The 288358-nt window shown below is 45.0% G+C and overlaps 1 protein-coding gene across 1 annotated transcript; it reads left to right on the top strand.

The window, feature by feature from the left end:
- The first annotated feature begins 67026 nt into the window (after window positions 1-67026).
- Window positions 67027-240700, top strand: ADAMTSL2 (ADAMTS like 2). The gene is made up of 18 exons (XM_086919989.1): window positions 67027-67142; window positions 83491-83633; window positions 86149-86224; window positions 93394-93496; window positions 98229-98374; window positions 98494-98617; window positions 106695-106775; window positions 107905-108080; window positions 112160-112490; window positions 119636-120014; window positions 140328-140431; window positions 148171-148297; window positions 151631-151844; window positions 165721-165876; window positions 174071-174241; window positions 175551-175727; window positions 233153-233297; window positions 239455-240700. Exons 1-18 carry the CDS (start codon window positions 67029-67031, stop codon window positions 239571-239573), a joined length of 2886 nt encoding a protein of 961 aa, XP_086776115.1. The 5' UTR covers window positions 67027-67028; the 3' UTR covers window positions 239574-240700.
- Window positions 240701-288358: the final 47658 nt, after the last annotated feature.

Here is a 288358-nt window from a genome sequence, read left to right as displayed (position 1 = left end):
GAAAGCCTTCTTTCAATTATTGTTAGTTCATTTGCCACCAATGAGTTTGCTCTAATAAGAAAATTGTCCGAAGTACCTGCCACCATAGAAGAGGATGCCATGGCTTTACTTCTGGATTCCCTTGTTGCCATAATCCCTGGTCCTAGTAGAATCTCCAGCTAGGGCTATGATGATCTTGAACGTTGTCCAAGGGCATACAACTAAGGACCAAGAGAGGTGTCCCGGTTTCGTCTTGCTCAGTCTGGAACTGAGCTAGAACGGGCCTGCCCTTGGCCCGGGCTTCGCCCGGCGCCCACCCGCGCGCGTCCCGCGTCCCGAGCCCCGTGTCCCGAGTCGCGGGAAAGTGATATCAGTTTTAACCTTCCTGGCAGGGGACGTGAACACCGGGGGAAGAGGACCCAGCTGTGAGGAAGTGTAGCCTGCTGGTCCTCGCAGTCCCCCGGTGATACTATAGCAGGCAGCAGTCACCCAAACGGCACCCGTGGAGCGGGGGCCGAGAATCCCAGGCAAAATTCTGGCAAAGAGTCCTCCAAAAGTCACTAAACACCTTCAATCAGGTCCGTGGCGAACAGCCAAAGTAGAACGATGTGAGCGGCACATCAAACATCCTACCAAACCCCGTCCTCTAGGGAGACCTTTGAGGGGGGATACTGTTAGGATTTGAGCTACGTCTTTGTCGTTTCCTGTCTCTTTAGGGGCATGCATAATCCGGACTTCTCGCACGTGCACTGTTTAATGCGCATTTCAGGCAGCAGAAAAAGGGCAGTCTTACCTTAGTAAGACGCTTGGTTTTATTTCCCGGTTCTTGTACCCTGAAACGCTTTGCCTTTGGTTCCGGTTCCTTCCTGTCTCTGTGAGCTTTGCCTGGATCTTCCCCATCGTTGGATTCCTCTTGGATTGCAGTCAACTCGCCTGCAGGCGTAGCAGAGTCTTCGCTTACTTTTTTCGTCTTTTCAATCCACTCTGAACCCCTTCCCTTCCTTGTGGATTCCGTTTTTGTCTTCAAGTGGACATTCAGGTACGCGGCTGCATTCCTGATTTATGTGGAGGCTGTTACTTCCTGGAATATTTTGTATGCTGTCCTCATCGTTGTTTGGACCTTTCCTTATGCTGGGGTGTTTTTCTATGGTACTAAGGATTCCAGTATTGTTTAGTTAGTTAGCTGGGTTATTTTTTATCTGTGTCCTCAAGCCTCTTTCTCTGTGTTTTTTTTTTTATACTATCAACGTATTTTTTCCCCTTCTTTGCCTACGAGCACCAGTACTTGGCTTCACTTGTATCGTTTTGAAAACGCAATTTTGTTGGAGCCTGCTAACCTTCAGGAGTGCCAAATTTTGGTAAGGAGAAATACTTTTATGCGCTTTGCAGCTTTGGTTTATGCATGGTCAGGGGCTTTCTAAGTGGGATGGGTTTTTCACATTTCTCTCTTGTTTGTTTCTATACAGGGATTGAAAGCTTCTTCCCAGTGGTAGCAGTCCTCCAAGAAGAGGGATGTGCGCTGGGCTATTCTTGGAGTTGTTTTTCCGTTATACCACCCTTTCCCTTTGTTTCTGGTGGCTATTCACTGTATGTACATAGGTGGTAGCCGCCAGGGCAGAAATAGGGGATTGGGCTTATCTTCACTCCTGCAGTGTGGGTCGGCATCTGGTGGTATCAGGACACTCACTGTACCACTGGATTCAAGCTATCCTGGCTGATGAGGGGTAAAACCCCGAAACCAGTCCAAGGATGCTTGTTTCTGGTCCAGGGAAGACCTGGCTTGGCAGTTCGGGCTAGACTGTTCCCATGAGGCACAGGGTCAAGACTGATTTGCATATGGCCAGGTCTAAACTGGGGTGGTATGGTGAGCACTAGAATGATGGATTTAACCCAGATCTCTTGACTGGGGGTGAATGTTTTGATTTGTTCTGCATTCGGTCCATCAATTGTGTGTCTTTTGCTTTCTTGCCCTAAGTGCACCGGGTATGCCCATACGTGGGCCTCGGGCTCACTGTGCCACTGGATTCGAGGTATTCTGGCTGATGAGAGGTGAAACCACTAAACCGGTCATAGGATGCTTGTTTCCGGTCCAGGGAGGACCTGGCTTGACAGTTTGGGCTGGACTGTTCCCATGAGGCCCAGGGTCAAGATTGAGTTGAATATGGCCAGGTCTAAACTGTGGTGGCATGGTGAGCCAAAGAATGATGGATTTAACCCAGATATCTTGACTGGGGATGAATGTTTTGATTTGTTCTGCATTCCATTGATCAATTGTGTGTCTTTTGCCTTGTTTTGATTCCACCTCATACCTCTTTCTTCCACCACCTTACACTGCCTGTCCCGTTATCTTGGCATTTCAGGGTCATTCCAATTTCCTCCCTCTGCCACTGATCTTTTACCTCTCTCTTCCTTGTTCTTTCTCTCTGCTCTAGCTTTGTTTCTCTTGCTGTGGTTCTGATGATGAACAATAAGTGCAGGTAAATGAGTGTGGGGTGTCCACCACCTGCGCATGATAAGTACTGGATTGAGCTGGGGAGGCAGGTTAACAATTTTGGGTGGTGAAACATCTTGACTCCCTCCACTCTCACTGGTTGTACGCCCTGCTTTATCTCAGGGCACGCCAAGTTGCACATGGGCTTGTGGCGGTCTTTTTGCTTGATCTAGGCAGACTGTGTTCCCTGTGGCTTTATTTGCTTTCCATTGAAGTTATCTAGCAAGAGGAAAGGGAGTGGAGGAAGGACAAATTTAGCAGAAATGACCTATGAGTGACGGAGCCGGGGTTTCTCTTCCTTCTCCTGCAGGGCTGGTTCGATTTTGACAGAAAGGGGCTCCAAATATGGGCTTCTCTTCGACAGAGTGATCCCTATCTAAGACCACATAGTTGCACTTTAACGAGTGAGGTTTTCTTACAGTGGAATTTGTTTTCTTTTTCTGCACACTAAGCAAAGTACTTGGTACCCTGTCCGTGCTTCCAGCGGTTCAGAGTGCAGTTTTTCCTGGGATAAACCGCAGTCTTAACTTTTAAGAAAAGACAACTAGAAGCCTGCCACAGTGTGATATCCTTATAAACGAGACAACACATGCCAAGATGCAAAAGGTAATGACACAATTCTGAAGGCAAAAGCGAACACTTCTGGAAAATCTTTGTAACAAAAGTGCCCTCCAAAATGTAAATCGTTTGTTCCTGGTTAGCCGTTCAACTTTATACCTCCGGGTGTGCGGTTGCGCGATCGTCCCACGAACACCCTGGCCTGAAACAGCAGAGTATTTTTGCACTTTTACAGTGCTCACAGCAAATGTCGGTCTCTTTGCGCTTTGGGAGAACCACCACAAAAAAAAAACCACAATTTGGAAACGGAACCAAATAGACATCTGGTAAAACTTTTAAATGTAACCATGCATTGATGTACAGTACTCGCGACATGTAATAAAATGCAAAAATAAAAGACAGGCAGAGGAGGAAAACTGACAAAGAGGAGCACAATCGCACTTGCTCATAAAAACGGGAGCACGGCTGCCAATTTCATGCGGTGCGGTATGTTCTTGCTCTTTTTGAAACGATAAATGGAGCGTCTTTATGGGAGGGTGACTCTCAATGCATCGCTCGCCCGGGAGGACGTGCGCGCTGCAGTCTGTCCGCCCCGCCCCTGCTCCTGCATGGGAGGTGGAGGGGCCAAGGGGCGCGCGCGCTGGACATTCCCCGCCGTCTGCCTGACAGCTATAAAGCGGACTCGGGGGTAAGGCACCGGCAGCCGCAGCAGCTCCCGCGCTCAGCAAGTGCCTGGGGGTTTAGGCTGAGAGAGGCTGTGAGGCTCCGGTGCAGGCAGCCAGCGCACCCTCTAGTGCACTATAACATACATTGGGTCCCCAAGAATATCCTCCCGAGGGCGCTACATCCCGAGGGCACCACAGCGTCCCCAAAGGGTACCTGCCCATCGCATACCAGGGGGACGACACAGCTTTCTGAGCGACAAACCCCTTAGTTTACCGCAGCGCCCTGGGATTTACCACAGCAACTCAAGCCTCACGTGCCGGCTGCACAACAGCATTTCTTTAGTGTGCCACCGCATTCCTGGAAGGTACAACAGCACAGGCCTTGGTTGCACGCGCTTCACGCTGAGTACACCACTGCTGTCCACGTGCAGCATTATTTTAGCCAACAGCAGCACCTAGCAATATTACCACAGCGCTCCCTGACTATAGCGCACCTGGCCGCGTGCACACCACTTCACTGCACTGTCATTCAGCGCCCAAGGTCCACCGCGAGTCACCTGAAATACACCCTCTGCCTTAGAGAACAGCCGCCGCCTCAGCATCTCTCTGCCAGAGCCTCCCCACAATCCTTCTCCCGCCGGACTCGGGACAGACCACTGTCACTTCCAGGTAAGCTCCAGTCGTCTACTACATGGTTTACAGAGTGGAGGGGTGATTGGTTCCCGTGAAGAGGCAAATCTCCAGCTAAATGTTTATAATGGTTCACGCTGATTGGTCCGAGAGGGCAGGGAGAAGCCTTGTGTACCTACGCTCAGGTGCGTGTCTGCGATGATCCCCCCCTGCAGATGGCCGCCTCTGTGCGCCTTTCCATTCGTGTTTATCGGAGATATGTCTGGATTTGAACCATTATGAGGTATACAGGGGTCGGTGACTGCAGATAGATATTCTTGTTCTTCACTGCTTTAAAAAGTGATGGTAGGATGGTTTATTATTATTTTTTGTTCATAGGGGCGCGTGCCCTGAAAGCAGGGAAATGTTGGCGAGTACCGGTTCATTGCAATGCAGAGAAAAGTGCGCTGTGCATTCAAAGTGGTGCCCGTTGGTTGAACTCCTAATTAAAGCGCTCTGTGCCTGGAGCAGGGGTGTCTCTACATTGAAATAATACGAGGAGGATGCTGTGTTTAACGATGGATGTTTATACATTGGCATGCTGACAATAGGGTTCTGTGTTTTGAAAGGGATGTCTGGACATTGAAAAAATAAGTGTTCTGTGTCTGGAGAGGAGTGTCTGACTCTGTACAATGAAGTAACGAGAGGAGGGTTCTGTGTCTGGGTGAGCTGTACCTGCACACTGACATAACGAGAGGAGGGTTCTGTGTCTGGGTGAGGTGTACCTGCACACTGACATAAGGAGAGGTGGGTTCTGTGTCTGAAGAGGTGTACCTGCGCACTGACATAACTAGAGGAGGGTTCTGTGTCTGGTGAAGTGTACCTGCGCACTGACATAACGAGAGGAGGGTTCTACGTCTGGTGAGGTGTACCTGCGCACTGACATAACGAGAGGAGGGTTCTGTGTCTGGTGAGGTGTACCTGCACAATGACATGACGAGAGGAGGGTTCTGTGTCTGGGTGAGGTGTACCTGCACACTGACATAACGAGAGGAGGGTTCTGTGTCTGGAGAAGAGAGTCTGACTCCGTACAATGAAGTAACAAGGGGAGGGTTCTGTGTCTGGAGATGTGTACCTGCAAAATGACATAACAAGAGGATGGTTCTGTGTCTGGAGAAGAGAGTCTGACTCCGTACAATGAAGTAACGAGGGGAGGGTTCTGTGTCTGGAGATGTGTACCTGCACAATGACATAACGAGAGGAGGGTTCTGTGTCTGGTGAGGTGTACCTGCACCTTGACATGAGGAGAGGAGGGTTCTGTTCCTGAAGAGGTGTATCTGCGCACTGACATAACGAGAGGAGGGTTCTGCGTCTGGGTGAGGTGTACCTGCACACTGACATAAGGAGAGGTGGGTTCTGTGTCTGAAGAGGTGTACCTGCGCACTGACATAACTAGAGGAGGGTTCTGTGTCTGGTGAAGTGTACCTGCGCACTGACATAAAGAGAGGAGGGTTCTACGTCTGGTGAGGTGTACCTGCGCACTGACATAACGAGAGGAGGGTTCTGTGTCTGGTGAGGTGTACCTGCACAATGACATAACGAGAGGAGGGTTCTGTGTCTGGGTGAGATGTTTACCTGCACACTGACATAACGAGAGGAGGGTTCTGTGTCTGGAGAAGAGAGTCTGACTCCGTACAATGAAGTAACGAGGGGAGGGTTCTGTGTCTGGAGATGTGTACCTGCACAATGACATAACGAGAGGAGGGTTCTGTGTCTGGTGAGGTGTACCTGCACACTGACATAAGGAGAGGAGGGTTCTGTGTCTGAAAAGGTGTACCTGCGCACTGACATAACGAGAGGAGGGTTCTGCGTCTGGGTGAGGTGTACCTGCACACTGACATAAGGAGAGGAGGGTTCTGTGTCTGGGTGAGGTGTACCTGCACACTGACATAACGAGAGGAGGGTTCTACGTCTGGTGAGGTGTACCTGCACACTGACATAACGAGAGGAGGGTTCTGTGTCTGGTGAGGTGTACCTGCGCACTGACATAACGAGAGGAGGGTTCTACGTCTGGTGAGGTGTACCTGCGCACTGACATAACGAGAGGAGGGTTCTGTGTCCGGTGAGGTTTACCTGCACAATGACATAACGAGAGGAGGGTTCTGTGTCTGGGTGAGGTGTACCTGCACACTGACATAACGAGAGGAGGGTTCTGTGTCTGGAGAAGAGAGTCTGACTCCGTACAATGAAGTAACGAGAGGAGGGTTCTGTGTCTGGTGAGGTGTACCTGCACAATGACATAATGAGAGGAGGGTTCTGTGTCTGGTGAGGTGTACCTGCACACTGACATAAGGAGTGGAGGGTTCTGTGTCTGAAGAGGTGTACCCGCGCACTGACATAACGAGAGGAGGATTCTGTGTCTGAGTGAGGTGTACCTGCACACTGACATAAGGAGAGGAGGGTTCTGTGTCTGGGTGAGGTGTACCTGCACACTTACATAAGGAGAGGAGGGTTCTGTGTCTGAAGAGGTGTACCTGCACAATGACATGACGAGAGGAGGGTTCTGTGTCTGGGTGAGGTGTACCTGCACACTGACATAACGAGAGGAGGGTTCTGTGTCTGGAGAAGAGAGTCTGACTCTGCACACTGACATAACGAGAGGAGGGTTCTGTGTCTGGTGAGGTGTACCTGCAAAATGACATAACAAGAGGAGGGTTCTGTGTCTGGTGAGGTGTGCCTGCACACTGACATAACGAGAGGAGGGTTTTGTGTCTGGTGAGGTGTACCTGCACACTTACATAAGGAGAGGAGGGTTCTGTGTCTGAAGAGGTGTACCTGCGCACTGACATAACAAGAGGAGGGTTCTGTGTCTGGTGAGGTGTACCTGCACAATGACATGACGAGAGGAGGGTTCTGTGTCTGGGTGAGGTGTACCTGCACACTGACATAACGAGAGGAGGGTTCTGTGTCTGGAGAAGAGAGTCTGACTCTGTACACTGACATAACGAGAGGAGGGTTCTGTGTCTGGTGAGGTGTACCTGCACACTGACATAAGGTGAGGAGGGTTCTGTGTCCGGTGTGGTGTACCTGCACACTGACATAACGAGAGGAGGATTCAGTGTCTGGAGAGGTGTATCTGCACACTGACATAACGAGAGGAGGGTTCTGTGTCCGGTGTGGTGTACCTGCACACTGACATAACGAGAGGAGGATTCAGTGTCTGGAGAGGTGTATCTGCACACAGACATAACAAGAGGAGGGTTCTGTGCCTGAAGAGGTGTACCTGCGCACTGACATAACGAGAGGAGGGTTCTGTGTCCGGTGTGGTGTACCTGCAAACTGACATAACGAGAGGAGGATTCAGTGTCTGGAGAGGTGTATCTGCACACAGACATAACAAGAGGAGGGTTCTGTGCCTGAAGAGGTGTACCTGCGCACTGACATAACGAGAGGAGGGTTCTGTGTCGGGAGAGGTGTACCTCCCCACTGACATAACAAGAGGAGGGTACTCTGTCTGGGGAGGTGTATCTGCACACTGACATAACGAGAGGAGGGTTCTGTGTCGGGAGATGTGTCTGCAGACTGACATTACGAGAGGAGGGTTCTGTGTCTGGAGAAGTGTACCTGCACACTGACAAAATAAGAGGAGGGCTCTGTGTCTGGAGAGGTGTACCTGCACCCTGACATAAGGAGAGGAGGGTTCTGTATCTGAAGAGGTGTACCTGCACACTGACATAACGAGTGGAGGGTTCTGTGTCTGGAGAGGTGTACCTGCACACAGACCTAACGAGGGGAGGGTTCTGTGTCTGGAGATGTGTACCTGCACACTGACATAACGAGAAGAGGGTTCTGTGTCTGGAGAGGTATACCTGCACACTGATATAATGAGAGGAGGGTTCAGTGTCTGGAGAGGTGTACCTGCAAACTGACATAACGAGAGGAGGGTTCTGTGTCTGAGGAGATGTACCTGCACACTGGCATAACGAGAGGAGGGCTCTGTGTCTGGAGATGTGTGCCAGCACACTGACATAACGAGAGGAGGGTTCTGTGTTTTGAGATGTGTCTGTAGACTGACATAACAAGAGGAGGGATCTGTGTCTGGAGAGGTGTACCTGCACACTGACATAACAAGAGGAGGGTTCAGTGTCTGGAAAGGTGTACCTGCACACTGACATAAGGAGAGGAGGGTTCTGTGTCTGGGGAGGTGTACCTGCACATTGTCGTAACGAGAGGAGGGTTCTGTGTCTGGAGAGGTGTACCTGCACACTGACATAACGAGAGTTGGATTCTGTGTCTAAAGAGGTGTACCTGCACACTGAGATAACGAGAGGAGGGTTCTGTGTCTCGAGAGGTTTACCTGCACACTGACATAACGAGAGGAGGGTTCCGTGTCTGGAGAGGTGTACCTGCACACTGACATAACAAGAGGAGGGTTCTGTGTCTGGAGAGGTGTGCCAGCACACTGACTTAACGAGAGGAGGGTTCTGTGTCTAGGGAGGTGTACCTGCACACTGACATAACGAGAATAGGGTTTTGTGTCTGGAGAGGTGTACCTGCACATCGACATAACGAGAGCAGGGTTCTGTGTCTGGTGAGGTGTACCTGCACACTGACATAACAAGAGGAGGGTTCTGTGTTTGGGGAGGTGTACTTGCACACTGACATAATGAGAGGAGGGTTCCGTGTCTGGAGAGGTGTACCTGCACATTAACATAACGAGAGGAGGGTTCTGTGTCTGGTGAGGTGTACCTGAACACTGACATAACGAGAGGAGGGTTCTGTGTCTGGGGAGGTGTACTTGCACACTGACATAATGAGAGGAGGGTTCTGTTTCCGGAGATGTGTCTGTAGACTGACATAATGAGAGGAGGGTTCCGTGTCTGGAGAGGTGTACCTACACACTGACATAACGAGAGGAGGGTTCTGTGTCTGGAGAGGTGCACCTGCACACTGATGTAACGAGAGGAGGATTCTGTGTCTGGAGATGTGTCTGTAGACTGACATAACGAGAGGAAGCTTCTGTGTCTGGAGAGGTGTACAAGCACACTGACATTACGAGAGGAGGGTTCTGTGTCTGGAGAGGTGTATCTGCACACTGACATAACGAGAGTAGGGTACTGTGTCTGGAGATGTGTCTGTAGACTGACATAACAAGAGGAGGCTACTGTGTCTGGAGAGGTGTACCTGCACACTGACATAACGAGAGGAGGGTTCTGTGTCTGGAGATGTGTCTGTAGACTGACATAACGAGAGGAGGCTACTGTGTCTAGAGAGGTGTACCTGCACACTGACATAACGAGTGGAGGGTTCTGTGTCTGGAGAGGTGTGCCAGCACACTGACATAACAAGAGGAGGGTTCTGTGTCTTGAGATGTGTCTGTACACTGACATAACAAGAGGAGGGTTTTGTGTCAGGAGAGGGGTGTCTGTAGACTGACATAACGAGAGGAGGGTTCTGTGTCTGGAATGGGGTGTCCTACATCAAACTAATGATAAGAATGTTTTGTGTCTTGATGGGGGGTGTCTTTACATTGAAATATTAATAGGGTCCTGTATCTTGAGAGGGGAGCCTGTGCACTGAAATTATGACAGGACTGTTCTGTATTTGCATAGGAGATTCCTTTCATTGACTCTCTGGGAGACTGGCTCTGTGTGTAATGGAGGATCACAATTGATTTCAAATCTTTAAAGCATGTTATGATGAAGTGGGCTATCTGCGAACAGCGACCCTCTCTTTACCATGCTTTATAGAGTGTGACAAGGATGGTTTGTGTTGGAAGAGTGGTGTGTGCCTCATTGAAAAACAGTGACAGGGTTTCTTGTCTGGAGAGAGGTACCCAGTGATTGACATGCTAGGACAGGGGTTCTTGTCTGTAGAGGGGTACCCACTCATTGAAATGCTGTGACAGGGTTTCTTGTCTGGGGAGGGGTATCCTCTCCTTGAAATCGTGGGAGGAGCGTTCTTGTCTAGAGAGGGGCACCCACTCATTGAAAAGCTAGGACAGGGGTTCTTGTCTAAAGAGGAGTTCCCACTCCTTCAAATGCTAGGACAGAGGTTCTTGTCTAGAGCGGGGTACCCACTCATTAAAATGCTGTAACATGGGCTCTTGTCTGGAGAGGAGTACCAACTCATTGAAATGCTGGGACAGGATTTCTTGTCTACAGAGAGGTAACCAGTCATTGAAATGTTGGGAAAGGGGTTCTTGTCTAGAGGGGGGTACCACTCATTGAAATACTAGGTCAGGGATTTGTGTTTGGAGAGGAGTACCTAATTTTTTAAATGATGGGGCATGCCTTCTTGTTTTGAGAGGAATTCCCATTCATTGAAATGCTATGAAAGTGGTTCTTGTCTGGCAAGAGGTACCCACTCATTAAAATGCTGGGACACAGGTTCTTGTCTAGAGAGGGGTACCCACTCATTGGAATGCTGGAACAGGGGTTCTTGCCTGGTGAGGGGTACCCACTCATTGAAATGCTGGGACAGGGGTTCTTGTCTTGCAAGGGGTGCACACTCATTGAAATGCTAGGGTAGAGGTTCTTGTCAAGTGAGGTGTCCCTACTCAGTGAAATGCTGGGAGGAGTGTTCTGTGTCTGGAGAGAGGTACCCACTAATTGATATGATGGGATAGGGGTTCTAGTCTGGAGAGGGGTACTCATCCATATGAACTGCCGGAACAGGGATTCTTGTCTAGAGAAGTGTACCCACACATTGAATTTCTGGGACAGGGTTTCTTGTCTAGAGAGGGGTACCCACACATTGAAGTGCTGGGCGGAGGATTCTTGTCTAGAGAGCGGTTCCGCCTTCTTGTATGGAGAGGGGTACCCATTATTGAAATGCTATGACGGATTTTTGTTTAAAGTGGGGTTCCCACTCATTGAAAGGCTAGGACAGGGGTTCTTTTCAAAAGAGGGGTACCCACTCATTGAAATACTGGGACAGGAGTTTTTGTCTGGAGAGGGGTAACCACTCCTTCAAATGCTAGGACAGGGGTTCCTGTCCGGAGAGGGGTATCCACTCCTTAAAAGGCTAGGGTAGGGGTTCCTGTCTAGAGAGGGGTACCCTCTCATTGAAATGCTGGGACAGGGTTCTTGTCTAGAGAGGGCTACCCACTCGTTGAAATACTGGGAGGAGTGTGCTTGTCTAGAGAGGGCTACCCACTCATTGAAATGCTGGGACAGGGGTTTCTTTCTGGCGAGTGCTACCCACTCATTGAAATGCTGGGTCCAAGGTTCTTGTCTGGAGAGGAGTACCCACTCATTGAAATGCTAGGGCAGGGGTTTTTGTCTAGGGAGGGGTCCCTAGTCAGTGAAATGCTGGGAGGAGTGTTCTGTGTCTGGAGAGAGATACCCACTAATTTTAAGTGATGGGATAGGGGTTCCAGTCTGGAGAGGGGTACCCACTCACCAAAATGCTGGGACAGGGTTTCTAGTCTGCAGATGGGTCCCCACTGACTGAAATGCTGTGAGGATGGTTCTTGTATGGAGAGGGGTACTCACTCACTTGAACTGATGGGACAGGAATTCTTGTCTGGAGAGGGGTACCCACACATTGAAGTGCTGCTGAAGTGATTCTTGTTCTAGAGTGGGGTACCCACTCAGTGAAATGATGGGCGGAGGATTCTTGTCTGGAGAGCGGTTCTGTTAAAAATTGTGTTATTAGTTTTGTGTCCAGAAAATTGAATAGTTCCCCAATTGTCCTCAGTGGGAGCCAAACACTCTATTATAGTGCTTGACTCTCACAGGGCAGTGAGGCAGAGCTGTCTAAGGCATGCTAAAGGGCAGTGGTGTGGGTTAGGAATCACCAATCATTGGCATGCCGTAAAAACACTCATTAATTGATTGCCCAGTCTGTGCTTCTTCTTTTGAAAAAGGAAACACGACATTTATAACACACACTACTCAATACTATGCAACAATTTACAAATGTACACAAGCTGATGGAAATAATTTTGGATGGCTCTGCATAATCATTCTTGTCTCCCCAAAGGGAGATTTAGGCCTACAAATGACATGTCAGGAACATCCACTTTTATATAGCTGCAAAACGTGAGCATAATGTTGGGTGAGAGCACTTACAACTGGCATTCAAGCATGCAAACTATGATCAGGAGTGGCTGTCAGCTTCATTAGTTCAAGTAAACAGGTGCAAGTAAAGTGTATAGGCATGTTTGGCATGGAATACCCAATTTAACCACAGCCCCTAATGGACATCACCTTCATAATTACATCACTATGCAATTATAGCAGCATAGACTTTTAGAGCATTCAGCAAAAAATACTAAACTTCAAATATAGCACCTAATGGACCTCCTAGTTGTAAATACACATAAGTGCAGTTATAATTTTTCACCCCTAGAGGCTGTTTACCCAACACAGGACCTCACATTGAACAGAACTGATCACAAAATCTGTAATCATAGGTGCTGATTCACATAACTAATCTGAGACAAAATCCTAAACTTACTAATTCTGGTATTCACAGAAGGCACTTACAATTTTTGGTAATCACAGAAATCACCTACGACTCCTAACTTTACGTCTGCAGTTGGGCTGGAATCTGTGCACCTGGACCGTACTCTCTGGCTAGGGCCGCACTCTCCTGCTCGGACTAGATCAAGTGTAATCAATGGGCTGGAATGCAATTTTTACCAAAAGGACCATTAGGAATGTGTGCTAAATGGTAGAAGAAAGTAATCAAAAATAGTTTGGGCAGGGAAAGGGGTATGGCCAGACCCTACATCATAACCCAGAAAAGTTTGCTCCTTGCATCATGGTACATTCAGTGCACAATTTGGGCTCCTCTCAGTGTTGACTGCGGTGTCAACACTACAGTCAACACTAAGGGGAGCGTCCCCATAGTGTTGACTGTGGTGTTGACACTACAGTCAACATTGAGGAGAGAGCAAATTGTACCATGATACAAAGGAGCAAACTTTTCTGGGTTATGATGTAGTGTCTGGCCATACCCTTTTCCCTGCCTAAACTATTTTTCATGACCTCCTCTACCATTTATCACACATTCCTAATGTTCCTTTTTGTAAAAATTGCATTTCAGCCCATTGATTACACTTTATCCATCCCGAGATGGAGATTACGGCTCGAACCAGAGAGTACGGCCCTAGCGGGAGAGTATGGCCCAGGTGCAGAAATTCCGGCCCGACTGCAGACGCAAAGTTAGGAGTCATAAGTGATTTCTGTGAATACCAAAAATCATAATTGCCTTCTGTGAATACCAGAAGTAGTAAGTTTTGGATTTTGTCTCAGATTAGTTCTGTGAATGGGCCTCATAGTCTTTGCAATTACCTGTAAAGGTTGGAACACCCCTAGAGAGCACTGTAATCAACCAATATAATAGACAAAACATTGCAATGTAATCATACCTTTAACGCTTAGAGAACAGAATTACATGACCATTGCTTTGCATGTTTTTCAGGCTATTCTATCTTACAAAAATTTTAGCATACTCAAGGCCCTTACAAAAAAATTACTTCCACTTGAAGAACAAAAGCTCCAGCCATGGGAAAGCTTAAAGAAAATGCATAGAACAGTGGAAAAGGTGATGATTTTGAGGTCCCCCCAAACCTATGGTGAGGACCAAGAAGATGACCTGCAGAGCAAGAGCACAACGAGCTGAATGAGTTGGTGGTGGTCCCATCATCCTAGGATCACCCCAGGCTGAGATATGGGCCAAAATGCATTTTAAAAGGAATACCCCGCAAAGCACTATGGGGCGGGTTTCCAAAGTGCAGTAAATATTAGAATAGCAGCTCTCCCGCTGTCAAGGGGAGAGCTACCTGAGGTTTACCTTTGTAAAATGCGGCCTCGTGATGTGTTGCCTTGCTTTCCTTGCAGGGGGTACCCAGTCTCACTCGAGATGGATATCCTATCATTGCAATGCTGGGTGGAAGGTTCTCTATCTGGGGAGGGGACATGCTCATTGAAATGCTGGGAGGTGAGTTGTATGTCTGGATAGTGATAGTCCTCCATTGAAATGCTGGGGGTATAGTTCTGTGTCTGGAGAGGGGTACCCACTCATTGAAACACTGGGAGGGGTGCCCATTCATTGAAATGTAGGGAGGAGAGTTTTGTGTTAGTTGAAGACTACTAACCACTTACTGAAATGCTATGTTGAGGTTCCCGTGTGTGGAGAGGGGTGCCTGCTCATTGAAATGATATGATGTGAGTTCTGAGCCTGTAGAGGGATACCCATTTGTTGAAATGCTGGGAGGAGAGGTTTGTGTCTGGAGTGGGATAGCCATTCATGGAAATGCTGAGAGGAGGGCTAGGTGTCTGAAGAGGGGTGCCCCCTCATTGAAATGTTGGGAGGAGGGTCCAGTCGTTTGGAGATGGATACCCTATCATTGATGGGTGGAAGGTTCTGTATCTGGTGAGGGGACATGCTCATTGAACTGCTGGGAGGTGAGGTCTATGTCTGGATAGTGATAGTCATTCATTGAAATGCTGGGAGGCGAGTTCTATGCCTGGAGAGGGGACATGATCATTGAAATGCTGGGAGGTGAGTTCTGTGTCTGGATAGTAATAGTCATTCATTGAAATGCTGGGAGGAGAGCTCTATGTCTGAATTGTGATAGTCATTCATTGAAATGCTGGGAGGAGAGTTCTGTGTCTGGATAGTAATAGTCATTCATTAAAAATGCTGGGAGGAGAGTTCTATGTCTGAAGAGAGGACATGATCATTGAAATGGTGGGAGGTGAGTTATATGTCTGGATAGTGATAGTCATTCATTGAAATGCTGGGAGGAGAGTTATATGTCTGGAAAGTGATAGTCATTCATTGAAATGCTGGGAGGAGAGTTATATGTCTGGATAGTGATAGTCATTCATTGAAATGCTGGGAGGAGAGTTCTATGTCTGGAGAGGGGACATGATCATTGAAATGCTGGGAGGTGAGTTATATGTCTGGATAGTGATAGTCATTCATTGAAATTCTGGGAGGAGAGTTCTATGTCTGTAGAAGGGACATGATCATTGAAATGCTGGGAGGTGAGTTCTATGTCTGGATAGTGATAGTCATTCATTGAAATGCTGGGAGGAGAGTTCTATGTCTGGAGAGGGCACATGATCATTGAAATGCTGGGAGGTGAGTTCTGTGTCTAGATAGTAATAGTCATTCATTGAAATGCTGGGAGGAGAGTTAGGTGTCTGGATAGTAATAGTCATTCATTGAAATGCTGGGAGGAGAGTTCTATGTCTGGAGAGGGGACATGATCATTGAAATGCTGGGAGGTGAGTTATATGTCTGGCTAGTGATAGTCATTCATTGAAATGCTGGGAAGAGAGTTCTGTGTCTGGATAGTAATAGTTATTCATTGAAATACTGGGAGGAGAGTTCTATGTCTGGAAAGGGGACATGCTCATTGAAATACTGGGAGGTGAGTTATATGTCTGAATTGTGATAGTCATTCATTGAAATGCTGGGCAGAGAGATCTATGTCTGGAGAGGGGAACGCTTATTGAAATACTGGGAGGTGAGTTATATGTCTGGAAAGTGATAGTCATTCATTGAAATGCTGGGAGGAGAGTTCTATGTCTGGAGAGGGGACATGATCATTGAAATGCTGGGAGGTGAGTTCTATGTCTGGATAGTGATAGTCATTCATTGAAATGCTCAGAGGAGAGTTCTATGTCTAAAGAAGGGACATGATCATTGAAATGCTGGGAGGTGAGTTATATGTCTGGATAGTGATAGTCATTCATTGAAATTCTGGGAGGAGAGTTCTATGTCTGGAGAAGGGACATGATCATTGAAATGCTGGGAGGTGAGTTCTATGTCTGGATAGTGATAGCCATTCATTGAAATGCTGGGAGGAGAGTTCTGTGTCTGGATAGTAATAGTCATTCATTAAAAATGCTGGGAGGAGAGTTCTATGTCTGGAGAGCGGACATGATCATTGAAATGCTGGGAGGTGAGTTCTGTGTCTAGATAGTAATAGTCATTCATTGAAATGCTGGGAGGAGAGTTAGGTGTCTGGATAGTAATAGTCATTCATTGAAATGGTGGGAGGAGAGTTCTATGTCTGGAGAGGGGACATGCTCATTGAAATGCTGGGAGGTGGGTTATATGTCTGGATAGTGATAGTCATTCATTGAAATGCTGGGAAGAGAGTTCTGTGTCTGGATAATAATAGTTATTCATTGAAATGCCGGGAGGAGAGTTCTATGTCTGGAGAGGGGATATGATCATTGAAATGCTGGTAGGTGAGTTCTCTGTCTGGATAGTAATAGTCATTCATTGAAATCCTGGGAGGAGAGTTCTATGTTGGAGAGGGGACATGATCATTGAAATGCTGGGAGGTGAGTTATATGTCTGCATAGTGATAGTCATTCATTGAAATGCTGGGAGGAGAGTTCTATGTCTGGAGAGGGGACATGATCATTGAAATGCTGGGAGGTGAGTTGTATGTCTCGATAGTGATAGTCCTTCATTGAAATGCTAGGAGTATAGTTCTGTGTCTGGAGAGGGGTACCCACTCATTTAAACACTGGGAGGGGTGCCCATTCATTGAAATGTAGGGAGGAGAGTTTTGTGTTAGTTGAAGACTACTAACCATTTACTGAAATGCTGGGTTGAAGTTCTGTGTCTGGATAGTAATAGTCATTCATTAAAAATGCTGGGAGGAGAGTTCTATGTCTGAAGAGAGGATATGATCATTGAAATGGTGGGAGGTGAGTTATATGTCTGGATAGTGATAGTCATTCATTGAAATGCTGGGAGGAGAGTTCTGTGTCTGGATAGTAATAGTCATTCATTAAAAATGCTGGGAGGAGAGTTCTATGTCTGGATAGGGGACATGATCATTGAAATGCTGGGAGGTGAGTTCTGTGTCTAGATAGTAATAGTCATTCATTGAAATGCTGGGAGGAGAGTTCTGTGTCTGGATAGTGATAGTCATTCATTGAAATGCTGGGAGGAGAGTTCTATGTCAGGATAGTAATAGTCATTCATTGAAATGCTGGGAGGAGAGTTCTATGTCTGGAAAGGGGACATGCTCATTGAAATGCTGGGAGGTGAGTTATATGTCTGAATTGTGATAGTCATTCATTGAAATGCTGGGCAGAGAGATCTATGTCTGGAGAGGAGAACGCTTATTGAAATACTGGGAGGTGAGTTATATGTCTGGAAAGTGATAGTCATTCATTGAAATGCTGGGAGGAGAGTTCTTTGTCTGGAGATGGGACATGCTCATTGAAATGCTGGGAGGTGACTTATATGTCTGGATAGTGATAGTCATTCATTGAAATGCTGGGCAGAGAGATCTATGTCTGAAGAGGGGAACGCTTATTGAAATACTGGGAGGTGAGTTATATGTCGGGATAGTAATAGTCATTCATTGAAATGCTGGGAGGAGAGTTCTATGTCTGGAAAGGGGACATGCTCATTGAAATGCTGGGAGGTGAGTTATATGTCTGAATTGTGATAGTCATTCATTGAAATGCTGGGCAGAGAGATCTATGTCTGGAGAGGGGAACGCTTATTGAAATACTGGGAGGTGAGTTATATGTCTGGAAAGTGATAGTCATTCGTTGAAATGCTGGGAGGAGAGTTCTATGCCTGGAGGGGGGACATGATCATTGAAATGCTGGGAGGTGAGTTATATGTCTGGATAGTGCTAGTCATTCATTGAAATGCTGGGCAGAGAGATCTATGTCTGAAGAGGGGAACGCTTATTGAAATACTGGGAGGTGAGTTATATGTCTGGAAAGTGATAGTCATTCATTGAAATGCTGGGAGGAGAGTTCTATGTCTGGAGAGGGGACATGATCATTGAAATGCTGGGAGGTGAGTTATATGTCTGGATAGTGATAGTCAGTCATTGAAATGCTCAGAGGAGAGTTCTATGTCTAAAGAAGGGACATGATCATTGAAATGCTGGGAGGTGAGTTATATGTCTGGATAGTGATAGTCATTCATTGAAATGCTGGGAGGAGAGTTCTATGTCTGGAGAGGGGACATGATCATTGAAATGCTGGGAGGTGAGTTCTGTGTCTAGATAGTAATAGTCATTCATTGAAATGCTGGGAGGAGAGTTAGGTGTCTGGATAGTAATAGTCATTCATTGAAATGCTGGGAGGAGAGTTCTATGTCTGGAGAGGGGATATGATCATTGAAATGCTGGGAGGTGACTTCTATGTCTGAATTGTGATAGTCATTCATTGGAATGCTGGGGGGAGACTTCTATGTCATGATAGTAATAGTCATTCATTGAAATGCTGGGAGGAGAGTTCTATGTCTGGAAAGGGGACATGCTCATTGAAATGCTGGTAGGTGAGTTAAATGTCTGAATTGTGATAGTCATTCATTGAAATGCTGGGCAGAGAGATCTATGTCTGGAGAGGGGAACGCTTATTGAAATACTGGGAGGTGAGTTATATGTCTGGAAAGTGATAGTCATTCATTGAAATGCTGGGAGGAGAGTTCTATGTCTGGAGAGGGGACATGATCATTGAAATGCTGGGAGGTGACTTATATGTCTGGATAGTGATAGTCATTCATTGAAATGCTCAGACGAGAGTTCTATGTCTAAAGAAGGGACTTGATCATTGAAATGCTGGGAGGTGAGTCATATGTCTGGATAGTGATAGTCATTCATTGAAATTCTGGGAGGAGAGTCCTATGTCTGGAGAAGGGACATGATCATTGAAATGCTGGGAGGTGAGTTCAATGTCTGGATAGCGATAGTCATTTATTGAAATGCTGGGAGGAGAGTTCTATGTCTGCAGAGGGGACATGATCATTGAAATGCTGGGAGGTGAGTTCTGTGTCTAGATAGTAATAGTCATTCATTGAAATGCTGGGAGGAGAGTTAGGTGTCTGGATAGTAATAGTCATTCATTGAAATGCTGGGAGGAGAGTTCTATGTCTGGAGAGGGGATATGATCATTGAAATGCTGGAAGGTGAGTTCTATGTCTGAATTGTGATAGTCATTCATTGGAATGCTGGGAGGAGACTTCTATGTCAGGATAGTAATAGTCATTCATTGAAATGCTGGGAGGAGAGTTCTATGTCTGGAAAGGGGACATGCTCATTGAAATGCTGGGAGGTGAGTTATATGTCTGAATTGTGATAGTCATTCATTGAAATGCTGGGCAGAGAGATCTATGTCTGGAGAGGGGAACGCTTATTGAAATACTGGGAGGTGAGTTATATGTCTGGAAAGTGATAGTCATTCATTGAAATGCTGGGAGGAGAGTTCTATGTCTGGAGAGGGGACATGATCATTGAAATGCTGGGAGGTGACTTATATGTCTGGATAGTGATAGTCATTCATTGAAATGCTCAGACGAGAGTTCTATGTCTAAAGAAGGGACATGATCATTGAAATGCTGGGAGCTGAGTTCTATGTCTGGATAGTGATAGTCATTCATTGAAATGCTGGGAGGAGAGTTCTATGTCTGGAGAGGGGACATGATCATTGAAATGCTGGGAGGTGAGTTCTGTGTCTAGATAGTTATAGTCATTCATTGAAATGCTGGGAGGAGAGTTAGGTGTCTGGATAGTAATAGTCATTCGTTGAAATGCTGGGAGGAGAGTTCTATGCCTGGAGAGGGGACATGATCATTGAAATTCTGGGAGGTGAGTTATATGTCTGGACAGTGATATTCATTCATTGAAATGCTGGGAAGAGAGTTCTGTGTCTGGATAGTAATAGTTATTCATTGAAATGCTGGGAGGAGAGTTCTATGTCTGGAAAGGGGACATGCTCATTGAAATGCTGGGAGGTGAGTTATATGTCTGAATTGTGATAGTCATTCATTGAAATGCTGGGCAGAGAGATCTATGTCTGGAGAGGGGAACGCTTATTGAAATACTGGGAGGTGAGTTATATGTCTGGAAAGTGATAGTCATTCATTGAAATGCAGGGAGAAGAGTTCAATGTCTGGAAAGGGGACATGATCATTGAAATGCTGGGAGGTGAGTTATATTTCTGGATAGTGATAGTCAGTCATTGAAATGCTCAGAGGAGAGTTCTATGTCTAAAGAAGGGACATGATCATTAAAATGCTGGGAGGTGAGTTATATGTCTGGATAGTGATAGTCATTCATTGAAATGCTGGGAGGAGAGTTCTATGTCTGGATAGCGATAATCATTCATTGAAATGCTGGGAGGGGAGTTCTATGTCTGGAGAGGGGACATGATCATTGAAATGCTGGGAGGTGAGTTCTGTGTCTAGATAGTAATAGTCATTCATTGAAATTCTGGGAGGAGAGTTATGTGTCTGGATAGTAATAGTCATTCATTGAAATGCTGGGAGGAGAGTTCTATGTCTGGAGAGGGGACATGATCATTGAAATGATGGGAGGTGAGTTATATGTCTGGATAGTGATAGTCATTCATTGAAATGCTGGGAAGAGAGTTCTGTGTCTGGATAGTAATAGTTATTCATTGAAATGCTGGGAGGAGAGTTCTATGTCTGGAGAGGGGATATGATCATTGAAATGCTGGGAGGTGAGCTATATGTCTGGATAGTGATAGTCATTCATTGAAATGCTGGGGGGAGATGTCTATGTCTGTAGAGGGATAGTCATTCATTGAAATGCTGAGGGGAGAGTTCTGTGTTTGGTGAGGGGTACCCACTCGTGAAATGATGGAATGAGGGCCCAGTGTCGGCAACAAGATACCCCATCATTGAAATGCTAGGAAGCAAGCGTTATGTCTATAGATGAGTACCCAGTAGGGCTGGACATACCTCTTGTAATTCTATGTATTGTAATCACAGAGAATTACGTAAGAATTCCTTTAGATTATGCTGAATCACGTGAGAAGAATAATTCTGCAAGGTCTTAGAGCAAAAATGCCTCTTTTCATCCAAAATAGAAACAAGGATGCATTTTGCATTAAGAAAGTGCACTAAATGCAACAGAACATGATTAGTGAGCATGAGCAGCCACTTGAGCTCACTAAATGTGCTCTTGGGGTAGCTATTCCCCACTTAATTACTACGGGCATTTTGTGCGCTATTGCCTTATAGCAAAATGCACCCTTGTGTTCAAAATGGATGTGCAAATGTATTTTGGGCTAAGAAACAGCTCTAAATGCAGCAGAACATGAATACTTCACCAAGAGTCTTTCTCCCTATCTTCCTGCCCGTCCTCTGCTGATGCACTGCTTGTGGTAGTACCCAAAATGAGACATAAGAGATGGGGAGGCTCTTCTTTCTCTGCGCTGGCTGCCACAGGATGGAATTCTCTTCCCTTGCACCTTCATGCTCCCAAGGACGCATGCTCTTTTGAGCGCAGCTTAAAGACCTGGGGCTAAATGTAGGTAATTTACAATACCGGTTCGAAAATACAGAATTTTACTGATTCGGTATTTTCGAATCGGTAATTGCAATGTAGATACAAATTCGGTAACAAAGACCGAATCGGTAAGATTCGCTCCGATTCGGTATTTGCCATTGATTCCTATGGGCCTGGAGGCCCATAGGAATGAATGTCAATTACCGAATCGGTAATTACCGATTCGGTAAAATTGTGAATTAGTTAAGGGTGGCAGGGTGTCACTTTGACACCCTGTTACACCCCTGATTAGTGTTGGTGTGCACATGTGGCATACACACATCCCCTAAGGGAATGTATGTCTGTCACATGGCACAGGTGTAAATGCACATTTAAGCATATACATAGAAATTGGAGAAGTGTGGCTCACTGGTTAGAGCGGCAGACTCTGAAGCAGAGATCAGGCCCGGGACCAGGGTTCAAATCCCGACGCGGCAGGGTCTTGGGCTCAATGTCCGATAATAATCATGGGTACCATGCTGCAACTCTGGGCAATAGCTTGCTTAATCTCCACAACGGCCCCTACAACACTTGGATGCCTAGCTTCACCTTGGGGTTGTCCAGGAGGGGAGCCAGGAAGGGTTCCACAGCGTTATACAGCGCCGGGACGCCCCGTTGGGGTAGCTGTGCGCTTTACAAAATACACTACAATTCCTTATTTACCACCAACTAATAGTTGGTGGTAAATAACGAATTCTTAAAGGCCTGAAGCACTCTTTTAAATGCTTTCTACATCTTATTTACTGATTCGGTAAATGTTGATTCCGTAAATACCGAATCAACATTTACCGATTCGGAATTTACCGAATCGGTAAATAAGCCTCCTACATAGGGAAAGGCTTTTACCGGTCGGTAACGGCCGATTTCGGCCGTTACCGACCGGTAAAAACCTACCTATATCTGGCCCTAGGTTATTTAATGGTGCCTTCTAACTCTCTTATTATGTAGGGTTCAGTGGTTACAGTACATTGAGCACCGGGACACTCTCAGTGCAGCTGTGACCTTCATAAGTGCTAATTTATTGATTGAAATGCTGTGTCAAGGATTCTGTTCCGCAAGAGGGATGCCCGCTCTTTGAAATGCTTGAATGAGAGTTCTGTGTTTGGAGAGGGGTACCCACTCATTGAAATGCTGGGAGGAGGATCCTGTGTCCGGAGAGGGGTTCACACTCATTGACATTCTTGGATGGCTACACACTCATTGAAATACTGTGAAGAAGGTACTGTGTCCGAAGATGCGTACCTGTTAATGAAATGTTGAGAAGAGTGTCCTGTGTCTAGAAGTGCCTGTTCGCCGTTGGGCTGGTTCTGTTTAGAACAGTCTGTCCGTTCATTTAACTTCTGGGAAGAGTGCTCTGTCTTTACAGAGAAGAGCCTGTTTATTTAAATGATGGGATGTGCGTTCTGTGTCTGAAAATGGAGGCCTGTTCATATAAATGCTTTACAAAATTACTGTTGCTCCCCTTTGCTGGGGGGATATCAGCATATGAAATCTAAAATATCCTTTGGATTTCTATCCCCCCCAAGGATGTAGCATTTATTAGCTCAGTGGTGCTAAGGTGGCACCTTAGCTCATTCATTTCTTGACGTTTTAGTTTTTATTTTAAAGCCACTAATAACCTATTAGTCAACTCTAACACCCATTCTGGTTACGTTTTTTCTTGGATAAAATTATGCAATCATGAAGTTTCAAGAAATTTGACATGTCTGCAAGTGTGTGAATGTGTTATCCGTGCATCGGCTGGCATCTGCATTGTGCGTGCATGAAGTGGCGTGTGTACATCGGGTGTCATGTAGTGTTTGATTCCACTATGTATTCAGGCATATATAATATTCTGAGTATCAAGAGTGTGTCCGACCTATGATTATGCACGTCAGGGGTGTGTGTCTGCCAAGAGTGTGCTAGGTCAGGAGTATAGAGGATGGAGGCAGGAATGAGGCATCAGTATTGCACAGACTGTGCAGAATATGTGACTGCATTGAGTAGAGTGTGTGTATCCCTCAGGTGTGTTGTGTGTCTATATCATTCTCAGAGTTTATGCAATAAAGAGTATTTGTGTTTTATGAGTATGTGTGTCATAAGAAATGAGTGCCTTTTAAGTGTGTTTACAAAGTTATGTATCGCATGCAGTGATTGTGTTTGGTATGTAATGCAATTACAGTGTGTGTATCCAGGGTTGGACAGTGTGTCTCTTAGTCATATGTGTCGATATGTGTATAGTATGTAGTGAGTTTGCCATGAAGTGTGTATATCAGAAGTGTCAGTGTGTATTGCATGTAATGTGTGGGTATGTCCTGTGGATTTTGTGTGCCAGGTGTTAGAATTCCCAGGATCCCTGGCTGGCTGAGGTAGGTACTGCAGGCCAAACAGGGCCCGCGAGCCCCAACATTAGGGAGAAGACAGGTTGCCTCAAGAGATAGCCCCTGCTCCACCCCCTTGGTAGCTTGGCACGAGCAGCCAGGCTTATCTTCAAGGCCAATGTGTAAAGTATTTGCAATTACGCTCAGCAATCCAATGATAACACCGCAAATAGACTCCACACAAGTTTCATAGAAAAACAAGTATATGTTTATAAAAAGATATACAATGCGACCACACAATACTAAACCAACATATGCGTTGGGGTAATGCCCCCCCCTACCTATTATTATTGAGCTAAACTAAAGAATCCTACGTAATCCTAATGTCATAATATGCAGTTCGTTATGCAAGATTCAGGTACTTCACAACTTAAGAATTATGCAGATTGTAACATGGCTATCTGGCGATTTGTGCTGTCAAAGTAATGCAATGTGTAAAGCAACAATGTGGTAGACTGCTATGCCATTGTAATGCAATGCGTACGGTCCCCTTTCAGGTACACTGTTAGGAAAAAGCAATGCAACGTCTAATACAGTTATCAGACAGTTCGTTATGCAAAACTAATGCAATGTGGACCACATATATCCAGCAGTTCGGTATGCAACACTAATGCAATGTGTAATACGACAATCTGGCAGAAAGTGATGCAGGATTAAGACAGAGCGTAACATATCTATCAGGCATTTCGTTATGCAAACCTAGTGCAATGCATAACACACCTATCAGGCAGTTCGTTAGGCAAACTAATGCAATGGGCAATACGATAAAACAGGCAGTCCATTGTGCAGAAATAGAGCAATGCGTTATACAATCATCAGATACTCCATGTATGCAGAAGTAATGCAATATGTAAGTTATTCCTGCACCATTCACAGTGCCTCCGGCGGTCTCTCCGCCACTCTTGCTGGCTTGCGGTTAGTCTCCGGCCACAGTTCCATCCCCCCCACACTGGTAAGATATAACACATTAAATGCAGCTTCACACTTAGGTCCCAGTGCTGCCACTCCCTTGGCACACAGGTCTCAATCCAAGGCAAAGCAGAGGCTTGCATTGCAGGACATAGAGAGAAGCCGAGAGAGTCTCCTTCCGAGCACGCCCCCGCCCCACGTGTTGACACACGTTACCTGGAGGGCGTGAACCCACTCTCCTCTCCTCGTCCAGCAACGTAGGCCTCCAATGCAATTTCTCTGAATTTTCGGGCAATGGGAAGATCCCAGGCTGCATACTACACCAGCACTCAGAGTCAATGAGACTCACTGGAACTCCGGGCGTACAATAACCAGACAACTCCCCCCGCGGGTCTCAGGTTGCACACGGGACATGCACAGTGTCGCTAAGACACACTTGATCTTCAGGTGCCCACGATCACAGAGCACAACTTGCGCAGATCTGAGCCGGTGGAAACACACTTTATCTTCCAAGGCCCCGATCACAGGGCACCTCCAGTAAGGGTCTCAGGCCGCAACCAGCACACGCACACAGCGTCGCTGAGACACATTTTCTCTTCTGGTGTACACGATCACAGGCCAATCCGCACGAAAGTCTCAGGCTGCCTCCAAGCAAACGCACACTGCATCACTGAGACTTACTTGGCTCCCCGGTACACACGTTCACAGGACGATCCTCTCGAAGGACTCAGGGAAGACAGAGGCACGCACACCGCATCTATGAGTCTCGTTTAGAACTCCAGGTGCCCAAGATCACAGGGCACAACTTGGACACAGTCTAGACAGAGCACAAGCACCCACGGCATATCTGAGAGTCTTCTCTGGAAACTTTTGTGTTCCTGTGTTTCCAAACAGGGAGCCAGCTCACCCCGGGCCCTTGGGGATAGTTGCTTCAGGACACAGCACACAGCAGAGACCTTCAAGCAGGGGGACACAGCACACAGCGAAGTCACTACAGCCTTTCCTTAGTTGAAACAGCAAACTGCAGGCCAACGCCAGATCACACAGCAAGAGCAGTCCTATACGTCAGTTTCTTCAGTTGCTTCTTCCTTGGCAAAGGTTCCTCTTGTTCCACGAAGTAGCTTCAGTCTTGTTCAAACTTGAGCAAGCCATTCTACAAAGTATAGGGGCTTCAGCTAGCATAGTTATACCCCTCAATGGCTTTGAAGTCTTTGTGTTACAGAGGGCACTGACCCTTGCTGAAACCAGTTCTGGGTGCCTCCCTACCAGTGACACCTTCTTCCTTTGATTAGTGGGGGTCAGGATTCTCAATCACTCAGCAGGAGATGGGACATTGTTTTATAGCACCAGCCCAGTCCCCTTCACCTCTAGGTCTACTCCTCCCCCTACGCACTCCAGATGCAGGTCAGCCTGAGATGTCTCAGCTCCTCCCCTGGGTCAAGACATTCCCCAGATCCTATCACTATCAAATCCAGCCAGTCAATCCACAACCAGGTAGAGACACACAGAAATGTTTAAAGCACAAACACCCACCCACTTCTGAAAGAGTGGCTTACAAACAAATAATGTAAACACTATCTTTATAAAAGGATGTGTTATTGTAGGGTGAGTTCTGGCATACTAAACTTTACCCTTCCATCTCAAGCCTTTGGGAAGATAAGCTGGAAAACATATTACACAGCCTTTCCAGCCTATTCTAATGAGCAAGATGGCCTTTCAGCAATGAAAACGATATGGAGATTGTTTCACTGCCAGGACATGGTACACACCTTAGTACATGTCCCACCTTTCACATGCACTGCACTCCTTCCTGTAGGTACCCTAGACCTACCATAGGGGAGCCTGATGGGTATGGAAAGGGAAGGGCAGGCGCTTACCAGAACACCTTAGCAGTTTAGGAAACTGCACGCAGGTCCTGCAATGGCAGGCCTGAGCTCCCTCCTCATGGCTACTTGAGTGGGTGACAAAATAAGTGCTGCAGGGTAGCATTTGAGTTACTAGCCCTGGCACACATAGTGCACTTCACTAGGGACTTTACTAGTAAAGCAACCATACCAATAATGGAAAGCCCATCTCCATTGCACTCTACACAGGGAGCACATGCAGTTTGACACTATTTAGCAGTGGCAAAGTGTCAAAAGCATCTACGTTGGCACCACATGTCAGAAAAAAGGTCTAGGGGAAGAGCAAAAAGTTTAGGGAACTTTAGCCAAAAAGGGCCAAGTCCTACAAGAGGCATATGTTTTTGAAATATGTTTTATCTGAATGTTAAGTATAGGTTCTGTTCTGTTCACAAACTCAGTCTAAGTTCACAATTTTTGCAAGTGTTCCCAATTTTCACAAGTGTTTTCACTTCACTACTATTTGTGTACTGTCAACGTAGTTCACAAACCTCTGGCATATGCAATAGTCCCTTACTTTTTGCTATATATATATATATATATATATATATATATATATATATATATATATATATATATATATATATATATATATATATATATATATATATATATATATATATATATATATATATATATATATATATATATAGTTCACATAACACATTTTCACCAAATCAATAAAAGGCACCAATAGACCAGAGTGCCATAAAAATTTGCTTGAACATCTATTCAGCGGTTTGCGACCGTGCCTCTGAGGAAGTTGTAAAACGAAACGCGTCAGGCTGGGTCGTATGCCGCAAACCAAACTGAGGACAAGCTGCCTGTGTGCCAATAAAGCTTTTAAAGGGGAAAAAGCTAACCGTGTTCGTGTGCTGCTTGAAATGGACACCCCTAGGAGCTTTGATGTTAACGCGGCTGTCCAGTCGCGGAGCTGGCACCACCCCAGGACTGCAGGGGGCCACGGAGTCTGTATCATCGACTTCAAAGTGGAGCACGGCTACTGGATTTAACAGTGCACCTTTCCTTGGGGCTCGTTGTGAGCGAACATGGGCAACCAACATGAAGTAGCATGAACGGACCACATATCCCAGAACTCTTCATGCACAGTCTCAAACTGAGCAGCTGCATATCAGCGTGCAATTGGATTTAATCAGGAGGTGTGGCCCGCAAGGCTTCTTGCGACCGTGCCTCTGAGGAAGTTGTAAAACGAAACGCGTCAGGCTGGGTTGTATGCCGCAAACCAAACTGAGGACAAGCTGCCTGTGTGCCAATAAAGCTTTTAAAGGGGAAAAAGCTAACCGTGTTCGTGTGCTGCTTGAAATGGACACCCCTAGGAGCTTTGATGTTAACGCGGCTGTCCAGTCGCGGAGCTGGCACCACCCCAGGACTGCAGGGGGCCACGGAGTCTGTATCATCGACTTCAAAGTGGAGCACGGCTACTGGATTTAACAGTGCACCTTTCCTTGGGGCTCGTTGTGAGCGAACATGGGCAACCAACATGAAGAAGCATGAACGGACCACATATCCCAGAACTCTTCATGCACAGTCTCAAACTGAGCAGCTGCATATCAGCGTGCAATTGGATTTAATCAGGAGGTGTGGCCCGCACGGCTTCTTGCGACCGTGCCTCTGAGGAAGTTGTAAAACGAAACGCGTTAGGCTGGGTCGTATGCCGCAAACCAAACTGAGGACAAGCTGCCTGTGTGCCAATAAAGCTTTTAAAGGGGAAAAAGCTAACCGTGTTCGTGTGCTGCTTGAAATGGACACCCCTAGGAGCTTTGATGTTAACGCGGCTGTCCAGTCGCGGAGCTGGCACCACCCCAGGACTGCAGGGGGCCACGGAGTCTGTATCATCGACTTCAAAGTGGAGCACGGCTACTGGATTTAACAGTGCACCTTTCCTTGGGGCTCGTTGTGAGCGAACATGGGCAACCAACATGAAGAAGCATGAACGGACCACATATCCCAGAACTCTTCATGCACAGTCTCAAACTGAGCAGCTGCATATCAGCGTGCAATTGGATTTAATCAGGAGGTGTGGCCCGCACGGCTTCTTGCGACCGTGCCTCTGAGGAAGTTGTAAAACGAAACGCGTCAGGCTGGGTCGTATGCCGCAAACCAAACTGAGGACAAGCTGCCTGTGTGCCAATAAAGCTTTTAAAGGGGAAAAAGCTAACCGTGTTCGTGTGCTGCTTGAAATGGACACCCCTAGGAGCTTTGATGTTAACGCGGCTGTCCAGTCGCGGAGCTGGCACCACCCCAGGACTGCAGGGGGCCACGGAGTCTGTATCATCGACTTCAAAGTGGAGCACGGCTACTGGATTTAACAGTGCACCTTTCCTTGGGGCTCGTTGTGAGCGAACATGGGCAACCAACATGAAGAAGCATGAACGGACCACATATCCCAGAACTCTTCATGCACAGTCTCAAACTGAGCAGCTGCATATCAGCGTGCAATTGGATTTAATCAGGAGGTGTGGCCCGCACGGCTTCTTGCGACCGTGCCTCTGAGGAAGTTGTAAAACGAAACGCGTCAGGCTGGGTCGTATGCCGCAAACCAAACTGAGGACAAGCTGCCTGTGTGCCAATAAAGCTTTTAAAGGGGAAAAAGCTAACCGTGTTCGTGTGCTGCTTGAAATGGACACCCCTAGGAGCTTTGATATATATATATATATATATATATATTTATATATATATATATATATATATATATATATATATATATATATATATATATATATATATAAAGTTCACATAACACATTTTCACCAAATCAATAAAAGGCACCAATAGACCAGAGTGCCATAAAAATTTGCTTGAACATCTATTCAGCGGTTTTGCAGGTACACAGGGAGAAAAATGATGGCAAATTCTATTTTACTGATATTAGACCTGTTCGGTGGGGCGAAATGCCGCACACACACACCACTAGGCCACAACCTTGAGATTGTTAGCCCATCCTACTATGGCTCTGAACATTGAACCAAGTGCACTCTTTCTGCATTTGACTGTTGGGCTAGTAAGAGCACTGAAGTGTACAAAAAAAGTGATGGATGGAATGCTTGAATAATCTTAATCACTGTGTTGTGTTCTGGTTCAGTGAGGACCTGGCATAGCTGGTTCGGGCTGTATTGTTCTTAAAGGAGTGGTTTCAAGACTGATTCACATATGGCTAGGTGCAAACTGAGATAGCACAGTGTGCATAACAATGATAGACTTGGATGTGGCCCGAGTAATTGCCAGTGGCTCAGATTAATTTAAGCATTCCATCCAATTTATTTTATATATCTGTGTGACACCCTAAGTGCAACAGATATGCTCAGGCTTGATTGCATACTGTGCTACTGGAACTGAGCTATACCCGACTCATGAGTGGGGACGGGTATGCTCAGATGTGGGTCCTGTGCATTACCTTGCCACTGGAACCAACGTATACCCAACTGATGATCCTGAATAAGGGTGAAGCCAGTCTTGAGTTGCATGTGTTCTGTTTAAGGGAGTAACTGGCCTGGGATTTTGACTGGACTATTCCTATTTGAGCAGGAACAAGACTGATTTGTATATAGCTGTGTCCAAACTGAGGTGGCATGGCATGGAAAATAATGAGCCTGAGTAATAGCAAGTGTCTGAGGTTAATTCAAGTATGCCACCCATCACTTGTTTGAATACTTCAGTGCAACACCATAGTCGGGATGGCTATGGCCAGATGTGGGTTCGGTGCATACTGTGCCACTGGAACCAAACTATACCTGACAGGTCTAGGGTTGCTTGTGTTCAAGTTCAATGAGGACATGGCCTGGCAGTTTGGGCTGGGCTGTTCCTATTGTAGCAGGGTCAGGACTGATTTGCATATGGGTAGGTTCAAACTGAGTTGGCATGGTGTGCAAAATAGCGATAGATTGGAATGCTGCCATAGTAATTACCTGTGGCTGAGATTAATTCAAGCATTACATTCATCACCTTTTGCTTACTTTAAGAGGTAGCAAGCGCTCAAAGTCTTCTCAGGGGGGTAGCATGGAGGGTAAGAGACTCAGAACCTAAACAGTCAGACACCATAGTTTACTATCCAGCCGAGTGCTGGGCATTCAGTGAAAATAAAGTTACTTTAGTATCACTGTAAAATGGAGTACAAAAGTTAGATAGGGACTATATCTACAAAGTTAATGATATGACCAATGTGTTTTACTCAAGTACAAGCTGTCACCACACATGCAATTTGTAGGTCACTTTGAACAGTTCTTAAGTCCAGAGAGTACACAAGGGCATGGGCAACTCATAAGGCAGGATTATCTGTGTGCCATCCTGATGCAGTCCTTCAGACTTCTGAGGTTGCACCTGCTCAGGAGATACACATCCTGGCTGATTAGATGGTTTGGTTTTTGGACTCTCATTGACGTCAACTTCTTTAGCATCTCTTTACACTTTTCTCACTTGGGTTGCTGAGGGCTTTGGCAATGTAGGATGGTTTGACTGGTGGTTGTTTTCAGCAGCTGCAGCCTCTGGGCCTGGGGCAGGTCTTCTGATTCAGCAGCGAATGCGGCTCTTTGGGATGGCCAGTCACACTGAAGCAGTGTATTTCGGACTTGCTGCACGGGTGCCTGACAGCACATTCTTGCTTGGTTTAAAGTTTATTTACCAGATTCCGCAAGACTGGACTACCTTCTTAACTCAGATCAGAACTGGTGTTGCTTCTATTTGTCGTCACCTTCTTCTTGGTGCACAGCCTTTGTCCATTCTGGTCCCAGCAGGTAGTGATCCGGAGGACAACTCCATGTAGGTGCACTTAAAACCGGAGCAGAGTGAAGTGCTAAGTCTCTAAACCTAACTGACATCCGCCTTACTGAAGTAGCAGTCAGGGAAAGACAAAAGGTCAGGCCCTGCCTAGAAATTTCCTCACCTTTTATCTATATGTATAAATGTCCATATGTATGTATATCTATCTATATATATATACTAGCAGCCCGTCCCGACGTTGCCCCGGTATGAATTGTTGCCGGCCAGTAGTATATTGTTTGTACGATTTCGCTTTGATAGCATTTCTTATCTGTGACAGGCCTGTGAACTGCTCCGATTCACAGTGCTCTGCTGATGCACTTAAGAGTGCGCGTTCAGTAGTGTGTGAACTCGAGTTTCCCTACTGTATTTTTTCTTGCAATATTATATTGCGCATACTCGACTACATGGCATGAGCACAATTTACATTACAGAAGAACACATTCATTTGTGGTAGGCACGGGGAGACAAAGCGATTTGCCTGGAATCACAGGATGTTGAGCTGATGCCGAGATTCGAAAGTAGCTCCCCAGCTCTAAAGTTCGCAATTCTAGAACTTGTGGCGGGAGGTGTGTCTAAAAGTGTATGTCGGTGCTGGCCATCTATGAGAGAGACCTGTGCATTTTTCAAATCGGTGGTGAAAAAAAATTAGTATGTTGCTGGAGATGTGGGCCGCCGTGCCACCAATGTACTTACCGGGGAGGATAAACACCCATTATTCTGCAACTTTCTTTCCGCATACCATCCCTCCGCATACTTTCATAACTAATGTATCATGACTCGGCAATGCCATTATAACGCATGGCATTACATTTTATATGCTTTTCCCACACATACATTTACAACGAAATTCGTTGTAAATGCATGAATGGTAAAAGCACATTTTTTGTTTAATGTTTGGATAAGGTAAGTATGAGTTATGGGGTATATGTTTTGGGGTACTGAGGTATATGTTTTGGGGTGTTTGGGTATTTTAAGGGTTCAGATATAGTTTTGGGTTATGGGGTACAGGGGTAGTTTTAGGGTTTAGAGATAGGTATGGGTTTTGGGGTACAGGGGTATTTTTAGGGTTCAGGGCTAGGTTTGGGATTTGAAGTATAGGGGTATTTTTACGGTTCAGGGGTAGGTTTGGGTTTTGGGGTACAGGGGTATTTTAAGGGTTCTGGGCTAGGTTTGAATTTTGGGGTACAGGGGTATTTTAGGGTTCAGGGGTAGGTTTGGGTTTTGGGGTACAGGGTTATTTTTATGGTACAGGGCTAGGTTTGGGTTTTGGGGCACAGGGGTATTTTTAGGGTTCAGGGGTAGGTTTGGGTTTTGGGGTACAGGGGTATTTTAAGGGTTCAGGGCTAGGTTTGGGTTTTGTGTTACAGGGGTATTTTAGGGTTCAGGGGTAGGTTTAGGTTTTGGAGAAAGGGGTATTTTTTGGGTTCAGGGCTAGGTTTGGGTTTTGGGGTACAGGGGTATTTTTAGGGTTCAGGGGTAGGTTTGGGTTTTGAGGTACAGGGGTATTTATAGGGTTCAGGGCTAGGTTTGGGTTTTGGGGTACAGGGGTATTTTTAGGGTTTAGGGATAGGTTTGGGTTTTGGGGTACAGGGTATATTTATGGGTTAAGATGGGTTAGTGTTTAAGGGTGTTGGGGTATTTTAAGGAGTAAGAGTGGCTTATGATTATGGGGTGTAGGGGTATTTAAAGGGACTAAGGGAGCAGGGTGGACACCCGGAGCTGAAATGTACAGAACCTGGCCTGGGGAAAAAAACAATGAAATATTGGGCACAACGCTCGCTTTTTTTTCTGTAATCCTGCACCCCGCACACGCCCACGCCCCCAGCACATGCCCACAGCACCCGCTATGAGACATGGCATGAAGGGCGGAACGTACCTCACGCCCCAAGCATTTGTCACGCCCCCAGCACACGCCCACAGCACAACGCAGACACGCCAACAAGGGACTACTGTGCTGGCACGGTTCTTTTACCTTTTAAATGTATATGGTGGGCATCTGCATAGCCTATGTCCTTCTGCTGCAACTGCCCTTTCCAATGCTGTATTGAGTGCTGTGATTGGTGCTGTGGTTCCTGAGATTACCTGCCTCAAAGGTATGAGCTCTCTCTTTATTATATTAGTATATATATATATATATATATATATATATATATATATATATATATATATATATATATTACCTACTGGCGATAGCCAGTAGGTATATATAGTTAGGACCTAGCTACCATAGGAAATCCGCAACATTCTATTGGGAATAACTTTGGCGCCGGTTGAGGAATTTGCGTCTAATTTTCCAAAATTTTGGCCAGCTCTGCTCCGCTCCTTCCCTGAAAGTTTTGGGGGGATTCGTGAAGTGGGGGCTGAGAAAAAAGGGGGGTCCCAAAACGTGTTTTCCCCATGCAATTTTCCACAGGACGTTCTGACACGGCTACAGCCCGAACCGCTAAACGGAATTACACCAAACTTTGCAAAATTGTAGGGACCGGTAAGCAGATGTGCCTTTGCTATATTTGGCGAAAATTGCTCCTGTGTTTTTTTTTAAAATTAACTTCAAAAACACATATATATCTGTATGAGCTTACGGGTCCGCGCACCGTACGAGTACGGTACGCGTACCGTACGCGTACGTACACGTACCCTTACGTGCGTGAGCGTGATCCTGATTGGCTGGTAGTCGACTGTCAACATTCCAAACTGTCCAAACCAGGAAGAGTTGGCCACCATCTTGTTTCTCAGGAAAACTGAGGCACAAGAGAGCCCAAAACAAGAGTGGAAAACAGGAAAAGGGGGTAGGGTAGAGACCCCCCAACCCCCTAGCCCTTCTCAGGGGGTCCCAGAAGGACCCCAAGGGCAAAAAAATAAAAATAAAAAATAAAAAAATTGCAGGGTACGCGCACGGTACGCGTAGGTGCGCGTACCATGCGCGCATACGTACGCGTACCGTGCGCGTACCCTGCGATTTTATAAAAAAATATACATATATATATTTGCCCATGGGGGTCCTTCTGTCCTTCTGGGACAAAGTGAGAAGGGCTAGGGGGTCAGGGGGTCTCTACCCTGCCCTCTTTTCGCATTTTCCACTCTTGTTTTGTGCTCTCTTGTGCCTCAGTTCTACTGAGAAACAAGATGGCTGCTCAGGTGGTACCAGAAGGATATTAACATATAAAAACGTTATTCGCTAATAGAATTAGCATTTACAAAACCTTTGAAATTTTCTGAAAAAAAATATAGGTTTCCCGCCTGATATAGTTAGGAATTAGCATTTAAAAAACCTTGCAAATTCACTGAAAAACCCATAGGTTTCAGGCCTTATATAGCTAGGAATTAGCATTTAAAAAACCTTGCAAATTCACTTAAAAAAACCATACGTTTCAGGCCTTATATAGTTAGGAATTAGCATTTAAAAAACCCTGCAAATTCACTTAAAAAACCATAGGTTTCAGGCCTTATATAGTTAGGAATTAGCATTTAAAAAACCTTTGAAATTCACTGAAAAAACTATAGGTTTCAGGCCTTATATAGTTTGGAATTAGCTTTAAAAAAACCTTTGAAATTCAATGAAGAAAAGTTTTAGGGGTGTTATAGTTAGCTGGACATTTCACTCATACAAAACCATTGAAATTGCTCCTATATAGTTAGTTGTTCTAACTATATTTCGTGCACCCGCAATCCACTGCTGATGATGTCACATATTAGATCATTCATGACATGGTCAGTGACATTACTGATGACATCTCAAATGACATCAATGATGACATCACTGATGACATCATCCACGTGACAATCACATACACCTTTTCATACACTAGTAAAATCTTTCATCACTCTTTGGAAAATGCAGAGTATCATATTTGAATCCATTGACACAGCAATACAAGTATCTAAAAACCCACTCATTGATTCCTGGATGTATACACACATCTAATCTCTTACCTGTAGATTCACTCATACATGCTGTCAATGATCAATAGAACACTATAAAAAATACTTATACACCTATATCGACATTACACACCAAAACACAACCTATTCACATATGAAGTTATGCTACGCACTTATGCAAATAATGGATCATACTTACATACTTACTTAGCTACACACTTATGCAAACACCACTTCATCTATTTATTTCGATAGTAAGTCAAATTTAGTGTAGAATAAAATCATTATTACAAGTATACAGTTATCCATACAGTCACACACCCAATCATTGAGTCTTATGTATACTTATTTATATTCAACAATTGACACATACACTGCCTTTTATTTTTCTATTTTATCTACTGAATCAACTATTCACACGTCTTTGGGCAGTCACACACCCTCCACCGAACCACACACACATTCACTCTCCCATACAAATGCTCAGTTAACTAATCAATAACTAATGTAGACTTTGTCATAGCTAGTAACCAACTGGAGAACCAGTTTACACAACAACTGACAAAGTGATACAGATGTTCACACAGTTTAGTCACTATCCACTATATTTAGTGAGACACTATAAATTGTTAAAATCCTCCATCCAAATATTTATTTTTATATATCCACTCATACTTCAATGCAAATTGCTATATATATAATGCATATTTAAATAACGAAGCAAACCACATTCACTGGATGATGTCATCAGTGATGTCATCATTGATGTCATTTGAGATGTCATCAGTGATGTCACTGACCATGTCATGAATGATGTAATATGTGACATCATCAGCAGTGGATTGCGGGTGCGCGAAATATAGTTAGTACAACTAACTATATAGGAGCAATTTCAATGTTTTTTTAAATGCTAATTCCTAACTATATAAGTCCTGAAACCTATGGTTTTTTCATTGAATTTCAAATGTTTTTTAAATGCTAACTCCTAACTATATATGACCTGAAACCTATGGTTTTTTAAGTGAATTTGCTATATATATATATATATATATATATATATATATATATATATTACTGAGGCGTTATTCTCTGTAGTTTAGGTTTACACCTCAGTCTATAAAAATTCAGATTTTGGGATTCTCAATAACTATGGCTACCTTTGACATATATACACTGTGCAACCTGGCTCTAAGTATGACTTTACAGGGGATTATATACATTAAAGGACCAGCCAAACTTTTGGAGAGGTGCACCACTCGATATTGTGATCGATGGTGGTCAATGAATCAATAAGTCATATGGTTTTGAGGTCTTGAGAGACGACTCTGACCACAGAAGCAGTCGGCTTATCTTCACATCACTCCCAGATACAGCGCACACCGACCCTTAACAAGGTGGCCAATGCAGCTCGGATTACTACTTCCTCCCCCATTCCCTCACCTGGAAACTTATATTCATGCCCTGAAGAAGTTTATTTTCATGAACGAAACACATTGGTTGGCAATTTTGTGAAAATAAAAGATCCCTCAAGACCTTGAAACCATATGACTTATTGATTCATTGACCACTATCGGTCACAATATCTAGTGGTGCACCACTCCAAAAGTCTGGCTTCTTCATTTGTCTGCGCAGCAGTTGGCACCCAACAACGGCAAGTGCTGGAGTAGCTTGTGCACACTCAACCCTGTGACCACTGTGCCTTTGTCAAGGCCTGGTCACCCCTCCTGCCAGCCGCCACTCCTGCTGCCTGCCAGCTCCTGCTTCAGCGACCCAGCCGCTGCTGGGCCGCCCGGATCACCCCTCCCGCCTCCCGCGACCTCCTTCAGCTACAGAGCGACCCAGCCGCCGCTGGGCCGCCCGGATCACCCCGCCTGCCCCCGGGCCGAGGCCGCCGCCCAGAAGCTCCCGCCGCTGACTCCCTGCTGCCCGCCCACCTCCATCCCATTCACCGGCCCCGCCACCCAGCTGACCCGCCCTCCCAGGCTCCTCACTTAAGGGGCCAGTAGGGGTAGAGCCAGGAGTGACCACTGTGCCTTTGTCAAGGCCTGGTCACCCCTCCTGCCAGCCGCCACTCCTGCTGCCTGCCAGCTCCTGCTTCAGCGACCCAGCCGCCGCTGGGCCGCCCGGATCACCCCTCCCGCCTCCCGCGACCTCCTTCAGCTACAGAGCGACCCAGCCGCCGCTGGGCCACCCGGATCACCCCGCCTGCCGCCTCGCCTGCCCCGGGCCGAGGCCGCCGCCCAGAAGCTCCCGCCGCTGACTCCTTGCCGCCCCGCCCACCTCCATCCCATTCGCCGGCCCCGCCATCCAGCTGACCCGCCCTCCCAGGCTCCTCACTTATGACGCCCCCAGAGCGACCGCGCAGCGGACGTGCGCAGCGGGAGCACCGAATGAGCGCCGAAGGTGCGCCAAAGGTAAGCCCGTCTGCGCCCGTCCGCGCCTGGACCGCGCCCAGGGCCAGGACCCCTGGTCCCCGCAGACCCCAGCCCGCCCGCCGGACGTACGACACCGCCACCCTCAACGCACTCAACACCGGCCGAATCCCGGGATGCTACCGAGCCACCCCGAGACGCACCCACGGACCCTTCAGCTGCCATGCCTGCAAGTTCTCCTGCATCCGGACCTGCCTCGCACCAGCACCCGCCAAGCCGAACACCAGCAGCAACCACCTCAAGTGCATCCTGCTCAACACCCGCTCCGTCCACAGACACGCCATCGAGCTCTGGAACCTCCTCGACACCACAGCTCCTGACGTTGCCTTCCTCACGGAAACCTGGATGAACGACTCCTCAGCGCCCGACATCGCCATCGCCATCCCAGAGGGCTACAAGATCACCCGGAGGGACCGCACCACCAACCAGATGGGAGGAGGCATCGCCATCATCCACAGGGACACCATCCACATCACGACCAACACCGACGACACCCTGACTACCGCCGAACACCTACATTTCCAGATCCGCACCGACCCGAAGACCACCCTCAGAGGCACCCTGATCTACCGACCCCCGGGACCACGCACACAATTCAGCGAGAACATCGCCGACTTCGTCAGCCCGCATGCCCTCACCTCCGCTGACTACATCCTCCTGGGGGATATCAACTTCCACCTGGAGAACAACAACGACCGCAACACCATCACCCTGCTCGACAACCTCGCCAACCTCGGACTCAAGCAGCTGGTGTCCACCGGCACCCACCTCGCCGGACACACACTCGACGCCGTCTTCTCATCCAGCAAAGACATCGACTTCAGCCACGCCACTGGATTACACTGGACGGACCACAGCTGCGTCCACTTCACCTTCAGAAGAACGACTATCCACCACCACCAGCAACAGGTTGCTCGAAGAAGCTGGAACAAGATCACAGCCGACCAGCTCGCCGCTTCCCTGAGCCAGCACCCTCCCGCCAGCTCAGCGAACCCCAGCCAGGCCGCCGACAACCTCAAGAAGTGGATCAGCAACTGCGCGGACGAACTCGCCCCACTGAGGTCCCCGCCCAGCAGACCCGGCAGCAAGAAGGCCCCATGGTTCACCGACGAACTCAAGAGCTCCAAGAAGAACTGCCGAGCCCTCGAGAAAGCCTGGAGAAGGGAGCCAACACCGGACAACATGACCACCCTCAAGCTTGCCACCCGGAAGCACCACCAACTGATCCGCGCCACCAAGAAAACTGCATTTAAAGACCGGCTGGACAACAACGCACACAACTGCAAGGAACTCTTCAACATCGTGAAAGAGCTCTCCAACCCCAACGCCGAAAACAACGACATCACCCCATAGCAAGACCTCTGCAACTCCCTCGCCTCCTACTTCCACAACAAGATCGCGGACATACACAACAGCTTCAGCCCTCAACCGACGCACGCCACGACTGAACCACCGCCCCCCACCACCAACCTCCACGCCTGGACTCCGATCAGCACCGAAGACACCGTCCGCATGATGAACTCCATCCACTCCAGATCTCCGACCGACCCCTGCCCTCACCACGTCTTCAACAAGGCCGACGCTGTCATCGCACCCCACCTGCGGGACATCATCAACACCTCCTTCGACACTGCCACCTTCCCGGAGAGCTGGAAGCACGCCGAACTCAGCGCCCTACTAAAGAAACCAACAGCGGACCCCACCAAACTCAAGAATTACCGCCCCATCTCGCTCCTCCCGTTTCCAGCTGGCCGCCTTCCTCGAGACGAATGGATCCCTCAACCCTTCACAGTCTGGCTTCCGAGCCAACCACAGCACCGAGACCGCCCTCATTGCTGCCACCGATGACATCCGAGCCCTGATGGAAAACGGAGAAACAGCGGCCCTCATCCTTCTAGACCTCTCCGCGGCATTCGACACTGTCTGCCACCGCACCCTAGTGCAGCGCCTCAGCAACGTCGGAATCCAGGAGAAGGCACTGGAATGGATCATCTCCTTCCTCGACGGAAGAACACAGAGAGTCCGTCTACCACCGTACAAGTCAGAGGCCACCGAAGTCATCTGCGGCGTCCCTCAAGGATCCTCGCTGAGCCCCACCCTCTTCAACGTCTACATGAGCCCCCTCGCGGCCATCGCATGCCAACACAACCTCAACATCATCTCCTACGCTGACGACACCCAGCTGATCCTTTCCCTGACCAACGACCCCACCGCCGCCAGAGCCAACCTTCACGAAGGGATGAAAGACGTAGCCGAGTGGATGACGACCAGCCGCCTGAAACTGAACTCAGACAAGACAGAAGTCCTCATCCTGGGCGCCTCGCCCTCCGCCTGGGACGACTCCTGGTGGCCCCCCGCCCTGGGCACCGCACCCAAACCGACAGACCACGCACGCAACCTGGGCTTCATCCTGGACTCCTCCCTCTCCATAACCAGACAAGTCAACGCTGTCTCCTCGTCATGCTTCAACATCCTGCGCATGCTACGGAAGATCTTTCGGTGGATCCCCACCGAGACCAGGAAGACGGTCACCCAGGCCCTCGTCACCAGCCGACTGGACTACGGCAACGCCCTCTACGCCGGAACCACCGCCAAGCTCCAGAAGAGACTCCAGCGGATCCAGAACACCTCAGCCAGACTCATCCTCGACATCCCACGACACAGCCACATCTCCGGACATCTGAGAGACTTGCATTGGCTCCCCGTCAACAAAAGAATCACCTTCCGCCTCCTCACCCACGCACACAAAGCCCTACACGATCAAGGCCCGAGCTACCTCAACAACCGCATCAACTTCTACGCTCCCAAACGCCATCTACGATCAGCCAGTCACGCCCTCGCCGCCGTCCCCCGCATCCGACGAACGACAACAGGAGGAAGGTCCTTCTCCTACCTGGCCGCCAAGACCTGGAACTCCCTCCCGTCCGACCTGCGCCTGACCCAAGACCACCTCTCCTTCAGAAAGAAGCTCAAGACCTGGCTGTTCGAGCAGTAGCAGCACCCCCCCCCCCCCCACCCCCCAAGCGCCTTGAGACCCTCCGGGTTAAGTAGTGCGCTCTATAAATGCCTTTGATTGATTGATTGATTGAACCAGACGAAGAATAATAACACACAAACAAGGGAACTACACAGGGTAGTGCGGTCATTGTGTCCGCCGTTGTTTGGAACTGTATCTCACATTAAAGGACCAATCGGGCCACTGTCATCACCATCATAATTTACAGGTAGTGAAAACAACCAGTAAGTACTAGCAATATGGTACACTTGTGTATCAACAAAGAAGACTAGCTATATATGACTTTATGGGTTAGACTCTGACTAGTTTTGTCAGATGGCACCTTATAGGTGTGTTCATGAAGCCCTCACCCACCAACCTAGTTGGTGGCATGCTTCATCATCTGGCCCACCCAGTAACACCTAATGTGTCCCGGGTGTGCTACAACGCCTGATTACAGCGGAGCTGGTATATTACTGAGAGTGCAGTGTAGGCGTTTTGTGAAGTGACAGTTAAAACGGCTTGGCGGAGGTCCCAGTACCCGAGGGTAAATTAAACTTTAATAACTGGGCCACCGTAAGCGGTTAAAGTAAGGCAAGAGGATGTTTGGTGGTGAGTTACGACCTCCTACTTCCATTATTGGTCGACATGTTTCAGCCAATGCCTTAGGATTAATCTGGCTTTCCTCAGGACCTATTAAAAGACTGCTGGTGCAAGTTAAAAAAGGTGGATAAGTGTAATACAGACTATGTGTTACACTCGCTAAGGTGTTTTTCTAGGTGTGAGAGGGGGATTCCTTTCTCATGCATATGCTGTGAATTAGCAGCCAATGCTTCCTGGATTGAAGCGACAAGGGGTTGACCAGCCTTTCTGATCAGAGCCTGCCGTGTACCTGTGGCATCGTTTTCACTCACCGGAGAGTGAAGACGATGCCACATATACAGCTACCCAGCAGGCAGCAGGTAGTCCCTGGCAGCCGTACCTCCTGGCGTCCGGCAGTCCTCTGGCAGCACTTCAGCTTCAGTCCATCGTGAGCACAAAAAGCACTACCTACATGGGGTCACAGCCCCAATATTTATACTAGTCAGTGTCTTTGTTCTACCCTGGCACAGGTTCTGGACCTAGTCCACACCATTTCTGGGGGGCACTTAACAAGTGCACAACAGCCCCCATTGTTAGTGTAGGCTCTGGCCCCAGACACACAACAAGGGTGCGGTGCCAGCATTGTGGAAGGCAGACACAGTCCTATTCAGGGTCAGGTGCTGCTCCTTCCACTACTCTAAATGCAGATCGGCCTATTCAGCCTAGCGCTGACTCATCCATCCCCCCTGGAGCTACTGCACCTCCTTAGCCCCTTGTCACTTCAGAGCAAGACATGCAATACACATCAGGCAGGCACAAAGACACATAGCACACAGAAATGCCCACTTCTAAAAGTGGCCTTTCTAAAATAGTGTCAATATATCTCTGCACACCATTATGCAGCATTTATTACCACTATTCCAAACATACCAAACTTGATCACACTACTCCTCAGAGATCGGGAATTACCACTGCAACACTTATCCGGGAATCCTCAAAGCATTCCTATCAGAGGGCAGCCTCAGAGTAGTGAGAAACCAAAATGGCTGTTTGTCACTACCAGGACATGCCACACAGTTAAGGCACATGTCCTACCTTTTACCTACAGCGCACCCTGCCCATAGGGCTAGCTAGGGCCTAACTTAGGGGTGACTGATATGTAGTAAAAGGGGAGTCACAGACGTGGCGCCCACTTTATGTGACACGTCACAGCAGCAGTAAACTGCACGTGCAGGCCCTGCAATGGCAGAGGCCTGAGACAGGTTTAAAAGGCTACTTTTGTGGGTTGCGGGTGGTACAAGCAGTGATGCAAGCCCACCAGTAGCATTTAATTTACTGACCCTGGGTATATGAGATACCAGTTTACAGGGGACTGATAGGCAAATTAAATACGCCAAACAGGTGTAGACCAATCTTACCATGTTTACCATAGAGAACACATGCACTTTACACTGGACAGCAGTGATAAAGGGCCAGATGTATCAAGGCTTTTGCAACTAGCAAAGGCCGAAATTCGCAGAATTTCGGCCTTTGCGACTCGCAAACGGCCGATTTGTAATTTTTGATAAGTATCAAAAAATCGCAATTTCAGGAGTCGCAATTTTTTGCGATTCCTTATTTTGCCATTGCATTTAAGGAATCACAAATATTGCGATTCCTTAAATGATATGTATGACACATTTTTGGTTTGCGAATTTGTGTTAAGAAATCGCAATTTACCACCAACTTGTAGTTGGTGGTAATTTGCGATTTCTTTTGAAAATGCTCTAATTGGCATTTGTTAGGGTGGCATGTGACACTCATACATGCCCATAGGGCATGTATGTGTGCCACATGCACACACATGTAGATTTGAGGGGTGCAGCAGGGTGTCTTTGAGACACCCCTGCACCCTTGAAATAATTCTCAAATTGCGATTAGCAAATTGCGAATTCGCCTCCTGGCCCATAGGAATGCATTGAAAATTATTCTTTATTTGCGAATTCGCAAAATGCGAATTCGCAAATAAAGAATAATAAGGAATTGCAAAAACGTTGTGATTTTGTACATTCATACCGTTTTGCGAATTCTAAACAGCGATTCGCAAAAAATCACTATTTAGGATTTGCAAAACGGTATCTTGATACATCTGCCCCTTTGCCCAGAGTCCATAAACCACCAACACCAGGTCAGAAAAAATATCAGGAGGAAGGCAAAAAGTTCAGGGATGACCCTGCAAAAAGGGTCAAGTCCATCAACCACACATATTACAACACTCATGGCATGTTCAATGACTGCCCTATGTTTTTATGTGCCAACTTGTCTGCCCCAACTGTGGACTCTCCTCACTCATAAAATTAATATCAGGTAAATTAAAGTCGGAGCTTGTAAATACCAAAAAATAGTAAACCTACATAAAAGTGTATGATTAATTTTGTGAATTAGGCCCCATTGTTTAGCTGAAAATAGTATTCTGAGCATGGGGAACTCAACATTCACCTGCACATACACATTTTCGTTTTACTGTTTATTTTATGTGAACCTTATCTTTGTTTTTCATATTGGATTTTAGTTTTAGTGTTTATATTTCCTGTCTGTAGCAAAATGTTTGGCTTGGCAGTATTTTCAGCAAGAAGCAATGCAGAATGGAAGAATGCCTACAAAGTGAAAATCAAACCCAGATTTCAGAGGTTTATTTGTGGTTGCATTATCCTTCATCACAGCAAAGTGCACTGTTATTGAATTATATTCATATACATACTATGGAATAAACCTTTTCATGACGATTTCGCATAACAAAGTAGATTGTCGTAAAGTTAATGTCTCTCACATGGTATTCACTTTAGAATTTAAGTAAATGCCACAGGAAGGAGCCCGTTCTATGCACATAGATGCACATTGAGTGACTGACAACTTTGCAAAATATTTTTAAAAAATTGCTAACTTTGTAACATGCATGTCTCATGAGGGTTAATAAATGAGTGACGCTTCAAGTGTCCCTTGAGGACAGCGGGGTACCTTTATTGCTGCTGAGAGGCCACTAAGAGTTATTCTGTGGACTAGCAGCAAGAGAAGTCAAGTCAAGTCAAGTCAGAGAATTTATATAGCGCACTACATACCCAGAGGGTCTCAAGGCGCTTAGAAAGGGGGGGAGGATTACTTGTCAAATATCCACGTTTTAAGTTGCTTTCTGAATGCTAGGTGGTTCTGGGTAAGGCGAAGGTAAGCGGGGAGTGAGTTCCATGTTTTAGCAGCCAGGTATGAGAAGGATAAGCTGGGTTGGCACTTCTTGGTAGCTGTTCCTTAAGTCCTTTCAGACCCCCATCTCTCTAATGTATGAGTCTCACCAGCACTGCCCCTGAGCACTATTAGCATTTCCAACCCCTTTGAGTCACTACAGCAGTACAGGGCCGGACTGACCATTCATCTTATTGGCCATTTCATCTGGAATCCACAGCCATCAAAGGCTGGTTTCTGGCTGCCTTAATAGGATTATATGAACACAGGGTAGACAATTGATCCTGGGAGGCAGCATCAGTATGGGAGAGTCCCAGTATGATGCCATGGGGGATCAGTGCAGAAGAATGGTCATGTCAAGGGCTAGTTTAAGGGATAAAACTAGAGAACAAGTTGGCAGTTCATGCAATGAAAAATAGGGAATGCATGTGTTGTCATGCATATTCCTGTCAATATTGCCTCCCTTATAAAAGATTTAGACATCACAGGAAAGACTAATACTCCATCCTGGATTTATATCTTCCAGTGGTGTACTCTGGACAATCCAGCATGATGATAGGAAGGGTAGTTAATATGCCCAGCCATGCTTGTTCCTTCAGAATCATGGTGTTGGCTGAAGACCACGTTTGACATCCTCTTCCCTCTCATTGAATCTACTTCCCACACTGGTGGATCCATTGATTCGGAAACATCCCCCTGGCTGAACGCTACTGTAGATTCAGCAATGCGGACCACCCCGCGAGGAATGCCAGCTTGGCACTAGGTGTGCAGTATCCAGCAACAAGCCAATGTCGATATGTGGAATACAAACAGGAGTCACAAACAATATGTGATTAGTAGAGGTGTGTGAGTGTCACGTACTATGCTTTAAAATTATGCAAAATTCAAAACAGTTATTTCACGCAATATTTAAGCATGAAAAAAGGCCCTTTACCAACGTTTGAAGTGAGGAGGCATTTTGCACTAAGGCTAGTGCAAAAACATAATTGCCACAAACAACAGCTGCTCATGCTTTTGTTGTTCGCATTGTTGCTGCGCTCTCCTGTAATTTTACTGTCACCGTGATCAGTGGCATAATAACACTACCTGGCGTAATGGAATAATTTTGTGAATTTGTGCAACAAGTGTAATGCGAAGATCCTGAAATTATGTGAGCAACGCCGGTTTACTTTGAATTTCTCTGTGGCTACTGGTGATTTCTTTGCATGCTTGTGATAGTGTGCCACCCTCATGAAGCTCCATGTTTATCAGAATGCTTTTGAATGAAACAGAGAAAAGTAAGGGAGCATGGACCGATAAAACATCTTCCCATGATCTTTCACTATATGGATAGTCTTCTTTGTGAATCAAAAATTGAAGACAAACTCTAACATTGTAAGAGGCAAAAACACTTTGAACTTTATGTTCTGGTTATCCTTATGTTTTGATTGAGGGAGGTTCAGTTGGAAGTGGAGGATAAGGATCTGGACTAAATGGTTTTGGTTGTAATGAATAAAAACAGAATACATCTTCCAAGTGCAGGCCATCTTCAGTCGAAAGGCTACAGCATTAATCGGACTGATTCATCTAACCTTCCACAGCCGATGGGTATTCTGGGTACAGCTGTGATACTTTGAGGTGCAAAATTACCCTAGATGCAACATCATCATTAGAGTGGAAACAACATAGGGGCCTCATTTATGAAAAGTGACGCATCACTGCGTGAAAACAGCGATGCGTCACTTTTCATTACGCCCTCCTTGCGACGTGCTGGATGCTTCATATTTACAGAATGACGCATCATGTCACAAGGAGGTACAGATACGTCAGTATTTCTGATGTATCTGTAGGCGCAAAAATGACGCATTGCTGGAGTGTGTCACAAAAGTGACGCAACCCCAGCAATGTGTCCTTTCACATGGGGCAAGACCGGGGAACATCCTTTACAACGCTGATGTTACCCAGCAGTGCTGTTACGACGTGTCTTTTACAACGCAAGTCGTTACTACGACTTGCGCTGGATGGCACTGTGTGATAAGGAATCTTGTAATTTTATATTCCAACACCTTCCCTACTGTTACGGGGACTGGTGTTGGAATATAAAATGATAAGATTCCAAAATCCGCACCCTCTAACGCGTTGTAACGACTTGCGTTGTAAAATCTGCGATGTAAAGTACCGCGTTGAAAACAACTGCGTTGTACAGACATACATCCGGCAAGCCCATGTGAAAGGGCCTGTGTCAGTCTTACCTCTGCTGTGAGGCAGGCGTAAGATATTGACGCAATGGCATCCTAGAAGTGACGCAGTGAAATCTCATAAATTTCACTGCGTCACTTCTACGAGGCTTAATTGCATGGGAACGCCCCCCTGCATACATTATACCTGACGCAGGTATAATGTAGCGCAGGGGTTTACAAAGTGACGCATCTGATCAGATGCGTCCCTTTGTAAATAGAACACATCAGGGGGCATGTTTTACTCTGCGTCACGAAAAGTGAAGCAACAGCAGCGCAAAACTGACGCATGGCCTCATAAATAAGGCCCATATGAGTACAAATTACACTTATGGGCAAAATAGCCCTTGGTACAAAGTAAGTTGCATCGTGGTATTGCATTTAGCAGCAAAATAAGGGCACCAAGTGGCAAATGGAAGAAGGCGGCAGCTACATAGTTCACCCCCCAACTCACACCGCTCCCTGTGACTCAGGTCACCAAGGTCGCAGGGTGCTTGGCACAATCACTTCCAGAGCTTGGCATACAGTGAGGGGGGGTGATATTTACGGTACTCCTTCGTTGGCCTCTCACAGCCAGGCTGAAGGGGAAAGAGGGAAAATTGGCCCACACCATGACATATTATTGTGGAAGAAAACTAACAATCATCAAATTCTCCGATCATGACACTCTCACATAAGGTAAAGGCAGAAGAGCATTTACAGTTGTGGGCGCCAAACCACTGCTGCATGATGTGCAGGGCCAACACGTCGGCCAGCGAAACTCGGGGCCCCAAGTAAAGCAGCAAGGTCCCCAATCACCTGCCTGCTGTACAGTCCAAAGGTCTCAGCAGGTTCCAAGCCCAGATTGACCTGCCACAGAGCTGCCCGAAAGCTGCGCAGCCCCATGGTGGCCCCCCTTCCGGCCAGTACTGTCCTTGAACATGCAATGGAGCTGCTCCTGCGGCAGTGTCTCAGCAGCTGGGGCTAGTCTGGCTCCTCTCTGCTCTCGCCGGGCCAAGCCAGGTGGTGGCTTCTCCTCAGGGCCCACAGGCTGGCTTCCCTTATCATCTGGCGCCTGCATGGGCAGAGAAAACAACATGTCTCTTAGCTACAATGCATTGGGCTGTTCAAGCCTCGTTTCGAGTCCATATCAAGGAGCAAGAAGCTGAGCTGCACTTTCTCTTTGAGACTGAAAATGAGGCTTGAACCGCACAATGGGCTCCAGCTAGGAAAGCTGCATGCATGAGTCGGTGAAGGCTCCTGCAGACAGTCTTCGGTGGGCGAGTGGAGCAACTCTGTCCGCTCGCAGAACTCTGTGGAATTTCAGAGTTTTCTGCAACTCCACAGAATTCCGTGTAGTGCAACTCCTCAAGCTCCCCCACCACAAAGGCAGCAGTCAGAAACAAACAGATCCCACCTCTGGGTGCCCTGGCTGGGGTTGCAGAGACAAATAAGCACTCGTGGTGAATTCTGATGGAGCCTAGCCACCAAGGCGAGCAAAAGGAAGGCATGATCGGTAACCAGATTTCTGGGCTCGGAGCAACTAAATGGCCGGGCTGAAGGGGCAGTTTGGAATTGCACACACAGGCTGAAATGACAGATCTAATACTTGTTTAAAACGCTGCTTAAGTGAGTGGCACAATCAGTGCGGCAGGCCTACTAGTAGCATTTAATTAACAGGCTCTGGGTATACATAGTATCACTTTACCTAGGACTTACAAGTAAATGAAAAGGGTCAATTGGGTGTAAGCCAATTTTACCATACTTAATGGAGAGACCACAAGCACTTTAGCACTGGTTAGCAGCCATAAAGTGCACAGAGTCCCAAAAGCCGACAAAAACGGGTTGGAAAAACAGGAGAGTGAAGGCAAAACATTTGAGGAGAAGGCTTCATAAAGGGCCTAGGCCAACAACTACCTACATAGCTATGATCAGAACTGTATTTAACGAAAAAGCATTGCTGGATTCAAATCAAGATAAATGAAAGGTGCCTGTACAGCATAAAAAGATCAACCATGGTTTAGACTAGAGGAAAAGACATGGACATGATTGTCACAATATGTGTGTATAACAGTATAAACTTATTTTTATACTGTGCTTGCTAGCAATAGTTTCGCACTGATGTAGATAACAAATATTGGGGCATATTAACAAGAACAGTGTTAAAATGATCTCCGCTTTAGTGGCAGGAAACCGCAGCTAAAGCGGCGATAATGGGCTTGATAATATGCCCTTGTAAATTCCCATAGAAGCCCATGTTCTGGTGTTAACATGGGCTTCTATGGGAATTCACATGGGTATATTATCAAGCCCATTATCACCGCTTTAGCGACAGTTTCCTACTGCTAAAGCGGGGATAATTTTAACGCCATTCTTGATAATATGCCCCACTGTTTTTCACCAGTTTGCGTAGTGCCAATTCCTAAACCTCTGATGAATCAAAGCCAACATAGCTCTGTGGGGATTCGAGCTCTACAAGTCAGACACAGACGTTGTTAACTCTGTAAATTACATTGTTGGATAAAATCATATGAAAAATGTTACAAGGGTGGGCTGTTTGTCTTTGGTACAGTATTTCTTTTACATGTTTATATATATTTTTCTATCCTGCACATTGTGTAAATAGATGTATGTAGGTGGAAGTTGCACTCAGTTAGTCAAATTAATCTGGTCGGACGTTTTGTGTGCTATGCTGTATTAATGCCTGCTAAGCACTGTGTATACCAATGAAAGTGTCCTATCCCCAAGTTTGGCAGCTAGGACTACAGCATGCATCAACTTAAAAGAATTTTTGAAAACAATTAACACAATATTTGATTAATTTTCATCAGCACATTTAATATGTTACTTCTTATTCACATATTTCTCTTTTTGATATTCTTGAACATAAATCAATGATACATTTTGTTAAACAACAATTCTACCAGTGGTTACCATTCCTGAGCACCCAATGCATTTCGGGACTCAAAGGGTCCCTTCGTCAGGGGTACCTGTGTCATAAAAAAGAACAAGGAAACAATTTTATGCGATGCCATTTTGAGCCTATTTACAGTTCAATGAAAAATTAAAAAATAGCTTCATCACTTAAACACTCAATCAGTTTCATAAGCTGCGTTATTCATTTATAGGTTGAATCATTACACAACATTAGATCTTTTTTGACAACTCCATGTGCATATCTATGTCTATATGTTCACTGTTTAAAATGCCTGTGCTACTTCTGAAACAAGCCTCAAACAAAACTCTCATGACTCTAAGATGTCAAAAAATACCAGGTCCGCGAACGTCAGTAAACATGCTTGGAAGCTTATAGAATGGACAACTGTACTATTATACATTCACAATTCGCTTACCTGAATTGTGAAAAAATATAAATCCCTGTGAATAAAGAATGTCAGTGATCAATACTTCAGTAGTGAAGATTGTGAGATAGATGTAAAATGCTAGATTCAAAATCTCACCTGGTATCAGCGTGTTCGTCGCGATAAATAATTAGTTGTGAAATCTATAGAAAGAGCCAAAATGCATCCCAGTTTTAGCATGGCGTGTAAACTCATATAAAACATGAGGAGATGAAAAGGGTATAACATCTCACCTGCATTAGCAGGGCCAACACGTAAGGTAAGCGAATTGTGAATGTATAATATTGTGTTAATTGTTTTCAAAAATTCTTTTAAGTTGATGCATGCTGTAGTCCTAGCTGCCAAACTTGGAGTTAGGTCACTTTCATTGTGTAAATAGGGAAATCACCAAAAGGTCTGTTATTAACTGCACGTGCACCATGCATTACATAAGGAGTATAATATGTGTGATTGGTCTCAAAGTGAACAAACATTTGCAAAGCCAATTGCTCTGGCTGCCAGCCTCTTGGCTTTGTCAATGCTTGTTTTGTTTATTCCAACAAAAATAATATATATATAAAAATGATATGTAAAATATATTTATTTATGTGTTTGTGTGTTTGTGTGTGTGTGTGTGTGTGTGCGCGTGCATGTCTGTGTGTGTGCATGTGCTATATGTTGTGGTCTCAAGAAGCATCCTTTGCCATAGTAGCCCCTAGCACTAAAGAGAACTACTTTGTTGCAGATGTGCTCTTTCAGAATGCCATCACTCCCAGTGCAGTTTGCCAACGGCTGAAGTGGGCTGTGCCAGTGCTTTAAATGAACCTGCACGGTAAGTGGAGAAGTGTGGCTCAGGGGTTAGAGGCGGCAGACCCGGAAGCTGAGATCGGCCCTGGACCAGGGTTCAATTCCCCGCCTCGGCGGGTCTTGGGCTCAAAAAATTCCACGGACTCTATAATTCTCGCTCCGGTGCCTTCTCAACTCACGGGTTCACACTCTGCGACTCCGGGCAATAGCTTGCTTAATCTCCACAATGGCCCCTCACGGCGGGATGCCTGGCTTTCACCTTGTGGATACCCTGCCGGGGTTATCTCACAGGGGAATACCAGGACGGGTTCCCTAAGCAAGCGCCGGGAAACCCTTTGTGGGTAGCTGTGCGCTATATAATCTCAAATACATTTACATTTAAGGTATTGAGCACCTGACCCCTATATTTTGAGACGGAAAGTACCGACACTTCTTAGCAGAGGTCTGACACTTTTAATTGGAGAGTACTGGCACTTTTCAGAAGCAAGTACATACTCTGGTGTAGGGTACCTGCACTTCTATTTTCCAGTACAAGCGCTGCTAATTGCCCTACAGTGTATTTGGCAGAAGAGCAATGTGAATGACGCAGTAACAGACCAATGGATGAGGAGGCCTGGGTGAAACCCCAATAAATATATTGGGCCTGATTCACAGAACTAACTTAAGACAAAATCTTAAACTTACCACCATTTTGGTATTCACAGAAGGCACTTACTCATTTCGGTATTCACAGAAGTTAGGACTCTTAACTTTAGGACTCCTAAATGCCTTCTGTGAATACCGAAAGTCTTAAAGTTAGGATTTTTATCAGTTTAGGAGTACTAAAGTTAGGAGTCCTTACTTCTGTCAATACCAAAATGAGTAACTGCCTTTTGTGAATATCAAAATGGCAGTAAGTTTAGGATTTTTTTTAAGTTAGTTCTGTGAATTGTGCCCATTATAAATATAATTTTAGTAAAATCAATAAATCTTGGCTATCTCAAGACCTAAAAGTCTGCCTGACTTCAGATCTCAGCTCTGCATTAACACTCCTGATGAAGTTTGTGAAGCCCTTTTCTAGCTTTGTGCTCTGAACATTTCGCATTGTAGCTGGTGAAATGTGTTGGGACCGGGGCCACGTTGTTACCTCATTTGTAACGGCGCTCGGAACAATGCAACCATATAAAGCAGTGCACCAAGTATGATAGATGTGCTTTGTCACTTATGGCTGGCGAAGTGTCATTTCCCTCTGGCACGCCAAGGACACAGTGCGGAACAGTTTCCATCACTCATGTCTTATGAGTTGCTGCTCGGTTCTTGGCTTGTGAGACGCCTGGAGGTGCCAGCACTGCTGCTTGGCACTACACCAGAAGCGTATGGAAGCTTGGATGAAAACCGAGCATCGGAAACCCAAAAGACACCTGTCCCCCGGCGCAGACATCCGAAAGCTGCGCGCTTCGGTGCATGACAGCGCCCGCGCGTCTGCTCTGCGTCTAACCTTAAATGTGCAGCTGTGAGGGTATACACACTTCGGACGGTGGAGCACAATTCGAGGGGCGGGGGAGAGGGATGGGGGGGGGGGGGGGGTAGAGGTGATTGATGGCGTATGGAGAAGCAACTTGTCTCGACCACTAAAGATGACATTTTGCAAACTAGCCACTTCTGATATGCTTCCATGTTCGAATAAAAAAAAAGTTACTGTGTGCCAGGGGTGAATTACACTCCTGAGACTTTTAAAGAGAGACCTGTCAATCTACATTTATCTTCGAAGTGCTCCCTCGCACTGTATTTTGCCTTAGGTCCAGTTCTCAGTGCCTTCTTGGACTGTTTGTGTACCTAAGTGCCCACCTAGAATGTCTGGCCTGGATGTGTAACCCTCTCCTCTCCTGAACTGTGTTTGCGTCCAGGACAGGAGGGACTGTGTGGTCTGAGTATCAATCTAAGAGCCCTTCTGGGCTGTCTGTGCGTCTAACGACCTAGACTGTGTGGTCCATATATGATCTGCTCACAAGGATGGCAAAGTCTGGGTGTGCACCTATATCCTCTCCAGGACTGCACATGTGTCTATGTGCTCACATGGTTGGTGGGGCCGGGGCCTGGGCCTGCGTGCGGGTGTGTCCAGTGCTTAATTTGAGCTGGTGCTTTCCCATGCTCAGCACCGGCACCTAATCCTCAGCACCGGTGCTTATAGCACCAATTAAGGACACACTCATTTAGAAGGCAGGCAATTTTCCCCATAATCGCAGGATTTGAGCCACGCCGAGAATCAAACCAGGTTCCCCGGCTCCAAAATCGGCAGTTCTTGCCCTTAGTCCTCTCCAGAATAATAAGTGCCGTGGCTCTAGTGAGGAGGCAGTTTGCACCAGCACATTTCTCCTGTTACCGCTGCCTCCTGAGGATAGCCCCGGCACTTTCTATTTTACAAATTAACCACTGGGTGTGTCACTACTGTGCTCATTTGGAGTATATGGTCTGGTTGTGTATCTAAGCACTCAGCTTCACTTTCCAGCTTAATTCTTTTTCATCAGAAATAAACAGACACAAATAGAGCTTTGCCCCACTTTGCATTATTTTGCTTCAAAAGGGCATCCCATGGGCAATACATGAACATCCCCGCACTACCACCCATGGTTTTTGATTGAAAGCCCTATCTACTAACAATGGCAGACAGGGCTTTATTCCATATAATAATGCCTCCTCGAGGCAGGTGCTAACACAGAGATTTTTTTTATATTTCTCTTATCTCTTCACACTGTATGCATGCTGCACTGTATTAAACACCTACAATGTGGGAAAAGTTTAAAAGTATGTCTATACTTAGCAGCCTGGATGGGTACCCGGCTAGTTTAAAACCTATTCTAGCCCCTTTGCCGCGGCCGCGATTTCGCAGCAGTGCGGCACTTCCGCAAAATGGGCTGGGCCGCGTCGGCCGACGGCAGCACTAGCGAGGTAGTGCTCCTGTCGGCCAACAGCCGACGGCAGCACGCAAGGGGTTAGACATCACTGTAAATGTGTGTGGGTGTGCCTGGGTGTGGTGTTAGGCAGCCTGGTAGAATGCCAGCACTCAGGAGCAGAGCAAAAGCTCCAAATCCCATTAGATATGGCACTGCCTCGCTCTCTTTCTAGCACAAAACAGCACAGCAACATTTAGTAAATCTTCGCTTTGATGATGTGTGAGTGGATGAAAAAAATGGAGATGTGAGATGCTGGCTGGAAAGTCCAGGAACACTGTGGGCCTGATTCATAAAGGTAAAGTTACAGTTTGTGTAACTTGACATTCTTTGGGGCATTCACAAAAGTAAATTATAACACTAAATTTATGAGTGCTGACCGCAGCCAGGGAAGAGAACTCCGCACATAAACATTTAGGATAAGCCAATCTTTTTATGTGCTGAGTTTTCTGCCACCTCAACTGAAGAGCATCCGCATTCAGACACGTACTATTAAAATGCGGTTTTGTGGATAATGAAAAAGTGTAAATGTACACAAATGTATAAGCTTAACTTTGTGAATCAGTCCCAGTGTGTTTGATATGAGTTCTCAAAGGCTCTTCTCCGCACTACCTGAACTGCTCCTACATAGAGCCAGGGACAGACAATGCAAGCTGCAGTCTTTTTGTCATACTCTTGCAACACCAGATTGGGAAAAAGCTCTCTTTATCAGTGGTGAGCTATCCACAATCTGATGGGTTACTGTAACTTTTGCTCAGGTATGCTACCAGTCCACACACATATATTCGGGGAATCCGAATGCATGATGAATTGAGAGTGAATAATGCTAATTTTAAAGTAGGAGATGCTTACCATGTTTATTTACAAAAATAAATAACATAAAATCTGAATTGGAAAAACAGATGCTTAAATATATGTTGGAGAGTTAACATCCTATGCTGTTTCACAATGCGTCAGTCCAGCTTTGCTCTATTGTATTGTAGCATTTTATTATGCTTTTAAACCCCATAATGAGGCCTCAGACTGTTTGATCATTGGGCGCCATCACTACTCAGTTTGGTGTGTATGGCTGGTAAGTTGTGTGGTTTGTATGGTAAATATTGTGTTGTCCTGAATGAGGTTACCAGGTTTGCTCCAATCATGTTGCGTATAAAGCACGCAATTTGCCTAAACCACACGGAGGACCAGCAGGCTCTTTGCTTTACAGCTGCTGCCTCTTCCCTCGGCACTCCCGCCCCCCGCCTGGACAATAGAAAAACTCATCGTGGCCCCCACTCCGCAGGAGCCGCTCACGGTGTGCTGCAGCTCCGGGAAGAACGACGTGGGTTTCCTGCGCTTTGATAGCTGCTGCCTCTTCCCTCGGCGCTCCCGCCCCCCCGCCTGCAGTGATTTAATCGCGATCCATATCCCGCGACGCGGGACGCGCGCAGGACATAGCCCGGGGCGAAGCCCGGGCAAAGGGCGGGCCCTCTACGGCCCTCAAAGGCCGGATAAGGACGGGACGGGCCACCCCCTTTGGCTGCCACACGGAAGGGATATTAGTACGAAGGCCCAGACCCCCTTTTAGCGATTAGCCTTCATATTAGTGGACTTTCTAGTACATCGCTGCTCCATATCCCCCTAACACCATGACCTCCAAGGGGGAACATCTAACCAGCGTAGCAGGTACTGGGCAAACGTTCTCCCTGTTAGATGATTTAAACCTGCTTTGCAATACCAACTATGTCACACTAGAAACTCCCCCTCCGCCAACAAGCGCTAGTATACTACCAGCCAAGGCTTGTCACTCTGTGTGGGCTGTGTTGTGGAGAAAAGGATTTGAATTGCACCAGGCACCGAGGGACTGCGAGGACCAGCAGGCTCTTTGCTTCACAGCTGCTGCCTCTTCCCTCGGCGCTCCCGCCCCCCCGCCTGCAGTGATTTAATCGCGATCCATATCCCGCGACGCGGGACGCGCGCAGGACATAGCCCGGGGCGAAGCCCGGGCAAAGGGCGGGCCCTCTACGGCCCTCAAAGGCCGGATAAGGACGGGACGGGCCACCCCCTTTGGCTGCCACACGGAAGGGATATTAGTACGAAGGCCCAGACCCCCTTTTAGCGATTAGCCTTCATATTAGTGGACTTTCTAGTACATCGCTGCTCCATATCCCCCTAACACCATGACCTCCAAGGGGGAACATCTAACCAGCGTAGCAGGTACTGGGCAAACGTTCTCCCTGTTAGATGATTTAAACCTGCTTTGCAATACCAACTATGTCACACTAGAAACTCCCCCTCCGCCAACAAGCGCTAGTATACTACCAGCCAAGGCTACACTTTTAGACCCCCCACCTTATTTAACAATACCTGCAGCCCAAATAATCAAATAATTGAACCCCCTCAGGTCGCATCTACCAAAAGGAAATATAATGGTGCCAACCAAGGAGGAAGCGACCCCAAAACCCAAAAACTGTGCTCAAGCCCATCCACTGCTAATTCCTCAATGATTTAATCAGAGGTCATAACACCTCCTCCCCACTTGAAAATACTACCCCTTATCGAACAACTGCTTAGCTCCATGATAGCTCCGCTGATAGAAAAAATTAACATGTTAGGGATCAGGCTCTCTGGATTAGAGAAAGCCATCAAGTCAAACCCGCTAATCGTCAAACGCGGTGACATATCCAATCGCCCCAAGTCACCTCTTACCCGCCAAGGCTCTAAACCACTTGTGCAGGATAAAAGGTCTCAAAAACAACTTGCTGGCCTCAGTGCACCAGGGCAAAAAATAGCTAAACCCCCCGCTAAAGTCTTCACTTCCCAGCTAACCGCACCCAGTGTAGGTTACAACAAAGTTAATTCTATCCATTTACCACCGGAAGCGGCCCCATACGTGTGCATCCTTGCAGGTGTACCTGCTCTCCCCCCGGGAAAAACTGAGAGGCAACACGATCTACTTAATAAAACCAAATTCTGGCTGTCAAAAAATAGGCCACTGCCTCGTAATTTATCCGGAGCAATAAGGAGTGTCAGAAGGGTGGGCTGGTTGGGCTCCCTTCCCAAAGATATTGCCGGGGACCTGGTACTTGTGAGATTTAGAGACAGTAATATTGTCCCTTACCTAAAAACTTGGCCACCTCAAGTAAGAGATGGCCCAATATCCATATGGGACTTACATGATTTTTATCCCAAAAACTTCTGTTCTCCTACTCTTCACAAACCATACCCCATTTGGCAGGACTCACAAAATGCATTATGATTTCCTTTCTTTTTTGAACTCCTATTAACTTTGATATTGTCTCAACCCTGGAGTGGAAATGAATTCTTATGATTGGGACCACACCTAAATGTATCAGTTTTTTTTTTTTAAGTGTTTTTATAATTCGCACTGTAAATTGTATGTTTTATGAACTTTTATGGTTTTGTATCACTAAAAACCGAATAAAGTATTTGAACTGAACTGAAGCCTAAACCACACTTACTTGAACGAAAAAACGTTTTTAGGTTAGAAAAATATTTATTACATTCCAACCCGGCATGCTTATTCAATGCCAATTATTTTTAACTTGGGAGATATATTTTAACATCGATAGGCAGAAAGGAAACGGACTGTACATTCAAATATTTACATCACTGTACAATTGGTTTGATACACATAGAAACAAACAATGTCAAAAAAATATGTAAACATTAAACATCCTACAAAGAAATTAAAACATTACAAAACACCAATATCACAAACATATAGAGTTAATGAATGAAAAAAATCGAAAGAATGGGGAATATAGTCAACTGATTGACTCAAAATTGATAATGTCTTGACTGGCTAATCCTAGTGTTGTTTGTTAATAATGCTCTATTCCACCAAAGCTGCCGACGCATTTCGGGACCAGGACAAGCGTCCCTGGGCTCTCATCAGGGCTTTTATTCTTTGTGTCAGGCTCTTTTTATAGGACGGAGACGGCTTATGGGACTTGTTGTCAGAGTCCGGAAAACCGAGGGGATCCATCGTTTTCTGTGGGCGGGCAATTTAATCTTGTGTGTGCCGCCAACCGGCAAGGTGGCTTGTGAAATATGACCATCCGTGTTATCTCGAGGTCTCTCTTGGAGTGAGACCTCGAGGAACACAGTTGCTGAGAAAGCGCTTTTGGAGAAGGACCGCGAGTGCTGGGAACACATTGATTTCAAGAATAATGAAGTATTTACAAGGAAATAACATGGATGGTCATATTTCACAAGCCACCTTGCCGGTTGGCGGCACACACAAGATTAAATTGCCCGCCCGCGGGGGCAATCCGCCCGACATCGTAATGGGCCCCCTGGTGTCAAGAACAAGTGCACTGCTGTCACTTCCTGGAAGTTTAGATCTTGCTGAATGGGGCTGGTGTTCTAGTGTTTTATTTCCTCTAAACCAAGGGTGACCAGATTTTGAAACATAGAAGTAGGACTAAAAGCTAACAATCATCGAGGTTTAGATAGATTTATAGATAAACAATTAGCTGGAGTGCCTTTTGAACACCATTCTCTCACTCTTGTTCTTTTGACCTCTTGGTTCACAAGGATACATTTACATAACAGCTGTAGCAGGGCCTCTGCCCTGCGCCCCCCTGCCCTCCTCCACCACCCACTTTGTCTCCCCTCTCCTGGGCACATTCAGATGACCTCCTTCTGTGCTACCCAAAAGAACAAGGGCTGGCAAAGCCAATAGGTCTCACCTACGAAACTAGAGCAATTGCCTTCGTCAATATTTTTCCTTATGTTGTTCAGCAACGTGGCTGCCATGCAGCATGGTTGAAAGTAAACAAAATTAAAAAATCACTATAACACAGCCAGTACTGGCTGATTCATATTGCCTTTTTGACGCTGGTGGGAGGGCAGGGAGGGAGGCAACATGTGGTACGATGGAGGGATCAATATAAACACAGGGTGTGGGGGAAAAACACTATGATGTGGCTAGGTGGGTCCACTTCATAGTGCTTTTTATTGGCAGGCGGGGCAAGTAGTGACAGACAATAAAAAGAGAGATGTGGGTGCTAGTAACACAGACAAAGGAGGGCAAGTGGGGCAAGCAACATGCGGGATATGGACCACTACAGGTAAGTAACGAAAAAAAAAAATAATAATTTTGTTGCCCGTGCACCCTCGTCAAATGTGATGCTGAGCGGGCAACAAAATTCGTTATATATTTTTTTCTTCGGTTCTTACCTGTAATGGTCCGTATCCCGCATTTTACAATCCCCCATCCTGACCCTCCCCCGCCTGACGTCACCGCATGGTATAACGCCCTGCACGGGCCGTGCCTGCCTTCAAAGGTTGGATTTGTGGCACTTTTATTTTTTTTAAATGCTTCATAGATAACAGGTGTGGGACACTGAGTAAAGTACTGCATGGCTCCAGGGTTATCCATTGTAAATATAGAGATAGTGTGGCTCCCTGTTTAACGTGGGCAGGGGCGAAATTTTATTTTTGTAAATTCACACTAAGCTTTTTACAGGAAATTCCCAAAATGATGCCACATATTCTCATAATTATGCGCCATTCGTGGTTAAAAAAAATCCAGTTAACTTGCATTTAACAAAATGCGAGTGTCTGTTGTTTGCGGTGCTTTTTACCTTTTTTGCCATTTGTTATAATGGGGTAACCCAGTAACCCTCAGAATATTGAAGCTAAACAAAAACAGTGGTTCTGTCGGGAAAAAGACAACAATTCCTATGTTTGACTCTACTTAATACGTATTATGCAAAAACATCAAATGGAGGGTACACAAAGACACACAACACTGAATTTAGTTCCAAAGGTAATTCTTTAGTATATACCTTGTCTGTATTAATCAATAGATAACTGGCTGTCCGAAACAAAGAAATACATAAACTCTGAAATACTTAGGGGTCAATTAGGATGGCGGACGGATCGCCACGCCATGCAGGCGGTGGCGATCCGTCCGCAATCCTAGCGTGTCCGCCACCTATTTTCCCCCTGCCATATTACAATGGCGGGGGGACCGTGGCGTAGGGGAAGTCCGTCATATGGTGGCGGTGTCTATCAGACACCGCCAGCCAAATTAGGATGGCCAAAAGCAGATGCCTTTCCGTGGCGGCATAAAAAGCATACGGACTTTGCTTTGCGGAGCCCATTGCGGGCCCCCAGGGTGAAGGGGGGTGGGGGTGCACATGGGGGGTACCTATGGTACCCCCCTGCATTTGTGCATGCAAATGCAAAGCATGCATTTTTAACTTTGCGGCGGGTGCTGCTTCAAGCAGCACCCGCCGCAATGTTAATGATACTGGATGTGACCGCCAGTGTGGCGGTCACATCCTAATCGCTATGGAAGGAACGCCGCTGCCCCTGCGGACGGTCCCTTCACCCCTTAGTGACTGGTCGTGAGTGGTGACAAGAGTGCTAAACAAATGTGAAATAAGTGACATATATTCATACATATAGACAAAACATTACCAATTACCTTTGGAACTAAATTCAGTGTTGTGTGTCTTTGTGTACCTTCCATTTGATGTTTTTGCATTATAGGTATTAAATACAGTCAAACAAAGGAATTGTTGTCTTTTTCCCGACAGAACCACTGTTTTTGTTTAGCTTTTACCTTTTTTGAGCAAAATGCGTTCTCACATACAAAATTGAAAGAAGGATGTATTTATTGAACTACATTTTGCCTAATTATGTGAAAGCAAATATCTTGAATTTTGCAAACCCTAGCCTTACACTCCATCGTCCTAGGAACGGCCTTGCTGTACAGTCTCGAGCTCCTTGTTTGCTTTGGTGCTGAAGAGTTGTTCCTTCGGCCGGGGAGATTACAGGTTTTTAGGGTGGAGAAGCAGGAAGGATGTGGCAGCTTTTCCACTGAGATTAGGGTGGGGCTTAGCTAGGCATCTAGAGGAAGTATTGCAGAGTTTGGAAGACTGGAGACAGCAGCCTTTGTCTTCGCAGCCTGTGAAACTGGAGAAAGCAAATATTATTAGGGGTCTGTGTGAGGTTTGGAGGGAGTGCTGTTTTTGCAGAGGTGATTGATGGCTGATCCTGTCAAGAATCTGCATGTGAGACTGGAATATACAATGGAATCCTAGTTCTTATATGAAGTAGGTCAACTCAAGGTGCCCTGGCCATGTTATTTTTTCAGTACAGGTCGCTCAGGGCTGGGCACTGTGTTCTGATCTCTTCACAGCTTCTAGATGCAGGTTGGACTTCTTTTAAGTTTCCTCTTATCGTCTGTCTTTTGAACACACAAAACAGTCTTTCCTCTTCTACTTTTGAAAACACAAAACATTCTTTCCTAATCTACTTCTCACACATGTAAACCCAGAAGTTCTTTATATACAGGCTTCCGATAGGTGGGGTTAGTAAGTAATACAAAATCATTCAGTAGGAAAGCCAGGTGCTAAATACCTGGTCCAACTGATGAACTGTTCTGCTTTTCATTTATTTTTCTTCTAATGAGGATGAACTGTTCTTCATAAATAGGCTCAACCTCATGCTTTTATAGGCGAGCACAGATTCAGATTCACTCCTAATACGAGTGTGTCTGTCTTCCCAAAGGGTTGCATGCATGTTGTTATTGTGCTGCTCTTAGCATCTGTGGGATCTTTTTTATTCCTGATTAGGTGGAACATTCTTGACAGTCTGGATGCTGAATATTGCAACCGTATGAGTTAATGGTGGGAGTTGGTATAGCGCCTTCCAGTGGTGGTTGGCAATTTTTGAAAGTGGTTGTAATACTTGTCAGAAGTTCACACCATTTTTTTCAAAATTTGCCTTGACAGTGCCCCATGTGTTGCGGAGTACCTTTATTGTGACAATGCCAGCATTTTGTTCTACAATATTCCAGTACTATAATTTTGACATTGACATAGCCATTGGCCATGGGTGGCCCATAAGTAAAAATTACCACCAGTATTTCAGAACCAGCATTTTATCGTTGTTTGCTTCCCTCCTCCCACCCCTCACCCTCAAAATGCCATGACTTTCTTCTCTGGGGCAAAGGAGTACCTCCAGTATGTCAGCACCAAGAATTTGCCACACCTGTTGACTTATTTCAAGTACTGCTTCCAGTATTTTAAGGTCTGCATTTCTCCTTGTGTGCCCTCCTGATGCCAAGAATTACCTCCAAAGTCACAGCGCCAGAATTTTGCCACAAGTGCCTCTATGCCAAGAACTTCCTGCAGTTTGCAAGCACCAGCTTTTTTCCTTTCGGGTCCCATGCCTGGCATTACTCCAAGTGAGTCTGTGCCTGCATTGTACCATGGGTGACCTTCTTTATGGCAAGAACAATCTCTAATATGCAAGCTGAAGCATGTTTCCTTCAGTGCATCTATAAACCCAGAATTATATTGAGTATTCCATGGTCAGTGGCAGACTCACAATAATAAAGAAACTCTTACTCCATTGCTTTCTCATTCTCAGTCATATTCACTACATCTCACTGTCTTCCACTTCACTCACTCTGACTTACATTCTTTCACTTACTTATTCTCACTCATATTATTTAACCCTCACAGTTACTCACACATGAATGTGCTCTTACTCACTAGTTCTCACTCTCACTTATTGATGCGCTTGCACACACATACATCCTTTCCGCCTCGCTAAACGTGGGCCCTGGAAAACTGCATCTGCTGCACCATTGATAATGAAACCCCTGAATCTCTTCCAGATGCACTTAGAATCTCCCACACTCACTACTTTTAATGCAGCCACACTCCTTCACTTACTTCCTGGCACTCGCAATTATGTATACACTCTCTCAAACTCAGATTATCACTCAATTTCACTCTCATTGATGCACTCAAACACATTCATGCACACTCTCACTCAGTCATTCGCAAACATATGCACAAACACATAAACACACACATGCACAGAGAAACAACTTTTTTTTACTTACCTTGCTGGCAACTTTGAGGCTCCAGGCCAACAGCACAGCTGGAATCTGGTGCTGAACATTGGAATCGGATAGAGCTAGATCGAGCAGCAGGGACATGTTTGAAAAGGGGAAGATCCACCCCATTCTCTCTCACAGCTTCTTGATAGGACTGGAAGTACAGCTCTATCAGAAGCTGGGATAGTGCGGAGGGCCGGGAAACAACCTTTACAACGCAAAGTTTACAACGCACTACCAGCACAACAAAACTTTTACAACGCAACATCCATTACAACACATGCCATTACAACGCAACCATTACAACGCATGCCACTACAACACATACCACTACAACGCATGTCATTACAACGCAGTCATTACAACGCATACCATTACAACGCATACCATCACAACACATAGTGCCCTTACACTATCCAACACTTACCCTACTGTTGCACCCCCCTGGAGTTAGAAAATTAAATTTTACCCCTACACTAACCAATACTTACCATACACGCAATGTAATGGTATGCGTTGTAATGGAATGCGTTGTAATGGATGTTGCGTTGTAAAATAATTGTTGTAATGGCATGCGTTGTAAAAGTATGCGTTATAACGTCATACATCCGCGGGGGCCTTGCGCCTGCTGCACTGTGTGGCTTTTCATTGGCCTCAGGGGTGCACTGATGTCTTCCCCGACAGCCACATTTTAGCAGATATACTGTGCTGCATGATAAATGTGCAGTATGTCAACTGGATAAAATGTTTTGTGTTTGTGTAAGGAGATCCTCACCAATTTGTATATGGGGCAGAGATCCTCAGCTTGAGTAATTTTTTAGATTGTGACAAGGTGGAAGGACTGTGTTTGTAAAACGTGTTATCATTATCGAAATATGCCATGGCCCAGATATCCGAATGGAAACCAACTTTGTATATTGGTCCTCAGCAGTTTAAGAACGTACCCTGAGGTTTTGAAATACACTGTTATTATTAGAATAAGCTAAAATTGACAATGTATGTAAAGATGAAATCATTAAAAAGGAACTCCACCACAGGGCATAGGCGCTAAGAAATCAGCTTTTGGATATGGCAATTTAATTAAAGGTAAATAATTTATAAAGTACCGTGCCAATAGCCTTTCAAAGAAAGAAATAATAGAGTTAGGTATGGTCGTCTCGAGAGAAAAAGTGTTACGTTATTTGCGTTTAAAGACTTAAAACTCAATTTTGCACGAATCATGGTAAAATAAGACTTCTTTATTATATTTATACTTTCTCTCAAACCAGCAAATGTGCAACACAATACTAATATTCAGAATTGGGCTACATCCCCATTTTGCACATCCCTAAGGTATGGATCTGTTTAAGAACCTCAATGGGGGTGTGGCTGCACTTTGCAAAAGCAATGCTCTAAAGTTCATATTGAATTATAGACTTTATAGTGCTTCTATTATTTAGCTCTGCAACACACATTTTTAATACCAATTTTTGTTTTTTAAATATAATGTAATATCTACATTGCTAGCTGTGACATTTTTATTTTCAGTGCAGTGTGTGGATGTTACTTGTGCACCTTCTAAATTTGGCAATGGCTTTAAATGATTTAAAATTTAGAAAGGGTATATATTGAAATGTGTTTAATGATCTGTCTGTGTTTTTTGTTTAAGAGACAAAGGTTTTAAATAGTCAACGCTTTTACTATACAATAAATGCAGCCCACCTTATTAAGGTGGGCTGCTGAAGCTGGACAATGCAGTGTCCTTCTTTCCTGTCAATCACTCTCAAGGTGTGTGTAAAGGGCCATTAGTTTTGTTTTTCAAAAACAAACTCCCACTTTGTGAATTTGTTTTTCAAATACAAAAAAATGGTAACAGTTCAGTGGATGGCAGTCAAAACTGTCGGCTGCCAGCCACTTACCTTTATGTGCCTTGAAAGAAACGGCAGAGACAGTGTTGTTGTTCAAGGTACAGAGATGACTGCTGGACCAGTGGGCATCTCTAAATTTGGCGAATGATAGTTCATCATGATGGAGGAGGTCATGTCCTCTGCCAGCCTGGCAAAGGGAGTCAGGTCCTTCAAACTTAAAATCAGGCCCATAATACTTACATGGGTGTGAGCCACCAAACAGCAGAGTGACTGTTCTTGACTCTACTGTCAACAGAGAAAAAAACTAATCATTTAACAAAATCCAGGCACCAACTAAACAATCAATAGAACCTTTCTTGACTTTTAATAAAGACCTGATGGACATTATTATAGTTAGTTCAGGAGGTATACCGTCAGACTGCTTGGAAACACCATCTGACACTGTAGACCCCAGAGTATCTGTGCTCACCCTAGCCCACGGAGTCTGGCAATTCAGAATTCTTTCTCAGGGACCAAGCCAAGTTCCTTTAACCCTTTTCCTCACACAAGTTTTTAAAAAATACCCATCCATGATCCTTATTGCACCAAATTGACTAAAAACTGGGTATACCAGCCTAATTGACCTGAACATGCCCATCCCAAAAGTTTCCATTTAGTGAGAGCCATGAGTCTTAACAATGAAGTCAGGTTGTAAAATAAAATATTCAGACCGAGTGTTTCAAGTTGTGGAAGCTGATAGACAGAGATTGAGTCAACATAGACTGCCAGAAGTACCGGATATTTTTTGGGAAGTAATGACGGCGGTCCACAAAATGTGTGTACTCCAGCACATGGAGGTACTTTGCAGGTTGGTGTGCTTTGTGGGATCCACAACCATTGGATCAGCCTACAAGTCTTTCAGTTTCCTCCTTTCTGGCCTCAATAAAGACATAGTTAAGGTCTACCTGGCAGCTTTGTCTGTATTCCTGTGTACCCATGAGTCAATCTCCTTTTTTCCAGTTGTTCCTTATTAAGCTTTTTTAGGTGGCTGCAGAATACATTCGAACAAATAACTTTTCAGCTGTCCATTTGGGATTTACATTTGGTGGTAAAGTTCTCCTGTATGCTCTTCTTTCTTGTTCTCTCATTCTTGTGGCAATTACCTCTGACAGAATAGTAGTGAATTGTAAAGTGCTGTCTTCAAAATAGCCTTGCACCCTGTTGTTGCCTTACAAAGTGATGTTGGGAGTGCAATACAAGTTTTTTCCTAAGATGATTTCTGAGTTTCATAGCTCTGATAAAGTATTAGTGCTCGATTTCTGTCTCCTTCCTCATGTCCTAAAAATATTGGAAATGTTGCACAGGCTAGACTTTGGAGGAACGCACAGATTGTATGTGGAGTGGTCCAAGTAATGCAGGGTGGACAAACAACTATTTAACAAGTCTTCGGTCCTAAAGAAAGGGAAAGCTGTGCTAAAACTCAGTCTTTCTAGATGGTCAGCTCTGTGCATTAAATCCAGTTATATATTGACAAAGATGGAGCCACCTGCACGTGGTAATGCTCATTCAGAGAGGTGAAAAGCAGCCACATCTGGGCTTTTTAGATTAGTCCCAATTTTAGATGACTTGGGTGTTAATTTATATTTTCCTAAACATTACTGCTTTGAATGTGAGAATGGATGTACTCTTTAAAAGAACACACATTAAAGAATTGTTGGTTTAAAACATGTTTATGATCCTTAGCCCCACCTCTTGCACCGCTGCTGCTTTGTGAGTATGAGGGGGTTCTGGGTAGATATTTTAATTTGAAGAAAAAGTAACTTAATTTTGGTAACATTCTTTCTGGTGGGTATTTGAACTTGTCACATATTCCTCATCACTCATGTTCACCCCATCTTCTGAAGTGGTTAACACTGTTGGTAATATTTTTTCTATTTGCATCACTTTGATTCTTTTTGTCCTGGCATTTGTGTTGTGTAAAACGGATGGAACCAATAGCACCAGTTTGTGTGCCATCTACAAAGAGTTGTGGCACATTTCCAGTAATTGTGCACAGTGACTAAAGTTGCTTTGGGTGCACTTGGTATCTATGGATGGTACCAATGCAAATATGTTGGAGCCATTCTGATGTCTAGGGAAATTTTTAACACGAGGAACAAGTGTACATCAACTAACATTGCAAAAAGAAAGTACATTTTCCTTTGTCACAAGACATTATGTTAATCGGTGTTTCTGATGTTGGAAATGAAATCAAATTAAATGGTGATTTGTGACCATAAGTTGATTGCGAGAGATAATTAAAGTTATTACTAGACTATCGGTGTGTCAAGCATGTCTGATGTACTTTGAGTTGAATGAGTACAAATGTAAAATGTTATTCATTTTGTCTTCATTTTGTCTTCTAGAATGGTGCTAGTACAAAATAGCAGGAGCTATATGTTTTTGGGTGAAAATTCACACCTGATGAGGTTGTTCACTGTTGCGGTCTTCGTAGGAAATCTCATGCCTATCATTTCACAGGTGAGTGGAAGATGAGAATGTGATCATCTTTGTCTGTGATCGATGTTATTAGGGACTACTACCTTTCACCACTATAGCTCTTTCTTGTGTGTTTGTTTGAGTGAGTCGTAACTCAGAAGATTTTTTTGGCGTTCTTCTAAGAACAAAACTGATTTTTTTCTCCTCTTTGTTTTCTAAGTTAAACCAGTTGCAAGCAGTGCATTAAGCTAGCAAAGATGTGTTCAGGTTGTAATTTGGTATTTTGTAAAACGTACACTAAAGCCAGCAAAAATGAAGTCAGGAAAACAGGAGGCAAAAAGTCAGATGTAACCTCTCTAAGGATGCCAGGTCTAACAAGCGGATTCACTCATCAACTGGTTTCACCAACGGAATTTAAGGAGATGCCATCTGCCAAAAGTGTCTCTAGGGTATTTTGCAATTTGATAGAGGAATTCCGTGAGGTTTTCCCAAATAAGCTAGGGTGCTTTAAAGATAATCTTCATCTGATAACACTCAAATACAATGTACAACCCAAGGTGTCTAAGGTGAGGAACATTCCTTTACTAGTGAGGAACAGTTCGAGAAAGGAATTGGACAAGCTAATTGATAATGGCATAATGCAGGAGGTGGAGGCTTTGGAGTGGTTGGCCCCAGTATTAATGGCCCAGAAGACCAATTGTGATGCCAGGCTTTGTGTGGACCTCAAAGAACTCAACAAAGCAGTGGTGGTTGATCACTATTCGCTGCCAAACATCAATGAAAGTTTGTTTTCTCTTAATGGTGACAAACACTTCTCCTCACTCGACCTTACACCATCAGATAAAGTTGCATCCCTCATCACAGGAATTGACTACCTTTATTATGGCATTTGGAATCTTAAAATTTTGAGGATACCCTTTGGGCTGATATCGGCCACCTCAGTGTTTAATAGGGCTATGGAGATGATCTTTAAGGTGATTGAAGGTGTGAAGGTCTACCAGGATGATATGTTGGTATTTAGGGCTCACCTTGATGAACACAATGGTAGACAACAGGAGGTACTGGCAAAATTAAATGATAGATGACAGACATTAAACTCAGAAAAATATAGGTTTAGTGTAAGTGAAATTGAATATTTAGGTCACTTGGCAACCACATCTGGTATCAGACCTAAAACTGAATTGGTGGAATCCATTGTACATCTCAGAATAAAGAGGAGCTAGTAACATCTCTTGGCATGGCTGAGTTTTATAATAAGTTTGTGCCACAGTTTGCAGAAAAAACAGAACATATGAGAAACTTCATGATGAAAGGCAGGGAGTTTTTTTAGTGTCGGTTGTGCAAGAGGGAATTTGAAAGTGTGATATCATGCTTAGGTACGGCTCTGAATTTAGGAAGTTATGAGCGCAAGGATGAATGATGCCAGTTCAAAAGGAATGGGAGCTGTCCTTATGCAATGACCAAATGGGCAGGACAGGACCATATTGTTTGTATCAAGAGGGTTGAGAGGATCAGAGCTCAACTACTCAAGGATAGAGAAAGAGGCTTTGCGAGTCTTCTGGGAGGTAAGAAAGTTAAAGACATGTGTCTTGGGGCACACGTTTGAGAATAAGACAGATCACAATTCTCTCAGAGAAGTATTCTCGTAGAAGAACATGGAATTTGTGTCCCATAGGACTCACACCTGTGTGGTTGCCCTCCAAGAATTAGAATTTGACATATCATATGTACGTGGTGCCAACAATCATTGGCAGACTACTTTTCAAGGATGTGTGACAGCAAGGATGAGGTTCCAGAGGAGGGACATTTATTTGGTAGAGAGGAGTGTGAAGAGGAAGTGAATGTTTGTTTAATTACTGATGAGATTATACTGGAAGAAGAGTGGAGGAAAGAATTAATGGAGGACATGGTGTTGTAGAAGATCATTAGGATGATTTCTAGTGGCTGGTGTGGTAAGAATGAGTGTGAAGAAGATCTCAAAGGATATTGGCAAGTGAAGCATGATTTGGTTGTTGTTAAAGGTTTGTTGATGAGAGGAAGTAAACTGGTACCCTAACAATTTGAGGAAGAAATTGGTGGATAATGAGCAAGCCAGTCATATGGGGCTATCCAAATTTAAAGATAAGGAGAGAGAGGGGTATTGGTGTTTGGCGATGGACTTGATGATCAAGAGAGAGGTGAGGAAATGCATAGAGTGTGTGCGCAGTAATAGGGTGTTAAAGTGCAGGACACAACCCATGGTTCTAAGAGAATAGGGCTCTGGCCTGTGAGTGGATATTGCGTATGACATTCTTGGTCCCGTCAAGATGAAAATGTGTGCTAGGTATGTCTTGATGTGCATTGACATATACTCACGTTGGCTTGAAATCTAGATTGTGATCTCTGTGAGGTCTAAGGTGCTGATACATTTTCTGGAAGAGTTATTTGAAAGGGAGCCCTTTCCTTCTACGCTCCTTACAGATAATGGAGTGCAAGTGACTTAGGGTATGGTGGAGGAGTTCTGAGGGCAAGAGGTATAAAGCACAAAAAAGCAGCACTGTACCACCCAGAAAGCAATGGTGTTATGGAAAGGTTTATACTTTTGTCTGGAAGAAATATTCACTGTGGTGCTTTTTCTTTGAGGTATTTCTGTGTTCTGGTTTCTCTTTAGTCATATACATCTAGTGGACTTCATCAGGGCATTGCTATGGTCAAGTATCAATATGGGGGCTGGTGTTCTGAAGAAGGAGAATGTGGCATAGCACTTCACGTAGCTGACCAAATACCACAAAGTCCCACTTACTTTCCAATTGTAAATTTGAGTGTGGCCTTATATCTTAGAGCCTTATTTCTGAGTTACTCTCATTTTAGCCACAAGTGGAGAATTACCAGCCATCTGAAAAGCTGTTTTTGTCCTGGAAAACTATGATATTGCAGGATAATGTAATGTTTTTATATGGTCACAGTATAAAGTCAGGGTTTGAAAAGCACCTTTTAAAGGACCTTTGTTTCTAAATTTGAACAGAATCTTTGAACTACTCTGCAAGTGCAACTGTGGTACTGCTGCATCTTTCTCTATTCAGATTGATGTTGTCATTCATATAATATGATGCTTTCAAATCACACACCCACGCTGAATAGATTTTGATTTTGATGTTGAGGGTCATGGAATCAATAACCACTATAAACTGGAGTACAGTACATGATTGTACCCTTTAATGCTTGAGGTTCTCAGGCTGATTGCCTTGACTTGGCTTTATATGCCAATCTCTATGACATCAGTGCTAAGATTGGTCTTTCATCACCATTCTGTATGTTTTCATGAAAACATGCTTTTATACAGTTAGTGTTTCTATTGCTAATTTAGCCACATTCCCATGATAGCTGGAACTAGCCTTTAAAACTATTCCTCTAATCACAGTTAATGCCCTCAATCAAAAAGTTTCTCAATGAGTGCATGTCTACCGAAGCAGAAGTGGAATACGCTCCTTCTCTTACATCACAGCAAAAACCTGGAACAGCCTCCCCACGCACCTTCAGACCATCAATCAATCAATCAATCAATCAATCAATCAATCAGGGGCTTATAAAGCACGCTACTTACCTGTGAGGGTCTCTAGGCGCTGGGGGCAGGGGAAGTTCCAGATCAGTCGAAGAGCCAGGTCTTGAGGTCCTTCCTGAATGTGTACAGAGTCAGGCAGCATCTGATGTTCACAGAGAGCTTGTTCCAGGTCTTAGCTGTGATGTATGAGAAAGCTCCCTTGCCTGTTCTGTTTCTGTGGATGTGAGGGTCCTCAGCCAGGGCGAGGTCGGCGAAACGGAGGTTCCTCTTGGAAGGATACTCTCTTGTTGAGGTATTTGGGTCCAATGGGATGTGCAGGCATGGGTGAGGAGTTTGAAGGTGACCCTCTTCTCGGCAGGGAGCCAGTGGAGGTCTCGTATGTGTTGGGTCATGTGTTTGTGGCGTGGTGTCCGGAGGATGAGTCTGGCAGCGGCGTTCTGGATGGCTTGGAGTCTGTGTAGTAGAGTTCTGTTGATGGCGGCTTATAGGGCATTGCCGTAGTCCAGTCTGCTGGTTATGAGTGCGTGGGTGACGGTCTTTCTGCAGTCAGGGGGATCCACTTGAAGGTCTTGTGGAGGATGCGCAGGCAGTTGAAAGTGGTGGAGTCAACTGCACTGATCTGGCGGTTCATGGAGAGGGAGGAGTCGAGGATGATGCCAAGGTTACGTGTGTGGTGTGTAGGAGTGGGTGCATTTCCAAGGGTGGAGGGCCACCAGGTGTCGTCCCAGGTGGAGGTGTGGGGTCCGAGGATGAGGAGTCTTCACTGAGTTGAGCTTCAAGCAGCTGTCCTTCATCCAGGCTGCCACATTCTTCATTCCTTCTTGGAAGCAGAGTCTGGTGTCTTCGGGATTCTTCATAAGTGAGAGGATGAGCTGGGTGTCATCGGCATACAACACAATGCTGGGTCCCTGCTGTCTAACGATGGTGGCGAGGGGGACCATGTAGATGTTTAAGAGCGTGGGGCTGAGCAATGATCCTTCGGGTACTCGGCAGTTGATGTTGGTGGGTTCGGATAGGAAGGGAGTCTGATCCTCTGGGTTCTGCCAGAGAGAAAGGATTGGATCCAGTCGAGGGCGGCCTCTTGTATCCCTGCATCGTGAAGTCTGGCTGTGAGCGTGCAGTGAAAGACAGTGCTGAAGGCTGCGGAGTGGTCTAGAAGGATGAGAGCCGCGGTGTGTCCCTGTCGAGTAGCATGCGGATGTCGTTAGTGGCGGCAGGAGAGTGGTCTCTGTGCTGTGGTTGCTGCGGAATCCAGACTGGGAGGCATCCAAGATGGAGTTCTCTTCTATGAAGGTGGTCAGCTGGGCGTTCACGAGTCTCTCTATGACTTTGGCTGCGAAGGGGAGGAGAGAGATGGGTTGGTAGTTTTTCAGGTCATTAGGGTCGGCCGATGGCTTCTTGAGGAGGGGCTAAACCTCCGCCCGCTTCCAGTCATCTGGGAAGATGCCGGACATAAAGGAGGCATTGCTGGTCAGTCCTACTTCGGGTGCGATGGCGGCGAGGGTCCTGTTGAAAATGTGTGGTGGGCAGGGGTCTGTTGGGGCTCCTGAGTAGGTTTTCTTCATGGTGGTGGTGATGTGTTCAACTGTGCCGGGCTTCCAGGTCTTGATGGTTGGCTTGCTGCCGGTATCGGTGGGTGTTGTCCATCATTGGTTCGTTGAAGTTGTCGTAGAGGGCCTTGATCTTCAGATGGAAGTATGCACTGAGCTTGTCGCAGAGTTCCTGGGAAGGTGGGATGCCTGTGGCTTCGCTGGGGGGTTTAGTGAACTTTTGTATGACGTTGAACAGGTCTTTGGCATTGTTCGCGTTAGTCTGGACTTTGTTTCTTATGAAGGTTCGCTTGGTGTCTCTTATGCGCTGGTGGTATTCCTTCTGGGTGCTCTTGTGGTTGTTCCATGCTTCTGTGGTTTTCTGTTTTTGCCAGGTTTTCTCTAGGCGTCTGCAGGAGCGTCTGGCTTTTTGTAGTTCAGTGGTGAACCAGGCGGCCTTCAGAGGGTGTTGCTTGGCGGGGCTGCAGAGGGGTGCAAGCTTGTCGGCGCAGCAGGAGATCCAGCGGTGAAATTCCGTGGCTGTGTAATTGGTGTCGGTCGTGGCGCTGGGTGGGTCTTGGAGGAGGGTGGTGTTGAGGAGTTCCTCTGTGACCTTGCTCCAGTTCCTTTGTGGTGGTTGCGGTGCGGGCTTCGGTGCGGCGGTAGTGTTGAAGGTGAAATGGATGCAATGGTGGGTTGTCCAGAGGGGCTGAGTGGTGTGTCTGAAGCTGATGTTTGTTCCTCCCGCGAAGATAGGGTCACGGGTGTGTCAAGCTTTGGGAGTGGGCGTGTTGACCAGCTGCTTCAGCCAGAGTGTCGAGGTTATCAAGGAGAGTGATAGAGTCGGGGTCATTGTAGTTGTCGAGGTGGAAGTTCAGGTCCCCGAGTAGGATATAGTCCGTGGAGGTGATTGCTTGGGGTGTGGACCATCACCTCACTTTCGAATGGCCCACAAGACCTGGCTGTTTGAATAAGCCTCCACGACCTGCAAGCGCCTCGATACCCTATCGGGTGATTAGTCGCTCTTTATAAATCCTGATTGATTGATTGTGGGCCTAATGTTCCAGTCTTGAGCTTCCGGTAATCAACCTGGTGCATTCGCTGAAGTTTGCTCTTGAGTCACACCAGTTTAATACATTGGATTCATTTCTATAAAATAATAATTTGTAATACGCTGGAGTCACTAAACAATAGAAGGTCTTTTCAAATTTATAGCTTCATGAATCTGAGATGTGAGTCTATTACTGGAATGATAAAAAGGACTGGCCTACTTGAGTTATTTTCTCAGGCATGCACTTTTCTTCCATAACTCTGCAATGATCTTTTGTTTTTATTATTTACTTCACATGAAAACCATTTTCCATGCACTTCTGTGTACTTTTACACGATTTTTCCACAAGACCACTTTGGTCTGACTCATTTAGGTGTAAGTTTAGAAGTGAGGTAAGTGTGAGGGGAGGACATTTCTAATATTTTTAAACCCCACAGCTACGACTTTATTGATGTTCACCTTATTTGCAAGGCTGTTTACCTGCCATTCCCCGAGAATGCCTATGACCACTCACCTGGGAGTCACTTACAGCTTTCAAAAGCATATGTTGGTAATGGAATTTCTTTGCATGGGACGTGCTTGACGAAGGTAATAACCCTGATTAGAGGAGCGCCGAAGAAGGGCTCCCTCGCTTTATTTTATTGTGTTCTGCCTTTTAAAGCCACCTTAAAAAGCAATCTTTTATCTTGTATGCACTAAAGTGTAATTTGCACTTTACTCACCGGTTCCACGGTCCCCGGTCCACCGCCAAGTCTTTTGTTTGTGTGGAGGGACTCGGGAAGAGGTTTCGGGCCCCGAAAGCAATTTACTACTTCCGGGCCCAGCCGCCAGCCGGACGCCCCTACTGGGCGTGCCCCTGTCTCAGCGGTTACTTAATCGGAACCTTGCAAGCTGCGCAGCGGACGCGCTTGACAAAGGTATTCACCCTGATTAGAGGAGCGCCGAAGAAGGGCTCCCTCGCTTTATTTTATTGTATTCTGCCTTTTAAAGCCACCTCAAAAAGCGATCTTGTATGCACTAAAGTGTCATTTGCACTTTACTCACCGGTTCCACGGTCCCCGGTCCACCGGCAAGTCTCTGGTTTGTGTGGAGGGACTCGGGAAGAGATTTCGGACCCTGGAAGTGACTTACTACTTCCGGGCCCGGCCGCCAGCCGGACGCCCCTACTGGGCGTGCCCCTGCCTCAGTGCTTACTTAACCGGAGCCTTGCAAGCTGCGCAGCGGACGCGCTTGATGAAGGTATTCACCCTGATTAGAGGAGCGCCGAAGAAGGGCTCCCTCGCTTTATTTTATTGTGTTCTGCCTTTTAAAGCCACCTTAAAAAGCGATCTTTTATCTTGTATGCACTACACTGTAATTTGCACTTTAATCACCGGTTTCACGGTCCCCGGTCCACCGCCAAGTCTTTGGTTTGTGTGGAGGGACTCGGGAAGAGATTTCGGGCCCCGGAAGTGATTTACCACTTCCGGGCCCAGCCGCCAGCCGGACGCCCCAATCAGACCTTCCCTCTGGCCCGGCCACCTACTATAAGTCAGATGCCCTACAAGTCGCGCAGCGGACGTGCGCAGCGGGCGCGTCACTGGCGCACCGAAGGCACGCCAAAGGCAAGCCTGTCTGCTCCCGTCCACGCCAGACAGGGCCCAGGGCCCAGCAATTCCCTTTCCTCATCCCCTAATCCCCTGGTGTATTCAAGGGAATATCTCCTCCAACTTAGACCGATCCCCCAAAACGCCTGTGCGCACTCCATCTCTATGGGAAATTATCCTAGCCACTGTCGTAACTGCAAGTACACGCTCCTGAGGCATGGCCTTGACCAAGCTACACATTCTCCGCTTAACATGGCCCTGCTCAATTGCCGGTCATTACCCAAACATGCCCTCGAAATCCACATGCTCCTCTTAGACTACAAGCTTGAGGTGCTGTTCCTAACGGAAACCTGGATCTCACCAGACTCTAACCCGGATATTGTCCAAGCCCTCCCCACTGGTTACCTGATCCAGCACCTTGACAGACCCTCAGGGAAGGGGGGAGGAATAGCAATAATTCACAAGGATCATCTGACGTGTCGCCTCATCGACAGCCCGATCCTAGACTGTGAAAACTCTGCCTTCCTTATCCAAGTCTCCCGCACAATGTCGTCAGGGCCGTAACACAATGCCCCGCAGCCCCCGCATTGCGGCTGGGCCCGCAAGGGCCACTGGCTCCGGGGGCCCCGCAGGGGCCCCTCACGTAACACATGCTTCTTGCGCTGCGCACAGTAGGGCTGTGACAAAATGGTGCGCGCAGCGTGGGCCGGCCGGGCCCCTGCTGCGAGTTTGAAATGGTGGCGGCGCGTGGCGGCGGGGGCCCGGCCGATGCCCCTGCGAGTCTCAGTCTGTCTTTCATCTTTTATGGTGCGGGCGCGGGCCGGCCTGGGGCCCTGGCCCGGCTGCCGGGGGCCCGGGGCCCTGGCCGTCAGTAATGAGTGACTAGTGTGAGGCAGCAGTTCGAAACTTCGAATTTTCAAATTAAATGTATTGTTATTGTGGAATTGTGCACGGGGCCGCGGGCGGGCCGAGTCACTACTCTCTGACTTCTAGTTCGAAATGGTTGGTGCGGGGCAGGCGGGCCGGGGGCCCCGCGCTGGGGACTCCGCCCCGACCGACTTGAGTCAAGTCAAGTCCGAATTTCAAATTCCAAAATGGGGTGCGGGGGCCCCGGCCGGGGCCCGGACGTCTGTCTGATGCAGGGCAGGCAGGGCCAAGGTGGTGGCAGTGTGGCACGGCACCCCGGGCACTCTCTCTCTGATGCAAATAAAATTTATAAATGGTCAGGTGCCGAATTGATCGATGAATCAGGCGGCTGGACAGATAGACTGTGGGTGCGCGCACACACTTGTTTACTCCCAGTCGGTCCTGTCCAATCCTCCTGACTTCAATCACTGACATTTATAGAGCGCACTACATACCCGTAGGGTCTCAAGGCGCTGGGGGTGGGGGGGTGCCGCTACTGCTCGAACAGCCAGGTCTTCAGCTTCTTCCTGAAGGAGAGGTGGTCTTGGGTCAGGCGCAGGTCGGTCGGGAGGGAGTTCCAGGTCTTGGCGGCCAGGTAGGAGAAGGACCTTCCTCCTGTAGTCGCTCTTCGGATGCGGGGGACGGCGGCGAGGGCGTGGTTGGCTGATCGGAGGTGGCGTTTGGGAGCGTAGAAGTTGATTCGGCTGTTGAGGTAGCTTGGGCCTTGGTCGTGTAGGGCTTTGTGTGCGTGGGTGAGAATGCGGAAGGTGATTCTTTTGTTGACGGGGAGCCAGTGAAGGTCTCTCAGATGTCCGGAGATGTGGCTGGTTCGTGGGATGTCGAGGATGAGTCTGGCTGAGGCATTCTGGATCCGCTGGAGTCTCTTCTGGAGCTTGGCGGTGGTACCGGCGTAGAGGGCGTTGCCGTAGTCCAGTCGGCTAGTGACGAGGGCCTGGGTGACGGTCTTCCTGGTCCCGGTGGGGATCCACCAGAAGATCTTTCGTAGCATGCGTAGGATGTTGAAGCACACCGAGGAGACGTTGTTGACTTGCCTGGTCATGGAGAGGGAGGAGTCCAGGATGAAGCCCAGGTTGCGTGCATGGTCTGTCGGTTTGGGTGCGGTGCCCAGGGCGGGAGGCCACCAGGAGTCGTCCCAGGCGGAGGGTGAAGAGCCCAGGATGAGGACCTCCGTCTTGTCCGAGTTCAGTTTCAGGCGGCTGGTCGTCATCCACTCGGCTACCTCTTTCATCCCTTCGTGCAGGTTGGCTCTGGCAGCGGCGGGGTCGTTGGTCAGGGAGAGGATCAGCTGGGTGTCGTCGGCATAGGAGATTATGCTGAGGTTGTGTTGGCGTGCGATGGCCGCGAGGGGGCTCATGTAGACGTTGAAGAGGGTGGGGCTCAGTGAGGATCCTTGGGGGACGCCGCAGATGACTTCGGTGGCCTCTGACTTGTACGGTGGTAGGCGGACTCTCTGTGTTCTTCCGTCGAGGAAGGAGATGATCCATTCCAGCGCCTTGTCCTGGATTCCGACGTTGCTGAGGCGCTGTACTAGGGTGCGGTGGCAGACAGTGTCGAATGCCGCGGAGAGGTCTAGGAGGATGAGGGCCACTGTTTCTCTGTTGTCCATCAGGGCTCGGATGTCATCGGTGGCGGCGATGAGGGCGGTCTCGGTGCTGTGATTGGCTCGGAAGCCGGACTGTGAGAGGTCGAGGGATCCATTCGTCTCGAGGAAGGCGGCCATCTGCTTGTTGACGGTCTTCTCGATGACTTTGGCTGGAAACGGGAGGAGCGAGATGGGGCGGTAATTCTTGAGTTCGGTGGGGTCCGCTGTGGGTTTCTTGAGTAGAGCGCTGAGTTTGGCGTGCTTCCAGCTCTCAGGGAAGGTGGCGGTGTCGAAGGATGTGTTGATGATGTCTCGCAGGTGGGGTGCGATGACAGCGTCGGCCTTGTTGAAGACGTGGTGAGGGCAGGGGTCGGTCGGTGATCCGGAGTGGATGGAGTTCATTGTGCGGATGGTGTCTTCGGTGCTGATCGGGGTCCAGGCGTGGAGGGTGGTGGTGGGTGGTGGTTGTTCGGTCTTGGTGTGCGTTGGTTGGTTGTTGAAGCTGTTGTGTATGTCCGCGATCTTGTTGTGGAAGTATGAAGCGAGGGAGTTGCAAAGGTCTTGCGATGGGGTGATGTCGTTGTTTCCTGCGCTGGGGTTGGATAGCTCTTTCACGATGTTGAAGAGTTCCTTGCAGTTGTGTGCGTTGTTGTCCAGCCGGTCCTTGAATGCAGTTTTCTTGGCGGCGCGGATCAGCTGGTGGTGCTTCCGGGTGGCCAGCTTGAAGGTGGTCCTGTTGTCCGGTGTGGGTTCCCTTCTCCAGACTTTCTCGAGGGCTCGGCAGTTCTTCTTGGAGCTCTTGAGTTGGTCAGTGAACCACGGGGCTTTCTTGCTGCCGGGTCTGCTGGGCGGGGTCCTCAGCGGGGCGAGCTCGTCCGCGCAGATGCTGATCCACTTCGTGAGGTTGTCGGCGGCCTGGCTGGGGTTCGCTGAGCTGGTAGGAGGGTGCTGGCTCAGGGAGGTGGCGAGCTGGTCTGCTGTGATCTTGTTCCAGCTTCTGCGGGCGGCCTGTTGCTGGTGGTGGTGGGTCGTCGTTCTCTTGAAGGTGAAGTGGACGCAGCTGTGGTCCGTCCATTGAAGCTCTGTGGCGTGGCTGAAGTCGATGTCTGTGCTGGAAGAGAAGACTGCGTCGAGTGTGTGTCCGGCGAGGTGGGTGGGGGTGGACACCAGCTGCTTGAGTCCAAGATTGGCGAGGTTGTCGAGCAGGGTGCTGGTGTTGCGGTCGTTGTTGTTCTCCAGGTGGAAGTTGAGGTCCCCCAGGAGGATGTAGTCAGACAGACTTTAATTCTTACACTTTCAATTCCGCCGCGTATGCGCGTCGGGTGCGGGGGGTGGCTGGGGCAGGACTGGCTGGCTGGTGAGGTGACCAATGATGCCCCGCCCTCATTACATTTGTCGGCACTCGGCACACAGCAGCACATGCGCAATCGCCCGCGGTGCAAACACAAGGTGTGGCATCAGGGGCCAGGGGCGCGCATAGCCCGCCCACCCCAAGGAGCCAGGCCAAGCAGCCGCCCATAGTCAAGACAACTTAAAAGAGAAGAGATCGATTCGATTTAGAAGAAGACAAAAGCCAGCCAGGCCAGGCCCGCCCCGCCGGCAGACAAACTGTCCGAAGTAAGTTTGTCACTGACCCTGCCGTCACCGTCCTGACAGTGACACTGACCTGCGGGGCCTTATAATCCTGATTTAAATTGCCCGGCCCGGCCCCCGGCCCCTGCCCTGCCCTGTCCTGTGTCCTGCCTGGCAGCTGGCTAGCCTTGCGCTCTGGCCTGGGTGTGGCGCATGCCATCAGGATGGTGTGTAGTAGAGCTCCGAGTCCGGACTGGTAGAAGTACTTTGAATGGGCAATTAATTCAATGGCATAGGTGGCGAACGGGGCGTATATATGGGCGTCTGTGAGGCAGGTGTGCGTGGTAGCGGCCCATAAGAGAGGAGAACGTTTGTTACTCGATTCGTGAGGTAAAATGTGGAGGGGAGCAGCAGTAGTTGGATTGGAAGGCAGGGGGTGGATGATGGGTGTGTGAACAGTGAACTCTGGAAGGTATCATTATCATTCCAAAGGACCAGGGGTTGGTATTGTAATAGACTGGGGGGAGGGGGATGGTTAGTGGCACTGGGGTGGTGTTGGATGTCTGTGCGGGTAGGGAGGTTGTATGAGGTGGGAACGCTTGCAATTTGAGGTCGGAGGACGTGACGTGTACCCCTGAAGACGTGTAAGTTCGGGTGTCCCGTGTCCGTGAAGTACAGCCAGTAAGTGTTCATGCCATGTGGGACCAGAGATTTAACCGGCAGTAGATGACGATGTGATGATGTCATGGGGGCAGAATTGGAGGAGGAGGAAGGGAATGGTGCAGTCGTGCTGCCACTGCCAGGTGCCTCCTCTGTCTCACTCTGATGGCCCGGGCTGCGGGCACTCTGGTCTGCAAAGTGCAATTATAAATGGTTGGTGCCCCGGGGCCGCCCCTGAGCCTGAGGCCTGACTCCTGAGCAGTTTATTTTTTTCAGTCGACTCGAAAGTCTCGAATCGATGATCGATGATGAAATGGCGGCAGGACAGGGAGAGTGGATGATGCATGCGCGCGGGCGCGGCGCGCACACACAGTCACAGTCACACTTGCTGTTTACTCCCTCCAGACTCAAGTCCCGACTTCCACTTTCAATTCTGCCGAGCCGACTGCCGCGTATGCCTCGGCCTCGGGGGCAGGGGCACTGGGGCAGGGAAGGGCCCAGGGGGTAATGTGGGACTGGGTGCAGTGGAGCAGCAGTAGCACAACTGGTATATGGGTGTCTGTGAGGTGGTAGGGGTAACCGTAGCATGCATCCTGCCAGGTGCCGCCCAATGCCCACCCCGCGCACATAGGGCCTCCAGAAATACTCTCTCCCTGTGCCCTATAATATTGTGCCATTATTTAAAAAGGACATTACATTGTCGCTTATCGATATGTCAAAAAGTGAAGTGACAATGTTTACAGACTGAATAGGCTGCATAATGTGTATGAGGTGGGACTGGGAGTTGGTGGTGGTGGGAGGTGGAGGGGGTTTTAAATAATTCCATGATGAAAAAGACGCATTTGGTAACGACGAAGACTGAAGTAAACAGGACCCGCCCACTCCTTTAAACTAAAGAGCAGAATTCTTCCTAACTCCTGTGGTAAACCATCGACGCTGTGGGGTTTCACTGGACGTCAGATTTCTGCGTGGTGGGGCAAAGTGGTACATGGGCTTTGCAGGGGGGCCCCCTCAAGTTTCGTTACGCCACTGAATATCGTTATCGGGGATTCTCATTTACCGCCCCCCAGGCACCTCCGGGCAATTTTGTAGTTCCTTACTGGAATCCTCCCTTGCCCTAGCGAGTTCCTCCCCTAACTACACTATCCTAGGAGATCTAAACCTCCGTTTTGATAACGCTGACGACAAGGCGGCCGCCGAGTTGGCACTTGATCTCGCCGCCTGCCAACTCAACCTTCTCAATACTCAACCCACCCACGTTAAAGGCCACCTCCTGGATCCGGTCTTTTCGAACCTCGCCAACCTCAAATTACAGAATCCTATTCCCCTCCCATGGACAGACCACACCTTAATCCTCTTTAGCTGGCAGACCCCGGTCTCCCACCACCCTAAACCCCCTCTTAGTACCCTCAAACGCCGCTGGTCGAAACTAGTCACCAAGGATTGGAAACAACTCCTGGAACTCTCCCTTCCCCCCATGACCCCACTTCTCAGGGCGCAGACACAAAGTTCTCGGCCTGGATCATGGACTCCCTGGATAGCATTCTTCCTAATATTCCTGCCCACACCTGAAGTGGAAAGCCGAAATTCCCCTGGCTCAACAAAGAACTCCGCCGCCTAAAAAAATGCTGCAAAAAAAAGGAAAGAGCATGGCGGAAAGATTTTTCCCGCAAAAAAAGAAAGATTACAGCCAATAAATCCTTATCTACAAAAAGGCCCTTAAAGCCTCTCAGGCGACCTTCTTTGTGGAAAAAATCAGAGCTTCCCCCAGCTCTTCTAGGGAAACGTTCCGCATAATAAACAAACTCCTTAAAATTCCAGACCATCCTCCCCCCGAGGACCCACCGGTACTCGCTGAAACCAGCTTGCAACATTCTTCAACGACAAAATTCAGAATATCCTTAAAAGTCTTCCCCCGGCCAACTCATCTAGCCACTCTGAACCGTCCCGTAGTACCCAGCGACAGAATGAACCCAGGTTAAACTCTTTTTCCTTTATCTCCGAGGAGACCCTCCTTCCAATCCTCCTCTCTATAAAAAGCGGCTCCCCATTTGACCCAGCACCACCCGATATCCTCAAGCTGGTTGCCTCGACTATACTCCCCCCCCTTGGCTACACTCATCAACACCTCCCTGCTACAGGGCACCGTCCCCCCAGCTGGAAAAGTCCGATCGCTAAAGCCCTTCTTAAAAAACCTCCCCAGGATGCCTCCGAGCTGAGCAACTTCCGGCCCATTTCTCTCCTGCCCGTAGTCAGCAAGATAGCTGAAAAATTCGTAAAACAGCAGCTCTCAGCCTTCCTGGGGTCCAGCTGACTCCTTCACACCTCCCATACGGGCTTCCACCCTGGCCAGGGCACGGAAACAGCTATGATCTCAGTAATGGAAGAGACTAGAAGGATCCTAGATTCAGGAGGATCAGTGGCAGTGATCCTCCTGGATCTAAGTGCAGCCTTTGACAAGGTGAATCATACCATTCTGACTCACCGACTCAAGGCCCTGGGGATCTCTGGGTCGGCTCTCGCCAAGCTCAAATCCTTCCTCCACGATAGATCCTATCAAGTCCTTGAGGGAACGTCCAGATCTCAAGCAACTCCCGTACATTGTGGGGTCCCTCAGGGCTCCTTCCTGAGCCCCACTCTTTTTAATGTTTACTTGTCATCCCTGGCGGAGCTAGTCACCCCCCACGGAGTGAGGCTAGTAACCTATGCGGATGACACCCAGCTTGTCATCTCTCTCAGCCAGTCTTACCGCCCCCCACCCTGATAACCACCTCTCCTGCCTCCAAGACATCTCCCACTGGATGGATGGCTCCCGTCTCAAACTTAACAGTGAAAAAAACGAAATCCTGGTTCTAGGCAATCAGTCCCTCTTCACAGCGGAGTCCCTGTGGCCCCCCTGTATGGGAATTGCCCCGCCCCGAAACAGAACATTAGGAGCCTGGGCATGTGGCTTGACCAGGACCTGTTGTTCAACACTCAAGCCAGGAAAACTGCAGGGTCCTGTTACAGCATCCTCCGCACCAGCCGCAAGATCATCCCCCTCCTTCCCCATGATGCTAGGAAACTCCTAATCCAGAGTCTCCTACTTTCCAGACTGGACTACGGGAATTCTCTGTATTTGGGAGCTCCTAAGAAAGACATTGCAAAACTGCAATTGGTGCAAAACTCTGCTGCCAGACTCTCAACCGGCATTAACAGTAGGTGCTCTGCAAAACCGGCCCTTAGAGCACTCCACTGGCTGCCTATCCAAGAAAGAGTCCACTTCAAAACCCTCTGCACCGCCCATAAAATCCTTCATGACAATGGCCCCCACATCCTAAAAAATGTCATCATCCCGCACAAAGCCTCAAGGAACCTCAGATCTGCCCACCTCCATCGTGCACACATCCCCAAGATCAGAAGAGCTTGCACAGGAGGCCGTCTCTGCTCTTATAATGCTTCTAAGTTATGGAATGCCCTCCCCCTGGCTCTGCGTGCCGAACCCAACCATCTGACCTTCCGCAGGCTTCTAAAAACGTGGCTATTCCCATTACCCCCTTCCCCCCTTCGTCTGCTCATCCTCTAGCGCTGGGATGCTCACGGGCAGCCATGCGCTCTATAAATCCCTCTTTCATTTCATTTCATTTCCTTATCATAAGAAATATATAGCGAGTATGCAGTTATGATTTAGGATTTGATGTGTGCAAAGATGTACATTTTTCACATGTAAGCATGATATGCATTCAGAAAATAGTTTGTAGATCATGTCCATGTTGTCCTAAATGACATGTTGTCATCATCTGGTATCCTAATGTAAAAGAAAATGTTAGGGGCAGACTATGTTTGAAGCAAAAGCATTGTCAGAATCATGAGATAGCCATGTGCTCACCTGGCCCGACAGAGAATTGACTGAACATGTTCTGACCACAACTAACACACATTTTTCTTGACTGTGATTAACAGGATATTACTCAAACGTCAAACAGTCTGGAAGAAGGTTCTGATGTAACGGCGTACTGGTGGGGCGAATGGACCAAGTGGACAGCCTGCACAAGGACATGTGGTGGAGGAGTCAAGTCACAAGAGAGACACTGTCTCAGGCAAAGGTACTGTCCCTGAGTGCGCCAGGCTCGCTCCTTGTGCTGCACGCAGAGCATGTCAGGCTGAACTGATGTGCATCCTTTGTCTGTGCACCTCAACCTGATTTATTCTGTGCTCTCATAGATATTTCACACACGATGCACCTTGGGAAGCAGGAATCTGGTTCACAAATAATCTGGATATTTAAGAAATTTACGAACTGTTCTACTGTGATTTAGGCAGATTTAGGCAAATCATGGAAGTTAGAAAATTCCCCATGCTTGTGCCTGTTAAATTATTGCAACATATGAAGTTTTATGAATATGCTTGAGCTAAAACAGGTAATGTACACAAGTAGAGAAACGGCTGGTTTTCTTTTATTCCTTCATAGGGAATAATCTTCCTCTACACTTTTAAAAAAAACATATTAGGCTGTTTGGATGTCCTTCACACCCAATTTACATAAAGGAGATTTTTCCTCCCACTAACTTTAGGCCCATAAATAGGTTTGAAAACTATTACGAAGGTTTGTGAAGGTCACAGCTTTTTTGGGTGATCACGGTCTTTCTATTTGCTGCTGCCACCTCTGCCCTGGAAACACCCATGTCTCTTCAATAATCTTAACTTTTCACTGTGGAAAACTGCTGTACCATCATATTCCCAGTTCTAAATGTCATATGATGCAAATAAGTACCATGGAATTTGCACTTGTGAATTACATTTTCTGGACATTTCCTGACCGGTCATCCTCTAACACACTAAGATATAGCTGTCAATGTATGTCTTTCTCCATCTTGAAGAGGTTTTGCCTCAAACCATGTACTTTTAATAATGTTTAACATTTATTTTGGTATTGTTACTATTGGGGATACTCTCGAAGCTGTATTTTCTTTGCGATTGTGGTTGTAATTGTAATCCTTCCTGTAATCGAAATCCAAGACCATTCGTGCGTTGATACTTTTTTCTTCAATTTCAATTAATGTGCTATAAATGCTACCAGTTATATTTCGTTTCTGGTGCATGAGACATAATTCCTGTCTTGAGGGGGTTCTTATTGCTTCAATCATTCCATGCGTTCAGGGCAGTATCAATGACCAGGATTCCCCATTTGAACATTGATATCTTCTAAATGTCATTTGTCTGGTCCTTTGTTTTTTGTGTTATCCTTGTGCATCTAGAGTGTTGTCATAGTAAAAAAAATCAGTATCTGGTCCTTGGGCTGCTGGATTCTTCATAGGCACTCAGAGGTCCATGGTTGATAGAATCTTAATCTGGTCCCTGGGCTCTTGGATGCTGCATTTGCACACAGAGGACCTTTGTGATAAGGATTCAGCATCTGGTTCCAAGGCTCTTGGGCTCTGCATGGACACGCAGAATGGCTTCATGATAAAGGTGCAGGAGGTGGACCCGAAGCTCTTGAAGTCTGTAGCTGCACATAGAGTAGCATCATGGTAAATATTCAATGTCTCAGGCTCACAGACTGAATTTATATTAAGAATTCTTCAACCTTTTGTTAGCAATTACACTTCAAAAGCATACAGAAACCCTTCCTAGAGAAAACAATTAATCTAACCCCTTGGCCATTGAACTTTGCATAGGTATACACAATCCTCAATGTAAAATAGTTGGCAGATGGCCTTTGGGCTCATATACTGTAAATGCGCGGCAAGATATAGAATTTGTGTGTGACTCTGACTGGATACAGGAAACCTACAATTGTGCACAGCCAATTGCTTGAATGTAATGATTGGCTTACCATCTGTTTACTAGGCATTCACTTTTTTCAAGGGCAAACAAAGTTTATTAAAAATAAGGCAGGTGGGTTTTGACTTGGCATTTGGTCTCCTGACCCCTAAACTCTGTTAACACGTACTGAATAGTGCGAATCGTAAGCATTTTCACTGTGGTTCTTCAAACTTACATTACTTCTGCCTGTGTCGCCCTTACTGTGCAGTATAACTAGCAACCAACAGTTTCTTTACAAAGGAAATCAGTGGTCACTCTATTGCTGCATAAACCACCTATGCAAGATTTCTGGGTAGCCAGTATTGTCGGCACCATGGGAATTGTGCATAGTTTCATATTTGACATTCTTGATTGTCTCTGGAAGATGATCATTGCAGGTGGTTTGTACTGATACATGTCATGCTGTCTCTGATCCTAATTGCTGAACATGGAAATGTCTGATGTTCATGGGGAAAGGGTATTTTACAGGTCATATATACAGGCGATGTACGATTGCCCCTAGACTAAGACTATTGAACACTGCATGTGTAGACTGCATGTGTAGATTGCAGGGCGAGATGTTTTCCGCTCTTTGTCAAGCGCGAGCTTCTAAACTATACCCTTCATACTCTGGATTGCGCAACTACTAAGACCTTCCAACCTGTTCTGAAAAATCAATGCATCAATAGTACATATAACTGGGTGTGGCTTGCCCTTTCGCTTGTAGTTTTAATCTTAGAACATCCCCTGATCTCTTGTCGTCATGTGCACCTTAACAGCCAGCTTTTAAAGGTAACCTCTATGTTATCTTTTCAGAAGGAAATCCATAAGCGGCCTTGATAATAAAACCTGCTCTGGGACCTCAAAAAGATATCAACTCTGCAAAGTACAGGTAAGAAACAGCTTTTTGTTGTTAACCATATTCTTTGAAGGAGATGTGTGTCCTTACTTTAGCAAGACTGACAAGTAGTCTGGTGCTACACAGGTTTGAAAGAAGATGTTATCATACTGTGTGAGGCTCAAAGCATCCTTGGCCACAGTACCAATACTATGACCCCAAACGTGCCATCAGTGCATAAATTGTTTACAAACATCTTTAAAGCTGTTCTGCTGTGGTTGAAACTCATGTTGGTTGGGTGCGCCTGTGTTTATTTTGCTTTGTCATTGATTACTGTGCGAAATATACAATTCTTCTAAGTTGCAGAGACACATACCCGTGGTATCATGTATTTATTATTATGCATTATTATGTGTACTCGAACTGAAGGTGTTCTGTTGTCCCCTCAGACTAGTTCATATGCACTCACTGAAATCATGTTTGGGGTACAGTTCAACACAAATATATTAACAACCTATTGCCTCAGAAGAAACATGTTAAGTCCAACCTGTGTAGTAATATTAGGAAACAGGCAGACATTACTATGACTCTTAGGGGAGGGTAGGAGGTGCTAATGAAACAGCGCCATCTTGTATGGCACTGCCATGACCTGCTGGAGAATTATTTAGTGGATAATCTATATGGTGTATTTTTCTGTCCACAAAGTAGGGTAATTCAAGGAGACTGCAATACCTCTCGTTCCCTTTCACTTCTTCACACTTTGTGGGGTGGAGTGGCATCGTATGGATAAAGAGTTGAGGTTGCATTTATCTCTGAAACCTGGTGAGATTTTGCAAAATGCACATGTACTGATAGGAGACAATAACATTTCCAAGGTACACCCCCAACCTAACAGGACAATTATAAGCAATCAATGAGTTTGATCAGTATTGTATCCAGCTTTATGAAATACAAATAATATTTAAAAACGAAATGTAGTTATTGTTAAACAATGTTCTACACATATTAATGAAACCAGTGATTATTCAGTCACGTTAGAGTAAAAATCACGTGCTCCCTGAAGCAATAGATGAAACATTTGCTCACGTTTTTCAGTTACATGAATGAAGCTTGCATTGCTGCCCCGCATGCTATGCTGCAAATGTTCTATGCGTCTTATGCTTCTCTGCTGATCTCTGTGCTGATCCAGTTTTGTGTGAGGGAAGCTTACACTTTAGTTGTCAATAGCGTTGTTATTCTGTATGTTTTGCTGTAGGTTGAGAACAATTTCTACCCATGCAAAAGAGATTGCCAATGTTTGGGTTTCTTTGCAGTCACTCCAAATACATCGTACTTTTCAAAGTCATTTAAAGCTTTTCTAGATAACAAAAGCTCCCTTCTACAGAATAATTCATTGATTACGCTGTATGTATTTGATAAGCCCGAACAATAAGGTGAGACTCATTGACAAGGCCTACCGTAGCACTCAAATTAATGTTTGATTGTCTGACAAAGTGTTGCATGCCATAATATTGACATCAAAAATATTGTAATACTTGAGCAGACAGAAGAACTTTAGCCTGGATGAGAGAAACATCAAATAATAAAAATGATTTTAGTTGGAATTTATTTTTATTTTATTTCACTAAGTAAAATAAATGTACCATATCATCTAAGCTTATGAAAATAAAATTCCTATTTGTCTAAAAAAACTGTTTATTTCCATCAAAGAAAGATTTATCACCATCAAGCCAGACAAGGACAGCTAGTACAAAATAACAAAATTTGAAAGATTATTCAACCAAAAGAAAAACCTACCAGAAGGTTCATAAGTAATTTATATACTTAAAAAACGTTAAATGAAACATAACATCGCCTTAAAATGGAAATTGTTACGATTACGAAGTTTTTCGTTAAAATAGATCACATTGAGTTTTGCAAATGTCAAGTGAACCGACCTCATAAAAAGAAAAGCCACTATTGACAACAATAGGTTATACATACTCAAAAGAGAACACTGGAAAAATACATTAGAAAAGTGCTCAGTAATATTTTCCATTTCAAATCTTTATTTCGGTCCCAAGACCATAAAAGATGTACACATAATATTACATCAATAAAATCATATTACAAACATATTTTAAAATCAATTCAGATTTCTAAAAAACAGTAGTAATTACTGGAAAGGGACTCTATTACCATTATTCCCTGGCCGCCTTTAGCAGCCTTGTATGTGTGAACCACATTGCAGTTAAAAATTTTGAAATTGCAAAGACAGTTGTCGGGGATAAATCAGTTTTTAAGACTCTGTATGCCAGTTGGAGCTGCCTGAAACCCAGATTTTTAAGCAGGGGGACAAGCCAATGCTTTCTACTGTTCCGATATGCTCTACACAAGAACACAACATGCACATCATTCTCCTGTGAATTATCACATGCGGGACATGCCGATGTATTGGGTTGTCTTGTCCAACCTTTTGTAAAGGACCTCCAAGGTAAAGTCCCATACCTCCACTGCAAGAACAATTTTCTTGTTAGAGGGGGCATGATGTCATTCAGGACGCATTCCATGTTAAAAGTGTCTTAATTTGGATGAAATGAGAAGTTAGTGATCCCGCTTGGACGTTCGCAAGTACTCGCGCCAGCATGAAATCGTAATAAGTTTTTGAGAGCAGTTTCCTTGAAACGCTAGTGCTGGCTCTTTCCGGGTCTGTCCATAGTCCTGGCATTCCGAGGGACTCACACATGGTCTTTATGTATCTTAGCCAGGGTTTATTACTGGATTTTGGGGTTAGTAGCAAGTCCTGGAGCTCTGCTCTATAGATTGTCAGATCTTGGCTACTCCACAGGCGGCGCCAAAAGGTCAGTGGTTTGAGGTCGAGTTCCTCTGTTATTGGCCTCACGCCCAAGTCCAGTCTTAAAGGGAGCAGTGATGTGCTTTCAGGGAGGATTGCTAACTGCCTGAGGAACTTGTTTTCGGCAGTTAAAAGGCTTTGAGAAGGTATATGGCCCCAGAGCTCTCCTCCATAGACAACTGCTCCGCGGTCCTGCGCTTTGTAGATTTGTATTGCAGGACCGAGCGGGCGGTAAGATGATTTACTAGCTATTCTTAGAATGCCACCCACCCTCTGGGTTAATTTCATAGTGGATTTAGCTTGGTGCGCCCCCAAGTCATGTTTTGATTCAGGGTTATCCCCAGGTACTCAAACGTCTTCACCCTTTCCAGGCTTACATCTCCTAGCCCAGGATTAGGTCTATTGGTCGGCATTGGGTTTAAAATCATGAATTTTGTTTTCTGGGGGTTAACTTCAAGTCCCCTCACCCCACAGAATTCCAGGAACCCATCTATCACCCGCTGGATGCCCATAGGGGACTTGGACAGCAGCAGGGTGTCATCCACAAACATTATTGCAGGGACCCCGCTGCCGCACACTTTCGGGGCATCAATGTTAGGAATCCTAGCCAGCTGCTCTATTACCCCGTTCACAAAGAGGCAAAACAGGGTCGGTGCAAGCACACAGTCCTGCCTCACACCTCTGCGAACGGGGAACCTTTTGGTTAATGTACCACTTTTTCCGCACCTGACTTGTGCAAAGTTGTTTTGATGTAGTTTGATGAGGAAAGCCAATATGTCTTTTGGGATGCCCATGTCGTGCATGACCTTCCATAGCATGGATCTAGGCACCAGATCGAAGGCGGCACGGAGATCCACGAATACCGTGTACAGGGTGCCGCCCTCGATCAGCGCTGTCTTCCAATATATGAGATTTAGCCTGAGTATTTGGTCAATCGTTGAGACCCCCCTCCTGAATCCCGCCTGGTATGGGCTCAGCGTGTTGGTTTCTTCTAGCCAGTTCTGAAGCCTATCTAGCATTAGCCTCCCAAAGAGCTTCTGAGATACGTCAATCAAGCTGATTGGACGGTAATTGGCCGGCAGCAGGGGTGATCCCTTTTTGAATATAGGGACCACCTCTGCTCCCAGCCAAGTATCCGGAACCCCCATTCCTCCAAGGACCGCATTGAATATTAACGTCAGGTATGGGGCTCATATCCCCGGCTCCTGTTTATAGAGGTCTCCGGGTATCACTAAGTAAAATAAATGTACCATATCATCTAAGCTTATAAAAAAAAAAATCCTATTTGTCTAAAAAAGCTGTTTATTTCCATCAAAGAAAGATTTATCACCATCAAGCCAGACAAGGACAGCTAGTACAAAATAACAAAATTTGAAAGATTATTCAACCAAAAGAAAAACCAACCAGAAGGTTCATAAGTAATTTATATACTTAAAAAACGTTAAATGAAACATAACATCGCCTTAAAATGGAAATTGTTACGATTACGAAGTTTTTCGTTAAAATAGATCACTTTGAGTTTTGCAAATGTCAAGTGAACCGACCTCATAAAAAGAAAAGCCACTATTGACAACAATAGGTTATACATACTCAAAAGAGAACACTGGAAAAATACATTAGAAAAATGCTCTAACATTTTAGTCCATGTTATGGCCGAGATTCTAATGTGAACGAGTCAATTAAAATATGAGGGGCTGTAATCATCTATTTTCACTGGCTGATATTAAATCAGAGCTATTGCGTGTGACTTAAAGGCTGTGCCTTCCACCACCGGTGTAACAATAGCTCCTGCAGCTGCCTTGGATCGGGTAGGCGTCCAAGCTCCAGGAGGCCCCTTGTGGCATTGTGCATGGGCCCCTGGCCCGAGAACTCCTGACTGGGCTGGAGTATGCCCCCCAGCCCCTCCATGTAATTTTCAGGGGACCCCCTCAAGTTTTATTACAAGCCACATCAGGTTAAATGCTAGTCAGTCCACTAATATTCGGAAAGTGGATACATTGTGGCATGGAATGTCAGATGGCACGGCCCGTGCCGGGCGTTATACTAGGTCGGTGACGTCAGGCAGGGGAGGGTCAGGGTGGGGTGATGTAAAATCCAGGATATGGACCATTAGAGGTAAGTACCGAAAAAAATAGATAAAACGAATTTCATTGCCCACGCTGCATCGCCAAATGTGATGCAACGTGGGCAACGAAATTAGTTATTTTTTTTCTTTTTCAGTACGTACCTCTAATGGTCCATATCCGGCATTTTACAACCCACCACCCTGTCCCTCCCCTGCCTGACGTCACCGCCCCAGTATAACGCCCGGCACGGGCCGTGCCTAGATGTACCACTCTAACTCCAGCCTCATAACATTTGGGAAGGCGCATATATTTGAGGGGTGCAATTTGATATTTAAGTTCAATTCCGGAAACATTAAAGAAGTTATATGAATTGAGGATGGACTGAAGAGGAGGCATATTTACTATTCAATTCTAATACCAACAACATTAGTGGAAGTGCATACATTGGGACAGTGAGGAGTGGCGTGTCTGATTTACAATACTAATCTCCTGTCCCACAAATATTTGGCAAGAAAGTGCATTAATTTGGGGCAGGGGATAGGTGGGATGTGAAATCCAGTCTCACATTGGGAAAAGTGCAAACCCTTGGGGGAGGGTGAATGGCGTCAGATTTACTATTCTAACTCCAGACCCACAAACATTATGGAAAGTGCCTAATCTGGAGCACTGAGATGTAATATTCTAACTTCAATCCAACAAACATTGGGAACATGGAATCATGGAGTGGGGCACTAATGAAACTCCACTTTTAACAAATATTTGTGGAAAATACATATATCGGAGAGGTTTAAATAAATACCCCCAAAATGCTTGATTTCAATAAAATACCCAAATACTGACAAGCAACCTATCTAGCAATTTCTTACTGCCTTTCCTTCCAGTAGGCTCGCGCCGGGTCACTCCCCTGATTAGCTGTGCGCGCTAAAAATCCCATGACTATAAACATAAATTGTTTGTGCTGAGATGCAGAGTCACATGCTCAGTTCAGAGCCACCTGGTTGGTTTAAGCCCTCTATGCTCAGGGCTTTCATTATCCCAGATATACACTGGTTTGCCGGTTCCTGTCCAGATGCCCGGATATAAATTCTTATATTCATATGCTTAGGTATAGCCCGTACCCAGGTCAGGAGGACGGCTAATTGAGCTGGGCGGTGACTGTGGCAAAGGATGAAGAGTGTATTGTGGACTAAGGGCCTGTTTAAGTGATTATAAGTAAAGACAACACCCAGCATCGTTACTGCTGTCCTGCCCCTCGCTCCAGCAGGGTAGTTGAGAGAAAATCAGCAAAACTGTGCCAAAATGACAGTAGGTCTTAACACACTCTCCCCCATCACTTCATTAGAGCCAATGGCACTAGGGAAAGACTGAGCTGAGGATGCCTGCCCTGCCCGCCGCAAAGCTCTCACGTGTCAGTGGCATGATTCCTTGGTGGTCTTTTCCTCAATCCTTCTTGGCCTGGTGACATGGCTGAAGAAGGGAAAGTGTCCTCAATTCTACTACCAGTTTAGCAATTCCCTCCCGTTTGCTTTTTTGCTTTCGAGTGTGGGAGAGAAAATTGAGAGAATCAGCAGGGATTTTAGATCCCCAATTTCCTCTAATGGGCATTTTTTTATTCTACCGCCCTCCTGATTAGGCCTGGGTTTAAAACTACGCTACGCTTGCGTAGTTAATGTAGTTTGCGCAACTACGCGCTACACGAATTGCACGTAGCCCAGTGCAAAAACGCATAGCGTAGCGTAGTTGACATTTTTTGCTCGCTCGCCGTCCTCAACGTCTACTTGCCGATCGCGAGCGAGCAAAATGACATCCCGGCAAGATTTTTTCCTCATTCGCTATCAGCAACATTAGGTTGCTGATCGCGAGCGTAGAAAATAAACCTCCCAACGAGATTCTCAGAGCGGGAGGTCAGGTTTCTCATTGAGAGTGGTCGTGTATGCTCACGACTGCTCGCGATGAGAAACTACCAGTCCGCGTAGAAAAAGTAAAAATCTACACGAGCGGCAGAAAACAACCGCTTGCACTGAGCAAGATGCAGTTTGCAATGATTGCATAGTGCAGACAAGCATCCGGCACTGTGCAATCATTACGAACAGCATTTCCCTACCGCACTACGCAGTTCGCGTAGTGATACTCGTAGCTCGCGTAGTGCAAAGTGCACTTCGCGTAGCTACGTGTAGCTCTACTACGCAAACTACGCCCAGGGTTACTCCTGATACAGCAGCCATTTCTGAGCCAATGTGAGTAGTTAATACTATGCAAGGAAGCATTACAGGCTGTTATTGAGCATCAAAGAACTCATTGAGTGTTGTTTTTTTCTCCTCTAGGAATGCCCAGCTAATGGGTGGAGTTTTCGAGAGGAACAGTGTTCATCATTTAATTCCCATGTGTACAACAGAAAAACATATCAGTGGAAACCTTTGTATCCTGGTAAGCAGGCACTGCCTTACTTTGGTGACGTCACTGTGCGGTTCCTTTTTCAATGAATCAGAAATGAATTAAATCAGAGACCTTTAAATGTTCATTCGATGGAATCTTCTGATTGCTTCTGTTGTGTGTGTTTAATTTACCTATAGCTTTGTAACAATCCTAGGTATTTGATTGCTGACCGAACCCTCCATTAATATTTTCTTTTGTGAGAAAGCTAATTACGTGAATCTTTATTTTGTACTAGACTACAGTCTGCGACCTCGTGTACTTATGTTGTGTTCAAACTAGTTAATAAGAGAGGCAATCTGGTAATATCAGGGCGAGTCCCACTAATAACAGGGCGAGTCCGGCTGATTAACATGTAAGCCCATTTAATGGAAGAATCGGTTCTGTTGAACTGGTTGCAGGATCTGTCCACAACGCAACATGGTAAATCCAGCGTATTAACAGTTCTGTCCAGTAAACAGCAGAGTCTGTCCATCTAATTGCAGGGTTTCCCCAGTTAACTGCAGGAACTGTCCAGAACACAAACGGTCTGTCCAACTAATAGCAGGGTCGGCCAGGCTCCTAGTACCTGGGTCTGTCCAGCTAAATTAAGGATTTGTCTAAAGTGCAACATGGTCAGTCCAGAGTACAACAGAGCAAGTCCAGAATACAACTGGGCCAGTCCAGCTAATTGCATGGTGAGTCAAGCTAGTGGTAAAGTCTGACCAGAAAATAACAGGACCAGTCCAGAAAATACCTTGATATGTCCAACTTATAGCGAAGCGTGTCCAGAAAATGACAGTGTCAATCTAGCTAATAGCATGTTCTGTCCAGATAATTTCAGGATCTGTCCAGGACACAACAGGGTCAGTCTAGACACAACATGGTCAGTTTAGGACACAACAGGTTCAGTCCAGCTAATTGGAGGATAGGCCTACCTAAGACCAGAACAGATACTGGGTCTGTCCAACAAATAGCAAGGTTTGTCCAGACAACAACTGTGTCAGTCCAGCCAATAAAAATCTTTGTCTTTCTAACTCACCTACAAGGGTGTTTTGCTTTTGCAAAACCATTCTGTTGTTTGATAAGCCTCCTGCATTTCCGTTAAAAAAATTGTTACTTTTTTGCAAGTTTGTCAACAGGCTGGTCTTTGAATGTATTTTTCTCAACGCAGTTTGTTTGTCTATAAAGTTTCTTATTGATGACGTGACAAACTGCTTCAGTTAAATTCCCTTAGACAGGGATATCCGACTTCACTAAGCATCTCAAGCAGGGGGCATGGAAAAAACATTTGTCCAATCAGTGTGAATCAGCCTCACCAAAAACAAAATGCAGTCACTGACCGTGGTTGAATGGCGATGGTTGAATGTTTTGCTTGTAGGGGATGACGAATTGCAAAGCACTGGACCCTTCTGGTGCTTACTTGATTATTTTAAGCAACTCAGAAGAGCGCATTAAGGGGCACATTATGATGGAGGATTTTCCGCATCCTTCGGGCCGGTGGAAGCCACCGCCGGCCCGGTGGATGCGGAAAATCCTCTGCGGACCCACCAAAGACCCACCGCCAAATTAGGATGGCTGGTGGGTCCTGGTTTAGGTCCGCTGCTTTTCCGCCGCGGTTGGCTTACAACTGCGGCGGAAAAGGCCTAATATGGTGGCGGTGTCTCTCAGACACCGCCAGCCATATTAGGATGTCTGAATTTCAATGTCTTTACACGGCGGCATGTCCGCCGTGCAAAGGCATACGGATTCTTGTTTGGGGGCCTGTTGCGGGCCCCCAGGGGTGGAGGGGGTTGGGGGGATGCTGAAGGTGGGTACCTATGGTACCCCCTGCATTTGCGTGCACAGAGCGGCAGGCACCGCGCGGTGCCTGCCGCTTTGTGCATGCAAATGCACAGCTTTCATTTTTAACATTGCGGCGGGTGCTGCTTGAAGCAGCACCCGCCACAATGTTAAAAATAGAGGATGTGACCACCAGGGTGGCGGTCACATCCTAAATGCATAGGAGGGAACTCTGCAGGCCATGCGGAGGTTCCCTCCTCCTCTATGGTCAAGTCCGTCCGCGATCATAATGACCCCCTTAGTCTGGAGTGATTAGAAATCCAACGTTCTGGAGCGTCCAGTGCCTGTCACACGGGATGTAACATTGTATATTTGGAGAGTGAAGTAGGTATTCACTCTGCTGTTAATAAGGCTCTGTGATGTGTCATTTAAAGATGCTGGGATAGAGATGCCTTATGCTGGGTGTATAATATTTAGTTATAGGATTCTAGATTAAACGTTTGCAGGGCTGATGGTGGGTGGGGAGGGGGGTCTGTATTGTGAAGGAATAGAAATTCCACTTGCTGGTTTTAAGGGCCTTTGATACAATATTGAATATTTCAGGGGTAGAGACCATCCTTCGGGGATAGGGACAACAATGTTAAAGGAAATGGCAGTCATTGTACAAATATGGCTGAATAGAGGTTTGTCTTCCTAGTTGTGAAGATGCTGTATTTGAGGGTGGAAGGATACGAAGAGTGAAGGGTAGGGGCGAACTAAATTAGAACCAGTACTCCCTTTACATCAGCTTTTATCACACAGCCATCAGCACACTGTCCTCCATTATATATGAGAAAAACGTGCAGCTCCTTTTCTTATCACTTTACACTCTGAGATTGCCTCTATAATATTTGATGCTTGTATATTGTTTTACTTGCTCTTTTCCTTTTACTTCTCTACGCTGAGCCGTTGATCACTCAGTCGTCTCCCTACTAAAGCTGGGTGGTTAACTCTGCTCCGCCAACGAAGTTTGCAGAGTTTTAGAACTCGCCACGCCGTTTCGAGTGCAAAGTTTTCCAGAACTCCGCAATCACAGCAGAGTGGAGTTTACCAGTGCTGCTGGGAGACTTACCTTCCTCCCAAATCGGTGTCCTGCTCCTGCTGTTGGCTCCACTTGGCTTCCTCTGCTCCGGTTCAATTGAACCAAAGGGCCGGGGGTTTTGCGGGAGTCGGGGCTGTGGGAGGCCGGTGGTTTAGCGGGAGTGGAGGGTAGGGGTTTAGCAGGGGGGGGGAGGGTGCGGGGAGCATAGGGGAGGGGCAATGAGTGATCCAGCCAGGCCACAGAACTCTACAGAATTTCACAGAGTTTTCTAGTAACTTTGTGAAATTCCGTGGAGTACCACTACGCAAGCTCCTCCTGTAGAATAAAAAGCCTTTTTAGGGGTTCACTGGTGCACCTGGTCCTTAAACCAACAGAGAAGAGATTGGCACGGAAGCTGGAATATCAAAATAACAATTTTATTAACCTTACATGAGGGAGACTGCGTCAATATGGTACCCCCAGGCCACTGTAGGAGGCAGTCCAAGGAGTACAGAAATCATGGGCCTTTTATGGTCAGTTTATTGCTGAGTTAGCATGAAGACTCAAAAAGAGGCTGCAAGAGTATACACAGAAATAGCTTTTACACATATAAGGACTAACAGAAAATACTTTATCAACAAAGTAGGAGGAGTAACAGAGTTGCTGAAATCAGTTAAAATAGCCTGACAGTTACTCTAAGAGCAGGTGCATTCTACCAGCTAGGCCTTTCTGAGCATGTGCAGTGCCCTGGCTCAGTACTGAAGGAGTTAACTGTAACAGATGACACAAGCAGAATGCAAGGTCAGGCAATAGTGAAGAGCGAGAAAGCACATGGCGAGCACATGGCTAACTAAAATGGCTGCCAAAAGCAAAATGGCTTCAGCTGATGCTAACAGCCATTTCAGCTAGTTTCCACACTCCCAGGGTTACTCCCTACCATTAGCAATTCTGAAATCCTTTCTGTGGCATCTATTGATTTATCTTACATGTTGTTGTTCATTTCTGGCTTGAGGCACTTCCAGGTCTGGCACCCAATTCTGTTATTCAAGATGCAGTATAATGTACAGAAGAGACTCAGACCCTTTTTCACATACTGTTTGATTGTCCTCCAGTCTGCCAATTCTGGTTAAAAGTATATTTCAAACTCACTGATATTTGTTCAGTTTCACTTCTCTTCGATAAACTTCACCTCTTCCTGGGCGTTTCCTCTCTAATATGGAACACTTCTGTTATGATGGAAAAACGAGTTGATAATAGTAATTCCATTGCATAATAGAATGTCTAGTTGGATCTATCATCATCATCACAGATGAGAATGTGCCAATGTTAACTCCACAAAACAATTAATCAAACGAGATTTGCTATAGTTGCCTTCTTCTACCTTTCTGTCTAGAGGACAGAATAACCTGCCTGATGTACATGGATTGTTTGACCCTCCATAATCATTTTAGTTCTGCTTCTATTGATCATCACAAAGATACATTTATAACCCCTGTCTTCCTCTCCTTTAGAATAGGCCATTCTTTCCTCTCTCTCTTTCTCTCTTCCCCTCGTATTTCTTTTTCCAATAGCAAAAAATATAAAATTATATGTTCTATAAGTTTATAGTTCTTTAGAGAATTAATTTTCATAACCTTTATTATTAATACATATTGATTAGGCTATTTTTATTCACACCCACAAACGTTTTCTAGGTTGCAATTTTATTTATTAATCGATGTGGATCACTATTCTCTGTCTTTTCCTTATATTGTATCTGTAATTATTTAATAAAGTATTTTCAAACAAAAAAAAAGATGAAGTATTATTGTCTAATCTGAGCATTAAATTCTGAAGCATGTATGGCCCTTTTCAGTGGAATGATACCAAGAATAACAAAGCATTGTTCTGCCCTTTTTTTACTAGATGATTATGTGCATATCTCCAGCAAGCCTTGTGACCTCCACTGCACCACTGTAGATGGCCAGCGACAGCTGATGGTTCCAGCCCGCGATGGGACATCTTGCAAGTACAGCGACTTCCGCGGCATTTGCGTGTCTGGAAAATGTGAGGTTGTTGAAACACTACACTACAAACTTTAACAGTAGCGTCTCAAACATTTCAGATTATGTATCACTTGTCGGTATACCAACAATGTGTATTTTCCATCTCTTTATTTTCCTCTCATCAGCCAATTGGATGTGACGGCATTCTATTCTCCACCCATACACTAGATAAGTGTGGTGTTTGCCAGGGTGATGGCAGTAGCTGTATTCACGTGACAGGCAACTACAGGAAAGGGGCTTCACATCTTGGTAAGAAGTTTAAATTACTGGCTTTAAGGAAACATGTTTAGTGTTGCCACTGGTGATCAAACGATTCCTTCCGTGTTAGTGTCATTTCAGAATTTTCCCTTCATTTACCTGAAATTGGCTTTTCAAAAATTACTTGTACTGGTGGTTTCATATAAGCACACAAAGACACAGGGTTGTTATAGTTAGGAAATAGAATTTAAAAAAGCTTAGAAATTCAGTGAAAAAAACAAAGGTTACAGGGACATTAGAGTTAGGCTAAGATTTCCCTCATACAAAACCAGTGAAATTCATCAGTTATAGTTACCTGAGCTAACTATAACTTAAGTCCCTCAAAGCACTGCTTACAACCTCATATATTACATCGCTCATGACATGGTCAGTGACATTACTGAGGACATCACTAATGACATCATCAAATGAGTATCTGTTTTTAAGAGTTTTTGGGTGTTAAACACGTATATTAACGAACTTCAAAAGTTAAATTAGTATACTAGGTGCACTACTACCGAGTGACACTACTTATAACCTATATTACGTGAGTGGCTGAGTGATTGTATATATCCTTGTGTGTATGGGTGTGTGAGTACCTTTATGGGTGTATAAGTGGGGGTGTGAGTAGCTGTGGGGGTGAGTGAGATGCTATGCGAGTGCCTGTATTGGTGAGTGAGTGGGAGTGTCAGTGGCTGTATGGGTGAGTGAGTGGTGGTGTGAGTGGCACTATAGATGGGTAACTGGGTGTGTAGTGACTGTATGGGTGAGTGAGTGGGTGTCTGAATGGCTGTATGAGTGAGTGGCTGGGTGTGTAAGTGGCTGTATGGGTGAGTGATTTGCTGTTTGAGTGGGTGTTTGGTAAAGTGAGTTGGTGTGTTAGTGGCTGTATCGGAGAGTGAGTGTCTGTGTGAATGGCTAAATGGGTGAGTATGTGGGTGTGTGTGAGTGCTTGTATGGATGTGTGTGTGGGTGTGTGAGTGCTTGTATGGGTGAGTAAATGGGTATGTGAGTTGTATGGGTGTGTGAGTGGGCATACAAGAGGTTGTGTGAGATGTGAGTGAGTGTGTGAGTGGTTTTGTGGATGATGTAACCTGTGACATCATTGAGATGTCATCAGTGATGCCACTGACCATGTCATAAGGTATGTAATATGTAAGGTCATAAGCAGTGCTGTACAACGGGAAATGTCTTTAACACCATCGCTGCTAATGGTTTCCCCTCCTGTGCTGACTGATGTGTAAATCCCATTGTTCATGACGAGCTCAGCTCGTCATCAGCACAGCTCAACCGTGCCTCATGACGAGCTGAGGTCGTCATGAGCATCGGAGGGGTTAAATAACTCCACAAATACTGAACTGACTACACCAAATCACATAAAGGCACTTCCCTGAACCAACATCTACATTTCTGCCAAAGTTTGATGTAATTCCTTTCAGCAGTTTGGGCTGTAGTCTTGTCCAAAGTTCCTATGGATATTAACATGGGAAAAATGTGTTTTGGACCCCCTCCTTTTTCTCAGCATCCACTTGAGGAATCACCCTGAAACTTTCAAGACAGCAGCTGAATTGATTGGCAAACTAGTTTTAATGAGGATTCATCAAATAGTGCCAATGTTATTGGCAAAACAAAAAACTATTTTGCTATGGAAACTACATCCTAACTATAACCACCTACATATATATATATATATATATAACCTACTGGCGGTCTCCAGTAGGTAGTTATAGTTAGGCTCTACTTTCCATAGGAAATCCGCAACATTCTATTGGGAATAACTTTGGCGCCGGTGGACGAATCTTCGCGAATTTCTCACAGTTCGTGGCCCGCTACGCTCCGCTCCTTCCCTGAAAATGTGGGGGGAATTCGTCAAGCGGGGGCCGAGATAAAAGGGGGATCCCAAAACGTGTTTTCTCCATGTTAATTTCCATAGGGCGGTCAAACTCACTTTTAGCCCGAACGGCTGAATGGATTTCCACCAAACTTGGCAAAATTGTAGGGACTGGTACCCCGATGTGCCTTTGCTATGTCTGATGATATATGCTCCAGTGGCTTTTACGAAAATTAACTTTGAAAAAATATACATTGGGCTACATTGGGCTATATATATGTTAGAGCCCAAATGTAGCCCAATGTAGCCCAATGTAGCCTAAAGATGGCCACCAGAGACAAAAAAAAACAAATGTAGCCCAAATATCAGCCAGATGTAGCCCAACTATAGCCCAATGACAGAATGTCCCAGAGTGTTCTAAAGAACAACTAGAGCGCTAACATTCTTACTTATGACAAAAGTATGACACACCTGAAGTCATCTTGATTGGAATAAAGTGGTAACACTTAAAACATTTAATTTGCAAAGGAACAAAATGAGGGGGTTCATTTTGCCAAAGAAATTATGATTAGTGCTGAAGAAAGAAAAATTAGGGCACATTTTGAGTGACTTCTCAAATCCTCTTATATTTCATTAAAAAAATTCTGATATGCAGTCTCCCAAGATGGCCACCAGAGACAAAAGAGCCCAAATGTAGCCCAAATATCAGCCAGATGTAGCCCAACTATAGCCCAATGACAGAATGTCCCAGAGTGTTCTAAAGAACAACTAGAGCGCTAACAGTCTTACTTATGACAAAAGTATGTCACACCTGAAGTCATCTTGATTGGAATAAAGTGGTAACACTTAATACATTTAATTTGAAAAGGAACAAAATGAGGGTTTAATTTTGCCATAGAAATTTTATATATATATATATTTACAGCAGGTTTCCCCGGTCCCGGGGATGGGTGGAGTGCGACTCCACCCATCCCCGGGACCGGGGAAACCTGCTGTAATTGTTAGCGGTTGGCTCAACCACAGGAGCAACGCGACCAAGGGAAAGTAGCGCCTAGCGAAGAGGAAGGGAGCCAAGCGGTGGACATATATATATATATATATATATATATATATATATATATATATATATAAGCTCCTGAATCTCCCTCCCGTCTCGGAAAGAGGATAAAAGCACTCCAGGTTTGGCAACAGGTTTTATTTAACACACAGCAACGCAGATGACAGACGCGTTTCGGACAATAGTCCTTCTTCAGTGTCATTTATATATATATATTCACTGAAAAAACCATAGGTTTCCCACCAGTTATAGTTAGGAATTAGCATTTAAAAAACCTATTAAATTCACTGAAAAAACAATAGGTTTCACACCAGTTATAGTTAGGTGGAAATTGTACTCGCATAAAACCATTGAAATTCCCACGTTATAGTTAGTTGGACTCACTATAACTTGCGCGTGCAATGCACTGCTGATGACGTCACATATTACATCACTCATGACATGGTCAGTGACATCACTCATGACATCACTGACTGTTACAAGTGAGAAACTTAGATATTTCCCTGCTATGCCCTGACCCTGGTATTTCAAATGTTGTTCTCTTTTTGCTTCTCTCACAACACAGCAAAAGGCAATCAAAATGATGCATAATGTAAATAATTTCGGAAATGGGAAATGTAAAGCGCCCGAAATTAATGTTTGAAAACAAAATTGTATTTCATTCACAGTGCCTTTGAATGTGACTCTTGAATGTTAAAGTAAAAAGTAATATACTATGTAATACTGTCTCTCACGGGGCTGAACATCAGTCCTCTTTCTATGTACATGCAAAAATGTGACGAAGAGCTTTTAAACTTGCTTCCTTCCGTGTCAATGGTAGACACTGACGAAGGAAAACCGAAACGCGTTTGTCTGCTGAGTGGTTCTGATTAAAATCATATTGAACACTTCCCCCGCGAGTGCTGGATTTTCTTTCTGCCAATTACGAGAGAAACTCGGAGCTGCAATTTGTTTACGTGGAGCGCCACCACGAGAGGCACCCGTCTGCGAGTGACCCGGATACTGGTGCAACGGAGCTGGAATATATATATATATATATATATATATATATATATATATATATATATATATATATATATATATATATAGATAGATAGATAGATAGATAGATAGATAGATAGATATAAATATATCAGCCATTCATTTAAGAGGAAACTAACTTCCTTGTATTTGACACAAATATATGAAGATGTCTGTTTATAAGGGTTTCAGGTTAGGTGTAAGTTAAACGTAAAATAACCACTTGATATCCTGAAAAACATAGTGCTTGCTTCTAACAATTTATTGCAAGCAGACCATCTCAGAATACTAGATTCCAGTAACTAGGAGAGCATATCACATTATTAGATTCTAGACACTAGAAAGCAATTACCTCAAACAGCCTATTCCAAGATTTGGGCTCCCAAATTTAGGTTTCCTTATGGGCATCCTGGTTGGTACTAACAATTATGTCAGGCCTTCAAGGGCCCCCTAACCAATAAGAAGGGTCCCCTTTCAGCCAAAGGCCAATGAATATCCCTGAGATATGGGAGAATCAGGGCCCCCTCTTCACATTCGCCTGGGACCCCCATTATTATGATTTACGCCACTGGAATATGCTACAGTGGGGAGAATGAATAGGCGCATAGGGACGTTGTCGAGTTGGGAGAAAGGGCAATGTTAAATGGGTCAATGTTATTAGTAGGTTGGGGTTGAAGACATTCTGGGGAATGGGGCTCTGGTTAGGGACTGGCCACACGCCTCTCAACCTCTCATAGCTCTAGATGTAATGCTGGCTAAACGTTGGCTTTATTGTGTATTATTTTCTGTGTCATGCTACATTATAAACACTACAGACTGCTTGAGTAAGCCTGAGCTCCTTGACTCCTCTACCTCGAAGGAGTTAAGTGTCCACAGAAAGATTCTGGATTATGTGTATGCCCAATCTTTAGGGGTGACATATGTATAAAAAGGGATGGGTAAAGGCCTGGCAATCTGTTTAACTTGCCAGATCGACATGGATGTGTAAACTACACATACAGGCTCTGCAGTGTTAGGCCTGAAACATATTTAGAGTGCTACTTAAGTGGGTGGATATTTAGAGTGCTACTTAAGTGGGTGGCACCAGCAGTGCTTTATCCCACTAGTAGCATTTCATTTACAGTCCCTGGGCACATGTAGTGCACTTTACTAGGGACTTCTAGGTAAATTAAACATCCCAAATATAACCATGTTTTAGGGAGCGAGCACATGCACTTTAGCACCGGTTCGCAGTGGGAAAGTGCCCAGAGTCCTAAAGCCAACAAAACAAGGCCTGAAAAAGAGGTGTAGGAAGGCAAAACATTTTAGGGTGACCCTTCACAGAGGGACATTTTCCAACAGTCAAGCAGACACAGTACTTCTATTTTCTTCACCTCTTCTAAGAACCTAAAAAAGTCTACATAACTGGCCTGCCTTGCTATTCTTAATGGAAGAAAGCCTTCTCTGTCAGGCTCAACATCCGCAGCCTGGCTGTCAAAATTGTATAATACCATCTTTATGTCTTCTCCATTGAATGAAATTATGTGGTGTTGTGTATGATTTTATAGAACTATTAAAATTGCAAATCATATCTACAAGATGGGTGAACAGTATTCTTTTAATATCGTTCAAGTAACTCTAAGGTAATACTGTGAAAACGTATTGCAGATAAACCTAGATAGCCTGCAATGCACTCAAAAAATCAACCACTGCATGGTTGTCTGTGTTTCATTGTCCCCAAAAATCGGTCAACTAACTCTACATCATGTCACATGTCAATGTAATGCAGTATTCCTCAGAATAAGATAGAATGCAGTTTTTAAGAAAGCTTAAGAATCTGGCCCTAACCACAAACAGCACATATAGTTTCCAAGGTGATATATTAAATATAAATATAACAAACAACATACATTATTAATGTGTTGGTAATGAAACAAGAGCTGTAGTTTACAAGAATACAGCTTCTGAAATTGTGCAAAAGTTTATATTCCAGGACTACTTCAAAAGCAGATGAAGTACATGGAATACAAGCATCAATAGGGCTTGGGGGGGGGGGGGGGGGGGAACGGACGGCCAGCCAACGGGAGACATGCCTCCCCTGGGGAGTTTTGGGCCAGTGTTGCAGCCAGAGCCCAATTTGGCTTGTTTGGGCTACACATAGGCTGGTATTGGGCTGGTTTTGGGCTTGTTTCGGCTACATGTGGGCTGGTATTGGGCTGGTGTTGGGCTGGGGGGATATTTAACCAGCCATTTTGTGACACGACAGCCGGTTGGGGACCAGGCAGGGAAAGTTAATTTTGTCCCGCCCTCCCGCCCCGATTTTCACTGTCTTCTCCCTGGGAGGTGGGAGTGGTCTGTTTAGCCTTTTGGGTATAGGACTATGGGCAATTTTTTCGTTTGGATTGGGTGGTTTGTTGGGTACAGGTGCATCGGGTGGGGAAACATGTACATTTGGTTGTCGCTTGAAACAGGTGCTGGTGTTGTTTTTGATTTATTGTTTCTGGTGGGCGTTTTTCCTGGGTAATAGTTGGTAGATCTGTTTACAGTTACAGTTTCTTGGTTGGAAAATGTCACTTTGGGAGCATGCGGGAAGGGGGAGTAGCATAGGAAGGTTAGGTAGATAGTTATGTTAGGAAATGATGAGAAGTTACAACTTTATCAGGGCAACAAGGAGGACAGATTTGACAGTTTAGAAACGGGGAAAACTTTAGGGGAGGGGGTGGGGGTAAGTCAGGAGGAAAATATTTAGTGAGATTTAGTTTTGTACGGCTCAGGCCAAGTAAAATGATTGTAAGATGCACCTGTCTTCAATAAAGCGGCCTTTTTCACACCTAACAAGCTGTGTTGGTGGTCTGTGCTTTCCCCCCCTTTTTGGCCCAACAGTGGGCATTAGAAAACTGCTTTCAGGGAAACAGCTAGGGAGCTATCTGGAAGGATGGTCATTGCTGATAAGCAGTGGTTACTGCAAAGCATATGCCTTTTCACTTAGACAAGGTCATTGTTGAACTTACTTAGCAAGGGCTGTCTTTTGAGTTCTAAACAGACTTTTCGAAGACCAAGGTCATGAGATTATCGCTGTAATACCCTGCAGAAGGCTACAATAATTGAATAGCGAGTTGATCTTGGTATATTATTTCAGTCACTGTTGCCTAGGTTCGATTACTGATGACCAAGTGGGTATGTGTAGTTTCTTAAACCTATAAAACAGTCTTCTAGCATTTCTCAGATTAGATTTAACTGTCTCGTAGTTTAATGTAATGCTTGATTCTATACATGTTTGAGGATAGAGAGGAAAGTTGTACAGTTAGCTTTATCAATGGCTTTTCAGTTCAATATGACATGTAAGGCGATTTGCTACATCACTGTCATTAATATGAGGCTTACTCCATAATTGTTGTTGTTACTGAAAACAACTAAGATGACTGCTGTTGTTCAGCAGAGCAAACGACTCTGCTCTTGGCATCAACAATCTTTTGTAAAAGACCCTACTACGATAGCATGTCAAAGGATACCTCATTCTATCCAAACCATTGTGTTGCCTTTACCATATATTTTGTTACTTCTCAAACAATGTTTGTAACTACTAGTTGAACTTCTTGACTTTCCTCGTTTGTGATATCTCTCTGGCTTCCTGTTCACGAGTCTATCACATGACCCCCTTTTCTCTTCTCGTCACCATTTTCCCAGTTTCACCTTTTTATCCTTGGTATATAGACCTTGTTTTGAGCCTTCTCTTCAATGCTATTGCAGCTTTTGAATTTCTAAACTTTGTTACCTTCACCCTTCCACCCCTCTTGTTACTGTTGTTAATCATTTCAAGTTTGGTTGATGGTATTGTAATAAGCGCACGCACATTCCCACTCACAGATATCTTTGTCTCTCGTCTTTCATATGCAGTATTAAATTTCTACTTTGTATCTTCAAATATCGTCATTCTTCATCCACATCGATGACATTTGATTTCTTTCACTTCTTCTACTATAACTTTATTGTATTGTGACTTCGGATGACTACAATTTTTATTTTTTTAACATGATCCTACAATTTTGTACTGTGACCAGGCGTGGCTTCTCTGTAAATGATTGAGTAAAAGCCTTGAACAAAATTAACTTAGTACATAAGTAAACCATTATTGAAGGCAAGCGTGTTTTACTCTATATTCATATTTTGTTTTCATTTTATTAATATATAGTTTTTCTTAGGCTATTCTCTGGTCACACACATTCCTGCTGGAGCAAGAGGTATCCAGATAGTCGAAAGGAAAAAATCGGCAGATGTGTTGGGTACGTGCATCCTTTATAACAGCTACAAATCATGATCTTAGATGATTTTGTAAGAGCATGTCAGTCTGAAGCCATTTCCTTGAATTAAGTAAATGGTGATAACCTTAAGACTCCTGAGTCCTTGTGAAGTCCACGTTATAGGACCAACAGTGGCGGGGGCGCGTGAGTATGGGGGTAAGTGGAGGGAACACTGAAGCCAAAGTTGTCTGCTCTGGGCAGATTTCCTCCCGCATAAAATGTTGCAGTGTTGACTGACACAGTTCTAGAGGGGCACCCCTACACCAGAGCTTGTTGGCCATTTCTGCATCACTGCCTGTGGGGAGTACAGTGCATAACTGCACTACCTCAGGGGGCTTCCACATGTGAATCCTTTATATCGTTTCTCTACCTCTGTTAAAGTCCATATTTTGGGAATAGAAATAAAAGGTTAGCCATATTATCTAGAAGTTGCCCATTATCAGCCTTGGTTGGCAGGTTGATCCTCACAAGATTTAATGCACATGACCTCAGTCAACATTTTTAAATACATGCTGGCTGAAACATTATGTACACTGCATGCCTCTCAAAAGGGTCTGCCTATAATGCCAAAATGTGACCCCTAGACATCAAAAAGCAAATACTGAGGAGCTGATTCAAAGATGGTCTCTGCACTCATCACGGTACTCCGTAGTTGTGGGGGAGTCTTCGCACTCAGGGCTGATTCTTTGGAATACGAATTCTCATTGCAAAGAATCCGCCCTAAGATCGAGACTTCCCCGTAAGTGTGGCCCTTAGTGAATCAGACCCTGAGTTTTGCTCAAATCAAACTTTTTATATTAAAACCCTATGCCCTTACCAAGTGTGTTTCTAATGTTTATTGAATTCTAGGAAAGCTGAATTTTTTTCTCTGAATGTTTTAACACGTTGTTTTTGCTTACCCTTAATAAACAAATGGCTGATGAAAATGACTGACAATAGAAATACATGCAGATTCACTTAAATATTCTGAACAAAAAACACCTGTGAGCTGTTTGTGATGAAGGAAATAGTGTTACATTTTTAAGCTAGTACACACAATTCAAGAGAGAGGGTAGTCTGTTGAGAAAAGACTTTGAATTGTATTAATTCACCTTTTTACTTCTATCTGAAGCGGTTGCAGATGAGTCTGGCTACTTCTTTTTCAATGGGAATTACAAGGTAGACAGCCCGAAGAACTTTAATCTGGCAGGCACAGTGTTCAAGTACCGGAGGCCGATGGACGTGTATGAGACGGGTATTGAATACATTGTCGCCCAAGGACCTACAAACCAGGGACTAAACATAATGGTATGTTTTGTGCAGGGAATTTCTCTTCTGATGGGACAAGGCAAGATTATATTTTAAAAGATTGCTTCCCCTTAACGTGGTTAATTACTGAGATCTGTCAGTGTTTTGGATAAAGAAACATTCCATGCTTGTAAAATTACCAGTTTCATGTCTGCAGCTTGATTATGAAGAAAGGGTAATTTTAAAATAAATTGGCCTTTTTGTCAAAGTTGTAACTAAAGGGTAGGCTACCTGAAGCCATGTCCCCTTTGGAGCTACTTCCTGTGAGTTATGTGTTTATAAATATAACAGGATGCCATACTCAGCCAGCAACACACTGTATATCCAAGGATGACCTTCATTGTATGGTTTACAGGAGTGCATCCTATAATCAATACAATCTGAGCAATGAGTAAGCTTCAGAAGGAAGTATAGCCTTTTCTTTAGGTGTGTTGCCTGTAACACATACTGTCATGTCTTTATTTGTGCTACCTGTGACCCATAATGCCTATGTTGTAATACATTATATTTGGGGCTTTAAGCTTTGTGTCTACAGAAGTTCTATGTTTGAGTGTCCATTCCATACATTTTGAGGAGTGATCTTAGTGATTCTCCACGCTCTGTGCTTTTAGGTAAGTAATATAGGAACATCCTTGCTCTGTATTTTTATCTGTGCTATGTGTGTGCCCCCAGGGCCCTGCATCTGTAGGTGTAGTGCTGGGGCTATTTAATGCCATGTGCATCTTAGTATACCTGCTGTGACTCTTGGTACTTGACTATTAATACGTCATCTCTTTAGTTGTAGTATTGGTATGCCTTTAACCCTGGGCTAAGTACTTCGCTACGCCCATGGAGTGGGCGTAGTGTTGCCTACTTCGCCCTTTGCAAAGTAGGCGTTGCCCGCCACCCGCCTCCCTCCCGCCCTCCCTAAATACTTTAAATTACCTTTTAAAAATGAATAAAAACCAATTACCTTGCCCGCTGCGTCCCCGGGGCTCCCTCTTGTAATCGTGCCGCCGCCTCGGATACTAATGCGCATGCGCGGCCGGCCGCACATGCGCATTTCTTGCAAGAAATGCGCATGCGCGGGCGGCCGCGCATGCGCATTAGTATCGAAGACGGCGGCGCGATTACGAGAGAGAGCCCTGGGGGACGCAGCGTACAAGGTAAGTGGTTTTTATTCATTTTTAAAAGGTAATTTAACTATTTAGGGAGGGCGGGAGGGAGGCAGGGGTGGCGCGTAGTGGGGCTTTGCAAAGTGCATAGGTGGGCGTAGTTTCTCGCCCACTTCACGTAGCTTCGCGTAGCCCCACTACGCCTACTACGCCCACCGTTATCTGCCTTTCATCTTTCAGTTTACTTCACATGTCCCCCAATCCCTGTGTGTTTGGATATGCCTTTTATTGGTCCTTGCTGTGCGTTATTTTTTTTATGTATTCTGCCTGTAATACCCACACCATCAAGTATGCTGCTAGTTTCCTTCTGTGTGCTACCTTTCACTCTTGAAGCTCCCTTTCTTAACGTGTGTTGTTCATAGGTTTCAGTGCTGTTTCTGGTACTATGTGCTGTGCATGGTACTCAGCATCCTGTGTCACAAAGGGCCAGATGTATGAAATACGTATTTTGCATTTCCTAAATGGAGACTCCTTAGAAATCGCTTTTTAGGTCAAATGCAAAATGATATGTATAAAAATAAAGATTCTTTTGTAGCGATTCCTACAGTGTAGGAATCTCAACTAGGAACTCGCTATTTAGGAAATACCAAACCATTCGTTCCTATGGACTTAAAAGCCCAAAGGTACGAATGGTTTTGATTTCCTAATTTATGATCTTCTAACAGGAAATTGCAAATTAGGAAATGCTAAAGCAAGGGTGACGTTCAACCTTAAAAAAATTCGTTAACATTTCAAGAACGCACTTTAAAAAAACACGTTTTGGAGTGCTTTTTTAAATTGCACATGGTTACCATTGAATTTGAGTCGAAGGTAATAGCATTTATTAAATGCCCAATTTGCATTTAGGAAATGCTTTGTATATGTACATAGGAAATCCCTACTTGAAATTTCCTATTTGGGTGTCACAAAATGTCATTTCTACGAGGTACAAATCACATTATGCAATTCCCAAATTACCTTCTTACATGCCTAAAGGCTATTTAGCATTTCTTAACGGGACGAAATAGCGTTTCATCCCACTAAGAAATGCTAAATGGCTTCATACATGTGGCCCTATGTGTGCTATGTTTGACCATACATGCATTGCCCCTTATGATGTGCTATCTGTGACTACTAATTATTTGTGTAATTACTTATTTTGCCCCTTAATGCCTTTGTCTGGTTTACCTGACAATCCTCGCCTGATGATCCTTTCTAAAAGATCACTTGCCCACCATTGATCATCCATTGTAACAGTCATCATTACCTCCTTGAATTATGGTGTGGTGTAAGATGTGATTACAGCTTTAATTAAAAAACCGGGGCTGAATTCAAGCAACCTCAAATGCTATCAGACAATACCTGCCATTGCTAAAATTATGGAAAAACACCTATCTTGGTGGCTTGCTGAACGTCTGGAGATTTATTATCTACTTGATGAAGATGTGACAAAGTTGCACTCTGTCCACAGTACAGAATCCATGCTAGCATCGGTTGTAGATGAGTTCTGCACTTTTCAAGATGCGGAGCAGGAGATGAGCCTACCTCTGATGGGCGAGTTGCAGCATTCAATATGATCAACCATATCATCCTTATTGATTGTCTTAGAATCATTGGACTAGAAGACCATATCCTTCACAGGTTTTTGTCTTTTGTGTGGTACTGGTTTAAATGGTATATCTCCCCTGATTCTGCGCTGCACGCATGGTTGTACCATGTGAAATCTCTCAAGAATATACCCTGTCTCCCATTCCTTATTTGAACATCAACCATATTGCAGTCTCATCCACACTTTTGAAGTTAACACCTTATTCTTTACTGATGATAAACACAGCTGTTGCCTAAATATATTCAGAATGCTGCCAAATCAATTGGATGGCTAAAAGAGTGTTCACTAGGCAATCAGTAGTAGATGTCTACACACTGAGAAATCAATTAATCCAGTCATTGGAGGGGATCCCTCGAGGTATCTCTCCTGCTGGAATGTACTACAGAATATAATAGGAATATCATGGTATCACTATATCATGGGCAGACTATGAAGGGACAAAGGTAAGTGTATATAGAGGAAGTTCAGATTTACTATTCTTAACTCCACATCTATGCATCTTGAAGATATATATGACACCTATACATAGTTACGCATAGAAAATCCCTACTTACCTTCTGATATTTTGGTCTCAATATCATATGTTGTGCCATGAATATTCCTACCTCAATATTGTGGGGGCATACCCTCCTGCTGGACACTTGACCTGTGACTTATCCATCTCAGCTGCTTCCAAAGCTTGTACCCACAGTCAAGAACCTTGGTGTATTGTTTGATCAAGAGCTGTCATGCCTTCCTCAAATCCAGAAAGTCTGCTCAACAGGATGCACCCAACTGAAAACAGTGAGGCAGGTGCAGCACATGGAATACAAGCACCAACAGTGGGCATTAGAAAACAGTTTTTGTGCTAAAAGCTAGGGAGTCCTCATTGGTTATTGACAAGAATGTGCCTGTTTGCTTATATAAAGTCAATGTTGAACATACTTAGCAAGGACTGCATCTAAGGTTCAAAATGGACTGTATCATTACATAGAGCCAAACCCATGAAATCATTGATTATACCCTACAGGATGCTAATAATAATTGAATTGTCAACTTGGTAGCTTCTTCAAGATGAAATTAAACTAGAATTGCTTCAGTGCCTGGCTATTGGATGTGGTATATGTCACCCATCAGCTATTGAAACACTGTGCGCTTTGTGACTGCAGTCCTTAATGTTGTGTGTCTTCAGACGTTTTGTATGTCTTGCAATATCATGTGTCTAAAGGCATGTTGTACGTGATCAGTGTATCGCGTATTACCCATAATATCCTATATCTCAAAATGATACCTTAGACTGTCCATGCTTCCTGTTAGATGGTAATTCATGCAAGACCTTTAAACTTATATTGTTTTAGGTGTGGAATCAAAATGGAAGGAACCCTTCTATCACCTTTGAATACACACTTCTCAGGAGGACACACTCTAAGCTCATACAGCCTGTCTATTACACATTCCCTGACAGCGAGGAGAGCACAGAGTTTGAAGGAAGAATGCTGGAGCCTGCGTTACATAACACCAGCTTCCACAGAAAGCTTCCCAAGGGTCAGATAGATCTGCAGAACCAGGTGTTTGGAGGACAGGAGACAAAGGGAGATCTTAAGCTGAAAAATGGCCCAGAAACCAATGAGGTGTATGAGGGGCCTGATGGATTGGATTGTGAAAGACCAAAGAGCAAACCTATTGAAGGTAACCTAACATACACTTGTTATGATTCCTTTCTGTGTTTTAAGCAACTTGTTTCATGTAAAGTTTTGAGCTTCTGTCTTGCTTCTCTTCAACACAGATGTATCTAATGTGCATGTTCCACACCTCACCTCACGTCTTTATCAATTAGTTGCATAAGATGTGTAAGAAGGAAGGAATTTTTAATAATGAACCTGCTACAGAAAGATGTTTCAGTACATCTGAAACAAGGGAAGACTGAGTGGAAAATTCATTGAACAAACTAGTATCTACCTTTATTTCGTCGATTTCATGGACTTATTTTATTGAGTTTTATAGGCCACATCATAGCACTTCACAGACACTACAAAGAGCTAGGACAATTAGCCTGGTGTATGATAAAAGTACAAAGTAACAAAGGTTGTTAGAATGTAACCAGGCACTGGGTGTACAGCCTCTCTCCTGTAATGCTTTTTCGCTGTTGCTGTTATATTGTTTTGTGGCCGCATTGTTGCAGAACATCAGATCCCTTGAAGTACATTTTGATGGGAGAGTGGCATGTAATTTGTTGTACTAGAAACATTGTGGGCTGTGAATGAAGTGTTTGCTGAGTCTAATGAGCATGGATTAGCTAAATTTAAGGATGGAGTTGAGTGAATAGGAGGTAGAGATAAGGGAGTTTATGGTTAAATATACCATTATTATGCGTGGTTGGTATAGTGTAGATTTATAGAATGGCCTACATGAGAAGGGTTTTGATCTTGTGCATGATGACATTAGGGGGACTTCCTATAGTTTTACAGTGATTTTGTTGCTCTTCTTCAGCAAAGTGAAGTGAGAGATGCATTTACACGTGCTCCTACTGTTATGATCTGCTGTTGCCTTTCCCCTTGCCTATGTATCTCTTCTCTACTGCTCAGCCAGAATGAGTGTTGGTGTGTTTGGAGATGTCTGGAATGTTGGATGATTGATGATGTCGTGGAATGATGGGTGCCTGGTGAGGTTGTGGGTGTCAGTTGGAGTGTGCAGGCTGAGCAGGACAGAGGCTGCTCCTCGTGGGGCATCACATGGACTTAACATCTTCCTGTAACTTTCTGATGCTGTCTACTTATGGATAAATCTACAATATATATCTACACATCATTTGGCTATTGAAGATTACTTTTTTACAACACCTACCCAGCAGCTCTTATCAGCAGTAGAATGCCAGCCAGCAGACTTCAGCCTTCAGTGGTTTTCATCTGGAGGTGACTAGTTTCTGTTCTCGGTCTAATGTACTTCCAGAGTATGTAGCCTTAGGGATCCATGGTCTGTCTCTTGAAAGATTGTTGCTGAATCGGATGCACAGCCCTGGAATGGATGTAGCAAGGAGCCAACATTCACAATGATTCAAGTTCCTTGTTTCAATTGCCAACTTGAAGGATGAAAAGGGTTTTGAACTTGATCCTTTACACTCTAAGAGCTAGTGAAAAGTTTTTCATTCTGTTTTCAGGTGCTCTTGTTTTGAACTTTTAGACACAGTTTGGCAGCCTAATATTGTAGCATTTGTGATTTACCTGTGAGATTTTGAGCGCTATCCGAAAACTATTTTACAGTAGTCCAACCACACCATCACTAACACCCACATTGACATGAAAAACATTGATGGTTTGTAAAAGGATTTTCCTGAGAAGTAATTGATGTGGATTGTATATAAAATTGCTTATTGGTTGAGTTGTATTTTGATCATCCATCCATGTACTGTGTTCATGCAGGTGAACTACTATGTTTGTTTTACTGCAGTCATTGTTGGCTTCAGAGAATAAATGTTGCAGGCAGGGGTGGTGCTATGATTTGTGATACCCTGTGCACATTTACAAGCCCTGAACTTCTAGGATTTGCCATCCTTTACTGATGAGATAGGTGAGAAAACAATGAAACACACACTGTCATGGAGGGGTAAAGAAATCAGAGAAAATATTCAAAATAAAGCAGAGAGGGGTGGTGAAGCAATGGAGGAAGTGTGGCAACAGAGAGCCACACACTGAAAAGAGGGAAACATGTAACACAAAACAAGCATTCAAGGGAGAGATGGAAAACACATATATTCCAATGGAATATCAAAGGTAAAGAAAAATAGATTCCTGATTAAAAGTGGAAAGATGCAAATCATCCTATCAGAAACACTGTAAAGCCATTGTGTTTCAGGGGAGGGAAAAACACATAAAGAGGAAGGAAAACCATTGAATAACAAGCTAGGAAGTGGTTTCGCAAGAAAGCAAAACAATAAGAAATCGGCTGACCCTAAGCTTGCTCTACTTAGCGGCATTGAATATAATAGGTATTTTGACAAGAGACAGATAAAGCTGTCTGTAGGTGAGACCTGAAAAAGCCTTCTTTGGTAGCACAACATAAACTATGACAGATCTAAAGATAAAAGACAAGGGTAAGAATAGACAAGGGAATAGGACACGACCATGTAATCAGTTGGCTTTTAACAAAGAGCATGTGTCTATTATAACTGATCCTCTTTGCAAGAAATCATAAAGTATTTGAGTGGGGTTTCAGCAAATCAACGTGTGACAAAGAAATGCAAAATAAACGATATATAGCATTCCTGAGGTCAAAATCAGCTGTAGTCTCTACTGAGTGTTGGAATTCACACTTCACACATTCCCTCACAGTTGCCTGACTCATTATATGTCAGGTTTTTTTGTGAGCACTGCTTTCTACCTTTGGTTACCTGGGGTGAGAGAGAGGAGTGAGGATTGGGCTGGAATGCTTCAGAGACCTCTGTATCAATGCCCCATCAAGAAGTGGCTCCAAGCATTATATGTCCTATTTGACCTAACACATCAAACAGAATTTCAGTTAGATGTATGGATTGGTTAGACCTGGCATCCTTGGCGTGGTTTCCCCTGTCCTTTATGACTCTGCCTCCTGTATTTTTGCTGTGTGCTGGGATTTGTATTTGCTGGTCCAGATGCTTTGCGCACTTTGCCACTGCTGATCAGTGCCAAAGTGCAAGTGCTCCCTATGTAAATTGTGTTTATGGATTGGTGTTTACAGGATTGGTTTACTTGATTTACTAGTAAGACCCTAGTACACTGTACTGTGTGTGCCCTGGGCCTGTAACTCAAATGCTGCTAGTAGGCCTGCAGCACTGATTGTGCCACCCACACAAGTAGCCTTTCAAAGGGTCCTCTCAGACTTGTCACTGCAGTGTCTGCATGGAGATTTTACTACCATATCGACCTCAATCAATCAATCAGGCATTTGTAAAGTGCAAACTACTCACCCCTAAGGGTCTTAAGGCGCTGGGGGCCGTCGGAGAGATTAAGTGAGCTATTGCCCAGAGTCACATGATGCTGAGCTGAGCTGACCCGCATGGGATTGAACCGTGAGCCCCACGCTCCGGAGGCAGCCAACCCTGGCCGATGTGCCATACCTCTCCCTGGCAAGTGCACCCACTTGCTAGGTCCTAACCTTCCCTTTTTTCACGTAAGCCACCCCTAAGGTAGGCCCAAAGTAACCCATGGGCAGGGTGCAGTGTATGTCAAACGTAGCCCATGTACTGAATGTGTGACATGTCCTGAGAGTGAAATACAGTGTATTTCGTTTTTCGTTATTGAAAGGCTATCTGTCCCATAGGATAGCATGTGAGATACATTGTGACATCTTAAAAGTATAACGTCCCATGGGGACAAGATAAAAAGATGGAGTTTAGGTTCCCTGAACTCAGAATTGAATAACACATCTTTTAGTGAAGATGGTTTTTAAATTGTGGGTTTGAAAATGGCACTTTTAGAAAGTAGGCATTTTCTTGCTTAACTATACTATGTGCCTCTGCTGAGTTGCATATTGACTGTTTGGTTTTGGAGTGACAGGGCCTGGGGATGTGCATTCACTGTAGACAGCCACTAAGGGGGGGGGGGGTTGAGGTGTGTCCTGCCTCTCCTGGATGACTCAGAGCTGGGCTGAATTGACAGGACTACATTAGGAGTAGTGGTAGGAGAGTGTCTTGTACCTGAATGGGCCATGTCTCCTGTCCAAAATACTGCCTTCACCTCCTACCCAAAAGCTGAACCAGAGAGGACAGAACTGGTTTGGACTGAGCTAAAAGACTCTCTGCCACAAGAGAACACATAAAAATATGGTATAAATATTGGGGCCCAGACCCCAGGACTTTAGAACTCACTTGGATCAAGGAACCTGCCAAGAAGAACAGCTGGGGAAGCTGGGAGGAGAGACTACCCCTTTGTTGTGTGCTTTGCTGTGTTGGCCTGCTGTAGCGGCTTCTGTCTTGGGCAGTAAAAGGACTGGACTATACTTTCTGTAACTTTTTCTACTGAGTATTGCCAAGGGATTGAAGTAGAGCTTGCCCCCTCTTCAAGAAGTCTCAGGAACAGCGAAGACTTCACCTTCCATGCATTCCAGTTTCCACAGAGGGTAACCGCAGTCCAACGTTTTCATCGACACTACTGCTGACTCTGTGATCTGAAGACACCTCCGAGGGCACTGCTGCACTTCGTACCGCAACCCTGGTCTCACTGATGACGCCGACCGTCACCAATGAAGCTCTGCTTGCACTGTGACCTGTGGGCACAGCACCCCACACCACCTCAGTTCATTCTGCTGCACTGGTCTCCGCGACGCCGCTGCTGTAAGCTGACATCGCAGCCACTGCCTGCACTATGGTTTGGGGGCATTGCTCATAAGTCACATGATGCACCGCCCTGTCCCTGCTGCAGTTTGGGCCCGCGGACGCCAGCTCTTATCGATCGGCACCGCCACCTGCACCATGACCTGTCAGTACTCAGAACTGCCAATTAGTGGCTGGAATACCACATCATGAAAACATATTTCATTTAGTGATTCTTTTTGCTGTTCATCTTCAGTTTGCAAATGAATAGTTTAGTTATATTCAGCCATTGTTTTTGCTATTGTGAAGTTTATCAGCCGACGAATGTAATATATATTCAGAATCTGACCTTGTGATACCATCAATTGGGGTCCTCACGTAGCTGCAGGTGAACTCATGAAAAGAGTGTTAGGCAAGGGGAACTTTTTTTTTTCATTTCCATATTCTACTAGTGCTATGCTAGGGTTGCGGGAAATTAGCATTTTTTTAATACATATAAGTAGCCCCTAGGGTAGGCCCTGGACAGGCCAGATGGCAGAGTGCATTGTTTAAAAATTAGAATATGTGCTTTTAAGTTTTACATGGCCTTATAGTGAAAAAATCTTACATTTGTTTTTCACTACTCCAAGGCCTACCTCTCCCATAGTATAACATTGGAGTTACTGTATTACATTTTATAAGGGTAAATTCCAAATGGGAACAGGTATCCAGTACGTGGTGGTGTCTCTGGAATCGGAATTTAAAATCCTAACTGATGGTGAAGTCAGATTTCAAATTATAATTTTGAAAATGCCACTTTTAAGGAAGGCTTTTTCTTACCTTAACCATTTTGTGCCTGCAGCCTGTCTCTGGGTCACATTCCCGGTTGTAGCTGACAGTTGGTCTTTGTGTATTTCCTCCTAGACAGCCACTCACAATGGGGAGCTTAGGTGTGGCTGGGTGGTCCATCACTGGCAGAATGGGAGGGAGGAGCTGGGCTCAACCCCACTTACACTTGAATTGGCTGTGTCCTTTCTCCACACAAGCTTTTCCCAACTTTAAAGGAACACCTGTGTAAAAATACTAGACCTCAGACATCAACTCTTCAGTACACTTCTGGACCTGTGGATTTCTGCCAGGAAGAAGGACTGCTGTGCTGCTGAAATGACTACCACTCTGCGCAACTGCTACTTTGAAGAAATTGCTGCCTGCAACTTCATTTTGTACCTAGGTCTCCCAGAGGGGCTAGTCTGCTGGCCTCTTGATCTGAGCTTCAGGGACATAAATGACACCCCAACATCCTGCACCAGGCCTAGGACCCAGCTGCAGTGAGTTTCTGACCAGAGTGGTGCCCCTCAGGTCCTGTACCCTTAGTGAGGCTCAGTAAGCTGAAATCAAGCTTTTGGGCTCTTCGTTATCGCAAAGGCCTGTTTGCACTGAGACCTCATCGCTTGCACCACAATTCTATGCAAAGCACTGCTATCCCGACTCTTCACACTCCAGCATCAAGCACCCACAAGGGACCACAAACGAGAAGCACCAGCCTGCCTGTCGATGATGCTTGGTTTGCTCTTTGCGATATTCCGACAGCCTCCCGTGATGCTGTCATTGCTCCTCTCAGCACACTCCGATGCGAATGGAATTCTTGGCGCTGTCTTGAGAGGGTAAAACTTTAGCAGGACTAATCCTACCTGCGCTTCCTCATGGTTAGCCTGAAAGTGTGACTCTGACCCGGTCCAGCGCAACCAGATATCCCAAGTTGGTGCTTTGTACTTTTTGGCGCTATTTTGAATAAATTCTTTAAAAATTCATATCCTCGGTTCTACTGACTAATTTTTTCGCTTTGGTCTAACTAGGAGTGGGATCCCTTTTGTGTAGCATTTTCACTGTTTTACCGTTTGAAGTGCTGCACGAATTCTTTACACATTGCCTCGAAATTAAGCCTGACTGCTCTGTGCCAAGCTGCCAGAGGGTTGAGCACAGGTTATTTTAGGGTTTGCTTGTGCCTCACCCTGACAAGGATTGTGGTTGCTGCTTGAGAAGGACTCAAACACCAGTCAACCAGTACACCAATTTTACACAGTGTCTCTTGGTGAGACATTTTCCACTTACACCAGTTTCCCGCAAGCAAGAAGCACACAAAAGATCAGGTTATGCGGAATGCAAAAAATTTCGCATATTTTGCATAGCAAAAATATTTGGTTTATGCAAGATTATACCAATTCAACAAAAAAATTGTGCAGGTCTAGTTAATACCCTCAGCTTTTACCTCTTTTTTCATGCATGATTTGGTAGGCAAAAGTTAAACTTCAGACCTGTTAATCTTTGTTCTCATCGAGTATATTTTAAAAAATAGGATCTCCGGACTGCTTCACATTTTCTAGGAAAGACCAACATCTCTGAAGTGTTCTACATTTCTTATAGGTTAGTTGTGGTCACGATGACTGTTTTTAATACTTGATTTTGCATACTGAGAACATACTGTTGTTTATCTGTGTGTTGTAGAATGTACGTATTTATTTACTAAGCATTGACTTTATTTTCTCGTACTTGTTCTGTGTATTCATAGATACTAATGCCACCATTACCACTCACGGGATTGATGGAGAGACTCAAAATCCAGGCTCCCTGTTCTCCTCCAAAACCTATCTTTCAAAGAATGCCATTACAAACGAACTCACGGACACAGATCCTGACTCCAATGAACTCTTCGTCAACTTGACGGTCAATAGCATCTTCTCTCCAGGGGAACCACTCAACTCCGTTGAGCCACATCTTGACAGCCTCTATGTGGACTATGAGGAGAGTGATGGTGTTCAGGCATCCAACCTCAGCCGCACATTCCTAGAGCTAAATCTTGACAAGACCAATGCTTCTGCGGAGACGCAGGTGTTAAATGGCACAATTTCACTACCGATCCCCCCGACAAACCGGACACATAAAGCAAGGTATGGTGTCTTCTTTGCTTCTGCAATTCATATTGCTTTTTAAAAAAATACTGCATACATCTCTAATCATGTACGTTGTAGGAACATGAAGGTGAGTTTTATGGTTTTGTCCTAGTTTCCAGCTAACCGCAAGGTCACCCCCTTCCATGTTACGTAAATGAGATAGATCCAAATAAATTTGCTAAGAAAATAGAAGATGTCAAAAATGTAAATGTGGATACAAGTCATTTCTAATCTGTAGAAAATCATTCTCCTTTGTTGTTATGGGCATATATAGACTGAATCACTGTATTTTACTCACCTTCCATATAAAGGGAGTGATGCATTTGTTTACTAATTATGAATAATCCCTCCACTATCCTTCTGATTTCAAATAACTGACTAACATATCCACCACTCAAATTACTTTCATATTTCACTATACTAATCCACCCCTATTCCTTTATGTGTACCAGAGTAGCACGCTACTTGCTGAAAAATCGATTTGACACCTCGCCTGGGGTAGTAAGCACTATATAAATGCAATTATAATACAATACAATACAATACAATACAATACAGTAAAAAACTGTCCAACTGAGGTGATCTAAGGACATCTCAGATCCCCATGGCTATTACCTGTACCACTATAGATAGAGTGACACATACGTTTATTAGGATTCACGTTTTATGTTTTACAAAAACAACATTTCTTTCTGGGATTTGTTTTTCATTCACACTACCCCATTATAAATCCAACAAATTCTTCTCAATAAACCTTTTGGACACAACTTTTAAAGCCCGTCCCCAACTAGGCATGTCTTCAAAGTGCCTTCCGAAAATAGTTAAAATCATGACAGTTGGCAGAACTATTTGTTGACTAACTTCAATATACAGTTATCAATCACTCACTGGAAATTGATAATGATTTTTAGACTTAAGGTAAATGACAGTGGAAGTTATCCTTAGAAGGAATCGAAAATCAAGGTGAAATATATCTTACAAAGGATGCATTAATAAAATACTACTCGCTGAATGTATACATTTAATTGGCATTAGATTCTTAGATAATATTGGGTGGGCAAAAGTTAACTAAAGTCACAGGCATATATATTAATTCAACATGAGGCTAACCCCGGGAGATACTTAGCTTTACTTTACCTTGATCACAAAAGAAAGAAACCCCTGGACTCTAGATTTTGAAAAGTATAATATAGATGCGAAGAAATAGAGTTTGAAAGTCGAAATTCAGCTGCAATGTTCTCTCTTTTATCTATTCAAATACTGTGTTACAATGCGACAGAAAAGCTAGAAGCCTCATACAGTGGAAGGCATTCAAACTCTACATTGTTTTTTATTTCACCAGAGACATGGTGCCAGACTATTGTGACTCATGGACTGTCTAAAAACATGTGCTGTCCTAGATATCAAATACAGAGTGAATAACAGGAAATCTATACCAAATTAAATAATATATTTGTAAATATTTTTAAGGCCACAATATTTACATTAGTCAATATGTTTAATATCGATATTCCGTACCAGACCATGTGTATTCATATCAGGTCAGTGCAAGAAGGAGGCAGGGGTTATTTACTATACCTTGGCCTAAATGCTGGACTTTCAGTGCCGCCCCATGTTTTTGGATCACATGGGGGTTTCAAAGGAGTTTGGTTGGTTCCAAATCTTCATTTTCATGGCAAGAAGGATTCTTTTCTGGCATTAGTTCTTTGCACGTAATATCAAAATATCACAACATTTCAGATTTCCAGAGTATGCTGAGCTGGAACATAATGGAGGATGGGAGGGGTTCTTAGTGTTTCGCCATTTTGAAAGTACAATTTCTGCATTTGAAGGGAAAGCCTTTGACGCCTTTGTGGGTGCATGATACAGTTTCTAATTCATTCTGCAGATCCTGAATCTCATCTGTCTCTTGCTCATTTCACACTCGTTCACACTGATTTTCAACTTTCTTATCATCACTCCTCATATGACCGTGCCTATCTCACCCTTGCTGTCCGGAAGCTGTACTTTCCTATGGACTAGATCCTCAGAGAGATGTTCATATGCTATTTCCCCAGATTCCATGACACAGCTTTCCCCTTTTGCAGCTCATCACAAGACATTTTCCATGTAAATTTTGACATACTGAGGGGTTGCTTTTTTCGGTAGTAGTTCATCCTATGATCCTTCACAGTGATTAGTTCACATTGGAACCTTTACCATATCAGCCTTCAAATCTATGTGATCTCCTGCTCTGGACCATCATTACTAATCTGTATGGCAACCCTTCGAAACTGAAGCTCATCTTTTTCTTTCACTAGCCATTCTCTTGTCATTCTTCATCCAGAGGCCTTCCTTCTCCTGCGGTACTTGACTTTAAGATGTCTTTCATAGCATCCTTCAGATGCAAAAGTACTTCTTTTTCCCGCATTAGTTCATCCTAAGACCTTTTCTGTGTCATCCTTAGCATCCTGCCGATCTGCCTTCTCACGCAGTGCTTATCATGTTACTTAACTAATTCACCCTTCAAATCTCATACTGGTTCATCATAATACCTTTTCCATGACATTGTTCATATCCTGAAATTCTTTTTTCTTACCCTTGACCTTTCACATATCATCTTTCAGGTACTGAGGAATAGCCTTCCCCAACACTTGGTCATTTTTACACTTGCTCAATTTATCAGTCACATTCTGTGGCTCTACTTTCTCCTGCATTAGTTCAAATTTGGATATTCCTTGCCATCCTTCAGATATGCGAGCACTTCTTTCTCCTGCTCTAGTTCCTTCCAATACATTTTCCATGTTGCCTTTCAGATAATGAAGCTCTTCTTTTGGGAATGATTTCATTTTACGATCTTTTCACTTTACCCACAAGATCCTGAGTGTTCTTCTTTTACCTGCATGTGTTCACCGTAGGACGGTTTGCATTTTCCATGAAACCCAGCAGATGGCTTCTCAAGCCGTAGATCATTTTAAAATATTGTCTATGTCGACCTTGAGATCCAAATGCTCTTCTTTCGCCTGTCTTTTTAGTTTTAGAACCCTTTCCATGTCGTCTCCAGATCCTCCAGTTCAGTCATCTTATCTTGAGATGTCTTTTTTCCATAAATCACCTAAAAGTTCTTCTGACTACATTTTCTAGATCCTGGGTTCAATCTTCAGCCAAAGCTTGTGTAAACCAATTTTGGCTGTCGTACTTCAGGCTAGGTTACGGGTCATCCTTCGCTCTAATCTTGGTGTTACGTTCCCTTCCACTAACCAGGAGCAATTCTCTATAAATATTTGCTGCCAACTTGGGGCACCTTAATATAAATGCATGCCTATGTAAAGACCTTTACAAAGAAAGGGTTTATCAAGGGAGTGGGGTAAAACTGTCAGGTATCAACTTTAAGAATTCTCTCCAACATATGCCGGAAAGTATGCATCTTAAACCAACTCACTTGTTTCAAGGAACTTTTTGTCCCATTAAATTTAGGATGTAATTTTGACATGTGGATATCAGTCTCATTGTCTACTTAGCTCACCAAGCAAGTTAAATACAGCAGGTCTTTCGAGGCATTGCTCGTGGTGAGTTTAACTTCATATTGTCATATCTATGCGTAGTGGCACTGTGGACTAACTAAGCCTCCACTCCTGGGATGTATAATTGGGTGCATGATCAACATCTTGATTTCTGGCAGTTGCATATATCCAATAATTCTTCCAAAATCAAAACAGAAACGTGTACCTGTGGACGGAGTATCTCTACCCACCCTCTACCTGCTACCCGCGCTAGAGACCCCTTGAGCCACAGGGGCTCTCTATAAAGGAGCCTGCTATGTTTGCATTACCTATTCTCTCTGAAGCAATGATGATCTAACACCTACACATGCCTTGTAGCAAGTTGATGATGTTTATGTCATTATCAGACTCAACCTATCGTAAATATTCATGGCATACATGTCCATCACCGCCGAGCCCCATAGGGCATTTCTTTAACAGGAACCCCTGGGTCCTACTGATTTTCTGATTTAGAGCAAACTCAACATGAAAAATATATATTTGTATGTAGGTACAAACATGTCAATTAGATTTTCTGATTCCTTCCCCATGATGCAGAAGCAAAATGCCCCCCAGCAGTCACATTTCATCTCCTTGTCCTTCCCCATCTAAGGTCTGAAATAGACTTTCTGCTGAAAGGATGGAGTGGCTCCTAACAGTCATGGCTGCGAGGAAATCACGGCTGCTTTTTTTTTAGAAACTCGGGGCCAAATCCTTCTTTGAATGTAACAAAGGAAGCAATCTGGCTTGGCCACGTTGGAGCCCAGGTGTTCTGGCGAGCACTAAGTCCCAGAACTGGCCGGGTGCTGTCCGGATTAGCCCCCACTACAAAGACACTCACACAAAAGCAGGCAGTCAAAACAACCGTGGATTCCAGAACAATCCTGTCTGCCAAAAGAATTAGTGTTTTTTTTATTACGGCCATTCTCTTCGTTGTATAACTGTGTCAGAGCTCAGTTGCGCATGGGTGCACCCTGCCTTGTAGATTGCAGAAGTCGACCGTAGCTTGCATCAAACCTACCGCATCAAACTCGGAAAAAAGAAAAGCTAAACCAACCTCAAATAAGATTGCTTGTTTTATAGAAGTGAGGCGTCATCCCATTAAATGGGCTGCAAAATCAAAGCACAGAAAACTATAATGCACACTGATACTCTTAGGCAATACACCCTGGTTATAAATTGGGCACTGCGGTATTCCCAGGTGGGACACTGCTTTGCCCATAACCAGCCACTGTTCATTCCTGTATTTTCTGCCTGTTCCTGGATGTTGAAACGCCGGAACCGATTATAGTGGCTGGAAAATCCGGCCAGTACCATCACAGGAGGCTCAGGAAGCAAAGGCCGTCTGGCCTCAAGGCTGATTGCAACAGTCACTGGGAGGCTTCAAGGGAGAGAGAAACGGTAGCGAAAGGAAACTGAAGGGGAGGTTGAGAGAACGTGATAGAGAGGGAGCGAGAGAGAGAGGAGAGAGAATGAATGGATGGAAAGAGAGTGAGAGCTCGAGAAGACGAAGGAAGCAGTGCCGGTTTGAGCTTTTTAGGGCTGCTATTGGTTTCCCTACCCCTCCCTTACCCAGCCCCCTTTCATGGAACCAGAGTAGCATGAAATGCTCCCCCTGCCAGCCCCCAGCATCTGATGTGACCTGAACCCCTCCCCACTCCTGCCTCACCAGTCCCACCTTGCACCAGCCTTCCAGCTCCATTTACCATTTTCTCTAAGCAGGTTGTAAACGGAAGCCCTCCTATAGCGGTCGGAATATGAAACTCCACCCAGGTGGCGAGTCACCTCCCCACCCTTCAAATTTTCCAACTGCATCCCTCTTAATCTCTGAGATGCACCAGTGACCACGAGCTTGGTGCCTTAAAAGGTTGCAGTTTATTATAACATAACATTTATACATATTGCCAATTTAACCCCTTAAGTGCTTCCGTCGGCCAACGGCCGTCGCGACCACTACCTCCATAGTGCTGCGCGCGTCCGTTGGCCAATGCGGCCCTGCCCACTCATTAAGACCGCCGCACCGTGGCGAAATTTGCGCAGCGGCTAATGCTAATGCATACCTTTCTGTTGACACTTATATTGTCTTTGCAATTATAGTCCTTTTAGTCCATTCTTGTTTATGGTCTGTCTTCAGGCAGGCCAATCTCTGGGAAGGGGCCCAATCACCTGGGCCATTGTTTCCACAGTGTTAGGCTTTAGCTTGCTACCGATTTGGTAGGTGTCTGTCAGGATCAGCCCGGGCTGCAAGTGCCGTCCCGCTCACCCCGACCCCCTTCTTGGCCCCTCCCTCTTCTTCCAGGTCCCTGCCGTGTGGCATCCCAAGGACCCTGTGTGAGCACTTCATCTATTCAGCCTGGTTCTGAGTTCTCACATCTCGCTCCTTCGGGTACCCCTGCCATGAGGCATCCCAAGGGCCCGATGGGAGCATCACATCTACTCTGTCTGTGACTGATTGCCCCCACTGGCATCCTCAATGCCCCTGCCGTGAGGCATCCCAAGGACCCTGTGTGAGCACTTCATCTATTCAGCCTGGTGCTGAGTTCTGACATTTCGATCCTTCGGGTACCTCTGCCATGAGGCATCCCAAGGGCCCAGCAGCAGCATCACATCCACTTTGTCTGTGGCTAATTACCACCACTGGCTCCCTCAGTGCCCTTGCCGTGAGGCATCCCAAGGACACTGTGTGAGCCTTCCATCTGCCTCTAGCAATGTATCTCCCTTTTCTATCATTTTAGGGTTTCCTCCGCCTCACCTCTATCCCTGCGGCTGTGATGCCCGCCTTTCATCTGGAGTGGGTGGGTGGGATTCTCATTTCTTTTCTTCAGCGAGGGGGGAGTGTGTACATAGGTTGGTCTTTTGCCCCTTCTTAAAGCCCCTCGCGGCCTACTATCGCGCCCCCTGATTGGGGGACGTCTACCGCCCTGGGGCGACCAATCCTTTCGCAAGCTCTTGCATGGGGAGGGCTTCCCGCCCCCCAGGCGGAGTTTGTCCCGGGCCTTCATTGGGTCTGGCTTTGCCTTCCCAGACCCGAGCTTCAACCCCGTTAGTTTTTATATTGGCTTTTTAGTTATATTGTTTTTTAATCATTAAATGCTTAAAGTGTTTCACTGTAGATATATAATGCTACTATTGTACACTCTGTGCCTCATACATCTACCACTTATGACTGTCACAAGTAATGTACGTATAAAAACAAAAATGCAATAAAAAGATTCTATCAAAAAAATCTAATGCAGATCTGGACTTGCTAAAGGGCCAGCATGTTAATCCTCATTCTGGGGATAATTACTCATGATAGTCAGAAAAAAAAGCACTGGAAACTTTGTTTGCGATCATACGGTATCCCCGCTTGCAAATCCAGCCTCTTATAACCTGGGTGTCACAAACAAAGCAGCAACACTTGACAAACTGGTGATAGGGGTCTCTGCTGCCCTAAGTGTCGAAATACGTTCTTATCTTTACTTACTATGCTAGTCATGATCATGGCTTAGTGTCATCCATTACAGCTTGAAGGGGAAATGTGGAAGAGTAACTACTAAATTAAAAACAAAATTCAGCAAACAATGAAGTCATAGTGTTTGGGTCAAATGCTAACTTTTGGAGTCCAAATTGGTGGCCAGAGCGGATGGGCAAGGTGCCTACCCACGTGGCTAAGGTGAAAAACCTGGGGGTACTGATCGATGATCAACTTACCTTTCGTCCCCAAGTCAATGCGTTGTCTTCCTCTATTGCTTTTTTGCTCAAATCCATCCGTAAGATACTACTGTTTATTCCAGGTAGTGACAGAAAAACAGTGGTCACAACGCTGGTCATGGCGCGGCTGGACTACTGCAATAGTCTATTTCTTAGTGCCCAACAGGGGGTACTTAACAAACTGCAGGTACTGCAAAATGCGGCAGCCAGGCTCATTCTGGGGATTCCAAAATGTGCCCCTGTGTCCCAGGAGCTGGCTAAACTCCATTGGCTCCCAGTGCGAAAGAGGATTCTATTCAAAGCATTATGCCTAGTCTTGAAGACCTTACAAGGCATGGGGCCATCCTTCTTTCGGCAGTACTTTCATTGGTATTGTCCGACTAGAAATCTCAGATCAGCAGATTTGGGGTTGATTGTAATGCCTCATACTAGAAGGAGCGCTGGGGAGGCTGAAGCTTTGTGTTGGGTGCAACCAAAGCCTGGAATGCCTTGCCTCTTGCCCTCAGAAAAATGACTGACCTTATGGCCTTTAGAAGAGCATTGAAGACCTGGTTGTTTACCAACTAATTCCCGACCTGTCCCTTCCTCAGGAGTGACACTTAGCGCCAGGACACCTACGGGTAACAGAGCGCTGTACAAATGTCAAAAATAAAAAATAAATAAATATATACTAGTTGACGGCTTTGATGGGTGCTAGTCTTACCTAGCCCTAGAATACAACCATATTACCACATACACGCAAACACACACCCCTAATATTATGAGGACCGGCCATTGACTGTAATGAAGTATGTAAATACTATTCTAACTCCATGAGCACTTTGAGAGTAGGGAAGTTATAAAGGGGACTGAGGCAAATCAAACTGCGCTTTTTGTTTTTTGATACATTCACCTGAAAGTACCTAAACACACTACTGGACCTGGTGCTCACACCGCACCGGTCCTCACAAAGACAATGTTTATCAGGCTCTGACAAGGTTAACCCACTATGTGAGGTACGAGTTGGTCTCTTCAGTGTGGGTATACATGTGCACACACACGCACACACACAAACACACAAACACACTCCCTCTTTCTCTCTCCCTCTCTCTCCTCTATATCTCTTTCTCCTTCTCTCTCCTCTCTCCGAGATAGGTTGACACAGTTCCTGTCCAAAAAATGAATGTTTGTTTCTGGTCTGTAGACAGATGTTTGCATGCGTCAGAAAACCTGGAGAGATGGGGTGTTTTTCTTTGGCACACCACTCTTTTAAGAAGAAGCTCTGCATTGAAATGTCTTCATATCTTTCTGTGACTAAGCGAGAAACACACTGTTATGGTTTTTTTCTGTTGGTGTTATGATTTACAGAGCTTCTGCTGCCTAGAAATCCCACCAGCTGTCCACCTCGCTCTGCTAGGCCTGTGGCAGCTGGTTAACAGGACCTACGTGTATCTGACATTTTAAAGGGACAGTGTTCTTCGATGACAAAACTACCTTCTACTCCTCACCGGAGACCCGAGAGCATCTTCAGTATGATGTTTACAAAGTGGGGCGTGAGAGGGAATATCATACTTAATTAAGCAAATTCCTCTCACAGAAAAACAGATAAATAATTGAAATGCTAAAACTCAGTATAAGTATAGAAAACAGATGGGGCAGAGGTGTTTGAATCTGTGCTTATTTCAGATGAACCCTGCATGACCATAGCGTCTTTTAACAAGGCGACATTGTCCCTTTAAAATAGTAACCTTTTCAAATGTGTTACAGATTGCAAGACTGTTTGTAATTATGTAAAGGTGCAGTATACTCAGATTCTGTTGTATGTTACATGTCTGTATGATGGCACATGAAGCAGACAGCATTTATCCTGGTAGTAGTATTGTCTCGACAGTCTCAGTTAAGAACAGTGATACTGGATAGGTTATCTGTAATATTGCCATAAATGCAAGGTGCTTCATATAGTAATTACTTTAAAATAACCTTTAGTGAGTATCTGTAATAAGGCATGCTTGTAGAGCTTCTCCTTGGGCACCAAAGACGTTTATACTATCTTGTCCTAGAACACCATTTAAGTCGCATGCACGGAATTGGCACATCACCCTAGTCCAATTTGACGAGTCTGTCCTAAAATAATAGAAATAGAACAGTCCGGCATACTATCCTATCCAAGAACATCTGCCAAATCCATAGTACTTTCCTGTCCAAGAACACGAGCCAAGTCCAGTGTGCTGTCTACAGTCCTAGTACATATCAGTTAACGTGTATTATTTTGTCCTTTTCTTGAGTGCTATCCAAGCCTCGTGTAATGTAATGTAATTGAATGTGTTAGCCAAGTCCACTGTGCAGTGCATCCTGTTAATTTTCCTGAAACACAATCTACTGTGTTATCCTATGATGCTTCAGCACTAAAACCTGGAGAATATTCTTGTTTCATATTCTAGAATGTGTAGGTCAGCCTCAGCTTGATGTGGTCCTAGAGCATTTTCATCAGGTTCAAGTGCAATATGCTTTCCCTGTCTACAACAAGTTAGCCAATCACAGTTTACTGTCTCTCTTAGAACCTATTACCTAAGCCCAGTTTAATTCCGTGACCACAAACCTGCGAGGCAAGAGTACTATCCATTTGAGAACACGTTAGTCAATCCAATATACTTCCAGTCAGAGAGCATACAACTCCAGCCAAGATCATTGTTCTGCTTTGCAATATGTTAGCCAAGCTGCTTTGGAGGCCATCAGTTCCTAGAACATATTAATCAAAACCAATAAATGATCCTCCTCAAGAAAGTCTTACTCAAGATCATTGTCCTCTCCTTTACCGGTGTGTTGGACAAGCCCAGTCTGTTGCCATGTTCTAGGATATGGTAGGGACGTACACTATATTGAAATACTTTGAGAAGTTTAGTAAAGGCCAGTGCATTCCCTGTTATCGAACAAGTGAGTAAAGCAAAAATCATTTCCCTTTCAGGAACATGTTATCTAAGTATTGTTGAGGGATATTTCTCTCTTGAAATACTATGAAAAGAAATTATGTCGCTGGTGATGTCCTCAATCGCTTTGACTGCAGTGACACCTTACGCAGAGGATACTAAATGGAGGACACCAATGTACAACAAAATAATGACTATCTGTCTTCAGTGGGGATAATCAACGACAATAAGGGATGAAGTGTTGTTGTATACCCAAGAATGGATGCAGACCATTCCAGTCCATCCAATGTCATCTTCAACTGACTAATCACCCAAGTATACCCGCAGAATCAATTGCATCTGTCAGACATTTAGGGATTGTCTGAATTTCATAGCTTCTTTCAATGCCAAATAAGCAAAATGATTAAGGAAATAGTCTCTATTTTTAGATAACCATGAAGGCATTTGCTTACTACAGCTTTGGCACTGTCCAGAATCCATAGTAGCAACATCCATTATATGTTCTTCCCTATGACATTTTTTAGGGAAGCACACTTGCTACAAATCTGAGCCTGTAAGTTTTCTGTACAAGCTCAAATTCAGTGTCCAATTGTGTATCAGCTGCCATAGAAAGTCAAAGTCTGTTTCATATCCTTACTGGAGGAGGAGCTCTGTTTACCTACAAACAGAATTTCAAGAAGTATTTCCACCAGTGTCATCATCACTGTATTTAGTTACCATCTATTTTGTAGTGTTTCCAACCAATGGCAGTGTTCACTGACCCCCTATAACCAATTATTAAGCTAAAACGAATGATATGAAATTAAGGCAAATGTGGATCACAATGCAAATGCTACCACAAGCAGAGAAAATTAGAGGTGCCATGAATGTGACAGAAACCACAACACTTTCTGAATTGCCAGTTGTAAGGTATCATAGAACTACAAAGCAGAATTCAAAAAGCCAAGACATCATGGTTAGATACGTTCTGAGAAATAGAAGCATTCTGATTTTATGAATATTGAGCAGTGATTTGCACTTCTTTGAAAAATCAGTCTATCCTACAAGCTTTCTCAGTGACGTTCATGCATTCTTTGGTACGCTGTAATAGCTGCCACAAATTGAATTTGGATGTCATTAGGTGTCTCTGCAGAGGATGGATGTTCAGCGCTTAAAGTGGCTAAAACATTCTATCATTCTGAGCTAGCTGGTGGTTCTTCCCACAAGGAGCTCTGCATTTATAGACCTTTCATATTTTAGCTGCTCTCATCAAGTGATTCCAGTGATACAATTACTGGAGCATCCTAATGTCTTAAACCCCTGTGCTCACTGTGGCTGTTACCTTCTCTCACAATTTGAGGTCAAAAGCAAAACCAGTTCTAAGCTCATGTGCCTCTGATACAGAATATTTATGACGTAGCCCTCAATTGTTCCCTCTCATATACTTAGGCTGGACTATGACCACGAATCAAGACCTTAGTCTAGTTAGAGTTCAACTTGAACTAGACTTGACCATTTAAATTGGTGACTGTAGATACCAATAAGACAGCCACAATTAAATCCAGTTAAAGCATTTCAAAATGCATCCGACGGATCATGGATTCAAAATGCTAACTTTAACTTCTCTCTATCGTTGATCCACTTCATGTCTGAATGAAGAGATACTGGGGTTAAGTCCACCGTGGAAAAATCTTCATTTGGAACAATTCCTAGATGTGCAACTGAGACTACAGTGGCTCTAAGTAGCAGTATAATCAGGAAATCGGTATTGAATTTCTTTTCATCGTTCGTTCGTTCGATAACTTTATTTCGGCCACAGCGGACCATAAAAAGTTCATAGCAAATGTATACATTACAGATTAAAATAATAAATAGAAGCATCTTATGCAATACAAAAAATCGGCAGTATGTAAAAATACTACAGTACTATGCAAAATTGTAAAACATGATTAAACATAGAATTCATTATCAAACGTTCAAGTTAGATTTAAAACCGAGAAAGTCGTACTATACATTGGCTACATTAATCAATTTCCTAAGCCTGTGCCACATTGCATTCAAGAATCGCGAGACAGAAAAAACAATAGAGTGATGCGTATCATACTTTAGCACTCTGAGTGCTTGTGCACAATGGCGAAAACCTAAATTTCTGCAGATATCTAGCACCCAGTGTTTACGCGCAACCTGATACGCTGGACAGAAAAAGAAAACATGAGTTTTGTTTTCCAGGTGGAATTCACAAACAGGGCACTCCTTACTCTTGTTACTGTCCCATTTACTGGTAAACACTCTAAGTGGAAGGGTACCTAGTCTAAATTGCATATTCATTTTTCTCGCTGATACAGGGTATATCAAGTCTAAGAACTCTTCCTTTTTATGGTCAATTTTAACTTGAAGGATCTCAGTGATCAATCTCCCCCCCTCACAGCTCGCGTGTAGGGATGGTAATTTGGGTTTCTTGTAGTGACGGACCAAATCAGCTTTGGTTAGGTCCTGGCAAGCTACGTCCGGAGATTCACAGAGCTCAGATAGACCTATCCCACAGCTAGTTGACTTTATATGGTTCAGCCACCGGATATTCTTACTTTTCAGAGCATCCCAGATTTCCCTGAATTCGTTTTTATAGCAAACGAGTTCCGGGCTGGACCACAATCTTTTCCAATATGTTAGGGGGCGTAATGTCTTAACTTCCTCAATAGGGAGTAGCCCTAGATCCATGCGTAGGGGAACGAGCGGGGTGCTCAAAGGGAGCCCCAATATGTTCCTCAGGAAAGCGTGTTCTATCTTAACTAGGTTAGGGGATTTTTGGTAGCCCCAGAGTTTGGACCCATATAGTGCAGCTGATCTAGCCTGGACATTGTAGATCTCGATGCCTGGGGCCGCAGGCTTTAACTCAGTCTCTCTATGCAACTTCTGGATCCCCCCAACCACTTTAGTTAGCTTTAGTGCAGCTTTGGCCAGTTGCGGGTCCCATTCCAGGTGTTCTCCCAGAGTAATACCAAGGTATTCAAAGGTCCTAACTCTCTCCAATGGGGATCCATCCAGCCATGGGTTCGGGCGTGTCTGCCTCAAGGGGTTAAAGATCATAAACTTGGTTTTGTCTAGATTTATCTCCAGACCCCTGGCTGCACCGAAACCTGCAAAACCATCCAGAGTACGTTGGATGGCCGTTGATGTCTTGGACAACAACAAGGTGTTGTCCGCGAACATCAAAGCGGGCACCCGGCCAGTAACGAACCTTGGGGCATCTATATCTATGGCTCCAAGAAGGTGGTCGACCAGTCCATTTATATAGAGGCAAAACAAAGTGGGGGCCAGGACACATCCCTGGCGCACCCCTTGGTTTACCGGGAAGCGAGCTGACAATTTGCCATACTTCCCACACCTTACTTGGGAATAGGTGCCTGTATGGAGCCTCATTAAAACATTGAAAAGGTAGCAAGGTACACCGAGTCCATGTAAAACCCTCCACACTTTGTCCCTGGGTACCAAATCAAATGCTGACCGCAGGTCAACAAAGATCATGTAGAGGCTGCCACCCTCCACAATCACAGTTCTCCAATATAAGACCTGAAGTCTAAATATCTGGTCAACAGTTGATGTACCCTGCCTGAATCGAACCTGGAAAGGAGATAAAATCTCGTGTTCCTCCATCCAGCTCTGTATTCTATCTAGAATGATCCATCCCATCAATTTTTGGGTGATGTCTATCAGACTGATAGGCCTGTAATTGGACGGTTTTAGGGGGCAGCCTTTTTTGTATATAGGAACTATTTCGGCGCCACGCCATGTATCCGGAGAATCCATACCATTTAATATAGCATTATGAAGTACACATAAATAAGGGGCCCATATTTTCAGTTCAGACCAAAATAAGTCCACCGGTAACTTGTCCAAACCAGAAGCCTTATTAGGAGCTAGTTTCAGAATAGCTGCTTCCACCTCCCTTAGTGTAATCTCCCAGGCCCCCAGTCGATGCTCGTGGGGGTGGCATGGGAGAGAGGTTTCGAGGCCATCGTTACTCGATGAAGCATACAAGGCCCTGAAGTGGAGTTCCCAGGCGGATGCAGCTATATTGTGTTCATTTGCCGAGTTACCAGCCCTACTCCCGCAACTGACAATTGTCCAAAAGGATTTAGAATCCTTGGATGTTAAAGCAGATCTAAGATCTTCCCAATTATCTGCCTCCCACTCTTCCCTTTCCTTCTAGTTGACCTGCCTATACAAACGCCGGTAGTACTTGATCTTAATTTTGTATTGTGATTTGACCGCTAGGATCAATTCCTTTTTAGCTTTCCTACAACTGGCATTATACCAGGGATGGACTGGGGCTGGTTTTGCCTTCGATCTTCCCTTCGGGTAGAACACATCAGATAATTTCTGGATGAGCCCGTGATGGATAATCAAGGGCTCATCACCTGATCCTGGATGCAGAACGGCGTCCTCCACCCCGGCCATGTCACTCAGGCACGGCAAAGCCCTTTGATATAGATCGGCTAGTTTCTTCAGTTCGCCTAGTATCTGTGGCCAGTTAACTCTCTCCCTATTATTAGTTGATAGGAGCAGAGAATCCATTGGAGTTGGGTCATAGTCAGGGTTAAGCAGACCCAGACTCCCTGGTTTCAGCGTCATGACCAGGGGGTTATGGTCACTGTCCTTCCTAGGATAAATCCGGAAGTCCAGAACATGCCCCAGGTTCTAGGTTCCACCAGAATATAGTTGAGGATAGAATTTTGGCCTACTCTATTAAATGTCATTCGGCCCGGTCGATCTGAATTTGTCCTCCTGTTGCAAGCTCTAAGAGAGGACAAAAGGGTAAAGGAGTTAATTTGTAGCATCAAGGGGGACCAAGCTCTAACTACCGGAATCTGAGGTTCCGGAATATACCAGTATAAATCCTCGTCATCTGGGCCATCTAGAGTTACATCTGTGAGTCTCTCAAACTGGCAAATAAAATCGCCTCCTGCTAATAATGTAACTGCTGGGTCTAGGGTTAGGACAATCTGTCTTAGTTGGTCAATAGTTACCGACTCCTTCCCGCTCTGGGTTGGTCGAGAACAAATATTAATTAGGGCAGCTTGTCTCTTATCTGGAAGTGTAAGGAGGACACACTGCACATCTAATGAGTCAGTGGGGATCTGTACTGCCTGGGCCCCCAGGTGTGTACCTACTCAAATGCTAAGTCCCCCGGAGGGTCTGACCCTATCCTTCGTGGTTGCCAGTATACTGAAGGTAGAAAACTCCCTCCTATGTACATCCCCCAGCTACAGGTCTCCTGAAATAGGCAGACATCACTTCTCTCCACAAAAGCTCCCCGATCAGGACACATCAGTTTATTTTTAATCCCGGCCACATTCCAGGAGAGAATATTAATAGAGTCCTTGGGGGGCACCCCCACCCCATTTTCAGGTCTCCCTGGATTTGGACATTCCCCCAGAGCAAGGAAAGGTTCAGTGTTATTCCCACTAGATATTTGTCCTATCTCCTCTATCTCACCATCGTAGGTTCCACCCACAGCCACTGGGGCAACTGTGCGACTGGCATCAATCTGGGTTGTTGGATAGAGAATTTCGGACGCTGCCCCACCCCGTGTTTGCCAATCCCACTCCCCCAGCCTGCACGCCCTGTGTCCTTCCAAAGCATCCCTTCCCTCTGCGGACTAGATACGTTGGTGGGACACACACAAATATCAGGGTGTGCCCAGTCAGCGAGTGGGCCCTCCGTGGAAACAGAGGAGAGTTTGGATGGGCAGGTGATTGGCCGTCAGTCTATCTGGTCTAGGACTCTGTTGCTCAGTGGAAACAGATAACTTCAGGGGGATTATTGTGATTTCCCATTCAGGGAACTTGAGTGGCCTGCATCCTAGATCCCAATGTAACCCAGCCATCCCAAGGCTGTAGCCCTCTGGCCCCAACAGAAGTAGAATAGAAATAGGTCAGAGGAAGTGATTGGATTTGCTTTCCCGGGTGGTCTGGAGCCCTGTTAGAAATGTGGTCCACCACACTGCTATTCCTAAAATTAATAACTACGCAATCTCCCATTATACTTTTCGGCCTTGTTCCTACCCAATCTACGCGCCGCGCAAAAAGAATTTCGCTAGAGATGTGCAACGGTAATGGCCTGTTCGTATTGAGCCAATGGATACATTTGTTTTTCAAATCACCATAGTCCTCCCTTTTCCCCCATTCCAACACCGGAACCCCAACAAGAACTATTACGTACGGGCGGACTCAGGGGGGAGATCTAAACGTTTTAGTTCTGTAGCTCGGTAATCACTAGTATTACTCCTATTTAGTGGAACTTGGGAATTTGGTGCCACTCTACCCCCCTCACACCCATTGATTCTATTCCTCTCTGGAGTACTGCTTGCAATGCCCTCACTAGGCTGGGCCACAAGCCCCAGTACCGGGGTACTTTGGGAAGTCGTGCCGAATACATTATTCATTCGGGATGGCACAGGAAAGTTACAAGGAACATTGTCACACCCTTGTGGCCTCCCTATAGTTTCATTGGCAGCAATAGATTGAGGAACAACCCCCTCCCCTGAAGCAACTGGATATAGTTGTTCTAGGCATGTCAGTCTGCTCTCAATAGCATTGAGTCTATCATATAAAGGATGACAAGTCTTGGTAAAAATACTTTCCATTTTTGCCCAGAACTCTTTTCCTTGTTCTGTAGGGCATGCAACATTAATATCTGGAGAAGACATAGGCACTTGCTCGATCAGCTGGTCAATGTCTGTGCTCCCGCTAGCTGTTGGCGTTTGTCCATCCCCCCATTGTTACATTTCTGTATTTTAGCCTTCCTCTTGTTTATGGTGGGGCCCCCAAGCTTCCTTTTGCAGGCTGCTACCACAGCTTCAACGCCCGTCTTTGTGCTGGTAGCGGATAGGGTATGAAGTTTGCAGGGCTGGCCCGGGGGACCTAGCTTTTGGGCTGGGGGACCTACGGTAGTGGGTACAACGTCCACGCTGGCAGCAAAACCAGGGGTCTAGGTTCAATTTGCACCCGATGACAACCCCCACTGCCGACCCCCCTAACAGAAGTATCAACGGATTCTTGACGTATGGGCGATGGTACCTGCGCAAGGCAGCCCAAAGATGACCGTTTATCAAAATTAGGGTCCAGAGACAGCCTTCTTTCAATAATATCTATTTGGTGGGCCAGCATAGTTGATGCCCTGGTAAGAAATTGATCCAAGGTTCCAACAAACGACCCCCTGGATTCGACTTTCTCCCCTTTCCCACATTTGCAGACTTTAATTTCAACTATATCTTCTCGAAACAGATAGAATATGGGTAACTCAGCAATAGTCATTCAACAGGAACATTCATGGAGTCTTTGAACTGACCTGGCTTGTTTGGTGAATGCAAACTAAAGGGGGTGGCCCCATCCCGTCCTCAATCGGCCTCAAACGGGCTAAAACGGGCCCGCCCTTGGCCCAGGCTTCGCCCGGCGCACGCCCGCACGCGTCCCGCGAAGCGGGGGCCGCGAGCCGTGATGTAGCGGTGGTTGTGGGCGTGGTCGTGCTCAGGTGCGCAAGATTCACGGCCTTCTGATCTCCCCTCCTGGCACAGAGACAAGCTGCAGTGGAAAGACGGCTACGAGCGGCTCCCGCAAAGCGGGGGCCGTGAGCCAAGATGAAGCGGTGGTTGTGGGTGTGGTCGCGCTCAGGTGCACGAGATTCCCGGCCTTCTGATCTCCCCTCCTGGCACAGAGACAAGCTGCAGTGGAAAGACGGCTATGAGCGAATTTCTTTTCATCAATTACCAGTAGGAACAACCCCACAAAATAGGAGCCAAATGTAACAGATTACACCATGTACTGTGATGCTAAAGCATCCTTGGGTCTGTCAATCTTCCATGGATTTTAAGATACTTAAATCAGGAAAACTGGTATAATTTAGTCCTGTTGGCTATCCTGGAATAAAGCCAGGCTAACAATAAGCCTTGTTAATTTGTAAGGTTGTTGCTTTTGATACAGTTCCTACTACAAAGAATAATGGAATAAAGGCCCACTGAATCTCGCCCAGTATCTTGCAAACAGACACTCGATGGAGAGGGTGGAACTGTCAATGTCCACTTAGTGTAGCTCATTATATATTTTGAAATGGACATCTAGAGAGATAACAGTCAATGGTGCAGGAATATGGACTTCCAAAGATTTGTAGAACTTTGTTGGTTGCATGAGGTTCTTTGATGTCCAAATTACTGATTAATGGAATGAGGCTTGGACACCTACTCTGAAACCTGCAGCATCTACAGGCTCTCCACAAGGGTAATGTTCTACCAGTGTCACCTACTAATAGCCTCTGGTTTAAAATAGGCTAACAGTATCTGTTTGTTCAGACAGTTTGAGGTATGGACCCGGATTTAGTCCAGAATGCCACTAAGTTTAGTGTTCTTTACGGTCCTCATTTTAGGACTACGGAAAAAAACGTTGTATTTTTTCACATATAGCATGAGCCATAGCATGAACCTGCTTCTTTCTGCCAAACAGTAGCCCTCTGGGGGAAGGGCCTCGTATTCATCATTCGGACGACACTTATGTATATCCGCTATAGCAAAGACTACATTATCCTACACACCGAACCTCTTCTTATCCAGACTAATGAAGCTGCAGAATGTTTAAAAAAGATATAGAGCTGGCCTTTAATAAAATATCCTAAATGTTCACAATTAAATCATTTAAAAATACAGAAAGCAAAGCAGCAAACAGACATGAGGTGCTGGTTCTTCATTGAAGATAAATGGTCTAGTAAAGTAGGCTACTTTTTCATATTTTCGCCTGGCATCATCAACCACAGGTGCTTTATAAGAGCAGATGTATGTCCCATGGCAGATGTGTGAAGAGGAAACTTAATTACAATGAATCCATGTCATACTTTGACTAGTGGTACTCTTATCCCATAACTTCAACCTACTATTACCTCAGCTCACTATCCCTGTCCATTACTTCAACCCATCACTTTGACCCATTATCTTCAACCTCCACCATAGCAATACTCTTAAGCTGACCCTATTACTTCTAGAATAATATTAGTGTGACAAATGCTTCGTTGTGAAACTTGTTATTGTACTATTAATAAACATTACATTAAATTGGGAACCCTAACACTACTAAATGTCAAATGCTTAATTCTATTAATATTCATTCAATTCAATTGACTGAAATTGGGAATCCTAAACATAGTATCTGGTAACTATTTGAATATACTAATATTAATTACATTATGTTACATTAAAAATGTATGGACTCCTAACCCTGTCACTAACCTTAACCACTTTTAAGTTCTTAATTATAGTTATACGGATTAAATAAAATTAAACACAAATATATATTTATATTAACATTAATTGCATTCAAATAATTTAAATTGAAGGGATTTGGTAACTCTAACCCCAAATTAATATAAATAGCAAGTTAATGCAGTCGCTTTAATTAATATTTAATGAACTTTTGAATTTTATAAGGGATGCACACCCTTGCATAAAACCCTGACTCTCGATTTCTTTAAATGTTCTGTTTTAAATGTACATTTCACATCAGGTGGCCTGATTTATTTGTTTAAATTTTAAATGACTGTTTCTCTTACCTTAATACTGGAAGTCCAGATGCAAAGACCAAAGTAATTGCATGTCTAGGTATCAACAGTGGAAGTAACTGTACAGGTCATACCACTGTGGTTGAGGTAATAGGAAGTAGTATTAATGAGTTAAAAGTAACACGGTGCAACGTCGCAATAGCTGAACATTTCACCATGCAGGCAGTTTCCCATGGAATGCATTCCTCAAGACACTTTAGTGTGTAATGGAAGATTTTCTGTGCAGGGTGGCGTGGGACAGTAGTGCAACACAACTAATCTAGTAAATAAAAAGTTGGACTAGTAGATAATGAGGAACGAGATACTGCACCTTTCAAACTTGCTGTTTAGATCACATATTTGAGCAGAAAGTGCAAACTTTTGTAATATTCTGAAATGTTTCTTTATTTTGGGTATTTTTATCCCATTCTCTCTATTTCTAGGCAGTGGAAGCTCTGCTTCTAACCATGCTGGGGATTCTACTTGGGGATCAGGACAGGTATGTTTAAAAATAAATAAATAACACATGAAACAAAAATTAAAGTAAAACAAATCTGTTTCTATGTATTGTTTGAATAAATGGAAGTGGGTCAGCTCCATCGATAACGCTCGTGTTCACTTCTTGGCAGAAACCGACTGAAGCTGTTGAGGAAAGGTCAAGGGGTCAGTGCTGCCGATATGTATAGATGGAAGCTGTCCTCACATGAGCCCTGCAGTTCCACCTGCACAGCAGGTCAGTTCATAAATCCGGAATGTTTCCCTATTGCAAAGGGCCCTTGATGGTTGTTACAAGGGGTAGCCCCTCCTCCTTTAAATAAAATAAAAATAATAATGAAGGTACTGATTCCACACAGCTCTGCTTCAACGATTTCCAGAGGCCTAGTAAAGTGACATTTTGCTGCGTTGGTGGTTCACCGACCAAACAACAGGTATCTATAAGTTGCAGTCTGATACTTCCCCCCCTGTGGTGGGACACTATGGTAGCTGCCTACCCTACCCATGCCACCACCACAAGAGTCATTTTCTTATTTTTCTGTCCTGCAAAAGATGAGATAATTATGTTTTGATTTTCCGGAAAAGCTGGAATCATAACCTGATGTATGTTGCCATTGTTTCAATATCTGCAACAAATTTCTCCTCTCCCCATCAAACTTCCACACAAAACTTGGGGAAGAGGGAGAAACAAATAACTAAGCTCACCCCCTTTTACCTGCGGGTGGTCATGCTTGAAAGAAGCATCTTAGTTATTGCAAGCATGCAGAAGATGCCATTTTCAAGTTCGCCGGAAACATCAACCACACTTATCTCGCTTTGGAAGGGCTAAAATCTAAACAAGGGTTCGTTATAGCTCTGCATGTTTGCAAAACAATTGTTCTAAAAAAGGTGAGACTGACCTTGTTAAAGACCCAATGTAAAATTAATTTCCTTTCTCAGCATAAGTTTTGTCATGCACAAGTGCATTTTTCTTCTCCCAAATGTAGCTGCTGGCTTGTTTCTCTAAGGCGTGCCATGGAGCAGGCATTGCAGACATCATTCATGCAGTTTACTTTATTGATGTTGAGACTCTGGTCTATTCATGCTCCACACTCTCCTTTCAGATTTTCTGAAAAGTATTAATCCTTTCACTTCTGTGTAATTTTTCACTCGTCTGTCAAGGAGCTTTTCTCAAAACTTCGTTTTTAGGTTGTTTAAACACATGTACCTCTTTGGTCACTTTGTGCACTTATACAAACTATACGTTGTTGTTGACAAATTAAGGGCTATGTATTGCCACAAACAATTTGTCAATATCTTCTTGCAGTCTGAAGATATAATAAAAATGTGGCGATTATTTTAATTTTTTGTTAACAAATTTGCTCAATATTTTGTTGCATTTCTCAAATGAAAAAAATAACATTTGCAGTACCACATTAGTGTGAGTTTTGCCAGATAATGCAGTCTGCACAGTTAATTATGTAACATTAGTGCAGGTCACTAAACTGTTGCGGATTCACTGTTTATGGTGCACTGTTCGTTTTATAGGACTGTTCCTGCAAGCACACCAAAGTACAATGAGGGATTCCTCTTGTGTTTGGGCAAAGTAATTTATTTTATTCTTCATTAATCCAACTGATCAAGCCTTTGCTTCAATCAATCTGATCTAGTCAACACTGATTAGTCAGGCATCGTTTTGCCTTTACCTCCACAGGTCTAGAACATATGTACAATCATACTGTAAGGAGTGGTCCTCTGGGCAAATAGGTATTTATTCTAATACATTAGTGCATCACCCGAATGAGAGGTACAACAATAACAACCAGTGTCTTCAAAGTAGTGACTTAATATCAAAGTTTGTGAGCGCACATCCTCAAAGTAGAGATATTCCTGGAAGTATAGTGTAAAAAAAATGCATATGTTTTCGTTTACATTGAGAACATACCATTATTTTTAAAGATGCATTAAAACCATGGTGCATATCAAGGAGCTCAGCACTGAAGCTTGGTATTTAGAGATGGTCACAGATTTCATGCAGGTAGTACTCTGAAAGTGTTGAGTAAACAGCCAGTTCCGTTAAGTTTATATGTAAGTAGGAACACACCTTATATTCTTTTAAGAAGTAAGAGGTCGTTCAAGTCATTTATAATCAGTATATTCTATGTTCAATATGAAGTTACTGCATTATAAGCATAGGGAGTAAAAATAGTCACGCATTAGTAGTGAGGAATATAGTCGAGAGTTTCAACTTTAGTATAAGCAGGTGTCGTGCAAAGTACACATTCTAACAAGGTGGATGTTATAATCTATAAGGAGGGGTAAGAAGTCTTATTTTATATATTAACTGTATATCTTAAATTAACAATAGAGTTTAAGTATCCCAGCCTGGTGTTGTTATATAGGCGTTTGATGAAATATATATCAATTATGCCAAAGGCTGGTTCCTTCAAAATACAAGGTGAATAAGTGTACAAAGAGGATTTTGCATACTATGTTCAATTCTTGGTCTACACTTTTATTACAAGCATAACTAAGCCCTTATTGTAGTAACATGCTTACATCTCTTTATCCATGCATGAACTAGTCAAGTACTGTATTCATGTCTGATAATTCGGCCTAAAACACCAACATAGTACAAGTTGGCGCTTGTCAATCTATATCAGGAAATATGATACATAAATCACACACCAGTATACTTTTCTTATTAATAATAATGTTTCTTCGGAAACAATTGTGTGGTAGAAGTGGAGATAAGGTATAGTCAGAAAGTAACTTACCCCATTTAAAAGTCTTGTTACAAGAGTAAGACTGCTGAGAAGACCCTGGACCTGGGATTCACAATGGCAAAAGGATGCCAGGTGGAAGGAGAATCCACTACATGACCTCCAAGTATGGACTAAGGACTTTGACTCCAGCTGACTTCCAGAACTAGGATCTCTCCAGAGCTTGCCCTCTTATGCCCTCTGAGGACCAGTTAGGGAAAGAGGACTTGCTGTAGTGTGCCTGAATGGTTCCACTGTTACTTCTATAGACTGACCCTGGACTCCACTGCCACCTAGGCACCTTCAAAACACCAGAAGTCTGTAGGGCCTGGGGAGTGCAGCAGGTTTGTTGTATTGCTCGTTGTGGCAGAGGAGATGCAGAAGCACTAGCAGACACAGCTCACCAAGAGCCAAGCAGACAACCGATCTGGCACACCAAGCTCTAAAAAAAAACATCTCTCTACAAAAATCGATTTCGGGGGTCAGGAAGCCTGAAGAAAACTGCCCTGAAGGCTAGGGCTGGCCACCAGGAGCAAAACAAGCCATGGATGAGGTAAATTAACTCTACGGGCCAGAGAAATGCTTCCTTAAAGATCTGCCTTTTAAAAAGAAGAAAAACAAGTGTGCTAGAGTGTAGCGCTCTGCTCGAGTTTTAGTAAATACTTCAGGGGTAGGTCAGTGCATCTATTTTTGTGAGTCCCTTGGCGGTGTGCGTTGGTCTCCCTGTCCATTCCAACCACTGCTCCCAGTCCCCCATCTTACCAGAAGCCCTGAAAACACAAACACTGCAGTTGGGCCTGTAAATGTCATCAGTGAGTTCATTTGAGAAGTCATCAGTGATGTCATCAGTGAGTTCACTGACCATGTCATGAGTGATGTAATGTGTGAGGTCATAAGCAGTGCATTGCAGGGGTGCAAGTTATAGTTAACTCAGGTAACTATAACGGCTGAATTTCTCTGGTTTTGTGTGAGTAAAATCTGACCCTAACTATAACGTCCTTGAAACCTTTTTTTTAGTTAATTTCTAAGGTTTTTAAAATTCTATTTGCTAACTATAACGTCCTTGTACCCTTTATTTTTTTCATTTAATTTAAAAAATTTTTAAATGCTAATTCCTACATATAACATCCCTATAACCTTTGTTTTTTTTAATGAATTTCTAAGTTTTTTATCTAGCAGTCACATTTGCTGAGTGGTGGAGAAAGGCAGCTGGGCCTTTGAAATGCTCTCAGGAATTCTGCTGTGTAGACGTTACAGGAGGTACCAGGAGGGTGTCTTGGTCCCCAAGGCCCCTCTGGAGGCAAGGGAACTTTATCCCCAACTAGTAGTGCGCCAGAAGGCAAGTTTGCAGAGTGCTGGAGAAAGGAAGCGTGGCCTCCGACAACTTCTCATCAATCCTGTTGTGTGGGACTTACTGGATGCCAACTACCCCTCCTATTACCTCCAGTAAGTCCCATACGGCAGGATTGCTGAGATCTGATAGCAGGACATGCCCCCTTTCTCCACCACTCTGCAAGCGCACCTCCTGGTGCACCACTGTTTGGGGGATGAAGTCCCCTTGGCTCTTGATGGTCATTGAGGGCCAACTAGCCCTCCTGTTACCTCCAGTAAGTCTCACACAGCCTGATTGCTGAGAGGTGGTCAGAGGCCACACCCCCTTTCTCTACCACTCTGCAAACGTGCCACCTGGCACACTGCTGCTTGGGGGATGAAGTCCACTTTAGTCCTGAGGCCCTCAGGAGACAGAGGAACCATTTCTCCTCACCAACAGTGAACTGAGAGGCACGTTTGCAGAGTGGTGGAGAAATGGGCATAGCCAGCGACCACCTCTCAGCAATTCCACTGTGTGGGGCTTACTGGAGGTAACAGGTGGACTAGTGGCCCCCTAAGGACCCTCAGGAGTGAAGGGGACATCATCCCCCAACCAAGAGTGCCCCAGGAAATGCATTTGCAGAGTAGTGAAGAAAGCGATCAGCGCCACTGGCAAGTTGCCGACTTCTGATTTCTTTTTGTTTGAGGAAGGGGGGCTGTTAGACCCCCCTTCTCTTGACCTTTTTTGGGCCCCGGAGACCCCTTTCCCTGTGGCCTGACCCAATATTACATCTTTTTAATGAAATGAAACTGGAGGGGGGCCTCACGCTTCCCTCACATATGGAAAATAGCCCCAGGGAGGTGGTGATCCTCTGGGGCAGCGGGGGACGCGCGCCCCCCTCATTTTAGTATATTAGCTATGGGATAGTTGCGATCCCCGGGGCTGCGTGGGAGGGCCAGAGCTCCCCCAACACATCTTATTGCAATATAGCCCCGGGTAGGTGGGAGACCCTCTGGCCTGCAGGGGGGCCACATGGCCCCCCAAAATTTCACAAAATTAGCCACCGGCAGGTGACGGTCCCCAGGGCTACGAGAGTGTGCTGGATCCCTTCATGCATTATAATAAAATATAGCCCAAGGGAGGTGGTGATCCCCGGGGCTATAGGGGTGGTTGTGGCCCTGCACTTCAAAATATTACCCGGGGGGAAAGGTGGCCCACCCAGGGACCTAAAGTAAACAAAGCGCATAGTTTTTTTTTTCATTTTTGACCGGATTTGCGAATGCACTTTTTTTTGCTGTGGGTGCCTATGGGACCCTAGAACAGGCCTATGGGGTCAGGGTGTTTCAACCCTGCCCGCTTCTCTTTTTTTAATGTTTTTGCTTGTGACTCGATTCAACCGAGTCACAAGATGGCTGCCAACACTTCCTGGTTTGAACTGTTGGCAGCCAATCAGATCTCAGGCACGAGATCGGGAGTGTTTGCGGTTCCACAGCGGCCACAGAAATCTTAAATTTTCTCAAAAACTACTGAACGGATTTACACCATTTAACAAGAAGAGTGCTTTCTGGACTGAGAGCTACCTTTTTGCCAGATTTGGTGTCATTTCTTTCAGCAATTTAGGCTGTAGCCACGTCAAAAGTTTCCTATGGAAATTAACATGGAGAAAAAACGTTTTGGGACCCTCCCTTTTTCTCAGCCCCTGCTTGACAGATCACTCTGAAATTTCCAAAACAGCAGCTGATGTGACCCCCCCCCATAGGTTTTGTAATTTTTTCAAAGATTCGTCAATCGCCATAGTTATTGGCAAATCAAAAATCGCTTTTCCTATGGAAATATATATATATTTTGCAGGTAACTCTTTCACCATTTTCTCATGACGTGAGAAAGAAAAGAGCGCGGACCACGATAGCTGGTTGTTCTGGTATTAGTTTATTTCCACCCGAGGTACAACAGTAGCCATGACGCCTTTCGTCCCTCCAAGGGGGACTTGATCACATTATATATATATGAAACATAAAAAGGTATACATTTGAGACTGACCCTTTCTAAGTAATAAAAATTTTGAGCAATTGGGTTAAAGACATCATCATTCGTTTTAGACTAATTTCCTGTATCATAAGACATTAATTGTAATACATAGAATAAAGAGTGCCCACAAAATCCAATCAATGTTGTAGGTGGTCCATTTTTCGTTTTATGCATGAAAAGTTTTCTTTACTTGAGCAGCCAACATAAGTTTTGCCACTGGTGGGTCTACAGCTTTAAAAAAGACAAAATAGTACATAAATACAGTTGTTCACAAAGAAGTCAATCAGAGAGAAAAATAAATGTCTGAAACATTTTGTTAGTATGCAGATAAACGTCATTCATAGTTGCAGAACATAAATGAGGTGCTCCTCAGCAATTTGGGAGACACTTAAAAAATCTAATTGACAGAAAGATGGGGAGGTTGCTAAGATGTGAGAAACTACTTGACTATAACTATTTGGTTGAGTTGCTTTGACACTTTTACACTATACTAGTACAGTCAGGCACTTGTCTTGTAACTTGCCACATCTACATGTTACATGGTTGGAGGTTTCGGTGTGTTTGTTGGCTTACATGAAATGTGCTTTTTAGGTTGATTATAGATACTCACAGTGTAGAATAGATCTAACAACCTCTTTCCTTACAAGTTTACCCTGACTCCGTCTTATTGCAATAAGGTATATTAGAAAATAGATTTCTATGAACAGCTGTAAGATATTAACTTGACGATGGAAACACTTATATAATCATTATGAATGGTCAATACATTTTGATGGGCATAGTAACAGTAATTCCGGGATAGGGAAATAACAAGCATTATTCCATGGCAGCCAATCAAGACCTTAGGATTTAATTTCCGTTCCTATCCTAAGCAGATGTGGTATACCCCCACCTGGATTACTGTTCTCACTGGCTTTGGTTTTAGCCAGGTGCCTTATTTCTGTATCATTCCAATTTCGGCACTTCGGAATGAGGATCACACAGTTCTGCAGCACATTTCCTATGTTTTATGGGTTGGAGACTTGGAATATTTGTACTTTTTTACATGCAATAATTCTGCCAGGTTTCACCTGGGGTAATCCCTACAGGGAAGAAACGTTCAGGCTCGTTAATTACTACTAAACACAGAATACCAATTCAGATGCGGTTTGAGGTTTGAGGTTTGTTTATTGCACAGTTAATAAAAACTCACAATATAAAACTTACATATATTAAAAAAGCATTCAGATGCAGAACCCATTTTCTCCCAAATTGTGACTCCTGTTATTCCTGTAAAAAATACGGCTCCAATAGCTGAAATAGAAAAGATCCTTCTGAAAATTAACATTTACATACATACATGCATACATTTAGTATCCCATGCCAATATTTGCTATGTCTTCACTTGCAGTAATATTTTTGGCGCAAAAGAAAAAAATATGATAAAATTGCTATTGTTTTATTGGACAGTTATTGCCTCTTTATTACCTTGCAAAACAAAATTCCAGCTACACTTACTAAGCATCGCTGTAACAGGTAATGCCAAGATCCAACATTCTGTGGGTAGCTAGAGGAGCGATGTACACATACGAACAGATATTACTTGCTAGAAATTTACACTTGAATATCCAGTTTTAAACTGCAGGCCATATGGGCAAAGGATTTAACACTTTTCATAAGTTTAGAATGTGTTCGATGGTTCTTTCTTGTTATGACCTACAGTTCTCTCTTGCCAAAAAGAAAAGTAATACAAAACATTGTATATTAGATGTCCAGATGCTTTGGCTGCTGTCCAATAAAGTAAAGAAATCCGACTCTAACAAATGCTTCAACTTTGTGTATGTCTTCATCGCTGTCGCTTTCTGTCTCCTGGCCCCACTCCCCCCCCCCGCCCCCCCTTTGACTCCCTTTCCATAGGTGTGATGTCAACGTACGCCATGTGTGTTCGATACGACGGCATCGAAGTGGACGACGCGCAGTGCGATGCTCTCACCCGCCCTGAGCCCGTCCATGAGTTCTGCGCTGGAAGGGAATGTCAGCCAAGGTACACACGCGGCGGCCATTTTACAAAGCTCGCCTCTAGGGCCCTGAGGGCTGTAGTCCAGACACTGCTGAGACTGCATTCCAGCTGAAGCCACCACCTGCGCTCTGCTTCAAAAATGCTCTGTTTTCATTTTTAAGAATGCTAGTACGATTTTTTTTTTGCTGTTTCAAATAGAGGATTTTTGTCATTTCTGCACATCATATATGCCAAATTGTCTAAGTCCAATTATATTTTGTGTGAGCTACGGCATATTCTTGCTCATTGCCTCACGCTTAGCACCTCTCAACTTTTTGTTTTTTTATAAAAACTTTTTTTGGCAAGTGTACTGTCTCCTCTAATACAACTTGTTCAAATATTGAAGCTTTGCTTAAGAGTTGTGTCTCGCATAGCTCTTTTCCACCAGCTTGGTAGTTTAATTCGTGCACATTTTGAAGTACTTTATTGAACAGGGAAATATAGTTAGTTTAAACTCTTTACGGTAATAATCTACACTTTGGAGTTGAGAAATTTGGATAAATTTAGCTATAGCCTGTAATACAACATATGGAAATCTGGTTCACGTTTATAAACATTGAATGCTCAAAGCAACATTCATACCGGAGTATGCGAGCAACAAGGTGATCTAAAAGAATCCCTATGTCTTTTTTTACCTGTGTTTGACCTTGATGTTTGTACCTAGAATGAAGCTTGCACCATATGCACTATTCTGTCTGCCGCACTGGGGTATTCACTAGTGTTTGAAATAGTTTTCGCATGAAGCCTTAAGTATTCACCGAACCTTGTTTGATCTTGCATACGTTTCAAATGAATCATCTGCAATTAGTGTGAGCTTATTATTTTACTATCATGGTTTGAATTGCAATGCAAAATTATTATATTAATTTTATGTAAGGGTATACCAACATCATACTCTATGTATCTGCATTTTGTCATATTCCATTCCAAGCTGCAGTGCAAGCAAGTGCTCCAATACCTATGCGTGATACTCAAATGATGACATACTCTGGGGTTAAGTAGATACTTTCAGTTTAGAAAAAGTATTTTGAGGGGAAATGTGGGAAGCCCTGGTGTGATGTGAATATTTCAGGAATAAAATGCCAAAGCTGATATTAAATACTTGTGGATGATAGTCAGAACGCCCACGTTGAGACAATATAAGTAGCAAAATTAGAATACTAGCATTTGTGGGGAGGGTTATCCCTATGTTATGCTGGTCCTGTCGAGAATAACCCAGATGTGGAGAATTACCGGGTGTTGCATCTCTACACTAATACAAGTCGTAATACAAGTGCCAAGAGGTGCCTCTGAGGTGGGCGATGTGTCAGATGGATACCCCATGTGTGGCATTGGTGTAGAGGATAGATGGGATGTATATGCCAGAGTTGTCATAATTTGATTTTTCCAGCTTTTGTAGCATGGGAATAGTATGCCAGGGTTGCCACATGTTTGAGGATGACACAAATGCTTCATTCTTGAAACCAGTACCATGAGTGTGCCAAACATGGAGGATGTCCTGGGGCGCCACAATTTAAACTCTTGTCCCAGATGTACCCTACAGACTAAAAGACCCTTGTATGGGAATCATTGTGTTTGGAGGTGTATTAATTTGTTTAGGCGGGGTTGTATAGCTCTAAATGATCTCTCATAAAATATGTGTCGGTGATGACGGAATTTACTTCGATGTGTCTGACTCTGCTTGGCAAAGCAGTGGATGTTAATTAATGGGAGTACATGTTCACACCTGCTACACGTAGCTTGGCATTTTTTACCCCTTGCATTGCCATTTCTACCCTTGGTCTTCAGTATCATGGCCTCCACTACAAACAGCAGGTGGTTGAGGAGTTAAGGATGGAACAAGGGGTGAACCCTGAGATGTCCTCAATGTACAAATACTTGATGATTTCAATTGTTCTAAGCCTGACCTTTAACTGAACACAAACTTTATCCACTTTTAGAAGTAATTCCGCTGGTCAGGGCTCTAATAAGTGGGGCATTAAGTTCAGCCAGTACAGTCTTGCACCTTGATAGATTTGCCCCTCGTTGTGTTTTGATTTCACTGGGCTCGGTGGACTGTATTTGAGCTGCTGGAATCTAGGTGACTGTATCCCACTGTGTCAATCCCTAGGAAGGGTATGCGAGGACTGGTATTGCTGGAACGTCTAACGCTCGAGTGGCTGTACAGTAATAAAGAGGATGTGCTGAGTGGTTTATGAATCTGGGTCGCGGCTCCAGATGTAGCATAACTAGTATGGGTTCCCTCTTAAGGCAGTTTTGAAAAGGGCACTATACATTTAATATAGAGAGCGATCCCGAGGTGATTGATCAATGATGATGGAACCAAGTGGTGTATCAGGGATTCCATGGGTCCTGGTGGCCCCTATGTCCACTGATTGCATATTAAATTAGAGTCACAAAAAGTATAACGGGCCCCTAAGAACATTTGGCCCTAGCGCCACTACACTAGGTGTACCCTTGCTGAAATGGGAAAACGAGCATCATCTCTGACTTGTGTCTTGCACAGTTCCCCAGAAGGCATTTTATTTCAGAGGTAACAAGCAGAATGTGGCAAACACTGGCAATGCCAATTGGTTTGGCTTGCATTTTGTTGTCCTGACTGTAACATTTAAAAAAAAGCGTGGTGCAGTCAAATCACAAAAGCAGAAAACAGCCTATTGATTTCTGTACACAAAACATTTAGGTGGAAAAAAAATATGTGTTGATTCACTGTTTCACTATTCTTCTGAGTTGTAAAATATTTCCTTGTGCATTTTTCATGTAAGTAACCCCGGAAGTGGAATTATACACCAAACTCCCAACAGAATGTGGTAAAATAGAAATATTCTTCTGGGCAAAAGCATATCCCACTCTATGTATATTTTAAATAAATGATAACAGACAACTGCACAGTAGTTCCACACCTAAAATGACCACAGTCTTTTGAAAAAGTGTTCTGTATTGCAGAATATTTGGACAAGATGTACCTTTGCAAAATCAGTATAAATTATTCGATGCGACCACAGAACTGGCTTCGCTTTCTAAATGATGACACAAACGAGCTAAGGTATTAGGACTAAAGACCTGATTTTGAGAAAGGGGATTGTCCCTAATATTTCGAAAAGCAGTGGGATTACAGTTTCCTCCAAGATATAGTTGCCACCAGAGGATTCTTCCTATGTCTCTGTTGCCATACCGGCCAAAACGACGTAGACCTCTAAGGAAGCTAACCAATAAGTACTAGGCACTGTGTAAAAACATGTGGTGGCTACAAGTTGTTCTTTGCCTCAGGTCTGTGCTTGGTTTCAGTGTGCATTTCCTCTCTTGCTGATCTTGCAGGTGGGAGACCAGCAGCTGGAGTGAGTGCTCCCGGACCTGTGGCGAGGGGTATCAGTTCCGCATTGTCCGTTGCTGGAAGATGATCTCGCCGGGGTTTGACAGCTCGGTGTACAGTGACCTCTGTGAGGCGGCAGACATAACCAAGCCAGATGAGCGCAAAACCTGCACTAACCCAGCCTGTGGGCCACAGTGGGAAATGTCAGAGTGGTCAGAGGTTAGTGCTGTCCTTGCTCACTTTGAACTAGGCTTGTGAATATCCTTTATTTCCAGCAGGATCTCTTCCATCTGTGCATTTGACTAATCACCTGATTTTATGTCTGGACAGTAAATATCTCCTATGTCTTTGGTCCTGGATCCCCTCCTAACACGGTAGCAGAGAAAAAGCCATCATATGCAGGACTGAATCTGCTGTAGGAGGAATCAGTTTGGTGGAGAAATACACCATTGTAGATACCTTTTGGTAGGGATTCCACTACCAAATATGGTAATGGAAGTGTACCCAGAAACTGAGCATTGGGGTACTATATCTGTATCTAAAAATCCAGGGTTCCTAAAATGATGGGGGTGTTTACTAACATGTTACTAACACTGTACTTAGGTTGAGTGGAAGTTTTCAAACTTATATCAGGTGAGTCACACTGGCGTGTAGACTGCGTAAAGTCTCACTTTTGGCCAATCGCTGTAATCCCATTGACTTTAACAGAATCCCCCATCTTGAAGTTTGTCCCAAACAGGAGTGTATTCCATTCTCTACACGGTATAGGGCAGACCCCTCTTCCCTCGGATCCAACAAATGTAAGCCGTGGTCACTCGCTTGACTCGCTCAGTCAGATTTCAGATAGTCATTTAGAAGCCACTTCTTTTAAAGGTCAGAGCTCCGTTCCAGTTTTCTCCTATATGGCACTCTCCACCTTCTTGCTGTCTCACACACTCTTTGCACCTAACTTTCCACCTGCCAGCTCCCCTCTCTAGCCCCCATCTGATGTGCTTTCCACTTGCACAAGTCCAGCATCCTTCATTTTGATGCGGTAAAGTAAGAGAGGGAAGGCGGTGAGATTGAATGGTAAATGAAAAGAGGAGAGCAGGTACAAGTAAGAGAGGGACAGTGGTGAGATGGAATGGTAAATGAAAAGAGGAGAGCAGGTAAAAGTAAGAGAGGGAAAGTGGTGAGATGGAATGGTAGAGGAAAAGAGGAGAGCAGTTAAGGTGACAAGAAGGAACTCCCAGATGCTCCATATTCTTCCTGCCCCATGCAAGTTATTAGTAAGTCTTGGTCAGAGTTTCATCAGCAGGGCTGTGGAATCTGAAGGAGTGTCGACGAGGGAAGAGTACATGCGATATAAAAACTAAAGAACATTTTTGAACACCCTCAAATCCATCTATTCATTTGGTTATGTATGTTGTATACAAAAGAGCTTAATATACAATCTGACTATAAATCTGTGTGCTGAGCATGGGTATGAGATGATCTTGTATCTGCAGGCTGCAGATCCAGTTCCTATGAGGTAGCCCAGGAGGTTGAGTGCCCGCGGAAGGTACCTGTGTGTAACATGCAAGAGATTGGTTCTAATTCCAGTAAAAGTAGGTTAACGCTGTTAGACCACCTATGCACCGTTGCTACCTGACCTTATTTCTATTGTTAACCATTTGCTCATCTTTGCACAAAATGACTTGTTTAATTATTACTCCTTTGTCTTTTTATCCCATTTGTGTGTAAAGCGCTCTGATAGCCGTAAGGATCTTGTTCGCGCTCTATAAAACTTTCAAAATAAAAATAAATAAATAAATGTCTAATATTTCTGCAAATAAAATTACGTCATTACAAAACCATTACCATTACATTTTACTAGTAGTCGCAGGCTAAAAAGGAAAGTATTAGTATATGTTTAACATTGTGGAGCAAAATAAACCCGCTGTCCATCACTTCTCATATTTTTAAATACTATTGATATCGCCTTCATTTAATGACGCCATACATAATAAGGCAGTGGAACAATGGAGTAAAAATATCAGTTTGGGGAGACCTGAGGATTGCTTTCCAGTAAGATTCTTGTAGGGTGTATCCCCTAAATGGAGCCCTAAGATATAGCTATTTTTAAAATTATGATTTTTATTTCAATTTTATGAATTTCACTGATGTCTCTTTCAATTTAGGGGCATATTATCAAGGGGGTTTATCTCCGCTTTTTTGGCGTTAAAAGCCAAGAAAGCGGAGATAAAATTATCTCCCTATTACCTAGCTGTCGCTAACACCAGTTAGCGACAGCTAGTAGGAGATAGCGACCATCTTGGGCCCCACTTTGCATGTCAGTGATATTTATCACTAATGACATGCAAAGTGGGCGTGCCAAGATGTTAGCGACTGGAAACAGTCACTAACATCGCTATCTCCCATTACCAGCTTTTGGAGATATTCGCGCTAAGCGCGAATATCTCCAAAAGCTAACACCTGCCCTGAGCAGTTCTTAGCCATGTTATCCAATGGGAGGTGGATAACATGGCTAAGAGCATTAGCTCGGTAATGCCTGAATATCGCTGACTTTTCAGCAATATTCATGCATTGCTGCCGATTTTTATTGCATTTGCGATAAACCTTGGTAATACCAAGGTTTATTTGCGTTAAAAATCGCCGCAGCTCAGCTGTAAATTTTTGTCTCTAACCAAGCAATAGCGATAATTATCGCTATTGCTTGGTAATATGCCCCTTAGTTCCTTCAGTGATGTCACAGCGGATAAAAGACCAACCTGATATAGCTTACTGTGATGTCAGGTCATTAACAATAGATCATAGGAGTGGGCTCCCATGTTTCCCTTTCTACCCGGTGAAAGAAAAATCAAAGATCCAGCTCACATTGTTACTTCTGCACTTTGCGTTCCCTGGGGCAGTAGCTACACCATGTCTGCGTCCCTGGCACCTGGCCACACCTGTTATGTTATCAATTGTACCTGAAGGGACATGGAGCTGAAACCTAAGCTTATCAGACCCCTCCACCTCATCTGGGAAACCATAGTACACTTATGAGAGTGTATTCAATTTATTTCCATTTTATTTTCCATCTGCTTATTAAAGTTCCAATTATAAAGTGTTTAAATTGTAACATTGTAGCTGCCTGCAATATGGGTTCTTAGTTAGGTTGTGATGTATTGTTGTCTCTACTGTCACAAACCATCATACTTAAAAAATGAATCGAGTACCTAGCAGGTATTTAAAAACGCCAGTAGTAAGCTGGCCACAAGGCTGAATGTTTTGCTAAATGTATTATTTTTATTGCAAGCATATGGCAGCTCTCTTTAAATGACTACATATTTTCTTTTTATACATGTATTTTTGGGGTACATGCTTGGAAAAAACAAATTAACAAAATGTTACCATAATCTCAGTCTGCCAAAGCCAGACCTATTGGAATGCAAATGCTTTTTTCAGCTGGCAGCAAGGCCATTTTGGGGCCATTTGAGCAACTTATTGCCTTTTGGTGACATTGTAAGTCTGCTGCCTTCAGTGACCTTAATGTCCCCATTTCAGCCACTCATGGAAAGATCTCCATGTGAGTGAGCAGCTATTTTCACTACACAAGGAGTGAATTAAATATAACTTAAACAAGCCATCCAAGGGCCAGCACTAAAAGGACACAAACAGTGTTTTTGCAGGGGAGAAATATTCTCTCCTATTATGTGAATTTTGTGATTTTTTTTCCTATTTAATGCGTGCGAAATATTGTACCATTTTCGCCTACCAGAGACTGCTCGAGCTAACATGTCTTGCATTGATAATGAAACTGCACCGCAGAGACATATTGTAGTTGACCCTGCCTCCTGCTGGTATCTCGCATGTTATCTATACTTGGGATATTACTTCCCATTCAATTTTACAGTGAATTATAAAGTAATTTATTTTTTGCAAAAAATGTGATTTTACCCACCCCTCAAAAAATAAAAAGTGTTACAGAAGGTGTTAGTGTTCTTGGTATCAGCTGATGTTTCAGAATAAACAAAAAAAAACTCGTGAATTTCCATTAGAAGTAATATATTACCTAGACTTGAAATAAAGTAATACACTCCAATAAAACATTTTAATTAAACTATGCAGATGTTGCTTCCGGAGTAATAGGCAAACGATTCCAGCGTTCCATAGGTTGTAGTCTTGTAAAACATACATTTATTCACCATGAATCACTTTCAAATAGAAACAAGAAAGACATCTTATTTTTTCAATGCACCTTCCAACCCCTACACGTCCCTGGAAGCGGATATATTGCCATTCATCCTTTTGATGTCCTTCAAAGTAGGCAAAAAAAAAGCAGGCGACCCTCCCTGAATAGGTCCAGGCGAAATGGTAATTTGAAATTTACATCATAAAAAAAACGCCTTGAAATGTATTTCTTGCGCTTCACATTGAACTTTCAAAGCATCTTGTTTTTATTACATAACAATGCAATTTATACATAAATCATTTACAAAAATCATTTACAAAATTCAATCTATATATATATGTATTCACAAAACTTTGGGGCACATTTACAAGCCCCACACGCAACTTTTGCTCTGCCATTCCGTCACTTTTGTGACGCAGCCGCGGCGCAAAGCCAGTGTCATGCTGCGGGGTATTTACAACGTGACGCATCTAGGGAGATGAGTCACTTTGCAAAGCCCTGCGCCACATGAAACCTGTGTCAGGTTTCATGTGGGCGTTCTGCTGCGGGGGGGGGGGGGCATTCCGGCGCAGGAATGCCTCTGAAAAGTGGCTGAGTGAAATCTACAAGATTTCACTCAGTCACTTTTCTGACCCCGCTGCATCAAAACTGCGTAAGGAGTGACGCAGCACAGCTAGTATTGGGCGCCCCCGAGCAGTGCTGGAGTTGTGTCACACTTGCGACATGACTCCAGCACTGCGTCACCTTTACGACATCAGATGCATCTGCCCCTCCTTGCACCATAGTGCGCCGCATTGTAAATGCGACACATCCGTGGTGGTGCAAGGGGGGGATTACGTGACGCATGTGTTCTGGCGCATCCCTGCTCATTTGCAGAGATGCGCCAGAAGTCGTAAATCTGCCCCCAAGCGATTTTCAAAACAAGTGTAAATAAACTCATAATTTTAAAGCAGAACTAAGACACCCCATCTCTCCACATTACATACATTTCAGCAAACACACTGTTTCTTATCCACCACAACTCTAAAAAAAATAAAGTGATCCCACGTTATGCTTAATCTCCTTGTGCCTGTGCTTCTTCATCTTTTATGCCAGCACTAGTGTTGACTCCCCATGGTTCTAATCAAGCTTTCGACACACGTTTCGGTGGCCCCTTCAATTTAGCCGCCACTTCTTCAGGACTAAAGAACACCATAAGTTAATTGATCAAGAAATATGGGTGACGGGCCTAGCCAGAGCATAATAAAGATACTTTTATTTTTTGAAGTCCATAAAATAACTAATATACCAATCTCTCACCAATAGTGTCCTAAAATAATCAGAATGTTACATGATGATATGGTAGTCATTTTTGTGCTCCATCTAATTTTAATTTATTAAGTGCTTCTACTCACATACACCCCTTATATCACCCAGTTAGTTCCATGTGATGTTCTTCCAATATATACCAAAAAGAAGAGAGCTGGCATGCCATCAGCTTCTTTATACAGCTCATCTCCAGATGTTACTTACTACACTCGGTATCAAAGTCGGGTAATTGTGCTGCATACTCCTCAACCACAGCTCCTCAAACCAACATGAACGTGACAACCAGTTCTGATTAAATAAATGATTTGTAGTACAAAAATTACAGATAAGGTACTGAACTAGCTGCATGGAATGTCTAGGGCTTCTTAGCATGCCAAAGTAGCCTGCCCATATATTTTCCCATGATGATGCTGAACTCTTCTTCTACAGCACATGTGCACCTAAGGCGTAGTAGGGCAACGCTTTAGGGCGCAAAGTAAAAACGGTATCAGAGTACTGAAAAGGCCAATAATTGGTCATTTTTTGGTGTATGGGGAACATTCCAACTGACACCATTTTATTTGGCTTCATTACAGAAAATTCTTACACTGTTTTTGTGTGCACTTACACTATGGGACACCAAAATAGATTTACAATAGCTGTGCTATCCTAGAATAGTTTCGCTAAGCTTCGGAAACTATCAATAATATTTGCAAATTGCACAGGACATTGTGATAAGTTGAATTCCGTCATATGTCGATTTCCCTGTCCCCCAACCCACCCACGCACTGCCCATCCCTCTTACCTGTGCCACTTATTTTTGTTCCGAAAGGTTGCAGCTGAGAGGATTCAAAATAAATCTTTTTTAGGGCCTCCTTGCTTCTGTGGACATGTATCAATCAATCAATCATGGGTTTGTAAAGCATGGCTAATCACCCGTGAGTGTCTCAAGGCTATGGGGGTTGCTGGTCCATCGGGTGTGGAGGTTCAGTCAAAGAGGCAGGTCTTGAGGTCCTTCCTGAACTGGATCAACTAGGCGGATTGCCTGAAATGGAGGGGTAGAGTGTTCCAGGTATGGGGGTAAGTTAGGCGAAGGATCTTGCTCCGGTCATCTGGCATTTATCCCAATCAAACTCGCAGAAGCAACTGTTCTGTAAGCCAAAATGAGGTTTGATCCCCTCAGGGCTATTGAATCACTCTGTTAGTTGTCGCCTTGATATGTTCAATTCCTGTTCTTGAATTGGACCTGTAACCAAGCCCAAGGGTATTTGTTTTCTTTTCTTCTAACTTTTTGTTGCTGATGAAAGTGGAGCCTATTCACAAAGGCATTTTGAGTACATAAAATAGTATTCCTGTAGTACTCTTTTACTGTGATTTGGCTCATAACATCTACTATAGGAATTAATTGGGAATAATCAGGGATTATTCATATATAATTTGTACAAATAGAACAGAGATGAGCAGCTTCAAAGTCTCCCTAACTGAATGATATTGTTCAGAATAAAAATGAAACTCAGGAAGGTTCAACTATTTCTTTCTCAAGTCTATCAAATGTCCCTGTGGAATCCCCTTTCTGACATTCCTAGATAGTTACCAAGTAAAACTCCTTCCACCCTTAATGCCAGTAGGCCCAGTCCTATTTCTCTCCCAGGAAGAGCTTTACATACCTTATCGCGCTACTGAACCCTATTTGATGTTTCCACCAACACATATACCTACAGGGTCGAAACGTCGACGCAGAACTATCTCATGTCCAGGCTCACTGTAGCAACAAATTTGTTAAATATTTTAGGCAAAAGTGAAACACCTAGGAGGACAGAGAATTTATGTTATTGTTTTGTCTGTTGTTTGAATCTGAAAGGTCACTCATTTCACTTTATGTCACCACAGTCACCCATTGATATGTTTACATATTTGTCAGTTGTGTTTTGTTCCCCCATTTTTTGACAGCCCTTATTTTTTTCAGTATAAATTGCTTACAAAATTGATGCGAAGAAAGATATTATTAAATTAGTATATTTTTTGATAAATATTTGTAGGCGTGGTACATTTATGAATGAGTAACAGAGCACAACAGTGTATTTTGATAAATTAATTTCTGGTTCTGACAGAGTGGAACCACTTGTTGCTTCCTATATATGAAGCTAGGTTCTGAGGGAGACAGTGTGACCCCATTGATCTTGATGGCAGAAACTTCCTGACTCACTTTGAGACACTACTGGCTGGCAAAACGGAGAACAGCGTAGCCCAGAGGCTTGTGAGCTGGCTCCACAACCAAGATTACCATGTGGCTGCAAACACTCGCGTTCACCAATCGTCACTGTGCAGTACTTGCCGATGGAGCAAGAGGAAGACATAGCCGCTGGTCATGCAGCTCCAAGGTTTGCGCTCACGGCAACAGTGAGGAGTCACGAGCACAAGAGGACTCATACTCACAAAAGAAACACTGGAGCCTCGCGCACACAGGTAACGATTTTATAAATGTTTTTTTAAGGTTTGCTTCAGGCCATGCAATGACAATTTCACCAAAGGCCAGCTCCATTATGAATCCAAGGCACCAGCATTGACGATGACCATGCAGCCTGTCACACCTCTTAAAATAGTCTATGGGTTTGTAATACTGTTGCAAGGAGTTCCAACTCTTACAAACATAGGGCCCTATTAGGATGGCGGACAGACCTGCGTCCTTCCACCACCCCAGAGGAGGAGGGACCGTCCGTAGGGGCAGCGGCGGTCCCTCCGTGCAAATTAGGATGTGACTGCCACCCTGGGGGTCACATCCTGTATGTTTAACATTGCAGCGGGGGCTGCTTGAAGCAGCACCCGCCGCAATGTTAAAAATGCATGCTTCGCATTTGCATGCACAAAGCGGCAGGCACCGTGCGGTGCCTGCTGCTTTGTGCATGCAAATGCAGGGGGGTACCATGGGTACCCCCCATGTGTACCCCCCACCCCCGTCACCCTGGGGGCCCGCAACGGGCTCCCAAAGAAATCACCGTATGCCTTTCCACAGCGGAGAAGCCACCGCGGAAAGGCATCTGTTCACCCCCATCCTAATATGGCTGGCGGTGTCTGTTAGACACCGCCTCCGTATTAGAGCTTTTCCGCCGCGGTCGTAAGGGGACCGCGACAGAAAAGCGGCAGACGGTCTTCCTGACCCCCCAGCCATCCTAATCTGGTGGGGGTCTTTGAAGACTCCGCAGCGGTTTTTCCGCATCCTCCGGGCCGGCGGAAGTGTCCGCCGGCCCGGAGGATGCGGAAAAATCGCAATCCTAATGACCCCCATAATTCGGCATTATCCATTTGAATGGTCTAATCAAAAAGACAAACACTGTAACAGGCTTACTGGTCATTTTTCACAAAAAACACTGAAAGTCCATCACGTTAGTAAGAATGTCTAGTTGACACAATGATAGAAATTGAAAGACGTAATGACCATGAAGAATGTCCTGGCAGGGCTGTCCGCTGTAAACAGGACACTAGTGGGGCATCCAGGCATGGAGCTTCAGTCTACAGGTATGTTTCTCAGTTTCTGAAAGTTACTCGATTTTTCTCTCTTCTTATGAGTGGAGGCTTCAGTTATAGCAGGAGTAACGCGTAGATTTGTCTCCAGATTATCGGCAAAATGTAAAATGATGTCCAGTAGCCAAGATGTAGCTTAAGTAGGTTTATTTAGTCTCTTAGTTGCAGGTAGTTAGGATCATGTAGAGGAGCCCCACCAGGAGCTGCCTGCCTGCTGCTCAGCCCATACTCCAACAGGCACACTTCACCTCACAGGCAACCAAACATTCCATTCATCATCACCACAAGAACATTCCCTGCAGTACATTTACACTCGCTAAGCAGCTAGGGAGAAAGCAACAGGATAAATGCATTTGCAGGATACTACACATTCAGATACTGAAACAGTGAAATGGAATCATCAACCTTGTAATGGAGCTTTCCACTGCTTTGATTCTGTGCATACCACCAGCTGAGTCAGAGGAAGCGGTCCTCCAGGGACTCATCCTAAACTGGATCCCTTCCATCCTCTCCAAAAGATCAAACACCACTCTTCTTCTACCTTTGTCTTCAGTTCTTTTCTTCGTCAACTCTGGTGTAATTCAAGGCTTGGTCATTCCTATACTCTCGTTCACTGCTTATCTCAGCCTGGTACTAAACCTCAACAGTTTCTTCAATTTAACTAGCTAGAAATATAATAATAAAACTCAGATGGTCCTTTACCTGGAAAATCCAAACCTAGATGCTTTAGCTTCAGAGCTTTGTTGCCAAGCTCTTGGTCAGAGGACGTTGAGGAACTAACTGAAACTCAGCTCACTCAATACCAAGATCGTCTACTGCAGACAATGGAAGAACTACCAGTCACACTATTTGTGTATCACTTTGTTGGTGGCCTCTTTTTGAGTGATAAACTGATGGATAATTGTGAACTTCAGCCTGTTCCTGTTTCTTCAAGTGACCCAAATCACAAAAAGCTCCAAGCTACCCAATGTGAACTTTTGAAGCACCTTCTGACACCCAGATTTCCCACTCAAGCTCCAGGGTACCATCACTTCATGCGTTTATTACTTAGATTACACAAACAGACTCTAACTAAGACCAACACTCTCCTACTCCAAGATTCAGCTGCCAGACAATGACTACATCACTCCCTGCTCGACCACACCACCCTCCAAGCACTTCACCACCTTCCCCAAGCCAGATGCCACTCCTAGGCACTATGATGTAGGAGACCATCATTTTTAATTGCATGTTTATACTTTAAGTAGTGGTGCTTGAACTTGTGAAGTGGACAGACATAGCCTTCACATTTTTTATAAGCTTCAGAGCTTCACAAAGTGTATAGGTTTAATGAAAATATGAGTAAAGCTTTACTACCCCGTTGAAGCATTGGGAAGTCATTCCTGCTGCCACAGGTGGCTGGGCTGGCACCTGTCTATCGCTATACAACATGCCCTAGCAAACTCACATCCCACTACATATTCTGTGTTCTGCACTTCCAGAAGTATTCCTGATCAACATCATGTTCTCTAGTTCACACTACCCCAAAGCTAACAATTCTTGTACACCCTCAACCCAATCACCAACAACATCAGAGCTGTCCCCCTCAGCCCCACAGGCGCTGCCACCAGCTTGCAACACCCACTGCCCCCTGTTCTCACCATCACCAGAGCTGTCCAATGGAAGGTTGTGGTACAGCCAGCCATCAGTGATTAGGTAATACGATTTTCTCTGGCCAGATGACCCACTTATGGTTTGTACCACCTAGAGCAGCTCCAGTGGTTGGAAATCCTGCAATTTACAATAAATGTTCTGAGAGTTAAGAAAATAGTTGATGCAACCCTACTATACATAGAATCTATCAGTCATTGAGAAGTGCAAGTGTTCAACAGTTTCTATTTTAGGGGAAGTTTTTTTCAGATGTATGTGTGCATGTGCAAGGGAAAAATGCAGTCCCTCAAAGGGACAGCATCCAATGACTGGAGTGGGCTAGTCTGTTGATCTATAATTTTGCTGGGTTGGGAGGGAGTGTAATATACGTGACATGTCAACAGACCAATGTTGAGAACCTGTTGATTGGGAGGCCCTATATATGGATGATATTTGTTTTTGCAAACATCAGGCTGGCAAGACAGCTAAAGCTGTCCTTTGGGTTAGACCTAAAAATGGGACCCCAAGACTCACTCTTCAGTACACTTCTTGTTCTGTGGATCCTACATAAGGACTGCCCTGCTGCTGCCTGAGGCATGTGCCGCTGTCTGGGAAGGAATACTGGACCCGCACCCTTCATTTAAGGCTGACGTAACTCCAAAGTTCAGCTGAGTGACCTCCTATTCTGAGCTGCAGGGACAACAAACTCCAGAGCCCCTTTGGAACTGCCCGGGTCACTATTTCCAACTGGACCTGCCTGAAGCCTGCTGGCCTCTACTGGAGTGAGTTTTTCAGTGTGGCATCAGTTCAGCTCATCCTAGAAGAAAAGAAGAAATTCTGGGCTCTTCACGACCGCAAATGGGCTTGCTTCCACCAATATCATTCTACCTGAACTGACCACCAATGCAAAGCTCCAGTGACTCTTCATGCTACTGCTCCCACCAGTCAATGTGAGATCTGCCCTTCTCCCTACACCATCAACAGCCTACGGTGACCACCAACATGAAGCTCCAGGACCGACCATCTGCAAAGCCCATCAGGATCTCACGCTACAGTGATGACCGTATGCGACGCCTGACCTCCTCTTCACGCTACAGCGATGACTACCCGCAACACTCTCCCTGCTCCCTCATGGCCTCCTCCTCCGCGATCTGTACTCTTCGTGCTAGACTTTAGAAGGTAACTTTATCAACAAGACTATCTTGGTCCCTGTATCTGGCCTGTGCTTCACTGTGGTTGGCCACACCTTGTGACTTTCACACAGCCTGACGCAATCAGATAACCACATATAGCGCTTTGTGCTTTTAGACACTATATTACCCTTAAATCTTTAAAGCTGCATATCTCTGGTTCTACTGATTGGATTTCTGGCATTTTGCTGTCAAAAAATGTATTAAATTTTACTCTATGTTTCTGAATTGGGGTGGGATTCTTCTTGTGTGTGTTTTCACTTTATTGCTGTTTGTGTGCTGCATAAATACGTCACACACTTTGTCTAAGTTAAGCCTGACTGCTTTTGTGCCAAGCTACCAGATGGTTAAGCACAGGTTAAGTTAAGTGAACTTTTGGGGCTAACCTTGACAAGCATTGTGGCTGTTGCATGAGAAGGGTTTCATCCCCCTCCACCAACAAACCAATTTCTCACATAGGGTCTTTCATCTCTGGTGTCCTGGGGCCCCTGTAGTGCAGATCAGTACCCTGGTAACAACAAATCCCTTTTTTCACTCAACTCCCAGTCTAGAAAGTCAGAACTCAGCATCCCAACAAATAATACACAATACATCAGTGTTCAGTCAGTGCCTTTTCTGCACAAATAAATACTACACTCAACATTACAAACTGTCGCGACTGGTGACTTTTGAAAGTGGTTGGGCTGGGTGTAGAAGTACAAATGCCAATAAAGGGGTAATGAGAGCACTCTGACAAAAATTTGGAAAATGGAGGCTAAGACTGTGCATCTTACAGCAAATGTTGTCCGTGTTCTCAACTACCTCATCCTCGTGCAGTGTAGTTGGCCATTGCTGTGTGTGAAGTCAAAACTACAAACTGCCAGAAAGACAGTCACCAACACATAGCCAATCACTGTGCAGCTTCAAAATAAAGCCACACAGGGATTGGCCACTCATGTAATTCTCCAGCCCCTAAGCAGTCTTGTGCTCCCTTGCCTATGGGACTACAGGCGAGCCACCAGGACCAATCCAGGCACTGGTCTTAGACTGTTTTCAACAGTAAACAGAATAAGAACAGCACCAAGATTGTTTTGAGCAGGGAAATCCAGCGCTCCATGGGAGACTGTGTCTGTTTTCCCCCAGCACAGATACGGGAGGCTCCAAGTGCGCATGTCGGGCTCGACAGAACAAGACACCTGTCCAACCTAAGATGCACATTACATTGTCTTCATCCTCCCAATATGTGAGGAATTACTCTCAGTGTCTTTCTGCCAAGGATTAGCCACACCCACTAAAACGCCTGAAGCTCACAGCAGCAGCACAACGGAGAGAGCACTGCCATCTAGCATGGGGGTTTGGGGTTAGGGCAAGTCATTTTTTATTTAAAGTATGGCCACAATGTCACTTAGATTATAATTTTAATGTGATGTGCCAACTCAAGGATGGGGGGGTAGTCGACACCCGTCGCACTCCAATAGAGGAACCGCCCCTGATTACAAATAAACTCTACCGCTGTGTACAAAATGGCTGTTCTAATCAATCCTTACACCAATGTGTGTTTATGTGCTATGCAATGGTTTGCAAAATAAGATCTCAGTCAATGAAAGGTGTCAGGTGCCTGATGAATTGCTTTCCAAGTGTCTAGAGTTGAGAGATTGAATGTTCTGAAGTCCATGGCAAGCACCAGGGTTTTTACTGCTGAGGCATTCCAGCAAGATGTGTAGTGCATGTTTTGGCCAGTAGAGCAAGGCTGGTTTGGGCCAGCTTGTAGACGCTGTTGCCAAATGGGCAGCCTGTTCATTTTTGCCAACAATAAGAGCTGGTTTTATGGAGATCTGACAGTTTCTAAAATAAGTGCGTCATGTAAAAGCCGCGTGCCCATTGCGCGTTGGTCTGCTTTACATAAATATTGAATACGCAGTCTGACAACAATCGAAATCGAATACCATTTCCAGAATGACTTCACTCTGCTGGCCGGGGGGGAGAGGTGGTGCTGTCAAGTGAGCTAGTACTGTTGAAAAGACATTACAACTCAGAAAAACTGTTGGAGGGTGTAATTTCAAGGCCATTTAATTTCTTTCAAGAACTGATTTGCTCGCCTGTTTTTTCCCTTTTTTCTACCTAAGTTTGGTCTTGAAAATTGTTGTCTTACATTTGTAGAATACCTACCTAACCAGAATCAGTCACACCTTCAGCCAGATGCATTGGCAAATGTCACAGCTGGGAGCTCCTCTTTCCTGCAGGCTTTCTGAGGAAGCCAGCTGTTTCTAAACATCTGCTCTGTGGACATGCCAGTTTTGTATTTCACCTTCTCCTCTGCTCTTCTTCTTAGTGCACTGCAAAATGTGGGGAAAGGAGCCTTGTGACGAGGGACGTGCGATGCTCAGAGAGCGAGAACATGTGTGATCCGGCCACCAAGCCACCTGCTGAGAAGAACTGTACCGGGGCTCCTTGCGACAGACAGTGGACGGTCTCAGACTGGGGGCCGGTGAGTCTTCTCATGTGGACATCTGTGTACGACAAGAAGCAGGAAATGAGGGGCAAATTATCAAGACAGGCGATAAAATTGAAGGACATCTAACATGGGCTTCAATTGGAATTCCATAGAGCATATTATCAAGCCCATTATCGGCGTTTTAGCGGCTGTTTTCTGCCGCTAAAGTGGCGATAATGTTATCGCCTGTCTTGATAATATGCCCCTGAGTTCTTAGATGTCCTTGGTGACGCAGACATCTGCAGCCCTCTCATCATCTCCATTTTAGGGTTAACCCTAGTTTTGTTTTTCTGAAATTTATCGGCGAGAATAAATATGGGGGTTACTGGTAGATACAGATTTTTTTGTGTAACCACCAAAATCTGCATAATATTGGCCCAAAACTCATAACAGGTGGTATTTAGCAACCGACTTCTGATTCAGGTGAGTCTGATTTAATCAGGTGCCATAATTATCAAGTTAATTACTGGGTCAATTGAACTGCAGACAGCACAACTTGGAAATCAGAAAGACAATAACAGCTCTGTATTTCTGAGCTTTTGTTGCCTGCAGCCCATGCACTAACTCAAGGTTTTTCCAAGTTAAGCAGCACCTCAATTATTAAGCCACAATTACCAGTGCCCAAGAGGAAATACAGGCATTCATAAGACTCAATAAATAATGACATCATGGGGTGAGATACTAACCAGGTCTAATAATATTTAATATTCTATATTTACCCAAGATAAATGGGATATAACGTACATAACTGGTGATTGTTTTGCATGTATCTCTACACTCCATACAAATCCAAACAAGAATAGAACCTTAAACATTTAGGAGATCTGCAGATGTGTTGCAATCTATCTGACATGGAGCGAGAAGCACCGATACAGTGATATTGTAAGAGATCCATTCAATGTAGGATGTTGCAGATGTATATATTTATTTTATTATATGTAAGGTGCAAATAATAAACCAGGGGCTCAGTTTCCCAGTACAGAATACAAGAAATAAAAATGCCGACACATAGCAAAATACAATTATGAACAGAAAATATTATATCGGGTCTGACTTCAGGTCAAAACAAAGGATAGGACATCTGTGAAATAGTCTAGACTATAGTAGTATACACCACCGTGTGGTAGGTTTTAGGGTAGATCATTGTGATGACATATTTGTTCCTTGTGTATTTTTGTATTGAATTAACCACTGTATTCAACATCAGTGACGATTGTCACACAAGGTGAATGGATGTTTTCCATACTATAAAAATACAATTGCCCCTGGATCCTGAGTATTTAAGTAAATATTGGTTGAGTAACACCTTCGTACATTAACTGTGGGGGGGCTGGGAGCAAAGACAGAGATCTGACTGTAAGCCTCCTGGACTTGTCAACTCAGTGCAGGACTGGAGTGGATTTGCAGGTTTATCAGAAAGAAACCTTATGGGCTGTGGAAAGGATACCACCAGCTCAGGGGCTGCCCAAACAAGCAACTTGAATAATTACACACCTGCAGTGAGCAAAAGACCATGTTTTGAGTAAGATGTTTCAAGAGTATTTGAAGAATAAATGTGAAAACTAGCTATCTGGCCAAGTGGGCACGAAAGTTGGATAGGATTTACAACTATTTTAAGCCAGCAGATATGTGTTCGACGGATGTATGTCGTTACAACGCATACTTTTACTCCGCGTACCATTACAACGCGGTATTTACAACGCATACCGCTACAACGCATAGCGCTTTGGGGTGCTGGATAGTGGTAAGTATAATTTACTATTCTAACTCCAGTCCCCGTGGACCCTAGGGAAGGTGTTGGATAGTAAATTAAACTTACCTCTTATCCTAGAGCGCCCCCCAGCGCAATGCGTTGTAACGGTATGCGTTGTAATGCCCGCGTTGTAGTGGTAGTGCGGAGTAAAAAATGCGTTGTAACAGGTGAATACCGTGTTCGACATGCACAAGAGTAATATAGTTTGTGTTAGTATGGTTGTTTTTGCTGATTGATAATGGTATGTTTTTATTGAAAATTAAGCAAAAATAAATATCCTATGAGCCTTTTCTTTGCTTCAAATTGAACAGATACATATGTTCAGCTACCAACAATCTTAAAGGAGGGAAAATAACAGCATTAAAACCGATAATCGGTTTTCTGGGTCTCAATGCATTGTCCAAAGGTATTTCATCTCTGTCAAAATGAACTGCCTGAATGGTTAAAGCAAAATGTGATGGCCCAGACCCAAACATCCAACTCAAACCTCTATGAGTATATGGTAAAACAGTCTGGCAGGTGCTGATATTCCTCATTGGGCTTATTAAACCAGTGAGCCTTTATATTACTTGGGTGAAGAGTTCCAGATTTCATCTCTTCAGCTATGCCTACATACTACAAGTATTTCCTGAATCCGGGTTAGCCACCAGCTCGCGTCGTGTTCATGACGTCACAGGCACAGCTGGAGAGTAACTGTGCCTGTGTTCTGACTGGACAAGATCCAAAGGCACAGCTGGAAATCTCCAGCAGAAGAATGGACTTGGATTCCACATGCAGTATTAATCAAGCAGACAGAAGAGTGAACATAAAGCACAAGCCAAGCGGCGGCTCAGCCAAGAACAGACACTGTAGCAGTCCACATCCTATTAATCACTAGAACACTCCACCTGGGTGACCATGTAGAAAAGTCCTACATGGGTGAAATGTATTGGGTGCTTTCATTGTTTTTGGAGAGAAGTCGTGGGGGAGACAGCACAGGGGTGGTCCAGCAAGCAACCTATGTCCATGCATCTTTAGGCACATCTGTAAATTATTTTGTGCTTAGTTAAGCATTCTAACTACTGAAGAGCTGACTTGATTCATGGGGCAGTTACATCGCTAGCAATATCATTTTGCCAATTCAACTTGTTTCTGCCTTTCCTCTGAAGGTTAAAGTGACATTAAGTATTACACTAAAGCTCGTGCTTCATAAGGCAATGCGCAGAAATGGATGACAATCCATAGCGATGCATGTCAATCCACACAGATGGGGCAATCCATAGAGATGCATGTCAATCCATTGAGATGCATATCAATGCACAGAGATGCATGTCAATGCACAGAGATGCATTTCAATCCATAGACATGGGGGCAAGTCATAGAGATGTGTGTCATGCCATAGAGATGCATATCAATCCATCGAGATGCATATCAATCCATCGAGATGCATGTCAAATCATAGAGATGCATGTCAATCCATCCAGATGCATGTCACGGCATAGAGATGCATGTCACTCTAAAGAGATGCATGTCACTCCGTAGAGGTTCATGCCATTCTATAGAGATGCATGTCAGTCCATAGAGATGGGGCAATCCATAGAGATGGGACAATTCATAAAGATGTTTGTCACTCCATAGAGATGCATGTGAATCCATAGAGATGCATGTCACACCACAGAAATGCATGTCAATCCATAGAGGTTCTTGCCAATCTATACAGATGCATGTCAGTCCATAGAGACGGGGCAATCCATAAAGATGCATTTCACTTCATAGAGATGCATGTCAATTCATAGAGATGCATGTTACTCCATAGGGATGCATGTCACTCAATAGAGATGCATGTCACTCCATAGAGATTCATGTCAATCCATAGAGATGCATGTCAATCCATAGAGATGCATGTCACTCATTAGACGTGCTTGTCAATCCATAGAGATGCATATGAACCCATAGAGAGGCATGTCACTCAATAGAGATGCATGTCACTCCATAGAGATGCATGTCAATCCATAGAGATGCATGTCAATCCATAGAGATGCATGTCACTCATTAGAGATGCAGGTCAATCCATAGAGATGCATATCAATCCATAGAGATGCATGTCAATCCATAGAGATTCATGTCAATCCAAAGAGATGTATGTCACTCCATAGAGATGCATGTCACTCCATAGAGATGCATGTCACGCCATAGAGATGCATGTCAATCCGTAGAGGTTCATGCCATTCTATAGAGATGCATGTCAGTCCATTGAGATGGGGCAATCCATAGAGATGGGACAATTCATAGAGATGCATGTCAATCCATAAAGATGGGGCAATCTATAGTGATGCATTTCACTTCATAGTGATGCATGTCACTACATAGAGATGCATGTCAATCCATAGAGATGCATGTCAATCCAAAGAGATGCATGTCAATCCATAGAGATGCATGTCACTCCATAGAGATGCATGTCAATCCATAGAGATGCATGTTACTCCTTAGGGATGCATGTCACTCAATGGAGATGCATATCAATCCATATAGATGCATGTTACTCCATAGTGATGCATGTCAATCCATAGAGATGCATGTCACTCCATAGAGATGCATGTCACTCCATAGAGATTCATGTCAATCCATAGAGATGCATGTCAATCCATAGAGATGGGGCAATCTATAGTGATGCATTTTACTTCATAGTGATGCATGTCACTCCATAGACATGCATGTCAATCCATAGAGATGCATGTCAATCCATAGAAATGCATGTCAATCCATAGAGATGCATGTCACTCCATAAAGATGCATGTCAATCCATAGAGATGCATGTTACTCCTTAGGTATGCATGTCACTCAATAGAGATGCATATCAATCCATAGAGATGCATGTTACTCCATAGTGATGCATGTCAATCCATAGAGATGCATGTCACTCCATAGAGATGCATGTCACTCCATAGAGATTCATGTCAATCCATAGAGATGCATGTCAATCCATAGAGATGCATGTCACTCATTAGACGTGCTTGTCAATCCATAGAGATGCATATGAACCCATAGAGAGGCATGTCACTCAATAGAGATGCATGTCACTCCATAGAGATGCATGTCAATCCATAGAGATGCATGTCAATCCATAGAGATGCATGTCACTCATTAGAGATGCAGGTCAATCCATAGAGATGCATATCAATCCATAGAGATGCATGTCAATCCATAGAGATTCATGTCAATCCAAAGAGATGTATGTCACTCCATAGAGATGCATGTCACTCCATAGAGATGCATGTCACGCCATAGAGATGCATGTCAATCCGTAGAGGTTCATGCCATTCTATAGAGATGCATGTCAGTCCATTGAGATGGGGCAATCCATAGAGATGGGACAATTCATAGAGATGCATGTCAATCCATAAAGATGGGGCAATCTATAGTGATGCATTTCACTTCATAGTGATGCATGTCACTACATAGAGATGCATGTCAATCCATAGAGATGCATGTCAATCCAAAGAGATGCATGTCAATCCATAGAGATGCATGTCACTCCATAGAGATGCATGTCAATCCATAGAGATGCATGTTACTCCTTAGGGATGCATGTCACTCAATGGAGATGCATATCAATCCATATAGATGCATGTTACTCCATAGTGATGCATGTCAATCCATAGAGATGCATGTCACTCCATAGAGATGCATGTCACTCCATAGAGATTCATGTCAATCCATAGAGATGCATGTCAATCCATAGAGATGGGGCAATCTATAGTGATGCATTTTACTTCATAGTGATGCATGTCACTCCATAGACATGCATGTCAATCCATAGAGATGCATGTCAATCCATAGAAATGCATGTCAATCCATAGAGATGCATGTCACTCCATAAAGATGCATGTCAATCCATAGAGATGCATGTTACTCCTTAGGGATGCATGTCACTCAATAGAGATGCATATCAATCCATAGAGATGCATGTTACTCCATAGTGATGCATGTCAATCCATAGAGATGCATGTCACTCCATAGAGATGCATGTCACTCCATAGAGATTCATGTCAATCCATAGAGATGCATGTCAATCCATAGAGATGCATGTCACTCATTAGAGGTGCATGTCAATCCATAGAGATGCATATCAATTCATAGAGATGTATGTCACTCAATAGAGATGCATGCCAATCCATAGAGATGCATGTCATTCCATAGAGATGCATGTCAATCCATAGAGATGCATGTCACTTCATATAGATGCATGTCAATCCATAGAGATGCATGTCACTCAATAGAGATGCATGGCACTTCATAGAGATGCATGTCACTCCATAGAGATGCATGGTATTCCATAGGGAAGCATCTCACTCAATAGAGATGCATGTCAATCCATAGAGATTCATGCCACTCCATAGAGATGCATGTCAATCCATAGAGATGCATGTCAATCCATAGAAATGCATGTCAATCCATAGAGATGCATGCCACTCCATAGAGATGCATGTCAATCCATAGAGATGCATGTCAATCCATAGAGATGCATGTCACTCAATAGAGATGCATGTCACTCTACAGAGATGCATGTCACTCCATAGAGATGCATGTCACTCCATAGAGATGCATGTCACTCTACAGAGATGCATGTCACTTCATAGAGATGCATGTCACACCATAGAGATGCATGTCACTCAATAGAGATGCATGCCACTCCATAGAGATGCATGTCAATCCATAGAGAAGTAGGGAGATTCATCAAGATGTTGTGCAACTCATGGTAGGGCAATACACAAAAATGTAGGGAAATCCATAGAGATAAAAGGGCGATTCATAGAGAAGTAGGGCAACCCTATGGTATGTACAAAAACCATATAGAAGTAGGGCAGCACATAATCCTGGACGGAAATCCATTGAGATGTAGTAAGATCCTTATGGATGCATGGAAATCCCCAGAGAGGAAGTAAGGGAGCCTATCCTGATCAGCAGACTAGACTTCGAGTTTTTAGCCTGCTGGTGACCATTTTTCCATTAAAGCACTTGGCAGACCTGTCATCACTTATTTCATTTGTAAATCAGACCCTGAAATTGGGTCTTGTCTTTGAAAATTACACAGTTAATGTTCCCAAAGTGCTGGCACTTTTGCTCAGCACGTGGGGGACATGTAGGATAATTATTTGTACTGGACTGACATATTTCACATGGTGGTTGCAGATTGTAAAACCTCTCATGACATTTGAGGGGACAACCCTAAATTAGGTGGCCCTTCCAAATTTATGATGTTCATGTAATGGGTTTTTCATCAACAGGAAAACCCCATTCCCTAACCTCTAAATGAAGTAGGAGAATGGAGAGACAGGGGAACCAAGCGGTGGTATATAGGACAGCCTACAATTTTTTGGTGAATGTCGCATTGCCACTGACCTGCGAATGAGGCTCTTTAGAAAAGCAGAGGGTGTTGGCCCTTGTTGTTTTCTGTACGCCTTATTTGATATACGGTTGTTTGCTGCCTGATTTAAAGAACAAATGCATTGAATACTGTAAGGTCAGCTGAGTCACAGAGTGAGATTGTCTGCTCTGAGGTGGAAAGTAGGCACTTTTCAGCCTTTTGTAGAACGAGAGAATATTAACAAGGAAATGGAATCTAAAATGAAGACTGTTCCAGAGGATAGGAACCAATCCAGAAGTCTGCAGAGCCCCCAGAAGTGTTGAAAAAGTAGAATGTTACTATTCAGCAGCAGAATAAAGTGTTTGAGGAGGAACATATGACAAATCCTATTTCAAACAAGCATTTTTTTAAATACATCTAGAACTTCCAATCATTAATATGTTAAGGCAAAAGAAGTACATAAATAATGTTTAGTGAAAATAGTGCAGACGTGCCGTTGCATCAGTGCTGTGAGGTGCCCACCTACTTCCAATTATATCTGTCTTTTACTAACCAGCCAGGGTGATGGGGGATGTTGGTCCTTGTTTGTATTAGGTTCCATGGTATCCTTGATATACTACCCTGCAATGCTGCTGGCACATGAGACTGAAGATCAGTTACTGGGTTAAAGCATCACAATGAACATTTAAAACAATTTTCCACCATACAATAGGCAATCTAATCAGTAGGACTGGCTTCAGTTTGGACTTGATGTAAAATGTGCAAAGGTCATATGTTAAATACAGACAATGGCACCCTAAGACTATTCATGCAGAAAACATTTACTTCAGGAAGACCACCCTATGACCTGATGCTGCTGCTAGTACCTGTGCAGCCGTGGAGCCCCCTTCAGCTACACTGGCGCCAATCTTTGGTCCCACCTCTAAAGCTGAAGGCTAACCTCATGTTTGGTGGGCAGAAGACCTGATGTTGTGCGGCAAGGCTCCTAATCGCCACTAAATCCTAAATGGTGCCCATAGTATTATTTGATAAGGCTAAAGTCTGCTCCTACTTGTCCTACTGACCTATCACTTGTATTTCCTTTTCAGTGCAGTGGAGGCTGTGGACAGGGCCAGATGGTCAGACATGTCTTTTGTAAGACTGCAGATGGCAGAGTGGTTCCAGAGTCGCAGTGCCTCATTGAGCTGAAGCCTCTGGCTATACACCCCTGCGGCGACAAGAACTGCCCACCACAGTGGCTGACACAAGACTGGGAAAGGGTAAGACTTGCTGCCACTGTTTCTTGATGGGAACCTCTGTAGTTTGCTCAGCATGTGTAGCTCTTGAATGGGCAGTTTCATAGGCATTTCTAACCTCCAGTCTATATTTCTCTTCACAATTTCCTGGGGTGTTCGTCTCCAATTGTAAAGAGTGGAAAGCACAATTTTTTGAAATTAGTATTGAACACATGTCAGACCACAGACCATCACTCTGTCTCTCTCAGGCCTCATTAGTCTAATATACTTCAGTGGGGGTGTCCCTTCTTTAGATGTAAATGGAACTGTGCACCTCGATGCATTCACATGCTGTATTCAGGGCCGGCCTTAGGCATGTGCAAGCTGTGCACCTGCACCGGGGCACCAAATCCTAGGGGCCACCACGCCAATATATGTCCTTAATATAATAGTCCTCTGAGGAAGGATACATATTTGTGTGGCGGCCCCTGGCAGGGATTTGGCGGCCTCCCGCTCTGTCCACTTCCAAACACCCTGACCACCTCCCCCCTTCACTGGCCTCCGAGCTCCACCCCGCCTAGACCCCCTCTCTTGGGGCCCCCTTCCTACGCTCCCTGCCCACGGCCACCATGAGCCTAGAGCCGCCCCTGCTGTATTGTGCTCTGTTGTGTTATGTTGTGTAAATGTTAGTGGTGAATTGGTATATGGAGATTGTGTAAATATCCAATAGGCTGCCGTGTCTGTGCTAGGGTACATCCGGCCATATGCAAGAATCACCTGATACATGATTTGTTCTACTAATGATTCCCTCTACTCTCAGTAGCCTGTTGGGGAGTCTTACACTTTGGCAACAGACCAGTCTTTCTCTAAATCTGAGCCAGTTTTACAAACAGTTCAGGGTAAGAGGAAACTACAAGGGATTTTGTTCATAAATTTAGTACTTCTGGTTTAACACATAACATGGGGTTATACAAGCAATTAAACCCAATTGTATCCAAAGGATAACTAAATCAATATTTCGTTATTCAAAAAAATTCAATGAATGTAAACTGGAGAATATCAAAAATAAATAAATGAATAAGTAAGTAAGCACACAGCACAAGCTGTGCGCTTACTTACTTATTCATTTATTTATTTTTGATACAAACAGGCATATGTATACAGAATAATGCAATCTAACGAGTTACCACAGCGGTACGGCATCTGTGGTCGAGTGGATGCTCTAGCCTACATGACACAGCGTGATCTAGTTTGAGTCTTGTTAGTATTGTGCTCCTTGATCACAGTGGCTGAGAGTAATGAGGACATGATGGCGTACTGAGACTCACTTTGCCGGGGTCTCCCTTCTCCATAGTGTAATACCACATGTGGCCGTGGGGTCAAGAAGAGGATCGTCCAATGTGTGGAGATAGCTAATGGTAAACTGAAGAACCGGAACCCTGCGGACTGCGACACGAGTACGAAAGATGCTGACGAGAGCACATGCTTCGAGCGGCCATGTTTTAAATGGTACACAACGCCATGGTCAGAGGTAAAATGTGCACGTTATCAAATATGGACTTTTGGAAAGTTTTCTACTCAATCTGTACATATTCAAAATATACCTTTGGAGGCTTCCTGCTATTTTGTAACCCCTTACCATGGGGCACAGACCCCTTTCACACTGTCTTTTCTTTTTCATTCTCAAAATTTTCTAAATAGAGATTCAAATCCTAAGTGTATGAATGATTCCTTTGAGGCACTCCAATATTCATAGACATACAAAAAGTGCCTTTATCTATGAATTTTAATTAGGTCTGGCAGCTTTTACTTCCTTTCACCCTAATGTTTAAAAAAATATATAATAAAAATACATACATGTGTAGATAAAGGGACGTTAAGTCAGCCCTCTCTATCCATTGATCTATCTGAATGCCATGTACATTTTGAAACCGCCCGCCACTACCCCAAACATAATGGAGTGTGGCTCAGCGACCCTCATCCATCGGTTGTCTTGCACTGTGAGTGAAAGCACTTTAAACCTAGTGACATGTGTACAGCTGCCTGATAATGAGTGCATTCGACTTTTATATGTCTGGTTTTATTTGCATATATACATTTCCCAAAAGTTAAATGCAGACCGATGCATGATTGCCAATGTCAGACATGTTGGTTATGCCCATGCTTATTTTTTCTAAGAAGCACCGGGGGGCATATTTACGAGTTCTGGCAAATCTCTGCATATCAGCAGAGATGCGCCAGAACAAATGCGTCACGCAAAACTACCCTTGCGTCACGGCAGATGCGCCGCATTTACAATGCGGCGCACCGTGGCGCAAGGGTAGGCAGATGCGTGACGCATCTCGTGACGTTAGGGCGGCGCATCGCAGGAGGCGCGTCACAAGCGAGACCCAACTCCAGCAATGCTCAGGGCCGCACAATACTTAACATGCTGCGTCAGTCTTTACGCCTGCTTCAAGCAGGCATAAGGAATTGACGTAGCATCGTCGCAGAAGTGCCTGTGTGAAATCTTGTAGATTTCACGCAGGCACTTTTGCGAATCGCACAGGCGCCGGAATGCCCACCCTGCGTGGGAACGCCCCCATTGTGGTGCTGGGCTTTATAACGTGACGCATCTCCCTAGATGCGTCACGTTGTAAATGCCTCGCAGAGATGCGCCACATTTACGCCGCTGTTGCGTCACGCAAAGTGGCGTAAACGTAGCGCAAGGGGCTTGTAAATCTGCCCCCTGGTATTTTATTTCAAGACAGTCCACGGTAAAAGCACATTGTTGACTTCGGATTTTATTCTCCCACTCTGTGCAATGGTGTGAGTAAAAAAAAAGTAAATCCACGCTAATGCTGTTTTCTTTCGGTCTGTTTGCATACACGTATGTGCTGATTGTGTATGAGGAGTACATATGAGCTGGAATTTCGACTTTGCGTATTTTGCTACTTTTTAAAACGTTGACGGCCCTCGATTACTCAGTGATTGAAGCAAAGCTGAGAAATCTGTGTCGTGCCTGTGGGTCATGTGTTGTTTTGTGTTGTATTGTGTTACAGTAGGTAAGCCTACTTAGTTTGCTGTGATCGGGAGATGGCTGTCTTCAGATCCCTTGCATTGGGTCACAGCCTTTCTTGACAATGTCTGGAGATGGGAATATTGTGTTAAGCAGTAAATAAAAAACACATTCCTATTATGCTTTATACCCACTACAGCAATCCTGGAAACAGCAAAACCCTTTAAACATTTAAAAATGCGGACAACATTGACACATGTAGGATCAGACAATACGATTTCTAATAATGGGGTTTGGTTTAATAGTTCCTTTTATATAAAGCATGCATAAATTACAGTCCTACACAGTGTACTAACCTCAGACCTTCTGCTTGCAGTTCGAAAACAAACCTCAGTAGCGAATGCTTAATTCAAGCAGCATATTTTGGAATAAGGAATGAGTCTTTAATGCCATTTTTCTTGATGAAGTCCTTCCAAAATGTTTTTTCAATTACGCAAACAAAGACATGAGCCTCCAAAGGATGGTTTTTCCTGAAGAGTGCAGGCCTAAGTGGAGGTAGTCACGCCATGACAGGCAGCCACTTCCATATTTATTTTGGGGCACAGAGAGAAAAGGTGTTTGCTTCCTTTGCTATTTTGGTGCTCCTTGGTGGGTAGCAGAATTCAGGCTGATGTGGGCTAAGAATTATAATATTTTGGAGTCCAAATTGCACTCCGTGTGTCCCAGCTACACGAATTACTCCTCAGGGCACTGCCCCACGCTGTAACTAGCTAAAGATTTTGGGGATGTGCTTGTAGTATATTTTAGCATAATTGTGGCATATCAGTACATGTTGCTGATCTTGTAAAAACGATCACCCTGTTTGAAAGAGGTTTTTGTATCCTACTTGGCTCTACACTAAGACAGTGGCGGCTCCTCTGCTAAGGGGGAGGAGCGTCGACCCACTGCTTTGCAGCACTAAAATAAAGGAAAAATAAAATGATAATAACTGGATGTTATTATCCTTTAATGCTTTCCTGCTGCAGCAGCTTTGCGGGCGGGGCGGGGCTGCTCTGATGACAGGCAGGTCAAACAGTCATGCGCACTTTGCATCTTCTCCACCAACCTGCATTACAGCCGGGGTTGAGAACATGCCTAGGCTCCCATCCCTGCCTGAACGCTGAACAACAGCGCTCAGACCAATCACAAGGCTGCATTGCAGTATTGTGATTGGCTCCGGGGAGCCTGGGTGCTTCCTGTTCCAGCCTGAAGGGAGAGACAGAAGAGAGATGTGCCAATAAGGCACGTTTTTTCCCCTTTTTTCACCAAGGACCACCCCCCCACCTTCTCCCTGCACCGCTACCCCCGATCCGTGCCAGCCGCTACTGCACCAAGAACATCCTTAGAAATAAGATTTGATTCCAAGGGCACATGAAGATCAAGCTTTTATCAAGGTTCCCTTAGTTGTTGAAGACTTTGGATAACCCGTCCTTCCCACAGGGGCTATGAAGCGTTGCTTGGCAAACATGTTACGCAGTGAAAGTTCCCAGTTTCACAAGACAGATTCAATTTACGTTTTGAGATGTCATTTCCTAGAGTACTCCCCAGATAGAACAGTGAAAAACAATCAAGCTAAAATCAAGGACGCTTTCACAGCATGTGGTCTGGATTGAATGATTGCCAATAAAGCATCCAAGCATTCCATTTTTTTCACATTAGGATATGTTTTCTAACTGTCTGACTTAATGCATGTTGCTATGGGAAGCCTGTGTGCAAGGTTCTCATTGGATGAGTTATCCTTGCTGTTAGAAGCAGTTCAGTGAGTGGACACTAATCGGGGCGACGAGACCGCCCAGTGCGTTTTTGGTATTCTTGAGAGTGAGTCCTCTTTTATTCTAGTTAGGTCTACTTTATGGGAGATTAAGAAATGTGTGTTTCCCTGTTGTTGGCTCAAAATCACAGATTGCAGATAACACAAGCACAGTGGGTGGTACTGAAGGATTTGGGACAAGGGGTATGGTACACTGCCGTGCTGACCTACAGCAAAATGAATTTCATCTCCATCTGGCCTGTTGAAAGCAGATTTATCTAATCAATGTAAGAAGAGTATTGCCATCTGATGAGACATGCCTGATTCAGGGTTGCACAGACGGCCCGCCATCCATCAGGGTGGCAGAAAACATTACGTCAGCCGACCTGACAGACTAGCGCTTGCCATATTGTGAGATCACCGCCGGCCAGGAGGCGGTCTCGGTGCCTTCCCAAGAACCGCCTTCTTGTAGCTCCTTTTAAAGCACAGAAAGTTTGGTGAGTGGCTGTCATGTTTCATAAGGGCACTTACCTAACATTTTTCTTTTTCAAAAACAAACTCCCAAAGCTGGAGTTTGTATTTTTGCAAAATCAAAATATTAATGACCCTGGCACGCTGAGAGTCATTAGTATATTTTTTTTATGTCCAGGACTGCCAGGTTTTCCTTGGCAGTCCCAAACAGAAAAAAAACACCAGACTGGCCGCTCTAAATAGGACGGCAGTCTGGTGTGTTCACACAACAACTCCTATGTCAAGCCATCGTGTAAGGTTTCTGATGGCCGAGCTAGAGGGTGTAACACTGTGGGAAATTTGACAGTTCATCTGATGCAAAATAGAGCAGTCAGAGTAACTGTTTGATGGACAGGTTACTTCTCCACATTTGTGTCAGAGCACTCTGTCTGCCGAACTCACAAACAGGCCCTAAGTCAGCAATTTAGTGGCCTCAGTTCTTTGATGGTGCAACACAAGTGATCCCGTTGAGACCATGTGCTTGAAGATCAAGCATTATAATGCAAAGAAGTAAGAAGAAATGCCCAAAATGTAGACAATGTTGGCGAATTTTCCTTTCCATTGTTATAACTCTGGTACCCAACACAATTCATAAGCTGACCCTTCTAGTATTCATGGCTCATTTAGTATGAATAACCACTCATTGAAGATATACTAGTGGATGGTGCCCATTTATATGAGTAGGCCATGGAGTACATTTGGGGTCAGATGTATCAATGCAATTTTTAGTCGCAAACGCTGTGATTCGCAAAAAAGCAGCGTTTGCGACTAAAAATCCGCAAAATGGTGTGTATTAGGGAAATCGCATCGCAAAATTAAGGAATCGCCAAATTTGCGATTCCTTAATTTTGCGTGCGCATTTAAGGAATCGCAAATTGCGATTCCTTAAATGCTATGCAACAAGCATTTAATTTTTGCGAATTCTTCTTAAGAAATCACAAATTACCGCCAACTTCAAGTTGGTGGTAATTTGCGATTTCTTTCACAAACACACTTTTTGGCATTTGTGAAGGTGCCATATGGCGCACCTACATGCCCTTAGGGCATGTAGGTGCGCCATATGAGCACACATGTTCATTTCAGGGGTGCATCAGGGTGTCTTTATGACACCTTGCACACTTGAAAATAGTCTCAATTTGTGATTCGCAAATTGAGAAAGACTTCACATTCATTCCTATGGGCCTACTGGCCCATAGAAATGAATGGGAAAGTATTCCTTAATTGCGATTTTACAATTTGCGAATCGCAATTAAGGACAACTAAGGAATCGCTAAAAAAATTGCGATTTTGTACATACATCCCGTTTTGCAATTCTCAAATAGCGATTCTGTTGATACCTGTGCTCACTGGCTGTCTCCCGGGGTCGCTGCTGGGCGTGCTGTTCCCCCGCCTGTGCACAAGAGCTGCAGGGGGCATCTTTCGCCGCGGAGCGGAGCCTGCGGTATCCCTGCCTGTCCCCCACCGCTCAGTTGCATCGCAGCTGGTCTCCCCTGCCACCGCAGCTCTCGTCCATCAGAGCGTGGTCTCAGCTGGGAGGAGACTATGAGTGAGAGTGACTACAGGCTCCAAGAGCCCTCGCGGCCGGAAGCCGTTATTGGAAAAATCGGCGCCAGGAGGCGCATAAAGCTAAAGACATCTCCCGGTGGAGCGGGGGTGTTCTGTTGATACCTTTGCTCACTGGCTGTCTCCCGGGGTCGCTGCTGGGCGTGCTGTTCCCCCGCCTGTGCACAAGAGCTGCAGGGGGCATCTTTCGCCGCGGAGCAGAGCCTGCTGTATCCCCGCCTGTCCCCCGCCGTTCGGTTGCATCGCAGCTGGTCTCCCCTGCCACCGCAGCTCTCGTTCATCAGAGCGTGGTCTCAGCTGAGAGGAGACCATGAGTGAGAGTGACTACAGGCTCCAAGAGCCCTCGCGGCCGGAAGCCACTATTGGGAAATCATCGCCAGGAGGCGCATGAAGCTAAGGACATCTCCCCGCGTCGCTGGACGCGCGCGGGCGGAGCCCGGGCAGAGGGAGGGCCGTCTGTGGCCGTCCGGGGTTGGAAGAGGCTGGGCTGGGCCACGGACCCTTATCCTTCCTGCTGGGATAGAGGACTCAGCTCCTCATTGTGAGTGTTTAATATACTGTGTTTAACTTGCCGGTCTATACTGCATAAATGGCTAAACAGCATTCTGTAAAAACACCGACAATATCCCGCACCATGGATACCTATATGGTCAAGGTGGTCAGCAAGATCAACTCTGATCGACGCCTTTCACTTAGTAGGATCAGCCCCCCTGTTTCACCTACTAATGTACTTTATACTTCAGATAACCTCGATAACACTATTGGGGCCATTCAGGTTGCTTTGCCTTCAGTGGAGATGGACTTAGATACTGTATCAACTTCTGCTAACCCCCCTGCCCTGATTTATTGGACAGTCCGCTGCCATCAACATCTCACATCCCCTTGTCTCCTACGGCGGTGCCATCACCGGCCCGCAGACCTGTGAGGGCATGCAGAAGGCTGATCAACAAGCGGGGAGGCCTTAGAAGAACTAAGAAAGTTATCTCTCCACCTAAACAACCTGAGCTTACTAATGCGGCAGATATGAACACCTTAAATAGCGACCATATCCAGCTCCTTGCTAATATGTTGACCACCAAAATTGAGCTTTTGATTAAACCCTTAATGGTAAAAGTTGATTTAGTATCAAAAGAGGTAGCTAGATTAAGTACCCTCCTATCCCCACCAGCTGCTGCAACTGTAAAGAAGAGCACTAACGTCAACATGAGCGATGCAACACATCAAGGTGCTGCTGTTAATAGCAAGGGAGTCGGGTACAAACTAGACCAGGTCTCTAAGGAGGTATCTAGACTTGGGGGTCTTCTATCCTCACATCTGTCCCAGGCTAAATTACCCGAGAAACGCTAGCGCTGGAACATCTGCAACTAAAATGGCCCCAAGCTCTAATGGTAGGGGGGAGAAAGTGACACAACTGGTGTCATCCGTAAGATCAGCTCAGTCTGTGCCAAAGTCTGATACTACTGCTTTGGCTTTGAGGAACAATAGCTCAGCCAGCAGGGCAGTTGAAAATAACTCGGGCGGTTCTCTGTGAAAAAAAGACCAATAGTTAATTTACCCCCTGATTGTGCACCGTATACAGTGGTTTTGACCAATGTTCCAATAGTCGACCCAAACTCATACGAAGCACGGGAGGAAATGTTAAGTTCTTTAAGTAACAAAGTAATAGCATGGCTAAATAAATATTGCGGCTTCCACACTGCTTTTTGTAATGACGTAATGTCAGTGCGCAGAGTTGACTGGATTGGTACTTCGAGAAAAGCATGCAGAGGCGACTGCGTTATTGTAAACTTTAAGCACCCTCAGCACGTCACCACTCTATTGTTAAGGGCTGCCTCCTTACCGGTCACAGAAGACAATATATGTGTGCGCCCGTTAGGATTCTTCTACAACTACCTTAGTATGACTACCAGTCCCCATCCTGGTCATCAGACTCCTTCACATCCCATACACAGGCAGGTTTTTTTCCCTTGGGCTCAACACGATTACCAACTTCCTATGGCTACGGATGCATATTGTTATAATTTGTGTAGGCCTAATCCACAACCTGAACCAATCTTGCCCTTGTTTAATCGGTTTTCCCCGTTATCATCATTAGGAGAAAATGATTAACTGCCTAAAAATCCTGGGACAACAGGCCACCCATGCCGCATCGTGACTTGGAATATTGCTGGCATTAGGGGGATGTACCATGTTACAACGCATACTATTACAACTACCTACCGTTACAACGCGACCATTACAACGCATACCATTACAACGCATAGCGCTTTGAGGTGCTGGATAGTGGTAAGTATAATTTACTATTCTAACTCCAGTCCCCGTGGACCCTAGGGAAGGTGTTGGATAGTAAATTATACTTATTCCCTATCCTAGAGCGCCCCCCAGTGCAATGCGTTGTAATGGTATGCGTTGTAAAAGTCGCGTTGTAATGGTAGTGCGGAGTAAAAGATGCGTTGTAACGGGTGTATACCGCATTAGGGCCAAGGCTGGGAATGACGAATGGATTAAATTGTTGAAAACTTTTGACATTCTCGCATTCCAGGAAACGTGGGACTTATCGAACAGTTTTTCCTTGGATGGGTACAGACACTTCTTTATCCCTGCTACTAGCGGTGGGGCAGGAAGACCAAAGGGGGGCTTTGTTTAAAACCGATCTAAAAGGTGTGCTCGCAGGGGGCTAAGGGTGATTGGAGGTCAAGATGGGGTCGTAAAAGATCAGGGCCGTAGATTGAAATGGTCAAGTGTTGTTCCAGAGGAAGTTTCGCAGGCTGTCATGGATAGAGCAGAAAGCGATGTGATTACCTGCTTAGAATTAAGGGCATCAAACCTCCAAGTAGTAACTGCCTTTGACAATATCTGTAAACATATTAACAGTAGCCTTAAATCTAGCAAAAAATTGTCTAGGCCTACAGGGAGAAAATGGTTTTACCGTGCATGTTACAGGGCGCATGCTGATGATCTGCTTAAGGCCCTTAAAGCCACCCCAAAAGATCGCCCACTAATATCTATATTAAGATCTACCTATAAGAAAGCCATATTAACCAGGAAAAAGGAGATAAAAGACAATGCTTGGTTGCAACCACTTGATCCTGAGGTTATTAAAAATAGCGCTGAGTTTTGGAAGGTAGTTAATCAGCCATTTTTTTCAAAGGAAGACATTTCTTCCCTCGAATCCAACATCCCGGATGATGATTGGATTAATCATTTTGAAAAGATATACTCTAGCGCACTCAATGAGGACTTGCCAAATCCATCCCTTTACACTTTGGAGGTCCCCGGTGTAGTTTTTGAGGTCTCTGAAGTCGAGAGGGAAATTGAACAGACACTAAAAACAAGGCCCAGATGGGGTCCCAGCTGACTTCTTTAAAAGTGATCCAAAACTGTGGTCTAGGGTTCTGTGCCGGGTCTTTCACGTTCTGAGCCAGAATAGCATCCCTGCCTCCTGGAAGGAGTCTATAATCATCCCAGTCTTTAAGAAGGGTAATAGGGTTGACCAAGCGTGTTATCGCCCGATATCCCTTATTGATTCATCAGTGAAAATCTTGGGGCGGGTCATTCTCTATAGAATACAGACGTGGCTTGATGATAGAGGGGTTCGATCCAATATGCAATACGGCTTTAGATCTAAGCGTGGTACCTTGGATCAGTAACCTGCAGTTACTAGTGGATAAATACACCAGGGCCAAAGATGGTTCGATGTACTTGGGGTTTATGGACCTATCTTCAGCCTTCGACCTCATGAACCGCACTAAACTATGGCACATCCTGGTTGATCTAGGGCTTGACCGTGCTCTTGTGAACCTGTTGGCGGACCTTCACTCAGGCCTTTTGGCTTCAGTTAGGGTTAGTTCAGACGGGCGACGCACCAGCCATTTTAAATCTAAAAGAGGGGTGAGGCAGGGGTGCATTCTGGCCCCTCTGCTGTTCACAGTTTGCATTATTGCCCTTGAACCTGTGCTTCAGGAAGCGACACCTGATATACCGCGCATAGGGGAGACTTGTGTACCGGTCCTCCTGTACGCGGATGACGCTGTGCTTTTGTCACGTACAGGGGTCGGGCTCCAACGGTTATCAGACACCTTTGGTCTATTCATGAATTCCCTAGATCTTAAAATAAATGCTAAAAAATCACAAATAATGATCACGGGAGGTGGCTCACGGTGTAAGAGAGTGAATACCTTTTATTGTTGTAAGGAAGAACTATGCAGAGTGTCCACATTTCCTTACTTGGGGATTATTTTTGAGGATGAAGGAAGCTGGGGTCCACAAATAAAAAATAGAAACGCGCCCTTGTAAGAACATTGTCGGCTATTATGGGCTTTAGCAGAAGATTGGGGGCAAGGCCATTCTCAGCCCTCATGAACATTTATAAAGCCAAATGCCTGTCTGTCACCACCTGTGGCTGCTCATTATGGGGCTACGGCCCGATAGACTGTCTTCAAGCCACAGAGAATAATTTTTTTAGATCAGTCCTGTCTGTGCCCCATTCTACGCCATCTTACTCTATCCATTCTGAGTTGGGGGCTGGTCTCATAACAGACATAATCAGAGTGGCCCCTTTAATTATGTGGCTTAAGACTTGGCTGAACGATGAACTGTCCCTTAATCGGTCTATCTTTAAAGACTGTCTCTCACTTGATAATGTACATAAAATTAAGTGGCTGACTTATGTAAAAAATGGGTTCAACGTACTGGGGAGACCTGAGCTCTTTTCCTCACCGGAAATAATTACACATAAATACATTGCCATAACCAAAAGGGATATGCATACGAGGTTGACCTCAGTAAGAGAGGAAAAGGAGCTCATAAAACCAACCGTAAGAGCTAACCTTTTGGTTGCCAATCTCCCTGGACGAGAATTTTACCTTACCTTGGTTAACCGCCCCTTTCATAGGTTTCTTTTAACTCGCTTCCGTCTAAACATGATACATTTGATATTAGGTCAATATCCAACATGGTGTAAGCCTGAACATTCATTACCTTGTTCCTGCGATAATTTTTCTTCGCAGGACACTATGCACTTCATGATGTGTTGTGGTCATTTCATAGAGGAGAGGAGTAAGTTTCTTGTCCCTGTTCTTAAAAAGGCAGGGTTTTTGCAAGTTAGGCCAGCACTCCTTTACCTGCAGCTACTAAATAACCCTAGTGTCATCTTCCATGTAGCCAGTTACTTGGTGGGTGCTGTGCGTTCAAAGAATAGGCTCACGGGAAACGTGAGATTGACTATATCCTTATGAAGTTTGCATCTTGTTATATAAAGGATACCATGTGTTGGGAGTAAGGACAACGGAGGAGAGATCAATTTATATTGTGATAAATGTTGATTTTATGAAACTAGTGATGTATTTTTAAATTTTACTCTTTTTCTTGCTTTTAACATGATTGTCTTTTTTAAAAAACCACTGAAGTATATTTTAAATCTTGAATGATGTGTGTTTTGTTTTGTATGAATTATTGATGTTGTATATTTATTGTACCGCGCCTTTTTTTGATATTGATTTATCGAAATAAAGTATTTTGACTGACTGACTGACTGATTCCTAAAAAATCGCCTTTTGAGAATCGCAAACACGGATGTTGATACATATGCCCCTTGGTTCTGGTTAATTATCAATTTTGTTTTCATTATTATTATTTTACTGGGTTCTTTAGTTCCCAAAAGATCACGGTTTGCCTCTAGAATACTTAAAGATTTTTGAATTTTTTTATTTTCCCTGTCAACTATCCTTCATTCAACCTATTTACACATGATAGCAGTGCATCTCGTATATTCCATGCAGTGCAAAATGTGTTACATTAAAGTGCTATACATTTAGAGCCTATTTTCAGAAGTATTTATGAACACCGAAGCACTACTTAATACGGGAAGCAATACTACATGAGTACTGTTTTACTTACTCTTACATACCTTTGTGAATCATCCCTATTAGTAAAAGTGCTAAGAGGACAGTTGTCTGCACTTATAGCTAGAGAAACAGTATGGGAATGTGTATGTATATTCTCTGAATACTCTCATGTTATTTCCTTTCTAGATATCTTGGGGCCATTTCACATAAGCATGTGTAAGTGTGTGTAAAAGAATGCTACAAGAGTATTACTTTATGTACCCCAAAATGCATTTGTGAATAGGTCAAATGTCTCCCTTTTGGCCATGGTTTGGTGTGTATTTGTGGATATTTACAAGGCAGCGGAGTGTTCCTCCGCTGCTCTAAGATGATAAAGAAAACAAGAACATTCCAAACTTATGTTTGCAAAAATACTTTGCATAATTTCAAATGCAATCAGTGAAGACAAAAATAATAAATATGGCAAATATATGGCAATCCTAAAATCGATGGTGTATTTTTTAAAAATATTAAATGAAATACAACCTTTCATAACCACAGTCAAATGTACTCGTGTTCAATAGATAGAATAATATTGCATACGTTTTATGTTTAACTTATTATGAAGTTCGATGTCAAAAGCCAACATAAGCACTTTTATATGAGTGTCTAAAAAATGCTCTTGTTCATCAGTAAAATCTCAATTGAGTCTATACTGTTCAAGAGGTGAAAGACCTTTTATCTAAATACAGCACACTAGGTTGGTAGAGTGCTAAATGCACATAGGAATTTGTATATGAATTGGGTGTCAGGTTCAACAAAAGTGTTCAATACAGATGCCATGCAAGTTATGTAACCTGAATTCATCATAGCAGTTAGCACACTCATCGAGTAATTGGCTTTGCTGTTCACAAGATTTTACTGAGGTTCTAGAGAGAAGGTTCATAATTAAGGTTGTTTTCCTTCAAGTTTCTCTCCTCACCCACAGCCTTTTTTTATATGGGGATGAATCTGATTTAATGTATCAAAAGTATCTTAACAAATATATGAAAAAGTGGGGGATTGCACAAGTGATCTCATTTAGTAAGGTCAGATTGGAAAGGGGGGGAAAGAACATTTAAGGGATGCCCTTTTTTTTTTTTTAGCTTACTGTGTTTAAAAAAGCAAGACAACACACAACTAACCTCAAGAGCATTCTGTGGTCTCTCAAACTACATGCTTTAACTAAACATCTTCAGCACTTTACACAAGGCATTTTAAAGGATGAGTTTTGGCAGAGAAGCTTCCCAAGAGCTGGTCACAAACATGTACCACCTGGGATCCTCTAATCAAAAAGCCCCTAGACAAATCTATAACTATAATTATATATATAAAATCAAGATGAGAAGACCCTTAAAGATACGTATGCAAGGTAAGATTCCTCAGAAACCATATTTGAAGGGACTAGAGCTTCATCTAAATATTTTAAAATGTGAAGGAGGAAAGTTCCTCAGAGTTCAGGACTCCAGTCCACAGAACACCTTCAAACAATCTTTCAAAACAGGGCAACGTTTTTTACATGTTAAAACTTTTATTGATAAAATTACAATATATTTGGGGTAAAAAAAACACACTTAAGGTGTTCAAAGAAGGCCTTCGACTGTTCACCTGATACACATGATGGTGTGGCTAAGTAATGGAGGAGAGTGGGCACAGATAACATTTACCTATTCCTGGCCTACTAAAAACTTCATCCTCATCATCATATAGCTCGTAATTTCTAGCCACAACAGAATTTGGAAAAAAGGCAGAGGGGATAATTCCTGCACCGGACTTGGAGACTTTGCCTTGAAATTGCGAAATGCGCGTTTAACATAGAACATTGTTTCTTTCTGACACTTGTAAATTCAGATCATCACTTTAGCCTTTCAGTTCGTCCAGGATTAGAAGGTACATTTATCAGAAAGTGTGATGATACTCATGTTTGTAAGTCTGAATGCTCGAAGTCTGAAGCACTTGCAAGGCTATCTTTTCCTGTAACATGAAGTTTTCTTTCATTGAATGTGTCATGTACTGTAGTTACAGTAGCTCTGTTTCTATATCTAATGAAGCCCAAAAAGGCCGAAGCTTCCACCTCGTGCACCGAGGTGCTGCAGTTCTTTGAGAGCACAGGAAATCAGAATTGAAAACTGGAGTGGACTGAGTGCTGGAGTCCAATCCAGCCATTTACAGACCCCTTACTGGGTAAAACAAGTGATTGGGTTAATCTGAGTTTGCCCGCTTCTCTTTATGGGATCACTACCAGGTGAGACACTATGAATTCTTCGAATGGCGTGCGCTCACATAGGCGGACTCAACCCAGCCTCGACTCTTTCTCTACTCTGCTATCAGGGTTGGGTGCTCTAGTGCTAATTTCAGATTCTTGCAAATTGTAGAATGCAGTGGGTCTTTATATGGCCTGGGAAAACCTTTTTGGAATCTTCAGATAGTACTTGTTGATCATCTTGAGTTTGATATTCTTTTAATTGCAGTCTCAGTTTCAGCAGTGATTTTGGGCAGGTGTCTTCAAGTCTGTTGTTCCACCCTCTCCTTGTTGCCTGCTCTTCTTCTGTGTTAGTTTTTACGTTTCTTTAGACCTCTGTTGGGGGGATAGATGGGGATGAATGTGGCCTATTTTTTGTGCTGGTCCTTCCCTATGCCCCCTCTTTGTTTCTAGCATTCTATGATGGTGCGCCCTCTACCGCAGTTTTACACATGTGCCTCAACTTGCAGACCGGCTTCAATTAAAACTTGCCCTTAGGTCAGGACGCCCCCCCATGCCGCACGGCTCCCCCTGTGCTCCCGTGACTCCTGCCCCCTGCTGCCGCTGTTGAGAGCCCGCCGCAGGTGTGCTCCCGTGGTCTCATGTGCTCCAGTGGTCTGGTGACTGCTAGTGCCTTTTGTGACTGCTTGTGCCTTTTTTCGTCGGTCATTTATTGTGGTTTTTTCGATTTTGCTTTGTTTCTGTTCTGTAGGTGCCCTTAGCGCCCCTTGCCCTCTGTTCCCCCACGCTCCCCCGCTTCCCCCCACGCTCCCCCGCTTCCCACCGCTGCTCCCCTGCAGCCCACCCCCTTTGCCTTCTGTGCCCCGTCAAGTCCCCGTCCCCCTACGCCCATTGGCCACCTCGCTTCAGCCTCCCAGCTGCTCCTCCCTTCCACTTCGCCTCTTATGGAGGACGCCAAGCGGAAGTGCAGCGGGCGCTCCGAAGGCGTGCAGTGGGCGTGCCAAAGGCAAACCTGTCTGCGCCCGTCCGGGCCTGGACCGCACCCAGCGCCAGAACCCTTGGAGCCCGCGCCCCCGCAATGCCAGACTCTGTTACAACGCCAACGCCCTCCTCGCTCACAATACCGGCTGGGACCGCCGCTGCTTCCAGGCCACCTCGAAACGCACCCACGGATACTTCTCCCGCCACACCTGCAACTTCTCCTGTGACAGAACTACCAAGCCTCCAGGCGGACCCAACCACCTCTGCTGCATACTCCTTAACACCCGCTCCGCACGCAAACACGCCGTCGAGCTTTGGGACGTACTCGACACAACGGCCCCAGACGTAGCATTCCTGACCGAGACCTGGTGGAACGAATCTTCGGCACCGGACATCGCCATAGCCATCCCGGACGGCTACAATATCACCCGCAGGGATCGCGCAAACAGAATCGGAGGAGGAATAGCCATCGTCCACAAGGCCACAATCCAGGTCCACACCCTCGCAGACGACTCTCTCAACTCCACCGAAAACCTCCACTTCCGGATCCACACCGACCCCAACACCACTCTCAGAGGAACACTCGTACATAGACCTCCCAGACCCCGGGCCCTGTTCAGTGACTCCATTGCCGACCTCGCCAGCACCCACGCACTCGCCTCCACAGACTACATCCTCCTGGGGGACCTTAATCTACCACCTCGAAAATAACAACAACACCAACTCCGCCTCCCTGAGCGACAACCTCGCCAACCTCGGCCTCTGATAACTTGTCACCGAACCCACCCACGCCGCCAGCCACACGCTCGACCCCATCTTCTCCAGAAGCACCCACGTCGCCTTCAACCACACCGCCAAACTCGACTGGACCGACCACCACTGCATCCACTTCACATTCAAGAAGGCAACCACGCACCACCACACTCAACAGCTACCTCGCCGCTGCTGGGGCAAAATCACAGAGTACCAACTGACCTCCGTCCTTGCCCTGGACCCTCCAACCGACCCAACTGACCCCGACAACGCCGCCCGAAACCTCAGACAGTGGATCGAAGACTGCGCCAACACCCTAGCCCCACTAAAGAAGCCCTCCAGCAACCACTACAGCAAGAAAGCCGCCTGGTTAACCGAAGAACTCCAGACCTCCAAACACCCATGCCCGATGCTAGAGAAAAAATGTCTCCAAGACCGCACGTCAGACAACCACGCTGTCCACAAGGACGCCATTCGCAAACACCACCGACTCATCAGAACAACCAAGAGATCCTCCTTCAAAGCCCGCCTGGACAACAACGCACACGATTGCAAAGAGCTCTTCAGCACCGTCAAAGAAACTCTCCAACCCCAGCGCCAACACCAATGACATCCCGCCCTCGCAAGAACTGTGCGACTCACTGGCCACTTTTTTCCACCGCAAGATCATAGACATCCACGACAGCTTCAACGCATCGCCAGCCTCGACCACGACAGACCCCACCCCGAACACCACCTGCACCAACCAGCTGACATCCTGGACCCACGTCAACGACAACGAGACACAAAAGATCATGAACTCCATCCACTTGGGATCACCAGCAGACCCCTGCCCCCACCACGTGTTCAACAAAGCAGACGCCACCATCGCACCCCAACTACCAAAGGTCATCAACATCTCCTTCGACTCAGCGGCATTCCCGGAAAGCTGGAAGCACGCTGAAATCAACGCCCTCCTCAAGAAGCTCAAGGCGGACTTCAAGAACTTCCGCCCCATCTCCCTGCTGCCCTTCCCGGCGAAGGTCATTGTGAAAATTGCCAACATACAGCTGACCCGCCACCTCGAGGACAACAACATCCTAGACCCGTCACAATCCGGATTCAGACGGACCCACAACACCGAAACAGCCCTCATTGCCACCACAGACGACATCCGATGCCAACTAGACAACGGGGAAACCTCAGCCCTCAGACTCCTGGACCTGTCAGCTGCCTTCAACACGGTTTGCCACCACAGACTAAGAACACGCCTCCAAGAAGCCGGAATCCGGGAAAAAGCCCTAGACTGGACCACCTCCTTCCTCTTCGACAGAACCCAGAGGGTCTGCCTCCCACCCCACCATTCCAAAGCTACCAACCTCATCTGCTGCGTACCCCAGGATTCATCACTCAGCCCGACACTGTTCAACATCTACATGGCCCCCCTCGCTCAAGTGGCCCGCCAACACGAACTGAACATCATCTCCTAAGCTGGCAACACCCAGCTCATCCTCTCCCTCACCAAGGACCCACACAACGCCAAAACCAACTTCCACGAGGGAATGAAGGCCGTCGCCGAGTGGATGAGGAGCAGCCGTCTGAAGCTGAACTCAGACAAGACGGAAGTCTTCATCCTCGGCCCCACCCCATCTGCCTGGGACGATACCTGGTGACCGACAACGCTAGGAACAGCACCGACACCCACGGACCACACACGCAACTTGGGAGTCATCCTCAACTCCTCCCTCTCCATGTCCAAGCAGGTCAGCGCCATCTCATCCTCCAGCTACAACACCCTCCGGATGCTTCGCAGGATCTACAAGACCCAGGCCCTCGTCAGCAGCCGGCTGAACTATGGTAACGCACTCTACGCGGGAATACCAACCAAACAACTACAGCGACTACAACGCATCCAAAACGCCTCGGCCCGTCTGATCCTCAACCTCCCCCGACACAGCCACATCACCCCCCAGCTCAAAGACCTTCACTGGCTAACCAATCAACAAGTGGATCACCTTCAAGCTCCTCACCCACGCTCACAAAGCACTCCACAACTCCGGACCAGCCTACCTGAACAACAGACACAACTTCTACACCCCCGCCCGCCAGCTCCGCTCCGCCAGCCTCGCCCTCGCCGATGTCCCACGAATCCAACGTACCACCTCCGGAGGCAGATCCTTCCCCTTACTCGCTGCCAAGACCTGGAACACCCTCCCCACCCGCTTGCGGCAGACCCAGGACCTGCTCACCTTCAGGAAGCTCCTCAAGGCCTGGCTCTTCGAGCAGTAGCAGCAGCCACCTCTCCCCCACCCCCCTGCAGCGCCTTGAGACCCTCACGGGTAAGTAGTGCGCTTTACAAGTTCTGTGATTGATTGATTGATTGATTATCAATACTTCCCAATGATGGTGTTTGAGCTTCTATTCCCATTGCTACCAAAATAGGGCTTGTATTTTGGCGGTAACTTGTAGGGGCATATTATCAAGAATAGCGTTAAAATTATTGCCACTTTAACGGCCGGAAACTGCAGCTAAAGCGGCGATAATGGGCTTGATAATATGCCCTTGTGAATACCTATAGAAGCCCAGGTTCACGCCAGAACATGGGGTTCTATTGGAATTCTCAAGGGCATATTAGCCCATTATCAACACTTTAGTGTCAGTTTCTTGACGCTAAACTGGCGATAACTTTAACGCCGTTCTTGATAATATGACCCTTAGTTCTTTGTTTTTTCTTTCGCTGATCTCTGTCAAGAAGTCTCTGAATACTCTAAATGCCTTTTTCACTTGCCCGAGGTGCTTTATATGCCCTGCTGCACCCATATTGGGTGATTCAAATATTGTTGGGCCACCACATGAGTTTGACTTTCTTCGAGCCCCCATGCTCCTTCCCCGACTTTCCTTTTGCGCCCTTTCTTCTGCCCAGCCCCCTCACACCTGTCCGGGGTAGAAAGATTGTACTGTTCCTTTTATCAGATGTCATGCATAGAGAGGTAGGTGAAAACTAGGCTCTCTGCCTCGTTCATGCGCCTGTCCCCTTAGACCAGCTCCTCGCCTTCCTTTGCTATAATGGCTAAACATAGCACTTTACAAAGCGCCTAAATAAATCATTCAGTGCGTCATTCTAGAAAGATGCTGCTTCTTTTTTTTAATTTTTTTTTATTATTGGGAGTGTGGTACATAAAGGACATAAAGAACATAATTCATGAAAGATGCTGCTTCATTGTTAGACGAGGTATAGAATCTGGCCGCCTTCGCCAAGACAGCTGCTCTGCTAATTCGTAGACCCTGCTGGGAGAAGACGCTGCCAAAAGGTAATCACATCTCGGTTTGTTTTGGGGATTGAAATTAAAGTGTTTAGACTCTCAGCTCGCGCAGACTTGGACCTCAGGAGGACTTTTACTGAGACAGACACAACAATGGAGAGCTGGTGGTCGGAGCGTCTGGCTGCCCGCGCGCCGCAGCCAGCCATTATTACAACGATCCTGGCCCAGTATGAATGTTCTATTGATTTTCTCCTTTGGGGAGTCTTTCAGGGGCTTCTGGCCAGTAAGGGTGTTTTTTTTTTCCTTGTTGGCCGGGGCCTGTCAGCAAGAATGTCCCAGGACGTGTTGGTAATTCCTGTGGTCTTTGTGCGGGGCGCATGAACATTGCTTGCAGTCTCGGGGTTTCTCTGCAAAATGCCTGGTTGAGCTATGTGCGAGTGCGTCAGTGTGCGTTATGTACTGTGGAGCTGTGTCTAAAGAGCGTCCTTATTGGTTGGAGATCTGTGTTATCCTTCCTGTTTTGTAAATGGCTATAAGTGATCGAATTGCATGTTGGAGTTTATGCTTAATAATTGGACTGAGGGCTTGTCAATCTCCTGTTTCCCAATAGGTTTATTTGAACCAATAATGAATGAAGATTAATCCAGCCCACACTTCTTGACACTTCTTGTGAAAAAAAGTTTAGAGGCATTCTGAACAAAATGGCACCAGATACAGTACAAGAGCATTTTTAAGTTGGACCAATGGTTTGCGAAAGAGCATAGAGCCACAGTGTGTCTGCGTGTGTGTATATGTGTGTGTGTGTGTGTGCATGCATGCATGTGTGGAGATTGGGTTTTCTGCTTGTGTGTGCAAATGATTAAGAACCTGCTATATTTTGCATGCGCCTTCATTGGTGTAGCTTAGTCAGTGAGATTCGGCAGGGGGTGGGGGGATGAATCACAAATTTCCTAACTAAAAAAAGCAGTGGGCCACAAAGTGAAGGTGTGAGGTGACCAAGGTTTGAGATGGACTGTTCCCATGAGGGGCAGGGGAAGAACTGATTTGCATTATGTGGGTCTTTGGGGAGATCACTGGATATGTACTCAGTTGCAACAGCGATGAAGTACCCTGCCTGCCAAACTCAAAATCCCTCCACCTGATTTTAGGTAGGATGGACAACAAATGTTATGCCAATGTAGCAAACTTTACTCTGTCAGTGTAAAACTTCCTTTGAGAACCCGATGGACTAGATGCCCATGGAAGTAAGCCTTTCCATCATCTGCCCTACCCAGGGTGGACTTTTTTTTTTTTACTGTCCGTCACCGACAGGTATATGCTGGTGGTGAGGGAAGGTAAAAAAAGCAAAATGGCCCCCACAGTACCGCAGAAAATTAAAGTGGGTGGGCATTAGAACTTTTATTTTTGAAAAACAAACTAATGCTTTGGGAGTTTGTTTCTGAAAAAAAAAATTTGGAAAAGGTTGATGGCCAGCCATATATTAAATGTTTCCTACATTGACAGAAACTGCTGTGATGGTGGTTCCTTCCGACGTATAGAGATGTCCGCTGGTCTGGTGGACAGCTCTAAATTTGGCAGTTCCCGTAAAGGCAGTAAAGTCTTCTGTCACCCTGTCTTCCTTTACTCTGAGCGCTATATCCGAAAGCAGGCCCTCTGTCAAGCGTGGTACAGTGGACATAAAGAATAGTTTGGAATGCTGCGTTGAGGGATTACCATTGGTTAGGCAATTTGCAAACATTCGTCCTATCACCTCTTGGGTGTTTTAATACCAGTAGTATGTCTGGAAACCTGAGACCGGCTTAGCCTGCCAAGCCTACTGCTGGCAATATTTGAACATTTTCAAAAGTAATACATTTGCGTCCATTTAAGTAGTACTTCTATGGGTGCAGATTTGCAAATATTTTGGTGAACTGGTGCCTGCCAAGACGGGGCGGGCACCGGTAGCACCAGCGTGGTGCACTACACACCGGGCCAACGCACCAGGAGACAGGAGGACTTTCAGCAGCAGAAGCTGCATCGAGAGCGAGCAGCACGCGTCATCAAACTCTGGGTGTGAAGTCAGACTGAGGTTCAGCGCATGAGTCAGGGGCATAACTCACAACCGGTAGCTATTTTATTAACAGGCTTCGTAGTGATTGAAGCAACGTCAATGATTGCACAGGGCCCTTCTGACTCTGACATGGCTGCCTCCAGGAAGCATATTATGTATGTGCCGTACATGGCAATGTAGGAAAACTCCGCTCCGCGGGGAATGCTGAATTTTTATCAGGAACTCCGCATTGCACAGGGAGTGAGGAGGGCCTGAATTCCGCAAACTCCGTGAGAGGAGGCAATTTCTCTGCCCAGGCTTATTTATCAGGGGTGTTCACACCCTTGCTAGCACACCTTACTAATGGTAAGACATTGAGAGCCCACCTCAAATAATAATCACAATCCTTGGCAGGACGAATGAACTTAGAAAGTTGGATCTGAAGCAGGGTTCGTTGAAAGTGGGTTGCTGAATAGAGGGGTCCGGGTGCAGTTGTCGATGAATGTGGGAAAGCTCCAAGCAGGCAAAGCCTGAGGTCTGTGCCCAAGAAGGCCTTGACGACGGAGGGTTGCTGCTCAGAGTTGGTTCCAATTGTTATCTACGTTCTGACTTAGAAACTTTTCTTAGATGTCAGCAAGCTGAGGCCAACCAGAGATTTGACAATGCTTGTTCTCTGTTGTACTTATAAAGAGGCCAATCTCTCCGATGTTTCATGCAGAGTAGTGATGTGTTCTTTACAGCAGGCGTGGCAATTGATCTGCATTTGAGCAAATGTTTAACAAGGTAACTATTGTTTCCAGGTGAAACAACGTAGCGACTATTGTAAAATGGTTCTACAGATTTTTTTATTTATTTAAAGGTGTACAAACTTGTAAACAGGACAAAAAGTACTCTAAAATGTACTGAAAATGCTTTGCATCAAAAAGTTTTAATAGAGCTGTAAAGTGGCTGTGCGCTAGTACTAAGGGCAGTGATGAACTGGGGAACTAAGAAACCTGACAGCATCCTTTGGCATATTGCTTCGGCGACAGTAAAACATAAATCAACCTGGTGGGTAATTAAACATGGGCTCGCATGTAGAGACTTCCATTTTCAAATGTTATTCCTAGTAAGCACAAGTAAGGGGCAGATTTACAATAACTGGTGCATCCCTGCTTATCAGCAGGGATGCACCAGTTATTGTGCGTCACAGCAGACACCTCTTGCGCCACCATGAATGCACCGCATTTCCAATGCGGCGTACCATGGGGCAAGAATAGACAGATGCATGACGCATCTGCTGCCGGAAAGGTGAGGCATTGCTAGAGTTGCCGCAGCTCCAGCAAGGCTTCGGGTGCCCCTATGCCTAACATGCTGCGTCAATCCTTACGCCTGCTTAAAGTAGGCGCAGGGTTTTGACGCAGCATGTAACTGAGTGAAATCTTATAGATTTCACTCAGCAACTTTTAGGAGGCGTTCCTACACCGGAAAGCCCCCCTGCACCGGAACGCCCATATGTGGTGCAGGGTTTTACAACGTAACGCATCTCCCAGATGCGTCATGTTGTAAATACCCTGCAGCATGGCGCTGGCTTTGCACCGCTGCTGCGTCACAAAAGTGACGAAACAGTGGTGCGAATGTGGCGTACGAGGCTTTAAATCTGCCCCTAAGTTTTTGTGAACGTTTATGCAGTAGACAAAAGAGAAGGGGAGAGTGGAGCTTGGAAGTTATTTCAACTGAATTGTTTTACGAGTGACTGCAGACATATGCACTCTCAATGCATGTGCAAAACTAAATAAAAAAGAGTGCCTGCTGGCCAGTGGAAGGACACTGGACCCAGAAAGCAGTACTTGGTCCAAGCTCCTCAGCATGGACAAAGAATTGAAGAATCCGAAGTGTAGGAGGAAGCTGCTGTCCAATAGGAAACAAGGAAACGAAACCCACATGGGAGTCAGCCAATGGTAAGAGAAGAGGTGCTGACTTATAGTAAGCAAGGAAAACAGACACACCTGGGAACCAGTTAATGGTAAGTAAAGTGACGTGGGAGCCTTCTGGGAGCCAGCCAATAGTAATTAGAGGTAAGTAATGGTCGGGCTCTAAGCCCCTTTCAAGATTTTTTTTTAATGCAATATATTTCGCAAGCACAGCGCAGCGATGTGCAGGCGAAACCTAAAAAGAATGTACAGGATCTGGACGAGGAAAGAACTGAGAATCTAGAAGGCAAACGCTCCTGGATACCACGAAATCAAAGGTCAAATGTATGTAGGTACTTTGCAGTTGCACGTCTGATGCTTTACAAAATACAAGGACGTATGTCTGGAACAGTAATATACAAAAGTCACCGTTCAAGTTTCAAATGTTTTTGTATCCTGAAATGCCAGCTTTGTTACTCCTTATGAGTTTAAATTCAAAGGGGAGAGAGGGGGGCAAAGGAGAACCTATCTATGTCATGTTTCAATTGTTTGTGATTGTCTCTGCAGTCACAATACTTTGAAGGGTATTGGTTTCCAAGGACAGACTGCAACCATTTGCTCAGTGAAAGCTGTCCTTGTGGCAGTTGCAGACATCAGAGGGAACAGACAGCTCCCCTCAGATTACTGCACGCTGTCTGCAAGATCTGTTTGACATCATGTCATATATTCTAGTATTGCAGCCCTTGGCCCTGGGCCCTTTAAAGTACAGGGTGCTCTTAGTGCCACTTAGTAAATAAAAAAGCAGAGATGGAATTCTGCAATCCTTGTTGCCCGCCATCTCTGCAAGGGCAAACATTTTCATGGGTTCACATGGGAAATAAGAAAACAGTGCATTATGAACATGAATAATGAGGTGGAGGTTTGTAGATCTTTGTGACTCGCCTCATTTAACAGCACAGAGTTAAAGGCCAGCTGTCCCTTGCAGGCCTCCATCTTTGCATTGGCAGCCGTTTAGCAGGATTTTCAAGAAATAGTCTATCTCTTAGCTCTAAATGAGGCAGCATTGTTTAGGATTATTATGAATGGTCTCTTTGGACAATTCTAGGTTGGCAATGCTGACGCAGCAGAAAGGTCTGGCATCGCAGGCACTGTACAGACAGCGCTTCTATGTGATTCAGACCATTGTACATCCAGACAAAAGTATGGAGCAGAGTGGAAAGGCGGGAAATTTCAATCTAGAATTTGAACCAGATCTCTAGAATCCCGTCACAGGTCGATTAGACCTTTGTACCTGTCAGAGTGTAGAAGGCAATCTTTTTCAACAAATCAATTCGAACCACTTCCATCTCCTTCCCCAAAGAACCACTGACAAAAGGTCAAGTTTGAAAATTTATTATAAAGCCAAAAGCAATTGTGTATATAAACACCTCAGTAAAAGGTTCAGCAAATACACAGGTACTAGTACAAACATAATCCTACGGAAAAGTCTCAAGCGACTGAGAAACAACACTAATATAATTTCCAAGACCACCAGGCTTGCAAGAATTGCTATTATTTGGGTCTTGGTAGGCATGGAAGAAAAGAAGAAAGACATCAAGATAAGTCTGTCCCTACACTATACTAAGTGTCATCCCTACAACCAGGTTCTCTCCTAACAAAAGGTGTCAGCCGTGGTGACTTCCAAAGAAGTTCACTCACTCAGTTCAGACTTAGCCTCTTGAGTTCATCTCGCACAGCAGCTCTCTGCCTACCCAGCATCTTTCTTCGCCCTTGTGCGCTTCTACTCTGCTCTCCTCCCGGGGTGCTGTCCCTAATACGAAACCCACAATTCGGATGACACGCCCCAAGGGACGCCCCTCTCAAAGTATTAGTTTTCAAAGGGTCTTCATCATGATGTCTTCATCCTTGTTCGTTGAAAAACGGCCTTGGGTCCCACAGTCGTCTCCTCTTGAAGTTGCTTCCCTAAAATTCCACAGCCATTCTTCCGGGTCTGTAACTACCATCCTAACTCTCATACACAATGGGCCCTTCTCTACTATCTTTGGTTAACCTTGCACCTGCAAAGGAACGCACATAAATCGATTTGCGGCCACATGCTACTTGCAATTAATTCCTTCTAGGAAAAAAAAGGCAGTTCCATGATTTAATGTTAGCAGAAACATTCCTAGCTCGGCCTACACAATCCGCTATCCCCACCTGGGCCTCTGCATGTTCGAGATGTCACCCCCTAACATTGGCAAACAGTTCTACTCGTTAGGCCTACATCATTATAGCAAAAGAAAGAATACATTTTCCAACTAAACACTTCTATGTCGTTACATGAATACAATAATGAATTACTAAACATGCATTTATACATCAATGCCTATTAAAGCATCCTTTAACTGAATTATTATTATGCTACAAACATATTTCTAAATTAACATGACATTAGTATTTCAAACCGCTTTACGTTGCAGCTATGTAAATCCTGGTACATAAGTTCATAGCTTTGTGTCACACTTAAATGTGATTATAAGCCTCTATATATGCGGGTGCGGATTACTTGTGAATATGATGCACCCCTGCAATTTCTAACACAGATTTGCGCTCTCTCAGTCCCCCTTTGATGACCTGTGTCATCACCACCATCCCACATTCCTTAGGGTAGGGACCGGTCTAAACAGCACTTGTTGCAACATTTCCTCGCCTGAGCATTTCTAAAGCTCTTAAACTTCGGTATTGATTGTCCTGCAACTCCTCCATTCTCTGTGCCTGTACCCTCACTGATCTAGCCAATCTATTGGACATATAGCATCTGTACAATCTCAACAAACCCCATATTCCAATCACACAGGCCACTATGATGATAAGGGGCTCCAATATGTATTCAAGAAAACTCATTCCCAGGTTTGCAAACCAACTTCCAACACTTCCAAAACCCTTGCCAACCTTTTCCCATGTGTTTTCTTGTGTCAAATCGTTAATCTCATAGTGGATTGCAGTAATGTTGCATATATACTTCTTCAGATCTTTAGAATTATCCGGAATATATGTGCAACATTCCTGGACCTTCAAAAGTTTACAGACTCCGCCCTCTTTTGCTAATAGGACGTCTAAGGCAAGGCGGTTTTGTAAAACCATCGCCCGTATCGACAGCATTTCACCATGAATCAACACCAGTGATTTTGCCGTACTCATCGACAATTCATCCACCACTGTTGCTAATCTCCGTATTTTTACGTCATTTAAGATACTCCCAACATTGGTATCGCAGCTCCAAACACATCTCCCACTATTGCACCAGCACCAGTACGGCAACGCGCTCTACCATGGCATGCCTGTGTACCTCGTGAGGCGTCTCCAACTAGTTCAAAACCAAGCGGCCCTTTTGGTTTTAATTCTACCCAAATCACAACATGTCACACCCCTTCTCAAATCCCTTCACTGGCTCCCTGTCCGGCAACGCGCCCTATTCAAGCTTGGCTGTATCATCTTCACAGCCCGGTCCGCTGCTGCCCCGTCTTTTATTAGCACAGCCATCCAAGACTATATCCCACCTAGAGACTCTACTACCCATCAACTTCTTGTGGTTCCTCGCTTCAAACGGAAAAAGTGGGGAGGTTCCAAATTTTCTACCACGCCTCCCGCCTTTTGGAATTCTCTCCCACTACATCTGAGATCCTGTTCTCAGTATCCCCTATTCCGTAAAGGCCTCAAAACCTTTCTCTTTACCCAAGCCTTCCCCTCCTAAACCTTCCTTATGCCTCAGCCTTTCTGCCCCCTGAGTAGTAGTATTCACACAGCGCCAAGAAACCGCCTGGTGTACGCGCGCTCTACAAATCCCTTAAACTCAAACTCAAACTTTCTCCTCTCTTTACTCTCGTCAACTTGCCACCCTCTACTTGAGCAAAATCCTCAGTGTGATATATCTTAGGAAAGATAATCGCCAGGTAACATGTTCCATACCACTTACGTATGCATTTCTTCCACAAACAAAATACACCGTAGGGATCACTTGCACCACACTCTTCAGAAAGTCCTTGGTATAATATTCTAATTTGAAAGTGTGTTCACAAGTTGTCTCACCCACATACACATTTTCGTAGTATGTCTTTGGCCTATGTAAACACAACTTCCCCTTCTGTACAACGTCTAAGGCTATCGGACCATAACTTCCCTTTGACTTGTGTCCAAGCTCTTCATCCGTCCAATCTACCTTACCCATACCTGACGTCTGTAACTGCTTCTTTTTTTGGTATCTGTCCTCAACCTGTTCTACGAACTTCTTCTCTACCTCTGTCAATGAGCAGGTCAAGTTGTGTCGGTGTGCATATGAGGTATCTATGGTTTTCGTTGGAATGAAAAAGTATCTAAGTCTATCCTCTGATTTATAATAATCCCACTTGTTCAGATGCTTATAATTTGGGACTTCTGGTAACACAGCATCATAATTCGAAAAGAAATATTCATAATGGGATCTCTCATAAAATATGCTAAGCAGCAAACTACATGAAATTCCATACGTTAATGGCAGGTGATGGTATCTAAAACCCTCGTCTACTGAAGCTGGCATCTGCATACACACGTAACAATCTTTCGCATCCATCGCATCAATATACTCATACAACAATTTAGCATAAGCATTCTTCCCAAAGTTTCCTTTGGACAAATCAGCATGTAATCTACGGCTCTCTTCGGCTAGCAAAGCTTTCTCGGCTCCTATGTTTACCTCTTTGTGGCTAGGAGTGGTAGGTGTAGGCGTTCCCTTGACCTCCACTTCCTGCTCTTGTGGTGCTAAATAAGAAACTAAGACTACTACAAATATAAAGAAAATCACTAACCCTAATAGTGTACCTATAATACATTTTGCCCTACGAGTCGGGTTCCCAGCCTCCATGGTCTCAGACAGTGTGATTCGATTCTAGCAGCAACACAAAGTCCTGGCAATACAAAGTCTCTCGCTTGGCTTTATGAATTTTCTCGAACCACACCTAGAAGCAGAGATCCCCTTTCAGATTTTCATTGTCCATTTCGTATTCAGGTGTCCCTACCCTTCTCCGTCCTCTAAGGGATGTCCCAGAATGTCTTCTTCTTCCACTCGGCTCTAAGTAACTTCCGTAGCTATTTACAAAGTCTTTACTGTGCATCAATGATAAGATTCTCTCCAAGTGCACAGAGTACGTAATCCAAAAGTTCCATGTGAAGGACTATTGATTCATAAGCAGGTATTTCAGGGCCAAATGTAGGAAAAGCCAATCTATTTAAGATCAAATCAAAGGTTCAAAGGTTCAAAGGTTTTTTTTATTTGCATAACTAGTTAAAATTATTACAAAATTCGCATAATAAAATAACGATACAAAATTTATTTAAAAAAAAAAAAAATTACTAAAATTGTTGTCTCTCGGCTATTGTTTTGTTTGGGGGCGGGGCTTGTGAGGTCCTGGGGTTAAGCTGGCCCTGTTTGCCCACGAACTGGATGGTCCTCATATTCTATTAGGTCTAAAAGTTTTCTTGCTTCTGCCAAGAATTTGACTCCACGGCATACTAGGATTATGTTGGAACCACGAGCCAGCTTGTGACTGCGTGTCTGCAGGATCGAATGTTGAGAGCATTAAAGATGGGTTTCAATAAGAGTCGTCTCTGACTTATCAGGGCCGGACATAAGCAGAAAAGGTGGACAAGTGTTTCGGTGTTGTACCCGCAAAGGCGACATTGATTCGTCTGGTGTGATGATTTCCAGGACGGTAGTAAATCCTTTGTGACATGCATCCCCATCCGATAGGCTATAAAAGACTTTTTTAGGTGACCACTGAAGTGGGATGTTAGATATGTGTGTGTTTTTGGGGTTGTGAAGCTGTTCAGGATGGTCCAGGCATGCCGCCGTTTTGCCAATAACTCTTTGTCCTCAAAAAAAGATTTCCATTTTGCTGCCGTATTGGCTGATTTTTTTAGACTTACTTTATCTGTCCCTGATTTCCAAGCGACTGCTAGCTCTAACTTTTCCACGCAGAATGTCAAATACTTTCCCCAATTGTTCATGGATTCAGTTTCCCCTCGTTTTTTTAATTTCCTCCCAGCTTAGCCAGTCCAAGGAGTCTGGATCTGCAGATCTAAGTTTGTGGCAGAAGTTCACGAAGCCGCTCATGCTCCGGAACTTCTGATTTTGCAGTCCAAATTCGAGCCTGACTTGTGCGGCTGAAGCAGATTTAGGAAGATTGAAGACCGCTTTATAAATTTTAATTTGTAGTTCATTCAAAAGGTCCACCTCCTTACCGCACCACGTGACTAAGCCATAAGATAAAGTGGGCATGATCTGTGCAGCCATTGTTTTTAATAAATGATTGTAGTTGGGGCAGTCCATTTTTTCCTTTAGAGAGCGATACGCGAAGATTAAAGATTGTACTTTTGCTTTGAGTGCTATTTTGTGGTCCTTATAATTTGCTCCTTTTGTTATTGTAATGCCCAAGTACTTATAGTGTTCTTGTTCTTTCACTGGTGCCCCTTGGGCCATCCATTTGTACTTTAGGTTTTGCCGGTCAACTAGGCGGACCACTTTAGTTTTCTCTTTGTTAAGTGCTAGGCCTTCCTGTTCTAGGTACAGAGTTAATTTATTAATAGCTCTTTGTAAGCCAATAGGTGTCTTGCTCAATAATACAATATTGTCGGCATATTGTAAATAATATATTGGATTGTTTGCCAAAAATGGAGGATGGTTGTCTGCTAATTCGATCGCGCTTGTGAGGTCAGAGAGAAAAAGGTTAAAAAGGGTAGGGGCTAGTACACAGCCTTGCTTTAAGCCTTGGGGCGTTTGAATGCTACTGGTGGTACTGCCACCATTTCCCAACTTTACTCTTACCCAAGTATGGTAATGAAGAGCTTTGATGGCTCTTAGGAGTTGGTAAGGCATCCCCCAACTCTCTAGTTTGCTCCACAAGCGCACTCTGTTTACCCGATCGAAGGCAGACTTGATGTCTATGAAACAGGCATACAAGCGAGTGCCATTTGCTATTGCTTGGTCCGTTAGGATAGACAGGCAGGTTAGGTTAGTTGTTGTTCCCATTCCTTGCCTGAAGCCTGTTTGAAATTTTGGCATGATCTTTGTTTCTGATATCCAGACTTGTAATTCACGTAGAATGCAAGAGGCGTAGAGTTTAGCCTCTACATCTAGTAAGGATATCAGTCAAAAATTTGCAGGATTGCGATGGTCGCCATGCTTAAAAATTGGGTGGATGATACTTCCCTCCCAAGAGGCGGGTATCTCTGCGAGATTGTATATTCGATTGAACAGTGGCGTTAGAATTTCTGCCCACAGATCCGGGTCATGCTTAAATATCGCATTCGGTAGACCGTTTGGTCCTGCTGCACCCTCTGACTTTAGTCTTGAAATTATACCTCTTAGTTCAGTTTTGGTGATTAAGTCAGCTGGGTCTGTTGACCCCTTAAGGGATTTTTCCTGGTTGGATTTCCAATTGTCCTTCTTCGTCACTCCTTTTGGTTCCTCCGTGTTGGCTTTAACTGCCCCTGAATCTTTAACGAGGCCTGTATTTGTATTGCTATATAGGGTTTGCACATGTCTGATCCAGGTTTCTGCTCCAACCCCGGCTTCTTGTAGGATTGTTGCCCCTTGGTTAAGCTCGTTTATGATGCCCCAGAAGACCCTGCTATTAGGTTGTTTTCCCGCAATTAGCAGTTTATTCCAAATAGATTCTTTGTATGAATACTTTGCGGCCCTCAATGCCTTCCTGTAGATGTTCCTTGCTCCCCTCAGATTAGATTTGTTTACCACTAGCCCCGACATTTTTTGGCTTGCGACGGCCCGAACCTCCTTAGCGACCTTTCTTTTTTTGGCTCTTAAGTCCATGTTGAACCAGGGCTCCTTCTTGATGTTAAAGTTGCTATGCTTCCCTTCCCTTGCTGGGAACTTTTGCTGCAGAACTCGAATCATTTGCTCCCAGCTCATTACGAGGTCCTCTTCATTTTGAATTCCAAAATTGGCTATATGTGATTTTACTGTGTCCATAATTTTGCCCAACCCCTCTCCGTGCCATTTCAATTTTTTCAAGTTGAACTTTGATGCATGATGCAGAAGGGCGATCGTTGTTAGCGCCATACTTGGTGCAATATTCAAGGTTAGTATTTGTGGGAAGTGGTCGCTTTCTACCCGATGTTCTATGTGGAATGATTTGATGTTAGGAGTTAATTCGTCACCTACTAAGGAGTAGTCGATTATTGAGTGTACCCTGCCGCTCAGGTATGTAACTGCTGCCGGCATGTCCCCCTTAGTATTGCCATTCATAATCGCCAGACCATGGTCTTTTAATCTGGAAGCAAATTTTTTTCCGCTACCATTTCCCGTCATCTTCACCTTCGCCTTGTTTTGATCAATAAGGGCGTTGTTGAAGTCCCCGGAAATTACCATTGGGTATTGCGAGTAGGTTCTTTGCATGGACTTGATAAGTGACAATAACGTTGCGTGTTTTTCTTTTTGTACCTTTTTGTCTGGATGGATATAGACGTTAAATATTAACAATTTCCATGGTTCAGTCCCCGGTGGCGATACTTGGGTGATTTTGACAACTGGGGCCCACTTCAGGCTAACGTCTATTTCCTCAGATACCCAATTATATTTATGGGTTACGTAAGTTGATAGTCCACCATGGGGATGGCCGTGCATGGAGAGTCTTTCTGCATATATTTGATGTTCATGGAAACCTTGGACTGGGGGACACCCCCGCGCCGCACGGCCACCAGCTGCTGCGTGTGCCCCTCTGCCCTGCCTAGCTGCCTCGCTGCCTGTCGCACTGCCGCTGACCACGCCCCCTCCTCCGAGAGGCCCGGTCCGTGCCTGCCTGCCAGTTGCTCTGATTGTTTATTTAAATTGTTTCCCTTGACTTGTGCTTCTCCTTTTGCCTGTCTCTGTTTGTAAATTGTGCCCGTGTTTTTTGCTCTCTCCTTCCTGTCTGCCCGCCTACCTCGCCGACCTCCGCTCTCCCTCCCCGCTTCCCGCCACCACCGCTAAGCCCCGCCCCTTTTTGCCTTCTGTATCCCTCCCCGCCCCCGCCTCCCAGCTGCCCCGCCCACCCGCGCACTTCGCCTTATATGGCGACCGTGCGAACGCGCAGCGGTCACGCGCAGCGGGCGCGCCGATTGTGCGCCGAAGGCGCGCCAAAGGTAAGCCCGTCTGCGCCCGTCCGCGACCGGATCGCGACCAGCGCCAGGACCCCTGGCCCACGAAGACCCCGACCTACCCGCCTGACGTACTCCGCCGCCACCCTCATCGCACTCAACACCGGCCGACCCCCAGAATGCCACCAAGCCACACCACGACGCACCCACGGACCTTTCAGCTGCCACGCCTGCAAGTTCACCTGCACCCGGACCTGCCTCGCACCAGCACCCGCCAAGTCGAACACCAGCAGCACCCACCTCAAGTGCGTCCTGCTCAACACCCGCTCCGTCCACAGACACGCCATAGAACTCTGGAACCTCCTCGACACCACAGCCCCAGACGTTGCCTTCCTCACGGAGACCTGGATGAACGCCTCTTCAGCCCCCGACATCGCCATCGCCATCCCAGAGGGCTACAAGATCGTCCGGAGGGACCGCAACGCCAACCAGATGGGAGGAGGTATCGCCATCATCCACAGGAACACCATCAGTCTCACGACCAGCACCGACAACACCCTGACCAGCGCCGAACACCTGCATTTCCAGATCCACACCAACCCGAACACCACCCTCAGAGGCACCCTGATCTACCGACCCCCGGGACCACGCACACAATTCAGCGAGGACATCGCCGACTTCGTCAGCCCGCATGCCCTCCCCTCCGCTGACTACATCCTCCTGGGGGACCTCAACTTCCATCTGGAAAACAACAACGACCGCAACACCAGCACCCTGCTCGACAACCTCGCCAACCTTGGACTCAAGCAGCTGGTGTCCACCCCCACCCACCTCGCCGGACACACACTCGACGCAGTCTTCTCCTCCAGCACAGACATCGACTTCAGCCACGCCACAGAGCTTCAATGGACGGACCACAGCTGCGTCCACTTCACCTTCAAGAGAACGACGACCCACCAACACCAGCAACAGGCCGCCCGCAGAAGCTGGAGCAAGATCACAGCAGACCAGCTCGCCACCTCCCTGAGCCAGCACCCTCCTGCCAGCTCAGCGAACCCCAGCCAGGCCGCCGACAACCTCACGAAGTGGATCAGCACCTGCGCGGACGAGCTCGCCCCGCTGAGGACCCCGCCCAGCAGACCCGGCAGCAAGAAAGCCCCGTGGTTCACCGACGAACTCAAGAGCTCCAAGAAGAACTTCAGAGCCCTCGAGAAAGTCTGGAGAAGAGAACCCACACCGGACAACAGGACCACCCTCAAGCTGGCCACTCGGAAGCACCACCAGCTGATCCGCGCCGCCAAGAAAACTGCATTCAAGGACCGGCTGGACAACAACGCACACAACAGCAAGGAACTCTTCAACATCGTGAAAGAGCTATCCAACCCCAGCGCAGGAAACAACGACATCACCCCATCGCAAGACCTCTGCGACTCCCTCGCTTCTTACTTCCACAACAAGATCGCGGACATACACAACAGCTTCAACAATCAACCAACGCACACCATGACCGAACAACCACCCCCCACCACCACCCTCCACGCCTGGACCCCAATCAGCACCGAAGACACCATCCGCACGATGAACTCCATCCACTCCGGATCACCGACCGACCCCTGCCCTCACCACGTCTTCAACAAGGCCGACGCTGTCATCGCACCCCACCTGCGAGACATCATCAACACATCCTTCGACACCGCCACCTTCCCTGAGAGCTGGAAGCACGCCGAACTCAGCGCTCTACTCAAGAAACCAACAGCGGACCCCACCGAACTCAAGAACTACCGCCCCATCTCGCTCCTCCCGTTTCCAGCCAAAGTCATCGAGAAGACCATCAACAAGCAGATGGCCGCCTTCCTTGAGTCGAATGGATCCCTCGACCCCTCACAGTCCGGCTTCCGAGCCAATCACAGCACCGAGACCGCCCTCATCGCCGCCACTGATGACATCCGAGCCCTGATGGACAACGGAGAAACAGCGGCCCTCATCCTCCTAGACCTCTCCGCAGCATTCGACACTGTCTGCCACCGCACCCTAGTACAGCGCCTCAGCAACGTCGGAATCCAGGACAAGGCGCTGGAATGGATCATCTCCTTCCTCGACGGAAGAACACAGAGAGTCCGCCTACCACCGTACAAATCAGAGGCCTGCGAAGTCATCTGCGGCGTCCCTCAAGGATCCTCTCTGAGCCCCACCCTCTTCAACGTCTACATGAGCCCCCTCGCGGCCATCGCACGCCAACACAACCTCAGCATAATCTCCTACGCCGACGACACCCAGCTGATCCTCTCCCTGACCAACGACCCCGCCACCGCCAGAGCCAACCTGCAAGAAGGGATGAAAGAGGTAGCCGAGTGGATGACGACCAGCCGCCTGAAACTGAACTCTGACAAGACGGAGGTCCTCATCCTGGGCTCTTCACCCTCCGCCTGGGACGACTCCTGGTGGCCTCCCGCCCTGGGCACCGCACCCAAACCGACAGACCATGCACGCAACCTGGGCTTCATCCTGGACTCCTCCCTCTCCATGACCAGGCAAGTCAACAACGTCTCCTCGGCGTGCTGAAGGACTGGGTTCTTTAAGACCCAGCGGTGCCAGGGCACAACACCTGAAACCTTCGTGGGTAACCTGCTCCGGCGTACGAATGACAGAGACACGGGACACTTCCTTCGGCGTCAAAGATTCAAGGTTTATTTGCTGCAGGGAACACAGAAATCACAGGAAGTACATCGAGTGTAGTTCGGGGAGACTGCTTCAAATTGGTTCTGTGGATCGCTCCTTTTATACAGTTTTTACCCATAGGACAACATGGCACACAAAAGTTTACAACCCGGTTCCCACCATTATCCCCCAGAGGGGTCGCTTTGGTCACTTTGATACACATGAGGTCCGGAACATAAGTGCGGAAACATTTGGTGGTTCCCAACTGTAAAAACCATCTTCCCAACATTAGTGCATTCCAATCGGCAGTAAAACAGATCGAAAATAGGAACAAAGACAGGTGCAAAGGAAGACGGAGACAGTGGGGAGATCGGAAAGGGTGTAAAAGGGGAGGTATCGGGAAACACGAGATACAGGCATCAAAGGGACGTGCCTAATGAGATGCACGGCTGAGACAATAAGTCCGTGCGGCAAGATGAGCCTCGGGCAGCGCCATCTGCTTTACAGTAGCATCCCCCTCGTCATAAAGACACTTACAAAGAACATGTGTCTTCCGCAAATATCTTGGGAGTCCCAGGGTCTCGAAGCGGACAGCGTCCGTTCGCTGGCTACTCGAGGGCAAGAGACAAAATGGATGCCGTATCTAAGATGGAACCCGTGGGTACAGATGAAAAAACCCACATAACAAACGAACGGTTTAAGTTAGCACAGCGAAACCGCGCACACTTACTAAACTCGTCATTTGCGGTTCATAGATACCAGACTCGACCATATTCGTGCGAGTCGAAAACACCACTTACAATTGTCACGGAACCTCAGACGCTCCTTTTGCCCTCATGTAGGCAAGCACTAGTCGGAATCATATTCGATATTCATCAGACCATCTAGATGTTGCTGTAGCATAGCTCTGTCCAACCGAGTCCCCTTGGTAACAGGTGGTTGTCTCATACACGTTGTAGCACAGAGGCCACATAAGGCAGGACCACACTGCACACAAAGGCAACACGTGAACAGGAACACTACAACGACTCCGATGATCATCAGAATCTTCCAACCCCAAGTCGACATCAGGCCCCAAAACCATCCAAGTAGCGTCCAATCCCCTACATCCACGTGTATGGATTCGGAGATCTTATGCAACCTCGAGATGGCTTGATAGACAGTAGGAGCGTTATCTGGAATGAAAATGCAGCAGCTCGAATAGATCACCTTACATACCCCACCTCGATCTGCTAAGATGACATCTAAAACCATACGGTTTTGTAACGTCATAAGTCTCTCCGCCTGAAGTTCTGTGGTGATATTACCAAGGGCACTGGCTGTAATATTAGCTGTCGATTCTACCACTCGAGTCAACTGTCTCAGGTTCCTACTATTAACCATAGGTCCCCAAAACGGGAGGAAGCCCTTGAAAAAGTCTCCTGCCTCTTGACCGGCAGTATCCTCTTCGCTAATTACGCCTCGCACAACTCTAGTCTTATGATAATCGGCATCTACAGTGAACGTCGGAGGCAACAAATTGGCAATGAAACATGAGCCCATGAAGTCAGCGGGCAACCATGCGTATGCACGATCATAGCAGATAAAGTATGTACCCTTGGCAGCCAGAAACACAGGGGACGAGACCATTGGCAGTATGTAATTTTCAGTGCAAGCACTTGCTCCAAGTCGAGCTTGCGATCTTCGGCCACAACCCATAAGACAAAAATTACCAGTGTGGGGTACGACCCATATTGGAGGCGAGCTTTTAAGCTGCTTTTCACTGGTGAACACACTATATTCACCTCTACTTAGGACCCTATAGGCCTGTACCTCTTCTTCAGGAATAAGCGAGGGGTCATAGATATCGCTATCTAAATCCTCTATTGCTATCGACAAAGGTTTTTGATACGAGGTAGGACCAGAGTAGGGGGAACGTGGTTCTCGACTGGGGTGGAAACCCAGTGCGCTTCGAAACATTGTTTGAAATGCTCGAGCTGACCCTTGGGAACTATACGGTAACACCAGATATGGAATTCCCTTATCCGTAGTATGTGGCATCAACCCACACACCCAACAATTAGTAGTGTTAACCACTAACTGATGCTGATGAAGGAGCTGAATAAAGGAATTATTGCGGAATTCTACACGTCTAGCCTGTTCGTGTTCGGGTAACATATGAAAGGAATGAGGAGAGGCTGTGGAGGTAAGTTTAGGGTCAGGAATAGGAGTAGGTGTAGCAAAAGGTAAGAAGTAAGACATCGTGTAATACACCCCACCCGCCAATAATGCAGAAGCAGTCAAAAATAATACAAATAGTTGGAATATGAAACATTTGGTACGACTGAGTTGCTGCAACCTGAATCTATGAGCCTGAGCTCCTTCCAAATCATTCAGCTTCGAGAATGCCATTCCCTACGACCGTCCGCAACGTTTCTTGACGCACTTCGTTCTGTGTACCAATAGTCAATCCCTAGGAGTTCCCAGGAACCGACGGCCTTTAACCTAGCGTCAAGACCTACTATCCAGAAGGAAGTACGCGCGCGGCCCTACGGCCTTTAATGCACAATATGTGTATATGCAAAAACAAAGTCTCTCAGCTGTGAAAGCAAAAAGTATAAGGAATGAAACTCAATATATATGTACAAAAATAATTACAATGGTACGAATGTTCAAACTGATCACGGGAAAACGGGATAATGCAGTTGTCAATACAGCAAAGCAGGATCTTTTATTAGTCTTTAATGCTAGATCGTAAAAAGTATCGAGTTTTCCCAGGACGTGTCTGCTCGTCGAACAGAGGATCCGTTGAAGAGACAGCGTCCCGATGATCAGTTGAGTGGTTTGGTCTTGAGTCTTTTGATGATAATTGTTCAACAGTGTCTTTCTGCTGCGCTGAGGATTCTCCAACTGGCTGCGCGTCGCTAAAAGGTACAAACATCGGCAATCCTTCGGTTTCAGTTGATGCAATGCCTCTCCTTACCCACGGGTCTGTCGGCAAAGGGATAGGGACCTTTTTGGTATGGGTGGCATGCACCCAATTCTTGCGTCCCTCGAGACGAACAGCAGTCCTCGTGGCAAGGAGAACCTGATAGGGACCAGTAAACCTCGGGTCCAGGTTATTCTTGCGTGAAAAATTTCTCGTCACCACCCAATCTCCGGGCTGGAGCTGGTGGCCTGGACCCTCCGTCTGCGTCGGCAATGCGTCGTAAACCTGTTGGTGAATTAACCTCAGTTTAGCAGTCAAGTCATGAAGATAATCGATCAACATTGGGTACTCAAGATCACAGAACATTCCTGGCCTAGGAACCCCCCAAACATTCGCAGGACGACCGAACACTATTTCATAGGGGCTAAGCCCTACTCGGGAGTGTACAGTTGCCCTTGTTGACAGTAATGCTAAAGGTAAAGCGTCAGGCCACGAGAGACCAGTCGTAGCCTGAATCTTCGCTAGCTTTAGTTTAAGGGTGCTGTTATACCCTTCAACCAAACCAGCTGACTGGGGATGATTGGCACTGTGGAATTTCTGATTAATTCCAAGGCCCTTACACACACTCTTCATCACACTACCCACAAACTCACTACCGTTATCTGACCACACGACTCTAGGCATTCCATACCGAGGAAAATATTCCTTCAGCAGGATTTTCGCAGTAGACAAAGCAGTATTGTCTTTGAGAGGATAGGCCTCAATCCATCGGGAGAATGCGCAAACCACAACTAAGACATATTTCAGGTTATTGCATCGCTCCATATGGATGAAGTCCAATTGAATCACCTCAAAGGGGCATGAAGGGGGAGCAAAACTGCCAGGAGGAGTTGGGGTTCCTTTGCCAGGATTGTACATCATGCACACCATACAATTCTTCACCAGACGTTCAGCACATTTCGTGATACCATCATTCTTCCACACAGGAGACAACAATTTATGAATACCTTTCGCGCTAATATGTGCTAACCCATGCGCCATTGTCACAACGGCCAGCACATACGCATCCGGTAACATCCATCTTTTCTGATCCGACAAATCAATCCAACAACCGTTCGCATCCAACTTTCCCGTACTTTCTTTCCACTTCGCCTTTTCAGTCTCGGTGGCCTCATTCTGAATTTCTTTCACACTTGCGATAGTGTCTTCACACATGCTCGATTCTACAGGCCACCTAACCGAACTCGTCACATACATTCGAGTGCTAAGGTTCCGGGCAGTCTCCTTAGCAATCTCGTCCGCAAACGCATTACCACGACCAACATCATCTGTGACCTTACGATGCGCACTACATTTAACAATCGCAACTTGCTTAGGCAACGTCAGTGCATCCAAGAGATCATTCACAAGCTGGCCATGCTGAATCTTCGTACCATGCGACGTCAAGAAACCTCTCTCTCTCCACAATCGTCCAAAACTATGTGCGACACCAAATGCGTATTGGCTGTCGGTAAACACATTCACACGTTTCCCTCTCGCTAACACACACGCTCTAGTAAGAGCAATCAGCTCTGCAGCCTGGGCAGAATTCTGATTTAATCTTGCAGTCTCAACAACAGTATTCAACGTTACAACAGCATAAGCAGTAGTCACATCACCATTCGGCAACTTAAAGCATGACCCGTCCACATACAATGTACCATCCGGATCTTGCAATGGGGTGTTTTTAAGGTCCACTCGACCTTTTGTTTCTTCCTCTGTCCTCAAGTAGCAATCATGTTCTGCTACTTCATTTGACTCTGTGCTAATTGGTAACAAAGTTGCCGGGTTCAGAACATTACAACGTTTTATTTGAATGTGGCTTGCCAACAGCGTCAACTCGTAACCAGACAACCTCGCACTCGTCAAGTGCTGAGTTTTCGTCCGATTCAAAAGGGTATCGACTGCATGCGGAACCATCACCGTAAGCATATTATCCATGACCAGTCCTGCTGATTGTCGGATGGAGACCGCGGCTGCCGCTGTTGCTCGTAAACAACTCGGCAATGCTCTAGCTACCGGGTCCAAGGTCGAGGAAAAATATGCACATGGACGTTGCTTACCACCAAAAGGTTGCGTTAAGACACTCAACGCACAACCTTCTCTCTCGTGAACATATAATGTAAACGGCTTGCTATAGTCAGGAGTACCCAACACAGGAGCCGAACACAATGAATCACGTAGTTCAGAAAAACTTTTCTGACATTCTTCCGTCCATGGTAAAGGAGTCGAAACATCCTTGCACGTAAGAGCCACTAATGGTTTCGCTAGCAATGAAAAATTTGGAATCCATTGCCTGCAGTACGACGTGATACCTAGAAAGGCACGCACATCTCTTTGGGTTGTTGGCACAGCCATGCGTGCAATTGCTGCAATTCCCTCTGGGGTCAACCTCCTTCCCTCCTTTGACAATAAGTGACCTAGATAGGTTACTTCTTGACAACAATATTGGAGTTTAGTAGGTGACAGCTTGTGATTTAACTCACAGAGATGTTGTAGCAACGATACCGTAGCAATTTTGCAAATGTCCTGAGTATCAGCAGCTACCAATAGGTCGTCGACGTATTGGATTAAGGCCGCACCAGCCGGCAACCTAAACGCATCTAGTTGACCCTTCAAGGCCTGGCTGTAAATAGATGGACTTTCACAGTAGCCCTGAGGAGCGCGTTTGAACCGGAAGCTGCGTCCACCAAGAGAGAAACCGAAAAGGTCTCTGCTCTCCTCGGCAATCGGGATGCTGAAAAACGCATTTTTCAAGTCAATCACCGAAAACCACGATGCAGAAGCTGGAATCAGAGTCAGTAGCGCCGTGATGTCAGGCACAACAGGGAATTGAGGAACCACAATTTTATTCACCTCCCGTAAATCGATAACAAAGCGATAAACAGGCGGTTTTGAAGGATCAGTCCGTTTGAGAATGGGTAATACAGGACTGTTGCACACGTTTCCCCTAGTCTCTTCAATGACATCCTTCTCGATCAGATCATAAATGATCGCTAACAGTGCTCGTTCACCATCAAGGGAGATACGATATTGGGGAATACGTGGCAATCGCACATTAGATTTCAACTGAACAACATAAGGGGAGATATCAAGTAGGCCCACATCATTTGGACCCGTTGCCCACAAAGACGCAGGAAGAGAACTCAATTCCGGTGGGAGCTTATCGAGGGACAAGTACATGGGAGAGACAACCCTCTCTCCTAACGTAAGCTTCACACCTGCAGGAGAACAATACAAAGTCGCATACAAACGTTTAAGCAAATCCAGGCCCAAAAGATTTTCGCCACAACCCGTGGTTAGAATCAACGGAGCTTTTAGCTCACGTGGCCCAATTTGAAGGGGCAAAGGGCGCGAAACTGGATTGCTAACGGGGGCGCCAGAGAATCCAACGGAAACATTTGTTAAGCCAGACAAAGGTGCGCCAGGGAGTTTCGAATGCTTAATGGAACTTTTCGCTGCACCAGTGTCCAACAGAAAAGGCTCAACGACGCCCGATGTAGCAACTGCGACGTAAGGCCCTCTCTGATCAACCGGAACTGATACCACTCCCTCTCCTTGTCGTTGGCTGTCCTAGTAATTACTGTCGTCAGTTCCCTGATCGACGTAATAATCATCTACATTGTACTGCGCAGATCGTCCTTGCGACGATCCACGTTGATCAAAACAATTATCGGAATTTGATGAGTTATCTGAGCGATCGTTCTGAGCACCACGACCTCTACCACGTGGTGCCTGCTGCGAACCACCCCGACCTCCTCTAGACGAGTTACCACTATTACGTTCATTTAGAACAGGACAATTAAATTTAATGTGACCCTCTTGTCTACAATAAGCACATTGATTGTACCCTAACGAGGATCTTTGGGAGGAGGAGTCATTACGAGTTTGAGATCGATTCGATTGCGGCTGCGATCTATTCTGTTGCGAATTATTCTGATTTGAGCGTGGGGGATACGCTTGCTGAAGCAACACTTTAGTTTTAAGCTCTTTCGTCTTTTTCTCAGCACGGTCGCTCTCTTCTGTCTCCCTATTCTCATAATATTGTGCCGTAGCCAATATCTGAGCTGAAGTAGAAACGGCCCATGCACTTTCCGAATTCCTCAATTTATTACTCAAATCGGGCAGTAAGTTCGAAACAAATTTATCCACGAACAACCTTTGACCACCCTCGGTGCCCATATCCTGTCCACTATGATCAATGAATGCCTCCTCAAACCTCGTGAAGAAGTCGGAAACACTCTCGTCCTTCTTTTGCTTACAAGCCGACAATTTATCCCAGTTCACCTTCATAGCTGGCACAAGAGTTTTCATTAGCGTTATTATTCTTTGAGGAAGGTCAATAATCATCTGCTCGGGTTTAGCTCCACCAGTTTGTAAAGCATCAGACGCTATAATGGCAGCCCAATCACCACCTAGTTCATTCGGATGATTTTCCTGACGAATCTTAGCCCATACCGGTTGCGGTACAACATTGCCAAACAGCATGTCAATATCGGCAAGATTCATTATCGTGGCATCTACAAGCTGCGATAATTCCTTATAATACCCTGCAGGATTTTTGCGAGGGTCAGGCAAAGATTGCTTCACCTGTAACACTTCCGAGCGTTTCCATGGGAGATGAATCCACACTCTCTGGAAATATGGAGGAATAATGGGGTTAGCAGTAGGATCGCCTGGCATCCACACTGGTGGAACCTCACGCATAGGAAATTGACCAGACCCATCTGTCTGTCTTTCGACATCCTCGACAAACAAGGCTTGAGGTATAGGAGTGGGACGAAAAGATAACAACCGTTCAACAGCACGTCGAACATTAGTATCCACTATCAGTCCAGTCGAAAACTGAAGCTGCAGAGCAGACAACGCGGTCAGCACCTCGTCAGGTGCGTCGGCCGATATCTGATCACGAAGGACCTTAAACATTTCTTCGAACACAAATCTTTGGGTTGGTATATTGAATTGACAAAACGTGTCGAGTACGATACGTGGTGGATTTCTAAGAGGGTGCGTCATCCAACCCATCGCCATATTGTATAACGAAGCACGTTCCCTTCCACCAGGAAGCTGACTACGTCTCTGAGGACCATCTGAACCAGCGGACCCAAGAACAGGTCCGAGTGAATGAAAGAAGCTAGCCGCAAGAGGGGAATTACGACTACGAGTAGAGGGAGAAGTATAGGACACAGGACTAACAAGTGAAGGAGTAGAGACAGAAGCAACGGCAAGGGTTAACAGAGCAGGAGCAGTAGGAATAGAAACAGATGAAGGAGCAGGAACAGTCGGAATAACGGGTGCAGGTTGAGGAACAGGCAAAGGAAGAACAGGTGCAGGAACAGGTACAGGGGGAATCACAGGGGCTGTGGTACCCTGTACGTACGGAGGTGGCGACTTCATTAGATAAGACATTAAAGGATCCTCAACTGACTCATCCTTCTTTTCCGGCTCCGTAGGCAAAGTAGGATAACATTTATCTATAGTCATACGCTGTAATCTGTCAAACACTTCCTTTTCCCTAACCTCCTTATCATGCTGAAACTGCTCTGCTTTCTTTACAATGGTACCAGCACTATCTCTCTGATTTCGCTTAGTCTGTCTGATTTCTTTCTGTCGGGCTTCTTTACGCCACAACCGAAAGGCATCAAACATGGCTGGCCTTGACTTTTTCGCGAACAATTTAACCTCTAGATTATCTAAGATCGGGGCCTCGAAGCTACCATGTGGTGGCCAGCGAAGGTCACCATCCTTCTTTGTATATTTGATCCAGTATTCATTAAAAGTAATCGGGCCTAGCCCATGTTTGCTATACAGTTCATACGTGGGAGTTCCAACCGGAGGTATCGGACACGAGTCCTCCAGTCGGGAATCCATACCACAAGGCCTGAAACAACTAAACAAAGTACTGCGACCAGGCATCTTGCACACTAGCCGAGTTTCACAAACTTCAAGGGTTACGGGATTTACCAAGTCCCAGCAAAGAACAAAAACCCTCGGTTTTTGGCGGCTGCAGTCGTCAAATAACACAACAAAGTACGCTGGCAAAGTGTCACCGACAAAAACACTCACGCAGCGTTTACAACAAAAACACTCGCTAAAGTGTCAACAACCAAGAACTCTGGGAGCGACCCACAAATACTTAACTCAAAGATCGATGGCGTCACCAGGAAGGCCCGTCAATCGTCTCGCTATACCAAGGTCTACGCCAGGCGCCAAAACAGGTCTACAGTCAGGGCAGCAGTCCGTTGCAGCCATCAGGAGGCGGGAATCTTCGCGGGAAAAGTCTTCGGGCCACTTATTTCGACAACAGGATCGATGAAGCGGAGTGCACCTTCCCTCGGAGATTTCACACGAAGTTCCTCACGATCGTCGGGCTTGGACCGGTACCACTGATGCAGCCCCACGTTGGGCGCCAACTGAAGGACTGGGTTCTTTAAGACCCAGCGGTGCCAGGGCACAACACCTGAAACCTTCGTGGGTAACCTGCTCCGGCGTACGAATGACAGAGACACGGGACACTTCCTTCGGCGTCAAAGATTCAAGGTTTATTTGCTGCAGGGAACACAGAAATCACAGGAAGTACATCGAGTGTAGTTCGGGGAGACTGCTTCAAATTGGTTCTGTGGATCGCTCCTTTTATACAGTTTTTACCCATAGGACAACATGGCACACAAAAGTTTACAACCCGGTTCCCACCATTATCCCCCAGAGGGGTCGCTTTGGTCACTTTGATACACATGAGGTCCGGAACATAAGTGCGGAAACATTTGGTGGTTCCCAACTGTAAAAACCATCTTCCCAACATTAGTGCATTCCAATCGGCAGTAAAACAGATCGAAAATAGGAACAAAGACAGGTGCAAAGGAAGACGGAGACAGTGGGGAGATCGGAAAGGGTGTAAAAGGGGAGGTATCGGGAAACACGAGATACAGGCATCAAAGGGACGTGCCTAATGAGATGCACGGCTGAGACAATAAGTCCGTGCGGCAAGATGAGCCTCGGGCAGCGCCATCTGCTTTACAGTAGCATCCCCCTCGTCATAAAGACACTTACAAAGAACATGTGTCTTCCGCAAATATCTTGGGAGTCCCAGGGTCTCGAAGCGGACAGCGTCCGTTCGCTGGCTACTTGAGGGCAAGAGACAAAATGGATGCCGTATCTAAGATGGAACCCGTGGGTACAGATGAAAAAACCCACATAACAAACGAACGGTTTAAGTTAGCACAGCGAAACCGCGCACACTTACTAAACTCGTCATTTGCGGTTCATAGATACCAGACTCAACCATATTCGTGCGAGTCGAAAACACCACTTACAATTGTCACGGAACCTCAGAGCTTCAACATCCTACGCATGCTACGGAAGATCTTCTGGTGGATCCCCACCGAGACCAGGAAGACCGTCACCCAGGCCCTCGTCACTAGCCGACTGGACTACGGCAACGCCCTCTACGCCGGTACCACCGCCAAGCTCCAGAAGAGACTCCAGCGGATCCAGAACGCCTCAGCCAGACTCATCCTCGACATCCCGCGAACCAGCCACATCTCCGGACATCTAAGAGACCTTCACTGGCTCCCCGTCAACAAAAGAATCACCTTCCGCCTCCTCACCCACGCACACAAAGCCCTACACGACCAAGGCCCGAGCTACCTCAACAGCCGGATCAACTTCTACGCTTCCAAACGCCACCTCCGATCAGCCAACCACGCCCTCGCCGCCGTCCCCCGCATCCGAAGAGCGACTACAGGAGGAAGGTCCTTCTCCTACCTGGCCGCCAAGACCTGGAACTCCCTCCCGACCGACCTGCGCCTGACCCAAGACCACCTCTCCTTCAGGAAGAAGCTGAAGACCTGGCTGTTCGAGCAGTAGCGGCACCCCCCCTCCCCCAAGCGCCTTGAGACCCTACGGGTATGTAGCGCGCTCTATAAATGTCTTTGATTGATTGCAGTTTCCAAGATTCCTGAATCAGAATTATATCTTGTCATTGGAAAAAGACTCTGGTTTCACTATCATGGGCCATTTCTCGAAAACCATGCACGTTCCATGAACAAATTGAAACTGATGAGTTCTTTGTTAGGTTCTGGGGGAGCAATTCGTTCTGCTGGTTTACGGGGAAGTTTGAATCTGGGTTAGGTAGCTTTATTGCCGAGGACATTAGGTATCCATGACCAATCCGTTCTATCAGCGTGGTGAAAACCGTTTCTTTGCGCTTTACAACTTTCGCTTGATGGCTCTATCGTGGAAGCCCTGGCGCCACGTAGACAAGAGATGTTTTGACCTCTGCTCCCCTGTCCCTTGTCTTGAACAGTTATATTTGATTGTAGGGGATGGGGGTACCTTGGGTGCTTATGTCTCATTATAGATATTCCCCATGATTCAAACTGCGATTTTTCAAGATATATCCTTTCTACCAGATCCTTTGAGGCCCAAGTTGTAATTGTTTCCTCAATCGCCCCATTGTTAGCATTTTGTTGAAATTCAACAGAGTTGAGGTCCTGGGAACTGATTTCTTTTAAAGCCGGTAGTTCGTTAAACAATTTTAACAAGTTGCCTCGATTTAAGAAATCCTGTGACCCCCTAGTTACATATTCGGGGATAAAAGTTAGCTTTAAATCAAACAACTCTGGGTAATTAGTTGGCTCCATTTGTGATGTTCCGGTTTTGCAAAGTAGTGAGTTATAGGGTTGCATTTGGGTTTGGGCTGAGTTGATTAACTTCGTTTGGGCCGTTCTTTGCTCCCTTCGTAATAACGAACATTTGCGTTCCTTTGCTAGAACTGTGATTTGTATGGGGCTTGAGGCTGTTTGAAATTCGGGTATTGCTACTGGTCCTTGAGGTTCATATGCATTACTTTCCAATATGGTAGAAAGTTGTTGCTCAATTGTAATTTTTGTGCCGACATTGTGGCCCTCTTTGGAGTCACATTTAGAATCCAAACTATTTTTTACCCGGGCTGTGGTCGGCTCATGTTGCTCGATGCCTCCCTGTTTGACCACCTGTTTTGGCTTTATTTGTTCTTTTCCCGATTCTGGAGCTTGTGATTGGTGGTTCAATATTGTGAGCGTTTTACTAATTTCCATTGTGGAAGGGGATTTGGTTGATTTGGCTCCTGACCGGGGGCCATCACCCCTTGATATGAATGAAGTGTTTGAGTGGTCGAGTCGGTCTGTGTGGATTTCCTCACTCACTGACGGCCCATTCAAAAGGTTAGATTTTTTTTCTCTGAGGGTATTGGTGTTAAAGATGGGGAAAGTTTTGCCCTGATCTATATGTTGATTGTTCTTGTATTTGAGCCTTGCCTTCCTTGCCCTTTTCCTTTGTCTCTTTGTGGGATGCTCCTCAAATGTGGATTGGTGAGATGGTTCGATTTCATCAATATTTGGGTCTCCTTTATCTGGGCCACATTCCTTTAGTAATGGTACTTTATCCATCAAATCATTTATCTTGCTTAGGAGAGGGGGGTTAGGAACAGTGATTGTCAGTAAGCCTTCGATTTCCAGTCCAGGCACCAACAATATCACTTCCAACTTATAGTTCGGGGCCGTATCGGTCACCAGCACCGACCTCACCCTCCCGGATCTCAGTACACCTGGCATTTGTGAAAGGGTAGGTCCACTCCGGAGTGGCGTATCTTCTGCAAGGTACTCTCACCCTCCTTGATCTCCTCGGACCCTTTTCCTCTGACTCTTGGCTTTCTCCTTCCGGGTCTGATTCTTCAGATACAGGTGCAAGATCTCTTTCAGAGGTCAGTCTCACATTCAGCCTTTTTCGTCTTTCAGGCCAACTTGCCTCGGTGCCTTTCACTCCTCTGCTCCTTGTCGGCACAACCTGCTCATCCCTGCCTTCAGCTCTTCCAGGGTTGAGATCACCTTCACAGCAGCTTTCCCATTCAGTGGCAGATTCAGTGTCACTGCCGCTGTGATCTCCTTCAGCTCTGTCGGATGGGATACCAGCCTCTTCAGACACCCCCACAGCTTGACTTGTCCCCTCTTGTGGATCTTCCTCCACGGCTGGATTTTCTTCAACGAGAGCAGCTGTTTCTTCCAGGGGTGCTGGGACTCTTCGGGTGTGGGAAGCGTGGACCCAATTTGGCAGTCCACCACACTTCACAGCAGTATTCGTCACCAGGATGACTTGGAATGGCCCTCTCCAGCGGGCGTCCAGGCAGCTCTTCCTCACGTGCTTCCGCACTAGGATCCAGTCTCCGGGACACAGGTCATGACAGAGGTCTCTAGAAGTTGGGATTTCTGCCGTCTGCACCTGATGGGACACAGAATGGATGACGTCAGATAGTCCTTTGCAGTAATCAAGAATCAGATCATCTGTGATATTCAGCAAGGCTGCTGAGGGGACTGATGGCAATCTCATAGCTCTTCCCATCAGCACCTCATGGGGTGAAAGTCTGTTCTCCTGTCTGGGGTACTACGCATGCTCATCAACACCAACGGCAAAGCATCTGGCCATTTCAGGGACGTGGAGGAACACACTTTCCCCATTCGTGCTTTGAGAGTTCCATTTATTTGTTCCACTATGCCAGAAGCCTCCGGCCGATAGCTATAATGCAACCTCTGATCAATGTTTAATGCAGAACAGAGCATCTTCACAACTTCACTGTTGAAATGTGTTCCTCTGTCCGATTCCAAAGAGGTCGGGACCCCGAATCTAGGTACTAACTCCCTCAACAACAATTTAGCTACTGTGAGTGTATCGCACCTACGAGTGGGATATGCCTCGACCCACCTGGAGAACACACATACAATTACCAAGACATATCTGAGGCTGTTACACTTTGGCATCTCAATGAAATCCAATTGCATTCTATTGAAAGGCCCTTCAGACCTCCCCACATGACTCAACGTAACTGGTGTCCTCTTTCCAACATTCATCTGTTGACACGTAACACACCTCTGACACACTGCTTCTGCAGCCGTTCTGAACTTCAGGTTATACCAGGTCTGCCTGAACACTCGTATCATAGCATCTCTTCCCAAATGCACAGAGCCGTGTATTTCTCGAGCCATCGGGCTCACCAGTTCATTTGGCAACACAGCTCTCCCATCTGCCGAAATCCACAAATCAAGATCCCCTTTTGTACAACCAGAAGTCACCCACACTCTTTCCTCAAAGTCTGACGCTTGTTCCTGCATCTTTCTCAATTCATCCCAAGTATCTGCCACTTCAAGTGTCATGTTTAGCTCGGTCCCTCTGTGTATTCCCTCAACAACCTGGTCGGTGAAGGAGTAAGCTTGCTTGGCACAATAACGTGCTACCTCATCCGCATATCTGTTACCCAAGGACACAAAATCAGCACCCTTGCTATGTGCTGTGCATTTCACCACTGCAATTTCTGCTGGTCCCTGCAGAGCTTCCAGCAGTAACCTGACAAATTCCCCATTCCTGATAGGGGAACCTAATATGTCATGTAACCCCTCTGAGACCATAACTGACCGAAGTCATGAACCACACCGAACCCATATCTGCTGTCGGTGTATATGGTGACTCGAATCTTGTTGGCTGCCAGACAGGCACGCGTCAACGCAACTATCTCAGCCACCTGAGCGGAGTGTACTCCTTCTAAGCAGGCGGCTTCGATTATCCCATGGATCGTACAAATGGCAAAAGCCGCTCTCAACTGTCCAGCATTGTCTCTTATACATGAGCCATCTACAAAGAGAATTTCATCTGGGTCTTCCAAAGGCTCATCGACAATGTCTGGTCTTGGTTTGGTGCATAGTTCAGTCACTTCAAGGCAGTCATGGTCTTCACAATCATCATCTAAAACATTTGGCAATGGCATCAACGTAGCAGGGTTCAAAACTGAGCACCTCTTTAGGGTCACATTCTCTGCGGCAAGTATAACCTGCTCGTAACGTGTGAGCCTGTTGTTAGTCAGGTGCTGCGTTTTGGTCCTTGTCATTAACAATTCTACTGAATGTGGAACGTGTACCACCAATGGATGCCCCATCACAATGCTCTCACATCTCTCAATGCTGACACCTGTTGCAGCAACGGACTTGAGTCATCGGGGCAACGCTGCGGCTACTGGGTCTAAGGTAGCCGAGAAATATGCGACTGGTCTACGGGCACCCCGTGATCTTGGGTCAAAACTGCTAACGCGCAGCCCTCTCGCTCACAGCAGAACAATGAAAACAGTTTGGTATAATCAGGCATCCCCAGGGCCGGAGCATGACATAAGTCTTCTCTCAACGCTAGGAAAGCCATCATACAGTCTGTGTCCCATGGTACCGGATCACTCACGTCCTTGAGCGTCAGTTTCTGTAAGGGCTTCGCCTTCAGTGAGAAATTAGCAATCCACTGGCGACAATAGCCAACCATTCCCAGGAACATTCTAACCTCTCTTTGTGTGGTAGGCACCATCATTTTCATTATTGCCTCTATTCTGTCTGGGGACACCTTTCTTATTCCCTTCTCTATTCTGTGTCCCAAATACTGTACTTCAGGAAGACAGTATTGTAACTTGCTAGGAGATACCTTGTGACCATTTTCAGCCAGATGGTTTAACAAAGCAATGGTGTCTATTCTACAGGCATCTTCTGTCTCTGACGCAACAAGGAGGTCGTCTATGTACTGTACAAGAACCGAGTTCTGGGGCAGTACTAGACTTTCAAGATTCTTCTTCAATAATTGATTAAAGATCGATGGACTTTCTGTATACCCCTGTGGGATTCGACACCATGTTAATACACGGTTTTCCAGCTTAAAAGCGAAAAGAAATTGGCTCTCCTCATGTAACAGTATTGAGAAAAATGCCTGACATAAATCAATCACGGTGAACCACTCAGTCTGTGCTGGAATCTGAAACAGTATTACTGATGGATTCGGTACCACTGGACAGCATGGAACAACAATGTCGTTTACTTTTCGTAAATTCTGCACTATCCTGAACTTCCCACTAGGCTTCTGCAAGCCCATAATCGGAGAGTTACACGGACTGCCCATTATCTATTTTAGGATTCCCTGTTTAATCATGGACTCAATCACAGGTTTTATTCCCGCAATTGTTTCAGGGGTCAGCTTGTACTGGGGTGTTCTTGGAAATTCTGCATCATGCCTTACTTGAATCCTGACTGGCTCTACACCCTTGATCAGCCCAATCTCTTCTCCTGTAAAATCCCAAACTTCCTGTCTGACTGTCTCCCTTAAGTCCCAGGGGAGCTCCTCCACTGTCAGTGCAGGATACAATTCTATGCACAGATGTGTGTTTGCGACCTTAAAGGCAGCATCGTCCTAATTTGTTTCCAACTCTACTCCCTTTGGTGTACAGTAGATGGTACAGTTTAGTTTACACAGTAAATCCCTTCCTAACAGACACACAGGACTAGAATCACATACCACAAATTGATGGTTGTCTTTGAAATTTCCTATCCTTACTGGAACTGGCTCGGTCAGTGGATTCGTCATTTTCCTATTTGCTACACCCACAACTTGAATGGTCTGTCCTGACAGAGGCAGGTTAGGGACCACTGCGGACCGTACAGTAGAACGAGTCGTACCCGTATCCACCAGAAAGTTAGTGGGGTGTCCGGCTACATCCGCTTCTACAAAGGGTCCTCTTTGATCTATCTCTAATGCTGCTCCTAAGGTGCATTCCTCCTCCCCGTCCAGACACCTTCCTGTCACTGGGTTAAAGGCGTAGTATTCGTCTCCGTCTATCAGGAGAGGCATCTGCTGATATATCTTGTTCCCTGCTCCGATCTTCGGTGGCTGGGGAACAGAAGCTCTAGGAGCGGAAGTCCCCCCTTTTGCCACCTTAAGCTTGGCGACTGTTGATCTTGGGGCTTGGGGAGCCTGGCTCTCCTCTTCCTCCTCCTGTACTTGATTCTCTGGGTTGTGGGGACACTCACATCTCCAGTGCCCGATCTCGTGACACTGATGGCACCTTGTTGTCTTTTTCAGAGTCGCCAGATCTACCCTTGGCCTTGGGCCATCCTCACTGTCCCTTTTCTGACTGCTCGATCTTCTGCCCAGTGTTCAACTTCCAGACTGACCCTGTCCTCCCGATTGCATTTGGACTAGCATCAGTTTATCTTTAAGCTTCTTAGTCTTAGAATCTATCTCATCACTGCAGTACCTCGCGTACCTCAGGATCTCGTCTAGAGGTTTGTTCTGCCAACAGATCAAATGTTGCTGTATCATTAGACAGATCTCGGGTCTCAAGCCCAAAACAAACTTGGACACAAACTGTCCGATGTCCTTTGAATCCATCACATCCAGGCCACTGCACTGCCTAAATATCTGTAACAGTCTCTCGTAATATTCATGAAATGTCTCCTTTGGTTCTTGTCTAGTTCGATCTATTTTCACCCAATCTATGTCTTGTGGTGGCACCTTGGTTTTCAACCACGTAATCACTTGCTCATATTTTACCATTACTCTTGGTGAAGGTCCATTCGTATGTGCATCCCGTTCTGGCTCCTCTGTGGGCCACTCGACACTGACCTTGCACGCTACCCACAGATCTCCCGGAACCACAATGTCAAACAGTGTGTTCAGATCAACCCACAGTACCTTTGAAATTTTGACAAACCTCTCTACCTGCTTGTACCATTCTACTGGGTTTTCCCTCAATTTTGGAAATGTGTTCGTAAAGGCAGCCAAATCTCCCCTACTCCAGGGTACGTGCACATATCCTCCGTGGGCAACCTCTCTCAAGGGGTATGCTTCTGCATGCATTAGCCCTGTTCCTGGAGAAGTCTCTATAGTGCTCCGCCTAACACTCTTCTTTTTGGACCACCTTTCCTCCCACTTATCCAATTGTATCCATGTTCGGATACCCACTACTAGTTCTCTGATGTGGGTTTTCAATCCGATCACTCTCTTTTCATCTAGATCCTGATCTGTATACTGCAGCCTATGGCCACCCTGTAACGCCTTTGTCCTGGTCAAATCCACTGAATATTTGTTCGCTAATTCCGTTAACTTCTCGTGAGCTGCTCTATCTCGACGAGTAACATCCTTCGCTACGAACAGCAATTCATCTGGTTCGTAAAGTTCTATTCTCTCCAAAGGGATTGTACCTTCCACTATCTCTTCTACCTCTGACTTGAGTCTTAGCACATCTATTCTTCTTGCCTTTATCACCGCTCTCAATGTGCCTTGACTAGATGTTTCACTTGGGTCTTTCCCTTTACATTCCTGACTCACTCGTCTGTCTTCCTCAGGGGAGTTATGGGGAACACTTCCTCTCTCCCATCTTTCGCAGTCCCACTCTTGTCTTCTTTCTGCTGTTCCAGGGGTAAACGTACCCCTATTTTCCTCACTCCCACGGTCCCCCTCCTGTCTATTTCCATTAGACCTGCACTGGGATCCTTCCCTACTCTCCGAACCCCAATGTCTACTATCGTCTCTTGACCTGTCGCTCTGAGTATCCGCGACTGTCTCCCAAGTTCTCAAATCTGGCCTCAATTCCCTAATCGACCGGGGCCGTGGTCCTCTCAGATCCATCGGTCCTCTTAAGCCCCCTTGCTCCCTAGAAGAATCTGCCGATGCTGCCAGAGGGGTGCTCCTTTCTACAGGTCTGGACCATTGGCTCCACTCGTCTGCCACATTACTCCTACCTTCGCTGGTATTCCTTTCCCTGTCCATCTGTGGCAGACCCTCGGTTTGTGTTTGCTCTGGATTGTATACTGACACTTTCGGACCTATGGTAACAGGTACTGTAAGGGCATCTGGTAACCTCTGAGCATTGGCCCCCTCTTCACAGTGTACCTTCTGTACAGTGAATCTTCCCACTACTCTTGCTTCCGGGGCCAGTTGAGGCACCTCACTTTCCACTGAGACGGCCCTGTTCCCTACCGGACCTAAGTCACTCTCTCTTAGGATGCCACCGTCCACTGTCGATGTTCCCCTTTCTGTTGGTAGTGGTGAGTTCCCTTCTATTTCTGGATTATACGGAGGTGGTCTGTCCGACAACAGCCTCTCTATCAGACTATCTTCCGTTTCACTGTCATCGTCTTCTGTATTCTTTTTCTGCGCTTCCTTTTCACTAACCAACAATGGGTACAACCTATCCCCTTCTATGGTCTGTACTCTCCATCTCTTGGCTAGTACGTCCCACCTTGCGTCCTGCACCGCCCTAACTGATCTGTTCACTCTTTCCTGTCTTCTATCCCTGTTCTTCTCGTGGGCTGCTCTGATCCATGCATTCAATGCCTCGAACTGTGTTGGTCTAGGCAAAGGTCGCAAAGAAGACATAGTCGCTTTTAGCTGGTACAACACCTCTAATCTGAATGTCCCGTACCTAGGGAAAGTCAATTCCTTGTTCCCTTCAGTCATCTTACACCAGTTCTCAAGCCACAGTATAGTATGTAACCCAACATTCGTAGACATGTAATGAGCTGGCGTATCCTCGGGTGGAGCCTCTTCCCCACCCTGAGGTTCTAGTCTCTTTTCTCCCGAAAAGCAACTTCGCAAACCTTTTAGACATTTCATGGTGAAATCCGCAACAATTCCTTGTTTACTACGCACAATGACAATCCACCTATCTCAGCGCGGCTTCACTCTGGCCGTCCTATCCTAGCGCGGCTCTTTCTGACGTCACTCGCTTCTCGCTAACCGCCCTATCTCAGCGCGGTTCCACGCTAACCGTCCTATCCCAGCGCGGCGCTTCCTGACGTCACTCTCCTCCGTTTGCCGCAGTTCCCCTCCTTTCTCTGCTCGTTTCTCCGTCATGCATGCGTCCCAATCATACAAATTGAAATGATCACTTCCGACCAAGCAACCACTTCTCTGACTGTACGCCCACAGTCTGACTGTAATTGTCACCGACTGGCATATGTCTGTCCAATTAAAGAGCAAACAATCGCCTCTCTGATAGGTTTCATACACACGGTAACCTCCGACCAGCATCCGTTACCCACGCATTCACACATTCATTCCCCCTATCTCGGTCCTACGGGAGATCAATGGTACCTCATGATCCCCTTTCTATGGTCGACAATTACTGTAGGTGTTCGATACACCCGAACCACTTAAGCTTTCTTCTTGAGCTTAAGATTTTCCACCGGTTGCGCGCGCTCACAACCTGATCTCCTTTCACACTACAGGCACTCCACTCCGCTAGACAATACAATTACACAACAACACAGTACACACCGCAATCTAACACGCATGACCCTTTTTATACTCACACTCTTACGACCTGCTGCTTTCTGCCGCACCGTCACTTTCCGTCATCTTCCCTGGATCGCCATCCTCCGTCCGCTGCTCTATGGACGCACATCTTCGGATCTCTATGGGCCTTGGGGAAATCTTAACCTATGTGGATTACCTTCACTCCAGAAGATAAACCATCCTACTCTGCTACCAACTGGAAAGGCGGGAAATTTCAATCTAGAATTTGAACCAGATCTCTAGAATCCCGTCACAGGTCGATTAGACCTTTGTACCTGTCATAGAGTGTAGAAGGCAATCTTTTTCAACAAATCAATTCGAACCACTTCCATCTTCTTCCCCAAAGAACCACTGACAAAAGGTCAAGTTTGAAAATGTATTATAAAGCCAAAAGCAATTGTGTATATAAACACCTCAGTAAAAGGTTCAGCAAATACACAGGTACTAGTACAAACATAATCCTACGGAAAAGTCTCAAGCGACTGAGAAACAACACTAATATAATTTCCAAGACCACCAGGCTTGCAAGAATTGCTATGATTTGGGTCTTGGTAGGCATGGAGGAAAAGAAGAAATACATCAAGATAAGTCTGTCCCTACACTATACTAAGTGTCATCCCTACAACCAGGTTCTCTCCTAACAAAAGGTGTCAGCCGTGGTGACTTCCAAAGAAGTTCACTCACTCAGTTCGGACTTAGCCTCTTGAGTTCATCTCGCACAGCAGCTCTCTGCATACCCAGCATCTTTCTTCGCCCTCGTGCGCTTCTACTCTGCTCTCCTCCCGGGGTGCTGTCCCTAATACGAAACCCACAATTCGGATGACACGCCCCAAGGGTCGCCCCTCTCAAAGTATTAGTTTTCAAAGGGTCTTCATCATGATGTCTTCATCCTTGTTCGTTGAAAAACGGCCTTGGGTCCCACAGTCGTCTCCTCTTGAAGTTGCTTCCCTAAAATTCCACAGCCAGTCCTCCGGGTCTGTAACTACCATCCTAACTCTCATACACAATGGGCCCTTCTCTACTATCTTTGGTTAACCTTGCACCTGCAAAGAAACGCACATAAATCGATTCGCGGCCACATGCTACTTGCAATTAATTCCTTCTAGGAAAAAAAAGGCAGTTCCATGATTTAATGTTAGCAGAAACATTCCTAGCTCGGCCTACACAATCCGCTATCCCCACCTGGGCCTCTGCACGTTCGAGATGTCACCCCCTAACATTGGCAAACAGTTCTACTCGTTAGGCCTACATCATTATAGCAAAAGAAAGAATACATTTTCCAACTAAACACTTCTATGTCGTTACATGAATGTAATAATGAATTACTAAACATGCATTTATACATCAATGCCTATTAAAGCATCCTTTAACTGAATTATTATTATGCTACAAACATATTTCTAAATTAACATGACATTAGTATTTCAAACCGCTTTACGTTGCAGCTATGTAAATCCTGGTACATAAGTTCATAGCTTCGTGTCACACTTAAACGTGATTATAAGCCTCTATATATGCGGGTGCGGATTACTTGTGAATATGATGCACCCCTACAATTTCTAACACAGATTTGGGCTCTCTCAAGAGCATGAATAAAGGAAGCATTGTACGCACGTGTTCATGTGTCTGCAGAAATTAGCAAACGGCAGGGCGATCATTGCTCCTCCTGCAGGCCATGAGCGCCTTTGATGACGGAAAGGACTACAAGAACCAGAATGCATCAATAGGTTAGTGTAAAAAACAAAATGTTAATGAAAAGCAGAGCCTGTTTTGAAATGTGTCAGGGATGTTCTGTAGTAAACTAAACTCAACTGCACAGGACTCCTAAGAGAACTGTATGGTGACAGAATTTGACTTCCAATGATACAAATGGGAAACTCTATTTTAAAAAACCTCCAGTGTGTGCACTGCTGTAGAATTTGTAAAAAGTACGTAATTGACAGGCTCCGCGTCTTTGGAGGCCTTCTTTTTAAAGGGGCTTTTGTAAACCATCCTTCTTCAAGTATAAACAACTGTGTTCAATGGAGGAGGTAGCAGGCTAAATTAATCTTACAAAATATAAGTCACTTATAGTGTGCACAGCTACTCTAAGGAGTGTCCCGGCACAATACCTGCAGTACAGTAATGCAGAGAACCTGCACTGTTTATTTAAAAAAACATGTGTTCAGTGGCGGCTCACATGTATGGAGGGTGGTGTGTGGGTGGGACAAAAATAAAAGTAAATAAAACAGGCTCCAACGCGGGACCCAGGAAACTGCAGTAACCAATCCTGGTGCTGTTCTCATGCATCATAAAGAAGCACCACGATTTGAGGTAGCAGTCTCCTTCGTCACTCCTGAGGACACTGGAGCCCTATGCTGTCTCAAAACTCACCTGTCCTAGACAGCTGGGTTAGAGAGGTTCAAAATGTGCATGTCTGGCTGGCTATTGCAAGACGGCTCACCAAAGAGACATGGGCATGTTAAACTTAAAGTGTCCTGCCCATCACTACTTTCTGTTCTGCATGACTAGCAGCAGCAGAATCACCTCTCCCCCCCCCCCAATCCCCTTGTCCTGACATTCAGCTTGGGGTTTTGAAAAATAAAATGGTAATAAATGAACTTTATTAAAAATGTATTTTTTTCCATCTCTGGGGCGATTTAGTTAGTGGGGCGAAGCTCCTCCGCCTTATTGGAGCAGCCGCCCCACTTGTGTTGCCAGCCCCTTTTTAAATGGTCCATCCATGTTTGCTCAAATTAATTGTATGCACATCAGTGAGGACTTCGAGGGCACAGATGAGGTAAAACACTTCTTACTCATACAAAAGTAGAGTAAAACAGTGCATGAGCCTTCGCACACTAGCCATTGGTTTCACTAAACTACTCTTGCACTGACACAGTTAACCACTTCTGTGCTGATGACGAGCCCAGACTCGTCATGCAGCACGGTGCTCGTGTGCTGGTGACGAGCCTGGGCTCGACATGAGCCGTGGAACGCTCACACACGGGGATAATTCCCCCGCTGTGCCGAGCGTTCCATTGCGCGGGCGGGCTCATGACGAGCACAGGCTCGTCACCAGCACACGAGCACCGTGCTGCATGACGAGCCTGGGCTCGTCATCAGCACCGCGGCGACGTGTGCGGCTCCCTTTCCCCCGCGCCGCGGGGGAATTAGCCCCACGGCAAAGGGGTCAATTAAATCATTTTACTGCTATCTTACATGCTCAATATTCCTACTGACGGCTTTGTACTTAATTGTTCAGTAAGTGTTTTGCTTATTTCCTCTTACAATGTGTATCTTTTCTCTGCAGTGCACCAAAACGTGTGGGGTCGGAGTAAGAATGCGTGACGTGAAGTGTTACCAGGGAACTGACATTGTCCGTGGCTGTGACCCACTGGTGAAGCCTGTAGCAAAACAAACTTGTGACCTTCAGCCTTGCCCCACAGAGCCTCCAGGTAAGAAAACCAGGAACCATTAGTACCTTTCATTTTATAGTAATGGTCCTCCCACATTGTAAGTTCTCTTAGCCCAAACCTGTGGATATTCAGACACTCAGCAAGCAGGGTCGGACTGGCCTATAGGGCAATGAGGCAGTGTGCGATGGGCTGGTCTGATAGATCAGCATGTGGGCCAGTTGTTAAGCAGTTTATGGGCCTGTTTTATTGATAGGTGGACCAGTTTTTACTACTGATTGCCCAAACATTACCACAAACATTGCCTGTAGCAAACCCAAATGCATGCAGTCTCACATATCTTGCAAAATAACAATATACCGTGTCTTTATAAGTTCCAAACTGGCCTGATATGCAAATATGGACAACATCTTTAGATATCTAGTTCACTAATGGATGGCCACTTTTATTTTGGTCCCCCGGCCAAGTTTTTGACCCAGTTCGGGCTTTGCATAGGTAGTGTCACGCATTCCCTAAGGCGTAGAAAAACACAAAGGTTCACTGCACAGTTGCAGACATTAGCCAGTTCTCTTTTACCAGGTGATCAGTGCGGAGTGAAACCTGCTTCTCTTATGCTCAGCACCTATCTGCATTTTAACCTAATTGTCTAGCTGTTCTTCGGCTCCACCTCAGCTCTAGCATGCACATCAGAACCATGCAAGAAGTTCCACACGCAACTTTGCAGCAGCTAACCCACATCTCTAGTGTGTGCATTTTCAGGAGCAAATATCTGGTATCCTTCTTTGATCATTCTGTGACTATGATAAAGAGAGCTCTTAAAAACTGACTAGCTGTTTGTCAAAGCATTCATTGCCATCCTACAGGAAGTTTTTAAGTTTACTTTGAAGACTAGTGTTCAGGTAAGCGAAGGTACTAGGAATCTGATAGTTGTGGAACATGATCTAACACCTTTAGTTTATGGGGAAGTGAGGTACCTTATGCAAAGACCCTCCTATGTAAAGGCTGCACTCACTGACCAAATTCAGTGAGTGGTAGTAACATTTTGAAAGAGTAATACACCCAGTTAAACAATTGTTTGTCTCCTGTACCGGTTGACATGATCCAGCCCAGATCCATATGACAAAGCCTATGAGTTGAAGAGTAGCAAATTGCAGTGCAATCTCGATAAAACAGAAATTCTGCTGTTTGGTATGAATCCTCTTCTGGGGTGGATTGCAGCGTGGCCTGACAGGGTGACTCCTCACCCCCTCCAACAGCTGTGACCAGAAATGTGGGTGTTGTGTTTGACACCCAACTGTCATTCTGGAGCACAGTTGTCGGCAGTGGTGAAAGCGTGCTTCTGGATTTTTTGCATGCTGAAGAAGTTTCTCCATCTACTTCCGCAGGGCGCTCAAGTCACAGTGGCCAGGTCTCTGATTTGGTCCCGGCTTCATTATGCTTTGTACCTGGGCCTTCCAGAGTACCTAACCCAGCAGCTTCAAGTCATGCAGAATATGGCAATCTGCCTATTGTACAGAATATCAAAGTATTCATCAGTGTCTTTATACTGGTAGAGACTACACTGGCTGCCAGTTAAACAATGTATAATGTACAAAACACTGACCCCGATGCTCCAAGCCCTCCACAGTAAGGGGCCTATTTACCTTACTGAGAGAATAAAGAATATTACCCTTAGAGACCACTGTGCTTCAGTAAAGCTAGATTAATGTAGGTCCCACATTTCAAAAGGCAATGGCGGGGAGGATCTTCGTTCTCTGTTAGAGCAGCTGGAAAGTGGAATCAGCTGCCTGAACAGCTGAGGCTCACCTCAAACAAATTACAATTTAAAAAGGAATTGAAGACTCTCCTGTTCAGGCTTTAGGGATGTTAGGATTACGGTGTCCCTCAGAGTCGTTATTCTCTTTGGTGCCTAAAACTGCGCCGGTACACTTTGATGAGTAGCTGCACACCTTAGAAGTATCTGTAAATCATTTATTTATTCAAAAAGGTGCAATCCAACTAGGAGCAGAAGTCCCCTTTGGGAAAACACCTTCCTCTGCTCATTTAGCGCATTACACTGTCTGATTGGCCCGTCACCTTGTTTAAGCATGGATTACCCAGTCAGTATCTGTACCATGGGATATAACTTGCTTCTCCTTTTTTGTCTTGTGTCAGGGAATCAAGTTCATCAATCAATCAATCAGGGATTTGTAAAGCGTGACTACTCACGTGTGAGGGTCTCAAGGTGCTGGGGGTGGGGGCCTGCTGACCTGTCTGGGTGCAGAGGGTCTCAAGGTGCTGGGGGTGGGGACCTGCTGATCTGTCTGGGTGCAGGTTTCAGTTGAAGAGCCAGGTCTAGAGGTCCTTCCTGAATTGAGTCAATGACACAGATTGCCTTAGGTGGAAGGGCAGGGTTTTCGAGGTCTTGGTAGGAAAAGGAACTTCCTCCGGTTCTGGTCTTGTGGATCTGTGAGATGGAGGCCCGGTGAGTTGGGTGTAGCAGAGTTGTCTGGCTGGTGTGTGGTAAGCAAGGCGGTGGTTCCGATATTCTGGTCCTACATTGTGGAGAGCCTTGTATGCATGTGAGGAGCTTGAAAGTGATTCTCTTGCTGATTGGGAGCCAGTGGAGGTGTTGGAGGTGTTGGGTCATGTGGCTGTGGTGCCAAATGTCGAGGACCACTCTGGCTGCAGTGCTTTAAATGTTCTGTAGTTCCCTGAGCTGCTTCTGGGTGACGCCGGCGTAGAGTGCATTGCTGTAGCTAAGTCTGCTAGTGATGAGTGTGTGGGTGACTGCCTTTCTGGTTTTTGTGGGGAGCCATTGGAAAGTCTTTCGAAGCAGGTGGAGCATGTGGAAACAGGATGAGGATACTGCATTGATTTCGTGGTTGTTAGAGAGCGAGTATGATTCTGAGGTTGCATGTGTGGTCCATAGGGGTGGGAGGGGTTCCTACTGCGGTGTGCCACCAGGAGTCATCCCAGGCGACTCCTGGTGGGATTGGGCCCCAGGATGAGTGCTTCACTCTAGCCCAAGTTGAGCTTGAGGCAGCTGTCTTTCATCCAGTCAGCGATAGCCTTCATTCTGTTGTGAAAGTTGACTCACTGGTGGCTGTGGATTTGTTGGTGAGGGAGATGATCAGCTGGGTGTCATCGACATAGGAGATGATGTTGAGTCTGTGGCTTCAGAGGATGGCTGAGAGGGGGCCATGTAGACTTTGAAGAGGGTTGGGCTCAGGGAGGAGCCCTGGGGTACTCCGCAGCTGATCTCTGTAGGCTCAGAGAGGAATGGGGGAAGTCTGACTCGCTGTATTAGACCAGTCAGGAAGGAGTGGATCTAGTCCAGTGCATTGGCTTGGATGCTGGCGTCGTGGAGTCTCGTGATTAGGGTGTAGTGGGAGACAGTGTCGAAGTTAGCTGAGAGATCCAGTAGGACGAGGGCTGTGATTTTGCCCCAGCCAAGGAGGGAGCGGATGTCGTCATTTGCGGCGAGTAGTGCAGTCTCGGTGTTGTGGTTGCTTCGGAAGCCACAATGGGAGGTGTCCAGGATCTGGTTTTCTTTGATGGAATCGGAGAGTTGAGCGTTGATGGCATTCTCAATTACCTTGGCTAGGAAGGGGAAGAGGGAGATGGGTCTGAAGTTCTTAAGGTCTGTCTGGTCGGCAGCCAGTTTCTTCAGCAGGCTGCTGATCTCGGCATGTTTCCAGTTGTTGACGAAGGTGGCGGTTTCAATGGAGCAGTTGATGGTGCAGCAAAGCTAGGGGGTGATAGAGATGGCTGTTCTATGGAAGATGTGGTATGGGCAAGGATCCGATGGGGCTCCTGAGTGGATTCTCTTCATGGTCTTGAGCGTGTTGTCTGTATTGAGTGTAGTCCACTTGAGCATGATCTTTTGGGGTGAGATGTGGTCGCTTGTGGTGGTGGCGGGTGTAGTGGCAGGGTCTTGGGTGTTGAAGCTGTTGTAGATTTGCCTGATCTTGTGGTGGAAGATGGTGGCAAGATTGTTGTAGAGGTCTTGGGAGGGTGAGACATCTGTGGTCTCGCTGTAGGGCTTGGTGAACTCCTAGATGATGGCAAAGTGTTCTTTGCTGCTGTTTGCGTTGGCATTGATTCTGTCTTGGAAGGCCCTTTCTTTGTGGTTTTGAGGAGAAGCTGGTGTGCATTGCAGGTGGATTTAAAGGCTGCATGGGTTTCTGGGGTTTTGTTGTTCCTCCATCTCTTTTTCAGTCGTCAGCAGGTGCATCTGGACTCGTGGAGGGTGGAAGTGAGCCAGCTGAATTTCTTGGAGTGTTGCTTGGCTGGTGCATTCTTGAGGGGGGCCAGAGTCTCTGCGCAGTTGGAGATCCATTGGTAAAGGTTGTGCGATGCAGGCTGGCGTCTGTTGGAGTAGGCGGAGTGGTCATGCTGAGGATGTCGGAGAGACGTTCTTGGTGACCTTGTTCCAGCTGCGACAGGATGGCGATGAGGGTGGTGGTGAATGGTGGGCGTGGCAAAGACGAGATGTACGCAGTGGTGGTTGGTCCAGTGGAGTTCAGTGGTGTGTCAGTAGATCATGTTCCTGCTGGCAGAGAAGATGGGGTCTAGCATGTGTCTGGCTGTGGGGGTTGGTGTGGTGACTAGCTGTTCGAGTCCGTTTCCACTCCTTCAGGTTGAGACCGTCCTCCGCCACAACAGATGCAGGTACCACTCCCTACATCAGTTGAAGTGATAATAGTCTGTAGCAACACAAATAGATGATAGACGGATTGCTGAACAGTATCAAACATTCACCCCCAGTACATATATCCAGGCCTAAATCCATCATTTTTTTGCTCACCACGCCATTCCAATTTGTACCCAGCCATATTCAAATCAGTCTTGACCCTGCTCCCCATGAGAACAGTCCAGGCCGAACTGCCAGGCCATGTTCTCCCTGGATTGGGAACAAGCATCCTGGGACTGGTTTCGGGGTATCACCCCTCATCAGCCAGGTTAGCTTGAATCTAGTAGCATAGTGAGCAGTGTACCCATGTCTGGGCATACCCTTCCTACATAGGGCAAAAAGATAATGGATGGAATGCTAGATGTTGTCAACATATACCCACATTAAAGAGATTTAGGCCTAAAGCCATTGTTTTTTTTGCTCACCATGCCACCACAGCTCAGACCCAGCCATATGGAAATAATTCTTGACCCTGCTCCTCATGGGAGCAGTCCAGCCAACTGCCTGGCCAGGTCCTCCCTGGACCCGAAACAAGAATACTGGGACTGTTCTTGTTTGTGGTGATACTAGTCGGGTCAGTTCAGTTCAGTTCATAAATCTTTATTCGAACTCCAAGAATTCATTAAAGCACATACATAAATTACACAGTTATTATAAGATCCACATAAGAAATTATTAGATCATAAAAAACATCAAACAGATTTTACAAACTGATATACGGAGATGACTCAGACGTTTTCCATCATTTAGTCGGGTCAATAATCTCATAAATCACAGTGTCAATCTGACTGGCACTGATGTCTAACCTAGTCAGAGAGTAGGCGAGTGTGTGCATGCAAGCCAAGGGGGGCACATGCGTGAGCAGTCGCTTGTCCAAAAAGTCGATAAACTGACTGAAAATTATTTATCTTTACCTACCTCTATAACCATCTTCTCAGTTTCACCACGTGTGAGGAAACATAAAATTCCCTTCATCTACTTTATCATCCTGTAACCTTCTTCCCTATTAAGTCAGCATGAGTCTTGATGAATATGTCAACATGTTTCCGCCTGGAGTGTTCACTTGCTGGAAGTCATGCCTTCACCTGTTCCTTGTTCAGTTGTCACTTGATGTTTTGGTGCTGTCGTTCATGAATAGAAAGGGACACAGAAATTATTCCAGGACAGGGATGGATGGATCTAACTCCAAGTGGCATGCACTTGTTGTTTGGGCTGGTCAGTTGAACACATTTGGTGACCAGTTACAAGACTGGATGAAATATAAAATGCTTAAACTAAGCCTTTTTTTCTTTGAGTTTAAACGGTTGCAGGGGGGCAGGAGTTCCTCTCTGTTTCCTGTTTTGCAGCCAGTCTTTGTGGCAGCTTCAGTGCTGCAGATGAAATGCTATGGATTGTTGATTGTGTTTCAAGACTATCCTGTACTTATACAATGACCCATTTTCAGCAGCTTAATGTTTTGTGCTGTGCAGTACAATTACATTCTGTTTTCATTCTAATCACTCCCAATCGGTTCCTTTTCTTCAGATGACAGCTGTCAGGACAAGGCGGGAACAAACTGTGGTCTGGCGATAAAAGTCAACCTATGCAGTCACTGGTACTACAGCAGTGCCTGCTGCCGCTCCTGCAGGACGCCACACTCCTAGTGCAGAGACTTGCCACTTGACGATGCCATGAAGGACAGGTGCACCCAGGACCTGGCTGTCTTAATGGTACAGGACTGAACAGTAACAAAAAGTGCATCCTCGTTTAAGAAACATTTCTGGTGCTTGTTTCCTGGGAGATGCTGCTGAGGTGGGCAGAATTTCAGGATTTAATGTCTTCCTGGACCTGCTCCTTAGACGACCTCTGGATAGACATGAACACTTCCAAAGCTTTTTCTTCACAGATCGTGTTATATCATATTTGCCTTCACATTTATATCTATGTTGTAAAGATGTTGTGACAAAAGAAGTTCACTTCTGATAAATTAATGTTTTGTGTGCATCCTTTTAACTGGGCTGACGAAGCGTCTTTAGGGAACTGAAACCCCATCACTCTTACCTGTCATTATGGAAGGTAGATGCACAAGGGTTGTATTTATATTTTGCTATTGTTTGGATGAAAGCATATGAGTTCCATTACGTGTACTTTTAGCCATATATTCCCAGTTGGCTAGTCCCAAGACCTCCTACATTTCAGGAAATATGCATGCTTTAGAGCTGTTTATGCTACATTTTCAATAATGTCCATGCTCAGAACTATTCCTATTTTTCCTACAACTGAAAATCACCCCTCTGGGTAGGCATCTGGCTTCACACCAACTGTTTTACAATAAAACCAGACACCCTCCTTGTTGCAGATGCCTGTAATAAAATGAGTTGGGACAACTTTCAGAATTACATTTTCAGAAATAGATGTTTCTGTGAAACTTACCCAAGTAGACAGTGTTGTGGGTTGATTTTCAGATCTATGTGTAGGTGCTAACATGAGAACTTTCAGCCATCTCATTTTTTTATTTAAATTTACTGTAATATTTTATCCGTGATGTTATAATATTAAGGGTTTGGAGCACAGTACACGTAATGTTAGACTGTTAATTCGTAATGTGCAGGTATGTACTGTTCGGAAAATTGTATCTTTTAATTAAGCTTTAATTTCATAGTTCTTAATATTGTCTGCAATTTGTAAATAATAATATTAATAGAAGCAAACTGTAACTGCACTTTATGTAATGGCCAACGACACGTGTTCTACATTTAATATATTTTCCTTAGTGAATCCTCTACTTATATCTAGCCATTTATAATCCACTATAGATTATATATTTTAATAAAAATCCTATTTAAGTAGATGACTTTGTGTGTTTTTCTTTTTTGGGACTTCTATTGCACAAAATAGGGGAAGTTTTACACACTATGGGGCGTTCGAACAACAACATGTTGGCGTGCTGAACTGTGCCAAATTTCGCAACATCGCGACCTGTCCAAAAAGCAGGGATGCACCATATTTACAACAATACTCTTCCAAGGATTTATAGGAAAGTCATAGATTTGCATGTATGTGCATAACGCAAAGTGGTGGAAAACCTGCTGGTTTATGGGAACGATTAACGTGCATATTCACTGTAACATGTTTTGCCAACCAGCAAAATATTTTTACGGCGGAGAAATCCCTTGGCATTACATGTAATTGCACACATTGGATGGTGAAGAAAATTGCAGGTTTCTGATCATTATAAAGTTATGATTTTAAATGTTCTCACTACTTTCCCACTGACTTCTCCCTCTTCCTCCCCTGTGAACACCAATGATAACACCAAGAGACCTAGCAAGGTCCACTTCAGCTCCTTTAGTGCTTGAAGCAATCACCACTTGGGGCCTCCTGCTTGTCCAGGTTCTTCTGTGTATCTGTGAGGTGATCAACTTAAGTAAAAGTGACTGGAAAGTCTACAAATTTTGCAAAGGCCCCGTCATTTTTTCATATATCACTTCATGTGACACTTGAAACAGACCTATGTTAAAATATGTGGAAAAAGGTTTTGACAATTTGCACATGAATGTTTTGCCACTTACCATGTAAATCAGATGAGACCTGAAGTGCCTGAAGCACTTCCTGGAGGTGACCCAGATGGTCCTCCCAGCTGCTACTGAAGGCAGCTATGTCATCCAGGTAGGCAGCAGAGTAGGCCTCTAAACCGGAGAGGACCCAGTTCACCAGCCGCTGGAAGGTGGCAGGAGGGTTTTTCAGTTCAAAGGGCATCACTCTAAACTGGTAGTGGCCCTCTGGGGTGGAAAAGGCGGACCTCGCTCCATCCGTTAGGACGATCTGCCCTTACCCTGACGTGAGGTTAAAGGTACTCAGGTGTCGGGCAGCCCCCAGCGGTCAATAAGCTCATCCGCCCTAGGGATTGGATGAGCATCCGTCTGGGTCACAGAGTTCAGTCCTCTGTAATCCACATAGAACCTAAGTTCTGGTATGGTTCCCGGTGGGGCAGCTTTTGGTACCAGAACCACTGGACTGGACCAAGTGCTGTTGGAGGGCTCTATCACCCCCAACTCCAGCATCTTAGTGACTTCACTCTGGATGCTGGCCTTCACCTTATCTGAGAGTCTGTAAGACTTGGACTTGATGGGGAGGCTGTCTCCTGTGTCCACATCATGGGTACACAGTTGGGTAATCCCAGGGATAAGAGAAAACACTGAGGAGAACTGCCCCAGGACCTTGTGGCAGTCCCTCTGTTGCTCAGGAGTCAAGGATGGGGAGAGAACCACTCCCTCCACTGACCCATCCTTCTCTTTAGCAGCAAAGAGGTCCGGGATAGGTTCACTTTCCTCTTCCTCGGCCCCATTAGTCACAATTAGTAAAGTGAGCTCAGACCTCTCATGGTGGGGTTTGAGGCAGTTGGCGTGTAGTACTGGGAGTCTGGGGGTCTTATGGTCCGCCAGGTAAGTGGCCTTACCCTTCTTCTCCAACATCTCATAAGGGCCAGTCCAACGGTCCTGGAGGGCACTGAGCTCTCCAGGCTCCATGACCCACGCCTTCTGCCCAGGTTCTAGCTCCACAGTGTGAGAGTTCTGGTTGTACCATACCTTCATCACCGCCTGGCTAGCCTCTAAGTTGTCAGAGGCTTGCTTCCACAACTTAGCCATTTGGCTGCGGAAGGCCAGCATGTAGCTCACTACATCTTGGGGAAGCCTCCTTGGAGTCTTCTCCCACCCATCCTTCAGTAAACTAAGAGGTCCCCTAACAGGGTGAAAGTACAAGAGCTCGAATGGGCTGAAACCCACCCCCTTCTGCGGTACCTCCCTGTAGGAAAACAACAAACAGGGCAAGAGAATGTCTCACTTTTTCCTCAGGCCCTCAGGCAGACTCCTGATCATGCCTTTTAGGGTCTTGTTAAATCTCTCCACGAAACCATTGGTCTGTGGGTGGTAAGGGCTGGAGAACTTATAAGTAACCCCAGACTCCTTTCACATGGTTTGCATGTAGGCAGACATAAAATTAGTGCCCCTGTCGGACACCACTCCTTTGGAGAAACCCACTATGGTAAAAATCCCCATCAGGGCCGGGGCCACCGCAGGTGCAGTGATGGTTCTCAGAGGATAAGCCTCTGGGTACCGGGTAGCATGGTCCACCAGAACCAGAATAAACCTGTGAACAGAAGAAGTTGGCAGATCCATAGGCCCAACAATGTCGACGCCCACCCTTTCAAAGGGGGTGCTAACAATAGGTAGTGGTTCCAGGGGAGCCTTCAGCTTTGTCCCTGTTTTCCCACTAGCTTGGCAGGTCAGACAGGTCCTGCAGAATGTATCTGAGGAGATCCTCATCTGCCGCCAATAAAAATGTGGGACAAGCCTAGCAAAGGCCTTGTCTTGGCCCAAGTATCCTGCCAATGGGATCTCATGAGCTAATTCCAAAAGAAAGGCCCTGTGTCATTGGGGGACCACTAAGGCCCTGGATGACCCATGCACAGGAACCTTGGGCTCACTGTAAAGGAGCCCATCCTCCCAGTAAATATGATACTTTGTGGAGGCATTGCCTGCTACTTGGCCTGTCGCCTCATGTCCTCAAAGGTGGGGCACTCCTTCTGTGCCCGACAAAACTCCTCCCTGGTGGGCCCTCCTTCCACCTGCCATTCTGCAGGGGTAGATAGGTCCCTCAAGGGAGCAACGTCTCCCTCCGTGGACTCCGGTGCAACCTCCTCAGGTCCCCCCTCCATCTCAATGGGTGACCGCCCGAGATGGGCTTCCCACGCCCTTGGGCTCCTCCCTTCTCAGCAGCTGGCTGGGCCATTGTTCCAGGCTAAGGGTGGGCGTAAAATCCGTTTCACGGGCGAATTTGCGGATTTTCTGCGATTTCGCGATCCACGAATCTCACGAAATTGCGGTAAAATCCGCGAATCAGCGGGGACGGATTTTCAGCCAAGCATGGGTTACAGCAGTCGGTGCAAAAGTTGAACCTAATTTCTTTGTAACCTTTTACAAAAGGGTTACAAACAAATTAACTTCAACTTGGACACCTGCTGCTAATTGCTTCCTAGCGCCTCGTTGCCTACTTGCAACTATTCTCTGACCCTGCTCTGACCCTTGAAGCAGGGTCAGAGAATAGTTACAAGTAGGCAACGAGGCACCTGTCCAAGGAATTAAACCTCATCAGGAAGCACTTACAGATATAAAAAACAGGAAGAAGGGAGAGGATGGCAAATACACCCATTTTGAGTTGTCAGGAGGGGTTAAACTAAAAGAGACCTTTACAGCACAATTTTCATATGCATTTTGCTAAAAATAAAAAGCTGTATGTTCTGTAGGGGCAACTCAGGAATCTGGCCCTTCAGAGATCCGGCCTCTCTTTCTTTCTCTCGTTCTCTCTCTCCCTCTCTCTTTCCCTCTCTTTCTATCTATCTATCTATCCATCTATCTATCTATCTATCTATCTATCTATCTATCTATCTATCGATCTCTCTCTCTCTCTCCCATAAACGACTGCATGGGTAACTTCGCTATGCAAGCGGCTCGCGAACACGCAAAAAGCTCCGCGAACACGCAAAAAAACCCACGAACACGCAAAAAATCCAGCGAACACGCAAAAAAACAAAAATCCGCAAATTCGCGAATTTTGCAGATCGCGAATTCGCAAATCGCAAATTCACGGATCGCAAATTCGCAAAATTCGCCCATGCTTATTCCAGGCTTCAGCCCTGGGTGACTCCCCATACGGGCAGCCATGGACCGTGTGGTAGCACAAATCCACTTCGGTAACCCCAGCATCTCCACATGCACTTTGCACTCTACCTCCTTCCAGGCAGTATGCTCAAGGTCATTCCCTAAAAGACAGTCCACTGGCATGGCAGGGCTAACAGCAACTCTTAGAAGGCCTAAAACGCCTCCCCACTCAAATGGAACCTGTCCTACGGGGTAGTGCCACTCCCTGTTGTCAGCCATCACAACTGGGTGGAATGCATCAGGAATTATTTGCTCTGGGGACATCAGATGACTCCTTACCATAGTCATGCTATCGCCTGTGTCCCTCAGGGCCTCCAACCCCTGACCATTGAGGGTGACCCACTGCCTATACTTAGTAGTACTGGAGGGCACGTGGACCTTACGAACCATCTCACTGTCTCCCAAAGACACTAAGACAAGCCCTGCCCTCTCACTCCCATTATTTAGGGACAGCTCCTTCCCAAGCACTACACTAGCCACTACGGAGTTCTTACCTCCAGTGGGAGGTGGTGCTCTCTAGCGCACTTGGGATCCACCTTGCAGTGTCCAATATCACTACACTCATAGCACCAGACAATTCTGGGCTGCTGACCTTTGTCAGGATAAGTGGGCTTTTGGTGGCCAGATTGGGGCTGGGACCCAGACCCTTTCCCTTGTGAATTGTTTTGGGGGCCTTTGGAGAACTCTTTCTTTTTATCTCCACCCTCTTTCTTCTTGTGGAAACCCTGATCACCCCTTTGGGAGTCCCCCTCAGAACTCTTGTTTGACCCCCTGGTACTGACCCAGGTGTCTGCCTCCTCCGCAAGCTTCCTAGAATTGGTCAACTTGCGGTCAACCAGGTGTTGGCGCAGCTCTAGAAAACATGTCTCTAGAAGGTGCTCTCTTAAGAACAAGTCATACAACCCTTCATAGTCATGCACATTGCTGCCCCACAGCCAGCCCTCAAAAGCTTTACTAGCGTAGTCCAGGAAATCTACCCAGTTCTGTGTGGGAAGTTTGTGGCCATTCCTAAACCTCTGCCTATACCTCTCAGGGGTAAGACCGAACCTTTTGAGCAATGCTGCTTTCATGACAGAATAGTTGGTCTGGTCTTCCTTTTCTAGGCAAAGGAGTGTGTCTCTAACTTCTGGAGGTATGTACTTGTACAGACCACCACCCCTCAGTGACTCTCTGGGATACCATGGGCTCTTAGGGACACCTCATAGGCTGCTAACCACTTATCAACATTATCCCCCACCTTAAAACTGGCCATCACATCTTTAGGCATAAAGACCCTGGACTCACGTGAAGCTTCCATAGGCACGCTGCTACCATTATTTTTGTTGTTGGCCCCTACTTCTAGGGCACAGATTTCCAGTTCGTTCAGGCTCAGCTCATGGGCAAGTTCTTTTTCCCTCATAGCCAGTCGCTTTTCCTCCCGATCCTGCTCCATAGCCCACTTTTCTTTCTCCAGCTTGGCAAGCTCCCATCTGAGCTGTCTCTCCTCTCTCCTGTCCTCCAATTCCTCTGAGGACAGGGTCCTTACTGACACACTACTGCCTGACCTTGAAGGTACCCTTGTACCCTTGTACCTGATAACAAATTGAAATTTTCCACCAAGAGCAGTAGGTCAAGATTTCCTGTGGCGTCCTGCTCGGGTCTCTGCCCGTCCCCATCTCCTTCTGGGTGGGCTGTTACCCATGCTCTCAAGGCTTGCTGAAGCTCCGCCTTCTTGGTGCTTCGCTTGAAGGGCACTCTTTTCTCCTCGCAGAATTCTTTGAGTTGCGCCACCAAGTTTCCAAGTCGGCCGGCTCAAATTCCATCTTGCTATATAGGGCCTCAGACGTTTGTAGAGAAAATCAAATGGGACTTAGGCAAAAGGACTTTGAAAAAGAGCAGCCAGTCAGGGAGAATTAAAAAAAAATGTAAAATGCCAATTGGAGAGGGTAGACAAAAGAATTCAGTGAAGTCAGGTGTAGGGTTGTGGTGTACACTGAGTCAGTGTGTGGTGTTACACAAGCACAAGTCCTATCCCACCACTGCCACCAATGTTAGAACCGGGGTCTCTTGTTGGACAGGGTATGCACCCTAGTCCAAATAGGGACCGCCGCTTCCGACAGGGTAGCCTCCGCAGAGCGGGAGGCTTAACTTCAGAGGTAATGTGTGAAGTATTTGTGCAACACCCTTCAACAATAACCCAGTAATTCACACACACAAAAGGACACCACACCAGTTTTATGCAAAAATAAAAATATCTTTATATAGAAATTATTCAAGATACTCAAAATGGTATATTCCACAGATATATATTCATATAATCAAAAAGGGGTCAGTAGTGTCTTTGGAAAACGGACAACAGTACTCTTCATGCAGGAGAAACGAAAACAGTTGCTCAAGTACAATGTGTGGTCCCTTGGTTGCAGTTTTTGGGAACTCATCCTGTCTTGGCATTCAGGGCAACACAGGACTGAAATCCGTCTGGGCTTCCGCTAGGGTCAATATGGTAATGCATGGTCCTGGGGACGGGGGCCCATTGCCAAGTGAGCCCCACCGATCCCCGGCGGCGCACTAATAGACCTAGGGCCCCATACATCAAACCAAATACCGGTCGCAAATGGGTAGATTCTCAGAATCCGCCCCTTTGCCACCTGTATTTTTGCATTTGGGATGCATCATCCCAAATGCAAATATCGCAATTTAAGGAATCTCTAAATTGTGATTCCTTAAATTGCGATTGCATTTAAGAAATCCCAAATTGAGATTCCTTAAATGCAATGCATGAAAGTTAGAAAATTCGCGATTTCGCTAATAGGAGTAGCAAATTACCATGAAGTTGGACTTCATGGTAATTTGCTAAAACTTTGAAAAATGCACTTTTGGGCATTTTTCAAAGTTTCATGTTGCACACACACATGCCCCTATGACATGTGTGTGTGCAACATATGTGCAGAGATCAATTTCAGGAGTGCAACAGGGTGTCATGTTGACACCCTTGCACCCTTGAAATTGCATGAGCAATTTACAAGTACCTACTGGTAATCGCAAATTGCTCATGCAATCTCCACTTCATTCCTATGGGCCTGTAGGCCCATAGGAATGAATGGGACAGCATTCCTTAATTGCGGCTAGCAATTTGCGAGTAACAATTAAGGAATGTTCAGGAATCGCTATTTTCACAGTGATTCATACATGCATAGGCTTTTGCAATTCCTAAATAGCGATTCCTTAAAAATCGCTATTTAGGAATCGCAAAAGCCTACGTTGATGCATGTGCCAGCAAGTCGGTCCCTGGCAGGCCCGTTTTTGTGTGCAGATTGACCCCGGGGGTTACTGCCACTCCCACTGATGCGCCCCCGGGTATGCCGATATGCCAATGATCACTGGGCCGGCCCGCTACCAACCATGCCCACAGTCCCGGTAATTAGGGAAATTTCAAGCCCCCTTATGCTGCTTAAAACTTGGGAGTCCCTGGGGGCCAGGTATTACAGTCCCTGTAGTCCACTGTGAACGGAGGCAGTCCCCGCAGCCGTCAACCCTCTCTGGCCCACTTTCCCCCAACGGTAGCTCACCTTGTGGGCTGTCTGTTTCCTGCGACCGGTGCGCTGACTTGGGGCTTCCCTGGACGCCGGAGGTTTTGCGGTGGTGTACAGGGGACGGGCCCGCTTTTCCGGGTGCACGCGCACCGCCTCTCTCCTTGTCGGCGATGATGCGTTAGGAGTCCTGGTTGCCAGGCAAACCCCGCGCCTGCACCAACCCCAGCGCGGCACCTTGCTTACGTCAGCGATGCAGCGCTCAGGGTTTCCGCGCGGCAGCTGTGATTCTGGGGGCAGATTTGAATGCGCTTGAACATGGGCAAGCGGTGTGACTCCGGGAGCAATTGTATTTGGCTTTCCGTCCCGAGGCCCGTGGCGGTGACTTCAGGGATAATTTCAGAACTGTGTTTGGGAGCGCTTACACCACAGCAAGCGACCAAGATTTCCCAGGCACATGCGCTCCTTTGTAACAGCACTCAGTCCTTGCACAACGCTTCTCAGCGCAATCCTGTCCCCCGGGGCGGCGGCGGTGAACCTGGGCAATTTAACTCATGAGTCACCCACGCTGACAGAGGTGACAACAGGGGCAGATCCCAGGCACAAACTCGGCTGTCCCTCCTTGGAATAAGGCAGTCCCACGTGCCATGTCGCAGGGGAAGTTTCTTTGAAGGTCAACGGGCCAGCGAGACTGCACACAGACTCAGCGCTGCAGGGCAAGTCCTGGAAAAGTTGTTGTCCCAAAAAGGCAGGCCTTATGACAATGTTATCCAAAGAAAGGTAGTGTTCTTTAAATCAAAAAGGGTCCAGTCCCAAAAAGGCAGTCTTTTTGAAGGTTGTGGAGACACTCTGGAGATGTTATTTCCTGCTCTCCCTCACAGGACAGGATCAGCAGCCAGTAGGGCAGCTCAGCAGGTTGTGGGGCAGCAGTTCCTTGGAGCAGTTAGCCTCCTTCCCAATGCCAATCCTCCCGCGCAACAGTCCTCACTCCAGCAGGGATTCTTTCAGGTCCAGCAGTGTAACAAAGAAGTGAGGCCAGACCCTCCCTTATATATTTTACAGCCCCGCTACTGGAAGGTGGTGGAAGTCTCTGGAAGGGTCTGGGGGCAAGGGCTTCTGGAAGAGTCCAGAGAGTTCTGGGATGTTCCCTGCCTTCCCTGACCTAGCTGACACAGTTACGAGAGACAGGGCCGTAAAGGCTACAGTGGGCAGCCCACCCAAGGGAAGAAGGTGTGAATCACCACTCCCACCTCCCAACCCAGGCAGCTATCAGTATTCAGAGGGGAGGGGGGAATCTACAGTGCCCAATCTAAGTGTAGGCAGGAAAAGGTCCACTTTCTAAAAGTGGGATTCCTAGCGTAGTAGTGCCCAAACTCCATAGATCATTGGAAAGGGTTCCCCGCCCCGAGTCCAACAAGACCAAACATGACCGACTTATTAGGTCCCTGTCAGAAATTATCCCATAAGGGGGGGGTTCCCAACGTTAGCCTATGGAGGGTTAAGCCTTACTGTGGTAGCAGGGGCTTGTGGCAGATATGCCAGCGTCACATGGTTTTAGGGGAGAGCACCTGCACCTTAGCACTGTTTAGCAGCGGTGAGGCACCCAGAGTCCTAAGTCCAACAAAATGTAAGGTAACAATTTGAGGCAAAAGGGCAAAAAAGGGTAAGAAACCCTAAGGCTGACAGGTCCAACACGGTGGTTATTTCAGGACATGATCTTCTGATTTACAGAATTCACAGATGGGTTGACTGAATAGGGGTACACTGATTTCCTTTCGAAAAATGAAAAGCTCACTTTGTTATTCTGGTAAAAAATTACAGAAGAGACGCACTATTTGTGCTGTTCACAATAATTATGAAGAAAGTAAACAATGACACTAATATCAAGGGCAGTACTACTCAGCTTTGGGTAATGAAAATGGAATTTTCCCAAAACAAGTCATGTGCAAATATACTAATGCTGCTGTTGCACTGTTGGATTGAGGGAAGTAAATGATGCCTTATTGGAATATTCCTACTAGATACCAAGAAAGATTTAGATTTTGTGGATCAGCCATTATGTTTCTTAGCTGTAATGCAAGCATTGGCAATTCCCATGCAATTACAAACTGAATCAGATACTTATCTCTGAGCCTTCAGGCTTTCCTCTGTGATAAAGGATCCATAACAGCTACATTTCACATCACCTGCGGTGCATAAAAAGGTTGCACCCTCTCCCGGGTATATATGGAGCCGTTTATAGAGCTGGCAGCCTTAGTTTAGCTGCTACCAAAGTAAGACAGTTGGGTCACAGGTTAAGGTTGCAGGCGATGTAGGTGTTGTAATCATTTGTGTCCCTGACCCTGTACTCGCCATACAGGTGTTGACACTTTCTGTGAGAACATGATACAATAGGAGATAAAGCATCTTCGCGGGATCGGCGGCGGTGTTAGCTTCATGAATGTCTGAGGAAATGTGCCCCTAACATATCAAAATTGGCAATAAAACAAGCAGCATAATTAATTAAATAAGACTTCTTTAGACAAGGTATAAGTTAGAAACCATGAAGGTTTGCATTACAGAAGGCAAAATATGGTTAATTTCAAAATCAGTACAAATGTAAAATACATCTCATATAATGAATTAGCATACATGTAGCAGAAGATCTGACATAAAGACAATCCTCAGAAAGAAAATTAAAATCATTCTAAGTCCTAAGCATGAGACAGATTGACAAGACAATGCTATCTATGACTCAGAAGATGAGTCAGTAGCTCAGTTCCAAAATGAGCTCTTTTTATGAGTAAATACAGAGTGACAAGCCGCACGGCCATCATGAAGTGAACAAAATTTTGCAAGGCTCAATCTACACAATATAATTAAACACAACAATACCAAACACCGTCACCTAAATGAATGATAATTAGTTCCCTCTTGACCTTATGTTATTGGATGTGACAGTACAAATCTAGTTACATTGTCCTTAAAACATGCTTTATGCTCCCTAGGCAGTGGTTGACTTCCCAGCCGAATAAACTATTTGTGCAGAAAAGGACAGGAGTTGTCACCTAAAATGTGTCTCTCAGTGCTCAACCTGCTCTGTCCAAACTCAAATCATCTGCTCTTACCTAAGATAATTGACTACAAGAATGCAGCTACAACCTTATCCTTTCCCAAAAAGGAAAACACCCACAGGAGAGTCAGGTGAATTCCCGGTGTATAATTTGTGTGACATTTGTAGGTATGATTAAAGAATCTCATTGTTTAGTAAAATGTTGATTGGCACGCCACAGGATAGTTGCAACCACAAACCCTTTCACCTTGATCACCATGTTTCAGTATCTTTGAATTCCCATTTCAGACTCCACCACCAGCACTTCACCCAGGTTCTAATTTAAGGTAAGGTAAAGATTTATTATGCATAGTTAATTAAAACCATTGCAATACATGTTACAAAAAATGCTTAAGACGTCATTTAAAAGCATTAAAATAAAACATAAAATTGGAAGTTCATTACTATTTACGCCAAAGATAACTCAATGCGGCTGCTCAAAACACACTTTTTACGTTGAGTGGTGAGCAGGTCTGATCCCCGTGTTGGATTGTTCCCGTCCTGGCTCATGCATGTGCTATTTTTTCCGCTAGCATTTTGCTTTCTGGATGGGTCACCTTCTGGTGCTAGACGGACATGTGCAGTGAGTTTGTCCTTGCATACTACTATCCGTCTGCTTGTTGGCCTGAGTCTAAGGTATTGTTCCCCGATTTTGGCAGTCTTGGCATTCTTTGCTCGGCCGTTGTGAGAAATTTCACATATCTGTAGTTTAGTTTGGTGTTCAATGGGTTCAGTCAGGTGAGCACTGCTTGCCTGCTGGTGCTGATCCCTTTTTGCTTGAGTTGATCTTTAAGAAGCAGTTGGCGAGCTTGTTGTAGTTCTACACATAAGCAGGTAACGTGGAGAATATCGCCAATCTTTGAGTTGCATAGCATGCAAGCTTCATTTCCGTCTTTCCTAAGCCATGGCAGGTAGGTGCTTTGGGCTTGGCAGAATCCCTAGTCTGTATTTAAGAACTAGGGGGCATATAACAAAGCAATAGCGATAATTATCGCTGTTGCTTGGTTAGAGACAAAAATTTACCACTGCGCTGCGGCGAATTTTACCGCAAATAAACCTTGGTATTACCAAGGTTTATCGCAAATGCGATAAAAATCGCCGCAATGCATGAATATCGCTGAAAAGTCAGCGATATTCATGCATTACCGAGCTAATGCTCTTAGCCATGTTATCCACCTCCCATTGGATAACATGGCTAAGAACTGCTCAGGGCAGGTGTTAGCTTTTGGAGATATTCGCGCTTAGCAAAAGTTGGTAATAGGAGATAGCGATGTTAGCTACTGTTTTCAGTCGCTAACATCTTGGCACGCCCACTTTGCATATCATTAGTGATAAATATCACTGACATGCAAAGTGGGGCCCAAGATGGTCGCTATCTCCTACTAGCTGTCGCTAACTGGTGTTAGCGACAGCTAGGTAATAGGGAGATAATTTTACCTCCGCTTTCTTGATAAACCCCCTTGATAATATGCCCCTTTGTTTTTGTGGCTTTCGGGTAATCCTGGTTAAAATTTATTTGTGGTGTTAGAGATTTGTAAGAATTGAGGGTCATCCATGCATGGATCTTTTAGAGAATAGTGCCTTATCCTCCAGTAAGGAGAGTGATTTAACATTTTTCCAGACTAGTTTTTTAAAAGTGCTGTGCCCAAGTTGTGTGTCCCAGAGCGCTGAGAGTTTGCCTGCAAGTAAGTTCTTGCCTGAGAAGCATCCCTGCCTTGTATGTCCTGCCATAGCATAGAGTTTAATGTATTTGTAGTGGCACTTCTAAGGTTCTAATTTAGGACATATACCCCTTTATAAATAATGAAAAGTACAAAATAACATAGGTCACATGTGCAAAGTAAAAATGATTTATTAATAATAAAGAGGTCGGAACATAAGTAAAATCTAACACCAAGTACACAACTCAAACATACACATTCACAACTTGATATGAGAGTGTCTTTCATAAAACCACATGGAGAATGGGTCCCTTCCTCAACCAACTTAGACTCACCAATTCCACATCTCAAACCAAATTCCAGCATGATGAAAGTCCATATCTGCAGATCCTTACTAATTCAGTTTGATCGACATTGTGAGGCCCGTCACATGGAGATCCTGCAGGTTACCCTGAATGCAACAGATAGGTAAACTTCTTTCTCATCCACAAATCCTCTGTCACACAGTGCCTCTATGTTTACAATGCATGTCTTCTTTAATCTCCTATTTGATCCTTTGTACAAGTGACTGTGGCACTCTCTTCTTCAGACACAACTTATCTTTCCATACTTTGGCCACTCATTGTGGCTGCTTTTTGACTATCCTCCCCCCAGCCACTGCCCACCAATCCATCCCCTCCCCCAACAGAGAAAGTCTGCTTATCAACTTTTTATCCTCTTAACATTTCCAAGTATGTAAACTAAGGGGGAGGATGTTCTACTCTATTTTCTTCAAAAATGTTCTGCACTCTTTTTAGTCAATTGTTTTGTCTTCCTTGAGGATAAAACCATGAAGGTACAAAGTGATTCTTAAAAAAATTCTTGTGTCTTGGCATCAAAGCCTATGGTAAGTGTAACACGCTCTATATTGGAAAAATGTACTTCCAGAATATAAAAAAATCACACATACTCCATTGACAATGACTTTTTGCTTATGGTCTTTTAAGGACACGAAAATAATACCGAGTTCAGTAGACAACGTTTCCACCCTTTGACCAGCCTCGTAACATAAAACAAAACCTCCTCGCAAGGCTTTAATAGCTGTGGTGTAGGTATTGATAGTTAGATAGTCTCTGCTGATATTGTGTGTGGACAAGACAGGATGCTGATATGGCAGCCATTTCCCTGGAACCTGCCAACCCCAACGAACCATTCTTCCCTACAAATACTGCCCATGCTCCAACTACCATTTCCAGGATCCTTGAATTGCTCATCTTCCATCCTCCTTAATGCGATGTGCAAAACTGCGTAACCTCCATTCTTATCAAATGCCCACCCACCATTTTTCACAATACTCATCTCGTTTCGAATCACTAAAAAACCATCCACTTGGCTCTCCTTCTTCCTCTCTGGCTGTTTCATGACTGTCAGCTAATGCACCTCCCACCTTCCTTACTGTATCCCAAATGTTTAGTATCAGGATTCCTTCTCTTCTTTCTCTACACTACTACTTTAACTAATTTCGTCTTTGGAGTTTCCAAACTTACACTGACCACATCCAAGTATCGATTAAACAAAATAGAATCCACTCTGAAGGTGGTAGTGATCCCTACAGTGGTGGGGAGCACACAGTGTTGTTTGAATACCCCTCACACACCAACAGGCCCCTTGGTGTCATGCTTCATCATCGGGGCCTTCGCACCCCTCTACGGGATGCGGCGTGCTGCGACTCACGAATACGTAGGAACACTGATAGTGAACTATGTGTTTGTGTGTGTGAGAGGGAGAGTGAGTGGTGATGTGAAAAGTGAAGGTTAAAAAATACCTGGCTCGTACGAAAAAATATTTATTACGTCCTTGGCTGCTATTATTAAAAGGGGTGCAAGATGAGGTTGTCAGTTATACGTATTAGGGTATATCAACCTCGGAAGTGCGTCGACATGTTTCGGAGTATAAGAACTCCTTCTTCAGGATGAGGATATGCACAACTATCCTCACCTTACTCACATGGGGTTTGAATGTAAAAGTGTATTCTACAAAAAACACAAGGTGAAATGTACCTATAGGTGTTATTATTTGAATAAGCTCTGTTGCGCCCAATTGGCGTTGAAGATACAGAACCTGTAGGATAAACAAAAGCATAATAAACATCACAGTCGGACGTCCAGGAACTGGACAAAATAATTCCATACAAGGGAGGGTAAAGGTGAACCAAAAATAAGGTTCAAGGACCCTGTCGGGGGAGATCGAATCCACTTCCTCCTCTCCCTCCCTCCTCTTGTTGAATTTACACATCCAAGTATCTACAGCACCATTAGCTGATACAGGTGCCACATGCTTTCTTAATAATTCTGTACAACATCTCTTGTATATATATTTTTGAGTAGTTCATTATTTTATGAGCCATAAAAGAAGTAAAATATCCAACTAATGTAGGTGTGTTTGCATTCTGACAGTGACACCTATATCAACCCTGTGCATGAAGCGCGAAAGACAAATAATAGAATCCAACATGTAAACAAACCTGCCTTCATGTCAGGATTTTGTTTTTCTACTTGTAAAAGAAAGGTAAAAATAATATTAATCTATGTTACAGCTGTAAACCAGTCGTGCATTTTGTTCTTAACCATGCTCCAAAAATCAATCTTATCTTCAGCTCTCCATCCACATTGGTTCTTTTTGTCCCACCATCTCCTGTGGCCAAGGGATTCTCCTTTTATCATTCTTGCTACTAGTAAAATTTTAGTAACTGTTGATATTTTCATGTATGAGAATTCCTTTATCTCCATAAGTCACATTGCCAAGGCAAATGCAACACACAGTCATGTAAAGTTTGGCAAGTTGGAGTGGTGTGGCTCACTGGTTAGAGGCGGCAGACCGGTAAGCAGAGGACGGCCCGGGACCACGGTTCGATTCCCGACGCGGCAGGGTCGTGGACCAGGATCAGCGGGCTCGATAATTCTCGCCTCGGTGCCTACTCCAGTCAGGGACCACACTCGGCAACTCTGGGCATTAGCTTGCCTCATCTTCACAACGGCCCCCCCAGACCGCCGGGGATGCTTGGTCGCACCTTAGAGATACCCATGAGGGACCATCTCTCAGGGTGAACCAGGACGGGTTCCCCAGCGGTCGAAGCGCGGAGATACTCCTCCGGGAGTCGATCCTAGCGCTATATAAACCCGCAATTAAATTAAATTAAATTAAGTTGGCATGCAGCCATCCAGTCTTCCAGATTAGTAGAGACCATTTCCTCCAACACAATACCACCTTCCCCAAAGAGCAATACTTCTGCTACATTATCAATCCCCATTGGTGGGAAACTCTGCACCTTTAATACATCATAGGGATTTGTTTCTGAAAATGAAAATAACAGTATTTCTGACATTTTCTGCGTTATTTTCTCCAGAACTCTAAATGACTTCCACATTCTCAGATTACCACTTTAATATTACTATACCAGAAAATATAGAGTGCATCTTTATTGAATGTAGTTAATTCAATATTGGTGCCATCCCCTTTTTACAGTCTTTTTTTTACTGCTTTTTCTGCCACAACTGCTGCTCTTTAGCTCGACACCACTTAGAGATTTATGATTTAATAGAAGATCAGAAACCGGATGTGGTATTCCTATGGAAACTTGGCCCATGGTCTCTCTACGCCTGATATTATTTTAGACCTCATGCCAGGATACTGGCTAGTTAGACAGGACTGGGTTGAGAAAAAGGGTAGTGGGCGGCGTTGCCATTGTCTTTAAGTCGGATTTCTATTGTCAGCTTGTTAATCTAGCTATTGATGATTGTAAAAGTGTTTTTTCTCTTTCATATTACTAACAACATCATGATCTGAAAGTACTTAATTTATCATTCTCCTGGCCCAATGGGAGGTTGGATGAGGCGTTATCTACTACATTCTTAAATTTGCCAATTGCAAGGTCATGGAGGATTTTTTTTGATAAGCAAATTTTATTGATTTTAAAAACGTGGAAAAACAAGTCAGCCATAGCACAGAAATCAAAGATATAAGTTCATTCACATCATCACTATACACCCCAATCACAATCCCCTGGCGAAAGCTTGAATCCGGTCATTCAGGACCCTTCACAGCCCCCAGCCATTTCCCCCAGGTCATGGAGGATTTTAACATTCATTTTGATGGAAATTAGACGGAATATAAAGGTTAAAAATTCGTCCTACCATAATATCGTTTTTAAGTACATTGTGGGATGGAAATATCGAGTGCAAGAATATCGTTGTCAAGAATATTGATTTGAAGGTAAGTAATATCTTTTTTTAACTATAGACATTGTTAATATCGTTTGAGAAAATATAGTTGTTTAAAATATCGATTTTTAATTAATGTTATGTTTTTTAGTATATATTTTCAATGTATGTGACGTATTTTTGTATAAGTATTGTTTATTTTTTTAATAAATGTGTCAAAAATTTAGCAGTTATTAATTTTATTTTAATTAACTTTTGTGTTTCTTTGTTTTAAAGATGGTGGTAGGTTTATTGGCGGAGTATGGTGGGAAGTAATTGAATTATAATAAATTATTGAATATATTTAATTTATTAATATTTATTTAGTTGAGCTTCTATAATGTTATTGTGTTTTTATTTATTTTGCAAAATTTTAGGGTTGTGGGGTTTATACGAGTAAAGGATGGGAAATAATGTATTTTTTAATTAATTAATAATTGTTAATTAACATTAATCAATTAATTGACAATTAATTATGATAATTGTGTAATTCATTTTAGATGTAATTTGTGGGGCTTATAAGGGTAAAGGGATTGGAAGAATTTAATTAATTAATAATTAGTTGTTATTTAACATTAATTAATTAATTGGCAATTAATTATGGTAAGTGTGTAATTAATTTTAGGTGCAGGTTGTGGGTTTTATAGGGGTAAAGGGTGGGAAGTAATTTATGTTTAATTAATAATTCACAAGTTGATCATTCATTTTAATTAATTAATTGATATTTAATTAGGCTAATTGTTTACTTACCATGAGGCAGGCATACGATATTGACGCATTTGAGTCCTAGAAGGGGTGCAGTGAAATCTTATAGATTTCACTGTGTCACTTCTATGACACATTCTTGCGTTGGACCGCCCCCTGCATACAATATACCTGGCATAGGTATAATGTGGTGCAGGGGTTTACAAAGTGACGCATCTGCCGAAATGCATCACTTTGTAAATATAGTTCAACAATGGGCGTTTTTGTACGCCACTGACGCGTCACAAAAATCGATGCACTGGCGACGCAAGGGCCCATAAATAAGCCCCTCAGTCTGAGCGCACAGAACACACAGAGCCAAGTGACCAATGAGCCAAGCCAATTACCTAAGAGCGTGTACTATCAGAAGAAGCATACGTTGCTAATGCTTGTAAAGAACACAATGTGACTTAAATAACAACCACTGCCACATAGCACATACACAAAAGCAGACAAACAATAAACAAATCCAGAAATGTCACAAATAGAACTCATTGTATTACCAGTGATCCAGCACATCATCACTAACCATCACCTTTCCACACATGCCTGCAACTCACACACACTCATGAACTAGCAGGAGGAAAAAGCAGGCTTGGCCGGCATTGACTTATTGGGCTCTTGACACATTCCTTAAACACATTGACAAGCTGGCCTTACTGCAATTCACACAATGTTTGTGAGACACTTTACTTCCCTCGTTGTTATCCTATTACCGCCACTCATTCTTTGTATATTGACGGTGGTTTGCATTACTTTCTTAGTCAAATTTTTCTGTTTCCTTTCAGCTATACACTCTTGATATGGTCCCCTAATCTGCTTGCTCTCATTCTTCACATAACACTTGCTCAATGGGGGACACTTCTTCATTTAATTCTTACTCCAGTGTTTTACTGATTTTTGCTCTGATTGATACTGGTGAGGCTTTTTGTTTCCATCTTTTCCCAAGTTTGGTACCAACTCTAGATGTGCTCTTAGTTGCTTTACTTACCTTACTCCAATTCTTGTGCAGGTATGCAAATTGAGTTACTGCCCCTACTTTCATTCTTACCCTGTAGCTATTATCGACTCTTGGTGTCATCTCTGAGTAATTCCAATTCTTACACAGGCCCTGCTACTGATTCCTACTGAGACCGTAGTGAGACACGTTACAGCTCACTAGGGTCCGTAAAGTTCCCTATTGCTTTTATTGACTCCTAGAATCATGCAACTCATTCTCACCAACGCACTGCTGCTGACTCCTCGCGTGATCTTAATGAATCCCTTTACTTCTCTATCCCACATTCTTACTCTGGCACACAGGCTGACACTTGCTGTGGTCTAGGTGCTCCATTTTACTTCTCTTCGTCTGATTCTTTCCCAGGTGCTTCTACAATTGTGAGTGTGATCTTATTGATTCGTCTTGTTTTCCTTACTCCCTCTATACCCTGGCCCTGCTACTGCCTATTGGTGTGATCTTCGTGAGCCACCTTACCTAGAAGTCATCCACTCAATCCCAGCTCTGCTAATGTAATGTAATGTATGTATACTTGTAAAGCGCACTTTCACCTTTCAGGCATCCTGGCGCTGTATGCCGCTGTGGAACCCTTCCTGGCTTTCCCTGTGAGATGCCCCCTACTGGGCACCCCCAAGGTGAAGCCAGGCATCCCAGCGCTTTCGGGGCCGTTGTGGAGATTAAGCAAGCTATTGCCCAGAGTTGCAGAGTGGGACCCATGATTAGAATAGGCACCGAAACGAGAATTATCGAGTCCGTGGACATTGAACACAAGACCCTGCCGCGTCGGGAATTGAACCCTGGTCCCGGGTCAGACCTCTGCATCAGGGTCTGCCGCTTCTAACCAGTGAGCCACACTTCTGCTAATGACTCCTAGTGTGCTCTTGTGCATTTATTTTACCTTTGTGCAGCCCATTCTTACCTAAGAACTGTTTGTGACCCGAGATGTGATCTTAGTAGTTCAAAGTTGAAGACTACATGTGGAGTCCCGCTAGACTCCTCACTATCCCCCACATCTGTTCAGCCTCTATCTCCGCCCCCTGATACACACCTTGAAAGAGAGGACATCTGTACCTTCAACTATGCGGATGACCACCAACTAATGTTCTCAATTAGTAACTCTCCCCGATTCGGTCAGTGATTTTCAATCCACTATGCTATTTATCTGTAGTTCGATGAACAGCAATCATTTGAAGCTTAATCCAGACAAGATTGAACTGATCCTAACAGGAGGATAATGCAACCCTTGGAGCCCACAATTTTGGCCTAAGGAATTAGGGCAATCTCCCACCCCGTCCATTTCTGCCAAAAGTCTGGGGGTAACAATCAACTGTGAGCTCAAAATGAAGACCCAAATTGGCTCAGTGATTTCGACCTGCTTCTCCCAGTTGAGGAAAATAAAAAAAATCTATAGATTTCTCACCCAGGAAGCCTTAATTCAGGTAGTTCTAGCTATGGTCATGTCCCATATAGACTACGCCAATTCCTTATACTTTGGCATCCCTTTTTATTTAACTAAATGATGGCAACTGGTACAGAACCAGGCAGCGAGACTGATCTTTCAGCAACCTAGGTGGCAACATGTCACCCCCCTCATGAGGAAGCTGCACTAGCTCCCTATTCCTCAGAGATGCGCCTTCAAGGTATGCTGCCTCATCATTAAATCATTGAACGGCAGGAGCCCTAAATTTGTTGATAACCATATTCAAAGGCAAATACCCACACAAAACCTGCATTCTGCTCATAAGCATCTTCTGTCTATTCCCTCCTTCAAATTGAAGCGTGTGGGCGGTGCCAGGTTCGCCGTACTAGCTCCCAGCTATTGGAATTCCCTGCCCTCTGTATTCAGATCTTGCACAGACCTCATGAGCTTTAGGAAGCACCTCAAGACCTGGCTGTTTAGACAAGCTTAAGAGTAAGTCACCACGGCTCTGGTACCTCTTAGAGCAGCGCCATGAAAACAATCCGGTGTACATGTGCTTTATAAGAACCTGTTAACATAACATAACATAGTAGTTCCCTTACCCTAGCACAGATACGGACTATCCGTGGTCAGAACGAGTCCCTTTGTTTCTTTTCAACCATTTATTCTTGTGATGTTGCTCCTTACTGCTACTGTAAAGTCAACAAGTCACTTTACTTTCCCACTCTTATTCCTACACCTTCCGTTCCACTGATTCTTAGTGTGATCTTTGTGACTCATGTTGTTTCTCTTCATCTAGTCGCATTTGCGAGAATTTGAGCTATTGCCATTATAAAAGACAATGCCTTTTATTTATTTGTTGGTTTTCAAAACACACAAATAAAGGCATTGTCATTTACAATGTCCATAGCTCAAACTCTTGCAAATGCGAGACCCATTGCATTGCAAATTCTTGTTAATTACTGGCCTGAGCTGAGCAAAGGTAATTCAAGCTGCACCCGGCCACTTCAGATGCTGGACTAAGCTCAATGTCATGGAATTTCGCTCCCAGCTTCACAATTCTATACCTATGTTGTGGGGATCCTTGGATTCCCATAATTCTGCTGTGAGCCACCGGATTCGCTCCAAGTTGGATTGCGTACTTCTACACCAGCCCAGCAAGAACGTTTAACCTACGTCCTCCTGTTCTCTGGTTCACTAATGAGGTACTAGACTTAAAGAAAGAATATAAAAGATTGGAACATGTGTGGCGCAATCATTACATAGATGAAGATTAAGAAAGGCTAAAGGAGGCTTCTAAAATGTATCAGAGAACATGTATGTCTGCACGAGCTATGTATTCCTCTGCTAAAAACTCCACTGCTAATAATGCTCCAAAATACATTTTTGGATTGTGAAATCGTTATTAGATCCTACCAATGTTGTTTCCCGTCCTGCTCTTTTGAAAGAAGTTTTCAGTGGTTTGGCAGAGTATTTTTTGTAATAAGGTTGACAATACGGGGCCTATTTACAAGTCCCTATCACCACCACATCATCACTTTTAGTGATGTTGTGGTGGCTATAGAGGCTTTGCCTTATTTCCCAGGCAGCATTAAGCAACTTTAAGTGACTTAATGTGTCTTAATGCTGCCTTGTAAATAAGTTACCCTTTCACGCTGCACTTAGCGTGAAATGGGAGGGCCATGGGTGTTGCGGTGGGCATTCCACCGCAACACCCATTGTTCTTTATTCTGCACTCAGCGTAAATAAGAGGCAGTGCCAAAATTAAGACAGGGAAAAACTTTGTCTTAAACAGGCGAATCAAGGAGAAATAGTTTATTTCTTCATGTTTTTTCGGTTTCCCTGTGTGCTGCAGTGTGCAGCAAACATAGACCCTTCCTGCACATAAACAATTAAAAATATATAAAAGTTACAAAACTTCATTTAAAGATTTTTTATGTGCAGGAAGGAAGGGAGACCTTCCTGCATATAAACGCAGGAAGGGAGACCTTCCTGCATATAAACAATCTTCGGTACAAAAGAGGGTGGTGATGGACGGAGCATCTGAATCAATCAAACACTCACACCCAGTCAAAAGATCTGGGTTTAATCCATCACCTTTCTTTAGCCCACTCTGCCACCCCAGTTCAGACATGGCTATATGCAAATCAGTCTGACCCTGTGCCTCATGGGAACAGTCCAGCCCGAACTGCCAAGCCATGTCTTCCCTGGACCGGAAACAAGCTTCCGAGGACCGGTTTCTGGCATTCCAGCCGTCTTCAGCCCGGCTTGCTTGAATCCAGTGGCAAAGTGAACAAGGGACTCACGTCTGAGCATACCCTGCCACACTTATGGCGACCAAAAGCGGTACAAAAGGGGGTGTGATGGACAGAGCATCTGAATCAATCAAACACTCAAACCCAGTCAAAAGATCTGGGTTTAATCCATCACCTTTCTTTAGCCCACTCTGCCACCCCAGTTCAGACATGGCTATATGCAAATCAGTCTGACCCTGTGCCTCATGGGAACAGTCCAGCCCGAACTGCCAAGCCATGTTTTCCCTGGACCGGAAACAAGCTTCCGAGGACCGGTTTCTGGCATTCCAGCCGTCTTCAGCCCGGCTTGCTTGAATCCAGTGGCAAAGTGAACAAGGGACTCACGTCTGAGCATACCCTGCCACACTTATGGCGACCAAAAGCGGTACAAAAGGGGGTGTGATGGACAGAGCATCTGAATCAATCAAACACTCACACCCAGTCAAAAGATCTGGGTTTAATCCATCACCTTTCTTTAGCCCACTCTGCCACCCCAGTTCAGACATGGCTATATGCAAATCAGTCTGACCCTGTGCCTCATGGGAACAGTCCAGCCCGAAATGCCAAGCCATGTCTTCCCTGGACCGGAAACAAGCTTCCGAGGACCGGTTTCTGGCATTCCAGCCATCTTCAGCCCGGCTTGCTTGTATCCAGTGGCAAAGTGAGCAAGGGACTCACGTCTGAGCATACCCTGACACACTTATGGTGGCCAAAAGCGGTACTAAAGGGGGTGGTGATGGACAATAATGGATGGACAATAAACAATCTTCCCCTCAGCGCAGACAGCCTTTCACTATGGTGCAAGGGTGCCTGTGTTGGCGCTAGGCTGCTAATGTTAAGCGCCAGTGCAAGGGGAAAAGCAGGGCTGTACCACATTGTTGTAAATATGGTGCAGCCCTGCATTTCTGAAGAGGCAGAGCGTGGTATTAAGCTCCACCACTTCATTGTCAATATGCCCCTATATATTCCTCTTCAAATTAGAAACGAATCCGGACATCACGTTGGAAACCACTGATTATCTAAATAAGCTGACTCAGTTTCAATCTCTGGACACCATTTTGTAGCCCTTTTTAATAGCTATGAAATCGGGCAACCCACCAGATCCTCTGCCACCAGAGCATCCTAATTCTGTGAGTGTCATTCTGGCTCCAGTTTTAATGGATCTTCTGAACACTTTCCTGCTGTGGGTCACAGTTTAGAAAGCCTGGAAACATGCATTTGTCTGCTGCTGCTAAAACAATGTAATTCAGAGGCATATAATTGGGCCAACTATCGCCCTATCTCTTTGCTACTTCTTTTTTTGAAGATTGGTGAGAAGCACACTAACACAGAGCTGTTGGCCCATGTGGAAGCTCTCAATGTTCAGCACCCCTCCCAGTTTAGATTTAGACTGAAACATTGCACCGACTTTGCCCTAAAAAGAGTCACAGAGCACCTGAAGCAGGAGCTAGACACAGAAAGAGACGCAGCCCTTATTCTGTTTGATTTAAGTGCAATGTTTGACACTGTTTCTTACCGGTTGCTTCCTAGGCAACTATTAGATGTTGGTATTAAAGGTAGAGATCTTGCCTGGTTTCAATCTTTTCTGAAAGAACCTTTTTTTCAGGTGATTGGTCAAACCTACAAATTATTTGTGTATAGGCTACCACATGGAGTCAGATCAAGTCTCTTTATTTAGATATAAAACAATATCTTTAAAAGTTTTTCCCAAATCACATTATGTACAGTTTTGTGAGAAAAAAGATTTAAAAGAGAAACCCATACAGACATAAATAGTATAAAAAGAAATAAGAATTTAAACTGTTTTATAAAAGGTGACCTGGCGTGTCACAAGCATCTCCCATCGTATTCAATTGTAAAGTCAAACCGTGCAACAGGGTTTCAATTAGACTTATTACCCCCCTGGTCGGTGGAGTCCCTCACATCCATGTGAGCCCTTTGGAGGACATGGTGGTGAACTGTGGATTGTTGATCTACTCCCACTCTGATGACAAGCAAATTGCCATAACCTTATCTTTACCAGGCTCTACTAATACCTCATTTTCATACACTGTTGTAAGAATGTGGCTGATTGTAAGAATGTGGCTGATTGGATGAGGCTTAAGTGTTTGAAGGTTAATGGTAGAAAGACAGAAAGGCTGGTTCTGGGTAATAAAGCCCTGCTATAGGGCTGTCATTGTTGGCCTGAGGAATTAGGTACCTGACACACCCCTAAGTAGGCAGTTAAGGATCTGGGTATTTGGCTGGATAATAAACTGACCATGGAACAGCAAATTACAAAGATTGCTGTTCTGTAGCCTGCTAAGGTGTCTGAGAAAGATATGGTGGCTCTTACCTGCAGAGTCCCAAAAAACGATCACTCAGGCCCTGGAAATCTCCAGTTTGGGCCATGGCTATGTACTCTATTTGGAGACTATCAACACCTGGATAAGGCATTTGCAAACTGTCCAAAATGCTAATGCATGCTAGCTTTGCTATATTGGTTGTGGGGCCTCTGTTGCACAACATCTTCCTCATTGCATTGGCTTTAAATTCCAACCTCCATTCCTAAAGGCAGATTGACTAGACAGGGCAGACCTAACTGATAGAACTCTCTTTCCCTCCATCTACGACGTTGCAATTCTTATGAAACATTCAGGAAAATACTTAAGACGTGTCTCTTCTAGCTTTTGGGTCCTAGTTTCTCCTCCCACCCCCCAGCGCTGGGAAACCCCTATGAATTTGTAAATTTAAATTAGTTTTATTCATTTTGCTGACACAGGAGTAGAAGCAGACCTTCATTCAAAAATATGTATTGTTCATCAGGGACTCATCTTTTTCCAAACTTCTTCTCACGGTCAGCACTCGGTTACACCCACCTCCTCTTCATCCTTATCATCCGTGAAGATTAATTTTCCCTGGAATCTCTCTGACCACTGCTTTGATTCCTCAGTTGAATAGCCCGCTGTAATTGTGTCATTGTTCCTGAAAACATTATATAGCAAGTGATAACACTTAGACGATGGATACTGACACTTGCACCTGCTCTTAAAACAATATCCAACGCAGAATTTCTTTTTTAAATTCTCTTATATTACCATAAGACCATGTTACACATATGAGGGCAACTAGAATAAAAATGCTTAGTTTATAAAAAAAATAAGTATCACTACCCAAAATAATTATTTGATAGAGACTTCTAGCCTTAGATTCCTTACTTTAGAGTTTCCCAGGCATCAGACTGGATTCAGAAGATTTTTTGTGAGCTCTACCCCTGCACACTGGTAGGTGGCATTGATTAGCTCAGCACTGTGGCATCACTTGCAACAAAAGTGACATAATGCATCACCTATACAGACATCAGTTCTTTTCTTTCCTCGATCAGTTTTTGAAAGGATTTTTGAGACATTTTGTCATACTTTTGAGGTTTTTTCTTCCTGGTGTGCTGAAGATGTCACAGAGGATGACTGTTTTTTTTAACTCTGTGGCGCCTGTCACCGAACCATGTCAGTGGTGGGTCTGCACCTCGTGTGTTTGTGCTGTCTACAACGCAACCACAACTCCATGTCTTGCTCTAACAGCTAGACCATGGTGCCAATGTTTTGGAGGGAGCAGTTCCTGAAGCTGCTAGCAGCCCGTCACGTGACACAGTGGAACTCATGGGGGTCTGAAGTCCACTTTATCCCACTCGAAATCGTCAAGGCACTCACATAAGAGGCACAAAAAACACAGGAAGTTGAAGTGCGCTTAAGCTTTTCCTCATCTGTCGGCCGACGTGACAAAGGAACATCAGGATTCGAGGCCTTGTTCCTGAGAACCTGCTCCTGGGTCGACTCAGTGCCTCTCCAGTTTTCTGGGAACCAGAGGGACCCACCACTCAAATTAAAGACAGGTAGATGCATCAAGCGAAATGCCGTTCACAACGGGGTAGATTCTCAGCATCTGCCCCTCTGCGACCAGTATTTCTGCATTTGGAATGCATCATCCCAAATGCATAAATCGCTATTTGCGATTGCATTTAAGGAATCTCAAATTGAGATTCCTTAAATGCAATGCATGAATGTAAAATAGCTAGCAATTTCGCTGATAGTGGTCGCTATTTACGGTGAAATCAAACTTCATGGTAAATAGCAAAAACTGTGAAAAATGCACTAAAGTGCATCTTTCAAAGTTGTATGTTACACACACACATGTCCTTAGAACTTAGGACATGTGTGTGGGCAATACCAGTGTCCAGGTCAATTTATGGGGTGCAACAGGGTGTCCTTTGGACACCCGTCACCCTTGAAATCGCATTCTCAAATTGCGATTAGCTAATTGCTAATCGAAAAATTGAGAATTCCTCTCCATTCATTCCTATGGGCCTCTTGGCCCATAGGAATCAATGGAATGTCATTCCTTATTTGTGAATCGCACTCTGCGAGTCGCAGATAAGGAATATTTAGGAATTGTTAATATTTTAGCAAATCCTACATGCATCTGATTTTGCGAGTCCCTAAATGCGAATCCTTAAAATTCGCAGTTAAGGACTCGCAAAATCGAACATTGATGCATCTATCAGAGAGTTCTTTGAAGTCATGTGTCTCATTTTTGAGTGGCCCAACCCCTCCAGTGCACCTTCATTTCCTGCCTGGTCAGAGGGGGCCCCATCTAGTTCCACACCAGCGGCTCCAGCCCGGGCTCCGATAGGTCCATTTGGATCTGGTCATGTATCCGTACCAGTGCTGGTCGTGCCACTCCAACCTTCCCTAGCGCTGATATGAATCCAACACAGACCTGGAGCCGCATCGACCGATTCCGGTGCGGAGAGGACCTTGTGTCCTAGGTCAGAGCCTGAGCCCTATTACGAAGGGTTAGGCATCAGGAAGATATGGGAGGGGTCACTAGAATCTTCAGAATACCAGCCTTATGATCAGGCTATGGACTGGTGTGAGGAACTGGGTGATGCCAGTGGACTGGAATCATCTCCAGATACCTGCATGCTTTCTTCTCCTACCATCATTATGGAGAAGGGAGCTACAAATGAATTGGTGGTGTGGAGGGTGGCTGAGGTCTTCAACCTTCAGTTGTCCTCGGTCGCAGTCAAGACCAACATCTTGACAGTGGTGCAGCAACTGGGAGTCTCCTCTTCCTAAACCCTATTCCCGTTCAACTAAGGTCTCACTGACATCCTTCTGGGGACCTAGTCCAAAGTCAGCATACTCCTGTGAATAGGACGATTGCCCACCGGCCTGCGGGACCCAAATTTCCTTACCAAACACTCTTCCTTTGGAGAGCTTGGTGGTCCAAGCCTCCACTTCCCATGGCAAGTTCCCTGCTGCTTCCCCAGACAGGGAATCCACAAGCCTGGACAGCTTGGGAAAGAATATGTTTTCTTCTGCCAGCCTTGCACTGTGGTCAGTGAATAACACATGCCTATTTGGCTGCAACTCCCACACACTATGGGAAACAGTTGCGCAAGTGCTGCCACAGGTCCTAGAGGAGACCCAGGCCATTCTCTACCAAGCAGTTACAGACAGGAGAGATGCAGAAAAGTTCACTATACCCTGTGGCTTGGACACAACCGACTCACTGGGCAGAGTGGTTTCATCGATTGGGGCCCTCAGAACCCAATGCCTGGCTGAGAACATAAGGCTTTTTGAGGGATGTAAAAGGTTTTCCTCATGGATATGTCCTTTGGTGGCACCTACTACTTTGGAGACAAGGCACACTTGGTGCTGGAGTGCTTTAAGGACTCATGGGCTAAACCCAGGTCCTTGGGCCTCTCGGCTGCCCCCTGTCCCTAGTCTGCCTTTTGCTCCTTTTGTGGTCACAGAGGGACTTTCAACAGTGCCAACCCTATGCCAGTCACCCAGCTGTGCAAACTTCCCAGAATGTGCGTAGATGAGAGCTCAGTTCCTATTTGCCTCCTGGGTCAGGTAGCCTGTGGTCTGGTCCAGCCACCACCCACAAACAGGGTTAGACCAGCACACTTGAAAGGTCAAGCAATAAGCAATAAACAGTCTTAAAATGCAAATATTTTTCAATAAGTTTTGAGAACAGTCAACACCTCGAGAAAGTGATATATTTCACTCATAGTAATATTCAATGTTAAATTTGTATCCTGAAATAATTCAATCTATGGGCCACCGTAGCAGCTGTGCTCGTCATGGAGCAGTGTAAGTGCAGTGTTACGCGATCAATCGCAAGCCTTTTCAAACAGCCCTCCAAGAGAAAACTTGCACGTTGAGTTTTACAAATTCACCATTGAATATTAATTTAAGTGAAATATATCACTTTCTCGAGGTGTTGACTGTTCTCAAAACTAATTGGTCAAAATACGTTGGCAATGATCACATGAAAGCTTAACAAATACATACTGTGAGCCCTGAAGAAGTCCGTTTGTGGACGAAACGTATTGTTGGTTGCAAAACATTTTAAAACAGAAAAATAAAGGATGAAGTTTAACACGACTACATAACATCAACTCTTCTTTGGAAAACATTTGCATTTTAAGGCTGTTTATTGCTTATTGCTTGACCTTTTAAGTGTGCTGGGCTAACTCTGTTTGTTGTTGTTTTGGGAAAGCTGGTTGGGTGACGACTGGCTCGCCAATTTTTGGAGGTATAGGGGATTGCGCCTCAAGTCCCTTTGCACCTTTTTGTACGTGATAATCAGGGATGTTGGGACTTGTGCGGGTATCAATGCTTTGATCCTCAAACCCTTTGTAGTCTGGTCGAGTCACCCCCCCCGGCAGCTGCAGCCTCCAAACAGTCCTAATCTTGCCCTTTTAAATCATGGGCATCCAATTGGTGGCAGGATCCACCATCACCTCCACCACTGGCAGCCCTTAACATTGGACATGTGGGATCTGAAGATTGTCTGAAGGAGCTACTCCCTCCCATTTGAGTCTATCCCTCAACCATGCCTCCATCTTAAGACCGGCTGTTGGAAGATCATTTGTCCTTGCTCCGTGAGGAAGTCATGGAGCCATAGAGAGGGTTCTGGTGCCAGAAGTAGGCGAGGGTTGCTTATCCCGCGACAAGGGTTTTCTTCCTATCCTAGCTCGCCAAACCTTCAGCGCCTTTCTCGAAAAGGAGTTCAAGATGCTCAAATTGGCTCAGGTCTAGTCTGCCCTGGACCCAGGGGACTGGATGGCATCGCTGAACTTCATGGATGCCCATTTGCACATCCCCTTCTCGCCTGCCCACTGGCACTACCTGCGGTTTACTGTAAACTACAAGCATTTTCAGTTCACCATGCTACCTTTTGGCTTTACCAGCCCCTGAGGTTCATCAAGGTGATGGCAGTGGTTGGCAGCTCATCTGCACTGGTTAAGGGTGCCAGTCTTCCCCTATCTCGACGACTTGCTGCTGAAGACGAGCTCTCCCCAGGCTGTTGTCACTCACCTCCAGGCTATGGCAAACCCCCTGAATTTGCTGGAGTTCACTATTGAAATGCTGAATTCACACCTGACTCCCTCTCTGATTCTCTCTTTCATCAGAGCTGTGTCAAGAGTCCCTGTGTCCCTGGACATGGCTGGAACATCAGGGCATATCCCTGGTGGTTCAACAACTGGCAGATGCTCTGAATGCCAGAATGGAAGTCTCAGCCATCAATGTCTAGCGGATCACGAATGGTGTCTCCGCCCAGAGGTGCAGCAAGGTCTCTTTCAGCAGTGGGGAGAGTCTTGGTTAGATATGTTCTACTCCGTGAGAACATGCAATGTCAGCAGTTTTGCATGCTGAAGTTTCTAAGGCGGCTCTCGCTCGGAGATGCTTTTCGTCTTGAGGTGAGCTCAAGCGTCCTGTATGCCTTTCCACCCATACCACTCCAGTCCAGAATTCCCTAGATCAGGAATGACCTGGCCTAAGTATTCCTGTGAATCCGGACTGGCCACTGGGAGTCTGGTACCTGAGGTTCTGAACATGAGTGTCGATCCTCCAATCAGGCTGCTCCTTCAGGAGGATCTTCTGTCACAGCAGCAGGAGGAGGTTCCTCCATCCAAAACTGTCAACTCTCTGTCTTGTTGCATGGAGATTGAGTAGCAGCAGTTGATAGCTTTTAACCTCCCAAAGTCTGCAATATTATTCTGGCAGCCAGGTGTCCCTCCAAAAAGACTGAATACGCCTGCTATTGGAAGCAATATGTATCATATTGTACAGAAAAGTCCATTGACCCATTTTCTGCCCTCCCTTTCAAATATTTAGCTTGTTATTCTTACCCTTGCTCAGCAGGGCTCCGCTTTGGGCACTCTGAAGGGTTGTCTCTGCCCAACTGGCCCTAACCACCATCCCACAGATATGCAAGATCCTGGCTGGAGAGAGACCCTTCCACTACCTCGCTGCAAATACCTGAAACACCCTGCCTCTGCACCTCAAGTAATCACTGAAGCTGCCATAATTAGACAAGGACATCAAGACATGCCTCTTTGACTGAACCGCAGGCCCCCCAGTGCCTTGAGACCCTCACGGATGAGTAGCTTGCACTTTATAAGATTAGTTTTTGATTGATTAATCTTTCTGCTCTGTCTTATTGCGGGTGCCTGACCAACCCTCTTTATTTAAGGCCCCTTATTGTAAATATATTTTCAAGGACTTGTACATATGTTCCCCGCTTCTCCTTATTATGCCTCAGTGAGACCTATATATGGTACTCACATTCTTGATATGTGCTTTCGAGCCTCTTTGCAATTGCCCTCTCAGGCGGCTCGCCTTCAAAACAGTCTTTCTTGTGGTGATTACATCAGCCCCGAGGGTGAGTGAGCTGCAGGCTTTATCTTCCAAGCCTCCATTCTTATCAGTTTATCAGGACAATCTGGTGCTTCGCACTAGGGCCTCTTTGCTGCTGAAAGTTGTGACACCATTTCATGTAGGCCCATCTTCTACAATCCTCCACATTCCTCTAAGGAAGAGGAGCAATTCCACTGTCTGGGTCAGGTCAGAGATGGCTCATCTTACCAACGTCTATTTCCCCTTAGTCTCACTGTCTGGGTGTAACCAACTGCCAGCTACACCTAGCCATGTGACCCAGGATACAGTCTGTAGGCACCAAATAGTTGGGGCAAGAAACTTTCTAACAGTGACATTTTCAGAATTGTGACTTAAAAAGACAAGGCCCTGGACTGGACCACCTCCTTCCTCTCTGGCAGATCACAGAGCGTCTGCCTCCCCCCTTCAGCTCCAAAGCCACCGAGATCATCTGCGACGTACCCCTGGGCTCATCCATCAGCCCAACACTGTTCAACATCTACATGGCACCGCTCGCTCACATCGCCTGACTGCATGACCTCAACATCATCTCCTAAGCTGATGACACCCAGATGACCTTTTCCCTTACCAAGGACCCCCTCACCACCAAAACCAACCTCCACAAAGGAATGAAGGCCGTCCCCGACTGGATGAGAAACAGCCGACTGAAGCTGAACTCAGACAAGACGGAGGTCCTCATCCTTGGATCCAACACCTCGACCTGGGGCGAGTCCAGGTGGCCGACCACACTTGGAACAGCCCCAACACCCACCGACCATGCAGGTAACCTAGGGGTCATCCTCAACTCCACCTTCTCAATGACGAAGCAGGTCCTCTTCCTGCTTCAACACCCTCTGCATGCTCCATAGGATCTACAAGTGGATCCCCACCAAAACGAGAAGGACTGTCACCCAGGTCCTCATCAGCAGCAGACAGGACTACGGAAACGCCCTCTACGCAGAAGCTGCGGTCAAACTCCTGAAACACTCCAACGCATCCAGAGCACCTCCTCACGCCTGATCCTCGACATTCCTTGCCGCAGTCACATCACACCCATCCTGAGAGACCTGCACTGGCTCCCCGTCAACAAGAGGATAGCCTTTAAGCTCCTCACCCATGCACACAAAGCACTCCACAACACCAGACCAGCGTACCTCAACAGCTGACTCAGCTTCTACACGCCCACCTGCCAGCTCCGCTCCGTCGACCATGCCCTCGCCGCTGTACCCCACACCCAAAGAGTGACCGGCAGCAGATCATTCTCCCATCTTGCCGCCAAGACATGGAACACCCTCCCCATCCACCTACGTCAGACCCAAGACCTACCGACCTTCAGAAGACTCCTCAAGTCCTGGCTTTTCGAACAGTAACAGCTTCCTCACCCCTTAGCGCCTTGAGACCCTCATGGGTAAGTAGTGCACTCGACAAATGCTTTGATTGATTGATTGATTGATAAAATCCAACTTTAGCATTAAGGAGGGTTTTACATTTCAATTCTGTAGACATCAAACTTGACATTCTTACCTGCTCTCTATTGAAAGTTATCACTTGTTACATATAATAATAAGGTAAGTTCCCCCCCCCCCCCCCCCCCCCCATGGGAATGCTGGCCTCCCAGTAGGGAAAAATGAATGTAGTTTTTCACTACCAGTGAAAGTAAAACTGGAAAGTATATATCAAACTTTTTTAAATGTACTACACTCTGCACTATGGGCTGTATAGGGGCTACCCTTGAGGTGACATTTGTATTAAAAAATGAAGTTTGGGCCTGGGTTTATATTGCCAGGTCGAATTGGCAGTTTAAGCTTCACACATAGACTCTGCAATGGCAGGCCTGAGACATGTGGTAGAGTGCTCAGAGTTTTAAGGCCATCAGAAACAAGCTCAGAAGAAATGGAGGAGGAAGGAAAAAGTTGGGGTGTAGACCACCCTAATGCTGACAAATGGACCTTTTTTGACACTGTTAGCCCCACCACTTTTTTTTTACTCTATGCTGCATGCATGTGTGTGGAGTGTGTATGAAGGGTCATGCACTGTGATACTGCTGAGGCTTTAAGCCTCTTGGCTATTTCTATGTTTCATCCACCTGGCCTCTACTTACCTTCTCTACTAACGTCAGCTGGGACAGCTTGGTTTCTGCCTCTTGATGACGTAGCTATACTTTATGACAGTACTCTAGTTTAATCTTCCACTCTTGGGGGATCAACGTAGAGCTATTTACTACTCTGACAAATGCATAAGTTAAAGTTGTGGGTACAGCTTTCTATTTAGCTGACCATTCATTCTAACCTCTGAACGTTAAGCACAGTGCATCCACATTGCCACCATAATACTGTGAAACAAAAACAATGAGTGAAAATAACTCTCCCCAGCCTTAGCCTTATGCTGACCGTTGACTAAACCAGAGAGAGAGAGAGAGAGAGAGAGAGAGAGAGAGAGAGAGAAAGAGAGAGAGAGAGAGAGAGAGAGAGAGAGAGAGAGAGAGAGATAGAGAGAGAGAAAGAGAGAAAGAGAGAGAGAATAGTATTTGAGTGTGTCTCTGAGCAGACAAAAATAACTTAAAGTACCAGACTCTGTCTAGGAGGTTTGGCACCACCATGTTCCTATGTAATGACATGTAAAATATTTTGGGAAGGAAGAAAAGTTTGTTGTGAAATAAAGAAATGGTTATTACTAATTGATATGCTGATCAAAACACTGAGACAAAAGTCATAGTGAAGGCTGGAAAGAGTATCATCCTCATGGGCTGCAACGAAGGTACTCCTGAAGCATGCTGGTGTGGCCGCAGCATTCCCTAAATGAATATGAAGCACTGACCAATGACAGGAAAGATGTCCCTGCATCAATGAAGATGTAACATCAGAGAATATTTAAAAGAAACTTTATTTTCTGTTTGGTTTTATCATTTGCGTTTTTCAGTGAGACCAGAAGTATTTTACAACAGTAAATAACAAAGTGAAGAAGATATTTGAAGATAAACTATTTTTCGGACAGGCCTGATGAAGTTGTTGCTAAGAGCAAAGATATACTTGAAAAATAAATAAGTTTAGAATATGATAGCAAAGTAAGTCTTAAAATAAAATCCACAAAGTGAAAATAGATACTTGTATTAGAGTTCCACGATTGAAATGGCTGTAAAATATAAAAAGTCAGTCTCGTTTACATTACAAACCACTTTGAACCACTGAACAGCATTCCTCAGCAAACACAGCTACATCGTGGTTTCACTATGTCCAGTACATTACCCAGCATAGTTAAACTTGTTACATAGTTGAGACAGCATTTTGAATAAATAATGTACAAGAGGCAAACTATAAAAACTTGATATTCACTCCTACTTTCAACGTTTCGCAAGGAATGACAACAAAATATTTTCATAAAATAACAATGCTATTACTGGCAACTATAAAAAATGATCAATAAAAATGTGTAATTTTTACACCGATTTGCCACTTTGCCCCAAATACTAGTAACCAAGTAACTTGTGGGTCCCCTCAGCCATTTATCCTTCTAACGTTGATATAAATAATACCAGTGAGTTGGAGAGCAATAAACATCCGTGATCTGTCAACAGCGCAAAGGGACCTCGTGAGTGAAAGTGATCCTTACAAATACTCCTGTATTCTTTGTGTGTGGAGTGAACCATCCAGATGTTGTTGATCAACATGAGAGTGCCTTTGTCACCTAGACTGCAGACGTAGAAGAGAGCAGTTGTTTGCCCTTTTAGAGGACCCATAGTTGAGCCTCCTCAGAATGCAAAGGGATTATGGTAGAGATGTACAACACACATGGATACAGAAACTCAACCAGTTGAGCCCTCATAGTATAGCAGCAACGTAAATCTAGAAGCTAGAACATGGCCTCCCTCTTGGCTTCAGAGGGCCTGAGTCGAAATTGTCATTCGCTATGAAGTACAAAACAAACCTACAATGTCTCAGGCTACTGGACACTTAAGTAATGGTGCATCTTTTGTTGTGAAGGCCACTCAACTTGCCTAAGCTGCTTCTAAGATGCAGATTCAATAATTGAAGAAGTTTAGCAAGAAATACAAAAAATAAAGACTGTACTTTGTGTGGACCCCAGAATTATATTTTTACATTCCCTTTAAGCACTGTACATCCGTAGTGTAGGGGAGAGGGAAGATATGAGTGGCTGGACAATGTAGGCTAGCTTTATGTATCCAACTTGCGTCACTGTCATTTGGAAGTATCCCACAGAGTAGTACTATTGTCCTGGAGCAAGTGGAGTAGGGCAGTTGAACATAACCTGTAGTATACTGAGCAAATGTCCCACATGTATGGAAAATTCAAGTTTGAAGCACATGGAAGCTTGTATTGCTGAGATTTACGTGTGTCAGGCGTTATTGCTAATTTAATTTAATATAATCTATTCTGAAATATAAAATGGTACAAACCTACACTCTATTTAGCCTACTGGTGTTTGGGAGTAAGTGTGTCCCTAACAGCCTGAAAGAGAGAGAGAGAGCTGGGGCCTGATAACAACTGTGGGAGCATTAGACCTGACCATATTTGCAGGAAATGTTGGCCTCATTGCTCAGCTCCTGATGACTTTTCTCTCTAGGAAGAGGGGAGCATGCAATGCCCAACCTATCAGAATTGTTCTTCTCGTTCCTTCCCCTACTCTTCCCAGCCCCACTCCCTCCACCCATGCTCCACAGAGAAGACCCTGCTTCCATTTACCACCTGCTCTAAGCTAGTGGTGAATAGGAGAGGGAATCTCCCCCGAATATGGAATACCTTGTGAAATGTCTGTGTTTCCATAGTTATTACCCATGCAAAGGAGTTTTACTAGTACCAAGCATAATTCAATCCAGCGATACCAGCCGGTAATAGTAACCCGGGCTGCTCAGAATCTCCATGTGGAATACTGCCTAACTCGTACTTAGGTCTACCAGAATCACGAAAGAAGTGAAACCAAGGGGAAGGGGCACTCTAAACTCTATGTCAGATCAGCAGGGATGAAATTCATTCATAAAATGGCATATCAATTTATAGTCAACCTTGATGAGAAATGCTTTCCCTAAAGCCTATTGAATGAGATTGTTATACACTGCTATATGCCTAAGACACTAAACCCAGAAGTATCTTCTGCAACACAGTCATGAAATATAACTTCCATAATATGCAAGTGTTTTTCACTCTCAGGGAGGTAGGGCTGGATATCAAGGTAGAGTCTAGAAAGAGATAACTTTCATTTAGTAAATCTTATTAAAATACTGCCTGAAATTTATAGACATAAGTTTATTTTTCAATGGATGTCTATAAAGTTACTCAATTGGCATTGGAGGTCGATTCAATATTCATGTCACCTAATAATCTTGAAGCTAGGGTACCTAATATATTATAATATAATATAATAAAGTTGGCAGAGTCCAGGCCAGAGTTTTAGGATGAATACTAACTAAACAAATGATATATTCATATTCAACATATCAAAAGCTTCTTACATGAATATCCTGAAACTTATGTTTAACAAACTTGTTTTTTAAAGACCAACATTGACTACTTCCAAATCAAATTGACTGCATTCACATTTTTTATAGTTCCTCCAGGTAAGGCAACTTCTTCTTGATCAGGCACTTGGAAATATTTTGGCTATTATCATAGAGTTCCGTGTGATTATATTTCATTGGGGTATCATTGTTTGAATTTTTTGTAACTGATAGATCTCAGAAAAAAGAAATTATGAATGAAAGAGTGCCAAAACTATTGTACATGGTGCACACATTACATGCGTACATTGTTTACATTTTACATATGTAAGAAGCTAAATAAGAGTCAAAATGCAGAGAGGGTCAATGATCAGAAGATATTTTGTATATATGCAGATTTGAAGAGTGTAATATGTTAGTTATTACCAATGATCAGTGCAAGGAGGGACCATGGCTCACCAGAGGTGAAATCTTTAGTGAGCCATAATGCCCTGCCTGCAATGTTAATAAACAGAATGCTACACGCAGTGCATCTGCATACATGGTGTATGTCATAGTATTTCTTCATGTGTATATATTTTTTTTAAAAAAAGGTATTTAATCAAAACAAGGATACAAGGATTTATATTTCTGCATAAAGGTAAATCACATTGAGGGTGTCACATGGCTATTATGAGAGGTGTTTCACTATGTAAAGTAATCTAAGCATATAATCTTTGAAGAAGTAATCAATGATTTTTAATCTGCCAGAAATAGTATGGAATCCCTGGTGCGATCCAGTTCATATACAGTATTTAGTTTGAACAATGTAATGCACGAACCGTCTGCAATGGATCAATGTGTTTGACCTTCTTTTAGTCTTATTTTGTTTTCTTTTGATGTTTATAATGTATTTGGGCCGTGAATGATTTGCTCATTGTCCAAACCCATTTGCAATCAAATGTTTCTGCAATCTGACAGGCACTATTGCATTTTTTAAGAATGGGAGTGGGTAACTTATTGAACTACAAATGTATTTTCGTGACCTCATCAAAGATGTGTTACATTTTAGAAACAAATATGGCGTCCAGTACTTTATTGGATCTCATCCTCTATTCTACTTTTAAAAGTACTTTTTTTAGTGCTAAGGCTGCTACAGTTGACACTTTGTTTTGAAGGAAGTGTGACATGCTCATTGGTCCCCACATTCCCGCTTGCCCTTTGCCCTTGCATTTCTTTATTCAGATTGGGCACACTCCCTCCTACTATATCCTCCCAGATACATAAAAAAGAAGACCAACACCCGCACCATCTCTAGATCTGCACCGAGAATATGGCACTCCCTGCCTCTGGATGTAAGGTCAAACCTATTGACATACATCTTCAAGAAAGAGGTCAAAAGGATTTAATTGAACAGATTCCTGAACTAAGATTCCTGGTCTAGGTTCCACAGAGCGCATAGGGCACCCTCCTGATTCAGAGCAAATTCAATCATTTTACCTTATTGAGGTACAGAAGTGGGCATACTATCCTCATATATATGTTTTTCTTTATGTTGTGCACTTTTTATTGGTATGGTATGAGAGCACATATGAAGCTTTTCTGCAATCTTATGAAATGTGATCTGTTTTGCAGCACTTAGGTCATGCTCATGCTATATAAAACTCTCTAAATAAAATACAAAATAAAAAAAGTACATTGAGCCGATTCATGCATCTATTTGATATTCTTCAGCCCTTGGCAATGTTCCTAATTGAGAAAGGTGGCTATGTCACACCAACCATAAAATATGCGAACCTCATGCACCTCATTTTATTATGCAAAAATAAAAACATATTCTTTAATGCTTAAAAACAGATAGAGAAAAGAAACATTTTAATTCACTGAATTTAGACGAGTGGGCACATTGGAAATGACTGACTTGAAGGTGAAAGATGATATAATTAAAGTACTGATATTGCCTAAGTTACTATATAGTTTTAAATGTCTTCCATTCGAAGTGGGAGCTAAACATTTAAAAAAATATTGTATATATTTTTTAATAAATATGGTTTGAGAAAAAGCATTGCCAGAATGCTTTAAAGAAAATGCAAATGAGTACATTCAATGCAGTCTATTTATGAAACATGACAAATTAGTGCTGGGTCAACATCTAAAGTCAGTGTTTATTATTATCCACCAGCCAAAGCCTGGCAGAAACCTACTGATGATTCAAAGCTTACGTTGTCGAGGTGTCTTAAGATGCAAAACTTTAAGGAGGACATTTCCAAAGTTTGCATTTTGTAACCCAATGCGGAGATTTCGGAAATTCCAAATGTCTTTTCGGATGAGGACAATACTATAGCTTTAGTGTTAAGCATTTGGGAGGCACATTGACAGCTATAACTGGCCAAGCAAACATTTAGGATGCATTTGTTTGGAGTAATTTTTATTAAACGGACGAATGTTAAATGTGGTTTTGTTTCATGTTTTAGTCTATACTTAACTGTAGTTTCATTACAAAATGAGCAATTATCCATGTACATTTTGATTCTTATGCATAATATTTATATTTATATATAGCATTTAGTGGTTGGCCAAACAACAGTGTCCCGACATAGCTTACAGCTTATAAAAGATGGATTCGTGAAATTCATGAATGACTTGGACATGTCCTGTAATTTAGCAAAATCATACGTGATGGAGATGAGCAAGAAGCCTAGTAAAAAATAGAATTTTACCATATGCTCACACACCCTGGGTAAAGTCCCAGCCTTTGCCTATTTGGGTGTGTTTTTTGACAACCATCTTAATTTTAAACATCTAGTAGAGGAAAAATGTCTGACTTTGATTAGATCCATGGTCTCAATCGCAAACTATGCCCTGAGGTTGGTATGCTGGACCCCAGGCGTGTTTTTAAAATTGTATAATTCCATCTGCTGTTCCAAAGTCCTGTACTGTAGCGAGGTGTGGGGATTTGTTAAACCTACCAACTTGCAATGGTAAGAGAATAACTATGTAATCCGTATGCTGAAAGTCCCACATAGTACGCCACCATACTGTGTGCACGAGGAGTTGAGGGAGAGGTACATATCAGACAGTGTGGGCGTGAAGCCCCTAGTATGTTGGCTGAAGATTTGGACTAATGACGAGGTGGCTTTGACAAGGATGGTAGTGCGTGACTGTCTCTCCCTGGAGCATGTGTGAAAAGTTCCATGGCTGAAATACGTCAGGGATTCTTTTGTTAACCTAGGTCGCACAAACCTCGTTGACAAACCAGAGACAATAAAGTCAAAAGACATAAGTGGTATCAAAACACTCCACCAAACTTTTGCAGTGGCGCAGCGTGAAACTGTTGAACTGGGGAAACATTTGGTGAGAGATCACATCCTAGTTAAAACAACACAGGGCATAGAACCCTACTTAACACCCAGCCGCGGCCGGTGATGGGAGTACCTGCCAGGCGGTGAAGTGTGGAGGGGGAGGTGCAGGGTGGGGTGTAATAATGTATGGATTATGGAGTTTAACAGGTAAGTAAACATATAAATAAATAAAACGAATTGCGATGCGCGCACTGCATCGCATTTGGTGATGCAGTGCACGCAACGAAATTCGTTTTATTTATTTATATGTTTATTTACCTGTTAAACTCCGAAATCCATACATTACTACACCACTCCCTGCCCCTCCCCTTCCCCACGTCACCGCCCGGCAGGTACTCCCACCACCGGCCGTTGTTGTTAACATGAATGACAAGTCCCCATGATCGTTTTTTGGTCTCCCGCTTCGGACTAAACCATATCCATCATCTACTGGCAGTACCGGCAGGTTTCATCATAAATCTAGAAGAGAGGGGGCCCTGCGGCTGCAACAGTAAGTCTCCGGAGGTCACCCTTCACTTAGTTTTACTCTGCCCGTAATATGCCTTCCCCAGGAAACTGTTTCTAAAAGGCCTGCTAAGAAAAGCTAGATTTTACAGTTCTAAATTATTGATTCTTTTTCATTAATTGGCCCTGCAAATGAATGTGAATTCAGATCCGAAGCAATACGTAGGTAGTAATGATGTAATTGGCAGCATACCTGAAAAGCATTAGGATACCAATAAACTGGCTCACCAGCAAGTGAGCAACAGAAATATCATTAATGAGGACAAAATAATACACAATCTACCAAACAAAATCTAAAACAAACTAACAAAGTCAACTATAAAATAAACTAATATTCCCATACTGTAAGATGCTAAATTAAAAGCCTGTAGCCTTAAGAGATAATGACAATGTTTATTGATATATGAAGCAATTCCTATATCCTCAAAGGTTTGAATCTAAGATTGGTGAAAAACAAGTCTGGGAAAAGCGGTTCTGAAAACCACTTCTAGCCAGCAAGTTTACTCACATTGTGTTTCATGCATAGAACTCACCCTGCTGACAAATCCAACAGATGAATTTCGTTCTTGATAAAAAATTATGTATGCCATATTCATTGTTCCTCAACTTTTTTCAGCCGGCTAAATTTTTCCTTACTGTCTGGACAGTCATTGTTCCCTTCTGTACCAATGTCCTTTTTTTCCAAAGTCGGGATTCTATGGAGTCCACAAAAGTCACAAGCAGAAGAATCGTTTCCCGAAGCGTGATGTAAAGGGCAAACCACTTGTCTATTCTAACACTGAATGCTGACCTAATTGGACCATGTGGACTGTGACATTCTGAGCAGGCTTGGCTGGCACAAGTAACAGGGGTGAGTCGGTGGTGTGGGGCAGGGCAGTGGGGGGGAAGTGGACAGACAACGGGATAGGGAAAGTAAAGTAAAATAGAAAAAAAACACTTACCTTGTGCTCCCCACATTGCTGAAATGTCTGTTCATTAACCCCCACACGCCCCTTCCAGCCCCTGCTCCACCGCCTCACTGCTGTTACCTATGCCAGCCACACCTGGTTATGAGTTGTGCAAGTCACATGTGAGTTTTATTTTTCATTATGATGATTTTTTTTAAATTTCAGATTGTTTCTATATTTCAAACTTGCGAATTGTGAACTAGGTGATTCTTTCAATTGATTGCGGTATGCCAAAGAAGGAAACATGGATTTCAATATCTGCATTGGATGGACTGATGAATGTGGCATCAATTGTATGCACTAATTAATGCATTTTTTAAATGTTTGCTTTTGAGGAGTGCTGGAGTGTGTCTCATAGTCCCATTTCAAATATCATGCATGTGGTTTCTTATCTTCCCTGCAACCAGGAGATGTTATATTATAGCCTTATAGCCTGCCGTAGCTGGCTGCAGCGGCTATTAAAGGCCTCCTCCCGCGTTAAAGGCCCGCGCCAAAGGCGAGGGACTTTAACAAGGGCCTGGGACTTTAATAGCCGGTATAGCCCTGCTACGAAGGGCTATAAGGCTATTAGAACATTCTGCCACTAGAAGGCAGAATGTTTTAACAAATAAAACATAGGCCTCTCTAAGCTCAAGGGGATTTAATGCCCCTCGAGCTCCAAGAGGCCTTAGTAAAACATTGGAATGTTGTGCTGGGGGCCTTTACCGGCCCGTAGAAGCATGGAGCACTCCGTTGTCTACAATGGAGGTCCCAACATTCCAATGTTCTAATAGTTGGTCTAAGGATGGGTGAGAAAAGGCAAAATGTAATATCTACAGAGGCTGCTGTTTAACAATTAATAACTTATAAAGGGTGGGTTCTATCCAACATAATTTTTTGAGTCAGTTCTTACAAATTGAACTCAAATATGGAATGGACAGAGGACAGTATCATAGAAACTACACACTGAAACATATCAACTCTGTTTCCACCATTTTCTACCTGTTTAATCCAGAAGGAAGCAAGTCATGTTTGTTTCAAGGTAAAGGTTTACCTCAGGGTAATGAGCAAACTGAACTGAGGCAATTTTTGCTATGTTGACATAATGAGAAATGTGGAAAATAAAGGTTCTCCACTTTAGTAGCTTCTGATTGTTATCACTTGAAAATAAAAAATTAGAAAAAACTGTTTCCTTTGTTTTTAAAGACTGCTAATAAGGAACTAGAGTTTCTTTATTAATATCTTTTTTGCAAGCTGAAATTGTTTTCTAAGAAATACTTGCTCTATATATGTTTTTTAGGAATTGTTTCACAATCAACATTGGGCTCTGTGTCAATGGTGCAAAAATATTTCTGTGACATAGTTTTAAGCAAAGACTGTAAGGCCCGTTGTGCATCTAATAAACACCAGATGTGGGACAAATTAGTTTTCCCTGTTTTAACAGCAGTACAAATATTTGTGAGGTGGATCTGGATGTCGGTACAGTGACTTCAATATTGCTGAATGCATTTTCCTGATTGAATGCTCAAAGCAAGACATCTTATTCTGCTATGTATTACTGCAGTTTACGAGGTTATGTTTTTGCCATTCCAAACAAACCTAAATTTGATAGGGCAGTTTATGAATAATTACCGAGTGAGTCTACAATGTTCTATAAAACAGAGGGTACTTTTTAGCATTCTAAGTTAACAAGTACACAATTAAACTGATTTCAGTACATAGACTCTGAACGTCAAACCACAAAACAAGGTTATGCGGATCTGCTGCTGGTTCTTGAGTTTGTTGGAGAGGGTCTATTCTGGAGAAAGAGGGGCTAGATTTGATATTCCAGTGTCACCCAGACATATAAACTCAGGGGCAGATTTACAAGCCCCTTGCGCCACTTTTGCATCCCTTTTAACATGGGAAAAGTAACGCAAAAGTGGCGCATGGGCTTGAAATAAGCCCCTCAGCTTTGTTTCTATAGACATCCCCACCATGGGATGCATCCAGGTTTGTATATATCCATCATTTTGTGATAGCCTAGAGAGTCTGAGGACACACTCCTATCCAGGTAGATGATAAGGCTCTGCAACCTAGAGCCAAAGATCACACAGAGATGCTAAACGAGAATTTCGAGAAACAGGACTATGGCTAGTGGAATAGAGTTTGAACTGAAATTTACAATCCTGATCTGCTGGGACCTCCCCTGAAATAAATACTAGACTGCGTCCTTCAATTTCTAGCTTGTCCCAGAAAAATACTACAGATTATAATCAGCAAGAACATTGGTAAACCTATTCACATAATACCTTCAAGTGCAACCACCATACACATGTGTTGCACATGTATATAGTACTTGTTTGCTGCTTCGAGGCACTTTAAAATCTGATGATCTGCAATAACTAAACTAGTTCAATATATATCACCAGGGCAGATGTGCAACCACTAAACCCAGAATGTTTGTAGAAAAGCTGTGATTAGATATTTTGCTTTAATTAATCAGTAGTGCTGGACCAAGTTAGTTTTTATTAATTTTTGTTTGTGGTGGAGTGAAGCTGGTTTTCTTTGCTTTCGCTGCAACTAAATCTTCCTTAAGAGACCTTTTTTATCCTACCTAATGACGGGCAGGCTACAGTGGATGCCTTTAATATAGTTTTTGGAGAAAGTGGTATAAAAATGAAAGGGAATCTTCTAGTGTGAAGTGGGGTCTGGAAACCCCACGAAAGTCTCAGTGCTGTATTTTGCTGATAGATTATGCTTTTTCTTCTATTTCAGATTTTATACCCAATGAAACAACTTTGAATGCTATCTCTAAACAGTTGAAATTATAAGAGGAATGATTGACATAAGTATATATATATTTTTTTAAATCATTCCCTGTGGTACTTTTTGATTTCATGTTCTAGCCCTCATTCATCACTGTAAATGTTTGTTTGCTATTTCCTGGTATTTTCAATTTAAATTCCAAGTTGTATGTGGCCTTTTTGCATTTCTCTGAAGTTTTAGGAAAAATAATTAATTCCCTTGTGAGTTTTTTAATTCATTTTTTATCCATAAATATTCCTATATGAAAAATGTTTTGGTAACGCCGTCATAATAATGATGTGGAGTGAGAGGACATTTTTTGGAAGCTAGCTATCTCTCTGAATGCGTCAAATAAAATGTGGAGTCATTCTAAATAGTTCACCATGGGGGAGATTTACCATGTTTTCAGGTAGCGCACTGCAGCAGCTGCAAATGCTGCGCTGCGTGAAAATGAGAGAGGAGGAGAGTGCCCAATTTACTAAAGGAAAGGCACTCTCCTCCCCTTACACCGGTGCAGAAATATGCTGCTGTGCCCCACAGAGACACCTAGTGCCATGGTGCAAGGGTGTCTCTGTAGCATAGGTTTTGCCCGGGAAGGGAATGCTTCCAGTACAAAATACTATGCTTAGAATTACTTGATGCCTTTTCCCACTTCGTATGTGTGCTGTAAAGTGCAGCACACGTGCACGGAAGGAAAAATTAAAGCATTTCTCCTTCTTGCGTCTAGTTTGAAAGGGCGCAATTTTCTCACGATAAACCCTGGTTACTTTTGCCTAGATGCATCAACCTATTTAGGAAGTGCAAACGGTGCGAATCGCAAAATTCGGCAGTTTGCACTTCCTAAATAGGTGTCTGGGATGCATCAAGCATTTTTGGAAAATCGCAATTTTTAGCGAATTCCAAAAATGCGATTGCTTTTAAGGAATCGCAAATTTGCGATTCCTTAAAAGCAATGCATGATTATTTTTAAAATTGCGATTTCGCAAATAGGGGGTGCAAATTACCACGAGGTTGAACCTCGTGGTAATTTGCATAAATGTGTCAAAATGCCCAAAGATGCATTTTTAAACACTGTCATGTTACGGACACACATGTCCTTAGGACATGTGTGTGTGTAACATGCACTTTAAAATACATTTCAGGGGTGCAGGGGGGGTTTCTTTGGACCCCCCCTGCACCCATGGAATGCATTAACATTTTGAGAGTTCCAAATTGCGATTCGCAATTCCCATTGATTCCTATGGGCCTTTTGGCCCATAGGAATCAATGGGAATTGCGAAATCGCAATTTGAAAGTCGCAATTTTATTGCGATTCGGTAAAAATTGCGATTTTCACAGAATCTCAATAAAATTGCGAAAGAAATAATGCATTGCCATTTGCGATTCCTTATTTGCGATTCCTTATTTTTCGCAAATAAGGAATCGCAAATGACAACGTTGATGCATCTACCGGTTAGTTTAGTAAATTGGTTTTAGCGTGAGAAACCTTGGGTGGTTGCATGGGATTGCCCATGCTCCACCCGTGTTACGCCCCCTTGGTGCTCAGGAATGCAAAGCAGCACTATGCGCTGCTTTGCATTACTTTCCCATTACTTCCAGCATTAAACACGTTTAGCACTGGAAAGTTAATCAAGAATAAAAGATTTTGGGCTGATTTAAATCACTTTTGTGACACAAAAATGGCATGAAATCTTACTAAAACCAGGACCCCGCACACAATTCAGTGAAGACATCACTGAATTCTTCAGCCCAAACGCCCTCCCCTCCGAGGACTACATTCTACTGGGAGACCTCAACTTCCACCTGGAAAAGAACAACGACAACAACACCACCACCCTTCTGGAAAACCTCGCCAATCTCGGACTCAAACAACTAGTAAACACCCCCACCCACTACGCCGGACAGACGCTCGACCCAATCTTCACCTCCAGCAAGCACATCTCCTTCAATCACACCACAACTCTCCATTGGACAGACCACAGCTGCGTTCACTTCAACTACAAAAAGACTACGACCCACAACCACCCACAACCAATTCCCCGCAGAAACTGGAACAAAATTACCACCGAGCAGCTCTTCACATCGCTTCACCAAAACCCTCCTGCAAAATCATCGGACACAAACCTTGCAGCCACCAACCTCACACAATGGATCACCCACAGCGCTGACGAATTAGCACCCTTGAAAAAACATCAAAGCAAGCAAGGCAACAAAAAAGCCCCCTGGTTCAACGATGACCTTAAGAAATCCAAGAAGATCTGTCGCACCCTCGAGAAAGCCTGGAGAAAAAACCCAACCACTGACAACCTGGCCACCTTCAAGAACGCCACCCGCAAACACCACCAACTGATCCGATCCACCAAGAAATCAGCATTCAAGGATCGACTCGACAACAACGCTCACAACAGCAAGGAACTATTCAACATCGTCAAAGAATTTACCAACCCCACCGATGGCACCAACGACATCACTCCCTCCCAAGACCTCTGCGACTCCCTAGCCTCATTCTTCCACAACAAAATCGCTGACATACATAACAGCTTTGAAAACCAGTCCGGGGACCAGTCCACCCCACCCTCCTTCGAACTAAAACCGCCCTCCAACAACCTTTGCACCTGAAAAACAATCACCACTGAAGACACCATCCGCCTGATGAACTCCATCCACTCAGGATCGCCAACAGACCCATGTCCCCACCACATCTTCAACAAAGCAGACTCCATTATCGCACCCCATCTCCGAGACGTCATCAACTGCTCCCTCAACTCCGCTACCTTCCCGGAAATCTGGAAACATGCCGAACTCAGCGCCCTCCTGAAGAAACCCACAGCAGACCCCACTGAACTTAAGAACTACTGCCCCATCTCGCTCCTCCCATTCCCTGCCAAAGTCATTCAGAAAGCCGTCAACAGTCAGCTCGCCGCCTTCCTCGAATCCAACAAATCCCTCGACCCTTCACAGTCCGGCTTCCGAGCCAAACACAGCACAGAGACCGCCCTCATCGCAGCAACAGACGACATTCGAACACTACTGGACAACGGAGAAACAGCTGCCCTCATCCTACTTGACCTCTCCGCAGCCTTCGACACAGTCTGTCATAGCACCCTTATACAACGCCTCAACAACGTCGGAATACAAGGAAAATCATTGGACTGGATCATCTCGTTCCTCGCCGGAAGAACCCAGAGAGTCCACCTCCCCCCATTTAGATCAGAGGCCACCGAAGTCATCTGCGGCGTACCACAAGGATCATCACTCAGTCCCACCCTCTTCAACGTATACATGAGTCCCCTCGCATCCATTGCGGGCCAACACAACCTCAACATCATATCCTACGCAGACGACACCCAGCTGATCCTCTCCCTCACCAAAGACCCAAACACCGCCAAAACCAACCTACACAAAGGGATGAAAGAAGTAGCCGAGTGGATGACGAACAGCCGTTTAAAACTGAACTCGGACAAAACGGAAGTCCTCATCTTAGGATCATCCCCCTCCGCCTGGGACGACTCATGGTGGCCACCAGCCCTGGGAAACGCACTCATACCTACGGACCACGCACGTAACCTGGGCTTCATCCTGGACTCCTCCCTCTCGATGACCAGACAAGTCAACGCCGTCTCATCATCATGCTTCAACATCCTACGTATGCTCAAAAAAATCTTCTGTTGGATCCCCACCGAAACAAGAAAGACGGTCACCCACGCACTCGTCACAAGCCGACTGGACTATAAACACCCTTTACACCGGAACCACAGCCAAACTACAGAAAAAACTCCAACGCATCCAAAACACCTCAGCCAGACTCATACTAGACATCCCCGGCCAAGCTCACATTTCCGGTCACCTGAAAGACCTCCACTGGCTCCCCGTCAACAAGAGAATAACGTTCCGTCTCCTCACCCACGCACACAAAGCCCTCTACGACCTAGGACCCGAATGCCTCAAAACGCGCCTGTCCTTTTACACACTCACCCGCCAACTACGATCGTCCAATCAAGCCCTCGCCGCAATTCCACGCATCCATAGATCCACCATGGGGGGAAGAGCCTTCT

The sequence above is a fragment of the Lissotriton vulgaris genome, chromosome 5, assembly GCF_964263255.1.
Source record: "Lissotriton vulgaris chromosome 5, aLisVul1.2, whole genome shotgun sequence".
NCBI classification, from domain to species: domain Eukaryota; kingdom Metazoa; phylum Chordata; class Amphibia; order Caudata; family Salamandridae; genus Lissotriton; species Lissotriton vulgaris.
The sequence above is the reverse complement of the archived record's forward strand: the minus strand, read 5'-3'. Positions and strand labels throughout refer to the sequence as shown.

Bases quoted from the DNA above. Each gene is read 5' to 3' on its own strand.
- ADAMTSL2 (XM_086919989.1), top strand. From the start codon at position 67,029: ATGGTGCTAGTACAAAATAGCAGGAGCTATATGTTTTTGGGTGAAAAT. The intron at 165,877-174,070 runs GTGAGTCTTCTC...TTTCCTTTTCAG, and splicing joins CGGTCTCAGACTGGGGGCCG to TGCAGTGGAGGCTGTGGACA. The intron at 175,728-233,152 runs GTAAAATGTGCA...TTTTCTCTGCAG, and splicing joins ACACAACGCCATGGTCAGAG to TGCACCAAAACGTGTGGGGT.